The sequence below is a fragment of the Giraffa tippelskirchi genome, chromosome 6 (assembly GCF_054371585.1).
Source record: "Giraffa tippelskirchi isolate mGirTip1 chromosome 6, T2T-mGirTip1v1.2.pri, whole genome shotgun sequence".
In the NCBI taxonomy this organism is placed as follows: Eukaryota; Metazoa; Chordata; class Mammalia; order Artiodactyla; family Giraffidae; genus Giraffa; species Giraffa tippelskirchi.
In genome coordinates, this window is record NC_137280.1 from 151,899,089 (window position 1) to 152,178,574 (window position 279,486).

The following is a 279,486-nucleotide window of genomic DNA, read 5'->3' on the forward strand; positions in this document are numbered from 1 at the left end:
TACTTGACGTATATTTTATATGTGAAACTCCTTTATGGAATTAAAAAGGGATAAATTTAAAAAGAAGCAATGATTTGAATTCATTCAGGAATCATCTGGTGGAGAAAGGACCGTGACTGTCTCTTATGGTTGTTCAGATGACATCAATTAAAAATAATTTGTAGTTTAGAGTCCTTAAAGGGTGAAAGTAGACTTAACTCTGAGCGGATTATTTAGAAAAATAATCTGCTAAAATTGGCCCTTTAGTAAGTATATGTTAAGTTCACAGGTTATTTTAACCTAGAGTTGAGCTTTACGGAGCTGGAGTCTTAGGTTTGGATTGTCCGTTTCCCGCATCCATTTGTTTTGCGGAGTCACAGGAAGGGATTGGGCAAAATTGCATGAAGGCACAGGTCTCCTTTCCCCCATTAAAAAAAGTTTTTATTAGTGTATAGTAGATACTTGGAAAAGACCCTGATGCTGGGAAAGATTGAAGACAGGAGGAGAAGAGGATCTCACAGAGGATGAGATGGTTGGATGGCATCACCAACTCCATGGACGTGAGTTTGAGCAAGCTCATGGGGCTGGTGATGGACAAGGGAAGCCTGGCCGGCTGCTTCCGTGGGGTCAGGAAGAGTCAGACACCACTGAGGGACTGACCTGAACTGAACTAAACTGATAGTAGGTATTTAATAGGTATGCTTTTCACAGTTTCAATGACATTAACATCATTAACATCCAGAGACAAACTATTACCAGTTCTCCAGAAGAAAATCTCTTGTTTCTCTCTTCTAGGGGGCAGGGTAGTGGTTTCAACCAGCATAGAATACTTTGGCTTATATTTACACTTTATAGCAATGGAATCATAAAGAATATACTGTTTCTGGCTTCTCTCTTAAGACTATGTTGAGGAGGTGCATACTATCTATAGATTTAGCTTGTTCATACTTTTATTTATTTATTCATTTTTGACAAGCAGTGCAAGTGAAGAGTCTTAACCACTGGGATTGCCAGGGAAGTCCCTAGCTTGCTCCTTCCTTTTGCTGTATCGTATTCCACTGTGTGAATGTCCCTCAGTTCACTCATCTTATTACTGATACACATTGGGGTAATTATTACAGATAATGCCGCTAGGAATGTTACAGCAGATGTCTTTGGTGAACATATATACACATTTCTGATTGGGTATGTACCTAGGAGTGGAATTGTGAGTCATAAATAGGCATATGTTCAGCTTCTGTAAATATTGCCAAATAGCTTTTCGAAGTAAATGATCTAATTTTCACTCCTATCTTATTAGTTTCTTATTGCTGCAGGGGCTCCCAGCCTCTAGGATCTAATGCCTGATGATCTGAGGTGGAGCTGATATAATAGAAATAAAGTGCACAGTAAATGTAATGTGCTTGAATCATCCAAAAACTATTCCCCTCAACCCAGTGCATGGAAAAATTGTTTTCCAGGAAACCAGTCCCTGGTGCCAAAAAGATTGGGGACCACTGCTGTAAGGGCTAATCCACTTCCTTGCCTTTTCCTCTTTCTAGAGGCTGCTTGCATTCCTTGGCTGGTGGTCACTTACTCCCTTCATAGCTCAGTTTCTCCCTCAACTCCACTTCCATTGTCACATAGCTTTGTCTTCCTCTGTTTCCTTCTGTCCTCTTGCTTCACTCTCAGAAGGACTTTTATGATAATACTGGGCCCACTCAGATAATTCAGAATAATCTCCCACTTCAAGATCCTTAGTTTAATCACATCTTGCAAAGTTCCTTTTGTAACATATTCATAGATTTCAGGGATTAGGATGTGCACTTCTCTGGGGAAGGCACTTTTCAGCCTACTCTACCTGTCATCAGGGTATTGAAACATTTGAACAGATGGAGAGAGGCTGGACTGGGGGAAAGAAGGACAGTGAAGCCTTGGGATACACTTCACACCTCCCTTCACCTTGGGAGGATTGGTGCTGTTGACTTGGGTACTGTGCCAGGGCTGGTAGGCAGGAGAGGGAGGCTGATGCTAGAACATCACAATCCTGGACCACCAACATGTCTGAGGCAAGAGGCTTTCATACAGAGAATGAGAGTGCAGGTCAGTAGGCTCAATAGTCTGGGCCTGGGTACGTCACTGAGTGTAAGGTTGGGGAAGGCTGACTCTCCTCTGTGTGATCTGGGAACAAGAAGATAACAGTGGAGAACTGATCATATTTTGCACTGTGGTCAAGAGCTTGTCAGTGGTCACGATCTTGTCAGCCTATGCTGTATCCCTGTCCATCCTCCACGCCATGCAGACTGACCTGTTTTGGGGCTGATGGTGGAACTGTGGGGACTGACTTCCCATAGTAGGTGAGGTGAGGATGAGATGCAGTGAAGAAGAGTCTGTTCATCTAGGCAAGCATGCCCTGCCTTCATTGTAACTTGAATATTAAAAGGTGAAGACTTTAACAGTCAAGGCTTGAGGATGAGAACATATAGTTTCTACCTACTCCTGGTCTCATTTTAGTTCAGCAAGTGCAACTTAAAGGAAATAGGACAGATGTTATAATCTCCACTTTACTGTCTGAGAGGCCCTCTAATTTACTCAAGGAGCCTCAGGAATGGAACCAAGAACAGAATGAGTCTTGCAGTTCTTCCTGTTGTCCTTGGCACTCTGCCACTTCCCTGCTGTGTGAGATTCACTGAGATCCTGAGGTGATGAGAGCCGAGAGGCAGAACTGACCCAAGGTGTGCAAACCAAATTAAACACATCGTATTTTGTAGGTGATAAAGTGGGATGATCTGGAATATGAAACGTGTTGCCTTCGTGGTTTTATACCCTTAATAATGTTTTGGTGGGGTTTTAGGAACAAGTAAAAGTAAATGCCTGTGTTTGATAAGCATCTTGATCCAGAGCCCTTCCAACTATTTTCTGCCTCCTAGAAATAAGCTGAACACTTTGGTCTACTGATGGAACCCCTCCAGTTCTCCTCAAAATAGTGGTTTATAATTCACTTACTATCTATTTAATTCAGATCTCAAGACAGAGAGGAGATGTGTGCTTATTTTGCCATTTTGAGTTAAAAATCCCATGGTTATCATCATCATACTCATCGTCATTATTCATAACTATTTCCTTTCTTGAACAGCTGTTTTTCCCCTGGACTTCTTGTCTTCCTTTCCACCACGCCCCTCTCCCCTTAAACTTTTCTGTCTTGGCTGCTTACCTAAGTTGTTCCAAGTGCTCAAGGATAGTGTCCAGTCTTTGATACCTCCTTTTACTTCACTCTTTTCAAATTTTAATTGACTGCTTTCTGCTTGCTGTCCCCGTAGGATTCTGTGATTCTCCTGGATGGTCCTATATCTTTCTTTTTCTTAACTTACTTCCTCTATTTGTTGGTACATATCTCCGGTAACTTCCTAGAAAGTATATATGGAAGGTAAATTTTTGAGTCCTTGCATATCTGACGGAGAAGGCAATGGCACCCCACTCCAGTACTCTTGCCTGGAAAATCCCATGGACGGAGGAGCCTGGTAGGTTACAGTCCATGGGGTCGCTAAGAGTCGGACACGACTGAGCGACTTCACTTTCACTTTTCCCTTTCATGCACTGGAGAAGGAAATGGCAACCCACTCCAGTATTCTTGCCTGGAGAATCCCAGGGATGGCGGAGCCTGGTGGGCTGCCGTCTATGGGGTCGCACAGAGTCGCACACGACTGAAGCAACTTAGCAGCAGTGCATATCTGAAAATGTCTTTATTCTGCCCAAACACTTGTTTGATAATTTTTCTGGGTATAAAAATTCCAAGTTGAAAATGATTGTTCTTCAAAAGTCTGGCATTCTCTGTCTTCTAGTTTCCAGAGTTATTGAGAGAAAATTTGAAGCCATTCTGACTTGGGATCTTTCACTGGGGATGTTTCCTTCCCTCTCTCTTTACAAACATGCAGCATTTACCCTTTTTTTTTCTACAGTGGTTTAAATTTCACTATTGTTTGCCTTAATCTGTGTCTATTAATATTTTTATGTAATACTTTAGGCACTTAGTAAGCCCTTTACCTGGGCTTCCTAGGTGGTGCTAGTGGTAAAAAACCCACCTGCCAATGCAGGTAGATGTAAGGGAAGTGGGTTCCATCCTTGAGTTGGGAAGATTCCCTTGGAGGAGGGCATGGCAACCCACTCCAGTGTTCTTTCCTGGAGAATCCCACGGATAGAGGAGCCTGGCAGTCTGCAGTCCATAGGGTCCCACAGAGTTGGACACGACTGAAGCGACTTAGCACACGGGCACGCACGAGCCCTTTACATCTGGAAACCCATGTTGTTCAGTTCTGGGAAATTTTCTTAGAAAGCCGTTATTAAACTGTGCAGTAAACATTATATGGGCAATTAGGGTGGTATGAACACTTACTTGATTTTCTTTTTTTTTTTCTTCTTAGTTGATTTTCAACTGTGAAGGCAAAGCACAGAAGACTTCATATAACGGCAGGGAATTCTCTGGCAGTCTAGTGATTAGGACTCTGTACTTTCGCTGTCATGGGTACCAGTTCAACCCCTGGTGGAGGAATGAAGATCCCACAAGCCATGTGGCGTGACAAAAAAAACAAAGGAAAAAAATAATTATAATTTCAGAAGAGAATAACTTTTGTCAACTTTAATGATACAAAAATTAAAATACAGATGACAGAGCACGGAGTTAGGAGAAAGAAGAAAGTGGGGTGGGGGGGCCTCCCTTTACAAAGCAGGGTGTGGCTGGTGAAAATACTGTCTATGTTTGATTGAACAAGAAATGATAGAGGTACCCACTGGAGACACTTGAAACAGTGATACCCTAATAGGTATCTTAGGTATCTATAGGTATATTAGTGATATACCTATACCCCCTATATCCCCTAATAGGATATTCCCCTATTAGGGGAAGCAGTGGTAGAATGAGGCTTTAGCACCAAGGGGCCAAACCAGGATTGGTGGGAGAGGGGTAACCTGTATTGGGGATGGATGAGGGAGCTAGCATTTAAACAGATAACCTTCCTTGACTATGTTTTCTGCCCATCAGTTCACGTGTTTTTTTTTTTAAAAAAAAATTTTAAAGGAAAAAAATGTTGGAGATAAAATTCACATAACATAAAATTAACCATCTTACAGCCAACAATTCATAGTTTCTGAAAGCCTGAAGTGGTGTGTCTCACAGGAGGCGACACTGTGTGATTGGCTGTGGAGATGGAGGAGTCGGGGAGGGGGGCTCCAGAAGCCCACCTCCATCCCCAGGTTCCTGGGCCCAGGGGACCGCTGGGCCCACCAGGAGGGTGGTGGGGGCGTTCTGATGCCAGTTTAGGCAGCATAGAGCTCTCTTCCTCCATCCTTGATGGCCTGTGGCCCCTGACCTTCTCACCAATACAGGAAAAATATTTAGTTTCAGCTCTTGAGAAGCAAATACATTTTTCAAGGCTGTTTTCACTTAAGATTCAAACACAGTGAATATAATCTTTGGGGGAGGGTTCTCTTTGGGACAGGAAAGGCTGTAGGAAGACATTAAACTAAGCTTCTTGTCAGACTGAGCAAAACAGACCGTGTTTTGCTTCCTCTGTTTATCATTTTCTCCCCCCTGGTTCCTTTCCACCCCTGTCTTCGAGTTGCCCTCTTTGCCCACACTGTCCTAGCACACAGGGAGGCCCCTGGCTGAGCATTCCCTAACATTTTCTAAACCTTAACAGCTTAAAGTGGAGAAAGGCTGCTGTTTCCAAGCTGCCAGCAGTGTTCTGATTCATTTTTGGAGAAAATTGCTTTCCTGTTCTGGGGGGAAAAAATGCTTCTGATGTGCTAAAAACATAAGAAGTTCGGGCTAACAGCTCTATTTAAGAGTTCATGCTTGAAATCCATGAGCCTTAGACCTGGATGTGTTTAGTCTCCCAAAGCCCTGGCTGTCCACAGACAGGTGCCACACACCGTGCCCTACCTGATGGGAGGAAAGAAAAGAGGTCACAAAAGGAGAGCCTCACCATGGTCTTTGAAGGTTACCAGTGAAATAGCACGACTCAGATGGGACTTGAACCCACTGTCTGTTAATTGAAATCACACACCTGGTCTCAGGACTTACTGAAGCTCAGGTTCTATATGTTTCAGCACAGAAAGAAGTTGGTGCGAGGCAAAATGATAGTTAAGAAGTAGATTTATTGAGAGAGAAACACTCCACAGAGTGTGGGTCCTCTTGGAAGATGAGAGGCCTGGACATATGGGGTGGTTAGTTTTTATGGGCTTGGTAATTTCATTGGCTAATGAGTGGGAGGAGAAGTCCAACTATTTTGGAGAAGGGATGGGGCTTTCCAGGATTGGGGCCACTGCCCACTTTTTGACCTCTTTCCCCGAACTGTCATGGCCCCTATGGGTGTGTCATTTAGCGCATGCTAGTGTGTTACAATGAGTGTATAATGAGGCTCAAGGTTCACTGGAATCCGGATCTTTTAATCAGTTATGTTGCATCCCCAAGGGCTGGGTTATTCTTTTTAAAGGTTGTGCCCTGCCCCCTTCCCTTCTGTTTTACCAGGTACCAGTTAAATGTGCTTTCTGTCCAATCCTTGGTCCTTAAGCCAGGCTGTCTCTTCCCTGGGGGTAGGAGCTGGGCCTCTGTATCTGCTCCATAAGGAGCAGATGAATGTTTAATATGGCACTGTGGATTGCAGATTGAGCCCTTCGGGGTTGAGCGGTCCTTCTGCATATTGGCTTCTATGACATTATAAAAAGGCTGGAATTTTCCAAATTTTAGAAGATGTCTGTGATTCTTTTCTTGGACTTTGTAAATGACTTAGCAAATACAACTGCAGGGGCAGCAGTGCAAAGGGGTCACCCAGTTTCAGGACTACTTCCCCAGAACCTAAGTGGATAGGGGCAAAACCCTATTATGTAAGTTAGAAGTTCAGGACCATGAGGAGAGGCTGTGCATTATGATGGGAAAGGTTGACCGCATTGGAGGTAGAGTTGGTATTGGAGCCTGACGTAGAGAGAATGAGCGTTGGACTCTGGGAAGAGGATCCAGGGCAGGCATGATAAAGGAGAGGCTAACTGGGGAACCCTTAAAAAAGGGATAATTGACCTAGGGACTTTGGGACAATCAAACCATGATCTAGATTTAAATACCAGTAAAGATAGCTTTGGGCCCAATTCTTATCTCATACAAATCAACCTATATATATATATTTTTTTCACATAAAAAAGAAGTCTAAGACTGTTTCCTTCTTTCTTCTTATTTCAGCTTCAGTTTTCATCTCATGACCACAAAATGGCTGCATAACTTCCAAGCATCATGTCCAAATTCTAGACCAGAAGAAAGGTAAGGGTCAAAGAACCAAAGATGTATGCCACTCTCCCTTTTGTTTATTTATTTTCTCAATACAACAATAGTTTTCCTTGGTGCCTGCCCCAACGATTTCCCCTTACATTTACTAGCTTGAATTGGATCATACCTCTACTATAAGGGAAGCAAAAAAAAAAAATCTTTTTTTTTTTTTTTTTTTGACCAAGTTCAGCAAACTAGCATAGGTTTCTAGCTGTGGCCTAGACAATTACTTAACCTCTTTGTGTTCTAGTTTTCTCATCTGTAAACTGGGCACTGGACCATAACCGTGCCTATTTCAGAGGGTTATTATGAAGATTCAATGATTTAATTTTTTTATAAAGCACACAGAACATAGCACCATTAAAGTGTCTTTTTAAAATGATTTTATGTATTTAGTTATTTTTGGCTACACTGGGTCTCCATTGCTGTGTGCAGGCTTTCTCTAGGTTCAGTGAGTGGGGGCTACTCTCTAGTTGCAGTGCCTGGGCTTCTCACTGTAGTGGTTTCTCTTCTTGTGGAGCATGGGCTCTAGGGTTCATGGGCTTCAGCATTTGTGGCTGAAGGGCTTTAGAGCAGAGGCTCGGTAGTTGTGGTGCATGGGCTTAGTTAACCCATGGCATGGGGAATTTTCTTGGACCAAGGATCAAACTGGTGCCCCTAAAGTGTTTTTTAAATATATTAAAAGGGAAAAGTATTCACTGGATGGACAGTTAGTAGGGCCCACCATTAAGCATGGCTCTCCTGCATGGTGATTCTCTTTTGTAATAACAAAAGAGAGTCTATTGAACATTATAACCTAATATTAGCTGTACTTTGGAGGATTAAGGGAATGGTTGCTGTCCTCACTGGGCATAGGTGCTTGGCAACAGCTTGGAAAAGCATTGTAAGGTGATTTGTACAGAGTGGGGTAGGGGCTAGACTCCTTAAAGTAATAAGACATAATTGCATGAGTTGTGGCAGAGCTGAAGCTAGGCTATAGCTCCATTTCCTGGCTTCCCTTGCAGCTAATATGGCCATGTGACTAAGCTTTTGCCAGTAGAGAATGAGCAGAAGTGAAGTGTGCTTGAAGGAAAACCCCTGGCCTCTTGCCTTGGTGCCTTCTCCCATCTGATGGCAGGAAGGGCAATGACTAGAGCTACTTCGTGAAGACAGCAGAGCTGATAGGAAGCCTGGATCCCTGAATGAATTCATGGTACAGAGCCACCCACTGACCCTGGAATGTTATATGAGAGAGCAAGAAATTCCTGTTTTGTTTGAACTATTGCATTTTGGATATTGCATATTCATTCCAGCATTTTACCTCAACTAATAAATTGTTTCCATAATTTAAAATAGTATCCATGAAAATGTATTTGCTAGTAATATGCATAAAATATTTCTAGAAGGATATTTAGGCTACCTGTAGAGGGGGGACTGAGAGGCTGGGAGAGAATTATGTTTTGTTTAGTTTCATTCTGACTCCATGTGGTTGTTCAGTCGCTTCTGTGGACCGCAGCATCTCAGGCTTCCCTGTCCTCCACTATCTCCAGGAGTTTGCTCAGACTCCTATCCATTGAGTCACTGATGCCATCCAACCATCTCATCATCTGTCACCCCCTTCTCCTGCCCTCAATCTTTCCCAGCATCAGGGTCTTTTCCAGTGAGTCAGCTCTTCACATCAGGTGGCCAAAGTATTGGAGCTTCAGCTTCAGCATCAGTCCTTCCAGTGGATTGACTGGTTTGTTGATCTCCTTGCTGTCCAAGGGACTCTCAAGAGTCTTCTCCAGCACCACAGTTTGAAAGCATCAGTTCTTTGGCGCTCAGGTTATGAGCTCCTTATTGCAAAACTCAGGTTTAAATTGAAGAAAGTAGGGAAAACCACTACCATTCAGGTATGACCTAAATCAAATCTGATTCCTTATCTATTTACAGTTGTTGAAATTTGACCCATATAAATGTAATACTTATTGAAAAAATTAAAATAAAAATAAATTCATTAATTAGAAATGTTGATGTTGCACCACTGTACTTTGTGCCAATTCATCACTGATTGGCGCTCAACCAGCGCATGTGACTCCCTTATTCACTAATCCTATGCCCAGGGAAAGGAGAAAGGTGATGAATAAAACTGGCAGAAAGGAGCAGCTAGGTGAATTCCTTTTTAAAAAAAATGTTATTTATTTATTTGGCTGTGCCAGGTCTTAGTTGTGGCATCCAGGATCTTTAGTTGTGGCATGTGGGATCTAGTTTCCTGACCGGGATCAAACCTTGGTCCCCTGCTTTGGGAGCATGGAGTCTTAGGCACTGGGCCACCAGGGAAGTCCCCTGGGTGAATTCTTGAACAGCAGGCAGAGCTGTGGCATTTTTCCTGAGTCTCTGGCCAAGACAGTGCATCTGGGTGCCAGCAATTGGACTCTTCATCTCTTATCAGATTGTGTGTCAGCTTGAAGGAGATGGTCACTGCCCGCAGATTAATGTCACTTTCATTTCCCGAGCATCTTACGTCCTGAGATGGTATCTTTTAATAGAGGGCATGCCAGGAGACTTGCTCTGAATTTTTGGCTGCATGAGGAAGGTGACTTTTTGTATAATTGAAGCAGAATTCAGTTTCCATCTTTGTAACTTGAGTTGATTTTTCCTGCTTTCTGTATTTTATGTTGGTATGAAAAGATGATTTATTATTTTCCTATTCATGGTTTCCAACAAGACTCCCATTTCAAAGCCAAAAGGAAAAAGACAGTCTAATATTGAGTAATTTTCTTCTTGGGGACAAAATGAGGGTTTCTTCATTAGTATGGAGCAAGGGAGGGGCTTGTATAATAGCTCAGAGTTTTCCCAAAATCTAATGAATATTTGAAATTATCATTTTATCCTCATTTTATATTGTATTTTATTGTACAATGACTCCTTTTATAAACTCTGGCTCCTGGGAAAACACTAACCCTCTTTCCTGGTGGACACTGATGGCATTTTTGCCTCCTAGGCATCCTTGAACTCCATGTGTTTTTCCCAGGAGGGTTTGTCAGGTGAAATATTTGGTCAATTAGTAACAGAAAAGGGAATCAAATAGCTTCAGAGATCACTTTTTCATTATTTGAAAGTTAGAACTTCAGAAAACGAATAACCTGATTACTACCAGTTTAATCGTCCCCATTGGTTCTCAGTTTCCCACTAGACTAACCTTTATGCTGGACCCTGAGGGTTCTTCACACAACCTGACACAGCTCCTCCCAGGCTGACTGCCCAAGATCCCCTGAGGGATTCATCTGAAGCCACAGCCAGACAGAGCTGCTGGTTCCTGGGTGCCTGGCCCATGACTCACCTCTCAGATGCCACCTGGTCATGAAATACTTTCCTCCAACAGCTGCTTCCCCAGGGGACCAACACCCCCAGTCTTATGTCACAGTTAGTGGGTCCATGTTGCATGCCCTTGGATGCAGAAAGCAGGTCTTAACCATCTCTGCCTCTCTTGAGCCCCTGGCCTAGAGCTGGGCACATGGTAGGTGCTTATCAGTGTGAATTGCACTGAACGGGTAGAGTGCAGCTAAAGAAATGAACAGAAGTGTACTCTCTGAGGTTGGCAAACCAGACAAGCCAAGTTTGGCAAGCCAAGTCCTAACCTAGGGCAAGCCTTAACCCTAACCCTAACCCTAAGTGTACTCTCTGAGGTTGGCAAACCAGACAAGCTGAGTTGGCAAGCCAAGTCCTCTGCTTTCTCATTTTTTGATAGTTGGAGACAATCAAAAGATGATTATTTCATGACATATGAGATGACATGAAAGTCACATTTTGGTGTTCATAAACAAAGTCCTATTGGAACCCAGGAATCACACCCAAGTTTATACTTGGGTTGTGGCTGCTTTCCTCCTCCCAGGGCAGAGCTGGGTAGTTGCAGCAGTGATCATATGGCCAGTAAAGCCAAAAATATTTACTGTCACTTTATAGATAAAGTTTGTCAGCCCCTGCTGTATAAGCTGAGGTCTTTCAAATGGAGATACACATTTTTGCTCTTTTCCAAATTGGCTGTTGTGCTGGGGACATAAATGGTTCCTATTTCCCTGTTGTTGTTTTTTTTTAATACTATTTGCTATTTTTGAAATCTTCTGAGCAATAGTCCTATGTATGATAAACGAGGAGTATTCAATTCCTGCTAACCTCAAGAACTTTCAAGAAAGGTATATTTGGTACATCAAATAAGTACCTGTGATATGCAGGTAGGAGGTGGCTCTGTGGAGATAAGATGATGAGCAAGATAAACACAGCCCCTACCTTTGTGTTGCTAATTTTTATGTGGGAAAAAACTGAAACAAATCCATAACACATTTTGGGGGTTGTTTGTTTGTTTGTTTTGGCCATGCTGCCTGCAGGATCTTAGTTCCTTGACCAGGGATTGAACCAGGCCCTTGACAGTGACAGCAGAGTCCCAACCACTGGACTGCCAGGGGATTCCCTTATAACACATTGTTTTAGTAGAGAGTTCGCAGGTGCTCAGGAAACAGAGCAGAATACTATCATAGGTGGCATCAGGGATGGTTTCTCAGAGGGGGCGACATTTCCATCGATACCTGAAGGACAAGTAGATAGCATATCAGTGAAGAACAGAGGGACGTTTTCATGGAGAGAAACGTACTTCTTGTCTATTTCAGCCTTGGTCGTTGGAGGGTGTCTGTTACATGCATCCATACCTGTTTCATAATGACTACATTCTTTGTACAAGAACAAAGGAGGGACTGGTGTAGGGAGGTACTTTGTGTTCCAAGATAAAGGACTCTGGATTGCTGGCTGCTTATTTCTCTTTAAGGAGGTTTTCTTTGCTTGGCCCCTGAATATCTTAAAAACATAACAAAACCCAAAGGCCTCGTACAGGCTGATCCCCTGCAGTTCCTCAGACAAGTTCTCTGAGCTTACCACATATTCTCAGTCCTTGAGCTTGTGGACAAATCTCTCCTCTATTATGCTGGCCTTGGGAGGGGTGCTGCTTAATGATAGCAGCCCAGTGCGAGCCTTCCTGCCTTCTTGTTCTCCGGGTGGAAGAACTGTTTCGGAGTCTGAGTGGATTTGTTCTGGAAAGAGACTAGCTCTAGTGTCTCTTCTAATACGTGTCATCTATTATAGATCCCAGGTACCTCAGACATTCCAACTGATCTATTAAACCAGGACAGTGCAACATCTTAGGGAAACTAACATCAGCTCTGTGAAGAACTTTGGGCAAGAACTAAATACCAGACAGTATTATTTTTGCTTGAAAACTCAATGGACAGCCTCTATTCAGAATGAAGATGTGTTCTTTTTTCCTTCTGGTGACTCATTCTTCATTCCAAATACTCATTTTGTCATGTAGAGGACCCATGTAAATATGAATAGCCAGCCCAATAAATTAGTCAGCATACTGATGAATATGTTTTCATTTACAACACCAACTACTGATTCACGTAAATCAGTGAAGAGATGAAGTAATGCTGGTATAATTGATCAGATGTAAACCTCTCCAAAACATGATTAACCTCTTACATATGCCTTCAAGATGTGTAACGTTTATAATCATAAGTGAGAAAGCTATGTGTCATTTGTGTTGTTTAGCATCCGAACACCTTTTCTGTTTAGGCAGATCCAAGATGAGTGGAGGCCAGGATCTGGCTTCCTACTCTGGAACCTGAAGCAAAGCAGGTAATCCCCCTTTGGACACCTTAGACCTGTGTGTGGACATTTGGCCAGGGCTCAGCCAATCAGAGGCTCTTTGGTGAGACGTTGGGTCTTCAGGGAGTAATAATAAGGCTAGAGACAGCCATAGATCGTTCTTAGTGGCTGGATGGACTTGAGTCTTGGGTGTGTTAGGTATTTAGAATAGGAAGCAGGAGTCCAAAATGGTGGTGGCTAAAAGACAAGGAAGGGAAAAGCCCGAGAAAATAGAACAAAGGAAGGTCCGAGAACCAGAGTGAGCACCTCAGGTAAAACAAACAGCACTCCTGGCTAGCCCAGTTTGCATAGGGCAGGCCCAGGGGGAGGAAAAGACATATAAAAAGAGGAGCCAAAGGGCCGAGGGTCTCTCTCTCTCTCCCGCGTGAGCTCGTTCTGTCTCTCTCTCCTCTTCACGCCTTTTGAGTTGGCATGCCCTCACGCCTCGAGGATGTATTTTCCTTTCATTTTCTAAATAAAACTCATCTGTCCAAGAACTGTAACAAGGACTGTCCGAGAGCTGTGACGCGCCAAGGGCTTTAATGTCCGTTGCTTCAGATCTTTGTTGTGACGAGACAGAACCGAGGAGATGACACTCCCCTGACAGGTGGATGATGACAAGTGTTCAGGGAAGAGATGCCAGGGCCAGCACCCTATACTTACTGACCCTCTGGTGGAATCTTGATTGTGCAACACAGCCCCGAGTTCCTATTTCCAAGGCTGATTCCTCACTTTTCCTGAAGTTCTTTGAGGTATCAGGTATCTTTCAGATAAATTTCTTTTCTGTATAAATTAGCCTGTGTTGGTTTTATTATTTGCAGTAACACTGGCTGTATATACTCTATGTGAGAGTATGATACAAGATTTTATTCTGTACCTGGTCCAATTCTGGACCAGGAAGGATTAATTTAAAAAAATTACAGTTGCTTTTAGGGTCCAACTGACAGGAAAGCATGTATTTTACAAAGGATGTTGTGTTCTAACATGTTTTTTCAGTGCATTTAATTGCTACTCACCCTTTTAACAGACAAAGAACTGATCAGGGACAGGCCACAGTCTTCACAGCCTGAAAGAAAGGCAGTGGTATTTTAGAATTCAAAAGCATCTTTGAAACCATCTCATCCAAACCCCTCATTTTGCAAATAAGAAAATTGAGGTTCAAGCCGGCTAAAAGATTCACCCCAGATTGCATGGCCAGTTAGTGGAAGCTCAGGGGTTATAATCTGACACCATTCCTGGAGGAAAGATGGGCAGGGTGGGGAAAGGAGTGGCAAAGACAGGTATCCAGTTTGCAGAACTGAGATAAAAAAATGTGTGTTTGTGAAAGGTCGGTATAAGCTCTGATGACGCAGGGATTCTTGGCCTCCAGAGGAGAGGAATTCAATCTCGGGGCCAGTGATGAGGCCTGATGGCTCAAAGCTCTTGTGTAATAACGTTTTATTAAAGTATAAAAGGGATAGAGAAAGCTTCTTACATAGACATCAGAAGGGGGCAGAGAGAGTGCCCCCTTGCTAGTTTTAGCAACAAGTTATATACCTATTAGCAAGCTGCTAATTAGAGCTTTCTCTAATTTTGAGAAATATCTCAAAACAGAGAGTGGCACCAGGCCCCTCACCCACAACATGCATTTTGAGATAGCATTGGCACAAAGTGAGTCATGCTGGGCCATAAAACAATTGACATGAATCTTGAAAGGCAGGTTTCCAAGCAAGTAGATAGTTTCATTAACATAGCTTAAGAGAACATTTCCATAAGAAAAGCGCATTGGTTAGCTCAAGGTTTGAGAAAAGTTAAGTTCCGGTGGAACCAGGTGTTGTTGTGGCAACACGGAATTTTAAAAGAAACCTCCTTTTAATTTTGTATGCGGAAGAAAACAAAAAAAAGCCTGACACTTGCAATCTATTTCCTTCCCTTGGGAATCCCTAGCCTTCCTGACTCTTACCCTCTCATTTGGTTAGAAGGCCAGAGCAGTCACAGAATCAGGTTACAAAATCAGAGAAAAGTTGAGTAAGTGTTGAGTTGCTGCTGGAATGCAGGGATGGATGGAGTGCAGGGAACAGGACAGACTCAGAGACAGGGCCGTACCTGAATTTCCCCTCTTGTCCCAAGGATTGTGGACAAGGGGCCTAAGCATTTAAGCACTTTTTCTTTTCCAACCCTGTAGGAACTTGTCACCTTTCTAAGACTCTTGTGATTCCAGCTGCAACTTCTAGAACTTTGGTCCCTCTTCTTTTGGTCATGATATTGAGATGCGTAGTAGAACTTCACTGTAATTGGACTTGTCACAAGTTGGTGACACTATCTGGCTATTAGGGAGAATTATTCCTTCAGTTTGAGGTGTTTGCTTTACATGTTGGGCAGATATTAGTTGTATGCTCCCCGCTGCCAAAAAAATTAATAAATCATTTCAAAGGACAGAATTTATCTTATTTAGCCTTGAAAATTAGTAATTAAAACTGCTTTCTCAGGCGTTACTACCATGCAGCATGCTTTAATGTTACATTACTGACAGATGGGATATATTGAAATCTTATGTGCTTCAGGATAACTCATCTCTTCTGCATGCTATTGCCATTTAGAGTTGCTTTTTGTTTATCATTTGATTTATGCCCAATATAAGTCTTCTTACTATTTTTTTTAAGTTATATTGCTGGATAAGCAAAAGTTGTGCAATGGGAAAGCAAACAAAACCTGTCTCCAAACCAAGATGGGGACTATGTAGGGGATGGAGGTGTCCTGGCATAGAGAAGATTGGAAAACACAAGCAAAACTAGGATGAACTTTTGCGTGGGAAAAGTCCAGCGATATGTTACTCCAGGAAAAAAAGAGAGTTCAAAGAAGAACCATTTCTACAAGGCTAAGCCTGTAGCTCCTACCTAACAAATACATAGAAGGAAGAAAACTAAGAAATGACCACCTGATTAAGATACAGTATTATTGGGATGGCCAAAAAGTTTGTTTGGGTTTTTCCGTAATGTCGTATAGAAAAACCTGAATGAACTTCTTGGCCAACCCAATAAAAAAAATTTCTTTTTTTAACTTTGAAAATATTCTGTGAGGGTTTTTATATAGCAGTGTGATGAAAATAACTGCTATATTAAGTATTAAACTAATGTTTAGGTGGTGATAACTAATCATTGAGTAATGTAATAATCTTATAGGTTGTGGATTTAAGTCAAGGATGTGCTATTTCCTAAGGAATGGGGAGGTTAAAAACTAGATAAATTAAAAATTAGTGTCACTTTCAGTTTTGCTTCTAACTCAAAGGAAATCATTTGAAGCATGAAATGTAAAAATAGATTATGAGGTTTCATACTAATATAATATAGTCCATGTCTCTAAGTTCTATGGAAAAATACCTACCTGTCAAGATTTCTTGGAAAAGAAAACCACTTTTTTTGTGTATGATTTTCTGGTGACTGAATTTGAAGTGTTCCTTGAGCCCAGTAAAATTGATTATGGTTGTGATTAGGTAAGAGAGTAAGAGATCCTGTGCAATTGTAATTTGAAAAGAATTGGAAGATGTTTTCATAATCCCAATAGGTTCTGGTTTACTACCCTGACCAGCATTCAGTAAGGAGTTAGTTAATCAATATGGATAGTCACCCTTGCCACTGGTCAAGTCATTTCTTGGAAATGGACTGGATGCATTCTTTCTTCTGGTCCTTTGCTTGCTCATTTTGTCCTTGCAGTCCCCTCTTTTCCTCTCGACTTTTCTAAATTTCATATCTCTTTGGGAACCCTCCTCACCTCCTCCATGGAACCTTGGCCAACCATCCCAACCACCACGGTGTAGCCTTTTTTAGATTTCTGTGATACTTACATAGTAGCAGTCATTTGGTCTTTAGTTGTGTGTAGATTATTCTTTATATGCTTTGCTTTCTTAGCAAAATTCTAAGCTTTTTAAGGTCCAGGGTCATGTCTCCAATCTCTGAATCACTGACAGTACCACCTCAACACAGGCAATGAGCACTGGATGACTGACCCACAGATCCACTCAACATAATGGTTCTTTTTTTTTTTATAAGAGCGATTAAATTTTCTTTTTATTTTTAAATGCATTTTTAATTGGAGGAAAATTGTTTTACAATGTTGTGTTGGTTTCTGCCATGCAACAACACAAATAAGCCATAATTATAAATATATATATATATATATTTATCTCCCCATCCCACCTCTGGGCTTCCCAGGTGGTGCTAGTGGTAAAGAATCCACCTGCCAATGCAGGAGATGCTAGAGATGTGGCTTTGATCCCTGAGTCAGGAAGCTCCCCTAGGGCAGTAACTGAAACCCCACTCCAGTATTCTTGCCTGGAAAATCCCATGGGCGGAGGAGTCTGGCGGGCTACAGTCCATGGGGCTGCAGAGTCGGACATGACTGAGCAGACACACACATCCCACTACTGGGCATATACCCTGAGAAAACCACAATTTAAAAAGACACATGTACCCCAATGTTGGTTGCAGCACTATTTGCAATACGCAGGACATGGAAGCAATCTAGATATCCACCAATAGATGAATGGATAAAGAATATATGGTACATATATACAATAGAATTTTACTCAGCCATCAAAAAAGAATGAATTTCAGTCAGTTGTAGTGAGGTGGATGAACCCAGAGCCTATTATACAGTGAAGTAAGTCAGAAAGAGAAAAACAAATATTGTATATTAATCCGTATATATGGAATCTAGAAAAATAGTACTGATGGCGTATTTGCAGGGAAGGAATGGAGACGCAGGTAGAGATGGTTCCTTTTAAACTCTGCAGAGAGACGAGACTAGCATGCAGAGAAGAGGGCTGCCTTCAGATTTCCAGCCTAAAAGTCATGTTGGAATTCATGAGATATCCCCATAGCCTCATAATAAATACCCCCTTAGCTTAAGCGCTCATGAAAAAGCTTCCTTTGTTTGCTACGGAGACACATGGAACTTACAAAATGAAATTAGGTCCTGGAATGTAGTTGTAAAAGGCAATGTACAAGTTCTCAGATGATCTTTGACGACATCACTCTTGGGAGCAGGAAGCTTTGAGGGTCACTGGAAGAGATTCAATGACTTGGAAACTTTTACTGAGAGTCTTTGGAGTGTGGGGCACGATTCTAGGTATGAGTATAGCAGATGCTTTCAGTGCCCCATATCACATCCCCTTGGACCACCTCTAGTTTCAGCCAGGTCTCTATTACCTAATAGTGACTTTGAGATATGTGCCCTTTAAATATTTTTCCTCTTTTCTTGCTTTATTCTCTCATTTCTGCTTCCGAGAATCGCATCCCAAATAAATGACCTGTTCCCAGACCTTGTTGAGGGGAAACTTAAACTAAAACAGAAAAATATATAGGATATGGCATTTACCTATCAGGGTCTCATAAGTTGAGATGGAGTATTTGGACACACATTCTTGGAAAATCATAAAGTGAAAATAGACAGGTTTCGATTAAATCACACACATGTAGTACAGGTTCTAACTCTTTATGGTTAATATAGACTTTATTAATTTTAGCAATAATTCTTATAGGTCTGATAAATCTAACTAGGGAGATTTGGTTCTTCCAGAATTATTATTTCTTTTGTTATTTTATTAATCTCACATACTGCTGAAGCACTGTTCTTAGCTAAGTATGAAGAGGTGGGATTGGGTACATTTTGTGCTGTATCCTTAGTGATCTGTAATTATATCCCGCCATTCAAATGCTATTCTGTTCAACTTTACAGAGCTTAAACATCCCTTAACATTTTACTTCTCCTAGTACTAAATGGAACACTTAGGTCTTCACAAAATTATCTTGGAATATGTCTCGAGAATAATCAAAATGAATTAAAGTTATCATTTTGTACTTGGGACCAGTTGTTTTAAAGGAAAAAGAAAAGGAATTTAATTTTTTGTTGCCAAACTAACAATATTAAGAAAAATCTGATAAAAAAATAATCATCAATAGAAACATACTACCAAAACTTGTTATTTTGATTTTATAGATTTTTGTGCTCGGCCATACTACAGATATATCTTTCACACAATTGTAGCAGTCCTAAAAATTTATATTCAGTCTTTATTGAGATAATTTTAGAGTATTAAGAAGTCATATTGAGAGATGTATTAGTCACATGTAGTTTTCTGTGATTATATACAGTCAAGCAGGCCCTCACTATCAAGGCTATTTTCCTAGTAAGCTTTATGAATCAGCTATTCTGTCTTCTAGTCTCATTTAGATCGGGGAATCTTGGTTTCCATATTTATGAGAGTGGTCTCTATAGAATTCCTCAAAATATCTTTTAAAATGATTTTTTAAAAAGCTTTTAAAATGCTTAAATCTTGTTAGCTTTGTTGAAGAGAAATATGTGTTATGAAAGCAGGGCATTGTTTGGCTTTGCACTTCAGAGTCTGGGCAAGACCCTTCAGTTCTGCTACACTTTGCTTTTTACTTTCTTCCAAGCCCTGTGATTATAAGAACTTAGCATCAGAGACAATGAAAATGTGCCTTCCTGTGGGTCTTTAAAATTTATTTTTGCTGTGCTCTCAGTGGTAGTACCTTTTACTATAAACACTCCTGTCCTTCAATTCTAAGAATTTTTCTTTTATTATTTCTTTGACGACTTGTTTCTGTCTTCTCTATTTATCAGTCTTCTGTTCTTATTACGTTAATATTGGATTAATCATACATATATAATTTCTCTTCTAGCATTCATCCCTTTGTCCTTTTTTACTTTTGGTAGGATTTATTCATGTTTGTCTTTCAACTTCATAAGAGATTTTTTTCAGTAATAGTATCATATTTCAAATTTTTATTAATTTGTTTTTAACAACTGAGAAGAATGTACTTTGTATCCACAGCTGTCAGTAGAATCTAGGCAGCTTATTGGTATAATGAAAGGTGGTTTATCTAGCAGTCTGTTGAAGGGAGATGGTGATAAGGATGTCTGAGCATAGCCTTGGTACATTGATCATTGATTTGTGCCTGTGTTGTGTGATAAAACTATCATCATATATTTTAATTTCCAAGGACTCTTTTTCTGAATATTCTTTTTATATAGCATCATCCTCTTGTTTTTCAGATATATTATCATATTTAATCTCTAAGGCTATTAAGTGATCCTTTTAAAATTTTCTTCTCTTCATTATTTCCGAGTTCATAATTTCCACATCACATTCTCACATTTTGAATCTAATGGAAGAGAGTCTTCAAAAGTGTAAGGAATATTCCCACAGTTTAGTCGCATTACCCCTGATTGGCTCAACTGGGTTATTTTCTTTTTCTTGAACCAGTCACTATGAAGGGTGACTACAGTTTTCCAGTTGATTGGGGGTGGGTCAGTGTTTGGCTCAATCAGAACTGAGAGTAAGATAAGAGTGAGCCTTCAAAGAAAACTATGGGGCTGTTACAGGAAAAGAGCAAAGGAATATTGGATGGTCACAAAAATAGCAAATACGCTTAACATAGCACCTGGCATAGGATTTCCTCTGTTACAACTTGGCCTGGAGCTCAAAAGGTAGTGTCAGATTTCTTGCAGTGACCAGCTATTCACAATTTCAAGGCAACCCAGTCTGTTCCCAGACAATATTGCTTTTTAAAATATTGAGGTTTAGTTGATGTACAGTATTATATAGGTTTCAGATGCACAACATAGTGATTCATATTTTTTAAATGTTATATTCCACTTATAGTTACTATAAAATATTGTCTAGATTCCCTGTGCTGTACAATATATCTTTGTAGCTTATTCATTTTATATGTAATAGTTAGTACCTCTTTATTCCCTACCCCTAATCTAGCCCCTCTCTTCTCCCCTCTCCCTACTGGTATCCACTGGTTTGTTCTCTATATCTGTGAGTCTGTTTCTTTCTTGTTATATTCACTAGCTTGTTTTATTTTTTTTTTAGATTCCACATAAAAGTGATATCATATAGTAATTATCTTTCTCTGATTTTTTTCACTTGGCATAATACCCTCCAAGTCCATTCACATTGTTGAAAAATTCATTCTTTTTCATGGTTGAATAGTATTCCATTGTATATATATGTATATGGGCTTCCCTGGTGGCTCAGATGGTAAAGAATCTGCCTGCAGTGCAGGAGACCCGGCTTCGATCCCTGGATTGGGACGATCCCCTGGAGAAGGGAGTGGCTACCCACTTCAGTATTCTGGCCTGGAGAATTCCATGGACAGACGAGCCTGGCAGGCTATAGAGCATGGGGTTGCAAAGAGTTGAACATGACTGAGCGAGTAACACGTTCACTTTCATGTATGCATATATCCATTTCTCTGTAGAGGGACACTTATGTTGCTTCCGTATGTTGGCAATAGTCAGTAATGGTGCCAAGAACATTGGAGGGCGTGTATGTTTTTGAATTAGTGTTTTCATTTTCTTTTGGTATGTACCCAGGGCCATATGGTAGTTCTATTTTTAGTGTTTTGAGAAACCTCCATACTTTTTTCCACAGTGACTGCCCCAATTGACATTCCTACCAGCAGTGCATGAGGGTTCATTGTTTTCACATAGTTGCCAACATTTGTTATTTCTGTTCTTCTTCATGATAGCCATTCTGACAGGTAAGAGGTGATATCTCATTGTGGCTTTAAGTTGCATTTCTGTAATAATTAATGATGTTGAGCATCTTTTTATGTGCCTGTTGGCCATCTGTATGTCTTTTTTGGAAAAATATCTATTCAGGTCTTCTGCTCCTTTTTTAATCAGGTTGTTTGCTTCTTTGATATTGAGTTGTATGGGCTATTTGTATATTTTGGAGAGTAACTGCTTATTGATCACATCGTTTGCAAATATCTTCTCTCATTTAGTAGGTTGTCTTTTCATTTTGTCAATGGTTTTCTTTGTAGTGCAAAAGCTTTTAAGTTAAATTAGGCCCCATTTGTTTAGTTTTGCTTTTATTTCCTCTGCTTTAGGAGACATCAAAAATATTGCTATGACTTATGTCAAAGAATGTTCCACAGATAACACTGCTTTTTAAGAAAAAATGTTATACTGCACGAAATCTAGCTTCCTTTAGCTGTAATCCATGACTCTAGCTCTGCCCTTTGGTGTACCCTTCAATTATGTGAAGACAGCTCTCAGGTTCCAGGTCTTTCTTTTCAGAATCAACATCACCTGTTGCTATAGCAATTCCTAATCTGACAGCCTTTTGAATCCTTTCTCCATTTTCAAGGCTTTCTTTTTTCCATTAGGTTTGTGCATTTTGAAACAGCTGAGTGGCCTAGATTATAGGAGTATCATCAGTTAGTACATTCGATTCAAGTTCGTTTCCGCATGTAATTTAAGAATATGTAGAGTTTATTTATTCATTCAACATATTCTGTGCTTCTACTGCAATAATTCCAAAACTTTTGTTGCACAAAGGAAACTTAAAAATCCTGATACTGATGCTACACCCCAGACCAAAATTGGGCTTTCTGGGGTTGCGGAGTGGAAGCTCTGGGATCAGCGTTTTTTTTTTATAAGACCCTCAGGTGTTTCTAATGTGTGGCCCAAGCCATAAACCACTGCTTTACTATGTGATGGACCTCCTTAAACATGCTCTCAGGGGTTATACGTTTCTTTTTTTAATAGCTATTTTTAAAAACTATTTATTTATTTGGCTGCACTAGGTCTTAGCTGCAGCATGCAGCATCTTTTAGTTGTGGCATGTGGGATCCAGTTCCCTGACCAGGGATCAAACCCAGGCCCCCTGCATTGGGAGCATGTCGTCTTAGCTATTGGATCACAAGGTAAGTTCTGGTTTTAGATTTCTCTAAGGTATGCTTTTAAGAAAATGCATTTGAGGCATATCTTCATTGTTTGCCTCTGGCTAACCTTGTTCACTTTCTGCGAAGGATTATTCATCAAGTCACATCAGAGGAAGCAACCTGGGTTAAAGCAGTGACCATGTGTAATTATTGAAGTTTCTGGGAAAAGTGGTTATATTACTCCTAGGTAAAACCATGATTTTTATGTAATTTTCTCAGTTTGGTGAATAACTCCTGAAGAACAGTGTCTGAGTTTATTTAACTGACCTCATGCAGTATCCAAAGTAGCATTATGTTCTGGTGGGAACTTAAGAAGAGCTTTTGAAATTATTTTCAACCAAAAAAATGTAGTCTTGTCTTTTATGAGTATGGATTAGAGGCCATCTGTGGAGCTGCTGTTTTACAGAAAAGCCTTCATTTAGAATGATATTTATTTTGTAATGTGGCAGTAGAAAAAAATTCTGAAACATTTGGAGAACAAAGGTTAAGGTCAAACTTTCTCAGTGTCATTTTTATAGAGCATGAATCTGCACAGAAAGGGGTAGATTTATTACTTATGTTTAAATACAGTGTCTATTTGTTTAAAATTTCATATTATATAGAATCTAAAATATGACACAAATGAACTTATCTATGAAAAAGAGATAGACTCACAGACATATAGAACAGACTTGTGGTTGCCAAGGGAGTGGGGAGTGGGGGAGAAATTGATTCAGGGTTTGCATTTAGATGGATTAACAGAGTAACAGATGGAAACTATTATGTGTAAAATGTTTAAACAACGAGGTCCTACTGTAGCATAGGGAACTATATTCAATATCCTGTGATAAACCATAACGGAAAAGAATATTAAAAAGGATGAATATATGTGTATGACTAAATCACTTAGCTATACAGTAGAAATTAACACAATATTAATACATCAATAAGATAAAAAAGTTTAAAATCTCATATTAAATAAAGTAGATTCACTGAGGAAAAAAAGGAAAGAACTTAGGGAAAATAATCTAGTGAATCTTCATAGGAGCCTTCTTTGAACTGTTTCCTGATACATCCTGACTTCAGAACATTTTCCCCAATTTTTATTTTTAATATTTTCGAACATGTAGAAAAATTGAAAGAATATTGTGGTAATATCTGCATATCCTACCGTATCCTGAAAGCCTAGAACCAAGAGAGCTCATGGCATAGTTCTTGTTCAAAGGTCAGCAGTTTTGAGACCCATGAAGAATGGATGTTTCAGTTTGAGTCTGAAGGCAGGAAAAAAAGGTGATGTCGCAATTCAAAGGCAGTCAGGCTGAAAGAATTCTCTTATTTGGGGAAAGGTCAGCTTTTTTGTTCTATTCTGGCCTTCAACTGATTGGATGAGGCCCACTCAAATTAGAGAGAGCAATCTGCTTTACTCTGTTAACCTATTTAAATGTTAATGTGCAACATTGTAAATCAACTGTACTTCAAATAAAAATGAATTGAAAACAAATAAATAAATGTTAATCTCAACCAAAAACACTCTCACAGAAACATCCAGAATAAGTTCGACCAAATAACTGGGGACCCTGTGGCCAAGTTGACAAAATTAACTGTCATGCCTTGTATTAATTTTCTATTACTGCACAAAAATGTCTTCACAAATTTAGCACTTTATAACAACATATATCTGTTATCTCACAGTTTTTGCGAGTCAGGATCTTGGCATGGCTTAGCTGAGTCCTGTTCTTACGTCTCACAAGGCTGCACAATGTGGTAACCAGGGCTATAGTCTCATCTGAGGCTCCACTGGGGAAGGACCTGCTTCTAAGCTCACTCAGGTTGTTGACAGAATTCAATTCTTTGCAGGGTTCAGTTACTTTCTGCTGTTGGCTGGAAACCATCCTCAGATCCTGGAGGCTACCACAATTATTTGCCACATGGGGCTTCCAAAATGGCCACTTGCTTCCTCAAAGCTAGCAAGGGAGAGAGAGACTCCACTAAGATGGAAGCTGCAGTCTTATGTAACTTAATCACATTGTTATTATGACAACATAAACATGGGCATCCTGCACTTTTGCAATATTTTACTGTCTAGAAGCAAGTCACAGGTCCTGCTCATAGTCAAGGACAGGGAGTCTCACAAGAGGATGAACTCCAGGAGATGGGGGTCATGGGAGCCACTCCAATTGTGCAGCACAACTCTCTGTTTAGATTGAAGACTTGTTAATATTTTGCACATCTTTCTCTCTGTCTCTCTCTCCATGCATATATAGATACAAATTCATACACATGCATACATTTTTGTTGAACTATTTAAAAATACTTGTCATGATTAACAGTACTCTGTAAATACTCAAACATTTATCTCCTCAGAGTAGTACATTTTCAAATTACTAGCAAGGCTCAGGGGGTAGAGAATCCATCTACAATGCAGGAGACACAGGAGACGTGGGCTTGATCTTTGGGTCGGGAAGATCCCCTGGAGGAGGAGATGGCAACCCACTCTAGAATTCTTGCCTGAAAAATCCCATGGACAGAGGAACCTGGTGTGCTACAGTCCATGGGGTCACAAAGAGTTAGACATGACTGAGCATGCCATGACCACATCATTATCAAACTGTTTTCAAGAAAGTTAACAATAATTCCATTTAATCATTTAATATTCAGATCATGTTCAAATTTGCCATGGCTTCCCTGGTGGCTCAGATGGTAAAAGCGTCTGCCTACAATGCGGGAGACCCGGGTTCGATCCCTTGGAGGGGAAGATCCCTGGAGAAGGAAATGGCAACCCACTCCAGTACTCTTGCCTGGAAAATCCCATGAACGGAGGAGCCTGCTAGGCTACAGTCCATAGGGTCGCAAAGAGTTGGACACGACTGAGCGACTTCACTTCACTTCACTTCACTTCAAATTTGCCAATTGTAAAACACATCTTTTGTAAATATTTTGAAACCAAGATTTAATAAGTTTTCATGTATTACATTTGGTTACGTTATTATGTCAATTGTGCTCAAACTACCGCACAATTGCACTCATCTCACATGCTAGTAAAGTAATGCTCAAAATTCTCCAAGCCAGGCTTCAGCAATACGAGAACCGTGAACTTCCAGATGTTCAAGCTGGTTTTAGAAAAGGCAGGGGAACCAGAGATCAAATCGCCAGTATCCGCTGGATCATTGAAAAAGCAAGAGAGTTCCAGAAAAACATCTATTTCTGCTTTATTGACTATGCCAAAGCCTTTGACTGTGTGGATCACAATAAACTGTGGAAAATTCTGAAATAGATGGGAATACCAGACCATCTAACCTGTCTCTTGAGAAACCTGTATGCAGGTCAGGAAGCAACAGTTAGAACTGGACATGGAACAACAGACTGGTTCCAAATAGGAAAAGGAGTACGTCAAGGCTGTATATTGTCACCCTGCTTATTTAACTTATATGCAGAGTACATCATGAGAAACGCTGGGCTGGAAGAAACACAAGCTGGAATCAAGATTGCTGGGAGAAATATCAATAACCTCAGATATGCGGATGATACCACCCTTATGGCAGAAAGTGAAGAAGAACTAAAGAGCCTCTTGATGAAGGTGAAGGAGGAGAGTGAAAAAGTTGGCTTAAAGCTCAACGTTCAGAAAACAAAGATCATGGCATCTGGTCCCATCACTCCATGGGAAATAGATGGGGAAACAGTGGAAACAGTGTCAGACTTTACTTTTTTGGGCTCTAGAATCACTGCTGATGGTGACTGCAGCCATGAAATTAAAAGACGCTTACTCCTTGGAAGGAAGGTTATGGCCAACCTAGATAGCATGTTTAAAAGCAGAGACATTACTTTGCCAGCAAAAGTCCGTCTAGTCAAGGCTATGGTTTTTCCAGTGGTCATGTATGGATGTGAGAGTTGGACGGTGAAGAAAGCTGAGCGCCAAAGAATTGATGCTTTTGAACTGTGGTGTTGGAGAAGACTCTTGAGAGTCCCTTGGACTGCAAGGAGATCCAATCAATCCATCCGAAAAGAGATCAATCCTGGGTGTTCATTGGATGGTCTGATGTTGAAGCTGAAACTCCAATACTTTGGCCACCTCATGCGAAGGGTTGACTCATTGGAAAAGACCCTAATGCTGCGTAGAATTGGGGGCAGGAGGAGAAGGGGACGACAGAGGATGAGATGGTTGGATGGCATCACCGACTCGATGAACATGTGTTTGGGTAGACTCCGGGAGTTGGTGATGGACAGAGAGGCCTGGCGTGTTGCAGTTCATGGGGTCGCAGAGAGTTGGACACCACTGAGCGACTAAACTGAAACTGATGTCATTATAGACTTTGTTAGCCTAGCTCAGTTATGCCACTAAATTAAAAAGTTTTGAATTATATTGTACATATAGTAGAGCTTCCCAGGTGGCGCTAGTGGTAAAGAACCCGTCTGCCAGTGCAGGAGACAGAAGAGATGCCAGTTCGATCCCTGGGTCAGGAAAATCCCTTGGAGGAGGGCATGGCAACTCACTTTGTATTGTTGCCTGGAGAATCCCAGAAACAGAGGAGGCTGACGGGCTATAGTCCATGGGGTCACAAAGAGTCAGACACGACTGAAGCAACTTAGCGTGCATGCGTATAGAAAGATACAAAAATCTTTGGATGTTGTAGCCTGCTTTATAAGTAAGAAAAAGAAATAAATAGATATAAAGTTTGGAAAGGAAGAAAGAAAACTGTCTTTACTTACAGGTGGTATGATTGTATACAAAGAAAAACAAAATAATCTATAAACTATTAGAATAAACAAAATCAGCAAGATCTCTTGATATAAGGTCACTGCAAAAATAATTTCTGTATATAGCAGTAAAAAATGAAAATAAATGCATAAAGTCAATTATAATACTATCAAAAAGCACAAAATTTCCACAAGTAAGCCTAAAAAAAGATGCAAAAGACTTGTTCTCTATACTGTGTGCGTGTGTATGTTAGTTACCCAGTCGTGTCCTACTTTTTGCGACCCCATGGGGTGTAGCCTACCAGATTCCTCCAATCATGTGATTTTCCAGGGAAGAATACTGGAGTAGGTTGCCATTTCCTTCTCCAGGGGATCTGCCTGACCCAGGGATCAAACTCAGGTCTCCTGCATTGCAGGCAGACTCTTTACCATCTGAGCTACCAGTGTAGGTACAGAAACCATGGTTTGCTTTCAGGGACTAGTATTTGGATAATAATGCTAAAGCTTTCCAAACAAATTAGAAGTATAAAATAGTTGATGAGAGAAATTAAAGAAGACCTAAATAAATGGAAATATAGTAAGTTTACATAGTTAATCTTTAATAATAATTCCAACTAAAATGGAAATTGACAAGGTGATTCTTAATTTGTGTGGAACTGCAAAGCACCTAGAGTAAAGCAAGGCAGTGCTGAATAAGAAAAAAATTTGGAGAATGTGTAATGTAAGATTTCCAGACTTTCTATAAAAGTAGAATGATCAAGATGCTAGAATAGTAGCCCAAGGAAAGACAAATAAATCAATGCAATAAAACAGAGAGTCCAGAAATAATATATGCAAACACATACTGTCCCTTGATAAATGATAAAAACACTACTACAGTCATGTGGGGGAAGGTATCAATCTTACCTTTTTAATAACAGTGGCCTTGGAGCAATGGGGTATTTATATAGAAAATAAAATAAAATTTGACCTTCAGACCACATACAAAAAGTAATTTAAGATGGATCACAGACCTAGATATGTCAAGTGAAACAATAAGATTTCAGAAAGAAAACAAAGGAAAAAGTCTTCTTGACCTTAGGGAAACAAATGTATCTAAAATAGTAAACAAAAGCAATAACCTTAAAAGAAACAAAAAAAAAACCCTGATATTTTTAGCATCATTAAGATAAAGACCATCTGTTCATCAGAAGACACAACTACCAAAGCATAAAGAAAAGAAAGCCACAGATTGAGAAGATAGCTTCAGTGCTTATATTTGACAGCTTTCTCAGAGTTCCAGAATATACAGAACTACTACAAATCACTAAGCTAACAAAACCCAAGCTTTGAAAAAATGGGCAAAAAAGCATTAACAAGCACCTTACAAAAAAAGATATCCAAATGACTAATAAACATATGAAAAGGTGTTAGACATCATTAGTCATAAGAGAAATGCAAATTAAACCCCAGCGAGATACCATTATTCACTCATCAAAATAGCTAAAATTAAAAAGATGACAAATCCAAGAGTTGAAGAGGTTATGGAAGTATTAGAATATCTCAAATGTCTCATAGATTGCTAGTAAGCAGAAGGTTGGCACAACCACTTTGGAAAATTGTCTGCCAGTGTCTACTAATGCTAAACATAGGCTCACTTGATGACTAGGCAAGTCCAGTCTTAGATTTATAACCAAAGAGAAATGAGTGCCTGTGTCCACCAAAGATAGGTAGAGGAACTGTTCATAATTCACTGCTTTAGAAATAATCCAAATATTCACCAAGGAGAAGAGATAAACATAATGTACGATATATTTAGACAATGGATTATTGCCCAATTTAAAAAAATATATAGACACATGCAACAGTTGGGATGAACCTCACAGGTGTTATGCTGCAAAAAAGGTCTGACACAGAAGCTGGATGAAATCCAGTGTATAAAGAACTAATCCAGTGTGAAGGGAGTCAGAATAGTGGTTGTGTGTGTGTGTGTGATTTTTAGATGGGGAATGGGCATCATGGAACTTTCTGGGGCGTTAAAAATATTCTATATCTTGATCTGGGTGGTGGTTACAGGGTGCATATAATTGTAAAAAAAATCCGCTCTACAGTATGTATTAAGATTATTACAGTTTATGCCTTTCATTGAATATAGTGAAAGTGAAAATCACTCAGTCATGTCCAACTCTTTGCAACTCCATGGACCATGGAATTCTCCAGGCCAGAAAAGTGGAGTGGGTAGCCTTTCCCTTCTCTAGGGGATCTTCCCAACCCAGGGATCAAACTCAGGTCTCCTGCATTGCAGGCAGATTGTTTACCAGCTGAGCCACAAGGGAAGCCCAAGAATACTGGAGTGGGTAGCCTATCCCGTCTCCAGCGGATCTTCCCAACCTGGGAATCGAGCTGGGGTCTCCTGCCTTGCAGGCAGATTCTTTACCAACTGAGCTATCAGGGAAGCCCTCACTGAATATATTACACCACAATTTAAAAAAAAATTTAAAAGAAAGGAAATAAGAACAGATTTTAAGTTTATGACTGAATTTTCACAAGTTGAGCAGCCCTGATCTCTTCTCCTTTCTATCCCCGAAGAGTAACCAGAATGCTGACTTCTTACACTATAAATTAGTTTTGTGTGTTTTTGAACTTTATATAAATTGAACTCTGGTACATTGATTCTTCTGTTTCTGTTTCTTTTACTGAACACTGTATTTGTGAAATTTATTCTGTTGTGTGTAGCTGAAGTTCATTCATTCTTGCTGTATTAGCATTCTAGTGTAGGATTATACCAAAATTTATCCATGCCACTGTTGATAGACATTAGGGTCATTTCTAATTTATAGCACTGATGTTTTTCAGAGTCTAGTCCGGTTTTGTTTTAAAATGTTCAACACTCTGCTTTTATGATGGGGCTATTTGACTTATTCCTTTATCTTCTATATTTCTAATAAATTAGAATTTGGGTCTGGTGCTTGATTCAATTCAGATTAAATTTTTTGGCAAAAGACTATATAGGTAGTGATGTGTACTTTGTCAAGTTTTGCTCCACAGGGGTCGTACCAGAGTATGCTGGCAAGCTTTTCGGGTGCAATTTTAATGGGCATTTTTCTTATTTTTAGTGATGTGAGCAGCTTTTCATATATGTAGGAGCCATTTATATTTTTTCCTGTGCCCTTTTTGTTCTTATCTTTTGACATTTTCCTATCGGCCCTTTGCTTCTTTTCTTCTCTATCTTCAGGACTTTTCGTATATTATAGAGACTGAAACTTGCACAAAAAGTGCTTGATTTCCTAAAGCTCAATCAATCCCTGTGTTTTCTCTTAGTAAGGTCTATGAATTGTTCTGGGTTTATTCAAGGAGAAATGATGACTTTCCCTGGGTCCTTTTCCACTTAAAACTGGAAAGTATGAGATACCCACTTTCATCCCCAGTTATATATGACCTTGACAGATACTGTATACACTTTACTGCAAATATGTGCCGGCTTATTCTTTATGTGGGCTTTCCTGGTGGCTCAGCTGGTAAAGAATCTGCCTGCAGTGTGGGAGACCTGGGTTCGATTCCTGGGTTGGGAAGATCCCCTGGAGAAGGGAAAGGCTACTGACTCCAGTATTCTGGCCTGGAGATTCCATGGGGTATAGTCCATTCCCTGGTATAGTCCATGGGGTTGTAAAGAGTTGGACACGACTGAGCGACTTTCACTGACTGGCTGTTCGTTATGTTTCTGTGACCCCTTGCTAGCTCTCTGCCACACAGCTGTCTGTTGTGCAGCCTACAGTACGTAAGCACGTGGTCCCTCTCCTTAGAAAAGTCTTGCTCTGTTTCTCCGTATTCACTGGGATCTCAGCCTGGCATGTGAACTATCTTCACTTATGCATCGAGTTCCTTTCCCTTCACTTAGCTGTGAGCTGGGTCGCTCTCCTGACTCCTTCCTTCTTGCTGCCTCCACTCCAGGGCCAGCCGCTTACCTCTGCTTTTGAGCCCCTAGGGGAATACTCCTTCGTCATCATTTTTCTCTTGTGCTTATGTCTATCTTCAGTCTTGGCTTCATTGACGTCTTTCCTTTCAGCTAACCTATAAGTACACGTTTCTCCCCATCATGAATCTTTCCCTAGAATATGTCTGCCAGTACAGTTTCTCATGTCCGTGATGGGAATAGCCAAGTATATTACTATCAGAGCAGTAGGAGTTCTAGACTGGGTCATGGCCTTAGGGAGAATAAAAAAGTTTATTACTATGCCTTTTGGAACCCTAATACTACATAAACCACACATACACACACACAAATGCACGCATGCACACAGTTGAAATTTTGAAACTACAGCTTATCCTTATCCTGGTCCAGATCAAATTCCTGTTTAAGGTAAATGCCACTAATCTTTGTCAGGGAATAATGATTTGTTCTGACTCTGTCTAGAACATACTCCTGAGTGGTGGGATGGGAGTGAGCTGCTCGTCTTAGGGATGGTGGGATGGGGTTTTCTTTTGATTACAATGAGTCTCCCTCAGCCCTGCAGACACAGGTCCATCCATGGTCCCCACATGGACCCCCACTCTCACACTACACCTTTTCTTGACCCATCGTCTTAGGTGCTTTCACCTTTTGATGCCTCCACATCTGGATCTCCATTGCAGTCTCCTCTGTTGAGCAACAGGCTGGAAAATCCAGCTGCAGAGCCTCTCAACATCTCTGCGTGTTCAGAGGCACCTCAAACTCCACCTGCCCCAGTAGAGGTAGCACCTCCCTTCTTGCTTCCTTTTTGAATTCCTTCTCTGGGGTTCAACACTCCTCTCCTCCCTAGACCATCAGGCTAAAACGCTGTCCCACCCCATTACGAGAGGTGGTTCCATTGAGGGTTTGATCCTTGCAACTAAGGTTTTGAATGGACATTCACGTTGAAACCCAGGCCTTCTCTCTCTGCCCAGTGCTCCTTCCACAATTTCAGGGCTAGGGCCATTGCCTTTGTGCAGATTTTAGCAGAGGGCCATGCAAAAATGGTGCATATTGAATGTATTTAATGACAATGAAAAGAGCTATGAGTGGGAGGAAACAGCCAGTGAGGTACACCAAATCCCCTCTCAATTTAAGCTAGACTAGTAGGAGGGTCCCGAAACCAGAAAAAGGCCTTTAACAGAGTGCTTATTTGTACAACGCGACCGCCTTCTCTCCTCTTTTTGGACCTAAATCCCTATGTTTCCAGCCACCCCCTTCCACCACTTGCCGCCCACCTTGCCAGGCAGGTGGGTAGACAGGTGGTCACCTGGGCACGTGGGATTCTGCCCTTGAAGTCTCAAGGCTGTAGAGTACAAAGAATGCCGAGATCATGGTTTCTATCCACGTGTGGCCTTTTGACACACATGCTAATGAATATATTCCAGGTGCAAATTGTTCTTTCCCACGAGCTGTTTCTGCAGGGCTCCAGCGAGACAATTGCCGGTTCCACTTAACAGAGTGACTCAAGGATGGAGCTCAGGGCTGCCTTGTGTTGAAGCCTGGCTGTTTTCCTGCCCTCTTCCCTGGCTTTAGAATTTGTGTTGAAAAGTTAAAATACAAAATGCTGAAGCACCCCCACGCACCTGCCTGTGGGGGCAGCAGGCTCCACTCTCCTGGTGGGCGCTCAGGGCTGGTTTTCAAGGGCTGAACAGGCAGCTTGCTGAAGCTGGGCAGTGACAACACAGGCCCAGAGGGGTTTGCTCACCCCTGCATGTCTCTGAAAAGATGTCTCTACTTGACGATTACCTACCTGGGGGTCATCGTTTGAAACCGGCTGAAAAGAGCTTATTTTATAATCAACATTTCCCAGAAATCACTCACAAGCCACAGGCTATGGAAAGAAACAGAGTTTTGACAAACTGCATTCAGTGCACATATTGTCAAAAGTTTGCAGAGCTGAAGGCCAGCCCTTTGAATATTTTCAGATTTGGTTTTCCAAAGGAATGTTTTTTGAAGCTGCAAATATCTGGAGGCACGGATAAAAAGCAAGAGTGAGATGTTTTGTTGGAGCTGGATTTTCAGGGGCAAGGGGCAACTTTCAGGGGCAACTTTTCATAACTATGAAAAGTTATAGTTCACTTTTTATTTTTCATCTAAGCTTGAAACATCACTGAACTATGGCGGAGGCGATAATTAAGACCCAATCATAAATCAAAACTCTCCAATCTGGTTGATATTCCATTTAGACTAACCCCAAACTCTTTAAGAAGCATCCTGATAGACCAGCAAGTGTGACATTAGTGCTTAAGAAACTGTTGCCTCTATTTCAAAAAGCTTTCTGATGTGTAAAGGAAATAACTGCAAGGGGCATACAGTACAGTCACATTTTCGATTGCTCTGATTACTATGATGGTAAGTGTTCTGCATTAACTTAGCCAGGCTGTAGTACTTGGTAATTTAATTAAACATGAATCCAGGTGTTGTTGTAAAGGTATTTTGTAGATACAGTTAATACCCACAATCAGTAGACCTTAAGTAAAGGAAACAAACCCTAACAACATGGGTGTGTCAAACCTAATCAGTTGAAGATCTTAGTAGCAAAAGCAGGTTTCTCTTTTTCCTGCCTGATAATTTAAAAAAATTGAAACATAGTTGTTTACAATGTTTTTCCAGGTGTACAGCAAAGTGATTCAGTTACATACATATATAATGTTGTATACATAATATATGTGTGTGTGTATATATATATATATATATACACACACACACACACACACACACACACACACACGTACATACATATAGAGATGTGGGTTTGATCCCTGGGTCGGGAAGATCCCCTGGAGGAGGAAATGGCAGCCTGCTCACATATTCTTTTTTTTTGTAAATTATTTTTTATTGAAGGATAATTGCTTTGAGAATTTTGCTGTTTTCTGTCAAACCTTAACATGAATCAGTCATAGGTATACATATATCCCCTCCCTTTTGAACCTCCCTCCCATCTCCCTCCCCATCCCACCCCTCTAGGTTGATACAGAGCCCCTGTTTGCGTTTCCTGAGCCATACAGCAAATTCCCGTTGGCTATTTTACATATGGTGCTCCTGTATTCTTGCCTGAAAATTTCATGAACTAAGGAGGCTGGCGGGCTACAGACCATGGGGTTGCAAAGAGTTGGACATGACTGAGCGCCTAAGCACAGTGCAGCATATGTATATATACCTATATATATATATATATATATATATATACACACACACACAAACACACATATAGGTTTTTACAAGTTATTGAATATAATTTCATGTGCTACACAGTAGGTCCTTGATGCTTACCTATTTTGTGTATAGTAGTGTGTATCTGTTAATCCTACTTTATCCCCCCTGCTCCTTTCCCCTTTGGAAACCATGTTTGTTTTCTATGTCTGTGAGTTTGTTTCTGTTTTTTTAAATAAGTTCATTTATATTTTTAAGATTCCGCAGAAGTGATATCATATGATATTTGTCTTTGTCTGACTTCACTTAGTATGATAATCTCTAGGTCCATTCATGTTGCTGCAAATGGCGTTATCTCATTCTTGTTTATGGCTAGTACTGCATTGTATATATGTACCACATCTTTATCCATTCATCTGTCAATGGACACTTAGGTTGCTCCTATGTCTTGACTATTATACAAAGTGCTGCTGTGAACAACAAAAGCAGGTTTTTTAGAGAAGAAATTTTGCCTCAAGACTGCAATGTCAACGGCTGGCTGAATTTCAGCCTGCTGGCCTCCTTTGCAGACTTCAGACTTGTCAGCCTCAACATTTAACTGAGTCAATTCCTTAAATCTCCTTGTATATATACGTATATATATATACATTCGTGTGTGCTAAGTCGTTTCAGTAGTGTCCGACTCTGTGCAACCCTATGGACTACAGCCCGCCAGGCTCCTCTGTCCATGCGGATTCTCCAGGCAAGAATACTGGAGTGGGTTGCCGTGCCCTCCTCCAGGGAATCTTCCCAACCCAGAGATCGAACCCTTGTCTCGTACATCTCCTGAAATGGCGGGCAAGTTCTTTACCACTAGCGCCACCTGGAATTGACATATATATTTCTGATTCTATGGAAATCGAGACCAATTCAATCACATTTGTGCAGAGTACTAGCAGTAGTTTTTAAGATGGAAATTCAGAACCATTCAATCTGGATGAACCTTCTTCCTGCTTCTCTGAGTTTGTACTAAGTGAACTGGCAGCATTCTTAATTTCAGTTCAAATGCGACAAAGTGCTGTCTAGGGAAGAGAGACGAATGTTCGGGTTGTCAGGCTGCCTGGGGATACACACAGGAGAACTCTAGTGGGTAAGAGCCAGCAGGGAGCATTCCCCAAATGAGACCCATAGGGTTCAGACCGGCTTTCCACTCACAACTTGAAACAAAGACCTAGGAGGAGTAAACTTTGAGGACAGAGTGTGAAGAAATCTATGCTGTTAAGAGCCTGTTGGGGAAGGACAGGTTTCCTAATCAGATGGAAAAGTCAAACAAGAATATATCCCACAATAGTAGAACACTTTTTACCAAATATAATGACATAGGCAATGAGAATACAGGTAATATGGAACTAAAATCTAAGCCCAACATGTAATGTTAGACAAAGGCTCTAAATGACAAAATTACTGCCATGTGCAAAGAATGGTATTACTCTTTCCATTCTTTACAAGTGTGATCTAGTCTTTGCCCATGAATGAGTCAGTTTACTAAAATATGGCGTTCTTTCCCAAGAAGACCTGCACTCTGCTTACATTTCTCACGACCAATAAAGAACATTAGCATTAACTCTTTCCAGTCTTCTAGTTTAAAAAAACTCAAAAGGCCTGTACTAGAAGTGATAGGGATAGAGACCAAGTAGATGATTAAACAGTCAATCCCACTAGGGGATTGTAAGTAAAAAAAATATGGGAGACCCTTTTAAGTTAATGATTACTCAAGAAAGCCGGTATTCTTAACCACAAAACCAAGCAGGCTTGCTTGGCAACAAAACCATGCAGCAGAAGCATGAGACATGCCCCCAAACAACAAAACAATGGTGGCTTGAGACCCACATCCTGCCAGTGAGTTCAGTAAGCTAATGATCCCTAGGACATGTTCTCTGCACACATGAAAAACAATAATTTGTGGACCTAGCTTGACCATATAGGGACAAGAAAACCCCCTTGCCCAACCTGGAGGAGGAGCTGATGACGGAAGCATGTCTACCCAAGAAAGACAAAGTTCTTCTCCATCTCCTCACTTTTCCTTTGATTATAAAACTATAGCCCAGGAAGTTCTCTGCGCATGGCACCCCCTCACCCATCCTCTTGTAAGACTCACAAGCATCCTGTTCTTATGTATCTCTTTTCCTCTCGCTGAATTCTTTCTGCACTGAGACATAAAGGACTGTGGTACCAGAGCTCTTTGGAGCCCTCTGAAACAACACCAAATGATTTCCAAAGCAAGATGCATTTCCAAACTATTCAAAGATTCAAAAATAGAAAAATGGGAGGCATAAGTCAAGTTATAATCCTGATCTTTCTCTGTCCCTTTTTGGCTAGCTGCTCACCCAATCTGGTTTTTTTTTTTTTTTAGTCTTCCACAGCTACACTACATTTCCCAGGCTTCTTGCAGTTGGATGTAGTTATATGACAAAGTTTTGGTCAGTGGAATGTGGAAGAAAATCATGTGTAACCAGTTCCTGGACTGCCCTAGTGGTCAGACCTCCCACAAGTGATCCTCCATGCTTTTTTCTTTTTGGCAACAATCCTGGAAATGCCTATTTGAAGACAGACACCACAAAATGGAATGAACCTGGCTCCCTTTATCACCGCCTGGAGAGGTGCCTGCTGACCGGAAACACCTGTGTTGGACTTCATCTGCGCAATAAACTTCTATGGTTAAGTCATTGTGATTAGAGTTTTATCTGCTAAGGCAGTGAATTCTCAATCAACATGGTGAGTGAACAGCATTACTTTCACTTTTAATATACTGGAGGGAAAGGGCACACATTTGCTTTAAGCTATTGATTGGGAATGTCATTTATAGCAATGTGGTTAATATAATGAAATGCCAAATCAGCCCCAAATGTGGATGCCACATAGAATTTATTATAAGATTGAATATATGATAGAAGTGACTTAGCACAGATTTATCAGTTAAAAATAATTTCTCAGAATTTTAACAGCATGGTTCTATTATTTCAGTTTTTCTTTCATTCCCTTTTTCCTTCCTTACAGGTATTTCAAATTCAGTAGGTCCATAGCCAAAATCAAATGCCACCAGAAAATCCTATTACCTCCAACTTTTAAATTTATCCTGAATCAAATTTTTTACTGCACCCAGTTCTCTAGTCTGAATTACCATCATTCCTCTCCTGAACCTGTAATTAATTGGTCTTCATGCTTCTATGTATTTTAAAATTGTAAAATATTTTAAACTACCTGTGCCTTTATACTTTTTACTATATAAAGAAGTATGAAATTGTACATAAACATGGAATTGTTTTAAGTGTTTACATTTGCTGGTCCTGAGCATGTCATACTTTGGCCACCTGATGTGAAGAACTGACTCATTGGAAAAGATTCTGATGCTGGGAAAGATTGAAGACAGGAGAAGGGGACAACAGAGGATGAGATGGTTGGATGGCATCACTGATGCAATGGAGATGAGTTTGAGTAAAGTCCAGGAGTTGGTGATGGACAGGGAAGCCTGGCATGCTGCAGTCCATGGGGTCACAGAGTCGGACTGAACTGAACTGAGCATGGCAGCAGCCTCTTACTGCAAACACCTGGGACTCTGTCTAGTAGTTGGTGTGTTCAGTCATACACAGGTCAGGGAGTTGACAACCCTGGGAGTAGCCTCATCAATAAGTTTGGGATAAATACTCCAGCTTTCCTCCATTTCCCAGATATTTCAGCAGTATTGAGTTTGTAACCCAATGGGAACCTGCTCACTGACCTTGAACTGGCCTTCTTACCTTCCTGGTTTTACTTTTCCACATACCAACTCGTGCTTTCTGATATCATCTATCAGATAAATTGGTATTAGTGAGAATGCCACATCTGATGTGTGCGGATGGTACTTGGCTGTAGTTTTAATTTGCATTTCTCCAATTAGGCAGGGACATCTTTATATATATTTTTGGTCATTTGAGTTTCCTCTTCTCTAATTGGCTTTCTTCTTTTTCATGTCAGTATCTAAGATCTGTAAATTTTGGATACTAATAGTTTTCTGGTTATGTTCCTTGCAGAGAGCACTACTGTTTTCTTGTGGTTTGTTAAGTCTTCCTCAGTACTGGTTCCTATTTTTCTGTGTGATCTGTCTTTTCCCTCTAGGAAGATTTTAGGACATTTCTTTTTATTTCTGATGGTCTGTATCCTAATTTTACTGCTAACCATAAAGGGCTCTATTTATTAAGTCATTTTTTTAATAAAAATAAGCACACAATACTTCAAAAAATCTAATCACAACAGACATACCTAATGCAGAAAATAACACCCCGAACTGGTACCGTCAATAGTTTGCTGCATGCTTTTTTCCCACACATTAACGTTTATTAAACATTTTGAGTTGATATATAAGTTGCTTCTTAGCAGTTTTTGGCATTTTTGTCATCCTTTTTTTACTGCTGCAGATGTTACATTTTACAGACATATTAAATAGTTCTTATTAATCAACATTTGGGTTCTTTCCAAGTTTAAAACAAAATTTTGCAACAAATATTCTTGGGCCCATCTCTTTGTTCATGAATAATTTTTAGAAGTGGAAATTCTGGGTCCAAACCCAGAATATTTTGAATTTTAATTGATATTGCTAACTTACACACTAAAAAGTTTGTACCAATTTATAAGGCAGAAAATGCTATTTTTTTATGTTAAGAATCTAAATCTTTGCTAACAAGATGGGTTAAACATGTTTTAGTTTTCATTTTTTAATTCTGTGATGTTTAGTTTCTAACTTACTAATTTTGGTTTCTAGCAATATTCATTCTCAATTTATTACCTTTTAAAATTTTAGCCATTATGCTTGATTTTAGATTATCCTTTTTTGTAAAGAGCAGCCAATTCTTGTTCTGTCATTGTAACATCCTGTGAAATCTCACAGAAGGTCAAAAACAAAGTTTTTAAAGGTCTCAGACGTTCTCTTGACCATCAACAGGTAGTCTTGTACCTGTTCATCACTATCCTTGTGGAGTGGTCGGAGTGAACAGAATTTTTTTCAGTAGTGTGATCTATATGGAATAATTCTTAGTCCCTCTTTTGATCTAATTTAATAACTGAATGCTAGTTTTTCTGTTTATTGTCCATTTCTGACCTCTGGACCTACCCTCTAGCTCTACAGGCTCTGGTTTCAACTGTTACCACCAGGGGACTCGCCTACTTTGGGCTGTCTTGATAGATATATTCTACCCTAGGTGGTGCTGGTAACCTATTCCTGGCCCTTAATGGGAATTCAGACAGTTATAGCAAGAAATGTTTTACAAATGGTATCTGATATAGTCTAGTTAAGATTAATGGGGAATATACAATTATGTAAAAAACAGATAACTCATGAGAACCTACTATATAGCACAGGGAACTCTACCCAATGCTCTGTGGTGATCTAAGGTAAGGAAATCCAAAAAACAGGGGATATATGTATATGTATAGCTTATTCACTTTGCTCTACAGCAGAAACTAACACAACATTGTAAACCAAGTATACTCCAATAATAATTAATAAAAAAAGATTAATAGGGAATAAAAGTACATTGCTTGGAAATAATAGATCTAAAGTGAACAGAAGTCTCTACAACAAAAAATATATAGTTTTCTTTGGGGGGGAGAAATGCTTGAAATAGATTGGAAAACATTTTCACATTAATTGTTCTTTTCATATACTTCAAATCTGTACTTAATGCCTTTTTCCTCCTGGACATCCAAAGGAACACCTGGATATCTGTAAAAGAAAAAGATGTATAATTAAATATTATGCAAATACATTACACATGCAAATAGTAAGAAAAACTTCAAACTATATAGAAAGTTAGAAAATGAAACATATAATTCTTCTTCTTTTCCTTCTTACTCCTAATTCTTCTCCCCCAAACTAACCACTGTTAGCAGTTTCTCTTTATCTTTCCACTCTATTATCCAGCTAATACGAAATTTCTTAAGGACGTTTTGTAAGTCTTAAACTTGGTATCAAATTTCCTGTGTGAGCAAAGGGAAAATAAAGTTCAACCTTTAGCTGTCAGAGTGGAACTGAAGTTATATGTGATATATGGTAATTCTTGATTTCTGTTTAATTAGTAGACACGACACTGCTCTAATTCCCCAATGTGTGGCTTATTGCAAATCCTTTACTAGAATCACTGTTTATTTTTTCTATGCCCTAATACTCACTTAGGTTGGTGTTCCCACCAGCTTCTAAGTAAAAACCCAGGCCCTCCTTTGGGTATATACTTAGAAGTGGGATTGCTAGATCATATGGTAGTTCTATTTTTAGTATTTTGAGGAGCCATCATACTGTTTTTCATAGTGGCTGCACCATTTTACATTGCTATCAATAGTGTGCAAGAGTCCTAATTTCTCCACATCCTTGCCAACACTATCTCTCATTTTTCTGATAAGTGAATCACTTAGTAAGTGAAGTCCGGTAAGGCTCTTGAAGAGATAATTGCACTTCCATGTTCACTACAGCCAAGATATGGAATCTATAGCGGCAAATGAATATATAAAGAAAATAAGTACACATAAAATAGATTATCATTCAGCTTTCAAAAGAGAAGGACATCCTGCCATCTGTAACAACATGGATGAACTTGGAGGACATTATGCCAAGTGTAATAAGTCAGTCACGGAAGGACAGTATTGCATGATTCTTAATGAGAAATCTATAATGGTCAAATTCATAGAAGCAAGAGTACAAGGGTGGTTCACAGGGGTTGGGGAAGGAGGTAACAGGGAGTAGCTGTTCAAAGGGTATATACAATTTCAGCAGGATAAGTAAGTCCTGGAGATGTTCTGTGTGACACTGTGCCTATAGTTTACAATACTGTAGTGTACTGATGAGGGTAAATAAGGAGAGTGAAAAAGCCAGCTAAAAACTCAATATTGAAAAAACTAAGATCATGGCATCCGGTCCTATTACTTCATGGAAAATAGAAGGGGAAGAGGTGGAAGCTGTGATAGAGTTCCTCTTCTTGGGCTCTAAAATCACTGTGGATGGTGACTGCCACCATGAAATTAAAGATGATTGCTTCTTGGCAGGAAAGCTATGACAAACCTAGACAGTGTGTTAAAAAGCAAAGACATCACTTTGCCAACAAAGGTCTGTATAGTCAAGGCTATGGTCTCTCCAGTAGACATGAATGGTTGTGAGAACTGGATCATAAAGAAGGCAGAGTGCTGAAGAATTGAGGCTTTCAAACTGTGGTGCCGGAGAAGACTCTTTATAGTCCTTTGGACAGCAAGGAGATCAAACCAGTCACAACATGGATGACCTTACAAACAGAATACTAAGTGAAAGACTTCATATTATATGATTCTATTAATATGAAATATCCAGAATAGGCATATCTATAGAGATAGAAAATAGATTAGTGTTCCCTAGAGCCAGGATGGGAAGGGAATAAAGAGCAGCTGCTAATGTGCACAGGGATTTTTTTGGGGGGTGGTGAAAATGTTCTGAACTTGACATTGTGGTGATAGTCACAAAACTCTGAATAGACTAAAAACCACTGAATTTTATATTTCGAATGGATGAATGTTGAGATGTGTGAATCATTTCTCAGTAAAGACGTTCATGTTTTTTTTTCTAAGAGTTAAAAAGCCAGCCCTGAATTTAAGTTATAAAGGATTCTAAAGTGTCACAGCTTTGCAAGATGTCTGAGAGCATCAGAGTTTAGAAAGGTATTTTAAAGGTATTTAATATGAAGCTGGTTCACATAGAAATTTATTCTTTTTGTTAGTAGCAAGAAGAAAGGTAAAAAAGAGGGACAGCAGAGATCAATATCCACAGAAGGTGAGAATCAGCAATCTAAGCAGTACAAGAGAAAATAAGGTGGGTCAAAGAAACACAGACAATTTTTAAAAACTGTATATACGGTGGTGGTTTAGTCATTAGTTGTGTCCAACTCTTTGTGACTCCATGAAGTGTAGCCTGCTAGGCTCCTCTACCACAGGATTTCCCAGGCAAGAATACTGGAGTGGGTAGCCATTTCCTTCTCCAGGGAATCTTCCCAACCCAGGGATCAAACCTGATCTGTGCTGCAGGCGGATTCTTTACTGACTGAGCCACCAGGGAAGCCCCACCTGTATATACAACTGAAATCAATAATGTGATTTTTCTAAGCAGTCACCTTTGGAGACCACATAAGCAAAAGGCTGCACTTTGGTTGTTTAGGAAATTTTTAGAGTTCTTAGAGTTTCTAGATTTTTTTTAGAGCTAGATAAGAGCCCAAGAAAATCAGTTACACACTTCATTTGATTCAAGACCATTACCTATATTACTCTAAAAGAAAATTCAAGTGGCTCAGTCATGTCCAACTCTGCAACCCCATGGACTGTAGCCTGCCAGGCTCCTCTGTCCATGGAATGCTCCAGGCAAGAATACTGGAGTGGGTAGCCTATCCCGTCTCCAGCGGATTTTCCCGACCCAGGAATTGCACTGGTGTCTCCTGCATTGCACCAGTTGAGTTACCAGGGAAGCCCCAACTCTAGAAAGTAATATACTTTACTCTAAAGCTTTATAGTAAATATATATAATATACGTTACCCTGCAAAAGTATCACTTAATTGAGACTGGCCCTCATCATCCATTTATACAGACTTTGCTCTGAATGTTGCTTTTAGGAGGAATTTCCAAAATCAAACTTGGACTCAAAGAAAGACTGTTTCCAACCGAGAATGTCTGAAAGAATGTGTTAAGAGCTAGTCTAAAAAGTGTTGGTATAATTAATCCTTTATTCTCCATAGCTAACAGCTGAAAAGTGCTTTTAAACTAAAATGTTTTCACAATCAGTTTCATGCTAAAAGCACAAGTACAGAGTAAATCAAATGTAACCTCTTCTTCCACCTCCTCCACTGCTAACTAAGTTCTTTTATCTTTCACCTGGACTACTGTAATGGGCCTCCCTCCTTCACTGTCCCTCCAGCCCACTTCCTGTAACAGAATAGTTAAAGTGAAAGTTGCTCAATGTCTGACTCTTTGTGACCCCATGGACTATACGGTCCATGGAATTCTCCAGGCCAGAATACTAGAGTGAATACCATTCCCTTCTCCAGGGGATCTTCCCAACCCAGGGATCGAACCCAGGTCTCCCACATTGCAGGCGGATTCTTTACCAGTTGAGCCACAAGAGAAGCCCAAGAATATTGGAGTGGGTAGCCTATCCCTTCTCCAGAGGAACAGTGTCCAGTATCACTCTGCATTCAGAACCCTCTAACCTCGCCCTTGGTCTGATACCTTTCAGTCCCCATCTCACTCACAATGCCCATAGTGGCTTTCAGGTTCAGGGAACATGCCAGGCTTGTTTCTGACCTCAGGTCTCTTGCACTAGCTACTTCTGGTTTCTGGAATGCTCTTCTCAGGTCTTTGTGTGGCTGGCTTCTTGCTGTTTAGCTCTCAGTGTAGGCATCACCGTTCAGAAAGGACTTCTCAGACTACACAGCATCTACCACATTGCAGTATTTCAATTCATCACACAGCCACTCTTTGGATGCTTATCTGTTATTCACCCCCCTCCTCCTCTGTTATGAAAAATGTGATCTGGAGCATAGTGATAGTAACATCACCTGTCTAGGTAAGCACTGTATCCCCAGTGGTGTGATCCTGAGTAAGCAGAGATCTCACAGAACGAACTAAGGCTGACTCTCTAGATTTCAGCAAAATCATTAAAACCTGAACCTTCCCAAGTGTGTTAAAGCAGATACCCCAAATTCCTATAGCATATGTCTATAAAACACATTACTACCTTGAATTCCTATAGCATATGTCTATAAAACACATTACTACCTTGAATTCTATCTGAAGACACATTCTCTTTTTTATTCTTAAGCAGGAAAGCCAAAGGTGCTTCAGACTAATTGATAACATTTTACTTACTCTGGAAGAAGTTTATATTTTTCAAAATCAATTTCTGGGAAAAACGTATCACTTTCAAATTCTTGCATGATCCTTGTCACAAATAGTCTATGATGGCCTGGCTTGTTCATGGCTTCCTTTGAAATAGAACAAAAGGCATTAATTTCCTTATTTATCTGTATCAAAAGCTATAGAAATGCTAATATTTTTGTTTTAATTACCTCCAAAGTATGCTATAATTATCCTATTCTTCACTTTGGGCCCCTGCAAAAGTATGACTTAGTATGAATGGCCCTAATCATTTATCAATAATTACAAGGGTGAATTCAAATATACTCTGGGCTCTAGTTTGCTTGCATAAACTCTTTTTGCATCTAAGCATTCAGTTTGTCTTTTATCTTTGGTTGTTGTTTAAGAATTAAAACCCCCAAATTATCTACTTTCCCTCCATGGAAAAAACTTACATATATATATGTATATATGGATAAGATAGTAATTTCATAAAACTTTGACTAATGAAAATCCCAAGGGCATACTTAGTACCTTTACATAAAATTTAAAATGCTTCAATTTCTCAGCAGATAGTCACAATGCTAGTAGGTAACACATTCTGTCTGTTGTTGCCAATGATTACATTTGGTCTTATAGAGATGGTGCCACTGCCTATAACACTGCTGCTAGTTTCTACAGAAAAACCTGCCCTGGAACAAATATCTTAAAATTTGAATATAAAGTCAGGAGTCACTCCCAACTGCAGCTCTAAGAAAGCAATAACTCTTGATTGTGAAATAGCTTACAGAGGGGAAAAAAAAACAACCCACAAAACCATATACTTCTAAATTCAAGTGTTTGTAATCCTTAAGATTCCACATAAAGGTCATAGAACAAATTTTACTTTTTATTTTCAATACTGTGGCTTCCATTAAATCAGTTTTTCTCTTGCCCCAACCAAATCAATTCTTACTGTACCAAAAATTAGAAAAATTGAAGGGACTAATCACAGTAGCATTTGAGGATCTATATCAAAGTTAATGATATTTGTACAAGCATATGTATGACTGAGTCCCTTCACTGTTGACCTGAAACTACCACAACGTTGTTAATCGGCTATACCCAATACAAAATAAAAAGCTTAAAGTTTGGAAAAAAAATAATAGTTAATGATATTTGGTCCACTGTTTCTGTACAGAGTCAGATGGTAAACATTTTAGGCTTTGTGGGCCATACAGTTTCTTACCTTTGTAGCAAAAGCAGTCATAAACCTCAATAAACCAATAGGCATGGCTATGTTTTAATGAAACTCTGTTTACAAAAACAGGCTGGTAGATTTGAATGTTCTACAAGTCATTGTGATGTGAAATAATCCCTAGTGAATTATCAGCTAGAGATTCTACTTTATTTATATGTGTTTAGATATATCAAATTATATAAATGTATTTAAGTACTTATATCGTCTAGAATACATTTTCAAGTGACTGCAGTATTGAATCTTCAAAATATGATAGGCACTGAGCAAAAGGAAGGATTTGTTTTCTTAGAAAATTCATACTTGGCCAAAAAGACCAAAGAAAAATGTCCATTTTTCCCCTATTACAAATGGACGAAATAAAGGTTGTAGAAACAGGAACACAAAAAACAAGAATTTTTATAATCCCACCTGGGATCTTGGTATACCTCTTCTTTCTAAAATAATTTCAGTGTTCGTATATTACCACAAGCCACCAAAAGATAGGGGCTGACTTTTTTTTCTCCGTGTAAATGTTCATCTTTCATCAATGTTATCAAATTCTATTTATTAACCTCAGCATTTTCTAAAGCTGGAGCTCTTCTGGTATCAAGCAAAAGGAATTATTTTCTATTTTACATACTGTCTTCCTTTATGATATGAAATCATGTAACACTTTCTCCCTATCCTCATTTTAAATGAAAGCTGTTGAGGTAGTCTTCTGTTTTTAATTAGCTCATATCCATCTAGTCACTGTATATCAATGGAGAGCCACAGCCTTTTCTCGGTAAGGAACATATTTATCATGAAAAACAGATGATAACTCAGTGTATCCAGGGCACATATGGAAAAGTAAACAATACAGTGCAAATACAGTTCTCAAGAAGAATGTTTTTAAAATTGGAAACATCAACTATTTTGAATTGAAAATAAATTGGTATAGACCTAAAAAATTATTTTAGAAGTTTCATTTAGTTTGTGTGATGGTGTCAAAAAATGAGTAATTCAAGCTAACAATATGTCTAACTTATAGAAATAACGCGATTTGCTCATAGTTTCATTTTTCAAAGTTTAGATGGCAGGGAAGCTGAAAGAGGGTAGACTGTTTCTTTATATTCACAGATAATTTTACTTACCTTATAAACAGAACTGCCTCCGACTATCCAAACCATGTCTACTTTATTTGTTAATTCTGGATCTTCAATAAGTTCTAAGGCATCATCCAGACTTTTGGCAAGAAAATGAGCTCCCTGTGGAGGTTCCCTGAGATTAACAAAGAATTACATATAATATCTATAAACACCATTCATATTAGTAAAATAATCTTACTAAGAAGCAGTAATTATAAAAAAAAAATCATCATAAAACCTTTCAATAAAAAGCATTTAGCATCAGTATGGCCCGTGGCCAATAATTCAACCCTTATTTGTTTATGTACAGTCCACAATGAATCAAAACCAAAACCACCTGTGATAAGATCAGAATGGTAGTTGTTTCTGGAGGGATGGGGTAAAGATTCACCAGTAAGGGACTTGAAGCAGCTTTCTGGGAGTGACAGTAACGTTCTGTATCTTTGATATGGGGTTATACAGGTGCATGTTGTTGTTGCTGAGTTGCTAAGTCATGTCCGACTCTTTGCAACCTCGTGGACTGCAGCACACCATGCTTCCCTGTCTTCTATCATCTCCTGGAGTTTACTCAAACTCATGTCCATTGAGTCGGTAATACTATCTAACCATCTTATCCTCTGCCGCCCTCTTCTTTTGCCTTCAGTCTTTCCCAGCATCAGAGGCATAGGTGCATACATTTGTTAAAATGTAGGAAATGTACCCATGAGACAAAAATGTATATTTTGTTGTACCTAGTATTTATTTCAAAAGAAAAACAGTAAAGTAATATTAAACTCTAGTTTTCCAAGTTTATTTATGTTGTAGCATGTATCAGTAATTCATTCCTTTTATTGTGGAATAATATTCCATAGCATGGATATAGCACATTTTGTTGATCCATTCATCAGTTGATGGACATTTGGGATGTCCCCATTTTGTGGCTACTATGAATGATGCTGCTTTGAATATCTGTGTACAGGTTCTTATGTAATTATGTTTTCATTTCTCTTGGGTATATACCAAGGGGTGGGACTGCTGGGGCATATGATGATTCTATGTTTAATCTTTTGAGAAAATGCCTGTTTTTCAAATGTGGCTGCGTAATATTTCTTTTAAAGCCACAACTGGATTTTCTAGAAAGATTTGGAAAGGCATTTTTTCCTATACCTCATTAAGGAAACACTTACTCAAAATGACTAATATCTGGCAGCAAATTTTGGGGCTACCTTGAGGATTCAGTTTCTTTTTACACTGGGGGTGGTGGTGGTAAGAAACTGAATCTATCTAAAAGCTTACATGAATTAGAGATTTACCTGTGTGAATCTCCCCACTTTTATTTAGGACCTAGCAGTGCCTGGCACACAGCAGGTGCTCAGGATATATGTGGAACTGACCACAAGTAGGGAAGCAGAAGGAAGGACAAAAAATAACTCTAAAATTTTTCCCTAACTGGTATCCTTATTTCCTTGGTGAGCTTGGTAATAAAGATTTTAAATTTTCTCTTTGCCTTATTAAAAAAAAAAAGTGAAAATACATCAAAAAATGTTATATATAAATACATAAGAAAAAACCAAATCCAATTACATACACCACAGGGGGGTCATAAGGAAGAAATTGGAGATATGCTTCCCCAACTGAAAATCTCCCCCACTGAGATTTCTTTATGTTTGTTTTAGCTCAAGCTGGCCATAAATAAACTTAAGTAGTATTCAAGAATATGTTATTAAAGAGTCTCTGGGAATGGCAATACAATCAGTGAATCTGGATTCTACCAAGTCAAGATATAATCAGAATATCCTAGCAACCAAGAGAGAGACCAGCATGAAGGTTGGGGCAGATGGCAAGACGTACATCAACATATTCCCCTACCCAAAGGCAATCAGTGCAAATATTCTGGTATACTTTCTTTCCTGTTTTTAACCTATGCCATTCTAGGAGGGATTTGGGAGAAAATCTACATAAGCCTGAATCCCCTTAGGCTATAGTTGTGCAGTGTGTTTTTCCTTCCCATGGTCTTTGATATGTTTACTTGGCTCAGTTATTTAGACAGCAATCTAGGTGTTGTCATGAAGGGATTTTGTAGGTGTGATTAAAGCTGATAATTAGATGACTTTAATCTGGGTGGACCTAATTCAAGGGGTTGAAAGGTCTTAAGAACAGATCTGAGGCTGCCCTGAAGAAATTTCACCAGTGGGCAGCAGCTTCAGCCCCTTCTAGAGTTCCTGCCTGTCCTTCCTGATGGTCTGCCCTAGAGGTATTTGGATTTGCCTAGCCAGCCCCCACAATGGTATAATTCCTTGCAATAAAATTCTTTTACCTGTCTATCTGTTACTGGTCTGATGCTCTGGTTGAACCCTAATAATACACATGGGAAAGGAATATTATGACCCCTGTTCTTAAGCAAGCAGTACCCTAGGATACTGCATTCTTTTTCTGCTTAGATTATTAGTTTAAGAGAGAATAATTACCATGCCAATTCCAAACTTCCTCTTATGGTATAATTCAGGTGCTCCCCCTCCCCCCAAATCCCTTGGGGTTCAGGAAGTTATCTTAGTGAGCTAGGACCAATGTAAACAGTAACAAAAAGAAACAAAATAGAAAGCCCATGTCCAGTAAATGCCATTGAAGCCCTGGTGCAGGACAAAGCACTGAAGCTGACTTGATGAACAGCCTTAATGCTGTTACCTGAACTGTTGTGGCCCTTCAAATGGGCCGGAACTTGGGGGTACAGAGTCCACTGATAAGAAAGTAAAAGAAGGAAGAAGAGAGGCTGAGCAGCCTGAAGGGGACAGAGAGAGAGAGAGAGAGAGAGAGATGAGGAAAGACAAGGGGACCAGTGCTCTGGTGGAACAAAGGCGTTTATTCAACATATTGTGGGCATATATATACTCTCTTACAAGATAGCCCTTTTTAACAGAGACAGGGATCAAAAATCTAACAAGTCATCCAGAAAGCCAGAGGCTAGAATCATTCTCCAGAGAGGGGGGGATGTAAAGGTTACTTTACATAACAGAAGGGAAGAGAGTTGTAAATGGCTGCTGTTGGAATTTCCATACGAATGAGATACATGAATTTCTATTATCCCCGAAAGCTGGCTTGCCGGCCCTCTGGCACCTGTCTTCAGGTGCTGTTAAGGAACAAAGAATTCATGCAGGACTGAAAACAGCACACAGGAAGCCTCCTGTTAAATGTATCCTGACACTGAACCACTTCTGCCTCCTCACCCTGCCAAGTCCCCAAGGCATTTCCAGGCATCCAGATCTATGTTACCTAATGTTAGATTGGTGAACAGAAAAATTCCTTGCACAGGTCAACTAAAGACACTCCTGCGAGTCCCTGGGAAATGCTTCCATTTCAAAACTTTGAAAAATTTAACCTTTAGACATTGGGTAAAGAGCCTAAGTACAAAATATTATTTGGGTGTTGTGGTAAACTAGAAATAACAGAGCACTAGATGACCACTTTTTAGCTTATTCTAAAACTTACATCTTAGTGTATTTAGGGATAGGTACAGAGAAAGGATAACCACTTAATTTTGGCAAGTTCCAAAACATGTGTTTTGATTTTATGTGAAACTAGATATTCCCATCTGAATGCAGAGTTCCAAAGAATAGCAAGGAGAGATAAGAAAGCCTTCCTCAGCGATCAATGCAAAGAAATAGAGGAAAACAACAGAATGGGAAAGACTAGAGATCTCTTCAAGAAAATTAGAGATACCAAGGGAATATTTCATGCAAAGATGGGTTCGATAAATGACAGAAATGGTATGGATCTAACAGAAGCAAAAGATATTAAGAAGAGGTGGCAAGAATACACACCAGAACTGTACAAAAAAGATCTTTACGACCCAGATAATCATGATGGTGTGATCACTCATCTAGAGCCAGACATCCTGGAATGTGAAGTCAAGTGGGCCTTAGAAAGCATCACTACGAACAAAGCTAGTGGAGGTGATGGAATTCCAGTTGAGCTATTTCAAATCCTGAAAGATGATGCTGTGAAAGTGCTGCACTCAATATGCCAGCAAATCTGGAAAACTCAGCAGTGGCCACAGGACTGGAAAAGGTCAGTTTTCATTCCAATCCCAAAGAAAGGCAATGCCAAAGAATGCTCAAACTACTGCACAATTGCACTCATCTCACACGCTAGTAAAGTAATACTCAAAATTCTCCAAGCCAGGCTTCAACAATACGGGAACCGTGAACTTCCAGATGTTCAAGCTGGTTTTAGAAAAGGCAGAGGAACCAGAGATCAAATTGCCAACATCTGTTGGATCATCGAAAAAGCAAGAGTTCCAAAAAAACATCTATTTCTGCTTTATTGACTATGCCAAAGCCTTTGACTGTGTGGATCACAATAAACTGTGGAAAATTCTGAAAGAGATGGGAATACCAGACCATCTGACCTGTCTCTTGAGAAACCTGTATGCAGGTCAGGAAGCAACAGTTAGAACTGGACATGGAACAACAGACTGGTTCCAAATAGGAAAAGGAGTACGTCAAGGCTATATATTGTCACCCTGCTCATTTAACTTATATGCAGAGTACATCATGAGAAACGCTGGGCTGGAAGAAACACAAGCTGGAATCAAGATTGCCAGGAGAAAAATCAATAACCTCAGATATGCAGATGACAACACCCTTATGGCAGAAAGCGAAGAACTAAAGAGCCTCCTGATGAAAGTGAAAGAGGAGAGTGAAAAAGTTGGCTTAAAGCTCAACATTCAGAAAACTAAGATCATGGCATCTGGTCCCATCACTTCATGGGAAATAGATGGGGAAACAGTGGAAACAGTGTCAGACTTTACTTTTTTGGGCTCCAAAATCACTGCTGATGGTGACTGCAGCCATGAAATTAAAAGACGCTTACTCCTTGAAAGGAAGGTTATGACCAACCTAGATAGCATATTTAAAAGCAGAGACATTACTTTGTTAACAAAGGTCCGTCTAGTCAAAGCTATAGTTTTTCCAGTAGTCATGTATGGATGTGAGAGTTGGATGGTGACAAAAGTTGAGCGCCGAAGAATTGATGCTTTTGAACTGTGGTGTTGGAGAAGACTCTTGAGAGTCCCTTGGACTGCAAGGAGATCCAACCAGTCCATCCTAAAGGAGATCAGTCCTGGGTGTTCATTGGGAGGACTGATGTTGAAGCTGAAACTCCAATACTTTGGCCACCTCATGCAAAGAGTTGACTCATTGGAAAAGACCCTGATGCTGGGAAGGATTGGGGGCAGGAGGAGAAGGGGACGACAGAGGATGAGATGGTTGGATGGCATCACTGACTCGATGGACATGGGTTTGGGTAGACTCCGGGAGTTGGTGATGGACGGGAGGCCTGGCGTGCTGCGATTCATGGGGTCGCAAAGAGTCAGACACGACTGAGCGACTGAACAGAGAGTTTCTTAAATTACATTATATAACTGATATCACCTTTATGATATTAAGTAGTTTCATCCATAGTAACATTCATACTATTTCAATATACTAAACCTCTACCATAAGAAATGGAACACTATTTTCTTGCAGTGAATATATGTTATAGTACTTACTTGAGTTCTCTACTGAGAACTATATTAATTCTGTCCTTTAAAGGTCGATTCTTCTCTGGAATGGAGAACCAGGTCTTTCTACCCATAATCACCAAATTCTGTTTACCTTTAAAATCACATGGAAAGAATAAACATATTTTGAGAGCATACATATATATTTTTATATACTTATACATATATACTGGAGAAGGCAATGGCACCCCACTCCAGTACTCTTGCCTGGAAAATCCCATCGATGGAGGAGCCTGGTAGGCTGCAGTCCATGGGGTCGCGAAGAGTCGGACACGACTGAGCGACTTCACTTTAACTTTGCACTTTCATGCACTGGAGAAGGAAATGGCAACCCACTCCAGTATTCTTGCCTGGAGAATCCCAGGGATGGCGGAGCCTGGTGGGCTGCCGTCTTTGGGGTCGCACAGAGTTGGACACGACTAAAGCGACTTGGCAGCAGCAGCAGCAGCATACATATACACATAGATATGATGGCCATAGTGACACCTAGTGGATCTGCTTTAAAAATTAAATTTAAAACAGCTTTACCAAAATTTATCATTTGTCATCCATTATCTAACTATTATTCCCTTGGCTTTAGCCAATTCATAACCAATATATAGCTTTAATCAACTGTAATCATGAACGACTTCACTTCACTTCTGGTGGCTCAGCTGGTAAAGAATCCGCCTGCAACGTGGGAGACCTGGGTTGGGAAGATCCCCTGGAGAAGGGAATGGTACCCACTCCGGTATTCTGGCCTGGAGATTTCCATGGACTGTATAGTCCATGGGGTCGCAAAGAATCGCTCATGACTGAGCGACTTTCACATATATACATTATTTGTAATTGCATACTTTATATATTTAAATTACAGTAAGTTTTCTTAAAGATGGCTGCTTAATATTCCAAGCAATGAGCGTAAAACATCAATTGTGCCTCTATGCTTCTCTTTCAAGTATACTGCTTCTATAAAAACTTTACATATATAGCTTCCATTTTTGTTTAATTACTTAGGAGGGAAAAACCTTGGGAGCTGGATATCTGGATCAAAGGAACATATACATTTCTATGGTTCTTGATATGTTCTGAGACTATCAAAGGAGTGCATGCATCTGTTTTCTTAAAGAATCATCATTAGTTTGATTTTTTCAAAACAAAAACATGAAATTTACAAACTGCAAACTGAAAAAATTTTATTTTCCTCCAAGAATAAACAACCCCCGCAGTAATTCAGAGAACCATTATATAGTATGCTCTATATTTTCAAGGACAGAACTTTATGTGTTCAATAAAGAGATTATCAACTATTAAAGATAATGGAGTTAACAGGTGAGGAATTCTGATGAGGAAAATGGTACAGACCTGAGCTAACAACTAAGGTAGAAATGATGAATGAAGGACATAGGGAGACAGCCAAGACATCCTTGGTACCCTTTCATTCATTCATCCAAGAAATGCTATATTTACTGAAAACAAGCAAACAGGCATAGGATGCTCTTCTTATTAGCAGGCCGTACTTAGGATTCTTGAGAGCGTTCACGTCAATCCTTTGCTTAAGATTCAAGGGCCAACTCCAAGGACCTTTTATCCCTGCCGTTACAGTTATGCTGCATCTGCTCCAATTTATGGTTCCCCTGTTTACTCTGCCATTGCTCCTCCAATGAACAAACATACACTCCTCTTAGGTTTTAAATAGTCCTCTTCCTCATGCCCATATTCTTTTCCCTGGTTATCTCCTTCTTGCCAGTGGCTCAATGCATCTCGTTCCCTGGGCCTGAATTTGTCTCGGATATCCTACAAGCACTTCAAAATCGTCATCATTAGAGCTGCTCACTATTTCCCATGTCACTCAGACTATCAAATTGGAAATCTGAGAGTTCATCCTTACTGCACCACCTTCAACTTTCGGATCTCCAAATCGAGTATCTTGTAGCCATTTTTTGCCCTTTGTTCTCTCCATCGCCATTCAGACATTATCATCTTACAGCAGCAACGATTTCAAAAGCCTCTTCCGTTCTCCTTTGCGGGCGCTGACCTCCACAGAAGCCTTTACCTAGCTTCCAATTTTGCCCAATACCTGAATTGTACGGCGCCCACATAAAATTTCAAATAAACTTTTTTTTTTTTTAAGGAATGTTTAATGAGTCTTGGGAACTGTATACACATTGATGTTAAGACAAAAGGTCCCAGACTAACATGAGAAACTTTTCACTTAAGTAAAATCTGCACTGGTAAGCTTCCTCAGGCAAGACTTTTCGCAAACTTGGAAGCACTTAAAAATGCCACATTACCTTCTACTGAAGAGACTGTGGTCATTCTTTGGAAATACTTGAATTCATTCCTACAAGTTAAGAGAAACAAGCACTCAGAATGTGATCCCATGGGCTTAAGCTCTAAAGCTCCCTGACAAACAGGGCGCAGATTGCGGGGCGGGGGGCACTTCCAGGGCTGGGATTTTGCTCCCGGGGGAGGAGCCCGAGATCAAGGTCTAGCCGGGCAGCTGGAGGACGTAAATCAATAACTTGCCGCCAGGCTCCGGACGCAGAAGGAAGCCCAAACCTAGCTTTTGCCAGCTCAGGTCACGAGACCGACACCTTCTTCTCCCAGCGTCGGCCCGACCCGGCCCAGGTGTCCCGATCAAGGGCCGTTGGCGCCAGTTTCGGTCCAACACTCACTCTCGACCCACCCAACCCCCGGGGCTCAGCAGATACCTGAGCGGTGGCCAGGGCAGGTTCCCGTTCTTGCCAATGCCCATGTTCTGGGACACAGCGACGATGCAGTTTAGCGGACGAACCATGACAGCGGCAGGAAACACTTTCGAGCTAGCCCTGGGCCCGGACCACCGCACAGAAGGCCACCTTGGCGCGCAATTTTGGCCGCCCCGCCCCTCCAGCCCTATTTGCGCAGGCGAGACCGCGCCCCCGCCCCGCCCCCCGCCCCGGCGCACCGCCGGGTCACGACGTGCTCGCGCCCGCAGACGCCCCGGGAACTGCGGCCGCGGGCCCGCGCTCCCCGCTCGGCCCGCCTCTCCGTCTGTTGACTCCAGGCCTTGCGATGTCGCGCCGCAAGCCGGCCTCTGGCGGCGCCGCTCCCGCCGGCCCAGCGTCTGCAAGGCAGGCTGTTTTGAGCAGATTCTTCCAGTCTACGGGAAGCCTGAAATCCACCGCATCCCCAGCGGGTGCAGCCGAGAAGGCGGACCCTGATTCTGACTCCGCGGCGCCCCTAGCGTCCACGCTCCCGCCGCAGTTGCAGCCACACGTGGTGGGTTCGGTCCAGGACGGGGCGGGGCCATCGGGGAGAGGGGGCGGGGCCAGACGGGCAGAGGCAGCGCCTGTGGGTGGGGCGGGATGAAGCGGGGACTGTGCGCGAGAATCGGCGAGGTGACTGGGCCAGACGGGAAAGGGGCGGGGCTCAGGAAAGAGAGTGTAGGAAGAGGTAGGCCCGCTTCCATGCTAGGTGCCCTTCGAACAGGGCTTCCCTTGTGGCTCAGCTGGTAAAGAATCTACCTGCAGTGCTGCCTGGGTTCGACCCCTGGATTGGGAAGATCCCCTGGAGAAGGGAAAGACTACCCACGCCAGTATTTTGGCCTGGAGAATTCCATGGAGAAGTCCATGGGGTCGCAACGAGTCGAACACGACTGAGCGACTTTCACTTCACACTCACACTTGAGGTAATAGTTGAGGTTAGGGTCACACCAACTCTTAATGGCAGCCTTGAGACAGAAACTCAGGTCTCCTGACTCCCGTTCTGATGAGTAGGGTCAAAGGATACCTCTTTTAATCTCCATTCTACTCGCTCCCCCCCTTTTTTTTTTTCTGAATTGAGGGTTGAAGAAGAGCTTTGTTCATTTGTATGTGTTTAGTTAGGTGACTGGATGAAAACTGTCGTTAAATCTCCAGTTTTTAAGGTTGCAACAGCCTTGCTCAATGTTTCGGGCGATTACCAGTGAAAGTCGTGACTTATGTGCGGTTCCTTGGTGACTGTACCTACGCCTTGTGGTTCAGATTATAAAGTCTGATACACGATATGAGTGGATTAAGTTTCTTGAGATGATACAGATGTGCTAGTCGTTGGGTCCTTCCTGTTGCTTGCTATCCTTTGAGTAAAATAGTTTTGTTTTGTTTTTGACCAGTAACACTGCCACAGAGGAAAGCCTAAGGATGAGCCCTCACTGGGGCTCCCTGGTACAGCATTTCTCAAACTGAAAATGTGGAAGGGAGTTGTAGATTGGCTTTTAAGTAACCCTCCAGGTTTTAAAGCAGGTGACAGCTTGGCTGCTTCAAAATTTTGTTCCCTTCATTTATATTTCTTCTATAGAGGATTGTTCCTCTCCTGTCTTTATTTTTTGACCATAGTCTACATTTCCATGAATTCACCAAGATCTTATTTTACGCCTACCGTTTAGAGGTTATTTGGTGAAGGACCTAAGTTTTTGACAGTTTTTCTGCCAGTGTACAGTCCATAATCTTGTGGCATCTTCAGTGATAAAACATAAGCCAAGTTTGAACATGAAACAGTTAAATTACAGTTAACATTTCAAAAATGATACCGTTCTTTAATTATCTAAATATTAGTTTGTTTCTTGAAGGTATTCTATTTAACATAGGTAAGTAGTGTGATTCATAATCTGAGATAGGGCAAGGCTGATTAAGTGAAGAAAAGTAGCAGCCTTGGTTCTAATTCTAGGACTGCTTGAGATTCTGAGGCTCATGACTTGACCTCCAGCTTATCTTTGATGATGGTAAAAACAGTTCACCCATAGCTCTAAGTGGACAATTCTATGAAGGGTGGATGGCAAGAACCTACTGTCATTCAGAAGTAAAGTTTAAATTATTTTGCGTACATCAAGTTTTGAGATTAGAGATGACATATCCTTTTCTAACATAGGTTGCAGAAATTGACAGAAGTAAAAAAAGAGCACTGGAGAGTGATGGGCCTGTTAAAAAGAAAGCAAGGAAAGTCCAAGAAAAGGAAGAAGGAAGTGATTCTGTAATATCTGGGAACTCTGGTGAGTTCTGGGGCAGTTTTTCTTCATTCTCACAAGTCATGGCTCTGATATTCTTCTGTTCTCCTGAGGGTAGAGGAGGCTATAGGAGAATTGGGCCATTTTTTACCTTTGTGGAGAAAGGCTTGCATAGTGCTTGAGTAGACTGGCACCTTCTTAAGTGGCGATATGTGGGTAGAAGATTGGGGAAGTAGGGCTAAAAGCTGGAGTTCTGCAATTTGGCTGTAGTTCTTTCAATTTTCTCTTTTATTCCCTTTAGCAAATTTTGGTCTTGATTATAAAAGTAAAACATTCTTGTTATAAAATTTTCAAACAATTTTAGAAATGTAGAAGGTAGACAGTAAAAGACCTCACAGTCTTTCAGTAAGGCCTACTGCTGATTTTTGGAGATGCTGTATATTCTTCCAGGTTTTTCTACTTATGCACATCTGTATGTATAAACATATACCACAAATTAGTTAACTAATAATATTTCATAAATTATAATATACTATATATACTAATTTGTGACTTTTTTCCCCCCACTTAGAACATTTTGAGCAATATTAGGACGTGGAGATCTATCCTGTCCTTTTTAATCATGGAGCTGTTTCTTCTGTATGTGAAAAGATTTTGGGTAAAACCACCATTCCTGAGCTCCTGGACTTCTAGCGGAGGTATTGGATACAGATAGTTGAGCAAATTTTTCTTTACTTAATTGGCCTCAGACAGTTTATGATAGGAGAGGACAGAGAATGCTTCTTTCTTCATTATTCTCATGAAACTAGGTAAAGAAAATGAAGTGAAGTGAAGTGAAAGTCATTCAGTTGTGTCCGACTCTTTGCAACCCCTTGGGCTGTAGCCTGCCAGGCCCCTCTGTCCATGGAATTCTCCAGGCAAGAATACTGGAGTGGGTAACCGCCTTCCCTTCTCCAGGGAATCTTCCCAACCCAGAGATCGAACCCAGGTCTCCCGCATTGCCGGCAGATTCTAAACCATCTGAGCCACCAGGAAAGCCCAAAGAAAATGAGTCAAAAGCAAAAAAGAAAAGTTTGAATTTGGTGGATCAAGAAGTAAAATTTGAATTTATGTGTGAAATAACTGTAGAAATGGAGATGCATGATTAAAGTGAAGGATAGGTCTGATGATACCCTTTTCCTCCTCCTACCTGAATGGGCCATGACTGGAGGCATGACTTGACAGAATTTGCATTTTCCAGGGCTGTCTACTTTTCTTTGCTTCTTTACTCTGCATGGACCTGACCTATTTAGTTTTTCAGTAAAGTCTTCAAGCTGTTAATGAACAGCATCTGTTTACCTGCTGTTGTTCTGGAGGCTTTTTGTAGTTCTTTTATTTTTCCCAACAACCCTTGTTATTCTCCTTTTATAGAAGAAGAGGTGGTGATATGTGAGGTATGAGGGTTACCACACTTCAGTGACTTACCCTGGCACCCAGGAGGGATGAGGTAGAAATGGGGCATCAGACTTGGAATGTTACGATATAAAACCTTTGTTACTTGGTAAACATTGCTTTCAGGGAGAATAAAGAGCATTCACCAGTCAAAAGCTGGGTGATTACTCCACCTCATTTTTTTTTTTTTTATATCTGAATTATTAAGATATAATTTCACGTTATACAGTTTACCCATTTAGCATGTACAATTCAATGACTTTTAGTATATTCACGGAATTGTGCAGCCCTCATTAAAGTCAATTTTAGAACATTTTCATCACCCCCAAAGGAAACTCAGTACCTGTTAACAGTCACTTCCCATTTTCCCCCAACAGCACCCTTTCAGACCTAAGTAAGCACAAATCTATTTTCTGTCTATAGATTTGCCTATTCTGAACATTTAATATAAATAGAATCATACAGTATGTGACCTTTTTGTCTGTTGTACCCCTTTCAAAAGTTTTTTGATTTAATTTCTTGTTGTTCATCTTCTTGTGATTTAATTTTATGTTATTTCATAACAGAGAATTTGATTAAATTTTAACCAAAACATTTTTTTTTATATGGTTAAATTTACATCTTAGCCATTTTAAAGTGTACAGTTCAGTGGTATATACATGTCTGGCTACCTTTGATAAATAAAATCTCCCCAAATTCAGACTTGCTTTTTGTTATTAATATTATTTTAATTACGAATAAACATAGTGTAGAACTCTGTCTCAAAAGCATTTTGAGAAATACAGATATCTATTATCTTAATACTATATAAGTTTGGACTTTACAAAATCAATTAAGGATACAATAAAATATAGCTAGAGTATATAAAAATAATATACAATAAAAAAAAAACCTGGAAAATGTATCAGATATTATGCCTTTAAACTGTACCCAGAAAATTCAAATTGAAATTTGCCTTAAATTCATATAATTGGCAGGTTATCCTTGAACCATTTTATAAAAGACATCAACCAGTATTTATGATTATTACACACTAATATCCTAAAGTTGAAGCTACTTAATCAAAAAAATTTTTAAGTAAAATGTTTTAAATCAAAGTAGAGTTGATTTACAGTGTTGTGCTAGATTTTGGTGTACAGCAAATTGATTCAGTTATATATATATGTATATACCTATATATATTTCAGATTTCTTTCCCTTATAGGTTATTGTATAATATTGAGTATAGTTGCCTTGCTATACAGTAGGTCCTTGTTATTTATCTATTTTAAATATATATGTATATATATATATTAGTTTATATCTGCTAATCCCAAACTCCTAATTTATCCACCCCACCTCTCCTCTGATAACCATAAGTTTGTATCTATGTCTGTGAGTCTGTTTCTTTTTTTGTAAATAAATTCACTTGTATCATATTTTAGATTCCACATATAAGTGATATCATATGATATTTGTCTTTCTCTGACTTTCTTCATCAGTATGATAATCTAACTCCACCCATGTTGCTGCTAATGGCATTATTTCTTTTTTTCTTTTTTTTATGGCTGAAGATAAAGCTACTTAGCTTTAATGAAAAAAATCAAATTTGTCCATGGAATTAAATGTACCATTCCCCAAATTCCCATTTTTGTATTCTATAATGACTATACTTATTATAGAAGGTAAAAAATGTTGTCCATTGAACTTTTCATTTTTATTTTATACTATTAAAAAAACAATCACCTTTAGAAGTTTAAAACAACATGCCTCAGTTTGGAATAAATATTTAAAACAAAGACACTGAGATTAAAAAATAAGTTTTTTAAATTAAGAGAAAGTTCTACTGCTTACCTGGGTTTCTACTGTTAGACAAGATTTGAAACTGCCTCTTAAATTTGTTTATTTTTCTTTTTAAGACCTTATCCTACTTGACTTGTATCTTATTTTTTATCTGCCTAAATTTAAATATCTTATTTCCAGCTTAAACCCTCTAAAACATTGACTGTAGGTTGTCTTTCCAGACAGTTTTTGACACTCTGATATCTATGAACATGGATTTGTTGTTGTTTTTAATTCTTTATAGGTGTTTAAAATATGTAGAGAATTATAAGCATGATAAATTTCACAAACTGAAGTCACCTCTATAACTATCTCTTATATCAAGAAGCTATATTACTAGGACTCCCAGAAATATCTCTGTGCTCCTTCTCACTGCAACCCCTTCCCGCAACCCAGGATAAGTGTTATCCTGACTTCAGTGTAGATTGGTTTTGCCTGAACATTGTGTTTAATTTAACCAACTTAAAATATGTTTGTAATATTACAGAGATTTTTCTTTTTTTCCTTTTTTTAAGATGATGAATTATTTTATCTGTAAAACAGGTTATTGTACAGGTTTTTAAAAATATGTTTATAATGGCATATTTATATTTTAACATCTACTCTGTGCTTCCTTCTAGATTAAAATTCTTCATTTAAAATATGATGATTCTTCTTCCTCCTTGATCATTCATAACCTAAGTCTAGAGGAGTAGTCATGAGGAAAGTAACTATTATGTATTTCCATTTTATGGCACACAAAATTTAAAGCTCAAACAGTGAAAGTGTTAATTTCAGTGAAAGATTTTTAGCAAGGAATTTTTGGTCTATTTAATGTCTTGGGACAGCAACCAGTGGCCTTATTTCTAGGGTATATTCTGTTAAGGGCTCAGAGGCTAGTGATAATGCTGCCAAGTCTTAATCTCACATTGTGCCAATTTGATGGCTCATTTCATGGCATCTTCAGAAAACGAGATAGTATAAGTGAAGTTTTAAATATAGGAGCAGAATATAGAGGTTGCTAAGGTTTGTTTGGGTACTGTTAACTTAAAACAGTAAAAACAATCCAATTGTTTTAGCAGCAAAATGGCTTTATCTGGGAGCAGCAGAGAATACAGGACATGCAGCTATAGCAAATAGCATGCAAATTTGGCAAGGCAAAGGAGAGAAAACTATAAAGGAGAAGGGGAAGTTGATAAGGGTTTGTTATGAACAGAAAGTTGATTAGAGGAAATTGGGAGTTCAGAATAGAGTGGGTTTTCTTTGGCTAAGTTGTGACAGTCTCTCATTGGTTGAACTGTTGTCAGGCTAGGAGAAAATCTTCCTCCTTCTGGTAGTAGTAAAGTAGTGTCACTTCTGTAGGAGATGCAAGGTAAGTCTCTTCCTGTTGGGGTCTGTATTGACACTGGGTGTGCAGGAGAGCTTCCCCTGCTGGCCTCCCAATTCCATTTTCCTTTTAATTTTCATAGTACACTGCACTCACCTGCAATGCAGGAGACCTGGGTTTGATCCCTGGGTTGGGAAGATCCCCTGGAGAAGGGAATGGCTACCCATTCCAGTGTTCTGGCCTGGAGAATCCCATGGACTAGACAGTCGCAAAGAGTCGGACACGACTGAGTGACTTTCACACACACTGTACTCGGGGGCTTCCTTGGTGGCTCAGATGGTATAGAATCCACTTGTCAGTGCAGGAGACATACAAGATGTGGGTCTGATCGCTGGGTCCAGAAGAGTCTCTGGGGAAGGGAATGGCAACCCACTCCCATATTCTTGCCTGGGGAATTCCATGGACAGGGGGATCCAGCAGGCCACAGTCCATGGGGTTACAAGGAGTCAGACACACACACACTGTACTCAGGTTTTGACCAGTCGGGTTTTTCACAGTGGTTACAGTCTTCCTCAAGGCCTAATGGAGGAACTGGGGCCTATATCTGTGTCTCCTCTGAGGCATAAGGGTTTTATAGCTCTTGGGGGCTTTTTATTTGAGAAGGCTTCCATTTAGTTTTTTCCCTTGAGGGCCTTATAAGGTGTAAAGATATCTCTTAGATATCTGTGAGAAAGGCAATGAAAGATTTTGACTTTCCTCTGTAAGCTTCATTCTTCCCACAGATAAACATGTTCATATTTCCTCCTGGTTTTCTTTTAGATGGCTCAAGATATGATGGCCCTAGGAGCATTAGGAAAAAATTATAACTTTGTGCCATTTCTTATGTACCAGTTCTTGATATAAATGAATAAGGGTGGGATGTCTTCTTTCCTGTCTCTTGAGCTGAGGTGCACCCATAAAAGACATTCTAGCCTAAGGATGAAAGATGGCTACACAGAAAAAAGAAAGAACAAATTTTAAGAGATGTGGAAGGGTAGCAGAGAGGTTCTACAGAAAAACCGGATCATCCTTCAATCCAGGATCATATCTGAATCACTATAAGCCTTTCTGAATTAAGCATAACTCAGGGATGGAGGAGCTTCATGAGGGAATCTTGGCATGGTGAGAATAGTGTAGGGGGCTGGGGAATGAGGTAAGGAAGAGGAAATGGGAAAGTCAGCCATCAAGGAGTCTAACCACATGCATGCTAAGGCCTTGCTGTAGATCCAGCCAAACAGAGTTTGTGGAAATAAGGCCATAAACATGGAATTTTTGAAATACGAACTTTACTTAAAACATAAATAATGTCAAGAAAAGAACAGAATATTCAGTAGTCAGAAGAGTCCCTGGCTACTTAACCTCAGTTTTTAACACTTCGGTTTCAGGTACTACTTTTTTACATAAGTACAACTCTAAGACTTATACCCCACCCCCACCCTGGGACAGTTTTTTTATATAGATAGGAGAAAAGTTCTTATATAATATAAAAACTTATGGTATACTTTTGAAGAGTGATTCAAGTATACATCCTGGAAAGGGGAGAGTAATAGTAAATAAGATGAATACATACATTTGAAAAAGATTTCAGATACATATTTTTCTAGCTATAAGGTTAACAGGAGACAGGATAAAGTATATACCTAAAAAGAGTTTTGGATATGAATATGAGACAATTTAAACTTTTAGAAGTAAGTGAAGCACAACTCTTGTCCTCAGAGTGTTTTGCTTTAATGGGAAAGGTAAGATTATAAATGCAGTCCCATTTCTTTATATTATAAAGTAAATGCTGAATTTTATTGCTCTTAGGGGCAAAAAATGTATTCTGGCATGTATTATTATAAATACCCAATATGTGAATAGTATCCCTTATTTTATGGATTGCTTGCTTCTTGATAACAACTGATTGGCAGAATGTGATACGGGCTGTAGAAAGATGTGGTTTTGTTATTGGAACATAGAGGAAAGAAAATACGACTTTTAACTAGGAGAATTAGCAGAGTTTCTTGGAAAAAAGTAGTTTTGAGATGGGTCTTGATGAAGAGAGTACAATTTGTGGAAATTGGGGTCCAGGGCATTTCAGGGAGAAAGAAGTGCATGAGCAAAGCTATGGAGGCAGGAAGGTAAGTGTCCTGGGGGTAGGTTTTCGGGTTTCCTGACAAATTCCTGGTTTTAGTATCTTTAGGACTTTCCTGCGGAGCTCTTCAGTTTCCCTAGTCAAGAGTCTTCTGTGCTTCTGCCTGGAGGGAGAGCTCTGGCTCCCGGTGTTCTGAGAGCTGGTGAGAAGAGGCTGGCTTCTGGGCATACAGTAAACCTATATTCCATTATTCTTATGACACAGGCACAGTACTGCGTCTCACCTGTGCCCATTTTGCTTTTTCCAGAGAAATTGCCAGTCTTCTTCTGAGGGAGGTGGAGGACAGCTATCCTTGAGCTTGGAGGGGGATAGGGGTCTAAGAATTTAATTTTTGAACCAGTCCTGTTTATTTGATTTTACTTTCTTTACTTGTTAAACTGTTTTATATGGGAGTATGGCCAATTAACAATGTTGTGATAGTTTTAGGTGAACTGCGAATTGACTCAGCTATACATGTACATGTATCCATTCTCCCCCAAACTCCCCTCCCGTTCACAGACCTCTTTGTTTTAGAACCTCCCATTTTTCCACTTCCAGAGCTACTCTTGCTGTGATTCTCGACCCATTTCATTTTTGTTGTAAATAAATAGGATTGGTTCTTGGTTTTATATATTACTGACTTAGGATTTAGCTTTCAGGTGTACTAAATTGGTTATTGCTCATCCATTTTTCCTTCTAGCTTCAGATACTTTGTTTGCAGTTGTCACCTCTTCTTCTCTCTGCCCTATTGTAGTTTTTAATAAGGTTTCAGGACCAAGTGAAATTAGATGTGTGTTTCATTATGCCATCTTCACCCTGAACCCAAGATTTCTTCATTTCTTTATCACATTATAGTTAGATTCTTGCCTTAAGAGAGAAGCTCCTTCTGTAAAAATCCTATGCTGATTATGAATGACATAATGACACAAAATGCTATTGTTATATTTTCATCTGATTTACTAAGAGCCCAAGAAACATCTGAGGACCAGGACTGTTTTAAAGTCTCTGGAAAAACTGAAAGAATTCTGCTGCGATTCTGCCCTTCCTCAAAATAGAGTCCAGACAGAACCTCTTCAGAAGAAGTTTGCAGTTTTGCCAAAATGTACTGATTTTGAGGATATTGATCTTCTACGTGCAAAGAATGCAGTTTCTTCTGAAGATTCCAAATCCCAAACTAGCCAAAAGGTATGTGACTCTTATATGGATGGATATCCAGTTACTTAAAATGGTAGGTTCTCAAGTGCCATTAGGTTCTGTGGGTTCACCCAGGGAAGGGGTTCCCAAACCTGGCTGATCATCCAAATCAGCTGAGGGAGCTTCTGCTTCTTAGATTTTTTTTTTTTAATTCCTGGAGATTCTGATTTACTATTAAGGTGGGATAGATTGATTTTATTAAAACAACACAAAATAAAACCTCCCAGCTGATTCTGATATACAGCCTAGGTTAGGAGTCACTAATTTGGGGGGAATTCTTTATTAATAATTAATAGAAGCACAGTTTCTTATAGTCCTCCTTATAGTTTCCATGATTAGTCTAGAAAATCATGGTAAATAATTTATAGAGATGTTTTGAGGTTTTTAGTTGAAAGCTTGGCTTATACAATAAATAGAAAACTTAACTAAATACATATGGGTTCCTTACTTCTACTGTTTTGTGACTATTAGTGTTTTTCACCATTGCAAAATCAGGGAATTTAACTCTTGATCCATCATTGAAATCTATACTTCAGAATTAGTGGTGAAGCTCAGCCTTAAATGAGATCACCTTACTGTAATAATTTTGTGTGGTGACAATTGGTTATTGGACTTGTGATCATTTCATGATGTATTTGATTGTCAGATCACCATGTTGCACACCTGAAACTAACATGATATTGTGTGTCAACTATATGTCAGTTAAAAAGAATCACCTGGAGAACAGAACTTTCAAAAAAAAAAATCAATAATCAGAACCCTTTCTCAGAATCATGTTTATTTGGTATTCATGAAGAACTGGACTTGGTTATCATTTAGAAGCTCTCATTTTAATGTGTAGCCATGGTTGAGAGCTACTGAATTAAAGAAATAGTTCTTTACTTTTTTTTTTTGAGTCATTTAAATCTAATACAACTTTGGATTCTTTACTCAGAAGAATACTCAGACCAACACAATTTTTGTATCTGATTTTCAGAAGTTCACACTCCTTTCTGCAAAGTCCAGATTCATGAACTGGCCAAAAAAAAAAGAAATAGTATATGAAATTGTTTTATTTTAGGCTTTCAAAATTTGCTTAAGATATTAAGTAGTAGTTTAGTTTGGCTCAATTTTTTAAAGTCATTTACTTTGAAAGAATTCCAAACGTGCAAGAAAATTTGCCTAAATGTACAATACACTCCTGTAAACCTTTCACCTGGATTCACCAATTATTAGCTTTGTGCCAAATTTACATTCTCTCTTTCACTCTCGAATTTTTATGGTTAATACTTTTTAAACTATAAAAATCTTTCGGTTGCCAGGACAAGACATTCAGCCATTTTGGACCATCACAAAGGAGTTATGAAAACCTACAGAAAACTTCTGAGTCTAAATCATCTAACAAACGGACTAAAAGCCTCTACACACCCTTAGAATTACAATACTTAGAAATGAAGCAGCAGCAGAAAGATGCAATTTTGTGTGTGGAATGTGGATATAAGTATAGATTCTTTGGGGAAGATGCAGAGGTAAGTTATTTTCTTAGGCATTATTTCATGATTTTCTTGTCCAGGCTTAAATATTTTCCAGTGTTTTCGTTTCACTTTCTGACCTTACGAAAAAGCTAAAGTAATCAGTTGCATTTTAAAAACGCTTTCATTTAAGTAAAGTGAAAGTTGCTCAGTCATGTCCGACTTTTTGCAACCCCATGGACTATAGAGTCAATGGAATTCTCCAGGCCAGAATACTGGAGTGGGTAGCCGTGCCCTTCTCCAGGGGATCTTCACAACCCAGGGATCGGACCCAGCTCTCCTGCATTGCAGGCAGATTCTTTACCAGCTGAGCCTCCAGGGAAGCCCAAGAATACTGGAGTGGGTAGCCTATCCCTTCTCCAGCGGATCTTCCCAACCCAGGAATGGAAAAGGGGTCTCCTGAATTGCAGGTGGATTCTTTACCCCTGAGCCACCAGGGAAGCCCCAAATGAAAGCCTTAAATAAGCTTTCATTTGAAGTAAACACTCAATATAAACAGAAGCAAACTTGGTCGATGCTAAATTTGTGGAGAAGGTAGTGAGTGGTTCCGACTGGAATGTTCATGCTTACTCTCCATGGTGCTTACCTAGTGTCTTTCCTCCATCAAAAGTTGATTGTGGATGAACCAAATAGTTAGTGAATGAATCATAATCGTGTGAGTCTTCTTAATGAAGACTCACACCAAAAAAAAATTGAGATGTATGAAATTCTTCTCTTTACCTTTACTTTATGAATTTTCTTAGCCAGGAACATAGTTAAATATCAAAGAATGAGCACATTAACTCTGCTAGCCTACCAACAGGTGTGTGAAGTCTTACAGGTCTCTGTATATCAGTCATTTTGCTATCTTAGTCTAAGTTGGGTTGCTCTTCGTTGAGATGCAAAAGCTTCTTATTGCAGTGGAGCATGGGCTCTTGGCAAGCAGACTTCAGTAGTTGCAGCACACGGACTCAGTAGTTGTGGCCTCTGGGCCCTAGAGCACAGGCTCAATAGTTGTGGTGCATGGGCATAGCTGCCCAATGGCATGTGGAATTTTCCCAGACCAGGGATCAAACCCAGGTCCCCTGCATTGGCAGGAGGACTCTCAGCCACTGGACCACCAGGGAAGTCTGCCCTGATGCTTCTTAGAAAAAAGTAGGGAATCAGGTGATGCTACACGTTTCCACATTCCTATCATTCGTGTGTCATTGATTAGCTAACCAGACCATGGGGTTTTCTTTTCACTTTCTCAAAGATGCCCTCTGTCCAGGGAGGTTTATCATTTATATATACTGTGTGATAACTCCTAATTTTAAATTATTTGCATGTGCTAAGTAGCAGATTCTTATTCCATTACACTCTCATGCTCTCTGTTTTGCACAGGGAAAAGTTCAGCACTTTAAGGTTTTGACCGAGGAACCTGGTAGGCTACAGCCGGTGGGGTCACAAAGAGTCGGACACGATTGAGCGACCTCGCTAATCCCCGATAATCGCTAATAAGGACATAAAAGAAAACGTGTCATATTTTTCTAAGTTGTTCATAGATATAGATGTTGGCCTTTAGTTTAGGCCATGGACACTGTTAAAGAAAAAGATGAAACCATAAGCTTCTGCACAAGGAATGTCTTTTAAACATTTTATTGACCTACCACATAGATAGCTGCTGCTGCTGCTAAGTCGCTTCAGTCGTGTGCACAAATCCTAAATATATACCTTGATGGATTTTTAACAAAGTGAACAAACACCACACAAGAAATCTTGAAATAGAAACTTACTGATATTTTCTTTTAAAATTTTTTTAGATTGCATCCCGGGAGCTCAATATCTATTGCCATTTAGATCACAACTTTATGACAGCAAGCATACCTACTCACCGACTGTTTGTTCACGTACGCCGCCTTGTGGCCAAAGGATATAAGGTCAGCTTTGACTTCAATTTCTGGGCAAAGGGGGTTGGAGTCTCTTCTGGAGACGGAGGCATTTCTAAGGTGGGAGGCTGAAATTGGTTTTGGAATTGAGCATTTTGGAGAAATTAAAGTTTGTCATAATTATTAGCACTTTATCTTCATGAGTTTTTAAAAAAGGGTAAAAAAATTTTTCAACTGTGTGTTGGAGTGTTTCTTAGTGATTTATCCACACTTGTAAGGTCCTTGTGTTAACTTATTACTTACACTTAAGTCCTACATCTGGACGTTGTGGACTAGTTTTTTATTTTAAATGTTTCAGAATTAAACTTCTAAACTCTAGAAATAATTCGTCTTAACAGATTTTCCATTGTATTTAACATGCAGTGTTTATTACTTTTGTTGAAGGTGGGCGTTGTGAAGCAAACTGAAACAGCTGCTTTAAAGGCCATTGGGGACAACAAAAGTTCACTCTTTTCCCGGAAACTGACTGCTCTTTATACAAAATCTACACTTATTGGAGAAGATATCCTTTTTGAGTAGGAATTTTTTTTCTTAAATGTTACAAGGCCTTTGTTTTAAGGAACATTTTTAAAAACTGTTCTTTGATTGGGTACTTTTTTAAAAAATATACTTTGTATTTTGTATTGGGATATAGCTGATTAACAGTGTTGTAGTTTCAGGTGAACAACCAAGGGACTTAGCCATATATATACGTGTGTTCATTCTCCCCCAAACTCCCCTCCCATCCAAGCTGCCACATAACACTGAGCTGAGTTCTAGTGATACTATACACTAGGTCCTCGTTGGTTATCCATTTTAGATATAGCAGTCTGTACAGGTCCATTCCAAACTATGATTGGGTTCCTTGTTGATGAGATGAGGCAGTATGGTTACTTGGACCTTTGATGAGTATGATAACTGAAGAGAGAAGGGTTGGTTTTGGCTAGGAAGAGGCATTTTTCAAATGCCACAGTTAAAGAAGAGGTCATCATATTTTAAAAAAAGAGAGCCTGGTAAATGATGACACAAGTCAGCAACTGATGTGAAATTACATCTTGCCCAGGCCTGTGTCGTCAGTGGTTAGTTGCTTGGGCTTACAAACTCCTGTACATCTTCCTAAGTGAGACCTACAAAATAACTTACTAACTTCACAATGTGAAAACTACAAAGTTAAAACACAGTTAACTGCTTATAAAAGATAATAGTAGGTCATCTTCATTAATTGTTAGTGTCATAAGAATTTTACTACTTTTGAAAATGGATTGTAAGCTTTCTCACTTTGTAAGAATCTTCAGTATATACAATGACTGCCCCCCAGTTTTTGGTCATTTATCATTTCAATGAGTTACTTGAAGCCAAGTGATTTTAACAGCAGGGTCATAAAATTTTGTCAACTTAAAAAACCGAATAATTATATATAAAATATGATAAGGAAGCGCTTTGTTTACTGTGTGATGGGGTCAGGTCTCTCAGAATAAAACAATGTAGGGATAAAGTCTTAAATGACACTGTGTGGCAGTAGTATTTCTGTTATTTTTATTACAGATCTGCTTATTTAGAGTCCTAAATAGCTCCTACCCACATTCTGAAAGCTGTTTTGTTCTGTTAATACCATGAATAGGAAACAGTTACCACTCAGAATGGACCCCAAACTATTAACAGCTCTGTATTGTTCTAAGCTTATCAGGCTGTAAGAACTTGATGATTCTGTTATTTCTTTTGCCCAAACTTGAGTCTCTTTTTTAAAGCCTGCTTCTAAAACAGCACCCCTTCTTGCTTCTCTTTTACTCTCTTATCAGCTGATGCCCAAAGTGGATGTTCCCAGACTGACTATGTCCAAAAACAGCTTTCATCCATGAGAATGTGTTTAATGGACTTACTACACACACACACACACACAAGTATGTTTCTGTTTTCTTTTTTGGTTTTCTCACGTTTTTAAAAAAGTTCTCTTGCTATGTCTGAGAGCTGTTAGGCACTTTAGCAGGGGGAAGTAATTTACACTATTTTAGTGTATTCATGCTGTGATTTGTGGAATTAAACTTTATGGGATTGTTAAGGATTCAAGGATTATGATTGGGCTTCCATAGGATCTGAGGTATATTCTAGGTCTTTTGGAAGTGAGAGGATAATAGTTGTCTGTTCTCATGAATCTTATATCTTAGGGAAGATATGGCATTGTAACTATAATCAGTAAATCAGAAGAACTAATGCTGCGTGGAAGATTTTGTATAGAGCAAAAATGTCCAGGAAAATGAACTATTATTTTAAGGAGGAAAAGCTCATGGGAATGTAGCATTTGTTTTTCCTTAATAATTATTACATGTGAATCCTCTAGTCAAGCTGGATGATGCTGTAAATGTTGATGAGGTAATGACTGATACTTCTACCAGCTATCTTCTGTGTATCTGTGAAAACAAAGAAAACGTTAAAGACAAAAAAAAGGGGAGCATTTCCATTGGAATTGTGGTAAGTACTTTGTAGGTAAAGAACAAATGATATGTTCACGGTATCTTTAAATATGAGTAATCATGTATGGTTTATAATGAGGCTATCTGATGGGTTGTGTCTTCAAGTAATTGTATTAGAAAAACATTTCCCTCCTAATTTTATATGTTAAAATATAAATTTTCTTACATGACTGTTTGGCACTCTGTGCTTTGGAGGGATCTAGGTCGTTTTCTGTCCATGTGCTCTAGTAGTTTAGTGTTGAAGATAGACACAGTGACAGGCATGCACACAAACAGTGTTCAGATAGCAGAATAAAACATTTAAGTCAACACATGCGTGGATAATAAAGGGTTTTACAAATTTCCTCTAGATTTGAAGTTAAAGGCAAACAATTATGAGTTTGTCATATCTAGTTTTAGAGGAAAGGGTAGTTAAGGGAAAATGATAACTGGCCAATTCAAAACTCCATTTTTAATAAACATGAGCAATATTTATAACCAGTCTTCCAGGTGAGTATAGTTTGTGAATCGTAGTTTTATTGATCTTGCCTTCTGGCAGTTTGTGAGCAGATTTGCCCATTTAGAGACCTATTTGGACTCTGCTTAAAATCTTAGACTTAAGGGCCTCTTAGAACTACTGTTAGACTCCATTGTTCTGTTAAGCAGAAGCAGGACTCCTTGCCTAAGTAATAACCCATTCTCTTTATTTTTTTGAACTTTTGCAGCCAGCTGCAATATCAGTAAAAATTCTTACAGCCCAGATGTCTCCAAAATACCTTTTGATACTTCATTCTGGCTGCATAACTTGGTACTAACTTGATGTTTGCTTAACAGTAAGCCATTCTTTCTGGGAGTTAGCATTACTATTGGGGACTCTAAATGATTTTTTTTTTTTTGTCCTTGAGAAGCACTTTTTATCTAGCTGCAGGCAATTGAACCTATCTACAATAGTAAAGTTATTTGCTTTTAAGTTTTAACAGATGTAATGTGCTATTTTATACTTACCTGGAACTCAGTCTAAGGAGCAGAGCTGATTTTATATACAATTCCTATTTCGTGCTTCTAGAAATACTCTTTGGTGTCTTGCCAAAGTGAACATAGTGTATGAACTGGCATATGAAAGAAATGAGAATTGATAGTTTCCATCTCAGTCATTTTCTTGGGACTTACTCTTTTTTTTTTAACCTTGTGTTCTGCATCGGCGTATAGCCGTGTTGTGATCATTTCAGGTGAACAGTAGAGAGCCTCAGCCATACATATACACGTGTCCATTCTTGCTCAAACTCCCCTCCCATCCAGGCTGCCAGAAAACACTGAGCTGAGTTCCATGTACCATGTCAGGCTCTTCACTGGAAGAGGCCCTCAAATTCAGTGCGGCTGAAATGGATCTCATCTTCCGGTACCCTGCTCTTGCTGGGTTTTTCCCTGTTGTGATGAGTGTCACATGTTCCCCAGTCCCTACCTAGGAGTCATCCTTTGGATACTGGTAGTTAGTCTGAAATCAAAGGCTTGACTGTTGTAGCGCCAGTGCCATCAGACTCTCTACCTGCAGACTGACTGTGGGCTTATCAGTGTCGCGTATCACACGGAGTAGAAAACATTGCAGGTTTTATGATATAGACCATTTCTCTGATTAAGAAAGCAAAGAGGAATTTGGCCAACACATTTATTACTTGAACTTCTGTAAATAGCTTTTGTACAAGTTTGGTTGTAGATTGGGAGATAAACTTATGTATGTATGCTAATATACTTACAGTTCAGTTATCTGGCCACTAGAGAAGGCCTCTGGGCTAGAATTAAGGAACTTCCTTGAGCCAGGAATGAGTGATTTAAAAAAAAAGTCAAGAAAAATGCATAAATCAAAAATTACCAGTGTAATGTGAGACAGCCCCCCAGGTTAGAAAATATAACACCATTCACAGAAGGTCCCTTGCCTCCAGAGGTAACCATAATCCAGACTTTAAGATAATAATTCCCTTGCTTTTTGATCCAATTTTACCACCTTAGACAGTATATTAATATAAATATGTTGTATTTACTCCTTTTGGGTCTTCTTTGTTTACCATTTTGTACATGAGATTTATTTGCATGTATTACCTTAGTAGTTCTTTTGTTGCGTCGTCAGTTTATATTTCATTTTACAATTTATTCATTCTTCCGTTAAGGGACAAGTGGATTCTTCCCAGTTTTTGCTTGTAGAAAATATGCACTAGGGACATTTTTGTATTAATACATGGCTTCTGATATGCATGTGCCTGAGTTTCTTAACTTGGGAGAAATTGCTGAGTTACAGACAGGATGCTTTCAACTTTCCTGGAAAATGCCAGACTGTTTTTCGAAGAGGCTGTGTCAGTTGACTTTCCACCAGCCATGTTTGAGTGTGGGGACTGGTTATTTTTCCTCCTGTTTGCTCACGCAATCTGTAACTGGCCCCAGGCCTTTCTTAATTATCAGTAATGAATAGGAGTGTGACTTGTGGTGTCAGACTATGTGAATCTTGCCTCCACCACTATATCACCTCTCGACCTATGAGTAAATGACTTCATTTTTTTCTTCTTTTCCAAACTATGATCTTTTCCAGGTTTTCTTTGCTATTATTGGCTTGGGGTGATGGAAGTGGCTTTCAGTTCTCATAGTTATTTCCCTGGATAGACTGTGCCCATGGGGTTTAGTCAGAGTTTGTTATATTTGATTTTGTTTTTGGCAAAAAAATACACTTTTTATTTATACTATATAACAAAATAGTAACTTATTCCTCCTCTTGTGGCCAGGGTACTAGGAGCATATCACTTATTACTGTCAGCAATAACAACTACTGTATGTAAAGCGCTTTACAGCTTACAAAGTGTTCATTTGTTTTCTGATTTGACCGTTACAGTAACTTTGTGAGGAAAGTAACCTGGTTGATTCCTACTTACAGAGGAGGACCCTGAGACCCAGGAGGGTTTGGTGACTTGTCATAGTCACTTCATCCTGTGTTTTATATCCAGGATTTGGCTGAACTCAGGATGTCCATAGTCCCATCTAGCATAGTTTAAATATTGGTGAATCTGACTTCTTATGTAAGAGTCTTGGAAAGCACACAGGTTTTCAAACGCTTTAGAAATTCAAGTACATACTCATGAGTGTTGTCTTTACTATTTCCATGTTTATGAATACTGTGCCGTAGTTACAATGGGGAAAGATGTATTTTCTGTGCCTGTGTGTTTTTGTCTTTAGGGAGTACAGCCCGCCACAGGTGAGGTTGTGTTCGACAGTTTCCAGGACTCTGCTTCCCGTTCAGAGCTCGAAACTCGGATACTGTGCCTGCAGCCAGTGGAGCTGCTGCTCCCATCAGACTTGTCGGAGCAGACAGAGATGCTCATCCTCAGGGTCACAGCTGTGAGGTGAGTTGGCACATCGCTGGAGAATAGTGTGGATTCTGAAACCTAGAGCTGATTCCCAAGTGAATGCTTATCAAAGTCATTAAAAATCGTTTTTATTTGTAAAAATATTTCATCACAGTAGTGGAAATTTCAAAAAACAGAAACAGAATTACCCATAATGTCACCTTAATGGAGGCCTTTAGAAATTGCTCTTTTAAAAGGGGTTTATGATATTTAATGATATTATTTGATACGGAAAGTGTTATGGTATTGTTTAATGAGATTATTTGGTAGCTGATCTTCAGTTTCTGGAGATAATAATTTCTTAGGAAATTTATGTAATTTTGGAAATGCCTTATTTTTGCTGTAAGTTTCAGTTTGTGGCTGAGTCCAGTAGTCAAATTTACTAGATCTGTGGTCACTCCTTTTATTGATGAGGCCGTGTGCTAGGCACCGTGGCCTATGGAGAAAGATGTGCTTGTGATGTGTGTCTGCAGCATCTATAATCCAATGGGAGAGGAAGATAGGTACAGACCTAACTGGATTCACAAAGCGTAGTGTATACGTGACAGACATGCAGGTGCCTAGGTGGGAGGATTCTGTGCTGTTCCCCAAGGAGTTTGGTGGGAAGAGACTGGAAAGTTGGGCTGGGGCTCCAGTGAAGAGGGCGTTATGTACTGAGGAATCTGGACTTCAGGCATGAGAACCCACGAAGATTTATGCTTAATAGGTTGACAAATCAGTTAGAAAATCAAACTGAATGATTCAGTGAAGTTCTGTATGTTTCTTTGTTCTTTGAGTTGAATGTTCCTTTTTTCCTTTGACTTAAAATTCTTTCAGAGTAGCTCTCATAATGTGTTTTTCTGATTAGAACACTAATCCATATTCATTCAGGAAAAGTTAAGAGTTATAAAAAAATGTCCCATAAACATAATAGTAAGCTATAACTCAGAGATAACTACTGTTAAATATTTTGGTGTATTATTTCTGTGTATATATATCCTCTTTTTTTTGTTTATAAATTTTGATTCATGTTGCAAAGTCAGTTTTGTATCTTTTTTTTAACTTAAAATTTCCTATGTATTTTTTTTCCTTGGTAGCATGGGAAATGATCATTGAAATAATTTCTACCAATTGGATAGATGAAAATTTTGCATGAATTCCCCTTATTTTGTTCTGACAGTGTTCAAACTTGAACAATCAAAAGTCAGACAAGTAGACTGATAAGGGATGCTGCATTTGGAAAGCTAAAAAAATTAATAAAATCTCAGAAGACTTTAAAGAGTCTTCTAAAACTGTGTTTCCCATATTTTATGTTTTTGATTTTAATTTCCCTTCATAACTGAGTGTATATTTGATTAATTTAGATGTAAGACTAAAGTTGATCAGTTGAATCAACAGTTTCATTTTTCTGATTTTCATTTATTTTTGTAAAACAATAAAGGCAGAATTCAATAAAACATTAACAAGGACATTGCCAAAACTGAATTTTTTTGCTGGTAGGCAGCATTGCCTGAAGATATTCATAAATGTTTACCCATCAGATGAGATTCAAAAGCCATTTGGCATACCAAAGACAGTTTGGGTGTCAGATGTGGGTTTTACCGAATTTGCTAACTGCCTTTGTCTTGTTTTAATTTGTATTTCTCTGGTTAGCATTGGGAGCATGTAATTTTTCCTGTGTTTACTAACCACATGTAATTTTTATTTTGCTCACATAATGGACTAAATATAGTCAACAATTAATCCACATTTCTGTTCAGTCTAAAGCTGATCTGTATCTATGGACAGAATGGAGTAATAGATATTCAAATGTCAAACAGTGAAACAGTGTGGTTCTTGTGACATAGGGTTTGGGTTGAAAAAACTGACTTTCCCTCAGTGACTCTGGGTGAATCACCCGATTGTGCTGTCCTTCAGCTTCCTTTTCTTTAAAATAGAGAGAGTAAGAGCTTTTACCTCGTAGGATTGTTGTGAAGGGTAAATATCAAAAGTTAATATAAAGTGCTTGAAACAGTGCCAGCATAGAAGGCTCTGTGTAGATGGAAGCTGTTCTTTTTATTGTTCCTGTTGGCCATTGCCTTTTTAAACATTGCCTCTCTTCTACCCTCTACTGGAGCTCCTATTGGAAGTGTGTTGGAACTTCACACTCTGCTGTCTGTGCATGGTCCTCTATGGTGTCATCTCCCATTTGCAGCTGTTTTCATATGGGTCTTGCTCCTTGGGGATTTTCTTTTTTTTTTGACTCTTCAAAAAGCATTTTTGGCTATATTGTAATCACTATTTCTTTGTATTTTTAGTATACTGCCTAGACCAAGTTCTCCATACTTACTGGAACATTCCATTATTTTTATATGTAGAAATATCTCTCCTTATTCTGACAGTGCTTACATAATTGTTTATGTTTTGTTTTAATCAATTTATTATTAAAAATATTTTTTCACATTTGACTTCTAACTCGTTTTTCCTTTATTTTCCTTTACTGTGTAGGTGTGGTCCTACCTTAATTTCTTTCTGAATGCTAGTGGGTCCACTTTAGCATCCATAAAATTTAGCCTTTATCAACCTGAGATACAATTCCTAGCCTTGTTTTTAGAAAAAGTTGGCAGTGGGGATAAGGAATGCTTTTAATTGGGATATGAAGAACATAGCTCGCCAAAACTCTGTTCCATGTTTACTGTCAGTAAATAATATAGCATTGAACTGTCAAGGAGAAAAGTTTTTTTTTTTTTTTTGGTATCATCTTTGTTTTAAGTAGTGATGAGTAGTTTATTGTGTCTCAGATTCAGAATTCATTCTTTTTCTTTCACTTTAAACCAGAAAGTAAAGCCAGCAGTTTTTGTCAGTTAATGGTTGATATTTTACTAATATGGAAGAAATAATAAAGTTCGTGAGAAAAGCCAGAATGGCTTGAAATGACAGAATATCCATTTTAAGTATGTATTAGGGGGTTTTTGCTTTGTATTTTTAAACTTTGACCACAAGAGGGTGCCAAAAGCATTTCATTTATTATGTATTACGCTGTCAAGACTACGAAAAGCTTCACTTTTTATGTGTCTAGGTAAGGACTTAATTACTTTGTATTGTATGATAATTTAGGATGAATACTAGTCAAATGTAGTACAGAAATAAAGTTATTATTTCGAAATAATGTTAAACTGTTGATTTTTCTTCAGTGAATTATCTTTTATAGATAATTTATATAAATTTTATAGATCATTTATGTAAAATGTGTTTTTAAGATTTCAGTTTGTTCTTAGGAAATTAGTCTTACTATCTTGTTATCTTTTCCAATTGTTGTGAGAATGTACACATTCTTACATTTTCCCTATAGAGAGAAGCAAAGGTAAAACAATGATTTTTTAAGCGCGGTGTTAACTGCAGTTAAGATCACTTTTGCTTAGAGATATGCTTATAAAAGAAGAAAACTATTGAAAGCAATAAACAAATATTAATATTTACTAGTTCTCAAAGAAACTGATTTTTAAGGCAAGTCAGATGAACAGAGCAGATGATGGTCAATTTTGAGTACAGAGAGGGAGAGCTTCCTGGGTCCTGGCACAGCCAAGGAAGGCCTGTGGAGGAGGTTGGCTGGGTTGGGGACCTTTGCAGGATTGCAGGGCTCCGAATTGGTAGTGGGAAGAATGGTATGTTGTGTATGTGTGGAAATGACATGAACTCTGAGGCACAGAGACTGGAACTATTAGAAGAGATGTGAAGACAGAGGGGAGACTCTTCTGATTGGAGGAGAACTTCATGTTGAGAGTTGGTGGAAGAGAGAGTCAAGGACCATAAAATCCAGCCAAGGGATGTGAATTCTAGTGGAAGGCAGTTGGGTCTCTGGGCAAAGGAATGACGTGACAGAAAAGAGGCCTCCACGGGAGAGTTGAATTAAAAAAAACAACAACAGTTCCCATAAAAGAAGAAAGTGGGCAGAGAAAAGGATGAGACCAAGGAGTTTGGAGAATGTCAGTAGTTGTGAGTAGAGGGAAGAAGAATAGAAAGTTGCAGAAAGGGAGGGGATAAAGAGCCAGTCAGAGAACTGGGACAAGGTAGGGATACATAGTTGTAGTCCATCTGTTGCAAACGATGGGGTTTGTGTTGTGTGTTAATTTTTTACAATGTTGACGCTGTTAAAATTTTCTGGAACTGCATGGCATTTAGAAAGATATATTTGGCAAAAAACTAACCCTAACCCGTTGATCCCATTTATCAATCTGGTGAGAAAGGCAGTCTAGGTTCCCTCCTTGGCCTTTGCTGGTATGGATGGGGTCAGATCATATTTTTTTCTGTGGTGTTTGACTGGAGTAGGTGGTTATTGTCTAAGAGTTTTCTATCTTGCTTGGCTATGCCTTTCCTGCATGTTTGTCTGGGGAGAGCAGGCTTGTTAGAGCCTTTTTGTCTGCTCCTGTTGGAAATTGTCAGCTTTTTCACCTCCAAAGCTGGGATGTATGTGGCAAACGTAAACCCAGGGGACTCCCTTCCATGTCACTCCTCAGGTCTCAGGTTCCCTGCTGGTCTGCTCTCTGTCCGTCTTCCAGATTTGGCTTCTATTTGTTTTATGTGTAATGTGCAGGGAATTGTACTTAGGAGAAGAGAGGAAAAAGAGTGTGTCTGCACCTTCTTCCCAGAGCAGAAGTGCTTCTAGTCAGGATCTTATTCTGGAGATTCTTCTGAGTATGAATGAATGTTGCTTCCTGGATATTATTTTAATTTAATAAAATAAAATTTTAAAAGCCCTGAGATTATGTTAATAATGCCATTGTTCAAATGTTTACTGCAGTTTTGTACATGGGTGAATCTGATTAAGGGAAAAAGAAAACTCCCTTTTCAAATTTTCTCTAATTTAAAATAGTTTTTATTACTGTTTGGTATCACCTAAAGTTTACACATGTTAGAATATTTTTAAAAGCGCAGCCAATGGGGAAAGTCCCACCTTCCATTCCTGGGTGAATTAGCAATATGTGTCTGGAGATCTGCTGCTTGATGAAGGGTAATTGGCCACTGGGTCAAAGGTCAAAAACAAAATAACAGGTTGGTTGACATCCATTCTGTAACCTCAGAATAGTCAACCATAAGACTTCCAATTACCAAGACTCTGTTCTTGCCTGGAGAATCCTGTGGGCAAGTGAGCCTTGTGGGCTACAGTCCATGGGGTCACAAAGAGTTGGACAGGACTAAGAGGCAACAGCAACAATAATTTGATTTAATATACATAATACTGAGGTTGATGGCATTTCTACAAGCTTTTTTGGGAGCCCCCCACACGACAGCAGCTCAGAAAACTCTTGATGAGTTCTTTGGACTCTTTTCCTCAGCACCATCATGAGCTCTTTCTCTTACTTTGTACCTTCAGCTCTGATGAGCTCTTCTTGGCCAGGCTGAGCTGGGCTCTCCATCTCTTGGGAGGGGACATGGGCCCTGAACACGCTGTACGAGATTGTGTTCTGGATTGCCTCTAGCCCTAACTGGAAGGCTGGTGGAGAGAAGAATGCGTGATCAGTGGATCTGCCTGTTGAACCGTGGCCACACCACAGAGTTAGTCCTTACCTGGTGGGGCCGTTGAGATCAGGGGAGTGTTGAGTATCACATGACATCTTTAAGATGGCTTGTGTTCCACTGGGGACACTTGTACTGGACACATCAAGGAGGCGCTGTTTGAATTGTGGTCACATGTCATTGGTGGACTATGGAAACAATTTTGTGGGTTACAGTTACCGCTTAGAAAAAAAAAGAAGTACAATAGTGTAGAGTCAAAGATAGATGGGTGTGTTGTATGTGATAAGCTAAGAATTGTTTTATGAGACTTTTTCTATTTGCTTATATCCTAATCAATCCTTTAACCCAAGAAAAAGTTGCATCAAAGACAGATTGACTTCTGGTCATTCCAGTTAACAATAAATTAAATTATACAGACAAAACACATTAGCTAAATAATGCTTCCTTTTCCATTCAGCTTCACAAACGTTTATTGTACAGTTACCATGGATCTTCTTGAGATTAGAAGATCCATGACCTTTGCCCATTGTGTGTGTGTGTTAGTAGCTCAGTCGTGGCCGACACTTTGCGACCCGTGGACTGTAGCTCTCCAGGCTCCTCTGTCCATGGAATTCTCCAGGCAAGAATACTGGTGTGGGTTGCCATTCCCTTCTCCAGGGGATCGTCCCAATCCAGAGATCGAACCTGGGTCTCCCACGTTGTTTACCGTTCTAAGCCACCAGGGAAACCCTTGCCCATTAAAGGCTACTAGTCTGTTTGAAAAGCCAGCGTATATACAAATCACTGCAGTACAAAGCAGATTACACAGTGTGTGTGATAGGAAAGCAAACTAAATACTAAGAGAGTACGTGAGAGGGAGAGGATAATTCTCTGTGAACCAGCACTGCTTGGTAGAAGTACAATGTGAGTCACAAATGTAATTAAAAATTTTCCAGCAGCCACATTAAAAAGTGAAAGAAACAGATGCAATTAATTTTTAATAATTCACTCTTTAAATTCAGTATATCCAAAATGTCATGTCAACATATAGCTCTGCTATATTCTGCTTTCTGTATTAAATCTTTACATTACTTTTTACAAAATTTGCGAAATCCAGTGTGTATTATACGCTTCCAGCACATCTCAGTTCCGACCAGCCACAGTGCCACTGCTCAGTGGCTGCATATGAGTAGTAAGTGCTATATTAGACAAATGCAGTGTTTTGCAGTGTAGGGGGAGCTTCATGCAAGGGAGTGCCTAGAAGGATAAACAACACTTAACTAGACAGGTGTTGGGGAAATATATTCCACAGTGAGAGAAAAGTTTAAACAAAGATGAAATACGAGTTTGTGAAAAATAGTGGGTGAAGCTCTTACTGTAATACCAAGTATATTTGGTGACCATTGCTCATATTAACTAATGTAATCTTCACAACAGCCCTTTGTGGTAATTACGACTATTATATAGTAATGACTATATAATTTATAAATTACAAATTTTTATATGAGGAAACAGGCGCAGGTGGTCTAGTAGCGACCAAGTAGCATGGCATGCTTACATGTATCTATCTCCAAAGATACCGTGTCCCAAGCCCAGGATCTGGATCTGTGAGTATGTGAAGTTAAATGACAAAGGGAAGTTAAAGTTGCTACTCAACTGACTTTAAGGTAGGGAGAGTACCCTAGATTCGGCAGGTGGGCCCAGTGAATCATCAGAGTCCTTTAAATGTGGAAGAGGAGGCAGAAGAGTCAGAGTGATGTGATGTGAGTGTTTGACCCACTCAGATTGGCGTAGAAGACAGAGGAAGAGGCCAGGAGCCAAGAAACGTAGACTGCCTCTAGAAACTGGAAAGGGCAAGGAACCAGATTCTCTCCTAGAGCCTTCAGAAGGGAGCTCAGCCCTGTTGATACCTTGATTTCAGCCCACTGAGGTCAGTGTTGGAATTCTGACCTACAGAACTGAGATATTAAATGTATGTTGTTTTAAGCCGCTAAGTTTTTAGTAATTTGTCATGTATTAATAGAAGAGTAATATACTACCATTATGTGTGGGTACTGGGTAGTCATGCAAACTATTTTACTTAATGTGGCTTCTGGTGGTGGTGGTTTAGTTGCTAAGTCTGTCCGACTCTTGCGACCCCATGGACTGTAGCCCGCCAGGCTCCTCTGTCCATGGGATTCTCCAGCAAGAATACTGGAGTGGGTTGCCATTTCCTTCTCCAGGGAATCTTCCTGACCCAGGAATCGAACCCAGGTCTCCTGCACTGCAGCCAGATTCTTTACCAACTGAGCTATGAGGGAAGCCCCTAACGTGGCTTGTCGCTTTAAAGAATTTTTTTGTTAATTGGTAGCTGGTTACAGAATTAAGTCAAACCATTGCCTCTCTTCCTTGAATGCCCAGTTTCTTTTGCTTCCTTTTTCAAACTAGCTGACAATTGTTTAATACTGTTGGTGTCGACATAACTTTTACAAGTAGAAATGTAAAAACTAGTTGGCTTCTGACTGAAACAGTAGTTTGGAAGCACTTGATAAAATGATTACTGTCCTTTTTAAGGCTGAGCAATTCCTACTTGCTAAGACAGGCAGTCATTGATGTATGAGTTACCTTGTAGGTAAGGATACTTGGCAGTCTTTTATGTAACTTTTAACTATCAACCCCCAGAGACCACAGAATTTACCTGTGGGTGATTAAATTGAGTAAGACGATTGATTGCTCACCCATACAGAATAAAATCCTATTTCTTCTACCTACTGGAAAACCGTGGGAACAGCCTGGTCTACAGGTTGATTGTCATATTCTGCCTCCCTTCCGCCTACTTATTGCTACAGAGAGACACAGAACTTAGCCTCTGTCATTTTCAACGCGTTCTGTCATTTTCCTGTGGCTGCTGAGGAAAGGGCTTCCTTAGGTTACTTCCAGGGCCCTGTGTACGGTAAAATACATGCTTCTGGAAGGAGAGAAGCTTCCCTCAGGCTTCTTGTTTGCTTGTTTCCTTCACCCTGTCTTCCCCTCTGTACTGACAAAGGGGACATGTGTTTTTTTCAGTCCCACCGTTGTCCCATACAGTGCCTTTGTCAAAGTGGCAGTGTATTTCACAATGCTCTGCAGATACATAGATGAAAAGGATTTTTAAAAAAAAAACAATTCCAGAGTTAATTACTGGCTAAATGTTGGAAATAGTCGTGGGATTCATTCATCCCCTGGGGCCGTGATGATGTGAAGTGTTTGTGGGTGTCTTCCCTCTAAGTTTAAAAGTAGAAAACTTTGGCTTTTCCTGCTTGGTGCTGCCTTTGCCCCAGGAACTTAGTGAGTGCCAGCCTCATCTTCCAGAATTCTCTTTGTGGCTTAGGGACTATGTGTGATTCTCCAGCATCCCTTCTTGGAGGCTCTGGGCTGTCCTGATTGCTCCTGAGAGAGGACAGGTGCTTTTTGCCTGCTCGGCAATCCTTATCTTGTGCCTAAACCTTATTTTTTACACATAAATAAGGAGATAATGATGTTTTATAGAGAGAGTTAGTTTTCACTTGCATACTCTTCTACTTGATTTGACATTTTTAAGCAACAAGTTATGCAAAAAGGTTAAATTGATTGATTTTACAACTTTGAGTTGCAATGGGCTTCCCTGATAGCTCAGTTGGTAAAGAATCTGCCTGCAGTGCAGGAGACCCTGGTTCAATTCCTGGGTCAGGGAGATCCGCTGGAGAAGGGATAGAGTCCACTCCAGTATTCTTGGGCTTCCCTGTGGCTCAGCTGGTAAAGAATCTGCCTGCAATGTGGGAGACCTGGGTTTGATCCCTGGGTTGTGAAGATCCCCTGGAGAAGGGAAAGGCTACCCACTCCGGTATTCTGGCCTGGAGAATTCCATGGACTGTATAGTTCATGGAGTTGCCAAGACCCCATTTGAGTTGCAAATCCATTGCTTATGTAAGGTAACATGAGGCCAGGAATATGGCTCACTTTCTCCTGTCTGGTCCCTTGTCCCGCTCTCTGGTTGCTCTATCCTGATGGTCATGTTCTAAACATGTCATATATAGTGAGAGATGGCATAGGACCGTGGTCTGACTGTAGAGTCTGGAGCCAAACAGCTTGTGTGTGAATATTAGCATCTTATCTTCCTTTGTTTTTTTAAAGCTGTGGATCTTGTTAACCTCTCTTTGGCTCTGTTTCCTTATTCAAAACCAGGTATATAGTAACAGAACTTTTTCATAAAGTAGTAGTGGTGATGAAGTTAGTTAATACAAGTAATGGTTTAAAACAGTATGTAGAACATAGTAAGTGTGCAGTAAGTGTTAGCTCTTTTTTTCATTCATTGTTTTCTTTCTTTCTTTCTTTTTTTTTTTTTTTTACCATTCTTAAGTTATTCTTATGTGGTATGCTGTGTTTTCTCCTCATCTGTCTTCTAAAATAGCCTGTATTTTCAGTCTTACTGCTTTTATGAAGCTGTCCTACAGTTTTCAGTTGGGGTACTAACCTTGGCTATACATTGAAGTCACCTGCAGATATTAAGGGCTTCCTTGCTAGCTCAGATGGTAAAGAACCTGCCTGCAATGCAGGAGACCTGGTTCGTTCATTCCCTGGTTCAGAAAGATCACTTGGGAAAAGGGATTGTAGATATTAGATCCTGATGCCTGTGTTGTTGATCTGCGCTAGATCTACCATATAGAGGCTTGTGAGACTGGCTTATTAAATTTTATTCCCATGGAATTTTCTTTCTGGTTGTTAAAGCTTGGTAGCTTAAAACCAGCCCTGGTGAGAATATTTGCACTCTTTAAAGTGGTTGCCACAGCATGCCTCTCAATGTACTAGGTATCTCAGTGATTTGTTTATAAGCATCTCTGAATAGACATTGAGGCTTTCAGTAGGGATATGTTAGTTTGCTGGGACTGATGTAACAAAGTACTACAAACTGGGTGGCTTAAAAAACAGGAATTTGTTTTACTTCTGGAGGCTAGAAATCTAACATCAGGGTTCCAGCAGGGTTGGTTTCTTTTAAGGGTAATCCAAGTCTATGCCCTGACCAGTAATGCTGAAGAAGCTGAAGTTGAATGGTTCTATGAAGACCTACAAGACCTTCTAGAACTAACACGCGAAAAAGATGTCCTTTTCATTATAGGGGACTGGAATGCAAAAGTAGGAAGTCAAGAAACACCTGGAATAACAGGCAAATTTGGCCTTGGAGTACAGAATGAAGCAGGGCAAAGGCCAACAGAGTTCTGCCAAGAGAATGCACTGGTCATAGCAAACACCCTCTTCCAACAACACAAGAGAAGACTCTACACATGGACATCACCAGATGGTCAACACCAAAATCAAATTGATTATATTCTTTGCAGCCAAAGATGGAGAAGCTCTATACAGTCAGCAAAAACAAGCCTGGGAACTGACTGTGGCTCAGATGATGAACTTCTTATTGCCAAATTCAGACTTAAATTGAAGAAAGTAGGGAAAACCACTAGACCATTCAGGTATGACCTAAATCAAATCCCTTATGACTATACAGTGCAAGTGAGAAATAGATTTAAGGGACTAGATCTGATAGACAAGAGTGCCTGATGAACTATGGACAGAGGTTCGTGACATTGTACAGGAGACAGGGATCAAGACCATCCCCAAGAAAAAGAAATGCAAAAAAGCAAAATGGCTGTCTGAGGAGGCCTTACAAATAGCTGTGAAAAGAAGAGAGGCGAAAGGCAAAGTAGAATAGGAAAGAGATACCCATCTGAATGCAGAGTTCCAAAGAGTACCAAGGAGAGATAAGAAAGCCTTCCTCAGTGATCAGTGCAAAGAAATAGAGGAAAACAATAGAATGGGAAAGACTAGATATCTCTTCAAGAAAATTAGAGATACCAAGGGAATATTTCATACAAAGATGGGTTCAGTAAAGGACAGAAATGGTATGGACCTAACAGAAGCAGAAGATATTAAGAAGAGGTAGCAAGAATACACAGAAGAACTGTACAAAAAAGATCTTCACGACCCAGATAATCACGAAGGGGTGATCACTCACACTCACCTAGAGCTGGACATCCTGGAATGTGAAGTCAAGTGGGCCTTAGGAAGCATCACTACGAACAAAGCTACTGGAGGAGATGGAATTCCAGTTGAGCTATTTCAAATCCTAAAAGATGATGCTGTGAAAGTGCTGCACTCAATATGTCAGCAAATTTGGAAAACTCAGCAGTGGCCACAAAACTGGAAAAGGTCAGTTTTCATTCCAATCCCAAAGAAAGGCAGTGCCAAAGAATGCTCAAACTACCTCACAATTGCACTCATCTCACACGCTAGTAAAGTAACGCTCAAAATTCTCCAAGCCAGACTTCAGCAATACGTGAACCGTGAACTTCCAGATGTTCAAGCTGGTTTTAGAAAAGGCAGAGGAACCAGAGATCAAATTGCCGACATCCGCTGGATCATCGAAAAAGCAAGAGAGCTCCAAAAGAACATCTATTTCTGCTTTATTGACTATGCCAAAGCTTTTGACTGTGTGGATCACAATAAACTGTGGAAAATTCTTCAAGAGATGGGAATACCAGACCACCTGACCTGCCTCTTGAGAAACCTGTATGCAGGTCAGGAAGCAACAGTTAGAACTGGACATGAAACAACAGACTGGTTTCAAATAGGAAAAGGAGTATGTCAAGGCTGTATATTGTCACCCTGCTTATTTAACTTATATGCAGAGTACATCATGAGAAACACTGGACTGGAATCTAGATTGCCGGGAGAAATATCAATAACCTCAGATATGCAGATGACACCACCCTTACGGCAGAAAGTGAAGAAGAACTAAAGAGCCTCTTGAGGAAAGTGAAAGAGGAGAGTGAAAAAGTTGGCTTAAAACTCAACTTTCAGAAAACTAAGATCATGGCATCTGGTCCCATCACTTCATAGCAAATAGATGGGGAAACAGTGGAAACGGTGTCAGACTTTATTTTTCTGGGCTCCAAAATCACTGCTGATGGTGATTGCAGCCATGAAATTAAAAGATGCTTCCTCTTGGAAGGAAAGTTATGACCAACCAAGACAGCACATTAAAGAGCAGAGACATTACTTCTTCAACAAAGGTCTGTCTAGTCAAGGCTATGGTTTTTCCAGTGGTCATGTATGGATGTGCGAGTTGGACTATAAAGAAAGCTGAGTGCCGAAGAATTGATGCTTTCGAACTGCAGTGTTGAAGAAGACTCTTGAGAGTCCCTTGGACTGCAAGGATCCAACAGGTCCATCCTAAGGGAAATCAGTCCTGAATGTTCATTGGAAGGACTGATGTTGAACCTGAAGCTCCAGTACTTCGGCCACCTGATGCGAAGAGCTGACTCATTGGAAAAGACCCTGATACTGGGAAAGATCGAGGGCAGGAGGAGAAGGGGATGACAGAGGATGAGATGGTGGATGGCATCACCGACACAATGGACATGGGTTTGGGTGGACCCCAGGAGTTGGTGATGGACAGGGAGGCCTGGCGTGCTGCGGTTTATGGGGTCGCAAAGAGTTGGACATGACTGAGCGACTGAACTGAACTGAACTGAAGGGCTTTAAGTGAAGGCTTTCCCAGGCCTCTCCCCTAGGTTTTAGATGGCCATCTTATTCCTACATCTCTTTATATTGCCTTTCTTTTGTGTGTGTCTCTGTGTCCGAGGACTTCCCTGGTATCTCAGCAGTTAAGGATCCACCTGTCAATGCAGGAGATGTGGGTTTGACTCTTGGGTCGTGAAGACCCCCTGGAGAAGGAAATGGCAACCTGCTCCAGTATTCTTACCTGGGAAATCCTGCGGACACAGGAGCCTGGCGGGCTACAGTCCTTTGGGTCGCAGAGTCAGACAAGCGTGTGTGTGTGCTAAGTCGCTTCAGTTGTGTTTGACTCTTTGCGAGTTGTAACCCACCAGGCTCCTCTGTCGTGGGATTCTCCAGGCAAGAATACTGGAGTGGTTTGCCATGATCTCCTCCAGAGGATCTTTGTTCCCCGAACCAGGGAACTCACATCACTTGCATCTCCTGCATTGGCAGGCGGGTTCTTTACCACTCACCTTGGGCTTCCCTTGTGGCTCAGCTGGTAAAGAATCCACCTGCAGTGTGGGAGACCTGGGTTCGATCTCTGGGTTGGGAACATCCCCTGGAGAAGGGAATGGCTACCCACTCCAGTGTTCTGGCCTGGAGAATTCAATGGACTGTATAATCCATGGGGTTGCAAAGAGTCAGACACGACTGAACGACTTCCACTTACGTACTTCACTTACTCTACCACTGGTGCCACCTGGGAAGCCCTGCAGAGTCAGACACGATTTACCAGCTGAGCCTGAACACGAGCTGTGTCTAGATTTCCTGCTTTTATAAGGACACCGGTCATACTGAACTGGGGCCCACCTAATGACATCACTTCAACTTGATGACCTCTGTAAGCACTCTGTCTCCAAAGAAGCTGACATTCTGAGATACTGGGGTTAGGACTTCCACATCGGGCTTCTAGGAGGACACAGTTCAACCCATAACACACAGCAGGGACCTCCTTTTCTCTTATTTTCCCATTTATTCCTGTAGTGAAGATTTGTTGCATTGAAAAGGAAACATCAGTTAGTTATTCATTGTACTATGAATTGCAGATTGTCAGTTTGTTGATTTTTTTTATTTAGGTTTTTTTCTTAATTTATTTTTAATTGAAGGATAATTGCTTTACAATATTGTGTTGGTTTCTGCCGTACATCACTGTGAATTAGCCATAAGTATACATGTGTTCCCTCCCTCTTGAACCTCCCTCCAGATTATTTTTTTGAAGCATCTTTTTCTGGGGGTAATATCAGAGTTTGGTATTTGAGGAGGAAAATGTTAGTTTAGGAAGATTGCTTGTTTTAGGTTTTCTCAGGCAGGCTTGAGCTTGTTAATGACCTCAAAAGGCACATGATCCGAGTGAAATTGTCTTGATTTTGTGTCTGTCACTGAGAGAATATTTTTAATCATGCATGAAAAAAAATTTGAGATGACTTTCCACTAATCTGAGAATGTTTTAATGCTGATCATTCTCTCCAGAATTCTGTAAGATGATTGAGTTCTCAGAAAGTAGGGTTTTGTTTGCTTTTCTTAATGGCATATAATATCAGATAATGATTTTGTGATTTTTGTGACTGCAAAAAAATGTCTTTCAGTCACAGGAAGTATAAATTAATTTGTAAAAATTTGCTTGGTATTAGGGTGATTGTATGTATGTAAAATAGTGGTTGACATTTAAACTGTGATCATCTCAAAGCATGTAAATACGAAATGTACTTTTTAAAGTTAAATATTTTTCTTCAAAAAGAAGTTCTTTGCACGATTGTTTTTTGCTGAATAAATGCTAGAATTAGGATCTTATTCCAAAAATGTATTTGAAATACACATTTGCATAGGAATTTGTTGGTGTAAATGTTCAGTACAGTTGCTCAGTCATGTCCCACTCTTTGTGACCCGATGGACTGCAGCATGCCAGGCTTCCCTGTCCGTCGCCAATTCCCACAGCTTGCTCAAACTCATGTCCATCGTGTCGGTGATGCCATCCAACCATCTCATCCTCTGTCGTCCCCTTCTCCTCCTGTCTTCAGTCCTCCCAGCATCAGGGTCTTTTCCAGTGAGTCAGTTCTTTGCATCAGGTGGCCAAAGTATTGGAGTTTCAGCTTCAGCATCAGTCCTTCCAATGAATATTCAGGACTGATTTTGCTTAGGGTTGACTGGTTGGATCTCCTTGCAGTCCCAGGGACTCTCAAGAGTCTTCTCCAACACTACAGTTCAAAAGCATCGATTCTTCGGTGCTCATCTTTCTTTATAGTCCAACTCTCACATCCGTACATGACTACTGGAAAAACCATAGCTTTGACTAGATGGACCTTTGTTGACAAAGTAATGTCTCTGCTTTTTAATATACTGTCTAGGTTGGTCATAGTTCTTCTTCCAAGGAGCAAGCGTCTTTTACTTTCATGGCTGTAGTCACCATCTGCAGTGATTTTGGAGCCCAAGAAAATAAAGTCTCTCACTGTTTTTATTGTTTCCCCATCTATTTGCCATAAAGTGATGGGACTGGATGCCATGATCTTAGTTTTCTGAATGTTGAGTTTTAAGCCAACTTTTTGACTCTCCTCTTTCACTTTCATCAAGAGGCTCTTTAGTTCTTCACTTTCTGCCATAAGGGTGGTGTCATCTGCATAGCTGAGGTTATTGATATTTCTCCTGACAATTTTGATTCCAGCTTGTGTTTCATCCTGGCATTTCACATGATGTACTCTGCATAGAAGTTAAATAAGCAGGGTGAAAATATTCAGCCTTGACGTACTCCTTTTCCTATTTGGAACCAGTCTGTTGTTCCATGTCCAGTTCTAACTGTTGCTTCCTGACCTGCATACATGTTTCTCAAGAGGCAGGTCAGGTGGTCTGGTATTCCCATCAAATCAACTTTGAAAAAATGTGTACATCAATGTAACCACCGCCCCAATTAAGATATAGAACATTTCCCTCTTCCCAGTAAGTTCCCTGTGCCTCTTTGCAGTCATTCTTCTCCCTGCCTCCAGCTCCTACTCCAAACAAATACTGATCTGGTTAGACTGTTACAGAGTTTCACATACATGGGATCATTACAGTATGCATTGTTTTATGTACAGCCCCTTACAGCATAATACCTATATGTGTGTTCAGTAGTTTGTTCCTTTTTATTGTTCAGTAGTATTTCTACAGAATTTGTTTATCCATTCACTTGCTGAACATTTGAGTGTTTGCCTATTTGCAGTAAAGCTGCTAAGCACATTTGTATTCTAGTCTTCTTATGGACATATGTTTTTATTTTGGGTAAATACCTAGGAGTGGAATCGATGGGCTGTGTTGGTAAGTATATATTTAACTGTATAAGAAACAGCTAAACTTTTAATTTTAATTTTATTTATTTGTGGCTGCACTGGGTCTTTGTTGGTGTGCATGAGTTTTCTCCAGTTGCAGAGAGCAGGGGCCACTCGCTGGCTGTGGTGCACAGGCTTCTCATTGCCATGGCTTCTCTTATGGACTGTGGGCTCTAGAGCATGGGCTTAGTTGCCTTGCAGTATCTTCCCGGACTAGGGATCAAATCTGTGTCGCCTGTGTTGGCAGGTGGATTCCTAACCACTAGACCACCAGGAAGCCCAGCCAAACTCTTAGTTACCTAATTATATGCTCTCATCAGCAGGATATGAGAATTATAGTTGCTCTGTATCTTTGCCAGTCCTTGGTGTTGACATTGTTTTAAATTTTAGCCATTATAGTGAGTGTGAAGTAGTGTCTCATTTTTTATTTTAACTTACTTTTTCTTTTTTGTTCACCAGTGATGTTTTCATATACTTCTTTTGCTTGTTAAGGAGAAAAATGGATTTCCCTCCTACAGTATTGGTGGGAATGTAAATTGGTGCAGCCACTATGGAAAACAGTATGGAGATTCCTTAAAAAGCTAAGAATAGAATCGCTATAAGATCTAGCAGTCCCATTCCTGGGCATATATCTAGAGAAAATTCTAATTTGAAAAGATACATGCTTTTGTTCTTAGCATCACTATTTACAGTAGCCAAGACCTGGAAACAACCCTAAATGTCTATCAACAGATGAATGAATAAAGAAGATTTGGTACATATAAAGAATGGAATATTACTCAGCCATAAAAAGGAATGAAATAACGTTGTTTATAGCAACTTGGATGGACCTAGATTATCAGAGATTATCACACTAAGTAAAGTCAGTCAGACAGAGAAAGACAGATACCATATGATACCACTCGTATTGTTGTTCAGTTGCTAAGTTGTGTCCAGTTCTGCAACTCCATGGACTGCAGCATGCCAGACACCCTTGTTCTTCACTATCTCCTGCTGTATGTGTATGCTCGGTCACTCAGTCATGTCTGACTGTTTGTGACCCCCATGGACTGTAGCCCACCAGGCTCCTATGTCCATGGGATTTCCAAGGTAAGAATACTGGAGTGGGTTGACATTTCTTTCTCCAAGGGATCTTCCTGATTCAGGGATCGAACCCACATCTCTTGCATCTCCTGCATTGGCAGGTGGATTCTTTACCACAAGCGCCACCTGGGAAGCCCTCACTATCTCCTGGAGTCTGCTCAAATTCATGTCCATTGAGTTGTTGATGCTGTCTAACCATCTCATCCTCTGCTCATTATATGAGGAACCTAAAATGTCGTACAAATAAACTTATTTACAAAACAGAGAAAGACTCACAGACGTAGAAAACAAATTTGCATTTACCAAAGGGTGGGAGTAGAAGGGGATAAATTAGGAGTTTGGGATTAATGGGTACAAACTGCTATATATAAAATAGATAAACAACAAGATTCTACTGTATAGCACAGGGAACTATATTCACTTCACTTCACTCCAGCCGCTCAGTCGTGTCCGACTCTTTGCGACCCCATGAATTGCAGCACGCCAGGCTTCTCTGTCCATCAGCAACTCCCGGAGTCTATCCAAACCCATGTCCATCGAGTTGGTGATGCCATCCAACCATCTCATCCTCTGTCGTCCCCTTCTACTCCTGCCCCCAATCCTACCCGGCATTAGGGTCTTTTCCAATGAGTCAACTCTTCGCATGAGGTGGCCGAAGTATTGGAGTTTCAGCTTCAACATCAGTCCTTCCAATGAACACCCAGGACTGATCTCCTTTAGGAGGGATTGATTGTATCCTGTAATATACCATGATGGAGAAGAATATGGGAAAAGATATGCATATATGTGTGTGGGTTTGTGTGCTCAGTTATGTCTGACACTTTGCAACCCCATGGACTTTAGCCCACCAGGCTCCTCTGTCCATGAGATTTCCCAGGCAGGAATACTGGAGTAGGTTGCCATTTCTGACTCTAGGGGATCTTCCCAACCCAGCCTGGACCCATGTCTCTTGTGTCTCCTACTTTGGCAGGTGGTTTCCTTACCACTGTGCCACCTGGGAAGCCTGAAATCATTTAAACATACACATATATTCCACTCTTTGTCAGATTCTTTTCCCATAGAGGTCATTACGGAGTGTTAAGTAGAGTGCTCTGTGCTATACGGTAGGTCCTTATTGGTTATCTATTTTATATATAGTAGTGTGTATATGGAGAAGGCAATGGCACCCCACTCCAGTACTCTTGCCTGGAAAATCCCATGGACGGAGGAGCCTGGTAGGCTGCAGTCCCTGGGGTCGCTAAGAGTTGGACACGACTGAGCGACTTCACTTGCACTTTTCCCTTTCATGCACTGGAGAAGGAAATGGCAACCCACTCCAGTATTCTTGCCTGGAGAATCCCAGGGATGGTGGAGCCTGATGGGCTGCCGTCTATGGGATCGCACAGAGTCGGACACGACTGAAGCGACTTAGCAGCAGCAGCAGCAGCAGCAGCAGTGTGTATATGGAGAAGGCAATGGCACCCCACTCCAGTACTCTTGCCTGGAAAATCCCATGGACGGAGGAGCCTGGTAGGCTGCAGTCCCTGGGGTCGCTAAGAGTCAGACACGACTGAAGTGACTTAGCAGCAGCAGCAGCAGTGTATATATATCTAGGTTATCAGTTTTAGAGTTTAGTAGCTTTTGTTAATTTTTCTAATGCTTAACTTTAAAATTAATCTGTATCTTTTGTTTTCTCATTTTTAAAAATTAAAAAAAATTTAATTTTTTGGAATACAGTTGCTTTACAATGTTGTTAGTTTCTTCTGTACAACGAAGTGAATCAGCTACATGTATATACATATTACATATATCCTCCTTCTTGGTTCTCCTTCCCACTCCCACTTCTCATCCCACCCATCTAGGTGACCACAGAGCTCCAAGCTAAGCTCCCTGTGCTGTATAATAGATTCCCACTGGCTATTTTACGCATGATGGTGTCTACATGTCAATCCCGGTCTCCCAATTCACCCCATCCTCTGCCTGTCCTGTGTCTATTCTCTATGTCTGCATCTCTATTCCTGCCTTGCAAATAGGTTCATCTGTACCATTTTTCTAGCCTCCACATATATGTGTTAATATACAATATTTATTTTTCTCTTTCTGGCTTACTTTACTCTGAAGACTGGTATTTAAGTGACCCTTTGAGTGACTTCTTTTGTTTCTCCCTGTTTAATGAAAATAGTTTGTGTCTATTTTAGGGAGGGGCAGTAGTTTCTGAAATCCCACCTTAGCTTTCCCTCAGCTTCATCCCTGGAGTGAAAAAGGTACCATTAGAGACACATCTTGGAAACTACTGAGAATATTTTTCATTGCTGATTGTTCTTTCCTTTGTGCCTGTCCTGCCCAATTCCATCTGTTTGTAAAGCTCTTTCTTTTCCCCTTGAGCACATGACTACTGCTATCTTTCATTCTTAGGTAGCAGTGAGAATATTAATAATAATAGCAATAGCTAACAGTAGGTATTAGGTACCTATTCTAAGGGCTTTATATTTATTGACTGAGTTAATCTTCACAAACCCCTATGAGGGAGCTACTGTTCTTTTAATAAAGATTTCCAGGAAACTGAGACCTAAGGCTGTTAAGTCTAGGTTATCCCACTAGTAAGTGGCAGAACTGGGATTTGACTCAGACCTCCTGGTTCTGAAGCACAGGCTCGGAACCACTCCGTTATACGGCTCCTCAGGAAAAACACACAGAGAAGCAGCCTTTCCCTTCCTTCACCTCTGCTGCTTCTGGATTTCAAAAGGAGTAATGTTTTATAGCACAGTTGACATTATTTTGGTTAATATTCCATGAAACTTGCATTCCTTTGTAATGCATATTATGGTTTGTATTTCTATCTCTGGCAGTAAAGTTCTTGACAAAAAGCATGTGGGCTTCAAACAAAGTAACTTGATTTCTGAAGGTATTACTTTACAAACCACAGTCCCACGGGTCCAGTAGAAAGCACAGGTCATCCTGGCATGTGGTTATTCTTCTGGGAAAGCTTCTTAGAGGAGGTGAGTCTTGGCTGGCTTGTTAAGTAAGAATGTGTGCACAGGGCTGCGACTGTGGTATGTGGAGATGGGTGGTAAAAAGATTCATGATTGGGATAGACTGAAGGATTAAGAAGGGATGGAGGTTTTAAAATACTGTTCCATGGGAGTTCATCCTTGGGGAAGATTTCCAGGGTCAGGGAAGAAGGGCTGGTTATGACTGCCGACAGAAATGACACCTTCTCTAGGCCCCTGGACTTTCTGCCCCCTTTTCCTCTCCCTTCATCTTCCCCTTCCCACTGGCTCTCCAACTTTGAGCACTCTCATTCTCTTTATTTTCCTGACCTCATTGCAGATAGAAGTGCTTTCCTTCAGGTTAGCAATTTCCAGACAGATTAGAAATTTTTTGATGTTTTTTTTTCCCCCCTTAAATTAAGTAACTACTACTGTAAAAGAAAAAGTAAAACCAAAAGATTTTCTTGGAAAAACATGAGTTTAGCTAGTGTAGACATCTTCCCTTAAGATAAGGTCTCCTATCTTAGTCTTTTGAACAGCAAGCACAGCTGCCGGCCTTGGTTACTCCCTGGACCTTAGGCCTTCTCTTTGTCTGAGGCCCCATGGGTTTACACCGTGAGCGAGGAAATTCTCAGTCCTTCCTCTTGCTCGCCAGCAGGCCTGTCCTCTGGGGCTAGGTCCTAGTGTTTCTTCACCTCAGCTCTTTCTAATTCGTCAGGGGCTTGGCACTAAATCTGCTTTTACTTTCTAGCCCCCAGTGGTAACTTGGCAGGGGTCCTTCTACCTCTGCATGGTGGAGAAGGGGGGTCGTCTTGGTCTCTAGAATCTCTGACTTATCCTCTGTCTCCTTCTCGGTTGGAGCTGAAGCAGCCTCACCAGCCGAAATCAGACTGGGTTTTTCTCACTTCCATTCACTCTTGCCCATCTGGTCAACAGGAGAGGTTGCCATCTTTAAGATGCTATCTGTGTGATTGTGTCTACCTCCTTCTCTGGACAGTGAAAGACTCCTTTTTGACTTTTCTAAAACCCTATACTTTCTACTGAGTTCTTACTGAATTTTTAAAAATAGGAAATGAGCATCTTGGTTCACATCAGTGAAAAGCTTGAAGGTAGGCTGGAATTAGGCATGTCTGGGTTTACAGGCTTTTCTCCTTTGTCTCCCACTATGGTGTTGGCCGATGGCTCATGTTCTACAAGCAGGCAGGGTGGCGGCAGGCACTCCGTTTTCTGGACTCCTAGCCCTCCAGGTTCAAGTCCAGGGAAATGCACAGACGTCTTCTGGGAGCTCCTATGTAAACCCGGTTTCCTTTTTTCCCCTCTCTTCTTAATAAACAACTTAATTTTTAATGAGTAGTATATTCTAATGGTTCAGAAATTTAAAATTCTTACAAGAATTTGGGGTGAAAAGCTTTTCTTCCATCCTGTCCTTTTTATCGTTAAGTAGCTCCTTTTATCTTGTTATAATGCTTTTTGTCCTGAATTTTATCTGGTCTGATAACAAAATCTTGTCCCATGCTTTTTAAAAAAATTTGTATTAGCCTAATATATCCATCTGGGCAATTTTTTCCATCTATTCATTTCTACCCTTTCTGAATTATTTTAAATTTTGTTCCTATTGGTAGTGTAGAAAGTTTTTCTATCTTGTAATCCAATCTGAGATTAGTTTTCTTTAAATAGGTGAGTTTAACTCACGTTTGTCATTATGGCAGATATATGTGATATTAGCTTGTCTGTATTTAATTTTCTTTTTTTATATCTTTCAAAAAAATCTTTCACTGTGTGGTATGTTTTCCTTGCTGTTCTTCTGGGGTTATTCTCATGTTTTTGTTCTAGTGGTTGTCTTTATAATTTGACCTTATGCCCTCTGTCTTCTAAGAAAGTGGTGATAGTTCCCTATTATGAGCAGTGATAAAAATTAATGAATTTCATCCTAATATGGAGACATCGTAACTATGTTACATGGTCTCTTTTATTTAATCTCAACCTCTATTGCATTCTGTTTTCAGAGGACAGAATTTAATCACTCAGCAAGCTTGGAACTCAGTCTGTATTGTTATTATCAGTAAATATACTGTCAGAAGAGGCCTTGAGTTTTCCTAGAGTAGATTATCAGCCTTTAACAAGGCTTTTTTTTAATCTATAAAAATGATAGTTTCTAAAGTCAGCATAGATCATAACATTGGTAAGCTGACATTTGGTCACAGTTACATTATCAAAACCTTTGTAGGTAGTCTGTTACTCAACACCAGAAAATTACGAGTTTTACGTCCAAGTTGACTTTCAGTTCAGTTCAGTCGCTCACTCGTGTCCGACTCTCTGCGACCCCATGAATTGCAGCACGCCAGGCCTCCCTGTCCATCACCAACTCCCGGAGTCTACCCAAACCCATGTTCATCGAGTCGGTGATGCCATCCAACCATCTCATCCTCTGTCGTCCCCTTCTCCTCCCGCCCCCAATCCTACCCAGCATCAGGGTCTTTTCCAATGAGGCAACCCTTCGCATGAGGTGGCCAAAGTATTGGAGCTTCAGCTTCAACATCAGACCCTCCAATGAACACCCAGGATTGATCTCTTTTAGGATGGATTGATTGGATCTCCTTGCAGTCCAAGGGACTCTCAAGAGTCTTCTCCAACACCACAGTTCAAAAGCATCAATTCTTTGGCGCTCAGCTTTCTTCACCGTCCAACTCTCACGTCCATACATGACCACTGGAAAAAACATAGCCTTGACTAGACGGACTTTTGTTGGCAAAGTAATGTCTCTGCTTTTAAACATGCTATCTAGGTTGGCCATAACCTTCCTTCTAAGGAGTAAGTGTCTTTTAATTTCATGGCTGCAGTCACCATCAGCAGTGATTCTGGAGCCCAAAAAAGTAAAGTCTGACACTGTTTCCACTGTTTCCCCATCTATTTCCCATGGAGTGATGGGACCAGATGCCATGATCTTAGTTTTCTGAACGTTGAGCTTTAAGCCAACTTTTTCACTCTCCTCTTTCACCTTCATCAAGAGGCTCTTTAGTTCTTCTTCACTTTCTGCCATAAGGGTGGTATCATCCGCATATCTGAGGTTACTGATATTTCTCCCGGCAATCTTGATTCCAGCTTGTGTTTCTTCCAGCCGAGCATTTCTCATGATGTACTCTGCATATAAGTTAAATAAGCAGGGTGACAACATACAGCCTTGACGTACTCCTTTTCCTATTTGGAACCAGTCTGTTGTTCCATGTCCAGTTCTAACTGTTGCTTCCTGACCTGCATACAGGTTTCTCAAGAGACAGGTCAGATGGTCTGGTATTCCCATCTCTTTCAGAATTTTCCACAGTTTATTGTGATCCACACAGTCAAAGGCTTTGGCATAGTCAATAAAGCAGAAATAGATGTTTTTCTGGAACTCTCTTGCTTTTTCGATGATCCAGCGGATATTGGCAATTTGATCTCTGGTTCCTCTGCCTTTTCTAAAACCAGCTTGAACATCTGGAAGTTCACGGTTCACGTATTGCTGAAGCCTGGCTTGGAGAATTTCGAGCATTACTTTACTAGCATGTGAGATGAGTGCAATTGTGCGGTAGTTTGAGCATTCTTTGGCATTGCCTTTCTTTGGGATTGGAACGAAAACTGACCTCTTCCAGTCCTGTGGCCACTACTGAGTTTTCCAAATTTGCTGACATATCAAGTGCAGCACTTTCACAGCATCGCCTTTGAGGATTTGAAATAGCTCAACTGGAATTCCATCACCTCCACTAGCTTTGTTCGTAGTGATGCTTTCTAAGGCCCACTTGACTTCACATTCCAGGATGTCTGGCTCTAGGTGAGTGGTCACACCATCGTGATTATCTGGGTCGTGAAGATCTTTTTTGTACAGTTCTTCTGTGTATTCTTGCCACCTCTTCTTAATATCTTCTGCTTCTGTTAGGTCCATACCATTTCTGTCCTTTATCGAGCCTATCTTTGCATGAAATGTTCCTTTGGTATCTCTAATTTTCTTGAAGAGGTCTCTAGTCTTTCCCAACCTGTTGTTTTCCTCTATTTGTTTGCACTGATCGCTGAGGAAGGCTTTCTTATCTCTCCTTGCTATTCTTTGGAACTCTGCATTCAGATGAGAATATCTTTCCTTTTCTCCTTTGCTTTTCGCTTCTCTTCTCTTCCCAGCTATCTGTAAGGCTTCCTCAGACAGCCATTTTGCTTTTTTGCATTTCTTTTCCATGGGGATTTTCTTGATCTCTGTCTCCTGTACAGTGTCACGAACCTCTGTCCATAGTTCATCAGGCACTCTGTCTATCAGGTCTAGTCCCTTAAATCTATTTGTCACTTCCACTGTATACTCATAAGGGATTTGATCTAGGTCATACCTGAATGGTCTAGTGGTTTTCCCTACTTTCTTCAATTTAAGTCTGAATTTGGCAATAAGCAGTTCATGATCTGAGCCACAGTCAGCTCCTGGTCTTGTTTTTGCTGACTGTATAGAGCTTCTCCATCTTTGGCTGCAAAGAATATAATCAATCTGATTTTGGTGTTGACCATCTGGTTATGTCCACGTGTAGAGTCTTGTGTTGTTGGAATAGGGTGTTTGCTATTACCAGTGTGTTCTCGTGGCAAAACTCTATTAGCCTTTGCCCTGCTTCATTCTGTACTCCAAGGCCAAACTTGCCTGTTACGCCAGGTGTTTCTTGACTTCCTACTTTTGCATTCCAGTCCCCTATAATGAAAAGGACATCTTTTTTGGGTGTTAGTTCTAGAAGGTCTTATAGGTCTTCATAGAACCGTTCAACTTCAGCTTCTTCGGTGTTACTGGTCGGGGCATAGACTTGGATTACCGTGATATTGAGTGGTTTGCCTTGGAAACAAACAGAGATCATTCTGTCGTTTTTGAGATTGCATCCAAGTACTGCATTTTGGACTCTTTCGTTGACCATGATGGCTACTCCATTTCTTCTAAGGGATTCTTGCCCACAGTAGTAGATATAATGGTCATCTGAGTTAAATTCACCCATTCCAGTCCATCTTAGTTCGCTGATTCCTAGAATGTCAACGTTCACTCTTGCCATCTCCTGTTTGACCACTTCCAGTTTGCCTTGATTCATGGATCTAACATTCCAGGTTCCTATGCAATATTGCTCTTTACCGCATCGGACTTTGCGTCTATCACCAGTCACATCCACAGTTGGGTATCGTTTTTGCTTTGGCTCCATCCCATCATTCTTTCTGGAGTTATTTCTCCACTGATCTCCATTAGCATATTGGGCACCTACTGACCTGGGGAGTTCATCTTTCAGTGTCCTATCCTTTTGCCTTTTCATACTGTTCATGGGGTTCTCAAGGCAAGAATACTGAAGTGGTTTGCCTTCATACTGAAGTTGACTTTAAAAGTTCCTAAAGCTCCCCTTCTTTTTTAGCATGGACTCCTCACTTGTTGAGAGTCTTATCACCACTTAACTTTTCAAGTACAGTATATTTGGCAACTGACAGGCATGTAATACACAAAAAGGAATTTTTAAAATTAGAAATCTTAAGACAGTCCAGCTTTGCCTACCCGATGTAATGGCTGAGATTCCTCACATGTTGACATTAGTCCTCCCATCTGGCACAGAGGGGTGGTTGCCTCCCCAAGTCCCTGGAGGAAAACAGCTTCTGCAGCCTCTTTTCCATTCAGAAGGCTTCAACCCCTGGTCACAAACAGCCTCTTAAGAGGGTGGGAAGGTGTTTTTTTGTTTCTGTATTTTAAAAATAATTTTTGAAGTCCTATGTCAATTACCTGACCGTAGTTGACTTCCTTACTTTTTTTTTTGGTGAACAGATACTGATTGCCCACCTCTAATAGAGCAGCTAAAACATGGACTGCCTTTGAAGAAGATTTACATTTCCACTTTGTACTCTAGTCCTGTGATAGTCACCAGTATTTTTCATATAGATGAGAGTGTTTGTGGTCTGCACTTTGCCTGTGGATCACCCCCAAAATGCTGCTGAAAATACTCTCTCTCCCCCAGCTTCCTGCTGAATTCAGATTGAACACATTTGGGGTGTGGCACCTGTGCTTTCAATGTTTGTTCCTGGTGTTTCCCACCCAGATATTTCCGCAGGCTGCAGTTTGAAGAAACCAAGATCGACAGTTCTCTGTTGAATATAGAAATTTTTACTAATATCCAGTTTGACAAAATTCTCTGGCTGGACATTACTCTTTATGTATACAGTGTTTCAGGAAGGCTTTTGTTTCGAAGATATAGTAATTTGATTTTACCATAAAAAAAATATCTAGGGAACCACAGATTAGAGATTTCACATATAACTCCAACCAGTTTGTGGAGGAAAAAAAAATGTAGGAGGGTATTTAACATACAGATTGCAGAATGTTGAATTTAACACTCTTGTAATGCTTCCATGGAAAGCCTCAAGGATAACTGACAAGTCATTTTTTATCAGATTTAATGGGTTTCTAAATCCTTATCTGCTTCTCAAACAAAATGTTAATTAGAACAGTAATTGAGTTACCAGCTGCCTCGTGTGTTCACTCTAGGAACTTGTACAGAAACATTGTGGGACCCATGTAAGGTCACTCACTGCTTTTTGAGTGGCTAAATAACTTTGCAGCAGGCTTCTAAAAATTCAGGTATTAAGGGTGTCTATAGGAAGACAAAAATTGACAAGAGATTTGCAATAGTTATTCTGATACTCTCTCTATTGGATTAAGGTAGAAAAATCCTCTTCAGCACCACAGATGGGGAAAAATCCTCCCTCTAAGATTTCTTCTTGAAGCAGCTGATGCCTGTCTAGTTTTATAGTAGAACAGAAAAAGCCTTTGAAGCTAGGTATGCTAGCACAGACATTCTGGGGGGAAAAAAACTAAGAAACCAAGTTTATAACTTTATTTAAGCAATACAGAGCATCATTACAAGTATAATATATTCCAGGAATGCAGGGTTCATTCAGCATTAGAAAATATGAGGTGAAGTGAGAGGAAACCATATGATCATTTTAACACCTGTAAAAAGAATATTAGGTAAGATTCAATAATCGTTTATGACTAATTTTTTTCTTTTTGCAAAAACTGGGAAACTTACCAAACATTTGGCTAACAAGACATTTACTCCAACAGCAAATATCATACTTAAGAGTTGAAACTTTGGAAGCATCCCATTAGCTTCAATAAGAAACTAAAGATGCCTGTTGGCATTACCTTTGTTCAACATAGCCCTGAAGGTCTTAGCTCCTAGTATAATGAGATAGGAAAAGAAATGAAAAATAGAAATTTTCCTCTTGCAGGTGATGTTAATATATACATAGACAATATAAGAAAAAAGTGTTTAGCATAGTTGCTACATATAAGAATTTGGGTTCATGTACACCAATGATAAGCTTTTAGTAAATATAATAGAAGAAAAGATTCCCTTCATAGTATTATTAATCTAAGAGTGAGTGCAACCAAATATACATATAATATGGAGAAAATAATGGAACAGTATTGTTAGATATAAAAGACATGAATAAGTGGAGATCTTATGCCATCTTTAACAGTGGGATCTCTTAATTTGTTAAGATATCATTTCTCTCTAAATTAGTTCGTTGCAATCCAGTCAAAAGCCCAATAAGATTTTTGTGAAACTTGACAAAATGAACCTAAAATTTTAAAGAAAATCAAAAGCCCAGGAGTAACGAAGACAATCTTGAAAAACAAGGTGGGGGCCTTGCCACAGATATTGATATGAAGCCATGGAAATTACAGTACTATGGTCCTGATACAAAGATAAACAGAAAGATCAGTAGAATAGGATAGAAGCTAGAAACAGTGTCACGCATATATAGAAATGTGGAGGCAGCATTATAAATCAGTAGTAAAAGATGGAACGTTTTATAAATGGTGCTTGATCATTAATTGATAATCATATGGAAAATAAAAGTGTATTTTCAACTTCACACTATCCCCCCAAATAAATTCGGATTAATTAAATTTGAATGACAAATCTTAAAAGTCTATTCAAATATAAGAAATAATTGAAAATATAAAAAGAAGCATGTCCAGTTTCATGTACAAACCTTGGAAATATAGTATTGAGTGCAAAAGCAAGTTGTAGAAGTGTATGTATAATCAAGTATTGCTTATGTAAAATTTAAAACATGAAACAATACAATGTATTGTGTAAAGATGCTAAAATATGTTGTAAAATATGAAAACATACATGGTGGAGATATACACCAAGTTGATGGTAGCATTTACTTCTAAAGATGGTAGATGAATATGACTGAAGGAGGGATGTATGTAGGATACATCTGTATTTATAATTTTTTTTAGATAAAAACATTCTAAAGTAACGTGGCAAAATATTAATATCAAGTGAATGTCCAATAGTAAAGAAATGGTTGTATAAATTATGGCTTTTACATACTATCAGATATTTTTTTAGCCATTAGAAAGAATGAGTTGTATCTAGGTCACTTTATATGGAGGGAATTCCAAGAGTTATTACTTAGTAGAGAAAACAAGATACAGGAAGGTTTGTATAAAGTCGCTCCATTTTTATGAAACGATGTATGTGTGAGTATATATGTATATGACATAATTGTGTATGACCATATGAACATGAAAAAAATGAGAAAGGATTCCTCCTAGGCTGTTACCATGGCTTGGGAGTGAGGTGATTAGGAAAGGAGAGGAGGGAGGGGAAAGGGGAGTCAAGCAAAATAGGAAATGGATGAGACAGTGTACTACCAGCATGGATGATGATCTGATGATTTTGTTTATGTACTTAGATGAGCATATATACATACATATATGCATATTTTTAAAGAAGTGTAGAGCCACTTAAGTAAAGAGTGGGAATTGACCTAAGGGGAATTTACTATATTTGACTGAGGAGGCTGTGGTAGGAGAAATGGACTTAGCACAGAGCCAACCTGACAAACATGCCTTTTCAAGGAAAGAAAGACTCAGTGATGTGTTCGCCTGTTAGTGGGTTTAAACAAATGATGCAATTAAATTGATTGCTTTTCCGTTTTTCTCTCTTCCGTGTTTATTAAAGTTACTGACCATAATTTTAATAAGTTCTTGATAATAGTATGTTTAGAGTGCTCACTATGTGGAGGTGATACAAAATACCAGGAGTTAAAGTGATAGTATTTTATGAAATGTGGACTTTTGACAGGGAAACCTTAGATCTTTTTTTTTTTCATCTTGGGGAAAAATAATGAATGAGTATTTATTTTGGTCAGGTCAGGGCCTGGATACAGATAGTTCAAGATTATGTATAATTATTTTTTAAATTTTCGTTTTTTTTCTTTCAGTTTGCGGGATGACAGAATTCGAGTAGAAAGGATGAAGAACGTGTATTTTGAATACAGCCATGCTTTCCAAGAGGTTACAGAATTTTATGCAAAAGATATAGTTGACATTAAAGGTAAATATTTTATACATGTTAGCCATATGTCTTCAAATGTAACTGAGTTGAGATTTGGATAAAGGTGCACATTTGACTTAAAGGCTAGTGAAAGCTAGGTAATTATTGATAAACAACTGGAAGAAGCAGAGGAAAGAGTTCACTGTTCTTACACTCATCAGAGGCATAACTGCAATTGGTTTTTGTAGTTATGACCATTTTAGTAATGTGATGTTAGTTACTGAGTCATCTTCCTTCTTGCTTCCCTTAAAAGGTGGCCATGATTTTCCTTGCAGTTTTATAAAATGTGTGGATAAATCTCCTAAAGAAGGCTAGCACTTCTAAAAATTAATGCCCAGAATTAAAATACCAGATCATTAGTGACAGGGTCTTAATAGGTTGAATCCATTATTTGTCTAATTCACATTTCCTCAGCCAAGTATCTGTTTGATTTGGTCTGCACCCCTCATTCTTGCCAGTCCAGCTTATGTTAAGATCCGTTTTTATCCTGTTGCAAAGCTTTCACCCTTGGACCAACCTCCCCCAGCTCCCTCTTAGGCATCAGTGTCTTATGGGCATTTTTCCCCCCATCCTTTTTAATCTCATGGTGTCTTGGCCAATGCCAAGGGATCATCAAATTATGCTCAACTAAAGACAAGACTAAGTCACGAAACTATCATAAGCCACTCTTGGCATCCAATTCACTTAGAATCACATAGGACAGAAAATCCAGTTGGCTGGCACAGCACCGTTTCTTTTAGCGGGAGGAGTCCTTTCTGTCTTCACAGCAGTCCACAGAGCCAGTGGACTTCCCGGCATCCTCTAGTAACAACTCAGCTGCAAGGAAAGCAGGTGAATGCAGGATCTGCCCTACAAGAAACCTTAGCTCTTATGGAATTTCTCCAAAGGACATACCAAGTTCAAAGAGTCAGGGTACTGAAGGAAGGCCAAAATTCTAGAATCAGATAATTCCTCTCCTAGTCTGGATGCAATTTCCTGATTTCAGGTCATTTCCACCATATGCAATGCTACCTCATAACACATTGGCATTTCATCTTTATCAGGTTTCCTGGGGAACAGAGCTGGGCAGTCAAAAGATGAAATTCTCAGTAGAAAAGAGTGAATTCTTCACTTACACCTTGTTTTTACAAAAAGCTATGTTGAAAGTAATATATTTTATATTACAAATTTGTAGAGAGTATCTTATAATTTTTTCTAAAGGTAGTAAATACCTACTGCAAAAAAAAAGATCAAAACATAGTTGTGTATAAAGAAAAAGGTAGAAGTCCCTCCTGTCAAATTCTTAAGAATTTTTTGATGTACAGGTCTACACATGAACATGCATAATTCTTTATTTTTGTTAAATATGACTTGGATTTATTATTTCAACTAATTTTTATTGAATGCCTATTAAAAGCATTGTTTACACTGCAAGGAATTAGACAAAAATTCATGCCCTTCTGGAGTTTTTTAGTCTAATGGGAGGAGGTGTACAATAAAATAATGTTTGAAGGTGATGAGTTCTTTAGAGAAAGGCAGGGAAGGTCTTCCCTGGTAGCTCAGTGGTAAAGAACCCACCTGCCAGTGCAGGTCCTACGGGTTTGATCCCTGGTCTGGAAAGAGCCCACGTGCCGCAGAGCAACTAAGCCCCTGCACCACAACTACTGAGCCTGTGCTCTAGAATCTGGGAGCCGCAACTACTAAGCCCATGTGCCTCAACTACTGCAGCCTACGCACCCTAGAGCTTGTACTCAGCAACAGGGGAAGCCATCACAGAGGAGAAGCCTGTACATCACAGCTAGAGTAGCCCCTGCTTGTGACAACTAGAGAAAAAGCCCACGCAGCAGCAAAGACCCAGCACAGCCAAAAATAAATATAAATAAACAGATTTTAAAAAGAAGAAAGACGGGGAAGAGGTGAATTTTTAAATATAGTGGTGAAGGAAGATCACTCTGAGAAATGTCAATTGAATGAAGATTGAACAAAGATTAGAGGGGTTAAGGGGGAAAACCACATGGATGTGTGAAGAGTTTTTCAGGCAGAAACGACAGTAAGTACAGCATATCTTAAGTGCCTGCTGTGTTTAAAGAATGTCAGGGAGCCTCGGTGCTGGTCCAGAGTAACTAAGGAAGAGACTCTTAGGAGGTGAGCTCAGAGTAAAAGGAGATGGAAAACAGGTTTTGTAGGGGCTTTTAGATCCTTATGAACTTGAGCCACATCTCCCAGTGAGTTGAGAGATGCTGGAGGTTTTGAAAGCAAAGTAATCTAATGATATGATGTACGTTTTAAAAAGGATTCCTCTGCCTGTTCTGTTAAGAATACCCTATAGGGTACAGGGTTAAAGGTGGGAGACCAGAGGGAAAGCTAATGGGAAAGTCCTTCCCAGTAGTAGGTGCATACCAATCTAGAGGTACTGAAATTTATTTATCTATTAATAGTACCTTATTGATGTTCAATTAGGTTTTCTGTAATTTTTTACTATTATAAAAGATTTTTCAACTCACTACCTTGTATACACATCTTTAGCAAGCATTTTGGAGTACTTCTGGGTCAAAGCAGATGAGCGTTTTACACTTTGAAAATACTTGCTCCCTTGCTTTTGAAAGAAGGTTCATCCACCATCAGAAAATTGCCCTTTTTTCATACTCTAGGTATTTATAATCTTCTGTGTTTTTCCAAAGGGTAATTTTAGGAGGTAAGTGTCTAAATGATTATTTCAATAATTATAAACAAAATTTTATTTCACTTAATCTTTGTTTTCAGTAATGATGAGTAATAATTTTAATGAAGATATATATTCTGTTTTTTAGATTCTCAAAGTTTTTCTGACATCATTAACTTGGAGAAGCCTGTGATTTGCTCTTTGGCTGCCATAATAAGATACCTCAAAGAATTTAACTTAGAAAAGGTGCTTTCCAAACCCAAGTAAGTGGTTTCTGAAAAATTTTTTAAAGGGTGAGATTATATTAAAAAACATTTCTTAAATTGAATTTGGTAAGTGCTGTACTCATTACCTGCTCTCAATGGAATACTGTATCTGGGGCAAGAGTGACCTGTGTGGTATTGTTGTTGAGGAATATTAAAAATGTTAGTTGACATAAAAAATTTATAGAAGGCGTAATAATTGGGTCAGTTTGTATTCATGATTGCTATTGAATGTATTATAGTGTTGAGTACACTTTTAATATAAAGCACAGTTAATTGACAAGTAGTATTAAGAAGGAGTATTTAAGAGTGTTCATAAAACTTCATCACCTTTCTTATTCTTGATTTCAGTTCTTATTTCACAGACCATAAAGTTGAAGAGAAAGAGGACAGACACTAACATGGACAGCTTTTTAAAAGAATGATTAACTTTGTAGAGTTGAAAGATTTAAAAGCTGGCAATTGACCTTCTAAGAAAGTGCTAGCTTAAAAACTAGTGGGGAAAAAAAGGGTAACAGAATAATTTTCTTGCCTTTCCATATTCTACCTTTACTGGCCTCTTACCTTTGGCTCTGTGAAGAATTATCCTGTATCATATTGACCCTGGGTAAGTAAACTGCTTCCTCTTCCACTCAGAGATGGAGTGGACAGATAGGAGCTGTCTCAGTAAAATATCATTAGGTACCAAGATTGGGAAGTCCTTGTCTTTGTCTATTTTAACCCCACCCCTAAAGCAATGCACTTCTGAGACTTCTACCCAGTGTCCCAAGTATTTGAGGTATTTCTATTCTCATTAGTCAGAGAACAAACTATACTAAGCCATATGTGAACCCTGGTCCTTGTTCATCCTACTCTTTCTTGTGATCTCATGTGACGTCCTCCGCAATTTAAGGATCAGGGCTTGGCCAAAGGCTTGAGCGCACCCTTCTGCATCTCTCTGTGTGCATCTCTGTCGTCTCTGACATTCTGTATCACAGTTTATACTTTCCTTGGTCTCTCCAAGAAGTCAGTCCTAGTGTTTATCTCTTTTTGTTTTTCTTCTCTAAGGTACCACAGTTCTATGCTGCCTGATGTTCAACTGCCTGAAAACAATTTAAAATACACACACAAACACACGATTATATACATATGTGTATGTGTATATATATATATGTGTGTGTGTGTGTACATATGTAACATAATGTGTCCAGTTTTCTAATTGTGGCTAAAGAGCAATGTTCATGCATTTAATCTTTTTATGAGTGAAAGCAGAGTGAGGTTCCATGATTAAATACCACACAAAAACAACAGAAGAGGGAGATGTATAAAGTAGCAGCAGCTTTCCTAAACAGTGTCTGTGTCCTGAAACTTATGGAAAACAAAATTTCACTTAAAAATTAGCAATGGGAAAAGAACCAAATTGAAAATCCCATATAAAATTATAATAGAAAAGAATGGGGAACAGGATAATGTCCTTATACAAAATAAATGCATACCAGAAAGACATGCTCACAGATGAAATAAAAACTATAACCTACTACTTCAAAATGAGCTAAACGACCTTAAGGAAATGATGCTAAATGTGAAAGAACAAAGGAGAATAGATGAGAAATAGGAAGGCTTTGAAATGAGATGATAAGATTTAAGAATGAACTATATATACAGAAAAGATCAATTTAGGAATAAAGAGTAAACTAGAAGGAACACAAAAGAATATAAATACATAAATACAACACCGATACTTTTAAGAGAAACAGAATTAGAACAGAGAGATGCAAAAACAGGTTAACATGGCAAGCCAGATGAGACATCTATCCTTAGAAAACCCTACTTCAAGCTTGACTCTTGACTGGCATCTGGGACTTGCATTTGGGGCCGGTCTCCAGCATTCTCTGGTAAGAATGACACCCTGTGCCTAAACCATTTCTGCAGACAGTATGGTTTATGTTGGACAACTACTTGCTTTCTGAGAGCTGTAATTTTGGCACCTGCTCAGGAGCAGGTGCCTTCATAAAAACAGCCCCCATTGAAAAATCCTGGGTGCTGAGTCTCTAATGAGCTTCTCTGGTAAATATTTCACACATATTGTCACAACTCACTCTGGGGTAGTTAAGTGCATCCTGTGTATTTCTGCCAGGGGAGGACTCTTGGAAGCTTGCCCTTGGTTTCCTCCAGGCTTTGCCTTGTGTACCTTTTCCCTTTTCTGATTTTGCTTTGTATCCTTTCACTGCAATAAATCATAGCTATATGACTGTATGCTGAGTACTGCATATTCTCCTAGTGAATCCTTGGGGATCTGTTAGTCATCTTTCTCATTATTTTCTTCTCTAATATGCTTACTGGCAGCATTTAGGAATGCAAAGATATTCATTTTAATTGCAAATAGAAGTGAATCGACAATAAAACTGAATTTTTGTAATATAATACAATTTCTAATTTATAAATTAACCATCAAAAGGTTAGACAAATAGTGACTGTATGAACTCTGAAAACTATATAGAGAATTATTTTATACTATGGATTTCATATGTAAGATGGTACATATGGTAGGTTTTTTTTTTTCTGTTTTCATTTTCAAATAATATTAACAGTATTTAAATAGAATCTTTGTGAGGGATTGATCTTTCACATAAGGTCTGCACCTTTGCTGCCTTTGTCTGAATCAGCAAGATTGGTTTTCATTTTTTTAAAAGTTGAAATAGGAATGATGTGGAATCTTAAACTTCTTTGGCAATTTTTAGCAGGAATGTTTTTCTCCCATTATAAAACTTGAGGGGGAAAAACAACCTATGTATTATTGTTGTCTGAAATATTAATGAAGTATTTTCCCTTGTTACTTGGAAGGTTTCTGTTGAGGTTCACACAACGTGAATGCTAGCCAGGCCTAGTTTATAAGGTTTATTTCAAAGCACATCAAATTTGGTTTCTTCCAAAAGGATAAATAATTTAGAGCTGCTTAATCAGTCAGTGATCATTCCTGTCAAATTCCTAGGGAATGCTGGCAGATACAACCCTGAGTTCAAAAATACATATATAATTCCTATTGAAAATAGGCACCGACAGAGGAAATTTCTTTTGTATTTGTAAGGAAGAGTCCCAACTCCAGAGTACTTTATCATCCAAACATGGGAAACCTGAAAGCAGAGTTAGTTCTTTTATTGTTTGGTAATTATTGTGCCATAGGAATCGATCTAACTTAATATTCCTAGTGGTTGATCTCTTTTATTAAGATCAGTGCAGATGTCAGTGCTGCTGGATTGTGGGTTCTTGCAGCCAGCTAAGCATCCTTCAGTGTCTGAGAATGATTAACACTTTATTGATGGGCGCATTTTTGTCGAAACTCCTGCCCGTGGCATCAATACATCTCTGGTCAATAATATGTTAAGGTGCTCAAGTGTTCATTAATCACCCCTAGGATGTAGTTTAAACCTGTCGGGAGTGGGGGAAATAAATGACTTTGTTTAAACCTATGAGACCTGGTTGGATACCAACTCAGAGGCCAGGCTAGCAGTACTTCCAACTACTTTTCACCATGAAGGAGTATGAACATCTGTCAGTTGTATAGCAAATCACTGTCCAGTTGTTTCTTCCTAAAAATAATGTTTTATATTTTATTACTGTCTCTGGATGTTTCACATATATTTCTGGGCTTTATGACTCAAAGGAAAGCAAAGAAACCCAAACTGGCCTCCCCATCAAAAGATGACAGACCTTTGCTGATCATCTACTTTCTGCTAGGCTCTGCATGTGCTGAAAAATGTGTAAGGCATAAATAATCCATGCCTGCACAGAGCTTAGATCTATTAATAAGGATAGCTGAAGAACATAAATTTCTGTAATGTGCGGCAGATTTACAGTTACAAGAAGGAGAGACTGGCCTGCACATACCTGCTATCGATGTTGGAGTTGCTTCCCTCTGAAAATCTTTAACAAGTCATCTTTTGGAAGCTAGGTAAACCTGTCACAGGTATATTACACTGCCAAAGGACAATGTTCAGTCACTAGGTAGTGTTCCTGATATGCGGCAAGTTATTTCTTTTTCAGGGCTCTGGGCCTTAGTTGTGGGAGTCATCTAGAAGTGGAGGCATCTTTCAAAGAGCGCTGGCTCCTTGGCCATGATTCTAGGCTCGAGATTCCTAGATGAAGCCTTTCTTCCATCACTGGCTTGGGAAACTGGATTTTATTTATATCTTATTAGGGCCATGATGAGTGGGATTGGTTTTATGATGCAAACATTCATGCTTTCCCTCCAAATAGCTTAGTGACCTGCTGTTATTTTCCTTGCTTTGAAAAATGAGCCATCAAGTCTAATAAGTGCTGTGGATAGAAATGTCAAAGGACTGACTTATAAAGGAAATTAATTATTGAATTAGTAATGCATTGATTAATGTATTTTTTAACATGAAAGACTAACAAGGATGCAGTTTGAATTGTGCATGCATTTAGTGATCACATTGAACTCAATACTCAAGCTTATTTGAAATTTACTGAACTTTTAATCTAGTTTGGGGTACTTGGGGCATAAGGAAAATGTGAATTCTTTGAACTTAAAGAAATAATTTCTACTTTTTCAGTTTAGACTCTACTAAAACATTAGCCGCATGAATGTGTGGTCTCGATTATAGAATAAATAACATTTGCACATATCAGAATATTGATTAAAAGTTTTTAAAGTGTTTATCAAGATGATCCTATGCCAAAGAACAGGGAGGACATTTTAAAGCACCTTGACATATTTTTCTAGCAAATTGCATAGCTTTTCCTGAAGAGACCCCCACTTGCTTTCCTTACACTAAAAGACTATGCTTGGTTCTATTACTGGAAATTAAAAAACTAAAAAACTGTTAATACCATTACTTCCCTCCCTTGTTTTAGTTTTTGATGTGAGAACGGCTGTCCTTTCACATCAGTTTACCTAAAAGTACCAGCATTGATGGAAGACAATCTTTTAATGAGTATTCTTTTGGCTTTTTTTGGTTTGATTTCCTATCAGAGGGCTAAAACTTCTGTTGTAATGTTACTGGAATATTTCTAACGGCTGAATTTGTTTTTCTGTTTCTTTATGCACTTGCCTCATGGCTTTTATTTCATTCCTTTACAGGAATTTTAAACAGTTGTCAGGTGAAATGGAATTTATGACAATTAATGGAACAACATTAAGGAACCTGGAAATCCTTCAGAATCAGGTCAGGCAAACATAAGGGCTATTTGATTCAAAATGGTTTTGAAAAGAAATTTGGGATGAAGCGACAGTCTGTTCTTAGTAGTGCAGGTGAAACAGTATTGTCTTCAGCTGGCTGGTTTGCCTCACATCTCTTGGTAATTGTACTGCTCACTTTTTGGAGAATCAAATACGTGAAATACTTATTTGGGGATTACATTGGGAGCTATAGAGCATGCTTTTTAATGATTGAAGCAATATGGCCATCCTGATCATTTCTATATTAAATATTTCTTTGGAAAGGTATCATCTTTAGAAATTAATAAACAGTGGATTTTTTTTTGATCTGCTTGGTTATGTTTTTCTATATATGTTTGTTTTCTGTATCACTTTTTGTTAAAATGTCCATAGTCTTACTTCATTGTCCAGCGTATAAAACAAGTTTCTCTGATACTCCGTTTAACTGTAAGATACATAATATTTCACTTCACAAACACTCATCATTGCTTACTTGCCCTTTATTGATGAATGTGAAGGATAATGAAGACATTAAAGTTATTGCTTTCATTAATTAAATTATCACTTGAAAGTGTGAGCTACTATATTGTAAAAATAATGTTATTATAACATAAAGTCACAAAAATATGAAGTAGCTCCGAGTCATTTGAGTAAGTAGTGCAAAAGCTGAACCATCTGCTGTGAATCACTGCTATTGCTGTGAATTAAAGTAAATGCTAAATTCACTCTCCTGACTCTTGGATTTGTATATTACTGTCTAATTTCTCTCACTCAGGTTTCTCCCTCTGCCAGGTGTCCTTATGTACTGAAGTCAGCCTTCCTTTTATGCATGAGCATTTTTATCATATCATTCTGTTATTTGGAAGTTGAGCATCTTTCCTGCAAGTCTTTCTCTTCAACTCTATATACATCCCCAAGACAGGGAACAAGTAATACGAGTAGAGCCCACAGTCAGAGCCGCCAGACGCAGCCCCAGCATTCCAAGATTTCCTTACTACTTCCACATCCTTCCTGGTCAGGTCCTATCACAGTGGCGTCAGTTCCAAAATCAAAGTCCTAAGGCAAAAATCATCCGTCATCAAAATACCCTTTAAAGATCCCTTTCTTTATTAAGACTCAGGTCCTTGTAGAAGTGGAAGCTGGAAGTTAACATCTGCTTGTCTTTGCACTTCAGCTTTCTCCTCCTTTACCATGGATCTGTGGAAAAGGGTCATGAGGAGAGGTCTAACTATCAGAGAGAGCAAAGGTGTAACAGGCCTCTGGTCTCCCCCACCTCTCCCTCTCTTGTCTGAGTGCTTCTCCAATGATGCCAGGTCATTGGAGAATGATCCCCCTCCTGCGTGCTCTTCCTGGGGCCCTTCACTGTGGTCCAGCAGTTGGGCTTTTGTCTCAGGATGGGATAGTGCGGTCACCCATGTGGATTTCCCTCATAGGTCAGCTCTGTGTGCCCAGCTCGTCCTCAGGGAACCTTCCATGACCACTGTTGTTCCCGTGAGTGCTCTGCTTTAAACTCCTGGGGTCTGGAGAGGCTGCAGCACACCTTTTATAGTTGACTTCTGCCAGATGATATCGTGTCCTCATTAGGAGTCTTTCCTCCCACATTGGATATAAGTGCCCTGAGGGAGGGACCATGTCTTAATATACCTTTGCCAGTCATTCTACTGAGCACATGGGAGGTGTTCTATAAGTACCTGTTTGTTGATATGAAGGAAAAGGAAAAAGTTAAAAAAAAATTCAGATGAAAATTGTAACTCGATGTTCCAAATAAAACAAACCTGTTAATAGACATTTTGTATTACAGTGAAACCTTGGTTAAAATTAAGTACAATCTCTAGTTAATTGTAAATTTTTTCAATGGTTTAACTTTAAAGTAGCAAAGCATAGATAAAGTTTTGCTAAGGATTTAATAAAATAGGCTAAAATCAAACCCTCCAGGGTACAGTCCTAGAGTGCAGTGCACGTTCACTTCTTTCCTTAAGAGAGAGAGTGTTGTCATGAGATTATCTGTCTTTAGAATGGCAACTCTTAGGTAGTGGGAGATACTGAATTGCCAGAGGAACATGAAATTATTTTCACTGTGCTTTCCTAAGGCAGGAAAGTATGCAGTTACATTTTTAAGGTGTTTAGGACAGATGTTTTAAAAGAGACTTCTCAGTAACTTATTGTTAGTTAAAAACTACACATAAACTGTATCTTTCTCGTGCAAAATGTCAATACTTTGTGTGTATTTATATGGATGTGTGTATGTGTGCATGCTTGCTAAGTTGCTTCAGTTGTGTCTGACTCTTTGCGACCCTGTGGATCTTAGCCTACCAGGCTCCTCTGTCCATGGGATTCTCTAGGCAAGAATATGGGAGTGGGTTGCCATACCCTCCTCCAGAGGATCTTCCTGACCCAGGGATTGAACCTGTGTCTTTTACATCTCCTACATTGGCAGGCAGGTTCTTTACCACTAGCGCCACCTGGGAAACAGAATGTGTGTGTGTGTGTGTGTGTGTGTGTGTGTGTGTGTGTGTGTGTGTGTGTGTGTGTGTGTGTGTGTGTGTGTGTGTGTGTATACACACACACACACACATTCATTCATCTAATGTATGAACATCTGTTTTGAGCATAAAAGCTAAGCATGTGTAACATTATAATTGGGGTATATGGAATAATTAGGGCACATGAGCAATTGGCAATTTTGGTCCAAATACAATCATTGAGTTAATAAAACATGCTTTCTGGTCTTTTTTAGACTGATATGAAAACCAAAGGAAGTTTATTTTGGGTTTTAGACCATACTAAAACTTCATTTGGGAGACGCAAGTTAAAGAAGTGGGTGACCCAGCCGCTCCTTAAATTAAGGTAAAAGGAATTCTTTTTTGTGTTTCATCTGAAATTATATAAAATTATGAAATTAAAGGTACATTAGCTTCCTTAAAACCAAGGTCACCATGGTTTATAAGAACACCATTTTCAATTGGGGAAGATATCACTTTGTTGCTGGGGATAGATTGTCTAATACCATGAGGATTTTTTCCTTGTTCCCAAGAATGAGTCTTTGCAGTTGAAAGACATGGGATCTGCCTGGGGAGAGTGAGGTAATCAGTTGATTTGGGTCATCAGTAGCATAGGGTATAGGGAGAGAGGGGCTGGGAAGATGGGGCACTGCCTTTTGTCGAGGGCTTTGCAGGCTGGGCTGAGGGGCTAGTAGCCAGAGGAAGTTAATCCAGTGGTTCTGTGCATGGGAGTGATGGATCAGAGCTGGGTGTAGGGGGATGGAGAAAGTAGTGATGGGTAGGGGACAAGTTAGCAAGTTCACGGAGAGGTTCTGAGGACCTGAGCTAGAGAAGGAGCAGTAGGAATCTGAAAGAGGGCTTAGGTGTGAGATGTTTAAGAGAGTAGAATGAGTAAACTAGGAGAGCTTTCAGGAAAGGTAGGTAAGTCTAGTGCCTAAACACAGTGGTCTCCAAGCTTGTCTGCACATTGAAGTCACTAGGGAAGCTTCGAAATACTTACACCTGTATCTTGCCCCCAGATATTGTGACTTAATTGGTCTCCAGTGTGACCTGGGAGTTGGAATTTTTAACAGCTCCCTAGATGATTCTGACATGCAGATAGATTTGGGAGCTGTGACCTGTGCCTCTCACTTAGTAGGAGTCCCAGTAATGTTGACTGAATGACTGAATGCTGTTATCTACTGTGCTTTTGCTCTGACCCAGTATTTAATATTCAAATCATCTTCTGAGGTAGGTCCTTGAGATGAGTAAAGAGATTCAGAGAGTTTCAATAACTTGCTCAATGTTTCACAGCTGGGTAGAGCCTAAAGGTAAGATCAGCATTAACTCCATCCTGAACAGCTCCCCATATGGACTGAGCCGAGAGTGGGTGGTGCTGGTGCTATGAGTGGGCTCTGTCAACTGAGTCAGTCTCACTAAGGCCACAGCCCATCAGCCCCTGGCCTACCGCGTTCTCACCTTTGCAGTAGTACAATACCTTCTCACAGGGCTGCTGTAAGGAATAGAATAAGACAGTAATCTGAACTGCCATTTTTGAGCTCTTTATCTTATAGCAAGCACTGTGCTAGGGGCTTTATATGCATTGTCTTTTAAACTGCACAACAACCTCACTCACGGCTGCATTTTATGCTAGCTTAGTAAATAGCCATCTTTGGCAAAGGATAGCAGATGCTGTCACTGTTGGTCATAGGCTTTAAAATACTGTTTTGTTGATGGTAATTACTAAGTCACTTCAGGTTTTAGTGGGTTATTACGATTTCTTTTCTTGACCGTAAAGACCTTCAGGTAGTGGAAACTGACTAGGTAAAGATGAAATTCTGAAAATGGAAGTCTCCGCTCTGGACCCACGTTCATACGAGATAAAGAGGCTTCATGAAACCAGAGCAGACTGCGGATAGCAGTGTAAGAAGCATCGCCTTCTGGCTGATGGAAAGGCATCTGTCTAAGCAGCCACACCGTTCTTACTATTTTTTTTTTTTGATTTATTGAAATATTCAGCAGAAACAGACTTACTAGCAGACTTTTTCATGTAAATGAAAATTTTTATTTCTGTTGTTAAACTTGTTTTGTATAAAGAGGATTAATTTGAGATGAATTCAGTAGACCATGTTGTATGTTCCTTGGGGGTTGATCATATTCTTTCTGGGATCCTCCCTTCCCAGAAAGACTGAGAGAAAGCACTCCATGCATTAAGCTCCAGTGCTTTCAAGTACGAACATTAGACCATCCTAAAGCGTATATAGCTGAAAACAGGCACACAAAGCTTCTTTTGCCCTTTTTATTTTAGGTCATAGTTTTAAAACTTTAAGCTGTCTAATCAATTAAAACTGACTTCAGAAGAAGTCCAGTTAAATCTTAATTGCACTTGCAACCTATTCCAAATACCTAGAGAAAATCTTCAGCTGATTAGTCAGTTGTTCAGCTGTATAGTCGTTGTTGTTGTTTTAATGCTAACATTAGGTGCCATGCTGATCATGTCAATTGTTTATCCAGGCTAATATTCTGTCTCTGACATTAGCAACCAAAGGTCAGTTTAAGACTTAGTTTTCTTATATCGTGAGATCATAGAAAAATTATTGGTGATAAGGGAATTTAGCACGATGTAAGGTGGATTTCCCTAAGTTTTTCAGGAGCCCTTTATTTGTCAGTCATCCATGAATTCTCTTAAATCCCTTTATATTTTTATAAATGTATATATTTTATATTTTTAGTCATTTTAATTCCCAGGGCAATCACAGATCGTAAATTCGGGACCAGGTGTTTCAAGTTTCAGAGGATTTTCCACTCCCACTACTTTTTATTCTGCAAAATGACCTTTTTGTGCAGGATTTTCTAGTGACTTTCTAGAAAGTATAAATGGCTTTGACCCTATACTTGTTGACTGATTCAAAGTATTCACTTGGGTTATTGAGATCAGATTTTACTCTATTGAAACCACATTGGCCCATATAAATAAGTTATGCTTCTTCTGTGTTAATGACTTATGCTTCTTATCAGTTCTCTAATTTAGGCAGGAACCTTCTTCAGTGTAGGTCTCTTGTTTCTTATAAATGAATGTCATGTTGGTAAGCCATTATTCCTAAGACCTTTTAAAATTAAATATATTGAATTCACTTTTTCAAGGTCCTGTCTTTGAATTTCTTCTGTTTCTTTTACTTGATGAGTTGTGTCAATCTTATATATATATACCACATGTACCTTAGTGGTTTTCTCCACAGATCCCAAAATGCAAATTCTGCTTGTAAATACAGTAATGATTGGGCAGGTAGGAGCAGGGGAAAGAAAACTTTGAGAAGTGTGGCATGAGTCTCTAAAATGATATTTTAGGCAAAAGATTAGTTTCCAAGGCAGATCTGGTCATCATAGAAGTAGTATTAAAGATTCAGTAAAAACTTACTCTGTATTTTGAAAGATTAACAAAAGTAAGTTCAGAGCTTTCTCCATGAGTACTTCTTTTTCTGTTATTGTTCAGTCACTAAGTTGTGTCTAACTCTTTTGCAACCCTATGGACTGTAACCCACCAGGCTCCTCTGTCCATGGGATTTTTCAGGCAAGAGTTCTAGAGTGGGTTGCCATTTTCTTCTCTAGGGGATCTTCTTGACCCAGGGTTCACACCTGCATCTCCTGCTTGGCAGGTGGATTCTTTACCACTGAGCCACCAGGGAAGCCCACATCTTTTTTTTTCCCCTGCACCTTAAATGTTGTTGTTACCTGTGGTTATCTTCTGGGGCATCTTCTCACTTTCAACAGTACCTAGGATCTTATCTGTGGCAGTGGCATCTCCTGTAACTTCATGTGCTGATGGCTTTGTCACCATCATCTCCCCCAGTTCCAGACTCACACATCCATTAGCACATCTCTGCCTCAGGAAACATTCCACGTGAGTTGCAAAAGAGATTGGAAATAAGATATTTCCTTCAGTGAGAGAGTGATTTCTTGGAAATGCAGCTCTCGTGTGTGTGTGTGTGTGTGTGTGTGTGTGTGTGTGTGAGTGCATGCACATACAGTTATGCATACACACTTACAGAATAGCAGATTATTGACCACAAAGGGAACCTGAGAAATCAGTTTCTCCACTCTTACTGGAGGAATTATTTTGACCAATGATGAAAATAGTCTCTCTGTAAGAAGTAGTATTATATCATCTTGCCTTTTTGTAAAATCACTTTTTATGAAAGACTCTCAGATGAAAGCCTTTTTGTAAAGACTTTTTGTTTATCAGGAAAGCCAAGTATCTCCACCCCTCTGGTCTTGCCCTTCTCTGTTTCTGTCTGCACTACCCAAAGATGATTAAAAAAAAATGTGTATCTGATTATGTTTTGCTCTCCACTATTTACAGTTCTCACAACACACTGAGGTGTAATTTATTTCTGGACCTTTGTACAGTCTGTTCCCTTTTTCTAAAATGGAAACTACTCATTTTTGTTTCCCTCTTAATTTCCTGGCTGCTTCTTCAAAGTTTCCTTTACTCTCTGTTCATCTCTGTAATTTTTTTTTTTAATTTGTTTTTTAAAGATTTTCTCTTTTTTTTGATATGGACCATTTCCAAAGTCTTTATTAAATTTGTTACAATATTGTTTCTCTTTTATGTTTTGGCCCCTTTTGACTCTGAGGCATGTGGAATTCCAGCTCCCTGACCAGGGATCGAACCCTTACCCCCTGCATTGGAAGGCAAAGTCTTAACCACTGGGCTGCCGGAGAAGTCCCTTTCTCTGTGTCTTTAAATGTTTGAGTTCCCGAGGCCTGAATCTTAGGAGCTCAGTTTTCTTCCTTCCCTTATCCTTCCTTCCCCTCCTCTCTCCAATGAACTTACCTAAACCAATGATCCTGAATATCAAAATGTCAGTGATTCTCAAATTTATGTCTTTTGTCCTTACCCTCCTCTATTCTTCAGGCTTATATATTCAACATATATATATCCTAACCATGTAGGTGTATCACAAGCATTTCAAACTTAACATATTTAACCCTATTCCTCCTTCTGGTTTCCCTGTTCCAGGAACCAGTCCCTCCACCTCATGAGGTGCTTGGGCCAGAAACCTGGGAGTTACTCTGGACATTTCCTTTTGACAACCACATCCAACCTAAGTCCTTTTGCTTTTACCTCTAAAATATATCCATAGTCTGTACATGTCTTGCCATCTTGACCACTATCACCTTTGTCTAAACTCGCAGTAGCTCCCACTTGGGACTGTTGCAATATCCTCCTAACTGATCTCTCTCTCTCTCTCTTTTTTAACTATTTATTTTGTATTGGGCTATAGCCGATTAACAGTGCTGTCATAGTTGCAGGTAGACAGCAAAGGCACTCATCCATATATATGTATCCATTCTCCCCCAAGCTCCCCTCCCATCCAGGCTGCCACATAACATTGAGCAGAGTTCCCTGTGCTATACAATATGTCCTTGTTGGTCATCCGTTTTAAATATAGCACTAACTGATCTCCTTTTTGAAAATGAAAACTGAATTATGTCACTCCCCTACCTTAATCTTCATTGGCTTTCCGTTGTGCTTCAGGTAAAATTAAAATAATTAAACATGGCTCTTCAGTCTGACTCTGCATTCGTGCTTTCATTGTTTCCTGATCACTCTGGCCTTCCTCTGATTCTGAGCATCCCAGAACTTTTTCTCATCTCATGGTGTCTGCATTTACTTGTCTTTCTGTCTAGAATGTTCTTTACGCTCTCTTCAATTTTTACACAGCTAACTCCTTTATTCTTTAGGTTATACCTTAAAGTGCTACTTCTTCAGAGAGTTTTTTCTTCGACCTCCTAATCCAACTTATATTCTTCATATCATTCTTGAATACTATATAGAAATTATTATGATTGATATTTATCAGTGTTGTTTAATATCTGTCTCACAAAACTCTGTGTTTCATTAATAACAAGTATTCAATAAGTATCTTTCCCTTGCTCATTTCTCTGCATTTGTACTTTTCAAACAAAATATATGATTATTGTAAAATATACATAATGTACAATTTATCATCTTAATCATTTTTATGTGTACATGTCATTAAATATATTACATTCATGAAGTACATTTGAAAATGTAGTAAATACATGAATATTGTTGTTCAACCACAACACAGTTCATCTTCAGAACTCTTTTCATCTTGCAAAACTGAAATTCAGTACAGTTCAGTTCAATCGCTCAGTCGTATCCAACTCTTTGCGACCCCATGAATCGCAGCACACCAGGCCTCCCTGTCCACCACCAACTCCTGGAGTCTACCCAAACCCATGTCCATCGAGTCAGTGATGCCATCCAACCATCTCATCCTCTGTTGTCCCCTTCTCCTCCTGCCCCCAATCCTTCACAGCATTAGGGACTTTTCCAATGAGTCAACTCTTCGCATGAGGTGGCCAAAGTATTGGAGTTTCAGCTTCAACATCAGACCTTCCACTGAACACCCAGGACTGATCTCCTTTAGGATGGACTGGTTGGATCTCCTTGCAGTCCAAGGGACTCTCAAGAGTCTTCTCCAACACCACAGTTCAAAAGCATCAATTCTTTGGCGCTCAGCTTTCTTCACCGTCCAACTCTCACATCCATACATGACCACTGGAAAAACCATAGCCTTGACTAGACGGACCTTTGTTGGCAAAGTAATGTCTCTGCTTTTAGATATGCTATCTAGGTTGGTCATAACCTTCCTTCTAAGGAGTAAGCGTCTTTTAATATCATGGCTGATGGCAGTCACCATCAGCAGTGATTTTGGAGCCCAAAAAAATAAAGTCTGACACTGTTTCCACTGTTTCCCCATCTATTTCCCGTAAAGTGATGGGACCAGATGCCATGATCTTAGTTTTCTGAACGTTGAGCTTTAAGCCAACTTTTTCATTCTCCTCTTTCACTTTCATCAAGAGGCTCTTAAGTTCTTCTTTGCTTTCTGCCATAAGGGTGGTGTCCTCTGCATATCTGAGGTTATTGATATTTCTCCTGGCAATCTTGATTCCAGCTTGTGTTTCTTCCAGCCCAGCGTTTCTCATGATGTACTCTGCATGTAAGTTAAATAAGCAGGGTGACAATATACAGCCTTGACGTACTCCTTTTCCTATTTGGAACCAGTCTGTTGTTCCATGTCCAGTTCTAACTGTTGCTTCCTGACCTGCATACAGGTTTCTCAAGAGACAGGTCAGATGGTCTGGTATTCCCATCTCTTTCAGAATTTTCCACAGTTTATTGTGATCCACACAGTCAAAGGCTTTGGCATAGTCAATAAAGCAGATAGATGTTTTTCTGGAACTCTCTTGCTTTTTCAATGATCCAGCAGATGTTGGCAATTTGATCTCTGGTTCCTCTGCCTTTTCTAAAACCAGCTTGAACATCTGGAAGTTCACGGTTCACGTATTGCTGAAGCCTGGCTTGGAGAATTTTGAGCATTACTTTACTAGTGTGTGAGATGAGTGCAATTGTGCGGTAGTTTGAGCATTCTTTGGCATTGCCTTTCTTTGGGATTGGAATGAAAACTGACCTTTTCCAGTCCTGTGGCCACTGATGAGTTTTCCAGATTTGCTGGCATATCGATTGCAACAGTTTCACAGCATCACCTTTGAGGATTTGAAATAGCTCAACTGGAATTCCATCACCTCCACTAGCTTTGTTCCTAGTGTTGCTGTCTAAGGCCCACTTGACTTCACATTCCAGGATGTCTGGCTCTAGGTGAGTGCTCACACCATCGTGATTATCTGGGTCGTGAAGATCTTTTTTGTACAGTTCTTCTGTGTATTCTTGCCACCTCTTCTTAATATCTTCTGCTTCTGTTAGGTCCATACCATTTCTGTCCTTTATCGAGCCTATCTTTGCATGAAGTGTTCTTTTGGTATCTCTAATTTTCTTGAAGAGGTCTCTAGTCTTTCCCAATCTGTTGTTTTCCTGTATTTGTTTGCACTGATCACTGAGGAAGGCTTTATCTCTCCTTGCTATCCTTTGGAACTCTGCATTCACATGGGAATATCTTTCCTTTTCTCCTTTGCTTTTCACTTCCCTTCTTTTCCCAGCTGTTTGTAAGGCCTCCTCAGACAGCCATTTTGCTTTTTTACATTTATTTTCCGTGGGGATGGTCTTGATCCTTGTCTCCTGTACAATGTCACGAACCTCTGTCCATAGTTCATCAGGCACTCTGTCTATCAGATGTAATCCCTTGAATCTATTTGTCACTTCCTCTGTATAATCATAAGGGATTTGATCTAGGTCATACCTGAATGGTCTAGTGGTTTTCCCTACTTTCTTCAATTTAAGTCTGAATTTGGCAATAAGGAGTTCACGATCTGAGCCACAGTCTGCTCCCAATCTTGTTTTTGCTGACTGTATAGAGCTTCTCTATCTTTGGCTGCAAAGAATATAATCAATCTGATTTCGGTGTTGACCATCTGGTGATGTCCATGTGTAGTCTTCTCTTGTGTTGTTGGAAGAGGGTGTTTGCTATGAAGAGTTACTCCACATTCAAGGTCAGGAGGGACCGTCGTGAGTAGATACCCCTTGTCCAAGGTAAGGAGCAACGGCTGCACTTCGCTGGAGCAGCCGTGAAGGGATACCCCACGTCCAAGGTAAGAGAAACCCAAGTAAGACGGTAAGTGTTGCGAGAGGGCATCAGAGGGCAGACATACTGAAACTATAATCACAGAAAACTAGCTAATCTGATCACACGGACCACAGCCTTGTCTCTCTCAATGAAACTAATCCATGCCGTGTGGGGCCACCCAAGATGGATGGGTCATGGTGGAGAGATCTGGCACAATGTGGTCCACTGGAGAAGGGCATGGCAAACCACTTCAGTATTCTTGCCTTGAGAACCCCATGAACAGTATGAAAAGGCAAAAAGATAGGACACTGAAAGATGAACTCCCCAGGTCGGTAGGTACCCAATATGCTACTGGAGATCAGTGGAGAAATAACTCCAGAAAGAACAATGGGATGGAGCCAAAGTAAAAACAGTACCCAGCTGTGGATGTGACTGGTGATAGACGCAAAGTCCGATGCTGTAAAGAGCAATATTGCATAGGAACCTGGAATGTTAGGTCCATGAATCAAGGCAAATTGGAAGTGGTCAAATAGGAGATGGCAAGAGTGAACGTTGATGTTCTAGGAATCACGAACTAAGATGGACTGGAATGGGTGAATTTAACTCAGATGACCATTATATCTACTACTGTGGGCAAGAATCCCTTAGAAGAAATGGAGTAGCCATCATGGTCAACAAAAGAGTCCAAAATGCAGTACTTGGATGCAATCTCAAAAATGACAGAATAATCTCTGTTTGTTTCCAAGGCAAACCATTCAATATCATGGTAATCCAAGTCTATGCCCCAACCAGTATTGCTGAAGAAGCTGAACTTGAACGGTTCTGTGAAGACCTATAAGACCCTTTAGAACTGACACCCAAAAAAGATGTCCCTTCCATTACAGGGGACTGGAATGCAAAAGTAGGAAGTCGGGAAACACCTGGTGTAACAGGCAAATTTGGCCTTGGAGTACAGAATGAAGCGGGGCAAAGGCTAATAGAAACTCAGTACACTTTCCTGAATAACTTCTCATTACCTCCTTTTCCTAACCTCTAACAAACGCCATATTACTTTCTGTCTGTATAAATTTGACTATTCTAGGTACCCCACAAAGGTGAAATAACACAAGATTTGTCTTTTTGTGACCATCTTATTTCATTTAGTGTGATATCTTCAAGGTTCATTCATGTTGTTTATATCAGTATTTTGTCCTTTTTTAAAAAAATCGAGGTATAGTAGTGTAGTTGCTTTATAATATTTTATTAATTTCAGGTGTATAACATAGTAGTTCAATATTTTTATAGATTATACTCAATTTAAAGTTATTACAAAATAATGACTGTAATTCCCTGTGTTGTAATTCCCTTTTTATTTGTTTGTTCTATACATAGTGGTTGATATCTCTTAATCCTATGCCTCTACCTTGCCCAGCCCACTTTCATCTCCCTGCTGGTAACCACTAATTCATTCTCTAAATCTGTGAGTCTGTTTTTGTTTTGTTACATATGTTTATTTGTTTTACTTTTTTAGAGTCTGTATATAAGTGATAGCAGAGAGTATTTATCTTTCTCTGTCTGACTTATTTCACAAAGCATAATACTTTCTAGGTCCATCTGCATTCTTGCAAATTGCAGAATTTCATTCTTTTTTATGACTGAATAATATTCCATTGTGTATGCATCCCATATTCTTTATCTGTTCATCTGTTAGTGGACACTTAGGTTACTTCCATATGTTGGTGTTTCTAAATAGTGTTCATGTGATCATTGGGGTGTATGTATCTTTTCAAATTAGTGTTTTTGTTTTCTTTAAATGTATATCCACCAGTAGAATTACTGGGTCATATGGTATTTTATTATTAGTTTTTTGAGAAGCCTCCATACTGTTTTTCATATTGGCTGCAACAATTCACAATCTCACCAATAGTGTACTGTTGTTCAGTCACTCAGTCCTGTCCGACTCTCTGTGATCCCATGGACTGCAGCATACCAGGCTTCCCTGTCCTTCACTGTATCCTGGAGTTCGGTCAAACTCATGTCCATTGAGTTGGTGATGCCATCCAACCATTTCATCCTCTGTTGTCCCCTTCTCCTCCTGCCTTCAATCTTTCCCAGCCCCAAAGTCTTTTCCAGTGAATCATCTCTTTGCATCTGGTGACCATAGTATTGGAGCTTCAGCTTTAGCATCAGTCCTTCCAATGAATATTTAGAGTTGATTTCCTTTAGGTTTGATTGATTTTAGTTCCTTACTCTCCAAGGGACTCTCAAGAGTCTTCTCCAGAACCACAGTTCGAAAGCATCAATTCTTCAGCACTTAGCCTTCTTTATAGTCCAACACTCACATCCTTACATAACTACTGGAAAAACCATAGCTTTGACTATATGGACCTTTGTTGGCAAAGTGATATCTCTGCTTTTTTAATATGCTGTCTAGGTTTGTCATAGCTTTTCTTCCAAGGAGCAAGTGTCTTTTAATTTCATGGCTGCAGTCGCTGTCCTCAGGGATTTTGGAGTCCAAGAAAATAAAGTCTGTCACTTTCCATTTTTTTCCCTATCTATTTGCCATGAAGTGATGAGACCGGATGCCGTGATATTCAGTTTTTGAACGTTGAGTTTCAATCTTTTTCACTGTCCTCTTTCACCTTCATCAAGAGGCTCTTTAGTTCCTCTTTGCTTTCTACCATTAGGGTGGTGTCATCTGCATGTCTGAGGTTATTGATATTTCTCCCAGCAGTCTTGATTCCAGCTTGAGCTTCATCCAGCCTAGCATTTCACATGATGTACTAGGATTCTGTTTTCTCTTCTCCAACATTTATTTGTTGACTTTTTGATGATAGTCATTTTGACTATTGTGAGGTTATAATCTTAATATGATTTGGTTCACATTTCTTTGATAATTAGAGATGTTGAGTATCTTTTCATATGCCTGTTGGCTATCTGTATATCTCCTTTGGAAAAATGTCTATTCAGATCTTCTGCCCATTTTTAAAATGTTTTGTATTGAATTGTATGAGCTATTTATGTATTTTGGATATTAACTCCTTATCGGTCATGTCAGTTGCAAATAACCTCCCAATCAGTAGGTTGTATTTTTGTTTTATTGACAGTTTCCTTGACTGTGCAAAAGCTTTCAAGTTTAATCAGACCCCATTGGTTTAGTTTTGTTTTTTTTTCTTTTGTCATGGGAGACAGATTCAAAAACATATTGCTACGAGTTATGTTGAAGAATGTTCTGGGTATGTTCTCTTCTAGGAATTTTATGATTTCAGGTCTTACATTTAGATCTTTGAATCCATTTTGAGTTTCTTTTGTATGTGTCTCTAGGGTGTGTTCTAATTTTATTGATTCACATCTCACATCTAGTTTTTCCAGCACCACTTAGTGAGGAGACTGTCTTTTCTTGCCTCCTTTGTCATAGATTAATTGACCATAAGTGCATGGGTTTATTTCTGGGCTGTCTACTCTGTTCCATTGATCTACACGTCCATTTTTGTGCTAGTACCATACTGTTTTGATTACTGTAGCTTTGTAGTATTATTATTAAGTGGATATTTATTATTCATTGAAGGAATAATTAAAAGAGTAACTCATGCAAGTTCTAACTCAGATCCTGCCTCTGAGAAGTCCTTCTCCCTCAGTCCCCACTCCATCCTTGTAGAAAGGTATCTTCCCTCAATTTTGTCCTGCTTCTTACTCCTCCACCCCTGACACACACACACAATGCACAGTGGGGCTAGTAGAGCTTTTAATATAATAGGTGATCAAGAAATTATGAACAAATGAATCCATTTTAAAATCTTAGGGTTCTAGGTAGGCTTTGAAAATAAAAGCACATCTAAGTAAGGGAAGTTTATTTTTCTCAGAAAAACTCCTTGATTTAAAAGACCCTTAGAAGCAGTTGTTTGTTTTTCTTTTCATATGATTCCTTGTTTTAGTGCCACAGAATTGGTTCTGAGAAATCATTTCTTCCTTCTAGTGGAATAGTTGCTTGGTCTGATATGAAAAGGTGATATTTAACCATGGAAGAAATGGTGTTGCAACATCTTGCATTCTTGTCAAACCCCTCGTAGGAGCAGAATAGATAGAAGTTACTCAGAGAAAGTCATATGACTTAGTAAGGAATCCAGGCTGGGTGACAAGAATTGGCCGTCATCTACCTCAGGCATAGCTAGCCTTAAGTATTGTGTAAAAAAAAAATCTAGCTTATGACTCTAAACTCATCTGTGTCAGACTTTATTTGCTTACAGGTATTTAGGGTCATTATGATTTTCATGTATGGCATTTTTAAGTCCATTCCAGTAGAATCTGAAGTACATAATGGGTCTGTTAGTTTATTATGGGTGCTGAAACAAAGTACCACAAACTAGGTGGCTTAAACAGCATAAATTTGTCTCACAGTTCTGGAGGCTAGAAATCCAAAATCAAAGCGTCAGTGCATCTATGAAGGAGAATCTATTCAGTGTCTCTCTCCTACTTCTGGTGGTTTGTTGTCAATCTTTGGTGTGTTACTTGGCTTATAGATGTGTCTTTTTTTTTTTTTTTTTAAGGGATAATGTCTTTTGTTTTTTTCCTGTGTGTGTTTTAAATTTTATTTATTTATTTTTGGCTGTGCCGAGTCTTCATTGCTCTGCACAGACTTTCTCTAGCTGTGGCGAGTTGGGGCTACTTTCTAGCTGTGGTGCACAGGCTTCTCATTGCTGTGGCTTCTCTTTTGCAGAGCATGGGCTGTAGGGCACGCAGGCTCCAGTAGTTGCAGTTCTCAGGCTCTAGAGCATGTACTCAGTTGTTCTGGTGCACGGGCTTAGTTGCTCCACAGCATCTGGAATCTTCCCAGACCAGGGATGGAACCCATATCCCCTGCATTAGCAGGCATTTTCTTATCCATTGCACCACCAGGGAAGTCCAGTGTGTCATACTTATCTCTGCCTTTATGTTCGTGTAATATTTTCCCTGTGTGCTTCTCTCTTCATACAGCATTCTTTTAGTAAGAATATAGTCGCATTGGATTAGGAGCTTACACTGTTCCATTATGTCCTCATCTTAACCAATTGTATCTACAATAACCTTACTTCCAAGTCGGGTCACATTCTGAGGCACGGGGGGTTAGGTCTTCAACACATATTTTTGGAGGGGACACAGTTTCATCCATAACAGATAGGCTCAATTATTTCATATTTTTCCTCTTCTTGGCACAGACAGATCAAATGTACTCATCTCTTGAATGGGAACAAGTATTTTGATTATCATTTAAATGTGTCACACATTTTTATTCAACATCTGAAGTGAGATGGTAGAGAACACTGAATTTGTAAATTGCAAACATTCTGTAATTTTATGCCTATAGTACAGGACTCTGAAAAATCTTTCATCTTCCTTACCTTTCAAAAACATTCTGGATTGTATCTGTCCAGGTGTAGTTATTTATGTAAAATGTTTAGATTGATTTTAGAGTTGAAAAGGAAATCTTTATATTTTTTTAAAAAAGAGAGGAAAATATTTTGGTAGAAAGGAGCAGATGTCTAGATCTAAGGAAAAAAGAGTAGCTAGGGTGGGAGGAGGGAAGTGCTGAGGCTTGAGAGGTGAGTTCTGGTCTCTTCCTCTCTGTACCAGTGTCTAGGTGGGGAAAGTAGGAGATGAAACCTCAAAAGGATCAAATGCATAGAAAAAAGATGGCAGCAGTTACTGCTTCTGTTTTACAGATGAGAAAAAGCGACACTCGGGTTCTTTATCCAAGATCATCCAGCAAAGCACGTAGGGGCATGTCTGAAAGCACAGGTTTGGAGTAAATGAGACACTAGAGCTTGAGTTCTGATTTGCTCACTCAGTTATGTCACTTGCGACAAGTTATAAACTTTTGAACACTTATTTTCTTCACCTGTAAAATGGGAATTGCACCACCTACCATATAGTGATGTTATGAGGACCAAATGAGATGGTCTATATAAAGGGTTAGTGTGGCTCTCCGACATAAATCACAGCAGGATCCTCCATGACCCACCTCCCAGAATATTGGAAATAAAAGCAAAAATAAACAAATGGGACCTAATTAAAACTAAAAGCTTTTGCACAACAAAGGAAACTATAAGCAAGGTGAAAAGACAGCCTTCAGAATGGGAGAAAATAATAGCAAACGAAGCAACAAACAATTAATCTCAAAAATATACAAGCAACTTCTGCAGCTGAATTCCAGAAAAATAAACGACCCAATCAAAAAATGGGCCAAAGAACTAAACAGACATTTCTCCAAAGAAGAAATACAGATGGCTAACAAACACATGAAAAGATGCTCAACATCACTCATTATTAGAGAAATGCAAATCAAAACCACAATGAGGTATCATTTCACACCAGTCAGAATGGCTGCTATCCAAAAGTCTACAAGCAATAAATGCTGGAGAGGGTGTGGAGAAAAGGGAACCCTCTTACACTGTTGGTGGGAATGCAAACTAGTACAGCCACTATGGAGAAGAGTGTGGAGATTCCTTAAAAAACTGGGAATAGAACTGCCATATGACCCAGCAATCCCACTACTGGGCATATACACCGAGGAAACCAGAATTGAAAGAGACGCGTGTACCCCAATGTTCATCGCAGCACTGTTTACAGTAGCCAGGACATGGAAGCAACCTAGATGTCCATCAGCAGACGAATGGATAAGGAAGCTGTGGTACATATACACAATGGAATATTACTCAGCCATTAAAAAAATACATTTGAATCGGTTCTACTGAGATGGATGAAACTGGAGCCCATTATACAGAGTGAAGTAAGCCAGAAAGAAAAACACCAATACAGTATACTAATGCATATATATGGAATTTGAAAGATGGTAACGATAACCCTATATGCGAGACAGAATAAGAGACACAGATGCATAGAACAATTTTATGGACTCTGAGGGAGAAGGTGAGGGTGGGACGTTCTGGGAGAATAGCACTGAAACATGTATATTATCATATGTGAAACAGAACACCATTCCATGTTCGATGCATGAGACAAGGGCTCAGGGCCGGGGCAATGGGATGACCCAGAGGGATGGGATGGGGAGGGAGGTGGGTGGGGGGTCCAGGAAGGGGAACACATGTAAACCCATGGCTGATTCATGTCAATGTATGGCAAAAACTATTACAATATTGTAAAGTAATTAGCCCCCAACTAAAATAAATAAATTTATTAAAAAAAAAAAAAAAAGGTTAGTGTGGTTCCTGGTAATAGTTACACAATCAATAAGGTGTCTGTGGACTTTATAATACCCAAAAATTGGAAGCAACTTGGCTGTTAGGAGGGGAGTGCTAAAATAGCTACCTGGTCATACGTTAGAATACAATATAGCAGTTAAAATGAATGACTCAAGTCTACATGTTTCAATACGGATAAATCTCATAAAAATAATGTTTACGACATAGGACATGATAACCCATTTATCTAAATTTTGTAACACACAGTAATACCGTTTGTTGTTTCAGGTTTCAGACATAAGTGGCAGAAATATAAGAAAAAGAAGTAGAAAGGATGTTTAATAACATCAGGAAAATGGTTACTTCTGGGAAGAGAGTAAAGGGAAAGAAAAACAGATGGGGGAGTGTTTTCTGTGTGTTTGCAGTGTTTTATTTTTAGAAAGTAATAATATAGAGAATACATACATATACACATATACGTATATTTGTTTTTTAAATGGTACTGCCACCACCGCTTCACCACCATCCTGATCAGGTGACAGTGAGATGCAAACTCAAGCCCATCTGTCTGGAAAGCCCATGTTAGACTCCAGAGCATTTATTTTTCACCACATCTTATTTTAGAAAGATGGGAAGGCAGTTCTGACTGGGGAGGTGACCTGGCTGGGGGCTTCCAGGGGTGATAGGAAGGAAGCTGTGTGCCCATGCTGTTAGTTGTCCAGCATGTGTCCCCATTAGTTCTCCGGAATCTGGTACTTCATGTGTTGTATCTTTTGCTTCTAACTATAGTCAGAATTTTGAGGAGAATGTGCAAGGGCTACTGATGAGTAGGTGGAGTCCCTGTGTGAGTCTTTCTCAGAATCACGCAACCATTAACGGTCGAGCATTGTCATTGTATGTGGTCAGGCTTGGATTACAACCTTTCTGTTTCATTTAATGCTTTAACTTGACCCAGTCCTGGGTATTTAGGAAGCTCAGCTTTCTGTTCTGATTGATCAAGTGCCCATTAACACTTAGTAGTATACAATAGGTTTTTAAAATTTTGTATGATGTAATCTTAATGACAAGACAGTGTTCCTATTCTCAAGGAGCTTCCAATCTGATTTGACCAAGGTATAATCTTCTAGTGAGGAGGAGCTGAAAGTGAAGGAAACTTTAATACCTAAAATAAAATGCTTGCTCTTCACTGTCTAGTTCAATAATGCAGTTAGAACAAATGAAGAATACTTTTATAATTCAATTAGATTTTTAGAAAGTTGCTTAAGAGAATTAAGCATGCTAAGTTTATTCTTGGAATTTAAATCACATAAATATTTAAGAAAATTGAAGCTTGTTGGTATTAGGAAGTAGGTCCGGGACTAGATTTCTGTGTAATTTTCTAGAGCACTAAGTATATTTTACTGATAGTTAATTCTCTTGAATAATTTTTAAAATTTATTTATTCTTAATGGAGGATAATTGCTTTACAATATTGTATTGGTTTCTGCCACACATCAGTATGAATCAGCCATAGATATACATGTCCCCTCCCTCCTGAACCTTCTCTTGAGTAATTAAATGACTTTTATCTTGGTAAACCCTTATGTTTGGAGTATTAGTGTTTGTATCTCTAATTCGTATGCATACATGTATGCTAAGTTGCTTCAGTCGTGTCTGACTCTTTGCGACCACATAGACTGCAGCCCGTCAGGCTCCTCTGTCCATGGGATTCTCCAGGCAAGAATACTGAAGTGGGTTGTCATTTCCTACTCCAGGGGATCTTCCCCACCCAGGGATCGAACCTGTGTCTCACATGTCTCCTCACTGGCAGGCAGGTTCTTTACCGCTAGCGCCACATAGCCCTAGTCTAAATGACAAAGTAATAGAATATTATATGTTTGCTCCACTTAACATTTCATTTATTTTAGCAAAACTAAGTGCCATTTTTAACTCTGGAACTTCCTGAAATTAACTACACGAGAAGGCCCTGTTTATTCTTTGTGGTTTCCCATGATCCATGAGTCTGCTTACAAACATTCACCTGTGGTGACTCTAATCTTACTCAGTGAGACACAGTACTGCTCACAAATGGGATGGGGGAGTGGTGGGTGAAGCATACCTGGAGGCTGTGATTGATGGGTGTTGACCCCCTGCCTCTTCACTTTTGCTGTGTGGATGTGAGTGAAAGTGGAGAGGGGTTCTGCTGCCACCAAGAAAAAAGTGACCCGAAAAGCCTCTTACCCAAATGTCTGCCCTGTTATTGCATATGGTTTAACCAGCATCTTTTGGGATGCTGCTGTGCAGGAGCCTTGAGCTGGTCTCTGCTTTATTCTGTAGTTGCCAAGTTTCCAAGAATATATAACAGGCCCACCTTACACCCAGGTTCATTATTCTGATTCGTCTTATCCCTGTGGTCTGGCAGTCTCCAAGTTGTGAAATTTATTTATAATTGTCCCATCGTGCCTTATGGTTCCTAGTAAAAGCAAATATAGATCCTCCCTGAAGGTGTACACTCTCATCTAGGCCTCCTAGGAATTTCAAAGAGAAAACTGCCATCAGCTCATAAACCATTATTACAAAAGATGTGGGGAAACAAGTACCCATGAGTGTGCATTAGTGGAAGTTATAAACACTAGACATTGAATCCCAAGACCTTCAGATAATGAGATTAGAAAGATGAATATTGAACCACCAAATTAAAAGAAACACAAAAGGGAATCAAAACACAAGCACAGCACAAAAATACCATCAGAAGAAATCAGGTTGATTTTTAAAAACAGCTCCATGTAGCTTTTATTAATATAAACAGTGGGTAGGATTGAGGCCTGCGCAGGTCCCAGCCTGTCCATGGTTTGGGATTGCTACCTGCCTCATAAAGCAAAGGAGAGGGTTTTTCTTCTGGGAGGACAAAAGTCGTCTCTTCCTCTGAAAAAACCTTTTACATAATTGGCTTTGGCATCTTCCAGGAATGGGGGCAGGGATTGAGGCCTCATGGGTCTGGGTTTTCAGCTAAGATGTTACTGGGGAGTAGGTTCTTGTCAGGTTGCAGAAAGAATTTAGAGAAAAGACAGGGAGGTCAGAAAAGCAAAGTGAGGATTTATTAAGTGGAGAGTGGACAGTCTCAGGTGAGTAGCTGCACTGAGATTGTTTGTCAATGAGGTTATATGAGATATAGAAATGAAGGAGCAGAATATTCGTTGGGGAGGGAGGGGTTTGGAGTTGTACTCCCTGATTTTCATCCCAGCTCCACCTTCCTGAGGCAAGGGAGGATTTTTGTCCTTATTTAGTTTTGATCAGAAGTGTCATGGTGTCAGTGCACGATGGGAACTTCTTATCTGCAAGGCTAATTTTACTGTAATAAGACCATGATGAGCAAAAGATTACATTCAGATGCCAGAGGTTCCCTCCTTTTCACACCTCCAGGACACTTATCACCCCAAAATGTGTGGTTTCTTGTCAATCCAGAGGTTCCTTCTTTTCTTTGTCTGCCCAAGGACTCCCATTGTTGATAAGATGTATGGTCTCCTGCAATTTGGCCTGCACCCCCCACCCCTTCCTCTATTCATCTTTAGCTACCTGCCTGCTCAAACAGAGGAAGAGAGAGAAGGTCCAGAGTGGAGTGTCATTATCTCCAGAACTAATCACTGTTAACTCAGCCTGAGCTTTATAAGTCATGGAAGTGGATTCCTTACTAAAGTAATAGTTTCCAAAAAAAAAGGAAAGAAACAATTGGTGGGTTCAGTTCAGTTCAGTCAGTTCAGTCGCTCAGTCATGTCTGACTCTCTGCGACCCCATGAATTGCAGCACGCCAGGCCTCTCTGTCCATCACCAACTCCCGGAGTCCACCCAAACCCATGTCCATCGAGTCGGTTATGCCATCCAACCATCTCATCCTCTGTCGTCCCCTTCTCCTTCCGCCCCCAATCCTACCCAGCATTAGGGTCTTTTCCAATGAGTCAACTCTTTGCATGAGGTGGCCAAAGTATTGGAGTTTCAGCTTCAACATCAGACCTTCCAATGAACACCCAGGATTGATCTCTTTTAGGATGGATTGATTGGATCTCCTTGCAGTCCAAGGGACTCTCAAGAGTCTTCTCCAACACCACAGTTCAAAAGCATCAATTCTTCGGCGCTCAGCTTTCTTCACCGTCCAACTCTCACATCCATACATGACCACTGGAAAAACCATAGCCTTGACTAGACGGACTTTTGTTGGCAAAGTAATGTCTCTGCTTTTAGATATGCTATCTAGGTTGGCCATAACCTTCCTTCCAAGGAGTAAGCGTCTTTTAATTTCATGGCTGCAGTCACCATCAGCAGTGATTCTGGAGCCCAAAAAAGTAAAGTCTGACACTGTTTCCACTGTTTCCCCATCTATTTCCCATGGAGTGATGGGACCAGATGCCATGATCTTAGTTTTCTGAACGTTGAGCTTTAAGCCAACTTTTTCACTCTCCTCCTTCACCTTCATCAAGAGGCTCTTTAGTTCTTCTTCACTTTCTGCCATAAGGGTGGTGTCATCTGCATATCTGAGGTTATTGATATTTCTCCCGGCAATCTTGATTCCAGCTTGTGTTTCTTCTAGCCCAGCGTTTCTCATGATGTACTCTGCATATAAGTTAAATAAGCAGGGTGACAATATACAGCCTTGACGTACTCCTTTTCCTATTTGGAACCAGTCTGTTGTTCCATGTCCAGTTCTAACTGTTGCTTCCTGACCTGCATACAGGTTTCTCAAGAGACAGGTCAGGTGGTTTGGTATTCCCATCTCTTTCAGAATTTTCCACAATTTATTGTGATCCACACAGTCAAAGGCTTTGGCATAGTCAATAAAGCAGAAATAGATGTTTTTCTGGAACTCTCTTGCTTTTTCGATGATCCAGTGGATATTGGCAATTTGATCTCTGGTTCCTCTGCCTTTTCTAAAACCAGCTTGAACATCTGGAAGTTCACGGTTCACGTATTGCTGAAGCCTGGCTTGGAGAATTTTGAGCATTACTTTACTAGCATGTGAGATGAGTGCAATTGTGCGGTAGTTTGAGCATTCTTTGGTGGGTTAGACTAGAGTAAATGAAATAACTGATATCCAAGATATTAACTAAAGAAATTACCCAGAGTGTAGCACAGAGAGACAGTGTGAGCAAAGATAAAAGAGACTAAAAGACAAATCAAGAATTAGGTGGTCTAACAATCCTCATCAAATTTCCAGTAGAAGAAAATGAGAGAGAATAGGAAAAGAGAGACAGTGTTCAAAGAAATGAAAGATGAGAGTTTCTCACATTTCATGAAAGATGTGAATCTTTAGGTTTAGAAAGCACAATTGAATCCAAAGTGCAAGTGAAAACAAACAAGAAATCCACATTTTCCTAAACTGCAATGAAACTATGTATGATTCTAAATCAGAGATAAAAATCCTATAGAGGTCAAGGAAGCAAAGAATGGTCACCTGTAAAGCAATGGAAATTACATAACTGACTTAAGTTCTAATTTCCCTACCTGTTCTGTTCTTCATCTGCTTTCTTTTGACAATTTCTTTTGAATTTTTTGAGTATTTTTTATCATTCAGCCCCATACCCCACAAAGCTCGGTAGTTTGTAGCCTCTTTCTATTGTCTGTTGCTTCTATTGATTCTTACTCATCTGGCTTCTTATTATACATGAACGCTTGATTATCTTTGTGTACCAGTTATATTATGTGAAAATTTGTTTTTAACAGTAACTTGAGAGAGCAACACTGTTTGCAGTAGCCAGGATATGGAAACAACCCAAATGTCCATCAACAGATGACTGGCATAAGAAGATGTGGTGTGTACACACACACACACACACACACACACACGTGCTTGTGTTTGTGCTTAGTCACTCAGTTGTGTCCAACTCTTTGTGACCCCATGGACTGTAGCCCCTTCCAGGCTTCTCTGTCCATGGGATTCTCCAGGCAAGAATACTGGAGTGGGTTGCCACGCCCTCCTTCAGGGGATCTTCCCAACCCAGGGATCAAACCCAGGTCTCTTGCATTGAAAGTGGATTCTTTACCATCTGGTCCACACACACACACACACACATATATAAGTAATGGAATGTTACTCTGTCATAAAAAAGAATGAAATATTGTATTGCCATTTTCACCAATATGAATGGACCTAGAGAATATTATACGTAGTGACAAATACTGTATGATGTTACATACATGTGTGATCTAAAAACCATGCAAATGAATCTGTATATAAAATAGAAACAGACTCATAGAAAGCAAACTTACAGTTACCAAAGGGAAAGGTTTTATAGCGTAGATAATTATATTTAATATTTTGTAATAATTTATAATGAAACATAATATGAAAAAAAACCTGAATCACTTTACCTCTGAGACTAACACAATATAGTTGATGTCAACTATACTTCAATGAAATAAAATAAATAAATAATATGAGTAGTAAGGTGAAGATACCTTCTCCCGAAGAATATTTTTGTTTGCTTTTGCCAGATTCTTGGTGATATTACCAGTCTGGGACTGTCTTAATTCAAGTTCAGTTTTGACATGTTTCAGTTCATCCAAATGATGCTAACCTAGACTACAAATTTACCCTTACTATGAGGCCAGCTCATTTTTGCAGTAGATTCTTCTGGCATGGACTTGAGTTTGGGTAAACTCCAGGAGTTGGTGATGGACAGGGAGACCTGGCATGCTGCGGTTCATGGGGTCACAAAGAGTCGGACACAACTGAGCGACTGAACTGAACTGAACTTCTGGCATATCTTTTTAGTGCAAAAGTAGTTTTGACTGCTGGATTATTTCTTTGGATTCTTGTTTTCCTTTTGATTATTATATAGTTTTTCCTTACCATTTTGTTAGTCCTTTGATACTTGTGACAACATGTTTTTATGTTTTGTTTGGCTTTTTAAATTGTCCCCAGTGAGAGGGATGGTCTGGAAGTACCCATTCCCATTATTGTCAAAAACAGAAATCACATTCATGCTCTTTTCAATGACTTAGGTTTGTGGCCTGAACCAATAATGGAAGGTAGCTGTCAGGAAATTGTTCTGTCTAATATTCTGAAAGGGGTAAATTGTCTCTTGGTAAAGTGATGCCTCTTTTGAATATGAGTAATAAAAATCCTTAAAAACTTGTTGGGTGATTTACAGTTTGCAACTAAGTAAATATTCAGAATAGCTCTTTAGAATGTAATTTCATAAATAAACCCTTTCTTTCATGGTCTGTAAGGTTTTGAGCATGATATTTGCAGGTGGCATCTTACTACCTCTCATTACCTCTCAGAAAGAAGTTATTCCTTCTTTCTCCTCTCTCCCTCCCTTGTATAATCCATCACAACTCCTGTTTACTTTACCTCTATAATATCTCTTGAAACTACATGCTCTTTGCACTGGTATATCCTCTGCTTGGGTTCAGATCATCAGTGTCACTCCCCTGGATTCCTGAAGCTGCCTTCTAATCAGTCTTCCTGCTACTGTCCTTATGTCCTTGTCAAAATTAGCCATTGACTCCCCTTGCTCTCAGGACTAAGTCAGAGCTCCTATGTGGCCTGCATTATTCACATGACCAAGTTCCTGTTCCACTTTCTAGCTCCTACTGTTACACTTTCACTCTCCATCTTCTGTGTTTTTTTTTTTTTTTAATTTATATTTATTTGACTGTGCTGTGTCTTAGGGCATGTAGGATCTTCAGTCTTTGTCGCAGCGTGTGGGGTCTTTAGTTGCAGCATGTGGGATCTAGTTCCCTGACCAGGGATCAAACCCGGGCCCCATGCGTTTGGAGTGCCGAGTATTAGCCTCTGGACCACCAGGGAAGTCCCTCCTTCTTCTATTTATGCAATTGGTGCTTTATAAACACTCAGTAATTGTTCACTGAGTGAATAAGTGAATAGTGTATGTGAAAGGCAAAGCTAGGTCATTCAAGAATTGATGGTTAGGCCCTAGGAGAAGGCCTATGACTCATGTTTCTTTCTACCAGAAAGCTTTTTAGGTAGTTGATTTAGCCATATTGTATGACCAATGTGTTAATGTCTGAATTTAATTTGCTCATTTTATATTATCTTTAGAGCTAACCTTTCAGTAAAATATCAGAACAAACTACCAAAAAAACCCCAACTTTTCCCCAGTAGTTTATCTCTTTCCCTCCAAATAAACTTATATTAGAATAACACAAATAGCAACCAGTAGGTACAGACTGATCACATGTCCTTACTGTGGCAGTGGCTGTAGGTGATACACTGTGTTTCAGTGACAGCCCCACACAACAGATACTAACGTCATCACTCCATTGATTTTCAAATGTGAAGGACTCTAGTGACACCCACATTTACTTGTTGGATCTTTGGTGATAAAGGAGAATCTTTGTCATCTCCAGGACCTTAGATTCATTATTTTTTTTTTGTCACATGGAATGAAATGAATGATTCAGGTGTTCTCTTTTTCATTTGTTTAGAATGTATCCTGTGGTGTGATCAATTGTAGAGCACCATAAGACATCTTGGAAGAATAATATATTTATCATCATTTAATTGGCAGTGCTATTTCCTGTTTTGTTGATCTCTCTCACTGACTGGTTCCCCGATACCTCAGCAGTAGAGAATCCACCTTGCAATGCAGGAGACACGCGTTTGATCCCTGGATCAGGAAGATTCCCTGCAGGAGGAAATGACAACCCATTCCAGTATTCTTGCCTGAAAAATCCCATGGTCAGAGGAGCCTGTTGGGCTATACAGTCCAAAGGGTTGCAGAGAGTCATACGACTGAGCGGTTGAGCACACTCATTGACTGCACCGAAATAATTGTTTTCTATTCTGGTGGTCTGACCTACTATTTTATTACAGTTATTTAGAAAGTCTTATGCCCGCCAGTTAGAGAACAGTCCTGAGATATACCAAAAAACTTGATTGGAAGTCAGTTTTACTGATTTGCCTTCTGATCTGCTTATTGGAATTAAAAGTGGAAGTATGGCTGCCCCAATGATGAGAAATTCATGGTAAATGGTGCCTCACACCCTCTCCAATTCTCCCTGAAACTGTGTTAGACATTTATAGTTGGTTATGGCATTGTTCCTCAATGTATTTCCTATCAAGTCTCAGCACAGTACTTCAGGTCACTACTACCAGTCAGATTTAGCACTTAAGATGCTAGGACTGGCCTTCCTTGTATAATCCTTTCTTGTTCACTTTGCACAAAATACTGTCTTGTATTTCTGTGCCTAGAGGCTTGTCTAAACATAGTTATATCCTAGCTTATGTTTTGGGTGTTGTTTCTCCCTCCCCTGTGCTGTTCTTTGTGGTAACTACCAAACAAATTTCATAACCAAATAAAGGTGTCTGTGGCTTCCCTGGTGGCTTACTTGCTGAAGAATCTGCCTGCAATGCAGGAGACTCCCTGCAATAGAGGAGACCAGAGTTCAATCCCTGGGTCGGGAAGTTCCCCCAGAGAAGGAAATGGCTACCCACTCCAGTATTCTTGCCTGGAAAATCCCATGGACAGAGGAGCCTGGCGGGCTACAGTCCATAGGGTTGCAAGGAGTAGGACAAGATTGAGTGACTACACCACCACCAAAGGTGTCTGTAATAATAATGGTGGTAACAGCTAACAAGTATTGAGTAGTTATTGTGTGTCAGGCAGTCTGCTAAGTGCTTAATATGTATTATTTCATTGAATTCTTATAACAACTCTATATGAATTAGGGACCATTATTGTTCCCATTTTATAGATGGAGAAACTAGGGCAAGTCTAAATAACTGGTAAATGAAAGAACCTGGATTTGAACTGAGGTTATTCCTGTTCTTAGCTCAAATTCTTTACCTCTGAGTTGTTAACCTCCCTAACAAGTGAAGGCTGGGTTAATGTGAAAATGATTCAGAACAAGGTTTTGTCTGTGCTATCACAATGGTAAAATAAAAGCCACTACCTGTATATTTTCCAAGAAAATATTTTTTTAAAAAGTCTTTTGGAAGACTTCATAAGTATGATTTAAGTTTTTATTAACCTCTTTTGCTTTTATCTTTCCATATCTCAGACAACCTTTATAATTTTTCAGAGAGAAGCTATCTGGCTGTCTTATACATTCACAGATGGCATTATTTTATCTGTCCTCATACCATCTGCAGCATCAACTTAGTCTATTTCAATTGGTGTCTTCTTTCATTTGTGCAGGAGTGAGCTATTAAAATAAAACTTTATATTTATGTAGCATTTGGGGTAAACGTTGTGATAAAATAAATCAATGTTTTACCCTAACAATCTTATGCAAAGACAATTTAATTTTTTCACCTCATCTTGGTTTATTTTATATGTAGTCTTTGAAATTCAGTTGATTTCAGCAGCTACTTATTGAGCATGTATCATGATCAGTTACGTGAATGGAGAAATGATCCGCATTCTCACAGAGCTTAGGACTTCCCAGGTGGCTCAGTGGTGAAGAATCTGTCTGCCAATGCAGGAGACTCAGGAGATGTGGGTTCAATCCCTCGGTTGGGAAGATCCCCTGGAGGGGGAAATGGCAACCCACTCCAGTATTCTTGCCTGGAAAAATCCCATGAGTAGAGGAGCCTGGTGGGCTACAAGTCGATGGGGTCACAAAGAGTAGGATACGACTGAACACAAACACACTCTCACACTTGCTGAGCTTACTGTCTAGCGGTGAAGACAATAGAGAAGTAAATACAGTTGTAAATTTCACTATAGAAAGAAAACAGAGTTGTGTGGAAAAGGATGGCAAAGGATGAAATCTAGTTCTAGGGAGTCTAGAAAGCCCTTTCAGAGGAAGAATGAGAAGGAGTTTGCCAAACAAAGAGGAAGGTGGTAGGCAGTAGGAAAAGAGAAACCAGTCTTCAAGGCAGAGTGAGGAGCAGGTGAGAAAGCTGTGATGTCAGAGAACTTGGAGGGACCAAGATGTTGTAAGAAGTTCAGTCCGACTGAAACTTAGAGTGAAAGGAAAAGAGTAACAGGTGATCTAAGACGAGACTTGTGGGGTAAGCAGGTCATTTAAGGATCCTGGATTTGAATCTAAGATTAATGGCAAGTCATTGATGAGTTTAAGGCAGAGGTAGGGCATGAACAGGTTTGGGTTCTAGGAAGACCGCTCAGGCTGCGCTGTGGAGAATGGATTGGGAAAAGGGGCAGAGGTGGACTTGAGGAGAAAAGTTCGGAGGCTGTTTTGGTAGAACAGTTCTCTTTGTGAGAGGTCATATTTGCTTAGACTAGTGTAGAGGCAGTAGAATGGAAAAAACTGAAGAGATTTAAGAGGCCACAGCATTGAGAATGGAAGAATCAGCCTGTGCATCTATAAAATTCTGGCTTGTTCTATTTTGCCATGTGAAACCAAATGCCTGTTCTATTCAGCAGAGGATGAGCTAGAGAAAAATGGAACAAAAAATGATACCTGAAGTTAACCTCTGCTTTGTGAACAAGTATGACTTCACAGCGTAGTTACAGGGATGCGTGTGTTGTGTTCAGTCACCTCAGTCGTGTCTGACTCTTTTGCGATCCTATGGACTGTTAGGCCGTCAGGTTCCTCTGCCCATGGGAGTCTCCAGGCAAGAATATTGGAGTGGGTTGCCATTTCCTCCTCCAGGGGATCTTCCTGATCCAAGACTCAAACCCACATCTCCTGTGTCTCCTGCATTGCAGGCGGATTCTTCTACCCACTGAGCCACCTGGGAAGACCAGTTATAGGGATAAGAAAGATAAAAACTCTCAATTAATTGTAAAACAATTGAATAGTCATCTAGGCAGGATTCTGATGTCAGGTTGCCCTTTACATCAGTGTGTGTGATATCAAAAGAATTTTGATAGAGTGCATTCAGTAGCTGGTATCCCCATTTTCCCCCAAATGTCAGTTCGTTTTTTCATTTGCTTGCTTGTTGTTCATTGATCGAAAAGAACATTTACTGAAGGCCCATTTTCTACTAGATATGTTTACTTATTTCAGTTTTTTCACATATGGACATTATATCTAGTGTAGGCCTTTGACATGTAAAGGTGCTGGATGGGTTTTATCTCATTTAGGGCACATTAGTCAAGTTTCCATGTTGAATTGACAGTCTCACCATTTCTTTGCAAGTGGCCCATCATTTAAGATGTAGCCATTGATAAAATGCTGCAACCCTGGCCTCCCATGTCTCCTGATGTTTTTTTAAATTTTTTATTGTAGTTGAATTACAATATAGTGTTAATTATTGCTGTACAGCAATGTCTTTCAGTTATACACACACACACACACACACACACACACACACACACTCTCTTTTCATATTCTTTTCTGTTATGTAATTTATCACCTGATATTGAATATAGTTTCCTGAGGTCCTAATGTTTTGTCCTCTGCCCTTTCTATTACTGCTTCCAGTCTCTGCCCGGGCTCAGTGTGCCTAAGTCCCATTTCAGTCAAATATGTGATCAATTCAACTACCATCATTGAGACTTCTCCCAAAGCAGCTGGTTGGCTGAATGAAGTGTTCTTTGACCGAGATGGTCAGTTATTTCAGTAGAAATAGAGTAGAAAATTCAGTTTCTCACTGTAGATCCGTTATATTAGTCAGGTAATAAAAGCAGTAGTAGCAAATTCTCCATCTCATTGGTTTAAATACACACAAAAAAGGTTATTTTTTGCTAACAAAAAGTTCATTTGATAGCGGATGTAGGGTGGAAGGTTTTCTGCTCTACTCACAGACTCACGCTGATCGAGTCATCAGGTGAGGTGGCTCACAGAATAGCCCTGGGCTCAACATCCAGTTGGCAAAGGGGGAGAGAGTGAATGTGAAATACTGCAGGAGGTTTTATGGGCTGTGACTAGAAGTGATGTAATCCTTCCTACCTGTATTTCATTGGCTAGAACTTGGGTACGTGGCTATAACTCACTGCAGGGGAGGCTGAGAAGTGTAGTCTGTATGTTTGTTCTGGAGGAAGGAAAACTTATGGAGCCCATCTTTGCCCCATCTGTTTAATGTCTTTCCTAGTGTGGTACCTGGGCTTTGATTCCAGTGATAAGGAGCAGAGAAGGGCTGCAGGTATGGATGAAATCTCCTTTGTGCTTTTCTAAGTGGCTGCTGTCGCAGTACTGGGCATTAGAGTGGGAAATGCCTACATTCTGAGTTCCTAACTTATCTGATAATTGCCATTTCTCTGTTCCCACAGGGAAATAAATGCTCGACTTGATGCTGTATCTGAAGTTCTCCATTCAGAATCCAGTGTGTTTGGTCAGATAGAAAATCATCTACGTAAATTGCCTGATATAGAGAGAGGACTCTGTAGCATTTATCACAAAAAAGTAAGTGTGATAGAAATCATGTCTTTTAAAATTGTTAATTTTCTTCAGCTTGAGGATAGAGTGAAGTTGCTCAGTTGCATCTGACTTTTTGTGATCCCATGCACTGTAGCCTACCAGGCTCCTCCATCCATGGAATTTTCCAGGCACGAGTACTAGAGTGGGTTGCCATTTCTTTCTCCAGGGGATCTTCCTGACCCAGGGATTGAACCCAGATCTCCCTCATTGCAGGCAGATGCTTTACCCTCTGAGCCACCAGAGGATACCAGATATTAATAGGAAACATCACAGAGCTTCATTTATTTATTTTATTTTGTAAAATCTTACAGGTAACATAAGAGAATCCTTAGAGATTTTAAGTGCACAAACTGAGGTTATTCCAATTTTTGCATTGTTTGCCCACTTCTGTTAACTACAGCAACATATAGAGGCTGTTCTGTTATAATACAGGATATTCTCCTACTTCATCCTCAAAGTGTGGACCATCATCAAAGTAGAAAGTTTACTTAGACTAGCTACTTTAAGAAGATATGCCTTATTTCTTTTGACCTTAAAACAACTTCTTATTTGACTTAACCAAAGGAAAAATCTGCTTGTAAAATATTTGTGGTATGATTAATATGCAGACATGTTTGTATATTGAAGCTAAGTAAAACACATTATTTTGATTTTCGTCACCTAGACTTCCCAGTTTAAATAATAACAGTAACAAGTGAGATTTGTTAGAGAAATAATTTGTCTTCAAAATATGCCTAAAATTCAAAAAATTATCAGTTGGTGATATTTGTAATTGTTAATAAACTTTATATAGTGTCTTACCTACCACAGAAGTCATTCACATACATTAGACTCTTTGTTGTAAAAAAAAAAAAACTTTGTGAGGTTGAGAAGGTTTATTGCTTTCTTACTGGTGGGAAATTGTGTATATTGCTATCTTTATATAATGCTATGACAGCTTGCATTACCTTGGCTAAAATGATGCTAAGAGGAGGGTTAATAACTTGCTCATAAGTGACAGAATTCATATTTAAGCCAGGGTCCTTGATTGGGTTTTAGTGGCTTACATTTTTGGACACTACCATTTTTGATGTAGCAGCAGTTTTGAATACTATTAAATCTTTTCCCCTGGCTGTCCCTATATAAGCAACTTTTATTTTTTGCCCAAATGTAAACCCTTGCCAATTTAATAATTTTTTTAGAACAATTTTTATGTGTCCAAACTTTCAGTTCAGTTCAGTCGCTTAGTCTGACCCTTTGCGACCCCATGGACTGCAGCATGCCAGGCTTCCCTGTCCGTCACCAACTCCCGGAGCTTACTCAAACTCATGTCTATAGAGTTAGTGATGCCATCCAGCCATCTCATCCTCTGTCATCCCCTTCTCCTCCTGCCCTCAATCTTTCCCAGCATCACGGTCTTTTCAAATGAGTCAGCTCTTCCCATCAGGTGGCCAAAGTATTGGTGTTTCAGTTTCAGCATCAGTCCTTCCAGTGAATATTCAGGACTGATTTCCTTTAGGATGGACTGGTTGGATCTCCTTGCAGTCCAAGGGACACTCAAGAGTCTTTTCCAACACCACAGTTCAAAAGCATCAGTTCTTCAGTGCTCAGCTTTCTTTGTAGTCCAGCTCTCACATCCATACATGACCACTGCAAAAACCTTAGCTGTGACCAATTTTTTATTAGTCTTTACCTTTTTAAGGCTTTTTCCTTTACACTGTTTTACTAGAATAATAACTGCTGCTTCTGAAAATACTTGCAGTGCCCAAGAGGACTTACGTAACTGTTCCATATGCTTTGGCTAAATTTGAAAAGAAAGAAAAAGTCAAAATTGGGAAATACTGATCCCTAGGGAAAAAATGTATGCCTTGGTTATGGCGTTGGCATCTATTGTTCCATTGGTTGATGCACTGTGTTCGAGTTTTTTTTTTTTTTCCCAAGACTTAAAAAAACACATTTATTTATTTTTATTTTGGAATGTGCTGGGTGTTCGCTGCAGCATAGGCTTTTCTCTAGTTGCCGCAAGTAGGGGCTAGTGTCTAGCTGCAGTGCTCAGGCTCGTCACTGCAGTGGCCTCTCTTGCTGCAGAGCACGGGCTCTAGGGCATGTGGGCTTCAGCAGTTGTGGTTCCCGGGCTCTAGAGCACAGGCTCAATAATTGTGGGGCTTGGGCTTAACTGCTCCACACCATGTGGGATCTTTTTGGATTAGAGATCGAACCCGTTTCTCTTGCATTGACGGGAGAACTCCTCACCACTGAGCCACCATGGAAGCCCAAGATTTATTTTTTTTTGATGTGTACTTTGTTTAAAGTCTTTATTAAATTTGTTACAATACTATTTTTATTTTATCTTTTGGTTTTGTGGCCATGAGGCATGTGAGATCTTAGCTCCCCAACCAGAGATCCAGCCCATACCCCCCGCCTTGGAAGGTGAAGTCTTAACCACTGGACTGCCAGGGAAGTTGCTGAGTTGCTCTTTTGCTCGCAAGAGTAGAGGCTGTTCTGGTAGTAGGAAGTATTATGGTTGACATTTTTGAGGTTACAGAATGGATGACATACCATCTGTTATTTTGTTTTTGACCTTGACCCAGTGGCTGATAATCCATGCTTGTTACCCTTCATCAAGCAGCAGATCTCTAAACACATTGCCTTCACTACTCAAAAGGATTCACTGACAGATGTTAGAGATTTTTGTTTTTCTCAAAAGGAGATAGGAGCAAAGCTGAAAAATTATCAATGGCTAATCAAAAGAGCTGAATCATAGTATCCATGGCATTAAGATGGCATCATCATTTATTACTGTGGTGATTTCTATTGTGCCTTCCTGCTTCTCTTTAAACTGTACTTTGATGTTTGGATTTCATAAAGTTTGTGTACTTATAAAAATTTAAAACTCTGATAAATGTCAGAATCTAATTTTTTTAACTGAGGTATAATTGATATACAATATTATTTTAGTTTCAGGTATATAACGTAAGGATTCAATATATATGCTTACCACAATAAGTCTCTAGTTAGCATCCTTTACTATATAAAGTTGCAAAGCTTTTTTGTTGTCTCTTGATGAGAGCTCTTAAGATCTACTCTTCAGCAACTTTCAAATATACACAATTCAGTATTAGTAACTGGCTGCCATGCCATTACATCACCAGGGCTTACTTAGTTTACAACCGGAAGTTTGTACCTTTTGACCATCTTCACCCATTTTGCCTACATAACCATGCTCCACAACCCCTAATATGTGCTGTATATCTATTAATTCAGGTTTTTTGTTTGGTTTTTTAGATTCCACATACAAGTGAGCTCATACAGAATAGAATCTAATTTCTTTTAAAAGTAACCTATATGCAGAACAGGAATGACTTTTTAGACTTTCAGCTTATACTGATGAAACTTGTGACTCACTCAGAAGTTGTTCCTTTATTGCTGTTTTAGTGTTTGTACAAGAATATGCCTAAGGATTGATTTGAAAAGTGAAGATTAGAAATGATTTGGTATAGACCAACTTTAGAAAGTCTGAATGCTTTAAACCACATTTTTATAGATTAGTTAGCTGGCTCTTGGAACATACCATCAAACACATGTCTATTCTTTATCATTAGATTACTCTAAATAAGCTTCTGCTGTATGCACCAAATGGTGAGTGATATCCTGGATACAGATTGTGCCAATTTTGTGAAATTCAGAAAATGTTAAGGAACACTGTTTGGATATTGTGGAAGTGGTAGGCCTAGGCCATCTGGCTGTGTGGAAAGTGCTGTGGAATAGGCACAAATAGGTATTTTTATGATGATAATAATAGAGGATACCAAGTGGGCCGACTCTGAAATAAAATAAACATTTCTTTTGATAGTAAGACTTCAAATTTATATCTTAGAAAATAGTGCTAGTGATAGGAGTTCACATTAACTGCTCAATAACTATAATAACTTTTGTAAGAAAATGATACATAGCTGCTAAGGGTGTAGCACTTAGTAAATGTTGAAAGGAGAGGGTTTCCAGACTTTTGTAGGTTTTATAGTTAATTTCTTAGCTAGACTGCTACAAGCCCAACTCCATGTTTTCAGTGTCGAGCTTAGGTTGGAGTTCTTCCAGTCCTGTGATGATCTGCCTCTGCACTTGCGCATGTGTTCTGAAGCTCTTCCACAGAGAAGCTTGCTGCCAGAAATGGGGTTGAACATGACTGACTTCAAGAGCAACTGTTTTACTTTTATTCTCAGCTTTCTTGTGACTCCATTGAGTCATTTTGCTTAAGAAATTTGAGAGCAGCCTGCGCTAGGCACTTAGGACTCGGTTGCAAGCACTTCTGGCTTTCACCTTATTTCTGTTGCTCACTTAAATTTGATATCGTGTCTAAGCATGAACAACCAATTACTTTTTTTTTTTTTTTTGCTTATCAAATTGCAATAATTATGAGATTATTATTCAGCAATTCTATTGAAAATGTTTATTTTTTGCCCTTTACCTTTATTAGAATATACCATTAAGTGACTCGAGGTCAATTCTAGACTATAAATTATTTCTAGGCTCCATATTTATACAAACAGTGCAGTTTCCTGTATGTATCTTTCTCAGTGAGCCACGGCCTTTCTGGAGATGAGGTGCTTTATGATACATTCTGAACTCACTGTTTGTTCATTTGAACCTAGCTTCTTTTTTTTTTGTATAGTTTTCTTCATTTCTTATAAGTAATTATCTTTCTAAATATGTTCTTAGCATTCATCCATTTTATGTATATACAAGTATATATACTATTTATGATATGTACTTACCATTAACTTAAACTTGCATTGTCCTCTCATCTCAAGGTATTCATTTTCATCAAATATTCTGTTCATTTCATGTTCTTGAGCATTCCTACCTCATCCAACCTGGACTTGTTGCCTGCTATACCTGTTGAATAGCTATCTTTTTAGATTTCCTTTATTTCCCTTGAATTGAATCTTCTGTTTTCTGTACTTCATGACTTCCCCTTGGTTTATTCCTTCATTTTGGTGGGGTACATTCTCTGGAAGCATCCTGAGAAAGGGTATTGCTGCTGCTGCTGCTGCTAAGTTGCTTCAGTCGTGTCTGACTCTATGCAACCCCATAGATGGCAGCCCACCAGGCTCCCCCGTCCCTGGGATTCCCCAAGCAAGAATGCTGGAGTGGGTTGCCATTTCTTTCTCCAATGCATGAAAGTGAAAAGTGAAAGTGAAGTCACTCAGTCATGTCCGATTCTTCGCGACCCCATGGACTGCAGCCTACCAGGGTCCGCCATCCCTGGGATTCTCCAGGCAAGAATACTGGAGTGGGTTGCCATTTGTTTCTCCAATGCATGAAAGTGAAAAGTGAAAGTGAAGTCGCTCAGTCGTGTCCGACTCTTTGAGACCCCATGGACTGCAGCCTACCAGGCTCCTCCGTCCATGGGATTTTCCAGGCAAAAATACTGGAGTGGGTTGCCATTGCCTAAGTTTTGAAACACTGATGTCTGGAAATGTCTTTGTTTTGCTCTCACATTTGATTGGTAGTTTAGTTGAGTATAAAATTCTAGGTTGTAAATTATTTTCCTTTAGAATTTTGTGCTTTTTCAACAGCCTCTACTGTTATTTTTAAACAGTCTGAAGTCATACTGGTTATGAAGTTATTTGTGTCATATTTTAGATTCCACATAAAAGTGATATCATAGGGTATTTGTCTTTCTCTTTCTGACTTACTTCACTTAGTATGATAGTCTCTAGATCCATCTATGTTGCTGCAAAGTGGCATTATTTCACTTTTTTTAATGGTAATTAGTATTTCATTGTATATATATGACATACCTCTGAATTATTTTTTTGATAATTTATCTCCTTTTATAGCTCTATTATTTGAGTTCTTGAATCTTCTGGACTGATTATTGATCTTTCTTCTGTGTTACCCATCTCTTTACCCTTTTGCTTTACTTTCTTGGAAATTTTATTACCTTGATTTTCTACCTCTTTTGTTAAATTTTTCATTTCTACTATGATAGTTCAATTTATGCAGTTTTTTGGTTGTTCTCTTGTTCTCTGAATGTTTCTTTTAAAATAATAACATACCATTCTTAATTCGTGATTCTCTGTTTATTTCAATATCCTCTATTTAACTGAGGATATTGTTAACATTTTCTTCTACTTGTATAGGTTCCATTCCTTCTGGTATTTGTTGGTTGATTAATTAGTTGTTTATTTTAGTGTTTACATTTCATGTTAGAATTTTTAATCTGATCATTTTTAAAGAGTAGGAAACTAAAACGCTGGTAGTAAGCTCTGCGTAGTTGGATGTGGCTTGCAGATTATGAGGTGAACTGTTGTGTGAACTCGGTGGTCCATTTATGGGGAGAATTCCTGCTATATGCTGTCTTTATAATTTTTCTCTTGGGCTTGTGAGATTCCTCAGGGACTCTTTCAGCTTTCTGACTGGCTAACAATGTTCTGTGAGCTCAGTGGGGACAGCTGGGAATCTCAGCATTCAGTTTGTAATCATTCTTTTAATCCTTTGCTTTTGGTGGTACTCGCATCCTTCACTGTGCCTGAAGCTGATTCAGATACCTATGTTTTACCTTCTCCAGAGACTAAAGCTACAGTTGACCCTTGAACAACATGAGTTTGAATTGTGCAACTCCTCTTACAGTAGTAGATTTGTTTCAGTAACTGTTTACTATAGTACTACGTGATCCATGATTGGTTGAATCCATGGATCTAGAAACACAGATATGAGGGCTGACTGTAGAGTTCTATTCCGAGTTTTGACTGTGTGGAGGGTCAGCATATCTAACCTCCACATTGTTCAAGGGTCCACTACAGTGTTTGTAGGGTCGGAAAATGGTGGCCCTTTAGTGACATGAAGAGGAATAGGGGATTGAGGGATTTAATTGCTGCATAAGTTACTTTTAGCCAATTGTTTCCTCCACTCAAATCCCCAGCTTCCACTTTCAAAGGTAATTTGTGCCCTCAATTCCTGAGTCTTAGGATTCTGGGTATAACTCAAGTTGAGTCCTAGTTTTCCTTATGGCCAGCTTAAGATTCAAATACCTAGAGTTTTCTAAATCAAATTACCGTTAGTCTGTTTACTTTGTAGCTTCTAAGAGATTATTGCTATTATTTTTTCTCTTAATTATTCTTGAAGTTTCATGTCTTTTAAAACAATCTTGGACTTATAGCTTCAAGACAGAGTGAAATTAGATGCACTTATTTAGCTCCCTTTTTTTAACCAAAGCTCCAAAACTATAAATTATTCACATTCATGTTACAAAATTACAACAGTATACAGGAGTATAAAATAAAGAGTAAAAAGTCTCCCTTTACCACCCTTTGGCATATCCACTATCCAGAGGTAACTAGAGAAAGTTAAATTATACTTGAACTTCTGTAGAATAACATATATAATTTAAAGAGTCACAAGTGAAATTTTACTGTCTAAAATACATATATGGTGTATAGTGTAAAAATATACTATATGCATTTAATATGTTGAAATTATGAGGTTCTGTATTAATCTGTACATTAGTATTTACAGATGTGTTAGTTTTTTAACTTATACTTGTACACTGAATGAATTTTTCCTAATATCTCAATTTCTCGATATTTGTTTTTTATTCATCTTTTTAATATTATTACCAAAACTACTACTATAAATATTCAGATACAAACATTTTTTTTACTACTTGTGAAAAATATTTTAAAATTCTTTAAAATGGAATTGTGTAGTCAAAGAGTGTTACACTTTGTATTATAAATATATGCCAAATTGCTCTTTAAGAAGGTTATGCCTCTACTAATAGTATGTAAAAGTGTCATTTTTCATACTGAGTGTGACTTGGCTCTTATCATACTTTTAAATCTTTGACATTCTGACGAGTGAAAAATGCTATTTTGTCATTTTAATCTGCTTGTCCTAATTATACGTGAGGTTAATTATGTGCTTATTGGACATTTTTTTTCTATGAGTTTATTCAGTTCATTTAGCCACTATTCTTTAAATTATTCATCTTTTCTATGTCAATTTGTAAAATCTCATTATACTTGAAAGAATTTTGACCTTTATGTCTTAAATATTTTGCAGATTTTCCCCAGAATTATTCTTTTTATTTGTGACATTGTTTACTGTATTTTTGTTATGTGATCAGCATATTTTAAAATGAAAAAATACTGAACAAGTATTGGTTTTCCTATCCTTGCCTCAAATTTTCTTTATAGCTTTACCTTATAAAGTACTTAAACTATTGATTTAACATTTAGGACATATCAACAATACTTTATTTCAGTTAACTCATTTATGCAATAAATTAAAAATGTTCTTTTATTCTAACTTTAAAAAGACCACTAACTGAATTTCATTTTCATGTATCTTATGCTATTTAGGTAAAAGGTATTTCTCTTTTCAGTGTTCTACGCAAGAGTTCTTCCTGATTGTCAAAACCCTGTATCACTTGAAGTCAGAATTTCAAGCACTAATACCTGCTGTGAATTCCCATGTTGAGTCAGAGTTGCTCCAGACATTTATTTTAGAAATTCCTGAACTCCTCAGTCCAGTGGAGCATTACTTAAAGATACTCAATGAACAAGCTGCCAAGTAAGTAGCAGACCTTTAGTTCTTCCTTTCTAGTAGTGAAAGTAATGTATTTACCATTTGAAATGTGGATACTTAAGATTCCCTTAGAATTAATAGTAGAAGTTGCATATATAACTAGAAATGTAATTGAATACTAAAGGCTCTGTATTACAGCTGGAAATAACCCTTGGCATTTAGGCAGTTCCATCATACAGAACAAATATGGTATTTCTTCAGGTATCAGATGATGAAGTCCAGGCTGAGCAAGTAGTAGCAGTTTATTAATCCAAAACTAGATGGCAGATGGCATCTTGTGCTTATTTGCTAGGTAACCAGGGATGGTCTGCTTTATATGTAGAAAATGCATAAGTAAAGTTATCCTTTAAGGGGTAGTCATTTTACATTTTATCCCACAAGGAACTTTATGTATAAGAAAAAAGATTTGACAGTATTTTCATTTATGTTTATTTTCTGAACATTCAACAAATGTTGAATTTCATCTCTTGGTTTCATCATGACAATCATGAACTTCTGAAATGAAAGTGATGTTAGGGTAATTTCATCTGTCTTCAAAGAAATTAATAAACCTACCCATAAATATTTAGTGGAAGAGCTGTAATTAGAATTTTGTTCTCCTGACTTCCCACCCTTTGGTCTTTCATTATGTTTTTTTAAAAATATTTATTTATTTGGCCATGCCAGGTCTTAGTTGTGGCATGCAGGCTCTTTTAGTTGAAGCTTGTGGGATCTGGTTCCCTGATCGGGGATCGAGCACTGGACCCCCTGCACTGGGAGCATGGAGTCTTAGCCAGAAGCCCACCAGGGAAGTCCCTTTCATTATGTTTTGAAAAACAATTGATAATTAGTATAAGTAATATGCTTAAATATATGTATTTGCATTTTTTTCAATTCTTTTTAGGATTGGGGATAAAACTGAATTATTCAAAGACCTTTCTGACTTCCCTTTAATAAAAAAGAGGAAGGATGAAATTCAAGATGTTACTAACAAGATCCAAACACATTTGCAAGAAATACGAAAAATACTAAAAAATCCTTCTGTACAATATGTGACTGTATCAGGACAAGAGGTAATATTGAAATACTTTTACGTTAATTTTCCTCAATTGGGAAAGCTATTTTAAAGTGTAAATAAATATCTGATGATAGGGTGAAAGTTTTTTTTTTTTTTTTTTTAGATTTTCTGTTTTATTCTTTGGAAATATATTGTAATACCTTGTTTTGATAAAAACTTTCCTTTAATGGCAGTATTTTGTTTGCTTATTTACTTTAGTTTCTCGGTAAAATCATGGACCTTAATGTTACATGTGTTTTAGTATTATCTATTGAAATTATATTATAGGAAACCTTGACTATGGTAAATAATAACTTTAAATAATTCATTTACTCTAGAAGAGAGAAGTTAGTCTTTGACTCCTAGTTTGCAGATGATAAATGATACAAAGTGAACCATCTACACTAATTGGATCATATAGTAATTAAATGACAAGGCTTCTATTTGAAGGAGTATAGCTGCTAAAAAAAAAAAAAAAAAAAAACAGAAAAACAAAACTATACCAAACACCTATATTTTGTGAATCTTCCATAAGATTATGGTGCTGTGTAGAATGTGTTTTTTAGTATGTGTATGTCTGTTTAAAGTTTGATATTAGTATCTGAATGAGAACTAGGAAGAAGTACATTTTTCAAATTGTGGCTATAACCATTGGTCCTATTCTCAGTCTTGAGGTATTGCTACTTCTACATCTTATGTTTAATAAAATATAAAGATTCCAACTTAGGCAATCTGAAAAATTCTATTTGTTTAAATAGCAAATTAGGAAATTTGTGAATAGTTTCTATGGGATGAACATTTCATTCAGAATTTTAAAAAATAGATATTTTTCTAATGGGGAAAAACTTAATTTTAGATCAGTTTTAAACATATTTGCATTGCTTTATTTAGCCAAAAGTGTGTTAATTTGTATGATTATTTGAAAGAAGACACTCTATAATAAATTATAATCTTTACTTTTTATTAAAATGTTTATTAATTTAATAGACTATTGATTAAGTCAGCCTGTCTTCTATACTAAAATTAAGATGTTGTACACATTTCATAATGCATTCAAAATAGAACTCTATATAACAAAAAAATGATTTAATAATGTGTATAGTTATTCTCACTCCTCCCCTGAACCAGCAAATAACAAATAATTAATTTTGTCTGTTGGTTTCCCTATATAATTCAGTTCAGTTCAGTTCAGTCACTCAGTCATGTCTGACTCTGTGACACCATGAACTACAGCATACCAGGCCTCCCTGTGCATCACCAACTCCTGGAGCTTACCCAAACTCATGTCCATTAGTCGGTGATGCCATCCAATCATCTCATCCTCTGTCGTCCCCTTCTCCTCCTGCTCTCAATCTTTCCCAGTATCAGGGTCTTTTAAAATGAGTCAGCTCTTCGCATCAGGTGGTCAAAGTATTGGAGTTTCAGCTTCAACATCAGTCCTTCCAAAGAACACCTAGGATTGATCACCTTTAGGATGGACTGGTTGGATCTCCTTGCAGTCCAAGGGACTCTCAAGAGTCTTCTCCAACACCACAGTTCAAAAGCATCAATTTTTCGGCACTCAGCTTTCTTTATAGTCCAACTGTCACATCCATACATGACTGCTGGCAAAACCGTAGCCTTGCCTAGATGGACCTTTGCTGACAAAGTAATGTCTCTGCTTTTTAATGTGCTGTCTATGTTGGTCATAACTTTCCTTTCAAGGAGTAAGCGTCTTTTAATTTCATGGCTGCAATCACGATCTGCAGTGATTTTGGAGCCCGAAAAGATAAAGTCAGCCACTGTTTCCTCTCTTTCCCCATCTATTTGCCATGAAGTGATGGGACCAGATACCATGATCTTAGTTTTCTGAAGATTGAGCTTTAAGCCAACTTTTTCACTCTCCTCTTTCACTTTCATCAAGAGGCTCTTTAGTTCTTCTTCACTTTGTGCCATAAGGGTGGTGTCATCTGCATAGCTGAGGTTATTGATATTTCTCCCAGCAATCTTGATTCCAGCTTGTGCTTCATCCAACCCAGCGTTTCTCTTGATGTACTCTGCATATAAGTTAAATAAGCAGGGTGACAATATACAGCCTTGACGTACTCCTTTTCCTAACTGTTGCTTCCTGATCTGCATACAGATTTCTCAAGAGGCAGGTCAGGTGGTCTGGTATTCGCATCTCTTGAAGAATTTTCCACTGTTTATTGTGATCCACACAGTCAAAGGCTTTGGCATAGTCAATAAAGCAGAAATAGATGTTTTTCTGGAACTCTCTTACTTTTCTGATGATCAGCAGATGTTGGCAATTTGATCTCTGGTTCCTTGGCCTTTTCTAAAGCCAACTTGAACATCTAGAAGTTCACGGTTCACATATTGCTGAAGCCTGGCTTGAAGAATTTTGAGCATTACTTTACTAGCATGTGAGATGAGTGCAATTGTGTGGTAGTTTGAGCATTCTTTGGCTTTGCCTTTCTTTGGGATTGGAACGAAAACCAACCTTTTCCAGTCGTGTGGCCACTGCTGAGTTTTCCAGATTTGCTGGCATATCGAGTGCAGCACTTTCACAGCATCATCTTTGAGGATTTGAAATAGCTCAACTGGAATTCCATCACCTCCACTAGCTTTGTTCGTAATGATGCTTCCTAAGGCCCACTTGACTTCACATTCCAGGATGTCTGGCTCTAGGTGAGTGATCACACCATGGTGATTATCTGGGTCATGAAGATCTTTTTTGTACAGTTCTTCTGTGTATTCTTGCCACCTCTTCTTAATATCTTCTGCTTCTGTTAGGTCCATACCAATTCTGTCCTTTATTGAACCCATCTTTGCATGAAATGTTCCCTTGGTATCTCTAATTTTCTTGAAGAGATCTCTAGTCTTTCCCATTCTGTTGTTTTCCTCTATTTCTTTGCATTGATCGCTGAGGAAGGCTTTCTTATCTCTCCTTGCTATTCTTTGGAACTCTGCATTCAGATGGGAATATCTTCCCTTTTCTCCTTTACTTTTTGCTTCTCTTCTTTTCACAGCCGTTTGTAAGGCCTCCTCAGACAGCCATTTTGCTTTTTTGCATTTCTTTTTCTTGGGGATGGTCCTGATCCCTGTATCCTATACAATGTCATGAACCTCCGTCCATAGTTCATCCAGCACTCTATCAGATCTAATCCCTTGAATCTATTTGTCACTTCCACTGTATAATCGTAAGGGATTTGATATGGGTCATACCTGAATGGTCTAGTGGTTATCCCTACTTTCTTTAATTTAAGTCTGAATTTGGCAATAAGAAGTTCATCATCTGAGCCACAGTCAGTTCCCAGTCTTGTTTTTGCTGACTGTATAGAGCTTCTCCATCTTTGGCTGCAAAGAATATAATCAATCTGATTTAGATGTTGACCATCTGGTGATGTCCATGTGTAGAGTCTTCTCTTGTATTGTTGGAAGAGGGTGTTTGCTATGACCAGTGCGTTCTCTTGGCAAAACTCTACTAGCCTTTGCCCTGCATCATTCTGTACTCCAAGGCCAAATTTGCCTGTTGCTCCAGGTGTTTCTTGACTTCCTACTTTTGCATTCCAGTCCTCTATAATGAAAAGGACATCTTTCTTGGGTGTTAGTTCTAAAAGGTCTTGTAGGTCTTCATAGAACCATTCAGCTTCTTCAGCATTACTGATCCGGGCATAGACTTGGATTACCGTGATATTGAATGGTTTGTCTTGGAAACAAACAGAGATCATTCTGTCGTTTTTGAGATTGCATCCAAGTTCTGCATTTTGGACTCTTTTGTTGACTATGATGGCTACTCCATTTCTTCTAAGGGATTCCTGCCCACAGTAACAGATATAATGGTCATCTGAGTTAAATTTCACCTATTCCAGTCCACCTTAGTTTGCTGAATGTCGATGTTTACACTTGCCACCTCCTGTTTGACCACTTCCAATTTGCCTTGATTCATGGACCTAACATACCAGGTTCCTATGCAGTATTCCTCTTTACAGCATCAGACTATATAATTATGATCTTGCAAAGTGACACGTGACCTCAGCGCCATAGTTTTGGTCTATTTGTTGGAAATGAGATGATCAAAGTTGCTTAATATATTAATGAAAATGTGTAGTAGAAAAGTGGTTACCTGGTATTATAGTGGTGAAAGCTGCCGGTTCTACTGCTTACATGCTCTGTGATCATGGAAGAGTCACCTCTGAAGTGAGACTACTACAAAGACCAAATGAGTTAAAAAGCAGGAAAGTACTTTCTAATCATAAAGCCCTTTGCTCATATTATTCATTTAATAATAGTAATATAGTTACCATTTGTTGTGCACTTGTGGAAGTTCAGAATGGTGCTAAGTGCTTTACTTATGGAATCCTTGTAACAACACAAAAGGATTTTTTCCAGTTTTTCAGGAAAGAAAACTGAGACTTGGCATAGTATAGTGAGATAAGTTGCCCAAGTTTGAAGCTAATTTCCAGCCCAGGTCTGCCTGATTCTGATTTTTATACCATGTTGTCATTTCATTCGGCTCACAGTGTTAACACAAGGGATTATCAACATCATAGATTTTATTTGATAAAATCCAGACATTTTAGAGCTTGGACTATTCAGATTAAAATAAAACATAAGGTTTTGAAAGACAGCCCTAGATTCAGTTAGAGTTTTAAAGTTAAAATGGGGAAAACTTATCTAAAATTTGTAAGGGATAGTAGATTAGCATTGACAGTATAGCATTGACATTTAAGAAAAACCACAGCATGGAGATCAAGTAATTGGATTACAAAGGATTATCAAGGAAGGTAAATTATCTAATTATTTTTAACTTTTACTAAGTTAAGGTGATGAGGTTGAGAGAAGAATTTTTTAGTTTTTAACAAAAGGATAGATTCTTGTTTTTTTTTTTTAAACCTCTAAAATCTTGATAGTACTTCATTCTATTGAATGTGTGCTCAGTTGTGTCTGACTCTTTGCAACCCTATGGACTGTAGCCTGTCAGGCTTCTCTATCCATGGGATTTTCCAGGTGAGAAAACTGGAGTGGGTTACCATTTCCTTCTCCATAGTAGTTCATTGTAGAATCACTTTTATAACATTTTTTGGGGGGAATTAGTGATGCTGTTCATTCAAACATCAAATAAAGTCTAAATAGCCAGCATTGTTATAATCAAATTCTGTTTAAATATTTGTACTAAAGCTATCAGCAAAATTTAGAGATATTTAAAGGAGTAAAACAGACTCCATTAAATATGATTACCTCTGAGAAGTGAAGGAACTGGGAGGGAAAACTCTTATATTTTGTGCTTCTTATTTTATATCCTTCTGTTCTAGCTGAAAGCTTATTTCCATGCATATAACTTTTGTAATATATGTTTAAAAACCTGTTATGATAGCCCTGTGTGGTACGTGAGTTTGCTGGTAAAAATAAACTGTCACACCAGTGTTACTTTTTGCTCTATTCATTTTTTTCACTTTGTTCCCAGTGTTTATGCACTCATGAGAATACTAAGCCTTACTGACTCGGGGAAATTATTGTGTCTCACTCTGACAGTATTCCTGAAGAAGGGAATGGCAACTCACCCCAGTATTCTTGGCCTGGAGAATCCCCTGGACAGAGGAGCCTGGCAGGCTAGAGTCCACGGGGTGGCAAAGACGGGGTGGCAAAGAGTCTGACACAACTGAGTGACTGTCACACCTTCATCTGACAGTATTGGTTTAAAAAATAGTGAAAGAAAAAAATCCTGTAAAGAAAATAATGAAAGCAGAAACTTACATAGCTTTACATAGTTCATTGTTTCTGTGATAGTGTCTCTCATGTTTTATGTGTGGAGAGAATTATATCTCAACACTGAATCAAATATGAATAGGCATGGGGGCATACTTAGATTTGGGACAGTTTTGATTAGTAGTTTTCTTAAGGGAAAAGGAAATAAATATTATTGGAACATCTTTAGAAAAAAATTATTAATTCACCGCATGCAGCATATCCAGATATCTGCTTAGCATGATTGAGACATGAAAAGCAATCTGTTATATCTTACACCTAAATAAAAAGTATTTGTGAATTCCTAAGAAACAGTGAGAAAGAGGGGAGAATAGGAGCGGGTGAAGTGTGGCCTTGGAGAGAACAGAGAGCAGTTTCTGGGATGAATGAAGAATTTCAGCAAACTTAACAATGATTCCAGCCCACTGATTCCATGGGCCATAGCTTGAGTAACAATATCTGACGTTTAACCAAGACAGAACTGGATCCCAGCATAAGAATATGAGAGATTGTTAGAGTGAATCTGGACAGATTTTTCACATCAACACCTAAGAAACAAAGTCACAAACCATAGAGCAAGGAAAGTTTCTATGAGAACTCTCTAAAATTTATGAAATACATGTTAATTTCCAATTTTTGTTAGTTTCCTTGAGCAATAAAGTCTCTAAACAAAAGGCTTGTCTGCTCATCCTTAGAATGTTCGTGAAAAGAAATAGAAAATTTCCTATCCCATAACTCGGGTAGAACAGAGAAAAATTGCTAGTTGGTGACAATGCTGAGGAGAAACACAGGACCAGCACCTGAGAAAGTGACCCCAGGAATTTAACAAACAGGAGGCCCACGTGGCTTTTCTGATTCTCAGTCTGTTTTCCATCCAGTATTGACTCTGTTAGTGGCTTGCTTGAGGAGCTGTGGTCCTTAGAGGAGACCCTGGATACTTACAGATTGAACAGTTATGGTCTAAATCAGCGGTCCCAACCTTTGGCACTAGGGACCAGTTTTGTTGAAGACAATTTTTCCATGAACCCAGGGTAGTGGGTGGTGGGTGATGGTTTCAGGGTGATTCAAGTGCATTACATTTATTGTGCACTTTATTTCTGTCACTAATACATTAACTCTACCTCAGATCATCAGGCATTAGATCCTGAAGGTTGAGGACCCCTGGTCTAAACTATTCCCAGGGTGCTCCAAAGGAGTGTGACCAGTGGCAGTTAGTAATGTGTATAGGGCATGGATTTGAATTCACAGCTGCCATGCTGCATGGTTATGGTGGATAACTTAAGTCCACTATTCTAGCTGGCTGCCCAGAGACTTCATTGAGGCAGTTTTAGCTTCTTTTCAAAATTTCCACCATCATCTAGGCAGTAATTTCTGTGGAGCTCTGTGTTATATGTATTATTCCCAAATGTTAGTAGTCTACTGTGGTCCTGAATTTTGCTGTTTGCCTTTGGCTTAACTCCTCCCACAATTATTTTATAAAAACACCAATATGTTTCTCACAGAAGATGTCAAAATATTTAAGCAGAATATTTTTTAACATACTCTTAGAGAGATTTTATCTTTCTCATTAGTGATATTTATTTTGTTATTGTTTCCCCCCTCAGTTACTTTTTTTTTAGCCAAAGGAGAGACTTTTTTTTTTTTTTTTTTTAATATGGAACGCTTCACGAATTTGCGTGTCATCCTTGCGCAGGGGCCATGCTAATCTTCTCTGTATCGTTCCAATTTTAGTATATGTGCTGCCGAAGCGAGCACAAGGAGAGACTTTTTAAAACTCTTTTCTTTAACTGGATATGTCAGATTTGAAATTGTATTAATTTCCTCTATACAAGAGGACATCGATAGTTGCAAAATCATTGCTAAGGATAAAAATTCTTACAATTAACTGTTGATTCCAATTATAATGAATATAAAAGCTAAAGTGTTTCTATTAACAGAAAAGTAAACTCAAAAGCCAGGCTGATACTATTAATAATATGCATGTTATAAATACCTAAATGTTATAAAACATATGTGACAAAGTTCCTGTAGTCATCTCAAAATTAATGGCAACCTCAGAATTTCTGGGTCCCATCCCATACAAAATAGGTGTATCTTAATTTAAATGAAATATTAAATTTCACTGTAATAATACAGAAATGTGAGCAGGAAGAGGAGATGATATATAATTCATGCGAAAAATGGAAGGTGTGATGGAAGTAGTGATTTCATTTACTTCTTGGCTGATTTCAGAAAAGCTTGTAGAGTACAGTTGAATCTGTAATAGTTCATATAGATGAAAACTTAAAGAAAATACTCATGTGAAGAACTCTCTTCCTTAATTGCTGAGGGGTTAATTGCTGTGTGATGATACTTTTAAAGGACTTAGGTTTCTTGGATAAAAGCTATTATAATAAATCCTCTTCTGTTCACAATCAGGGATTGGCCATATCTCAAACTGATCTAAAGTCTAATAATAAAATATTTAAAAATTTTATGTATTTAGAGGTTCAGTCTTATTACTGAGTCATAGAATTCTTAAGATAAATGCTACTAATAAATGAATGAAAAAGGTCAATGAAAAATCACCATTTGTAGTATGAACATAACAGTGTTACTGGTATTAAATCATCAGGTTATATTTTTTATTGCAACCTTTTTGCTCAGTACAAATTGTACTTTTTCCTAAGTGTTGAAACCCTAATTATTTGGTTGTACAATAATGAATTCTCCCAATAACAGTGCTAGATTTATTTTGAATGTTTAGAATAATATTTGCCTGACTATCACAGCACAATTTTGTGGAAGATTTAAAAATATAATAGCTAATCATTTAAATATCTAACCTTTCTTTGTATTTATTTTAGTTTATGATTGAAGTAAAGAATTCTGCTGTATCTTGTATACCAACTGATTGGATTAAGGTTGGAAGGTAAGTTTAAAAACACATGTTTTTTATTATTCATGTGGATTATAATAATAAATTACCTTAATGCTTCTGGACTGTTAAAACCACATCCTGGACATTAAAAGCAATTCTTGCCCTTCAGTTTCCTTGTGGAACTTTTAATTAGAGAAATAATTATCTTAAACTCTTTTAATCATTGATTTTTAAACATTTTGTCCAAAAGGTATCTTATTTGTATATATTTGTTTTCTTGTTTTGTGAATTACTATTTTATCCTTATACCTCAGAGTACACTTTAAACACATGGAAAGAGAAAGTTGCAGAACCTTCAATTATAAGATTAATTTGGTTGCTTGAACTTCTTGATGAATGCTATACCTGACATTTCTTTTAAGAAGCTGACATTTCATTTTCTGCCTCACTGGGCTCTGCCTTTCTTTATTCTTAATGTTTTCCATGGCACATGGTCATACTAGTTCTTTACATGTTCTTTTTTAAAATTGTGTCTTGAATTCATGAAAATAATTAATCAGAAACAAAATTAGAGAACCACAATGAGACCCTGCCTTTTCTTCTTGGTTAGGCATTAATCCTCAAGAGGTGACTCATTAAAGAAGTGGTTTTAGAGAAATTTATTTCCTCTTGTGAGTGGTACTGTTTCTGAAATATTTATTACTACTGTTAGTATGTTTGCATCAACTTGAGATGAAAATGTTACATTTGCCTAAGATAGTAGAATAGGGACTAGTAGCTGGTGATGCTATGAAGGAATGCTACGTTAAGAGTGGAAGGAAATTTTGACATGATTTTGACATGATGTGTGAATGATTATTGATTTATTATTTTAATAAAAAACCCTGTTATCCATGGCCACTATCAAAGGATCCTGAAAGCATAATCATGGGTTTCTTTAGCTCTAATACTGTCCTTTTTTTTTTTTTTACCAGAAGCTGTAATTGAGCTTCAGATATTGTTGATTTTAGCGAATGTTTTCTTCTTCTGCAGGCATTCTTTCCTTTATCTATTTTTGTCCTGTAGTACAGCTAATGAATGGTAATACACTTTATGAAGAGAAATTACTAGAAATCATGTTAATTTGTCTAGAACAACCACTGAAATGTCTCACTAAATGGGTTTTGTCAGAAGAGAAAGTTATGATTAATAAGTTTGCATAGAAATCTAGATAACATACTTTAAAAGCAATAAGCAAGGCATAAATCAATACCAGCATCTTTTGAACATTTCAGTGATGTAAATTGAATGAATAAATGTGGTTGGGAAGGTATTTTTTTTCTGTTAGCCACCAGAACCTTGACAGGAGTAAGTTAAAATATCATTAGTCAGATTTTGAATGCAAAAGGCTCATTTTCAGTAACTTGCCAATTAAAGATAATTGTGACCATGTATTAACAGGAGTGAGTGTGCAAACAGAGATCAGAGTACACTCTGTCATCACCTACCTATCACGCCACCTTGACCTTTTCTTCTTAAAGTTTCCGTCATAGTAATAACATCAATAAGCAGTAATCACTACCACAGTGGAATGGCTCCTAACATTGAGTTCAGTTCAGTTCATATGCTCAGTTGTGTCTGACTCTTTGCGACCCCATGAACTGCAGCTCGCCAGGCTTCCCTGTCCATCACCAACTGCCAGAAGTAGCTCAAACTCATGTCCATTGAGTTGGTGATGCCATCCAACCATCACATCCTCTGTCATCCACTTTTCCTCCCACCTTCAATCTTTCCTAGCATCAGGGTCTTTTCTAATGAGTCAGTTCTTTGCATCAGGTGTCCAAAGTGTTGGAGCTTCAGCATCAGTCCGTCCAATGAACGTTCAGGATTGATTTCCTTTAGGAAATCATTGAGTACTATTAACATAATTACTCTGCTGAGCACTATCTGATCCTCTCAACAGTACTTATGGGTTTCCCTGGTGACTTAGATGGTAAAGAATCTGCTTGCAGTGGAGGAGATACTGGTTCAATCCCTGGGTCGGGAGGATCCTCTGGAGAAGGGAATGGCTACCCACTCTAGTATTCTTACCTGAAGAATTTCATGGACAGAGGAGCCTGGTGGGCTACAGTCCATGGGAAGATTGGACGTGACTGCGCGAGTAACACTTTCACTTTTCATGAGGTAGATAACTATTGTTATCCCCATTTGATAGGTGAGGAGAGTTTTTAGTTTAGACAAAATCAGTTTTATTGGCCCAGAGTCACATAGATAGCAAGTAAGTGACAGAGTTGGAATCTTACAGTGGATTCTCTGACTGGGGACCCATAGTTCTGTAGCGTCTTGATGAGGAAGCAGAGATTGTATGCAAGCTCAGAAGAGGAGTACATGATATTTCTTCCCATCCAGGGTCACTGTGAATCTGCAGTTGGATCATGAACCTTTCTTTGATTGCCTCCTGCATTGCTGTTCATTGTAATGCTTTTTTTTAAATTGAAATACTTTAATCAAAAAAGTATAAACAAAAACGTATAAAATATAAAAAATGATATGACCTTCACCAATATATCCAAATCTCTGATTTGTTAGGACTTAACTTTGTTATATTTGCTTCTGATCTTTTTTTTTTTAAACCAAACATTTTCATTTTGTATAATTTATAGACGAAACCTCTTATGAAACAGAAATTTTAAACTTTGATATTTGTCATATGGATATAACTTGAATTTTGAAAGCTTCCTAAACAAAGTCCTCTGAACTTCAAATACTTTATTTACAATAAAGATCTTTGAAATCAATAAAGTTCAGGATCATAATTAAAGAATGTTCTCTCTTTACAGCTATTTACTTTCAAGGTTCATCAGAGAATAATAACTACTTTAATTTTCTGAAGTGATGGCATTACTGACTTCTTAGTAACCTTGATTTTCTATTTATGTTTTTTCTCCTCTTCTAGCACAAAAGCTGTGAGCCGCTTTCACTCTCCTTTTATTGTAGAAAATTACAGACATCTGAATCAGCTCCGGGAGCAGCTAGTCCTTGACTGCAGTGCTGAATGGCTTGCTTTTCTAGAGTGAGTTTACAATGAAAAATATAATCTGACTTTTTGCTATGAGAAATAGACCGGAAAATCTTTACACCAAAAAGAAAAGTAGAGATTACTGCTTGTGACCTGCCGTAAAATAGTTGAGTACTATTTTTAATCTATTGAAATGTAAGCTCATCTTAGTCTTTGGTAAGAGACCAAATATACATTTTGTTACTGTACTAACATTTTGTTGCTAAGGATGTTTAGTAATATCACTTTGAAATTATACCTTGCATTTTGTTTACTTTTCTTATATAAAGGCTTAACATTTTCAGAGTTGGACAAGTATGGGTTAGTTATTTTATTGCATTGGCCAAAAAGTTTATTGTTACAGGAAACAAAGTCTGTATGATGTTACAGGAGAACTCGAATGATCTTTTTGGCCAACCCACTATCGGCATTTAATTTTTTTCTTATATTTTTGCATCCTTTACCTATTTGCCCCTACTTTGTATCTTGAAAAAATTCAAATCTGTGGGAAGTTGAAATGATGATCTCTGTACTCTTTACCTAGGTTTATTTAAAGTGTTAAGATTTTACTACATTTGTGTTACATCTCCCTCAAACTTTTTTTTTCTGAAACATTTTAAAGTAAGTTTTAGACATAATACTTTGCCCCTAAATACTTAAGCATACATCTTCTAAAAATAAGGACATTTGCTATATAATTTTGCTACCACTATTATACCTAAGAAACTTTAGTTGTTGTTCAGTTGCCCAGTCGTGTCTGATTCTTTGCAACCCATGGACTGCAGCTACTAAGTTAAATATTAAATTGTCTCAATTCCTCTTCTCCCCATATTTTTATTATTTTTATTTTTTTATTGAAGTTGATTGATTTACAGTTGATTTACAGAGTTATGCCAAACTCTGCTGTATATAGTACAGTAACCCAGTTACATACATATAGACATTCCTTTTTTATATTCTTTTCCATTGTGGTTTATCATAGGATATTGAATACATTTCCCTGTGCTATACAGTAGGACCTTATTGCTTACTCATCTGTATATAATAGTTTGTATCTGGTAATCCTCAGCTCCCAGTCCTTCCCTCCCTCAGCCCCCTCCTCCTTGGCAACCACAAGTCTTTTCTCCATGACTGTGATTTCCCCTCCTCCCATATTTAAAAAAAAACTTTCACATGTTGCATTTGTTTATTAAGTTTCATTAGTGTATTTTAATCTAGAATAGCCCTCTACCTTTATATTATGAAATTTAGAGGGGAGGCATCCATGCTGTTGTCTAAAAGAATGTCTCATTTTGGATTTATTAACAGTCACATGTTCATCTTTATAGTTTTAAGTTGGTGGTGTTCTGATAAATGGTGAATAGCCAGCTCTCTGGAGAGTGCTAGTGTGTATTTGATTTCTGTGATGTTACTACACCCACCAGGACCGATTGCAAGCTCCTGCTGGCCTGGATTGGAAAGAGATGTGTACACAGTTGACTTTCATGAATCCATAGGAGCCAGCTCCAGACCACCAGTCACCTAAGCACTTTGTTTATTAGCTCATTTTGCTTCACAAGAGCCCTAAGAGTGAAATATTATTATCATCCCCAATTTACAAATGAATAAGGGGAGCGACAGAAATAAAGAATAAGTTGCCCACAATAAGACTGTAACCCAGATTCAACCCAGGGTGTCTGGTGGTAGGGCGTGTGCCTTATACTGTCAGGCTGTTGAGCCCGCCTGTGATGAATCAATCCATGGGCATCACTGGGAAATCTCTCAGTCTTGCTCTTTAAAAATTTAAACAGTATATTCAGTGTAGTCTTCAGAGAACTTCTTTCCATTTAAAGTAACAACTCTGACAAGTGCAAAAAGAGGAACAAAAAAGATAATATGTGACAGTTTTTAAAAGGTAGTAGGTTGGTACCATCTCTTGTTGCCCAGAGGAGTTTTGAATTACAGGATCAGAAAGAGATTTCAGTACACTTACCCTGAATCTTTTGAGATTATCTTGACTCTGAGTCTTGAATCTGGGGATAGAAATTTGGTCTACTCACTTCCTTTTCCAACTTACTTTCAATTACCCTTGCTAAGGGTTTTCAGGGCTCTTGAGTTTTTGTTTTCCTGATTTTCCCCTTAGTGATAACACTGAGAACATGAAAATTGGACTAATATTTTCCCTTTCAAGCTTCAGGGACTGTATTCTAGGGTCCTGGGATTCGATGAGGTTGTTCGTCTTCACTGTCTGCATAGTGTATGTGATTTTATAGGTCTGGGTTATGTTCTTTCATGGTTCTAGAGTAGAGAAAGTTCAGATCTCCCAGGGTAAAGATTTTGGCACTATCCTGATTCTTTATTCCTTTTTTCCCCTTTATCTGTTATCAAATTCCTGTTTGTCTTTTTTCTCTTTGAAACATCTCTTTGATTTGCCCCTTCCTCTCCTGTCCTCTTCTCACACCCTGCCATTCTCACTGTGCCAGCCCTCTGCCTGGGCCCTTCTACCCCATTAACCCAGGAGAATCCTGCTGTCATCATACGGTGGCTTGGCTGGAGTTGGGAGCTGCTGAGAGTAAGCTAACATTAAATAAAACATCACAGAATATGATATGATATGTTGCTAAGTAAAAAAAGGATGAAAAGTATTAAAAATGTGATGTCAGTTCTGTATGTGTAAATTCACATACATGCACAGTATACACATTCACAGTATACACATTTTTGTATTTTAAAATATTAAATATGTATGCTGTTATTAATATGCTTATTGGCCATATATATATAAATAACTTCAAATATTAACAGTAATTCTGGAGGGTGAGATTACTGGAAGTTTAATGTACTTTGCAGATCCATGATATCAAAAGTTTCTGTAATATACATGTATTACTTTCAAACAGAAAAATATAAATTTTTTTATCTAAAGAAAGAATATTGGCTAAAATTTAGCTACAACATTTGCAGCTAGAGCCCCCACTTGACAACAGCATTGATTGTTAGACATACTATTTATTGAGGTGCCAGATGATGTGAATATAATGTCATTTCACAAATGATTAACCTCATTGAACCTGACACCAGAGGATTGAATACCAGCTATAGAAGTGTTTTTGTCTCTTACTGAGATTCTAACAGTTGTCCATTAGTCACATTAATTTTTATTGAAATATTGCAAGAAATCAAGGCTGTAAGAAAGTCTGTGAATGGAACCCTCTCTCAAAAAACAGTGTCTCTTCTTTCATGTTCTAAAAGATGGGCTCTCGATATTGAATAATCACAATTGAAAAATCTTTAATAATAAGATTATTGAATATTATTGAATCAATAAGATATAGAATTTTATTCAGTTGAATAAAATTACCTCTCATACAGTAGTTCAAGTATTTTAGAAATACATTTGCAAACAGAAAATAAAATATTCTCCTTTTTAATTAACTTCAAATATTATTGAGTAACATCGAATGATAAACTGTCATAATACCTTTAGAACCCAAATGTCTTTAATCTCCTTCCCATGGACCCAGCAATACCTTTTGAGATTAAATCACAGTGATTAGTTGAAGTTGTTTGGTGACTTAGTGGTAAAGTTGTATGTTGTTATGACATAAACCCAAGTCTATCGGATTGTTACCTGAATTGTCCATTTTTCAGCCTGTCATTTTTCTAAGATGATCTCTTTGAAATTTGGTCAAGAATAACAAATAGACAAAGACCAAGAAGTCAAGCAAGGCTTTGTAAGAGTTGTGATGGTGATGTTTAAGGTTTATGATAGCTTAAAATTTTTTTCACATACCTTTTTTTCACATACCTATTTATACAGTTCACATGAGAAGGAACATTGTTGTCCACAGCTAAATAATTTACCTTCTCTCTCCTGCCTTTTTTGTTGTTGCTAAGCTGAAATGGTACTGACCAAGAGTTAAGTTACTCATTTCAATCCCGGAAGTTAGATCATCAGGGACAGTTATCCTCAACCTAAGGCTGTTGGGTAGTGACAAATTAGTGGCCTGGACAGGACCTGAGAAGAAAGGAGTGGGGATAAGAAAAAACTGGCTGTTTTTTAGTTTTTTTTACTGTAATGCCACAGATACATGGAACACTCAGATCGAGAGAGGCAAGAGCAGAAATACCAAATATGGCTGCTTTCTGGCAAAAGAGAGAGTGCCAGGATAGGAAGAACAGATGGATCAGTAATTAGAATAGGGACAGAATCAGCCACAGTCCAAGGGGTAGATGAGTGGTCAAATCGAAAATTGAAGCTAGACTAGGAATGACAAGGCACCCTCAGGAGCGTTATGTCCATACAGCACATGGCATCTTCAAAACTAAGAGTCATTTTTAAGGTAGCAACTGAGTGCTCCTGTTGGATGTTAGGGTCCAGTCTCCTTTGTGTTTGGTATTTTGCACAGACTCTTAACACTGTTAGTGGTAACCAAGTGGTTCCTTCTGAGTAACTTTAATTTGGAGGAAATAGGTAAATTATATTCGTTATGCTCTCCTTGTTCATGAGGTTCTCACTTTGCTGACAAAGGTCCATATAGTCAAAGCTATGGTTTTTCCAGTAGTTATGTACAGATGTGAGAGTTGGACCATAAAGAGGGCTGAGCACTAAAGAATTGACAGTTTTGAACTGTGGTGCTGGAAAAGACTCTTGAGTCCTTTGGACAGCAAGGAGATCAAACCAGTCAATCCTAAAGGAAATCAACCCTGAGTATTCATTGGAAGGACTGATGCTGAAGCTGAAGCTCCAGTACTTTGGCCACCTGATGAGAAGAGCTGCCTCATTTGAAAAGGCCTTGATGCTGGGAAAGATTGAGGGCAGGAGAAGGGGTGACAGAGGGTGAGATGGTTGGACAGGAGTTTGAGCAAACTCAGGGAGATAGTGAAAGGACAGGGAAGCCTGGCATGCTGCAGTCTGTGGCATCGCAGAGTTGGACACAACTTAGCAACTGAACAACAACAAGTGCTGTATCTACTCAGACAAAGAAGTTTAAAATATACTGTAAATATACTCTGCAATTCACAAATAGTTAGAATTAAGACTGAATATTTAAAATGTTCTAGTATCTGGAAAAGCCATTTACATAGAATATCTTATTTTAGTATTAATAAAAAGTCAGAAATTATGGATTCTAAAAAACCAGTGCAGTGGTAATAATATTGGAATAACTGATCACATAGTAGCTTAATCTGGATATCCTTTTCTGGTAGGAAGTACTCTGAAAACCTTTGGATTTAAGAAGCAAACAGACTAAATCTCTTAGTTTCTGAAACCCACAGTATTAAATAGAGAAATATTTTTTAAGAGATGCATTCAGTATAATACTCATCTCTTTTGGAGAGGCTCATCTTTAGAAGGTTATAAGGAACTCCTGTGATAAGAGATAATGGAAGTATCTAAGCAAAAAAAGGAAAGGAAAACCCCTACATACAGCATATGTTTTTTCTAGAATAAGTCTTTCAATGCAAGTCTTTTAAACTTTTAGATCACCAGCTACCTAATTAGCCAAAGATTTAAAGTGACAGACCGTTTTAAAAACAAGTCTAATATTTAATTTCTATATGAATTATTAATAAGAAAACTGAAGATCACTAAAAAAAGTACCTTTCTTCTTGCTTGCCTTGAAAAAATTTATTGCAATGTCAACTCTATCATTAGATGTTAGATAAGTAAATCAGGTGGACCTGATGAGCTCTACCATTGAGACACTTCCAATAAATTTTAGAAGACATTGAAACTGTTTTCCTAGTTTGAACAATGCTATGAAGGATATATGCAAAGGGAAGCTGATCCATTTGGATAGTTCGTGAGGTCATTTAAGAAAAATGAAAATAATCTCTACATTAGTGTTAATTAGGTCTGAGTTCAGGGTCATGGTCAGATGAAATGTGCAATATGGTATTAATAGTAGACATCTTTGTAAAGAAACTATTCTAAAATATATATATATATATATTTTTTTTTTCCCCAAATAAAGTCTCAGTAATCAAGTTATTAAAAAGAAACAGTTCAATGTAATTTCTACCTTTCTTAACTGCTAGCTATGTGCCTGGTTATTTGTTTTTGCTCATCATAGCTACCAAACTGATTACTTATTGTACAGTTTTTATAGATCTAAGAAATCAATTTGCTTACCTTTTTGTTGTTGTTGTTGCTTCTGAAGGAATTTCAGTGAACATTATCACAGCTTGTGTAAAGCAGTCCATCACCTAGCAACGGTTGACTGTATTTTCTCCCTGGCCAAGGTCGCTAAGCAAAGAGATTACTGCAGGTAATGTATTTTTTTTTTTTTTTTTTTTTGCTTCAGCCATTTTCAGTGCTTTAGAACAGATCAAATTTTTCAGTTAGTTTTAGTGTTCCTTGGTGGCTCAGCTGGTAAAGAATCTGCCTGCAATGTGGGATACTTGGGTTTGATCTCTGAGTTGGGTAGATCCCCTGGAGAAGGGAATGGTACCCACTCTAGTATTCTGGCCTGAAGAATTCCATGGACTGTATAGTCCGTGGGGTCGCAGAAAGTCAGACCTGACTGAGCAACTTTCACTTTCATTATAAAGTATTAAAATTACTCAAATATGTTGAACTCTTGGTAAAGCTGAATGTCATACACATATAGCTTGATTTAAAATTAAGAAATTCCTTTCTTTACCATTGAGTACAATGAAAGCAGATGATGACTGTAACTAGAGGGAAATGTTACATATTTCAATTTTTAGATTTATGTGGGTGACATTTTTTATAGAGGAGCAATCCTTTCATTTGTTAGCGTTCACTTGAACACTTATGATATGTTTAACTTTGTAATTATAAAAGTCTCATTTAAACATCATCTAAATCAGATATGGGGGAGACTTAAGGTATGATTCATTTTCAGGCAAATTCCACTCAGTTGCTCTCAAATTGCTCTTCGTTAAGTCTAAATCTTAAGCTAAAGCTTTGGCTCAGTGCTCTGCCTTCCAGGCACAGGGGTCCTGCTTTCCAGACCCAAGCGGGTAGCAATCCTGTTCCCATAGCTTTGCTGGGCAGAGGTTGGGCCCCTGGGGCTCCAGGCTGCCCGGTCCCCACAGTGGTTCGTTCCGTGGCCAAGCTCTGCTTCTGCTTGGTGTTCTGTGCCTGGGTGCATTCCAGCAACTCCCCTAGGCTGCAATTCTGCATGGGGGGCTCTCTGTGAAGCCCTTTCGGGGGCTCTCTGGGGTCTCTTACATAAGAGTACTAGCCTATTCCTGAGGGTTCTGCCCTTATGACCTAATCACCTCCCAGGGGCATAGGTTTGATCACTAGCCTGGTTATTTTAACCACTAACCTTAAACTAAGTTTCATAACCTCTGTGCTCCTCAGTTTCTTCATATTCTTCACAAAATAATACCTACCCCTTAGAAATGTTGTACAAATTAAATGAGATAAAGACTTTATGAAATTTTTAAGGAGAACCAGGCAGATGATAAATACTTAATAAACAGCAATAGTTACTCATCGATGTTTATTCAAAAATCAGAAAGAATTAAGTATTGTAAAATTTTTTTGCCTTTAATAAAGACATCTGAGCTTAAGGATTGTTAGTATCTTTCATACCTATCATTATTTATTTTTTAAAAATCACTTTCTGTTTTCTATCAGTTCACAATCTTTATGTCTCTTTGAATGTGGTAAGCATAGTTATTTCAAAGTCTGTGTCTGATGGTTCATATGTCTGTAGTCCTTGTGGGTCTCTTTCTATTGTCTGTTGTTTCTGTTCATTTTCATTCGTGCATCTCTTTGAGTGCCTGCTTATTTTGATTATCTTCTAGGCATTATATTTGAAAAATCATTTGTAGAAATAATTTGGTGTATATTTCTCTGAAAGGGTCACATTTCAAGACACTAATGATGTTCTGGCATCACTTAGTCCACATCAGAGCTTGAGAAGGTTCAGAAATTCAAAGGGTTAAAGATTCAAAAGTTCAAAAATTCAAAGCCTGCAGTTCTCACTTCAGATCCAGTCTTCTGCCTGGTGTGTGGTCTTTTGGTGTCTCAATCCAGATTAAAGCTGTTCATAGTGCTCAGCATCCCCTCAGAAAGCAGCAAAAATCAGCAAACACCCTCCCTGCCCTCTGTCCTCTGTCCTACCCCAGCTCCTGGCCTGGTAATTCCTTGTTGTCTTGTTAGTTGTCAGGTGGCTTCAAGTAGTATACTTCAAGTAAAATACAGGTTTTCTATACTTTATTCAGCCTTTTATTTGTCCTCAGTAGGATTGTTCTAAACCACATCTGTCAGTAAGACAGTTTCAGGAAATGTCACATGCTAAAATACTTTCCAATTTGGATACTATGTATTTTTATAGTAAGAAAAATTCACCTGAAAAATTTTAAATGAAAATCGTGCCATCATCTTTAAGTGATATAATCAGTCTCTCTCTTTTTCATTTTTTTGGCAGCCATAAAATTGAGTGTAAATAGCCATGAAATAGGAAGCTTTTTTCTAAAATGCATTTTAAACTCGTATCTAAATAATCTGAAGTTTATGCTCTTTTCCCTTAGATTTCCAGCTTGTTTAAAGATTTTTAGGCATTTGAGTTATTGCAGTTAGTTCAAACTGATCATTGGCTTCATAATTACAGTCTTCTTTCTAAATGTTATTAGGACATTTTATTCACTATATTCTAAATCGTTATGCAGAAGTTCTTATTCTAGGTCTTTCTATCCAATTTGTATTCTGGACATTGTACATTTTTACTAATATAGACTGTTGTTCTGTTTTCCTGGCTCATTTAAAGGAGAATGATGCAGTTTTAAAACTATAAAATAAAATAGGTAAATTTGTTTAAGTTTAGTGTTTCATTCTTTTCAGGCAGCATCCAGATTTTCTCAGTTCTTTCTCTTCAGTGCCACTAAATGCCATCAACATTTCATATCTTTCTGCTATCACTGTCCTGTCCTAATAAATCTTCTCAGGTCTCTGAATCATCATTCGCTTTATACTGTACCAGGAAGTGTTTTGTCATTATGTAGTTTTGAAGGCAACAGAGTAAGTCAGTGTAGATTTTCGTGCAGAACAAATCTTATTTTAAAGTGAAAACCTTCCTGGGAAGTCATATCAGTGTCATGAATATGATATATTGATTTCACTTGGCAGAGCACTTAGAATCTTAAAACTAATATAACTTACAGTTGGTTTCATCTTTTTTTCTTTACAGTATATTCGTAACCTATCTAGATAAAAATGCTGTCTTAAAATTATACTCTAAAATGTAAAAACTGTCATTTTCTTGTAACTTTAAATGTCCCTTTTCAAAAGATGATTGCAAATTGTTTACTTAGAAGATACTTTAGTAACTTTCTTTGAGAGATGTGAGTGTATACTTTTGGGGTTTTGTTAGATATATTTAAGAAGAATTCAAGTATTCAGAAAAGTATTATTTCTTGGTGTTATGAGTACGTTTATAAATGGGCTTATATGTGAAAGGTCTGAGTCTAAACACTAGAGATCACTGATAGGATATTAAGATGAAAAAGAAAAGGGTTCAAGAAATTGATGAAAAGACTTCAACCTTACGAATCAGTGAGTGCAAATTTAAACAATGAGATCACACTGTTAAAATTAGAAAGTTTGATAATACCAAGTTTATTAATAGATAAGGGTATGAATTTGGCCTTGGAGTACAAAATGAAGCAGGGCAAAGGCTAACAGAATTTTGCCAAGAAAACACACTGGACATAGCAGACACCCTCTTCCAGCAACACAAGAGAAGACTCTACACCTGGACATCACCAGATGGTCAATAGTGAAATCAGGTTGATTACATTCTTTGCAGCCAAAGATGGAGAAGCTCTCATACAGTCAGCAAAACCAAGACCGGGAGCAGACTGTGGCTCAGATCATGAACTCCTTATTGCAAAGTTCAGACTTAAATTGAAGAAAGCAAGGAAAACCACTAGATCACTCAGGTATGACCTAAATCAGATCCCTTATGATTATACAGTGGAAGTGACAAATAGATTCAAGGGATTAGATCTGATAGAATGCCTGAAGAACTATGGATGGAGGTTCATGATGTTGTACAGGAGACAGTGATTAAGACCTTCCCCAAGAAAAGAAATGCAAAAAGGCAAAATGGTTGTCTGAGGAGGCCTTACAAATACCTGAGAAAAGAAGAGAAGCTAAGGGCAAAGGAGAAAAGGAAAGATACACCCATTTGAATGCAGAGTTCCAAAGAATAGTAAGGAGAAATAAGAAAGCCTTCTTCAGTGATCAGTGTAAAGAAATAGAGGAAAACAATAGAATGGGAAAGACTAGAGATCTCTTCAAGAAAATTAGAGATACCAAGGGAACATTTCATGCAAAGATGGGCACAGTAAACACAGAAATGCTATGGACCTAAAAGAAGCAGAAAATATTAAGAAGAGGTGGCAAGGATACACAGAACTATACAAAAAAGATCTTCACGACCCAGATAATCATGATGGTGTGATCACTCAGCTAGAGCCAGACATCTGGAATGCAAAGTCAAGTGGGCCGTAGGAAGCATCACTATGAACAAAGGTAGTAGAGATGATGGAATTCCAGTTGAGCTATTCCAAATCCTAAGAGATGATGCTGTGAAAGTGTTGCACTCAATATGCCAGCAAATTTGGAAAACTCAGCAGTGGCCACAGGACTGGAAAAGGTCAGTTTTCATTACAATCCCAAAGAAAGACGATGCCAAAGAATGCTCAAACTACCACACAATTGCACTCATCTTACACACTAGTAATGCTCAAAATTCTCCAAGCCAGGCTTCAGCAATATGTGAACCGTGAACTTCCAGATGTTCAAGCTGGATTTAGAGAAGGCAGAGGAGGCAGAGTTCCAATTGCCAACATCCGTTGGATCATCGAAAAAACAAGAGAGTTGCAGAAAAACATCCACTTCTGCTTTATTGACTAGACCAAAGCCTTTGACTGTGTGGATCACAACAAACTGTGGAAAATTCTTCAAGAGATGGGAATACCAGACCACTTGACCTACCTCTTGAGAAATCTGTATGCAGGTCAAGAAGCAACAGTTAGAACCCGACATGGAACAACAGATTGGTTTCAAATCGGGAAAGGAATACATCAAAGCTGTATGTTGTCACCCTACGTATTTAACTCACATGCAGAGTACATTATCCAAAGTGCGGGGCTGGACGAAGCACAAGCTGGAATCAAGATTACTGGGAAAAATATCAATAACCTCAGATACACAGATGACACCACCCTTATGGCAGAAAGCGAAGAAGAACTAAAGAGCCTCTTGATGAAAGTGAAAGAGGAGAGTGAAAAAGTTGGCTTAAAACTCAACATTCAGAAAACTAAGATCCTGGCATCTGGTCCCATCACTTCATGGCAAATAAATGGGGAAACAATGGAAACAGTGACAGACTTTATTTTGGGGGGCTCCAAAATCACTGCAGATGGTGACTGCAGCCATGAAATTAAAAGACACTTGCTCCTTGGAAGAAAAGTTATGACCAACCTAGAGAGCGTATTAACAAGCAGAGGCATTACTTTGCCAATAAAAGTCTGTCTAGTCAAAGGTATGGTTTTTCCAGTAGTCATGTATGTGCGAATTGGATGTGAGAATTGGACTATAAAGAAAGTTGAGCACTGAAGAACTGATGCTTTTGAACTGTGGTGTTGGGGAAGACTCTTGAGAGTGCCTTGGACTGCAGGGAGATCCAACCAGTCCATCCTAAAGGAAATCAGTCCTGAATATTCATCGTAAGGACTGATGTTGAAGCTGAAACTACAATACTTTGGCCACCTGATGGGAAGAACTGACTCATTGGAAAAGACCCTGATTCTGGGAAAGACTGAAGGCAGGAGGAGAAGGGGATGACAGAGGATGAGATGGTTGAACGGCATCACCGAGTTGATGGGCCTGAGTTTTAATTAAAAGCTATTTTAATTTTAACATGCATTTGAAAATTTACATGTCCTATGATTTGGAAATTCCACTTCAAGCATTTCCTCTGGCTTAGAGAAACACTTGAAAATATGTACATGTATGTGTATATATGGTTGTTCATTGGAGCATTGTTTATAACATTGAAAGTCTAGACAGTCTGAATGTTCAGTAGTGGAGATAGCTAACTGCTATTCAGCAGCTTCGAAAGAATGCCTCCAAGGAATAATCCTTCATCTTCAGTATTCCATACCATCAGGGTTCACTGGACCTATTTTCAGCTTTTGAGGTTATTAAAGGTCTTACAAAGAACAAAGAGAAAATTTACTTTCTTTTTTTTTAAAGGAGAATAAAATTTACTCAGTTTTATATTCACCAGATGGGCCCACTGGACCCCTTTATAAGTCTAAAATGCATTTTGAAATCTTTAATAATTTTTATCTTGCTTTTGTCTGGAATGCCTTACTGTCTCATCATCCTAGGAATCATTTCATCACTGTCTATCAGTATTTCTCAGCATGCTGTAAAAATCTAAAAGAAGAAGGAAGCTGGAAATATAGAAATGAGATAGAAGTCACTGTCATATCATTCTTCGTTTTTCTCATTGTATTTGTGAAACAGTTACATCATCTTTCAAGAAGGTATAAAACTAGACTGGCGATGCCACTGTTGTAGTTTGTTTCTGACTTTGAGTGAATACAGTTGAGAATTCATAATTTTTCTCTATTCACTCTTAATAGCAAAAAGAAAAAAACTGACAGAGGACATTTCATTTCATTATTAGATTATTCAAAAGATGAATGTTAAGAGAAGAATAGCAGTGCTCTAGATGCTAATGATAGTAGTGAATTTCTTATATAAAACAAAATCTCAGATTATGAATGTACAGATAATATATCTTACGTGTGTGTGCATAATATATTTGTGAGGGCAAAGTGAAATGGAATATTCTTATCCAGTTTGTTATTCCAAAAGATTCACCCTTCATGCAGTGCTTAGTGACAAGAATTGGAACCATTGTGATCTGCTAAAAACACATATGGGAGTATTCTTTTATGATATTTATGCCCTAAAATTTACTTGATACTGTTTGCTTGGGGAAAGGTGCTGAAGCAGGAGAGTGAAAGAAAATACATGATATAAAATAAAGGTATTCATTTGATTGATTTTTCTAATTGTCTTTATAAATGTAGGTATGAAAATGTTTTGTAATTATGAAGCAAAGAAGATAGCTATCTTCTCTTTAACAAAATTATGAGCTTTAAAAGATTTCAAAAAGTTCTTCAAACATTGCATTTTCATCTCAAGTGGGAGAAGAACCAGAAATAAGAATAAGCTAGAACCTATTAGAAATGTATTGAACTTTAGAATTAGTATTTATAAGTAAATATCGTCCATGTGCCTGCATGACAGCTGATGAACAGTTACTTAGATTCATAGTGTGTTGCCAATTCTAGGTATATATGCCTATTGTTTAGTCACTAAGTTTTGTCCAACTCTTCTGCGACCCCATGGATTGTAGCCTGCCAGGCTCCTCTGTCTGTGGGATTTCCCATGCAAGAATACTGGAATGGAGTTTCCATTTGCTTCTCCAGGGGATCTTCCCGACCCAGGGTTTGAACCTGGGTCTCCTGCATTGGCAGGTGGATTCTTTACCACTGAGCCGCCAGGGAAGCCCTATATGTGCTTGAAAAACCTGGAAAATATGGAATAAAAATTTGAAATTTGCTATGTTTGGATTCTTACTAGTTGACATGACTTTTTCCCCTCACTATTATTTTTTTCTCAATTCTACATAGTACTTATAAAATGACTTAGAAAGATTTAAAGAAATAAAATGACAGAGTCCATTGGACCCACATGGTAAATGGTGAAGTCTATCTTTTATAGGTATCAAGGAATATTAAGGGGGAAAAAAAGTAGTTGTGGAATGATAAATTATAGTATGATTCTTGGTTTTTGTTGTTGTTTGTTTATTTTTTAAGAAGAAATCAGAAAGTGATACAATGAGTTTATGGAAACTTAAATGCATAGAAGAACGTTGGGAAAGGTAGACACCAAACTGCACTCAGTGGTGACCTCTGGGGAGGAAACTGAGAGAAGGCTGGTGCTCACAAGAGCTTGGATAAATCAGTGAAGCTATCGGTAAAAACAGAAATGTAAAACCTTAAAAAACAAGCAAGGCAAATAAACATTTTTTATATCAGAAAAAGTAAAAGATACTAAAGACCGTAGAAAGATGTTTTAATTAAGCAGAATGTGAAAATTTTAGGTCATTCTGTCCCCAAGTCCAACATACAATTTATATTAATGTAATAATCTAGAAATAACTTTGCCTGATTTTTAAAGTTTTGTTTATTGCTAAAAATGATTTAAGTAGCAATAATCTGAACTGTAATTTTTTTTTAATGAATATATCTTAGAGAGTAGTAGAAAAAGAAAAAAAGAAAAACGATCTTATAAGGGAGATCTCAGTTACAGAGCCATCATAAGACTCTTCTAAAGTTTTTGCTTCAGAGCACTGTAATTATAATAATTGTCTTTCCAGTTCTGATTCTACAGTTGAGTTTAAACTTTTATACTCAGCCTTGTCCTGAACATATGTTCTTAAAGTCCATGTTTAAGGTTTGGTTTTGTGTCTGACAGACTGTCCACAAAAATCTTCATGCTTTTTGAGATTTTTTAAAAGTCTCTTTCCTTGCCTTGTCAATTGAAACATGCTTCTTCTTGCAGACCAACTCTACAAGAAGAAAGGAAAATCTTAATAAAAAATGGCCGTCACCCTGTGATTGATGTGCTGCTGGGAGAGCAGGACCAGTTTGTTCCCAATAGTACAGATTTGTCAGTAAGTACCACATCTCATGACAAAAAAAGGTTGAAGATGATAACATTGATCTCAAACTTTTAAATACCATATGATGTTTTAAAAATTTACCCAAGTTTTGCCTTTGGCTTTAAGTCAACTAATCCATGGCTATAGTTTTGTATTCAACACCATGTATGGAGTCAGTGCTATTTCCAATGAAAGGTTATCCATAGAGGAAACAATTTAGCAACTAAAAGATTAGCCTTAATTAGTTATTCTTGGTAACCCAGCAAAAATATTTTATATTTTTAAATGCCCACAGGTGCTAATGGAGAGGAATCACACCATGGTTTTGCAAATTCTTGTTGGTGTATAGTATAGGCTTTGTCTTATGGTCTGTTTTCAGATGTTTTGTGAAAGGATCACAGATGCTTCAGGTGATTTCAGTGATAAGAATTTTTGTCATAAAAAAAAAAGAATTTTTGTCATATGGGCTAGGGTTCTCTTATAGAACATTAATGATTTACAATATTTATTCATCTAACACGTACTTACTGAGTACCTATTTAGCACCAGGTAGTGAAACAGAGTATTAGGACAGACGGTGGAAAGCAAGACAGAAGTATTCCCTGCCTGTAGAGAGCGTGTGGTCTAGCAGAGAAGATAGATTATTATAATGTGGCTCAGTCAGGCCAGGATTCAGGAGACTGGGTGTCATAGAGCATGTAGCAGATTGACATAACTCAGTGTTAGGGAGAGTGTTTGGGAAGGTTTCCCAGGGATGAGATACTGCCTGAAGAGAGAGTGAGTCAGTGCAGACCAGGGAAATGGAGACGAGTATTCCAGGGCAGGAGCCAGGGTGGTACAGTCTGGGGGTGAAGCAGCGCCAGTGGATTCAGAGAACTGAAAGATGTTGTGTAAGGTTGGGGCATAGAATATAAAGAAAAATGTGTCAGAAATAAGGAAGAGGCCAATTTGTTTAAAGCTGTATTAAGGAGTTTAAAGGGTTTTTTTGTTGTTTTTTTTTTCCCCTAAAGGACTGAGAGTGCTAGCAAAAGAGTGTTTAAACCTGCAGAAAAAAGTGAACCTGTGCATGTATGTTTGTTATATTGTCCATGATAAACAGAGCCATGCACTAATTCAAGTGATAAGGGTAATTTTACTCAGTAATATTGTTGCGTAGGAAAAAGAGTCTAGCTTGAACTGAGTACAGTTTGTGCAGAGATGTTTTTGTTTGTTCAGTCACTAACTCATGTCCGACTTTTTGCCACCCCATGGACTGTAGCACACCAGGCTCCTCTGTCCTCCACTATGTCCCAGAGTTTGCTCAATTTCACGTCTGTTGAGTCGATGTTGCCATTTAACCATGTCATCCTCTGCCGCCCTTTCAGAGATGACTAGGTGTCTTAAAGTAAGAATGGCAGCTGTTGCTGATCCCTTCCCATGGGGACTGAGAAGGACAGTGAGAGTTATCTCCATGGATGTTTGCATTTCAAAGAGAGGCTCCACACTGCAGTTCTAAGTGGTGGAAGACTTACCTCTTAAAGGGGTTAGAGAAAGGATTTATAACCACAAGATTTCTGAAGTAACTGCTCGAAAAGTAGGTTTGATGTCTATCTTTCACTAGGTTTGGCCGGAACAAATACAAATTCTTTCCTGGCAGTGTTGTGCTTTTGTAAGCAGGGACTTTAATGATCACTGGGATCATCCCAAGATTGTGGCCTTGAGCTGTTAAATAGAAACTATATGCTGGCTTTTGCTCTGGTCTCTTAGTGGGGAGGGAATGAAATCATTTGTGCCTAGAGGGTTGCAGCTGTTATAGGCTGAGACTGGGACCGAGTGGGCTCAGAGGAGCCTGACTAGCATTTGATCAAGGAGAGAGTCTCTGTCAACACAGTGAAATTTATCTGGTGATGAGATGAAAGAATTAACATGGAAGGAGTCACTAAGTGAGGGAGGTTGTATCAGAGAATGAGGTTCCTGACTTCCAGATTCCAGAAGCAGTGTGCTGCGTGATGGAAAGATCCCAGGGATGGCCATGGAAAGTGAGCAGAAGTGGAGGAGGTCTTTGCCCAGGGATGGCCATGGATGGTGAGTAGCAGAAGTGGAGGAGGTCTTCGGACATGAGGAGATCGAGGAACAGCTTTTGAGAAAGGGGCATCCATAGGCGTGTTGAAATTGTCCAAACAACTTGATTTGTAGTGGAATGTGAAGGTGGTCCAGGTGTCAGAGATTTCAAGAGATGGAGACTTTATGAGCTGTAGGTAGATGTAGATGCCTGTGGTGAAGACAAGTAGAGATGGTAAGGCCCTAAAGAAGCAAATATGGGAGAACCTTTGAACCCTGAGATACAAATGATAGGATGTGGCAAAAAACTCATCCTTGAAATGAGAGAACCGCAGGGGAGTAACAGCCAGCTTTCAGCTCAAGTCAATGTGAGAAGGAAATGTTAAGCAAGGAGGTTAGAAACATAGAAGTCTTGGGGAATTTTTCAGAGGACAGTGAGAAAATTGAAATGTAGGGTATCAGTTGGAAATTAGGTCAGACAAAGGAAACCCAGGAGAGCAAGGCAGTTGGGAATATCACAGAATATTCCATCTTGGGCTGTGAACAAGGGTGACAGAGATGTGAGCCTGGTAAATTGGATTGACCACAAGGGTGGGGCAAGTAAAAGGAAATACTTTGAATTATATCTAGTTTAATAATACATTTTTGATATTGCTGACAGAAAAAAAATGCACATGAGAGCTGTGCATTAAGTTTTATGTGGGGCAAAATGAGGACCATAGCCCAGGAGATAGCATTTCAGATAGCTCAGAGGAACTGCTCCAGAGATGGGGGGAAGGACATTGTTATGTATGATTTTAGTGAAGTGGGGTGTGTGCAGCCAAGCACACATTTTGGCAGATGCTTACTGCTGGTCACAAGGAGCAGATGTCACCATTAATGATTTTAGTGCTTTTCTAGAAATGGGGAGATGTAAGAATTGGGCTCAAAATCTTCTCTGGCAAATAAGCTAACTATCTAAAGGCCTGGTCTGCCAGTTTTTCCCAAAGCCCAGAGTACCTGATTCCTGATCTCCACCCTGAACTCCTTTCAGGGTGTGTTGGAGAACAGCGGCTACAGCGGTTTATGACTTAGTCCTTATAGAGGCAGATGGAAGGTGGCAATTTTTAGCTGGCAGTATCATACAAAAACTTGGAGTAGTATATAACCAGATCTCTGATGTCTATAAACATGTTTATTCTCCTTAGAGAATTTGTAAGTTGCTTGATTTATCAAATCAAGTTAACAGGCACTAATGTATTTATTGTCTTTTATAGGAAGTGTGAACATAAGAATTCCTTTTTTAGTGTCCATTTTACTAATAAGGTGTAGCTTTTCTTGAGAAAATAATACAGCTGTTCCATTTAGTACCTTGGTTTACTTATAAATCACTTGAAACATCATTTCCTATTATTATTCCCATCCCCCTAAACACCAGTCAACTTGATCTCAAGTATGTTATTCTTGACACTGAATTTTTATTTTTGTTTCCTTTTCATTCCCCTCCTTTCTTTTAAGTAATGTATTACACTATTTAAAACACAAAATTTTAGAAACTAAATTAGCCTAATGACAGGGAGGTTTTAAAGAAACGTTGACCTCTTGTTTACAAAATAAATGGAGTGATTTATTCCAGCAAGCACTTCAGAATATTCCAGAATATTCATTTCTTTTACATATGCTTTTTCTAACTTGAGTAGGAGTTGATATAGAACTGTTGCTATGGCAAAGTACAGTCTTTTTTGCAGGGTATAAATTTCTATATAGGGATAGTGTTGAAGAAGAACTTACTATGTAAAACTCAATTTTAAATATTTTATAGGTGTTAATTATAAAATATACTCTGAAAATAATTTCCTGAAAGTCAAGTGGCATTATTGCTTTTGACAGTCATGTAATTTTAAGAAATGATTTTTTGTACATGAGTACAAAAAAACTACATGAGTGTAGTTTTCTGGATCTGTATTATATGAACTCATTATAACTTTTCTAAACAAGCCAAGTTACTGCCCACTTTTCCTCAACCAATTTTAAGAGTACTCATTTTTTTAGATACCCAACACTCAACAAAGGTTTGCCGTATAGCACAGGGAACTATAGTCAATATCTTGTAATAACCTATAAGGGAAAATAATCTGAAAAATAATGTATGTGTATAACTGAAGAATACTCATTTATTCACATTTCACAATCTTGCATTGATTTATAAATTTTTGCTAGCATTGTTTTATAAATATTTTATTTTTGCAGATTTTAACACGATTACTTTGTATCAGTATTGTGCTTGAATTTAGGCTTACAAAGAAGAGGTATAATATCTCTAATCTGGTGAGAAATTAATCCAATTAAATTAGCACCAATAGAGTACTTATAAAGGCTATGAGGGACCTAATGGACTATCCAGTAGAAAAATTGCAACAGACTTGAATAGGCATATCAAAGTAGAGGATATCCAAATGGTCAGTAGACAAACTAACATTTTTTTAAACTGCTATATTGAGTTTCTTGGAGGAGTAATAGCAAAGAATCAAATAGAAAGGAACTGTGGGGGTACTTGTGGGATATTTGGTGGAGATCCCAGTGTGAAGATGGATATAAAAGCCAGGAGAGAGGGCTGAGATGGAGTTAGGGATTTAACAGTGATCATGATGCATGTTCAGGGAGTTTAGATTCTGGGTCTGTCTCTCAGGGAGATTGTATAAACATGTAAAGAAGGCTGAGGAAAAAGCCTTCTCAAGCATTGACATGAAAGGAGTCATTTCACTGAAAGTGGGTTTAAATGAAGAGAACTTTTCAAGTATCTTTTAAATATATCCCTACCTAATGTTTAGCATTTAGTTATTGTTTCATCTGAACATCCAAAAAATAAAAATACAAAAAAATTTTTTAAAGGTGCTATTGTATATTTCTTTTTGGCCTTTAAGACCTCGCTCTGCCTCATCTTCTAGGAAACCTTGTTTGACTTCTGCAAGCATAATTGAAAGGAATACACTTTTAAACACTCTTTTTTTGGTTCCTTTTCCTGACTCCTTACATAATCTGAGTATTTGTAGACTTAGCAGCTACTGGATCTGCCCACCTCCAGTTTATTCTCCACTCTGCAGCCACAGGGCTTTTCCTAACCTGTCATATCACTCCCTCATTTGAATTAATGCTGAAAATTCCAGCTGTACAGCTCCCAAGCTACTGCTCCTCTAGGACTTGGCAGATGGTCTTCCCTCAGCCTAGAATGTCATCTTCCCCCGCACTGTCCACACCCACCTCCCACACACCCACGTCGCACCCCGTCCACCCTCCAGCTCCTGCTTGTTCTTTAAGTGTGATCTTGGTGTCACATCCTGACTAAGGCTTCCCTCCCAAAGCTGGGATGGGTCCCCCCTGTCATATGCCCACAACTCTCTGTATTTCTCCCTAGTTGAGTCTTTATCCCACTAAATTGTAATTGCCTTTTTTTGGGTTTGCTGTTGCCAGTGGCTTATAAGCTTAAAGAGAACAGGGACTTTGCTTCTCCTCTTTAGTTGTAATCATACTGTCAGTCGCAGTTCTCTGGCACCTAGGAGGCATCCAATCAGATTTGTTAAATAAAAAAGGATTAGGTTTGAAGTCTTGAGCAGTCTCCAAGTCTTACTTTAAATTCGTGCTTTTTTTCCTTCACAAAAGGTTATTTTTCAGGATATCATATTAGGAGTTCACAATTCATACAGTAATTATACTGAAGAACTAGAAGGGATATTAGGGATCATTTGGTCTGACCACCTCTTCATCAGTTCAGTTCAGTTGCTCAGTCGTGTCCGACTCTCCGCGACCCCATGAATTGCAGCACGCCAGGCCTCTCTGTCCATCACCAACTCCCGGAGTCTACCCAAACCCATGTTCATCGAGTCGGTGATGCCATCCAACCATCTCATCCTCTGTCGTCCCCTTCTCCTCCCGCCCCCAATCCTACCCAGCATTAGGGTCTTTTCCAATGAGTCAACCCTTCGCATGAGGTGGCCAAAGTATTGGAGCTTCAGCTTCAACATCAGACCTTCAACATCAGACCACCTCTTCATACTTGGGAGTAAACCAAGGCCCAGAAAGGGGAATCGACTTGCTGGGGGTTTCTAAAGTCAAATAGTCATGACCTGTTTCCCAAAACATGTATTCTAAGGCAAGCCAGTGCTTTCCAACCCTTTTCACTTCACAGCACACCAAGAAAATGATTACAGTGCTGGTACACCGGAGGAAAAGGTTGCTCAGAGCAAAATGAGGTTGGCCCAAGGGCTCTGACTGCCCCAGTCCCACCTGCCACTTTGAGGGTCAATGTTTTAGAACACGTGTAACCTTTGAGGCAGTCCAAGATGCATTATGCCAAGACATACTGCTAGCGACCAGGGTTCTTGGGCTCCTTAATCGATAGAAATTGTTAAGAGGCCAGGCATGGCTTTATTGGATCCCCTGCAGCAGCAGTGGAGAGTGATAAAAAGCAACAGTTACTCTTGCTTGCTCAAGGGAGCTGAGCTGGTTCCTTATATGGGGTGAGTGTAGGGGTGTGTCCAGAGTCAGGCCAGAGGGGGAGCTTAGGTGGTTTGCCCACCCCTTTGTTGGTGTTTTATGCAGGAGGCATGCGCAGTACCCTTGTTTTGCTCCTGGCCTTCAGAAGTGGCAGTTGGATTTTTGGTCTCTTTGTACGTTATTATCCATAATTTGCCCCAGCTGTTATGCACGCAGTTATTTATGGTCCCTTATAGTTTCTTTGTGTTTAACAAAATATAACACTCAAAGAGATATTTGTCCAGATGCAAGCACTACAGCAAAGTATCCCAGATCCCAGACCCCAGCCTGTCTCAGTACTGCTTGGGAAACTCCACCATAACCTACTGTAATCTCAGGAGTTTTTTGCATTTTAAGCCAAATGACTTTATAATGGATGGATTTTTTAAAACTATTTTGTATTGGGGTGTAGCTGATTAACAAACAGTGTTGTGATAGTTTTAGGTGGACACAGCAAAGGGATTTAGCCATACATATACATGTATCCTGGAGAAGGCAATGGCACCCCACTCCAGTACTCTTGCCTGGAAAATCCCATGGACGGAGGAGCCTGGTGGGCTGCCGTCTATGGGGTCGCACAGAGTTGGACACGACTGAAGCGACTTAGCAGCAGCAGCAGCATACATGTATCCATTCTCTTTCAAACCCCCCTCCCATCCAGGCTGCCACATAACATTGAGCAGAGTTCCATGTGCTATAGAGTAGATCCTTGTTGTTCATGTAATGGGTGGATTTTTGATAGAAATCAGAGGTGGGGGTTTTAGTTTGTGTTTTTTTTTTTTTTAAATATAAATAATATAAACTTATTGGGAAGGGGAAAGGGGAAGATATAGTTGGTGCCTTCTAAATTTCTAAGTAGTAGAGTCAGTCAAATGCAAAGCAGGAAGATTCCCAGTAAGTGCTGGAACCCTGTGTATCTGTGTAACCCAAGGGAAACCCACAGCCCAGAGAAGGACAGTCTTATCTGTCCTCCACCATCTCCCGGAGCTTGCTCAAACTCATGTCCATTGAGTAGGTAATACCATCCAGCCATCTCATCCTCTGTCATCCCCTTCTCCTCCCGCCATCAATCTTTACCAGCATCAGGGTCTTTTCCAATGAGTCAGTTCTTCGCATCAGGTAGCCAAAGTATTGGAGTTTCAGCTTCAGCATCAGTCCTTCCAATGAATATTCAGGGTTGATTTCCTTTAGGATTGACTGCAGTCCAAGGGACTCGCAAGCATCTTCTCCAACACCACTGTACTATATTAGGTACATAAATATTAATGAGTGTTATAGCTTCTTCTTGTATTGATTCCTTTGTCATTGTATAATGCCCTTGGTTTGTCTTTTGTTATTATAGACCTGTTTCAGAGACTATTTAGTCTGATATCAATATTGCTACCTCCACTGTCTTGTTTTCATTTGCGTGAAATATCTCTTTCTCACCCTCACGTTCAATATGTGTGTCTCTTTATCTCTGAAGCAAGTCTTCTGTAGGTAGCAAATAGATGAGTCCTTACTTTAAAAATCTCATTAGCCACTGTGTGTTTTGACTGGAGCATTTAGTTCATTGACATTTAAAGCGATTATTGGTAGGTATATACTTACTAGGGCTTCCCAGGTGGCTCAGTGGGTAAAGAATTCACCTGCAATGCAGCAGACACAGAAGACTCAAATTTGATCCCTGGAGGAGGGCATGACAGCTCACTCTGATATTCTTGCCTGGAGGATCCCATGGACAGAGGAGCCTGGCGGCTACAGTCCATAGAGTCACAAAGAGTCAGACACTATGGACGCAAGCACATGTACTTATTGTCATTGCCTTTTTTTTTTTTTTAATTAGTTTATTTATCTATTTTTTAACTTTACAATATTGTATTCATTGCCGTTTTGTTAATTGCTTTCTGATTGTTTTTGTAGTGTGTATGCTCTTTTATTATTTTACCTACCTTTGGTTTGATGATTCTTACTTGGTGTTATGCTTGTGTTCCTTTCTCTCTAATTTTTGTTTATTTATTGTAGGATTTTGATTTGTGGTTACCTTGGGGTTTATTTATGTTGCTGGGTTTCTTTGGGCTTTCCTGTTAGTCCCACTGGCTTTCTAAGCAGCTCAGGGGACTTGTCTTCCTGGTGTTGTACTCCAGGGTTGGAGCACCCAGTATGTGGCTTGACCCGATCACTCCCCAGGAAGGATCCCTTTTCTCTCCTGTGTCCTTTCCCAGGGGCCTAGATCCTGACCTGATGACTTTTCTTCTTTTCCTACCTGATTCTTTGTGATCTTTCTATTTCTTTTTATTTTTTATTGAAGTGTAGTTGATTTTCAATGTTTCACTTGTACAGCAAAGTGATACAGTTTTTTTATACCTATCTCTGTATATACATATATATGTATATATGTGTGTTTGACTGTCTACAGTTATTAATCCCCACCACCTCTTCCCCTTTGGTAACCATAAATTTGTTTTCTGTGTCTGTGAGTCTATTCTGTTTTGTAATAAGTTCATTTGTATCATTTTTGAAGATTCTCTATATGGATCTTTCTTGCAGCTTTGGTTGTACGAAGTCTTTTCTGCTGGTATCTAGTTTATTTTCAGTGAGAATCACTATAAATGTGTTTGTCACATAGCATAATCATCAGATATATTGCTGATGATTGAAGGAAACATTAGTGGCATTTGAAGGTTGTTTTCGGTCACTTCTGTCTTCTGTCTCCTTTCTTCCTGATTCTGAAACAGTGAGTGAAAGAAGGACATTTTGTATAACTGCTTTTTTAAAAAAATAATCAATGTGTTCTCTTACTCTTTTTTTAATTAATTTTTTTATTGGAGTATAGTTGATTTACAGTGTTGTATTAGTTTATGCTCTTCAGCAAAGTGAGTCAGTTATACATACCTATGTATCCACGCTTTTTTAGATTCTATTCCCATATAAGTCATTTCAGAGTATTGAATAGAGTTCCCCATGCTATGCATTAGGTTCTTAATAGGTTATCTATTCTATATATAAGTGTTTGTACATGTCAATCCTGATCTTCCCATTTATCCCACCCTTCCCTGCTGGTACCGACAAGTTTGTTTTCTACATCTGTGACTCAACTTCCGTTTTGTAAATAGGTTCCTTTGTACTATTTCTTTAGGTTCCACATAAAAATGATATCATATGATATTTGTCTTTGTCTGACTTACATCACTCCGTGTGACAATCTCTAGATTCATTCACATTGCTGCAAGTGGCATTATTTTGTTCTTTTTTATGGTGGAGTAATATTTCATCGTATATATATACCACATCTTTGTTATCCGTTCCTCCACTGCTGGACCTCTATCTAGTTGCCTCCACATCTTGGCTATCGTACATAGTTCTGCAGTGAACATTGATGTGCATGTATCTTTTGGAATTATGGTTTTCTCTAGATATTTGGCCATGATTGGGATTGCTGGATCACATGGAAGTTCTGTTTTTAGTTTTTTAAGGCACCTCCATACTGTTCTCCATAGTGACTGTATCATTTCTCATCCTCAGCAACAGTGTAGGAGGATTCCCTTTCTCCACAACCTCTCCAGCATTTGTTTTCTGTAGACCTTTTTACGGTGGCCATTCTGACTGGTGTGAGGTGGTACCTCATAGTTTCAATTCGTATTTCTCTAATAATTGACAGTTTTGACCATCTTTTCATGTGCCTGTTGGCTATCTGTATATCTTCTTTGGAGAAATGTCTATTAGGTCTTCTGCCCATTTTTTGATTGTGTTGTTTGTTTTTTTGTTATTGAATTGTATTAACTGCTTGTATATTTTGGAAATTAACCCTTATCGGTCACTTTGTTTGCAAATATTTTCGCCCATTCTGTGGGTTTTCTTTTTGTTTTGTTGATGGTTTCCTTTGCTGTGCAAAAGCCTTTAAGTTTCATTAGGTCCCATTTGTTTATTTTTGCTTTTATTTTCGTTACTCAAGGAGGTGGATCAGAAAAGATCTTGCTGCGATTTATGTCAGGAAGTGTTCTGCCTATGTTCTCCTCTAAGAGTTTTATAGTATCCAGTCTTACATTTAGGTCTTTCATCCATTTTGAGTTCATTTTTGTGTGTGGTATTAGAGAATGTTCTAATTTAATTCTTTTACATGTAACTATCCGGTTTTCCTGGCACCACTTATTGAAGAGACTATCTTCATTGTATACTTTTGCCTCCTTTGTTATATGTTTAATAACATAAAACTCTTCACAGTTTGAGTGTCAAGGATAATCGCTTTTTAAACTGTTCTGTGATACAGAATGTTCCTGTTTCTTTTCCTGTCTCTCACTCATCTTCATCGCACTACTCAGCCTTCAAAGCCCCGAAAATGGTACTGCCTCCTTAAAGCCTTCCCCATCTGGCCAGAAATAATTTCTTTCTATTCTAGCACTTTCTCTGTTCCTTTAAAAAAAAAATTCTCATCATATACCACTTTTTGGTACATGGGTGTAGTGGGAAAGTGCCTAACCATGATGGGAGAGGTAAATTCAAATCCAACTCGGCTGTTAATGTACTGTCATCTCAGATAGGCCACCATCCTCACTGGGTCTTGATTTCATCATCCATAAAGTGCAAGGGTTGGGCTGAGTAACCACTAGCTCTCAGTGGGATGTAAATGGGAAAGCATGTAGATGTCAGAAAGATTTGGACTTTTATCTTGGTATCTTGGCATGCAGCCTATACTCTCCAGCCTCATTCTCCCCGTTTCTGTTTGAAATGTACCTGGAGTTAAAAGTATAAGAATTTGGCCGAGAGCTTTCCTGGACAGAGCTTTCACTAAGGAGTCTCTTACTGTAACATGCTATTTTAAAAGAATTATTTATTACAATTATTATTATTGGTTGTGCTGTGGCTTCGTTGCTGTGCGTGGGCTTTCTCTAGTTGCGGCAAGTGGGGGCTTCTCTTTGCTACAGTGTGTGTCCTTCTCATTGTGGTGTCTTCTCTTGTTGCAGAGTAGCTGGGCTCTCGGGCTTGGGCTCAGTAGTTGTGGGGCTCAGTAGTTGTGGCACACAGTCTTAGTTGCTCCACAGCAGTGAGATCTTCCTGGACCAGGGATTGAACCCATTTCCCCTGCGTTGGCAGGTGGATTCTTTTATCACTGGACCACCAGGGAAGTCCTCTTACTATAATGTGCCATTGATTGATGTTTTCAGGGAATAAAACACTTTGAAACTGTCAAACTTTTCATCAGTCTGCAACTATTATATAAATAGTTCTACCATGATTCTTTTTAAAGGATGGATGTCAATATCTGTACCTGTCAAGGAAGAAGACAGTTTTTGCAGAAAATTAGCTGATATTCAAGTCTTGGAAATTAGCATTAGACAACTTTTTTTTTTTCCTTCTTTGCATCTCATGACTTCATGGATACTGATTGATCATCACTGTGGTTTATCCAGTGAGGAATCCAAGGATGCTAGCCCAGAGCTAGGGGAGCACTCCTCCTGTTCAGCAGTGACTGTGATTTCTTGTCACTGAGTGGAAGTTCCCTTTGAGACATCTGTCAGGATGTTAGCTACTGTAGTAGCTCTGTGTTACTGAGCAAGGTACTTAGCTTCTCCAAGCCTTTCTTCCCATGTTACAGGTGAGGAAAGAAGGCTTGGAGACACCAAGTACAAAGAATTGATTTCTGTGTATCAGCTGGCTCTGAAATCAAAAAATTAAAAGCTTTGCTGTCTTATATTGAAGGAGAGATGAAGTATTCAAGGACATGTACATGATGATGTGGTTCTAAACAACAGCAGTTTCTGTGTAGTTAAGTGTAGAAGAAAAATGTCATTCCTCTTGAAAATAATAGGAATTACCAGATTTGCTTATCCATTTTTCACTAACTTACATGCAATTTAAATCCAAAAGAAAGTAACATTTCTATTTGTGTAAGTGCCATCAGTTCAGTTCAGTTCAGTCAGTCAGTCATGTCTGACTCTTTGCAACCCCATGCATACACATGCTTATTTTACCTATCAAACTCTTCCAGTTAAGTTTCACATTTGACTTTTACATTAAGCCTAAGGCAAAATAACTTGAAATTCATTTCCTTTCGTTCATTTTTTCTGTTTCAGATACTCTAGAGTGTGTTGCAACTTTTTTCTTCATGTGGCTTAGTTTTAAGAAACAGTGGTTTACAAAAATTGTGACAGTGTTTATAATTTTGAAGGAATTTGGCATTGTTTTTTTTGTGTTTAGTTAAATTTCACAAAATTTGTGTAAGGCCAGGATTTCTATTACTCATTCTTACAGATGAGAAGATGAGATTGTACCTTGTTAATGAAAGTCTTTTCATACTGACAAACCTAGACAGCATATTAAAAAGCAGAGACATTACTTGACAAAGGTCCATATAGTCAAAGCTATGGTTTTTCCAGTAGTCATGTATGGATGTGAGAGTTGGACAATAAGGAAAGCTGAGCACTGAAGAATTGATACTTTTGAACTGTGGTGATGGAGAAGACTCTTGAGAGTCCCTTGGACTGGAAGGAGTCAAGCCAGTCCATCCTAAAGGAAATCAGTCCTGAATATTCATTGGAAGGACTGTTGCTGAAGCTGAAGCTGAGGGTCCAATACTTTGGCCACCTGATGCAAGGAGCTGACTCATTAGAAAAGACCCTGCTGCTGGGAAAGATTGAGGGCAGGAGGAGAAGGGGACGACAGAGGATAAGATGATTGAATGGCATTACTGACTCGATGGACGTGAGTTTGAGCAAGCCCTGGGAGTTGGTGATGGACAGGGAAGCCTGGCGTGCTGCAGTCCATGGGGTTGAAAAGAGTTGGACATGACTGAGCAACTGAACTGAACTGAATGAAAGCCAGAAACTGATACTGTCTTCTGATTACAAATGCTATTTTCTATTTTATTTTTCTTTATCACTTCAGATCTTATTTACTAAAGTATTTGGTTATTAAATTAAGATTTTTTAAGATACTCTGTCAAATTATTGATTTTCTTTGGAAGGAAAAGCAGAATTGAAGACTATATCTACTCTTATTTCTTAAGATGTTGGAAAGAGTAAGGTGTCTGTAAGATAAAAGGTGTTGATTTTCCTTTTTCTCATAGCTTCCCTAAATTACTGATTTAGACAAAAATTTGACTCCCACATTTCCATCAGCCACCCTTTTGTGCTCATTGAGTTGGGTAGTTCTGCCTCAGGTAGCTCCATAAACCACGCCTTCATGGGGGGCCTTAACATGGCAGGAGTAACCCTTCTGTGGGCTATCTGCTTTGTGTTCTATTCTTTCACTTTCCATTAGGTGCTTTTCTGTAGTACTTGTTTTTTGTGTAATACACTGCTGCTGCTGCTAAGTCGCTTCAGTCGTGTCCGACTCTGTGCGACCCCATAGACGGCAGCCCACCAGGCTCCGCCGTCCCTGGGATTCTCCAGGCAAGAATACTGGAGTGGGTTGCCATTTCCTTCTCCAGTAATACACTAAGAAGTCCAAATAACAAAATGTCATTTGAAACTGAAGTGAATTTTTCTTAAGTTATACTAGTGTCTTTGTAAAGAGTTACTTGATTGTTCATGATTATCCATGAATAAATAATTAAATCTTAAGGTAATTCACTTAAATAACTTTTAACTACCTGATATTTCAAACAAAGGAAAAGGTAGGGAAACCAATATAATAGATACTCATTTACCCTTCACTCAAATATCATAAAGACTGACATTTTGTGAAAATTTAGGTGTTTTTTGAAGTGAGTAAAAGATTACACATATAGCTAAGGTCATATGTAATTAACTGCCATCTCTTTTCCTCCCTCTTCACCTGCTATCCTCACTATTATCCTGATGTTATTAATTATCCTTATGGATGGTTTTTATTCTTTTATTTGATATAGATGTATCTTAATATGATATAATTATTTTTGTATATACTTAAACAGTACATAAATATACCCCAGTGAAAGTTTCTTATTGTATTGTACATTGTAAATAATTGTTTTAATAATTATACAAAGTAGATCAATTCATTTTCCTAATGATAGACAATTAGACTTTTTCTATTTTTTTTTGTCTATTATGAATACAAACAGTATTACAGTGAACAGCTTTATAAATGTCTTTTTGAGTGCTTGTGTATTTTCCTAGATTTCTAAAAGGGGAATCGCTGTTTCAGGTAGATCAGTGTATGGGCTCTTTAGCTTCAGTAAACATTTCCACATTGCTGTCCGTATTCTTGCCAACACACTATGTAAGCAAACTTTTAAACTTTTTGATAGTATGATGAATGTAAAAAGTTATTTCTTAAAAATTATTCCTTCAGAAATTTTCACCATTGATATTTCTTTTTTTTTTTCTCATGTGACTATGAGGAATAGCTTGTAGGTCCCTTGAAAAATGCTGCTGATTTCATTTTCCTTTCTCTGATAAATACTTTTTGGCTTTTGTGTTTCTTTTTTCTGTATATAATATATTTATGTCCTTTGCCTATTTTTCCATTGTTTTGATGGTACTAATAAGTAGGAGCACTACATCTTTGTTATATGCCTTTTCATTTTGTGTTTGGTGACTTCCTTTAATAACAGAGGTTTTAAAATTTTAATCAAATATATTAGTCTTTTCAGTGGAAACAGTGTCAGACTTTATTTCTTTGGGCTCCAAAATCGCTGCTGATGGTGATTGCGGCCATGAAATTAAAAGATGCTTACTCCTTGGAAGGAAGGTTATGGCCAACCTAGACAGCATATTTAAAAGCAGAGACATTACTTTGCCAACAAAGGTCCGTCTAGTCAAGGCTATGGTTTTTCCAGTGGTCATGTATGGATGTGAGAGTTGGACGGTGAAGAAAGCTGAGCGCCGCAGAATTGATGCTTTTGAACTGTGGTGTTGGAGAAGACTCTTGAGAGTCCCTTGGACTGCAAGGAGATCCAACCAGTCCATCCTAAAGGAGATGAGTCCTGGGTGTTCATTGGAAGGACTGATGTTGAAGCTGAAACTCCGATACTTTGACCACCTCATGCGAAGAGTTGACTCATTGGAAAAGACCCTGATGCTGGGAAGGATTGGGGGCAGGAGGAGAAGGGGACAACAGAGATGAGATGGTTGGATGGCATCACTGACTCGACGGACATGGGTTTGGGTAAATTCTGGGAGTTGATGATGGACAGGGAGGCCTGGCGTGCTGCAGTTCATGGTGTCGCAAAGAGTCGGACACGACTGAGCGACTGAACTGAACTGAAACTTTCCTGTATGATTTATATTTTTATGTTGCTTATCCTATCTTGTAAATAAATTATTCACTACCTTCATGTCATTAAGTTGTTCTTCCGTGTTTTCTTCTAAAAGATTGTTTGCTTTTCATATTTTTTTTCTTTCATCCATCTAAATTGATTTAGAGGCTGTGTAAGATTCAAGCCTCACTCTTATTATATGGATACCCAGTTATCCCACTATTATTTATTGAACATGGCATCTTTTTTGCTTATTTGTAATCCTAACTTTCACATATACCACATGCCAGTATAGTTTTGTGTCCAGGCTTGCTGTTACTTCTCTGTTTACCTGTTCCTGACGCAGTACTGCATTTTTAATTACTATAGCTTTACAAAGTCTCATCTCACAGCTGATTCTTCAAAGTTGAATTGACTTAACTCCATCAAGGAAGTTTCAGAATTAACTTCTACAGTTGTATTGCTTGGTAGGTTACTTTGTGAGAATGTATTGATTTCCTTTTGAAGATAACCTTTATGGAAACATAACATACAGAATTAGGTACAAATCTTAAGTGTACCGCTTAATGAATTTTCACAAAGTGTACCCATATAAGTATCCAAAACCAGGTCAAGAAATAGAAGAATAGTATGGAAGGAACCCATCTAAAATCCACACTTGTGGAGTAAGGGAGGGCCTCCCAATAACTCCTTTCCCTCTAAAGGGTAACCACTCTCCTAATTTCTTTTACCAAAGGATGATAATTTGGTTATTTTTGTTCTCGTTTTTTAGCTTTATATAATAAAAACATACAATATATATTCTTTGTGTGGCTTCTTTGATTCAACATTGGTTTTATGTGATTCATCCTTTTTTTTTTTTTTGCATAGTGCTTATTTATATTGTCATAGAGAATTTCATTGTATAAATGTATAACTTTTCTGTTCTACTGATAAACATTTGAGTTACTTCCAATTTAGTACTGTTATGAAAGTATTGCTGTGAACATTCTTTTACATGTTTTGTTTTTTTTTAAATGTACATCATGTACCTTTCTGTTGGACATGTACCTAGGAGCAGAATTGTTCAGATATGTCTACTTTCAGCTTTAGTGGACTCTACCAAGCAGTTTTCCAAAATAGTATACAATTTACTCCCCTAATAACAGTATGTAGAAATTCTAGTTGTCCTGCATCTTTGCCAAAGCTTAATACTGACAGTTTTTGGTTTTAACTGTAGCCATTTAGTAAACTAATGTTGTCTCCCTGATTTGGTTTGTGTTTTCTTAATGATTTAAAGTAGACTGTCATCTTACTCGGAGAAGGCAATGGCACCCCACTCCAGTACCCTTGCCTGGCAAATCCCATGGACAGAGGGGCCTGGTAGGCTGCAGTCCATGGGGTCGCGAAGAGTCAGACACGACTGAGCGACTTCACTTTCACTTTTCACTTTCATGCATTGGAGAAGGCAATGGCAACCCACTCCAGTGTTCTTGCCTGGAGAATCCCAGGGACGGGGGAGCCTGGTGGGCTGCCGTCTATGGGGTCGCATAGAGTCGGACACAACTGAAGTGACTTAGTAGTAGTAGTAGTAGTAGTCATTTTACTGCTCATTTGTGGTTTTTTTCTGTTGTCATTTAAAAATTTTTTTCTCTACCATTTTTCTTGAAGTTTGTCTTTCTTTTGATTTGTGGGAGTTCATTATGTACACTGCATTCAAGTCTTTGGGAAATATATAGTACATATATCATATATTCTGTAATTTTTTTATTCTCTTACTGACATCTTTTGAACAATGTTGTTGTTGTTGTTGTTCAGTTGCTAAGTCATGTCCATCTCTTTGTGACCCCATGGACTGCAGCATGCCAGGCTCCCCTGTCCTCCACTATCTCCCGGAGTTTGCTCAAGTTCGAGTTCATTGAGTCGGTGATGGTGTCTAACCCATCTTATCCTCTGCTGTCCTCTTCTCCTTTTACCTTCAGTCTTTCCCAGCATCAGAGTCTTTTCTAATGAGTTTGCTCTTTGCATCAGGTGGCCAGAGTGTTAGAGCTTCAGCTTTAGCATCAGTCCTTCCAGTGAATATTCAGGACTAATTTCCTTTAGAATTGATGGGTTTGATCTCCTCGCAGTCCAAGGGACTCTCAAGTGTCTTCTCCAACACCACAGTTCAAAAGCATCAAGCCTTCAAAAGCTTTTATAAATTTGTTTTAAAAGAAACCTTGTTTTTACTGTTTACCTTTTTCAATTTCTTTCAATAATATTTTTTAGTTTTCTGTGTAGAAGTCTTGTTCATTATATTAGGTTTATTCCTAGATATTTGATTTCTTTTGATACTGTGGTAAATTAGATCATTTAAAAAATTTCCAATTACTTGTTGATAAAATGTAGAAATAATGTTGGCATTTGAATACTGAACTTGTACCTCAAGCACTTGCTCAGTTCATTTGTAGATTCTAATAATTTTCATAGATCAGTTTAGATTTTCTGGTAACATAGTAATGACATATAGGAATAATGACAGTCTCGTTATTCTCTTTCTAATTCTTATACCTTTTATTTCCTTTTCCTGCATTTTTAAAAATGAATGAATATTTGAGTTCTTTATTTTGTTAATGTGAATTACGTTAACTGCTTTTTGAATATTAAACCAACCTTATTTTCCTCAGAAATTCTAAATGGTTTATATATCTTTGGATTGTCTTATTAATATTTTATTGAGGAGTCTTGTATATGTATTTGTGGATGTAAGTTTTCTTTCTTGTAATGCTCTTGTCAGGTTTTGGTGTCAAGATCATGGTGGCTTTCAGAAATGATTTGGAAAGAGTTCCCTCTTGTTCTATTCTCTAGAATAGTTTTTGTAAGATTGGTACTGTTTTTTTCTGTTCTGTTCTTCAGTCATTCAGTCATGTCCAACTCTTTCTGACCCCATGGACTGCAGCACGCCAGGTTTCCCTGTCCTTAGTGGGAAAATCATCTCAGTTTGGTTTTTTCTTGTTGAAGGACTTTTAATTACAGATTTAAAATCTTTAATATATACTGTATTATCTTCTATTTATTATATTATTTTTATCAATTTTTAAAAGGAACCCTGCTCAGTTAATCAGAATTTTCAAAGCATTTCATATGCCAAATGTTTGTTTATAATAGGCTTATTATTTTTTAACATCTGTAGAAAAATTAAAAAATTTTTGATCATAAGTTTTATCATTCAGTGCTTTCCTGGTGGCTCAGACGGTAAAGAATATGCTTGCAATGTGAGAGACTGTGAGTTCAATCCCTGGGTTGGGTAGAGCCCCTGGAGAAAGGGTTGACAACCCACTACAGTATTCTTGCCTGGAGAATTCCACGGAAAGAGGAGCCTGGGGGGGCTACAGTCCGTGGGGTTGCAAAGAGTCAGACACAACTGAGAAACTAACACTTTCACTTTTTCAACTTAGAGATGGAATAGGTTTACTTTTTATCCTCTCAATTGTAAGGCTTTCAGTTCAGTTCAGTCGCTCAGTCGTGTCTGACTCTTTGCAACCCCATGAATCGCAGCATGCCAGGCCTCCCTATCCATCACCAACTCCTGGAGTTTACCCAAACTCATGTCCATCGAGTCAGTGATGCCATCCAGCCGTCTAATCTTCTGTCGTCCCCTTCTCCTCCTGCCCCCAGTTCTTCCCAGCATCAGGGTATTTTCCAATGAGTCAACTCTTCGTATGAGGTGGCCAAAGTATTGGAGTTTCAGCTTCAACATCAGTCCTTCCAATGAACGCCCAGGACTCATCTCCTTTAGGATGGACTGGTTGGATCTTCTTGCAGTCCAGGGGACTCTCAAGGGTCTTCTCCAACACCACAGTTCAAAAGCATCAATTCTTCAGTGCTCAGCTTTCTTCACAGTCCAACTCTCACATCCATACATAAACACTGGAAAAACCATAGCCTTGACTAGATGGACCTTTGTTGGCAAAGTAATGTCTCTGCTTTTTAATGTGCTATCTAGGTTGGTCATAACTTTCCTTCCAAGGAGTAAGCATCTTTTAATTTCATGGCTGCAGTCACCATCTGCAGTGATTTTGGAGCCCCCCAAAATAAAGTCTGACACTGTTTCCACTGTTTCCCAATCCATTTCCCATGAAGTGGTGGGACCGGATGCCATGATCTTAGTTTTCTGAATGCTGAGCTTTAAGCCAATTTTTTCACTCTCCTCTTTCACTTTCATCAAGAGGCTCTTTAGTTCCTCTTCACTTTCTGCCATAAGGGTGGTGTCATCTGCATATCTGAGGTTATTGATATTTCTCCTGGCAGTCTTGATTCCAGCTTGTGCTTCATCCAGCCCAGCGTTTCTCATGATGTACTCTGCCTATAAGTTAAATAATCATGGTGACAATATACAGCCTTGACATACTCCTTTTCCTATTTGGAACCAGTCTGTAAGGCTTTATAATGCTTTAATCTGATACCCGCATTATTTGCATGAGGCATCTCGACTCCTCTTGGCTCTTCTCTATTTTTTTTCTTTCCTTTCATTGCTAATTATTCTTTTTACCCCTGTCATACCTTTTGGTTCCTCATAACTTCTCATTTACGGTCCCCAGTGCCTTGTAGCTTCGTTCTGCCTTTCTTATCAACCTCTCCTCTGGTTTTCAATTGATTGATCCTCTCCATGGTTCTTGGGGCTTCTACAGTAGCTCAGTGGTAAAGAATCTGCCTGCAGTGCAGGAGCCACAGGAGACACGGGTTCCATCTGTGTGTCAGGAAGATCCCCGGAGAAGGGCATGGCAACCCACTCCAGTATTCTTGCCTGGAAAATCCTATGAACAGAGGAGCCTTGTGGGCTATATTATAGTCCATGGGGGCTCAAAGAGTCAGACACGACTGAAGTGACTGAGCATGCAGGCATGCACTCCATGGTTCTCAGTTTCAACTCCCAAGAGGTGATTTGATGAGCCTAGTTTCAGAAGATGTTTATGTCATCTCTTAGGCTTTGGTCAGTTATGGATTGGCTACTCTTGACCAGGCAGGTATTCCCCAGGGCATTGTGTTCACATAGTAAAGCACGTGGATGCCCAAGGCTGACTCCTCTGTAGAGGACTGCAGTTGGATGGTTTCTCTTAGGATATGCTTGGCAAGTACTAGAATTGTTTAATACAGGTAAGTTCTAGAATTAAATCACAGCAAATATTGCAGCTTTTCTGCCTTTTTCACTTTGGTGAAATGCCAGTGAGTAATTAAATGCTGATAAAATTGATACCTAGAATTTGGTATTATCAGTCTCTTTACTATCTATATTAAAATCTATAACTGAAAATATCATGTGCTACCAATTCAGATTAGGCCTTCTGCAGTTAGATATATAATACCTGTAATTTTTAAGATGGACATATGGAAATTGATAGATTTTAAATGTAAGTAATATAAAAGACACTCATAAGCAGATTAATGATTATTTAAAGAGAAAACCATAGGAGTTATCTCATCTGGGTTGATTCTTGTTATTTCCTTTTTTATACTCTGAAACAACCTTGTGCACTGCTGAGAATTCACTGTTCTGTAATATCACAGTTCAAATTGAAGACAGTGAGCTTCTTTCCCTTTGTGATGCTTAATGGGTGACATTTAAATACCACAGCATAATCTTTGCCTAATACATCCCATTTATGGAATAAATTATAGATATTATATAGGAGCCCCTCTGGTACAATAAGTGAAATTGCTTTTTAATTTTCTAGGGGGACTTGGAGAGAGTAATGATAATTACTGGACCAAACATGGGTGGAAAAAGCTCGTACATAAAACAGGTTGCATTGATTACTGTCATGGCTCAGATTGGCTCCTATGTACCTGCAGAGGAAGCAACAATTGGAATTGTGGATGGCATTTTCACAAGGTAAAAACATGAATTCTATTTGAATATATTTCTGTCAATAAATCGAGACCACATTGTCACATAAATTTTCTTACGTACATATTTAGTTGAACAGATTTGCTGTATAGGATTTTGCTATTTAGAATTTAGGAGTTTAAAGAAATCACTTCATCATGAAACTAATATCAGAAGAGACCTAGGAGATCAATTTGTCCAATAGTTTCCAAGTTATTTTTAGTTACTGAGCTCTTTCTTTAAAGGAAATCATGTGTAGAAGATCAAAATTTAATTAGATAAAAGCGTATCTTCTCTGCCTTAATCAGAGGTAGAGAGCTTGGAGCCTTGGCAGAGCCTTGGTTTCCAGGCTCTGTAGAGAAGTCTGCTATCCATGTTTTATAGGTGGTCTACCCTCCTTGTTTTATAGATGGAGAACTGAGAGCAGACTGGAAAAGGCACTGGCCCAAGATAATTTAATTCATATTCGTTTTTGCTCCAAGGAGGCTAAGACTTACCCTCAACATGAGGCTAAGACTTACCCTCAACATATAAACCTAAATTGCATGCCATATTTGGAATATAGGTGAAATATCCTGGTCCCATGGGTTAAGATTCATAGTTTAATCTACTTATTTTATGAGGTGTTAAAAGTATTATTTATACTTCCTACACTTAATTTTTAGAGAAAAGTAAATACAGTGTATAGCACATAGTTAAAGTATTTCTATAGAGTATCTGATTTATTTTCCTGCTTATTTAATATTTGACCCTTGAACATATCAGAATATATCACAAGCTAATGTTCATGTATTTGAATAGACATTAGAATACTTTAAAGCTTGGTTTTATATCTAAGAATGAGCAAAAGCAAAGCAACTTAAATTCTGCTTTATGCCATATCACCAAACAGATGCTATTTTGATCTCCTTATATTTGTAAATTAACTAGGCTTCCCTGACAGCTGAGTTGGTAAAGAATCCACCTGCAATGCAGGAGACCTCGGCTCAATTCCTGGGTCGGGAAGATTCCCTGGAGAAGGGATAGGCTACCCACTCTAGTATTCTGGCCTAGAGAATTCCATGGACTGTATAGTCCATGGGGTCACAAAGAGTCAGACACAACTGTCTTTCACGTTCAAGAAATTTTAAAAATCTTTCTTTAGTTTTTAAAATTATAATTAATTTTCTGTTTCCTAAGACAAATATACTAGATATTTTATTTTGGTTACATTATTAGGGAGAGTGACAGAGAAATTTTATTAGGAGAAAAAAGATATAAAGCAGGGAAAATAAAAAGAAAGAGAAAAAATATCTTGGCCCATGTAAGGTAATTTGTCTGGAAGAAAATCTAGTTAGCAGAATATCAGGAGTATTTTTATACACAAGTAATAGAAAAGAAAATAGGTTTTACTTTTCTTATTGAACAAAAAGGCCTGAAGTCGGTGGCCGCTTCTGGTGTTTTAGTGGCTCTGCAGTTTTGTTGTCTTCTCCTGATAGCTACAAGATAGTTACTGTGAATCTAGACATCACGCTGATATTCACATGAGGAAAAAGGGAAAAGGAATACAAAGACTTCTGTTTTTCAGGAAGTCCATACCTTTTCAGAAGCTTCCCAGAAAGCTTTCACTTATATTTCACTAACCAAAACTGTGTCTCATGGCGATAATTATAAGGGAAACAAGTTATGAATTTGATTTTGTATAGTTTTATAATGGAGTTAGGTAAGGGACAGGGTGTTCAGGAATAGATTCAGAGGTAACCAGAAAATAGTTTCTGCCACAAGGAATGAATTCAGTGATAACAACAGCTAACCTTTATGATAATAACATGTTTATAAAATTACTATAATAACATTCTTATCAATGAATAAACACTGTTCTGTGTACATAAAATATTTATATAAAGTACATTCAGTGAGAGCAAACATAAGCCTCCTGGAAAAGGACAATGCATATTAATTTCCACAAACTTGGATGTTTATCCATTCGTTTTCATTTGTTCATTCATCCAACATATACTAACGGCATCTAACATGACAAGCACTCGGAATACAAAGCAACCATAGTTTCTGTTCCCATGAAGTTTACCTGATGGAGAAGATGAGCATAAACCAAAAAATCATAAAAGAAATGTAAAATTGCAGATATGACAAGTCTACAAAAGTTGTGTGCAAGAGGCTATGACTGCCTGTGGTACTGGGATCTGATCTGGTCAGGAAGGTCAGCGGAAGGCTGCCTTTAGCAAGTGATATGTATGTGAAGGAGGAGTTAAATTGAAGAAACAGCATTTCAGACCAAGGAAGCAGCATGTGCAAAGTCCTTTCACATTAAAAACAAAACAAAACACATAGACAACAGACTGAGTGGTGGCTCACTAGGGGAGCATGATTTTCAATGAAGATATGAAGATGACGACAATAGGCAAGTTACACAGAGTGTAGGCCACGTTAAGAATTTGTGTAACAGCCATGGGAAACCACGGAAAGGCTTGGCATGATCACCTCTACACTGGCTGCAATGCAGAAGATATTTGGAGAAAGGACACAGTTGATCACACCAATGTTATCAGTAGACAGTGGCCTTGGTGAGAGGTATCAGTAGTTTGAACTGGGTTTGTAGTGTTAAAGTGGAAAGGAGTCATAATTGAAAGGCAGTTAGAAGGTAAATCAACAGGACTTGATGAGACAGGTATGAGGCTGAGATAAATAAAAGGGGTTTTCAGAGATGAGAGTAGTTTGTGCATCTGGTTAGAGAATGGTGGCATTTACTGGAAGAGGATGATTTTTTTTTTTTTTTTTTCATGGATCCTGACTTTAGTTTTGTTTTTAATTTTATTGGAGTATAGTTGATTTACAATGTTGTTAGTTTCAGGTGTACAGCAAAGTGCTTCAGTCATAGATACACACATATTCATTCTTTTTCAGATTCTTGAGCCATATAGGTTATTATTGAACATTGAGTAGAGTTCCTTGTACTATATAGTAGGTCCTTGTTGGTTATTTATTATATATATAGTAGTGTGTGTATGTTAATCCCAAGCTCCTAATTTATCCCTCTCCCCGTGTTTCCTGTTTGGTAACCATAAGTTTGTTTTTGAAATCTGTGAGTCTGTTTCTATTTTGTAAATATGTTCATACGTATCATTTTTTAAAAATCAGATTCTACATATGAGTGATATCTTGATATTTGTCTTCCTCTGCCTGGCTTACTTCACTTAGTATAATAATCTCTAGGTCTATCCATGGTGCTGCAAATGGCCTTGTTTCATTCTTTTTGATGACTGAGTATTGACTGTATGTTTGTATGCAGTAGGTAGAAACACTCTTAGACCGTAAGAAAGCTGTCACGTAGTCAGTTGAATATAAAATTTGAGTTCAGAGGGAAAGATGAAAGGTAACAATATAGATTTGTTGTGAGACATCTTTGTGTAAGTGGGAAGTGAAATCCTGGGTGTGAATGAGATCCTGATGGCAGAGAGTATAGTGAAGAAGACAGTGTTCCAAGATTGAGCCTTAGAACTGCCAACATATCATGGCTAAGTAAGAAGAATAAGCTTGAAAAACCAACAGAGGAGGAGTAGCCAGAGAGGTAGGAGAAAAACCAGGACATCACAGTATCATGGAAGCATGGGGAAAAGTGCTTCAAGGAAGAAGTGGTCCACAGTAGCTGAATGAGATGAAGCCTCAAAAGTCCACCTTGATTTTAGCAAAATGAATGTGACTAGTGACCTTTGCAGGAACTGTTATGTTTGGGTGGTGGGAGGTTATAACTTTAACCCTCCAATTATAGAGGGTTCAACAGTAAGTGAGAGGTTAGGAAATAGAGTTAGTAGAAGACACTGGAGCAGATCGGCTGGGAAGAGGAGGTGAGAAATCCAGTAAGGGACTTGTTTTATTTTTGAGTGGTAGACTTGAACATGTTTAAGAGGGATGTCCAGTGGCGTATGTTTATGTCCATGAATTTATGATTCTAAAAAAAGATGCATTGGTCACCTTGGAGCATATTAGAATGAATTCATGATATTTAAAACAAGAAGTCATTAGTCACTTTGGAGAATGAGAATTTAAAGATAAAGGGGAGAATCAAGCAGCTACCATGTCTTTCCAAAAAAGATGATGAGAAGAATTTTCCCTTTATAGCAGTATTCCAGCTAGCAAAGAAGGAATAGTGGGATTAGAATATCACCCTCCCTCTCTTTTTTTTTTCAGTCTCTGATGTCATTATACATCTAGGCAATAATTAGAAATGGTTGCTAATGTCATGGAAAGAGAGACAACCAAACATTAGGTAAAAGTTTGTAACACAAGCTATGACATCAGGGCAAACAAATCAAATCTAAATCTATTTGGATCTCTAGATGTGTCTGAAACATAGAGAGATACTGGTCTTTTATACTGCATGACTGAGCACAGCTTTAAAACACTAGTTAATTAGCAAACTTTTAACTGTGAATCAGTTAAAGAAGTAAAGAAATAAATAGATTATAAAGATTTAAACACGTAAATATGAAACATTCTCTTATGCTTTACCCTTTAAGTAGCTGTTGTTTCATGGACCTCAAGGTCATGTTTGTATTGGTAGAAACAGTCTGCCATGGGCCCTGAGTATCTCTGCATGTTCCTGCTAAGTATACCAAGAAAACCCAATTTCTCCCTACCTAGGCTTTTGTCAGGGTTGGACTTGCAGTAAGCAATATTGAGAGAAGAGGTGACATCTCCCCTCAATGAGGAAGCTGGCTCCTGTTTGTTGTACAAGTAGTCAGTCCTCAAGCTCGGTGTTTCTGCTTGATTAACGACCCACTGCATGCACCGTATCAGCATCCATGGGGAGCCCTTTGCATTCTCCCTACAGGACTTAACAGCTGATACAAACCAACATGGGTAATAAGTCCTTTGTCTCTGACTCAGGATTTTTGTGTCTTTTGACAGCACCCATGAAACGGTGCTGGGTTAACTTGACAGAAGTGGAATAAAACCCAAGACTTTGCCCAGTTCTGGATGGGTCACTCAGTTCAGTTGCTCAGTCTTGTCCGACTCTTTGCAACCCCATGAATCACAGCATGCCAGGCCTCCCTGTCCATCACCAACTCCCGGAGTCTACCTAAACCCATGTCCATCGAGTCAGCGATGCCATCCAGCCATCTCATCCTCTGTCGTCCCCTTCTCGTCCTGCCCCCAATCCTTCCCAGCATCAGGGTCTTTTCCAATGAGTCAGCTCTTCGCATGAGGTGGCCAAAGTATTGGAGTTTCAGCTTCAACATCAGTCCTTCCAGTGAACACCCAGGACTCATCTCCTTTAGGATGGACTGGTTGGATCTCCTCGCAGTCCAAGGGACTCTCAAGAGTCTTCTCCAACACCACAGTTCAAAAGCATCATTCTTTGGCGCTCAGCTTTCTTCACCGTCCAGCTCTCACATCCATACATGACTACTGGAAAAACCATAGCCTTAACTAGATGGGCCTTTGTTGGATGGGTCACTAGGATTCTCTTATCTCTTGATAATATCAACCTAGACAATGTATTAAAAAGCAGCAACATTACTTTGCCAACAAAGGTCCCTCTAGTCAAGGCTATGGTTTTTCCAGTAGTCACGTATGGATGTGAGAGTTGGACTATAAAGAAAGCTGAGCGCCGAAGAATTGATGCTTTTGAACTGTGGTGTTGAAGAAGACTCTTGAGAGTTTCTTGGACTGCGAGGAGATCCAATCAATCCATCGTAAAGGAGATCAGTCCTGAATGTTCATTGGAAGGACTGATGCTGAAGCTGAAGCTCCAATACTTTGGCCATCTGATGCGAAGAGCTGACTCATTTGAAAAGACCCTGATGCTGGGAAGGATTGGGGGCAGGAGGAGAAGGGGACGACAGAGGATGAGATGGTTGGATGGCATCACCGACTCAGTGGACGTGAGTTTGGGTAAACTCGCAGAGCTGGTGATGGACAGGGAGGCCTGGTGTGCTGCAGTCCATGGAGTCACAAAGAGTCAGACACAACTGAGCGACTGAACTGAACTGGACTGAAGATGTAAGTAGATAGGTTAGTATCTGGAAAAGATGGAAGCTTTAGAGCCAGAAAATGCAGGTTTCCATATAAATTAACCAATTTCCTGACCATGTGCTAATTATTTCACCTAGGGCCTTGAAAGAAGTATGGTGTCCTTTTATTTAAAGGAAAAAAAAAAAAGATGTGTTATAATTGAGTACAAATCCCACTTTTCCACTTAACAACTATGTGACCTTTACTAAATTACTTGACTTTTCAGTGTTTCAGTTTTATCACCTATAAAAATGGAGATTATACTGCTTAAATCATAGATTATTGTGAGAAATAAAAGTTAAGTACATAAAGTACCTGACGTATAATAGGTGCTCAGTCAATTTGAGTTTTGTTCCTTCCTCTAGAGTTTGTATCATTAGTATTTTGGATTTAAAAGTCTGTCTTCGTATGTATGTTAGTGTAGCACTCCTTTTCTAAACTTAGCTTCAGGTCTGACACCTATAAAACAAAAGTTTGATAATATCAGCTTTACAGACTTTGAGAAATTTTTTAAAGGATGTGAAACCACTATGAATTTCTGGTCTTAGTTGTTATCCTTGAAAGATGTTAACCAAATATAACCCCCTGGCACTTACTGTTTTGGAACTCGCAGGATGTAAAACAGGTAAGAATCCTTGGCCCAGAGGCTCCAGCCCCGCAGAATGGAGCGGTGGCAGAGCCATTCCTCTTGTTATTCAGGAAGTAGCTGACACGGTGGGTGTTCACATGAGATGTGAGCTTCTTCTTCCGCCCTGATGGCATGAAGGCATGCCTGGATCTCAGCAACCAGGGATGGCTTTAAGTAACTAGAGTAGTGACCAGTCACTGCATAAGAGAACACCTGAGCTTTAAACCTTGCCAACGCTAAATTTGTTGTTTCGGTATACAGTAGCAAATTTGCTTCAGTCATGTCTGATTCTTTGTGATGCTATGGACTGTAGCCCACCCAGGCTCTCTGTTCATGGGATTTTCTAGGCAAGAATAGTGAAGTGGATTGCCATGCCCTCCTCCTGGGAATCTTCCTGACCCAGAGATCAAACCCATGTCTCCTGTGTTTCCTGCACTGGCAGGCAGGTTCTTTACCACTAGCACCAGCTGGGAAGCCCAGTATAGTAGTATTCATTCTGAGTTAACTCCTTTAAACACATTAGTTTATTCAGCTACTTGAAGATACATTTTATAGTTACCTGGTCTTGGTGGACCCATCCAGAGGTAGTATTATATAAAAGAATATTTTTGTTAAAATACATGAAAAAGAGCTGGTTACAGAGCGTGGCATTTGGTATGATTCCACTTTTGTAGAGAAATTATATATGTAAATATATGCAGTGCAAACCATCTAGATAGAAGGCTCTATTCCAAAATCATTGTGAAGGATATGGCATTATGGTGACTTTTTTTCTTTGGTTTATGAATATATTTTAAATTCTGAAATAAACATGTAATTAAGTAAATACCTCCCCACCCCCAGTCAAGGGTAGTATCAGTCAAAATGAGATGTTTCCTAGGAGGCTAGTGAAATGTGTATTTGGTTGTTGTCTGGGAATACTTTTTCCCTAGGGTAAACTTCTCTTCCTAACTCAATTGCATGGAATTTGGGGTTCCAAGCTTTAAAGCTTCCCAGCAACATATAGGATCTTATGTTTCCAAAGTTTTAACCAAACCTCTAGTGCTAGTTCTTCCTACTAGGAATTGATGGCTTTCTGTCAGATCAGTATACCTGGTGTTTTTGATTTTCATAACAGAAACATTGCTATTTGCATATTTAACATCTCTGAGTTTTTAACCCTTTGTGTACATTGGGTTCTTTTTAATGGAGCTTTTAAAATATGTTGGTACTGGATGGACCGTAACCTCAGGGGTTCTAATTTGGGGTGGGGTCTGAAAGTTGAGTTTTTTATGTGTCCAGATGGTTTTGAAGGTGGCCAAGATTGAGTCACATTTCCCCAAGCCCTTGCTGGAGAGTTCTGTTGTTTAATTATAAAGTAATAGAAACTTCTTGCAAATACTGTTTGCGATGTAATAGGGTATAAAGTGAAATGTTTACCTTCTCCTCAGGCCAGCATCTATTTATGGTTCTTTATACAACTTTCTGCAAATTTACAAGTATACATAAATCTTCTCTTTTTAAAATGTTAGTGTTAGTTGTTCAGTTGTGTCTGATTATTTTCAACCCCATGGACTATAACCCGCCAGGCGTCTCTGTTCATGGGATTCTCCAGGCAAGAATACTGGAGTGGGTAGCCATCACCTTCTCCAGGGGATCTTCCCAACCCAGGAATCGAACCCAGGTCTCCTGCATTGTAGGTGGATTCTTTATCATCTGAGCTACCAGGAAAACCCAATTATATTAATACTAAGCATTATTGTTATGTAGCTTGCTTTTATTTCCTAATTTGTGGAGGAACTGAGTTGCCTATCAGTTCATATGGATTAGAGTCATGCTGTTATTGGCTGCGGTATATCTGCCATACAGAGGTTCCCTGAACTCTTCAGCCTCTGAAAGCTCCATCTGGGATGCACTGCTCTAGTAGAAAGGACCCTGTTCCCTATCCATTCCTTGTCCTCACCTTCTGTTCTTGTTACTGTTGGAAAGGAGTCTGTGTGGACCACATTCAGTTGTATCCCTAGGATTTTAAATTTTTACTAGGGTATGGTTTAATATTATACCCTCACATTTTTCATTTATTTATTATGAAATTATTCAGACATATTACAATCCCCTGTGTAACTTCCACCCTCCTAAAGAAATAAAGCTTTGCCAATACAGCTGAACCCATAGTCCTCCCTGGCCCATTCCTCTTCACTCCATCCAGAGTAACCGTCCTTTTTGACTCTGGTTTTTACCCCATGAATTTCTCTGTATTTTTACAATATAGGTATGTTTTGAAACAATACACAGAATTATTTGGCATTTTTTAAACTTCTATAAGTGGCTTTTCCCCCCTCAGTGTTTTATTTATGAACTTTATTGTTATGGATTCATATCTAGTTCACTCATTTTTCTCTAATTATGGTAGTCCATTGTATGCATGTACCATAGTTTATCCATTTTCCTTTATTAATATCTAATATCCAAATTGGTTGCAAATATCAAAAGTGCTGATACTTGTCTTACACACATGTAGTACACAAGTGAGTTTGCTGATTCTGGACTTTATCTAGGAGTGGGTTGGTAGAGTATAAGGAAAGTGCATCTGTCTTGGTTTTCAAGAAGGCTGGACCAGTTTAGAATCCTACCAGCAGTGCATAAAATTTTTCCTGATGCTTTAAAATGAATTAGAATAAGAATACCCATTTGATGATGTTTCTCTATATTCTCTAAAATTGCTCTTAAAGACATTTTCATTCCTGTTACTTAATATGTTTTACATAAAGTACCATCTGATAAATCACTTTTTATTAATGCTAAGGAATTTTTTTCCTTCATGTGCATACGCTGCCTGTTTACAAAGAGATTTGAAGCAATTTATTGACCTTCCCTAACCGCCAGCCCTCTTGTTTTCAGCCAATGGCTGCTTCCTCTTTAGTTACTTTTTGTGTTGATTGCCAAGAAGGCAAGAGCTAAATTCAAGGCAGAAGTGTAGAAACAAATTCGGGGTTTGTTTTTCCCCTTCTCTTCTTACATGGGACTGTTTCTCCCATGAGTACTTCTGTAGCATGATTCTAAGAACAGCTGTATCAGAATCAGAGTTTCTTGTTAAAAATGCTACTTTTCTAATAAGACCTGTCACAGACCTATTATATTGGAATCTTTGGCCTGAGACCCTAAATTTAGTATTTTAAAAGCTCATGCTATATTTGCTGTTCAAACTTGAGAATCTGCTGTATGGCTTGTAATATTACTTTCCTATTCATTGTAACTCTTCATATTATTATTCCAAATCACTTCAAATTTTTTTTGTGCTCAATGGAAAATATAATAAAATCTAACATAAATGCATAACATGTGGCTCCAGGCTGTATCTTTCAATTGGTTATTTTTTCATTATTAATTGGATATTTACAACACTAGGTCTAAATTCATGTTTTCCATAAATATTTATTGAGTACCTACTATGTGCTGTGCTGTAAGAAGAATAAATAAATGCATGAAAAGCTATAAGCAAGAGGCTTTGGGATGAATGTTGTAACCTCATATGATCCTTTCTCTGAATAAGAAGCATTTTTTAAAAATAGAATTTTGGCAAACCTACACATTTGGCCATAATTGGTATATTTATATCAGTGTATTGTGATATATGTACTCATCAGTGAAATATTTCTAGACATTTACTTCCAAGGATCATTAACATCTTTGAGTGCATCACTGAATTAAGATCAATTTTTTGTTGTCCTGATAAACGCAAACTTAAACCTTATTCAGTGCTTTAGGCTCAGTAATTAAGTTTTAGAAAAGCGATGAATTATTGTCTAGTTTCAAAATAAAACAATTGGCTTCTCTCAACATAATTTATGTCTATTTATGTCAGTTAAATGTTGGTAGAAAGGGGTATTTACATTAAGTGGCCCCTGCTTAGTAATTTTCATGACACGCTCCCCATGTAAACTATTTCTAATGGCCCCCAGCTTCAGCAATGCTGTGTAACCAGAATGGTTCCAGTGTGTTTGTTTTGAGAGAGAATTTGAAGGTAATAGGTCTTCAGATACTTAAATTATCTTAAATGTTTGCTTTGGCTGTGTGAATGATAACTGGTCTGTTTGCCCAATTTAGTTTAATTCAGGACATATTGATTGAGTACATACTGTGGAGTATTTATTAAAAAATATATATCCTTGTTGAATAGAAAGAAAACATCTTGAGTCAGTATGTGTTTGTCTAGTTGGTAGTAAATACTAGTACTAAAAACCACATTATATTTTACTAGATGAGTGGGCTGTTGAGAATTTTATTGGCATCAGAAATGTTGCCTTATGAGTGTCTCTCTGGTTTATTTAGCTCCTATAGCTTTGTCTGCCAAATGAGATATCTCACTTCATCTTTTTGATGGGAAGTGGTTGTATGAATTTAATGCTTCAGAGTCACCTGAGGGTTTTATTTGGTTTAGTTTTAAGTGCAGATTCCAGGCATGTCCCTGAAATGTAAATTCCCTGGAGATTCAAGTGTTATCAGTGTGATGAAGGAGAATCTTGGACTCTGTAATTAAGAACCCCTGCTTAGGTCTTCTCCTTCTTTAATTGTGTACTTTTTTTTTTTTTTTTCTTTTACTGAACTATGAGCTATTTGTATATTCTGGAAATTAACCCCTTGTCAATCACATCATGTGCAAATATTTTCTTGTATTCTGTAGGTTGTCTTTTCATTTTGCTTACAGTTTCCTTTGTTGTGCAAAAGCTTTTAAGTTTTTAGGTTCCATTTGTTTATTTTTGCTTTTATTTTTGTTACGCTAAGAGATGGATCTAAAAAGATATTGCTGCAGTTTATGTCAAAGAGCGTTCTGCCTTTGTTTCCCTCTAGGAGTTTTATAGTAGTTGGTTCTGCATTTAGGTTTTTTTTTGTTTTTTTTTATAAATTTATTTACTTTAGTTGGGGGCTAATTACTTTACAATATTGTAATAGTTTTTGCCATACATTGACATGAATCAGCCATTGGTTTACATGTGTTCCCCTTCCTGGACCCCCCACCCACCTCCCTCCCCATCCCATCCCTCTGGGTCATCCCATTGCCCCGGCCCTGAGCCCTTGTCTCATGCATGGAACATGGAATGGTGTTCTGTTTCACATATGATAATATACATGTTTCAATGCTATTCTCCCAGAACGTCCCACCCTCACCTTCTCCCTCAGAGTCCATAAAATTGTTCTATGCATCCGTGTCTCTTATTCTGTCTCGCATATAGATAACCCTATATGCATTTAGGTCTTTAACCATTTTGAGTTTATTTTTGTATATGGTATTAGAAAATGTTCCAATTTCAATCTTTTCAATTCTTTTAAATGTAATGGTCCAATTTCCCCAGCACAACTTATTGAAGAGACTGTCTTTTCTCCACTGTGTATTCTTGCTTCCTTTGTTGTAGATTAATTGACCATAGTAGGTGCATGGGTTTATTTCTGAGCTTCCTACTGTGTTCCATTGATTATGTGTCTGTTTTCGGTGCCAATACCATAGTATTTTGATTACTGTAGCTTTGTACTATAATTTAAAGCCAGGTAGCCAGATTCTTCCAGCTCTGTTTTTCTGTCTCAAGATTGCTTTGGCTATTTGGGATCTTTTGTATTTCTATAAAAATTTAAAAAATTTTTGTTCCAGTTCTGTGAAAAATGCAATTGCTAATTTGATAAGGATTACATTGAATCTATAGACATTTCTCCAAAGAAAACATAGAGATAGCCAACAGGCACATGAGAAAATTCTCGGTCTTGCTAATTATTAGAGAAATGCAGATCAAAACTACAATGAGGTATCACCTCACTCCAGTCAGAAGGGCCATCATCAAAAAGTCTACAAATAATAAATGCAAAGATGGTGTTGAAAATAAAGGAACCCTCCTACACTGTTGGTGGGAATGTAAATTGGCACTGCCAGTATGGAGAACAATATGGAGGTTCTTTAAAAAACTAAAAAATAGAGTTGCCATATGATCCAGCAATCCCCCTCCTGGGCGTATATCTGGACAAAGGTATAATTCGGAAAGATACATGTACCGCAGTGTTCATAGCAGCACTATTTACATAGCCAAGACATGCTGCTGCTAAGTCGCATCAGTCGTGTCCAACTCTGGGCGACCCCATAGATGGCAGCCCACCAGGCTCCCCCATCCCTGGGATTCTCCAGGCAAGAACACTGGAGTGGGTTGCCATTTCCTTCTCCAAGCCAAGACATGGAAGCAACCTAAATGTCCATTGACAGATGACTGGATAAAGATGTATGTGTACAATGGAATATTACTCATCCATAGAAAAGAATGAAATAGTGTCATTTGCAGCAACAGGGATGGACCTAGAGATTATCATGCTCAGTGAAGCAAGCCAGACAGAGAAAGAAGAATATCATATGATATTGTTTATATGTGGAGTCTAAAAAAAAAACATACAATTGAACTTGTTTACAAAACAGAAACAGACCTGTAGACATAAAAAGCAAATTTATGGTTACCAAAAGGGAAAGGAAGAGGGGATAAATTTGGAGATTGGGATTAACATTTACATACCACTATATATAAAATAGGTAACCAACAAGGACCTACTGTATAGTACAGAGAATTCTAAAAAATATTTTGTGATAACCTGTAAGTGAAAAGAATCTGAAAAAGAATACACACAAACACATATATATCTGAATCATTGTGCTGTACACCTAAAACTAACACAACATTGTAAATCAACTATTTATTTTTTAGTCGCTCAGTTGTGTCTGACTCTTTTGTGACCCCATGGACTGTAGTTCGCCAGACTCCTCTGTCCGTGGGATTTTCCAGGCAAGAATACTGGGAAATACTGCCATTTCCCCCTCCAGGGGATCTTCCCAGCTCAGGGATTGAACCCCCATCTCCGTGTCTCCTGCCTTGCAGGTGGATTCTTTACCACTGAGCCACTGGGGAAGCCCTCTATACTTACATTTTTTTAAAATAAAATATTCTTTAAAAAAGAACCTCTACAAGTGACTCAGAAACATATCCAGGTTTAGGAGCTATTATTCAGTCTCAATGCTAGACATTTTACAGAAGGGAAAACAGATTGTGATTTGCTCTAGCTCATACAGTTATAACAATGCCTCCTTTGATTGTGTCGGATTCTCCTCTTATTTACTGCTGCTGCTGCTGCTAAGTCGCTTCAGTCATGTCCGACTCTGTGTGACCCCATAGACGGCAGCCCACCAGGCTCCGCCATCCCTGGAATTCTCCAGGCAAGAATACTGGAGTGGGTTGCCATTTCCTTCTCCAGTGCATGAAAGGGAAAAGGGAAAGTGAAGTCGTTCAGTTGTGTCTGACTCTGAGCGACCCCATGGACTGTAGCCTACCAGGCTCCTCCGTCCATGGGATTTTCCAGGCAAGAGCACTGGAGTGGGGTGCCATTGCCTTCTCCGCTCTTATTTACTAATACCTATTAATTAATATGGTTAGTTTTTGCCCTCATGACTAATTAATCTTATCCTTCCTTTGATGGCTTTAATTATTTGTGTTTTTTCATAGAAAATAGTTAAGAAATAGTTAATTATTTTCCTTTGAATTTCTTGGGACCATCCCCCTGTGTAGACTAGTAGATGTTTTGGGCAATGATTTGCCCGCTCAGCACACTGTGAGTTTCTTTTGATAGGAAAACACCTGTGTCCTTGTTACGTGGCCTGCATGTGCTTTGTAGGTGGTTCTAGTGATTGTGGTTTCATGTGAGCCCATAAAAGTCTGGCATTCCTGGATTGCTGCCTTGATTCTCAGCGTGTTTCCATCAACCCAGAAAGACTGCTGTAGTGGTTTTTTGCTTGGTTATATTTGCAGTTCACTGTCATAGTTGTTATAAACTGACTTTAAATACCATAGTGTGATCTGATTGCAGCTGTTAGTAGAAACAGGTAAACTAGAGAAATAAACCTTTTTCTTTTCTTTTATAATAATCTCATTGCTGCTAATAAGGTACCATTGATATTGGTAGAAGAAAGCTTGTTATTCTTCTTGGTAATTACAATCATTTTGCCTTGTCTTAATGTAATGATACAGTAGAGTGTAAAGTGTTTTAAATGTATCAGTAGAGTACAAAGTATTTTCATGTATTGTGATTTTTTTAAATAACATGTGTTTTTCTGATGACAGTGTAAAGCTTGTTCATTGCAAATTTAAAACTATAGAAAAGCTCAAAAAGGAAAAAAATTTAGATCACCTATAATTCCAGACCTGAAAACCATTATTCTTTAGGTATATGACCTTCCAGGCTTTTAAAAGTGCACATGTGTAGTGGTAAATTATTTGTGATTTCATTCCATTGCTGGGTTAGTGTTTATGTTTACTTAAATGTGATACAAATCTACTACTTCACATTTCTTTATACCTTTTAAATACCATGCTGTGTATACACAATTTTCAATATTTGGTAATCATTTTCAGCATTTTCTCTTCTTAGACTTGAACTTTTTTTCCCTTAGACCATCCTTCTTAAAAATTAGAGTATTTTGCTATTCAGGAGATGATTTTCCTTTTGTAAAATTTAGATTATATGCAAAAAAAAAAAAAAAAAACAAGCTAAGACACCAATACTGTACAGAATTCTGCAAAGTTTTTAGCAAAGTGAAGTGAGTAGAACATCTTCAGTTTCAAAAAAGAAGGCAAAATGAGCTAATATAAAAGCCCTTCTATACAAAACAGAGTACAAATAGAGTGTGATTTCACTTACCTGAGAAACTAGAAGAGGTAAATCTGTAGAGACAAGAGCTGAGGGAAGGGGAGATTGGGAGTTAGTTTTTAATGGGTTATTTTGAGATCATGAAAAAGTTCTGCTGATGGGTAGTAGTGATGATTGTACAGCATTGTGAATGTGCTTAATACCACTGAATTATACAACTAAAAATGTTAAAATGGTAAATTTTAGTTTTATATATGTGTGTGTGTGTGTATATACATATATATATATATGCATGCTGTTGTTGTTATTTAGTCGCTAAGTCATGTCCAACTCTTTTGTGACCCCATGGACTGTAGCCCATCAGGTGCCTCTGTCCATGGGATTTCTTGGGCAAGGAGTGGATTGTCATTTCCTTCTCCAGGGAATCTTCCCAACCCAGGGATTGAACCTGAGTCTGCTTCATTGGCAGGCGAATTCTTTACCTTTGAGCTACCTGGGAAGCCATATATATGTGTAAAATAATATATACTTATATTATATATATAAGTATATATTATTTTAAAAGCACTTAAAATATGTCAAAAATCCTGATGCATACAAATAATCTTTGCCTCTATTTAGCAATTTTGATATTTAAGCTCCAGTTACTTTCTTTAAATATAAAGAATCTTTTTTTCCCCCTGTTAATTACAGTATTTCTCTCATGCTAACATTTTCCTTTCATAAGGCCCAGAGTTTTTGTTTGGAATGAACAGAGGCCCACCCATTTGCTATAATTTAGAAACATCTAGAATGTTATTTCAAAATATCAAGACTTCATAAAAACAAACCCTTGTTCAGATTTTCATGAAAGTGTTCTTGACTTTAGAAACTGATTCAAAAAAGTAGTAATTTCTTTTCTCCATTAATGCTTTATTAAGCTTTGTTGACCTATATAAGGGTTATAGACAAGGAGGGGGTAGGGGATTAGAAAGATTAGTCAGCCTCCACTCCTAAAAATATCAGAGTGATTTTTTTTTTCTTAATCACATATCTGTAACGTGTCTACTCAGAGCAAACTAACTCTGAGATGAAACGTAAAGAGTGCATTTTCCATTTTTCACTGCATGTGAATACAATTACAGGCAGAATGATAGCAATGACATATGTTCTGAAATTTCTTAAATCTCTAATATATTTTAACATTTGAAAAAATTCAAAATCATTGTCCCGTAAGATGTCTTGTAAATGCTTGTTGGAGTGATAGAAAATTAGAGACTTTTTGTTAAGGATGCTAAACTCTGCCTTGTTTTAAAAACTTATTTTAGGCAGTTTACCGGGATATATACAACAGAGCAGGATAATAAGAAAGTAAGAGGTTATTCAAAGATGAAGGAGAAATTAGCATAGAAACATAAGATAAAGTCACGGTTGCTGTTTGCTATTATTTTAAGATGTTATTCAATTGTTTCCTAGTAACCAAGACAGGAAAATGTGTTTAGTGATAAAATTCTTTGTCCATCAGAATCTTATAAAGTTATTATATTGCTGAAGTTTATGGGAAAAATTAATTTCTTAAGAGAGGAATCTCTTAAATTTCTTAGGAGAAGTTAACAAAAAAATATTTTTATCAATAAACAGTTGCCACAGTGACAAACACATACTTCCCCAATGACCCCAGTGACTGTTTAATTGCCAGCATTTCTTCATTGTCTGCTGAGCAGCATTGCTACTTTATCATCAGGTGCTATGGAAAAATGGAATTGTGAAAGAAAATGTGTTGGCTGCTAATAATGCAGTGGCCTTCAGACTGTTCTACAAGGTGTTAAGATTGCCACAGAGCCCCCTCTAGGTGGGAAAGTGAGCCTCATTGTGCTGGGTTCTTGGCCACATCAGTGTTCCTTTTATCTCATCTGCAGAGTGAGTTTCTTTATAAAATTTCATGTGAACAAAGGATTTAACAGATAAAAAGATATTTGAAAACCACTGGGCTTATAGTAGAGTCGAGACCATTGTTTAATAAAAATACATCCAAGATCCGCCCAAACCTGGCCCAACGTCCCTAAGGACAGAAACCCTGTAATACTGTGAGACGTGCTTGGTACCATGGGGTTTTGTTTCACACATGTTGATGCCATGTAGGCTTCCCAGGTGGCGCTAGTGGTAAGGAAACCACTTGCCAATGCAGGATGCAAGAGTCGCAGGTTCCATCCTTGGGTCAGGAAGATCCTTTGGAATAGGAAGTGGCAAGCTGCTCCAGTATTTTTGCCTGGAAAATTCCATGGACAGGGGAGCCTGGAAGGCTACAATTCATGGAGTTGCACAGAGTCGGACATGACTGAGCACGCACACGCAGATCAGCATATAAAGCCACCCACCTATCTGTCTAGAGATTATATTTAATCTAGACTGCTTGGTATGTTTATGGTTTCTGTTTTTACATTCGACTCTTAAATTTGTATAGATTTATTTTGGGATATGATTTGAGTAAGGACACATCTTTGTTGATTTTTTTTTTCCCCTGAAGCAACCAATTAGCTACCATCTTTTTTTTTTGATTGATCATTCACTCTTCCCTCCTGATTTGAAATCTCACCTTGTAATATCTTTCCCAAGAGCATTCTACAGTACCTGCAGTTCCAGTGAAACTGTTCTGTTACCGTAGTATTTCTAAGAAGCGCTTTATATGTAAACCGTTGCATTGAAATATTATCCCATGCTTGCTTGTTATTCTAATTCTTCAATCAAAGACCACCCCCTCCCAGACATTTGCCCTTATCAGAGCTATTTCATTGTCAGCCAAAGATATGTTTGTTTCATCAGTTCAGTCAGGAATAAAATAAAATATCATTAAGTGAGGATCAAACATTAATATTCTGAAGAATTCAGTGTGGTTGCAGAGATAGGAAAGTTTAATCTTCTTGCTTTATGGTAGGGAATATATTGGTAAAGTGAACTTTGAAATTGAGATAAATAACAGAATTTGAACTTTGATAAAGTAACCAGAATGCTCCTAAGTTAGCAACATTTCAGAAGTTATGTTTTGTGTTTACCAATTTGAAAATGGATAAAATCAGCAGCACTTTGAGTAAACCCATATCACCTCCATCAGAGATGTAACTAATTACAGTTTCTAAATGCCACTAGAGCAGTTCTCCTAAGGCTCCACCAGTCTTGGGTTGGGGGGAATTACACTCCGTCTCCTGCTCACTGCAGGGCTCCAGTCACAGATTGATGAAGACTCGGTTTCACCATGAGTTCCTCCAGAAATAAGAGATACATTATCCTGCTGTGGGTCACATGTAAACTGTTGTAGAAAAGCTGAATTGATGAAGGTATTTTGCTGAGAAAAAATTATTAATAGTTACAGCATTTACAAAGCTGGCTAGTGGGTCAGAGTCAATTCTAGGTTTTGCCGCTGACTGAGTTGCCTGGAGTGCGTATACCTAATTTCACCCCCACCCCCCAGTTTCTTTTGTACATTTTCCGAAATGTGTTCTGTAGACCATTATTGTCAGAAGGTGCTCCAGAGGAAGTTTCAGGGGTCCATGGTTAAATGAGTTTGAAATGCTATGTATTAGATATGTTGTAAGAAATGCATAATGTATAGTAGAATATTAAAGGCTCTAAGAAGTCTTACAGGAAAGAACTCTTAAATCTTTTGAACCTGTTTCTTGACATCTCTTCAGTTCATTTCAGTTCAGTCGCTCAGTCATGTCAAACTCTTTGCAACCCCATGAACCGCAGCACGCCATGCCTCCCTGTCCATCACCATCTCCCGGAGTTTACCCAAACTCATGTCCATTGAGTCGGTGATGCCATCCAACCATCTCATCCTCTGTCATCCCCTTCTCCTCCTGCCCTCAATCTTTCCCAGCATCAGGGTCCTTTCAGATGAGTCAGCTCTTTGCATCAGGTAGCCAAAGAATTGGAGTTTCAGCTTCAACATCAATCCTTCCAATGAACACTCAGGACTGATCTCCTTTAGGATGGACTGGTTGGATCTCCTTGCAGTCCAAGGGACTCTCAAGAGTCTTCTCCAACACCACAGTTCAAAAGCATCAATTCTTTAGTGCTCAGCTTTCTTTATAGTTCAACTCTCATTCCATACATGACCACTGGAAAAATCATAGCCTTGACTAGACGGACCTTTGTTGACAAAGTGATGTCTCTACTTTTTAATACGCTGTCTAGGTTGGTCATAACTTTCCTTCCAAGGAGCAAGCGTCTTTTAATTTCATGGCTGAAATCATCATCTGCAGTGATTTTGGAGCCCAAAAAAATAAACTCAGCCACTGTTTCCACTGTTTCCCCATCTATTTTCCATGAAGTGACAGGATTGGATGCCATGATCTTAGTTTTCTGAATGTTGAGCTTTAAGCTTAAGCACTTCTATTCCATGAAGTCCACTTTAGAAACTTGTGTTAGGTGTCTGAGGCTATTAAGCTTCTATAATTTTTAGTTTGAATAAAAAATAGTTTTATTTCAGTGTGGTCCTTTAATTTGTAATATCAATGTGGACTCTTAAGGAAACACTGGAAAAAGTCTTTGATTGTACAGTATACTATTACTCATGCATTTTAAACACAGCAACACAGACAAGTATTGTTTTGCCCTGTAAATACCAAAACTTCGGTTTGAAACAACTAGTCAGAAAATGGCCTAGTCAGAGGTTCCCCTGCTTTTCAAGAGCTCTGTCCAATACCTTGGATTCTCTCCAGAATGTTTCTATAAAGTGCCGTTTGATGTTAGACACAGTTTATATCCAACATTTTTTTGTTTGTTTAATGTAATTTTAGCTGTTATTGGCTCAAAGTACATAGACTCATGGAAATCTTTTATAATGATTGTTCAGAAAATGGCTGGCATCCTAATAATGAAGGAAAATAAGTATATTGTCATTTGTTTTTAGGATGGGGGCTGCAGATAACATATATAAAGGACAGAGTACATTTATGGAAGAACTGACTGACACAGCAGAAATTATAAGAAAAGCAACACCGCAGTCTTTGGTTATCTTGGATGAATTGGGAAGGGGGACGAGCACCCATGATGGAATCGCCATTGCTTATGCTACACTTGAACATTTCATTAGAGATGTAAGTATCTTGCATACCTTTTTTGTACCCTGGCCTCAGTTTCTAAATATTCAACACTATGTTTGTTATAGTTGATCCTATTCCTGCAATTGATCATTCAGATACTGTACATGGAACTCAGGTAGATTGGCCCTAAATAATGTTTGAGTTCTTTGATGTGTCTTCCTTTCTTTAGCTGAAATGGAGTAAAACTGGTCAGTAGGAGAAAGGCCTCCTTGGCAATATAACCAAATAAAAGATAGTGCCATTTTTCCTTGTGAAATACTTTTTTTCAGCAATATCCTAAAAGATCTCCATATGAGGCCTTTGAGCTGATCTTCTTGAGTCTCTATTTTGGTAACTCCACTCCTTCAGTGTGTGTGTCCTTTTTTTTTTTTCAGAGTTCATTCCTAAGAATCTCAATGTACAATTTTACTTGTGTCAAACTTTCTATCCCTGTTACTTTCATCAAACTCTCCCCATTACATAGTTAATGATGATATATTTTAAGATAAATATTTTCTTTAAAAAAAGAAATTCTGTATTTGCAAAAAGGTATAGCTCAGGAACTTTTCTTTAATCGTTATAGAAACTATCATGGGTTCAATAAAGTCCTATATCTGCCTCCAAAATGCATTTTTCAAACATTCAGTTAAGAATACTACTTAGCTGTAAAAAAAGAATGAAATTTTGCCATTTCAGCATTGTGGATGGGCATTATGCTAAGTGAAATAGATCAGACAGAGAAGGACAAATACCGTAGGATATCACTTTTTATGTAGAATCAAAAAATACAGCACACTAGTGAATATAACAAAAGAGAAGCAGACTCACAGATCTATAGAACAAACTATTGGTTACCAGTGGGAAGAGGGAAGGGGGAGAGCCATTATAAGGGTAGGAGAAAAAAGGAATGTTATGGGGTTATATGAAATCATGTGTGTGAAACTTTTGAAAATTGTAATGTGCTATAGAATTTAAAGAATTTTTCATTTAATAAAAAATTATTTAAGATAGTCCTTTTTTTTGAGCCTTCAGGAGCAAATTATGACAGAGCTGAATTTGTCAGCTTTGAATTTAATTGTATCTACGCAGTAGCAGTGTATCAGTTACTATGACCACATAACACATTACCCCTAAACTTAGTGGCTTAAAACAACAATAATCATTCATGATCTCTCAGAGTGTCTGGAGGTGAGGAAATTGGGAGCAGCTTGGCTGGGTGGTTTTGGCTCAGGGCCTCTGCTGAGGTTGCAGTTAACTTGTCAGCGAGGGCTGGAGGATCCTCTTACAGTGTGGCTCAGTCACATGGCTGGCAAGCTGGTGAGGCGATTGGCCAGGGCCCTCAATTTGTTACCCTGTGGGCCTCTCCATGGGCTGCTTGAGCATCCTTACAGAGAGGCGTCTGGCTTCCCCCCGAAGGAGGCATTCCAAGAGGCCAAGGCAGAAGCACCAGAGCATTTGATTTTGCCATCATGCTGTTGAGTACACAGGGCCAGCGCTGATTCAGTGTGGGAAGAGGGTCCTCCAGAGCATGAACAACGAGAAGTGAAGATCACTGGGGCCACGTTGGAGTCTGTCTGCCAAAAGCAGTTTGTCAAAATTCCAGAAAGTTATTTAAGAACCTTCAGGAACAAATTATGACAGAATTGAATTTGTCACTTCTGTTTTCATTGCTTCTATAGCAGTTTTTGGATATTATAAATATTGGTGAAGAAAGTGTTAGTTTTAGGTAAAATTTATCTCAGAGAAAAGTCATTGAAGAGGATTCTTCAGTAACAAGAGTCCCTAAGCTTTTTATGGATGAAAGTCTTTATTTTTCATGATGTCTATTGATTTCTAGAATGGGGAAGAGAGGAGGAATCAGGGAGGCTCTGTGTTGCTGCTGTAAGCTGAGTGTGGCCTTGATGAGGGCAGTGGTGTAACTCAAACCTTTAGATCTTCCAGCTAGAAATGCCTGTCAGCCAAGTGAATGGGCTCCAGGGAGCCAGCTGGTCCTAAGATGCTTCAGGACAGATTTTAAGAGCAACTTGTCAAAGAAACCCTGCCTTAATAAGTTTATTTGTACTTGTTTTTAGACAGAAGACATATGTTGTGACTTTTAATAAGGCGAATGGCAGATGAATCAAAACTGGAGTTCCTCAATTCGATTACCCTTTTCTGCTAATTTTTAGACCAAGATTTGATGTTAACTTCCCCTAAGACAAGTATTTCTAGAACACATAGAACGTGTGCTTTAAAACAATGCTAGTTAAGTAATCCACAAGTCCATACTGATAGTAACAACACAAAAGTAAATTTTAAAATGATGAGGGTAGGGTGGGAAGAAGGGAAAGCTCTACATTACAAAATGCCAGCTAATAAATAGAGAATGCTGTTTTTTAGATTTACATTTATCAACTATGACAATAATGACCAATTCCAGCAGTGATGATCAATAGATGGTAAGATTGTTGGAGAAAATGATATTCACAGTTTCAAAGTGTCACCCCACAAGTTATTTATTAATTAAGAAGAGGAAATGTGTCAGTACAGTGAAGAACGGGCACACACTTAAACCAAATAATCATATTTAGCACCCCAATAATAGATTGACACCATATGCCTCTTGATGTGATATATTGGAAATATTATATCACCTACATGTACATGTAATATTCCTGGCATTAAATTTTGATCTGAATTTAATCAGGAGAAAACAATCAGGTGAACCCAAATTGCGAGAGGTTATTCAAAACAACTATCTTGGATACTTCAAAAATTTTAAAGACATAAAAGTCAAAAAAAGAGAAGTCTGGAGAAGTCTTCTAGATTAATAGGGACTAAATAGACATGACCAGGTGTACTATATAAGTCTTGGGGTTTTTTTTTAATATAAAGAGGTTTCTAGGGACTTCCCTGGTGATCCAGTGGCTGAGACTTCCAATACAGGGGGCCTGGGTTCAATCCATGGTTCGGGAACTAGATCCCACACGCCACAACTAAGACCCAGCACAGCCAAATAAATAAATATATTAAAAAAAAAAGAGAAATTTTTAAAGAACATTATTGGGACAGTAAGAGAAATTCACAGACTACATAATTAGTAAATAGTGATAGTGAAAGTGTTAGTCGCTTTAGTTGTGTCTGATTGTTTGTAACCCCATGGACTGTAGACCACCAGGCTCCTCTGTCCATGGAATTCTTCAGGCAAGAATACTGGAGTGGGTTGCCATACCCTTCTCCAGGGGATCTTTCTGACACAGGGATTGAACCTGGGTTTCTTACATTACAGGCGGATTCTTTATCGTTTGAGCCACCGGGGAAGCCCAAATAGTGATATATCAATGTTAAATTTCTTGAGCATAATAACTTAACTCTGGTTATGGAGGAGAATGTTTTTGTTCTCAGAAGATAGAATCTTAAGTATTTAAGGATAAAGTTTCATGATGTCTGTAGTTCTTAAATGATTCAGGAAAAAAACTGTGTGTTCACGTGTGTGTGTCTAGAGGAGGGAGGAAGGAAGAAAGGGGAAATACAGCAAAATATTAACAAATGACTGTCTAGATAAAGAATATATGAATGTTCATTGTATTTTTCTTGCAGCTTTTATGAAGGTTTGAAATTTTTCAAAATAAAGTTGGAGAAAATTTTAAATTTAAAAATAAAATAACTTTCATTATGTCTCACTGCTTTAGGTGAAATCCTTAACCCTGTTTGTTACCCATTATCCACCCGTTTGTGAACTAGAAAAAAGTTACTCACAACAGGTGGGGAATTATCACATGGGATTTTTGGTCAACGAGGATGAAAGCAAACAGGATGCAGGTATGAATTGTTCTTGCTGTAAGTACAACTATCATTCTGTTGGTTTTTGTGAGGAATAACTCAAAGTTCATAGGAGCATGAACTTACTGCTTATTAATAATAAAAACTGTGAATGTCAATTGTAATTGACATTTGTCCAGCATCATTTTCTCTAAGCTTAGGGTCAAACAGAGTTTGCATTTCTCCTCGCCATCTCTGAGTCCCTCTCTAGCCCTCTTTATCTCATTGTTCTTCAAGAAGAAGATGGGGTGAGGGGGGCATTTAGATTTTACTCCTAGGTCCATCTCAGGAAAGATGCCTTAACAGTCAAGTATATTAGTCATCTTCGAAAAATACTCAATATATTTCCCAAAATATGATTTAACATGAATTACTTACTAAGAGCAATATTCTATACTTGCTGTTCAGTCGCTCAGTTGTGTCTGACTCTTTATGACTCCATGGACTGCAGCACACAAGGCTTCCCTGTCCTTCACCATCTCCTGGAATTTCCTCAAACTCGTGTCCATTGAGACGATGATGCCATCCAACCATCTCACCCTCTTTTGCCCCCTTCTGCTCTTGTCCTCAGTCTTTCTCAGCATCAGGGTCTTTTCCAATGAGTGGGCTCCTTGCATCATGTGGCCAAAGTATTGGAGCTTCAGCTTCAGCATCGGTCCTTCCAATGAATATTCAGGGTTGGTTTCCTTTAGGATTGACTAGTTTGATCTCCTTGCTGTCCAAGAGACTCTCAAGAGTCTTTTGCAGCACCATAGTGTGAAAGCATCAATTCTTCGGCACTCAGTCTTCCTTATAGTCCAACTCGCACATCCGTGCATAACTACTGGAAAAACCATAGCTATGACTGTATGGACCTTTGTCGGCAAAGTGATATCTCTAATATTCTATACTGGACATATGTTTTATCTTAATTTGACAAGGAAAGTGAATCTCAGATAAATTGGGTCCCCCGTGTCAGGCATCTGGGTGGGAGCTGAGTTGAACCTAGAATCCATGCCCTCTGCCTGCAGGTTCTTTTCATCTCTGTTAAAACTGCTATGTGAGAGTTACAGTATTTTTTTCTTAGCCTTCCACTTACTATTCATGTCACAGAAATGAAACATTTCATGAAAAAGAATGTCATTAGCCAATAAAAAAATTCAAGTGCTGTTAGTAATGTAGTAGATTTTAGCATTTTTCCCCATGCTCAGTAGTAATTTTTTTAAGCCACCAGCCTATGGGCCAGTGATGGTTTACACAGTTGGTGTGCTACAATGGAAAATCCATTATCCAAGATACTTCATAGTCCAGATTTTATTTTGGAAAAGTGGTAAGTAAGGATGGACCTGAAAAAGAAATCAGGCAACTGGCCCAAATAAAACAAAGCAGTGGACCTGAGATAAATATAAGGTTAGGCAATCCTTGTCTTTCGCCACCATGCGATCTTGAAAAACACACCATAAATTCTCTCATGGAAACAATTTCACATCTATTCATCTGCATCCAAAGTGACAGAAGGAGCTTATAAGCTAAAACTCCATGGGATAAACAAAACAGATTTCACCAACAGGGGAGGGTCAGTGGTACACGTTTGATGTGAACTAACTGCTAACCCAGACCCTTACGTCTTAAGTGTTTTGACTTTTTATTTTATTGATTTAAATTTTTATTCATGAACAAAATTTTAGAAAAACTAACTGATGCTAAAGACTTGTGCTAACAGCAGTGGTCCCCTCTTCCATTCTTTTCCTCCACAGCCCCTCTTTCCTCCAGTCCCAAGGCAACTGTTTTCGGCTCTTTCATCCATTTCTTCCCTGGTTCTAAATACTGTGCTTATTTTCCTATCTCTTGGTTCACCAACCTGACAATATTACTAACTGCGTGTGTTAAATGAGGGTCTTCAGTCCTCCCTGCCCCTTTCCTCCTAGTGTAATAGTTTCACATTTTTCCTATTTTATTCGCATTCATTGTTTTCACTGTTATTGCCATTAGGTATTGCTTACTCATGAGGCACATATGGAGACAAGTATGTTTTCTTTTTTTTACAGCTTTTTCCTCCAAGGTCATAATTAATTGTCTATTCTTTCATTTCATTGTTTTGAGTCTCTTGTTGAATCTATCCTCCAATAACTGTAAAACGCCTCTCTAGACAGTTTTCACATGATTGCACCTGTTAATTCTAGTTTTCCTTACTGGGGTCCTTCCTCCTGGAGCCCTGTGTCCTCCTGCTCATCTGAACTGGTTTCTCCCTAGACCTCAGCTGTTGTCCCGAGACCTGCCTTGCTGTTATTCTGGGATGTCTCTTAACCTGTCTTCTGTTCATTTGCTTGCAAGTAACAGAATGCTTGGACTCACTCTGGCTCAGACAATGAGGATAAATATACTCTTGTATTATGGGAACCTCAGGAAGGGTGGCCTTCAGCTTCTCTTCTTTGCAGTTCTCCAGGCTTTGTCTTCCTGCTCTGCTAACTTCATCATCACACTAGTAGCAAGATGGCTGCAGTTCTTTTGGGCATCACGTCCAGAATTGATAATGTCTGAAGGAAGAAAAAGGACCAGCATTTCCTGTGACTCTTTCTTAAGAGCAGGGGAACTTTTCTTAGATGCCCACTAGTATCTCATCAGTGTCCTGTCTTATTTTCAGAATTGATTCACATGCTCATTCTTTTTATTTTTAATTAATTTTTACTGGAATATGGTGGCTCAGTGATAAAGAATCCGCCTGCAATGCAGGAAATGCAGGAGATGCAGGTTCCATCCCTGGGTCTAGAAGATCTCCTGCAGGAGGAAATGGCAACCTACTCCAGTATTCTTGCCTGGAGAAATCCCATGGACAGAGGAGCCTGGTGGGCTCAGTCCATGGAATCACGAAAGAGTTGGACACAAGGACTTAGTGACTAAACAACAACAACAGTAGTTGCTTTTACAATGTTGTGTTAGTTTCTGCTGTAGAGCAAAGTGAATCAGTACACATGCTCATTCTTATACCACTTTCTAGAAGTGAGAATGGCAAAGGTAACTTTGGATAGCCTAGACTGAGACAAATTGGAATCAACATTTGGAAGTAGACATAAGGACACTATCCCCTGAGTTAAATGGTCAGGGAGTTAGTTCAGTTCAGTTCAGTCGCTCAGTCGTGTCCGACCCTTTGTGACCCCGTGAACTGAAGCACGTCAGGTCTCCCTGTCCATCATCAACTCCCGGAGTTTACTCAAACTCATGTCTATCGATTCGGTGATGCCATCCAACCATCTCATCCTCTGTCGTCCCCTTCTCCTCCCACCTTCAGTCTTTCCCAGCATCAGGGTCTTTTCCAATGAGTCAGCTCTTCTCATGAGGTGGCCAAAGTATTGGAGTTTCAGCTTCAGTCCTTCCAGTGAATATTCAGGACTGATCTCCTTTAGGATGGACTAGTTGGATCTCCTTGCAGTCCAAGGGACTCTCAAGAGTCTTCTCCAACACTACAGTTCAAAAGCATCAATTCTTCGGTGCTCAGCTTTCTTCACCGTCCAACTCTCACATCCATACATGACTACTAGAAAAACCATAGCTCTGACTAGATGGACCTTTGCTGTTAATGTCTCTGCTTTTTAATATGCTGTCTAGGTTGATCATAACTTTTCTTCCAAGGAGCAAGCGTCTTTTAATTTCATGGCTACAGTCACCATCTGCAGTGATTTTGGAGCCCCAAAAAATAAAGTCTGACACTGTTTCCACTGTTTCCCCATCTATTTGCCATGAAGTGATGGGACCAGATGCCATGATCTTAGTTTTCTGAATGTTGAGTTTTAAGCCAAGTTTTTTACTCTCCTCTTTCACTTTCATCAAGAGGCTCATTAGTTCTTTGTTTTCTGCCGTAAGTTTGGTGTCATCTGCATATCTGAGGTTATTGATATTTCTCCCAACAATATTGATTCCAGCTTTTGCTTCATCCAGTCCAGCGTTTCTCAGGGAATTAATCCCTTTATAAATCAGGGTTTTCTTAGAAGTGTAATAGATTTTGGAGAAGCTGCTAATAATATCAATTAAAAGAGATAAAACTTTTAAGACTCTGCATGGATGAAAATGTCTCCATTATACCTTCACACTGGATTTATGATTTAGCTAGGGCTAGAATTTTAGGTTGAGAATCATTTTCTCTCAGAAACTTGAAGCATTGCTCCATTGCCTGCTCACATCCAGTATTACCCCTGACTGTATCTAGGCTTCATCCTTTGCCTCTGACCTAATCCCTCTTCTGTCTAAATTAGAGGCTATTGGTCATCAGTAAATTCCCCAAAAGCCTTTTGGGTGACTTTCAAGACTCTGTGTTTCTCTTTTTCCCTTGGGGTGGTAGATAAATCAATGGACCTGCAGTGACAAACCCGCATTTTAGTGTCTTCCAGTCCATAAGATCTTGGACAAGTCACCTAATCTCATCCGTGTCTAATAAATTTTAGGAATCTCTCCTGAAAGTGACTTCAGAAACTATTTGATCAGCACACATCTGTTTAATAACTGCTTAGAGAAGTTTTGCTTTAAGATAGTTGTGCTAAGTTTCCCTGTAACAAGGAGAAACTTGAATGATTGCTTTCACTGACTCTAAGCAGTGTCAGATAAGCTTTTCAATAATATCCATTTAAGAAATGATCATAGCTTATAAGGAGAGTCCTCACCATGAGCTTTTATTTGAGGCCATAAAGACATGAGTTATTTTTACCATCTGCTTTGTGACCTGGCTCTTTCTGCCTCCACATTGCTATCTTACACACAGACACACACATATGCACTCCTGGTCCTCTCTTTCTCTGTCCCTCCTCCCACTTCTTCCCTCTCCTTCCCATGGAAGAGTGGTGAAAAGTAGTCTTGAGGTAGAACCTAACTATAATACAGCTCCTTCAGGTGATTATGGAAGAGTGGTCACATTATTTACCTTGATGCTGCTCTAAGAACTACCATGCTCTGTGCTAAAGTTGCTTCAGTCGTGTCTGACTGTTTGTGACCCCATGGACTGTAGCCGCCAGGCTCCTCTGTCCATGGGATTCTCCAGGCAAGAACACTGGAGTGGGTTGCCATTTCCTTCTCCAGGGGATCTTCCCATCAGGGGTCAAACTTACATCTTAGGTCTCTTGCATTGGCAGGCAGGTTCCTTACCTCTATCGCCACCAAGAACTACCATAATCATTACTAAAGTAGAGACTACATATGATGACAAATTCAGCAGTTGTTTGTCCTGAGATGTGTAAATGAGTCTTTTGGGGCAACAGATATAATTTAGCTATATTTTGTAGCTGTATTTAAGAAGCATCTCTAGCTAGCTAGCTAGATTATATATACTACATATTATACATATTATATGTATATAAAGCAAAAAAAAGAGAAAAAAGCTGTCAGCAAAGCAATGTTTAAATGAGGGGAGTTTGTGGCATTAGCAGGCTTTCAGTAAAGGATTGATGGATGAATGAATGGATAGATGGATGGATAGTGAATGGACAGATGGACTGACAGTTGAATTAATCTCATTTTTAGAAAGGTCATTGTCAAGTCGGGATTATAGAGGTGAGGCTGGAGGTGAAAACATCAGTTAGGACTAACCCCGTTGAAGTGATAAAGTCTGTATTTGTCTTAAAAATGAAGAGAGTTCACTTTTTTGACAGCCCACTGCTGTTCACGTCACTTTGGGTCTTGTGAGCAATTGAAGGGTAACAAAAAACTCTCCGGGTTAGCAGGCACTGGTTTCTACACGCTTCCTTCCTAGTCTTTTCCCACCCACTTCATCACCCGTTCTTTGTGTTCCTTCAGTTTTCTTTGGAGGTAAAGGATATTCTTAGTGCTTGGCAATGTGAGGTTTAGTCTGTGTATTCTGAGAGTGTCAGCATTCTTTTCACCTCCCACCTCTGTCACCCACCCTTAGAAAGGTATTATTTGTCTGTTGCTGAATTCTTAGAGGAGATTAAAGAAATTTCCATTATCCTTTTTTCTCTGTTGTGTTCAGTCTTTGGGCTTTTTAGCTTTTAGCTGATAAAAGAGTAAAGCTTACACATTTATCAAATGAAATAATGTTATGAGAAAAGCTCCTGATAAACTTATAATAAGTATACTAGGGTCTCAGAAGTCACTGTGAATCTGGTCATCTTGGCCATTTTTGCAGTAGAGTGCAATTATGTTGAATTTTGTAATAAAAGCTGCATAATCCCAAACTGCTTTAGATTTATCGAAGATTAAACTGTATGCAGCTGTTGGGGAGGAAGAATTTGTTCTTGGTTCTTTGGCTGATCTAATAACCAAATTAACATAAGGCAGATTAACTGGAGAAAAGCAAATTTAATTATGTACCTACAGGGGCCAGTGAGGCAGTTGAGACTTCTCTACCGTCCTGAGCTAAGGAATGGGATAGGAGACTGGGGCTTCAAAGAGGAGGAGGGTAATTGACAGGAGAATGGGAAAAACAGATATTTGGTAATTAGGTTGTCTTGCTATATGCATAGGTCGTTCTGATAAAAGTTCTCTCTGGTAATAGTCTGTCTCCGAGCCAGCACCCCTCTGCCCATCTAAATTCTTTTATGCCATTGAAGGTGGAGATAGAAAGATCTTCCTGAGCCTTTTGGACCTGCACTATCTTCAACTCAAGACAGTCTGAATCCCAAAGTGGCACATTTTGTTCTGAATACCTTCGCAGCATTGTCTTTGTATTACTGTACTTCAGTTCAGTCGCTCAGTTGTGTCTGACTCTTTGCGACCCCATGAACCGCAGCACGCCAGGCCTCCCTGTCCATCACCAACTCCTGGAGTTTACCCAAACTCATGTCCATTGAGTCGGTGATGCCATCCAACCATCTCATCCTCTGTCGTCCCGTACTCCTCCCACCTTCATTCTTTCCCAGCATCAGGGTCTTTTCAAATGAGTCAGCTCTTTGCATCAGGTGGCCAAAGTATTAGAGTTTCAGCTTCAGTATCAGTCCTTCCAGTGAACACTATACTTCATGATATCCCAATTCTTTAAAAGTTTTAGCTTCAAGCATATGTATTAGGTGGTAGATTGACTAGGAAACAGATTCTGAAATTTGAGTGTCAGTTTTATTGAGGAATGCTTTCACCATCAACACCCGAGCAGGACTGGTAAGTCCTGGGCTGTGTTACAGTTGTAAGACTTCAGCCAGCCCTGCAGAGAGTCCGGTCAGGGGTTGGTCCTTCAGAGTCACCTCAGCTTAAGGTGAGAGAGCCAGACTTTTATGCCTCTTATTGTCTATTGTTCTATAACAAATTTCCCCCTAAAATATAGCAGCTTAGCACAGCAACTGTTGATTATCTCATAATTCCTGTGGGTCAGGAACCCAAGCTGAACACCTCACAGTCTCTCACAGGCTTCATCAAAATATTGGCCCAGGTAGCAGTCACTTCAAGCCCTGATTGGGACAACCCACTTCCCAGCCCTCTCACATGCTGTTGGCATACCTCAGAATATCCACATCCAGGATCATTCACACAGCTGTTGGTTTGCCTCCAGACCCTCACTGACTTGTTGACCAGAGACATCGGTTTCTTTCCATGTGGATCTCTCCATAGAGCAGCCCACAGTATGGGCACTGGTTCCCTTTAGAGCAAACAGGGAAGAAAGTGAGAGTGCCCATGACAGGTCACAGTCTCCTATAATCTAATCTCAAAAGTGACATACCATAATTTTTGTCGTATTCTATTCATTAGAAGCAAGTCCCTTGGTTCAACTCACAGTCAGAGAGAGAGAATGACACAAGGACATGGACACCAGGAGGCAGGGGATCTTTGGTGGCCATCTTCGAAGCTGCCTACCAACCCCTGTAGCAGCCAGTCCACTGGATGCAGGCTACCCAAGATGGGAGGTGACCTTGGGTGAAACCGCTTTCTTCAGCTGCAGAAGTTCCCAAAGATAGCACACAGCTGAGGGTTGCTCTGATAGTTGGGGCAGTCTGAGTGGGATTTGGATGGTACCAAACAGCATCCATGGGCTTTCCAGGTGGCACTAGTGGTAAAGAACCCACTTGTCAATGCAAGAGACCTGGGGTTTGATCCCTGGAGGAAGGCATGGCAACCCACTCCAATATTCTTGCCTGGAGAATCCCATGGACAGAGGAGCCTGTGGGCTACAGTCCATAGGGCTGCACAGAGTTGGACATGACTGAAGCAATTTAGCATGTACACATATGAACAGTATCAACTTTAATATGTGTAACTCTTTTTTAACTAGGATATTTAATAAGCCAGAATTTCTCAGTCTTGTTATTTAAACTGTACAACATGTATTATTTCCTTATCTGTTTTTGTGGCTTTGTTTCTTGCACTCTTGGAAACATCCTTTATATATGTTACTTTACAGAGTATATTACATATAAGACTGGTGAATACATTCTTTCACTGGAAACACTTTTAAAAAAAACAAACAAACTGTTTTTAATGGAGAAATTGTATTGTACCATGTATCAGAATTACTCTTTTTTGGGTATAGAAGTTCATTTGAAAATTTTCAGCAAGGAGCATACACCTAAATATTTCTTAACTTATAATTGTTAAGAAGCATTTTAACTGAGCTAAAAGATAGGTCCTAAATGCAAAAGCATTTTCAAAACAGTATTTACCCTTTTTCTAGATATGTAATATTGATAAAAGAAGGTAACAAGAGATTAAGAACAATGGGTTTCTTTTTCAGATTACAAATTTTAATTGAATAAAGTTATACAGATTTCTATTTTGTCTTTAATCTTCTAATTTCTTTCAATTTTCAAGCCTAGTTTTCTTTATTTCTTTCTTTTAACTTTTTTTTTTAGGTGAAGATGACCAGGTCCCCGATTCTGTCACATTTCTTTATCAAATAACCAGAGGAATTGCAGCAAGGAGTTATGGACTCAATGTGGCTAAACTAGCAGATGTTCCTGGAGAAATTTTAAAGAAAGCAGCTAGCAAGTCCAAAGAACTGGAAGGATTAGTAAACATGAAAAGGTCAGAATGATTGTGCCACATTTTGATTTATAATGAACTCTTCCAAATTGTCCCAGGGAGAGGATTGTCCTGTAAATGAACATGAGACCTTCCTTCAAGCACTTTTTCAAATATTCTGAAACATTCAATTATGATAAAATGAAAATGGTTCTTCCCAAAGCCCATGTGAATTCATTTAGTCCTCTCTAGTCAGATCTTTATCTGTTAAGTTGCTTAGTTGGTTTTCCAATCATTTTTCTAAAGAATTAACTCCTTATTGTATACTAACACATTGGTTGCTTAAAATATTCCTTTATGAAGAATATTACTAATGGAAACCTGAATATATAAATAATGTTTAGAGTATTTCTTTTATACTCTTTTATGCTCATTCAGATATGCAGCAGTTGCATTCAGAAGAATTCTGTCAGGACGTGAATGAAAATAATAGTACTGGGTTAACCAAAAAGTTCTTTTAGGTTTTTACATAACATCTTACAGAAACAGCTAAATGAACTTTTTGGTAAAATCAGTATCACAGAGCAAGGTGATTAGTCAGTATCTGTGCATGTCACTTACTTTGTGGATTTGTTTGTGACAGATTTTTTTATTCTAAACAGACTTCTCCATCACCTAGAATGCTTTATGTGAATGCACTTTTACCCTGGACATCCAGTGAATATGTAGTCAGTATATAAACTGATCTTCATACAAACCTGAAACATACTTTGGAAGGAAGATATTCCTAGGAAAATATCCTATTAATAAATAATAAGTTGCAGCCTTTTGTTTCCCAAATATAAGATTATATTTTAAAACAGCATAAACTCCTCGCCCACCTCCTACCGAACCCTGCTCTGCCTGAAGAGTCTAATTTACCTGGGGCAGGGCATTATTACTCTGGTCCATGACCACGTGATCTGGAGCGAATAGGCTGTTAGTCAGATAGAACATCCTGGCCGGCCATTATGCTGTAAGAATATTTTTTAGTTCTGGGAATTATTACCAATTTAAATACTGAAATATTAACACCTGATATTTTAAAGAGACAGTTGCCAGCTCGTATACTGACAGCCCTGCCACCAGCTTCTCTTCGTCTTCTTTCTTCCTCTGTGTTTCTGCCTCGCACTCCTAACCTTACCGTGGGAACAGGTGGTGGGCCAGGTTCAGAGTGCCGGGATACCATAGCACTTTGTCATTTCCTCCAGTGGCATTCTCTTCTGGATCCTTTCCAAAATGCCATATTAGAAACAAATGATGCAGTCAGTGACGGGCTATTTCTAGTTACTTGTTACAAAGTAGAGTCACATAAAATTTTTCTAGAGGGAAAAGTAATCATCTATATTTTAAAAGTAAGCTTAGCCATTAGTTCTGCTCAAAGTCCACAGACAACTTTAAATCCTTTCTTGTTGTCTTCTTATTTTTTCTTTTTCCATAAAGAAACTGGAATTAAACTTTACTACAAAAGATGCAAGATGGCAGTAAGATATGAAAATTCTTGTAGGCTATAAAGCAAGAGTAGTAAAATTCACAGGTTATTTATAAGTATTTTAACTCTTCTGAATGACAACTACTATATATTAATGCATATATACGGAATTTAGAAAGATGATACATGCAGGGTCCTACTTGCAGGGCAGCAAAGGAGACACAGATGTAAAGAACAGACTTTTGGACTCAGTGGGAGAAGGCAAGGGTAAGATGATTTGAGAGAACACCACTGAAACACATACATTACCATATGTAAAATACAGGACTAGTGCAAATTCGATGCATGAAGCAGGGTACCCAAAGCCAGTGCTCTGGGACAACCCAGAGGGATAGGGTAGGGGGAGACTCAAGCCGATTAATATTGATATATAGCAAAAACCATCACAATATTGTAAAGTATTTATTCTCCAATTAAATTAATTAAAAAATAAGAGGGGGAAAAGTATTTTGGCTCTTCCAACTAGTATATGATATTTTAAAATCTAGAAAGTTAGCTTAACAAGACAGAGAATTGTAGGAAGAGACTACGTTGGCATGGCATCTGATGATTTATCAGGACACACTGTTTTTGTTGTTTTTCCTTTTCACTAAAAGTGGTTATCACATCGATTTCATTGGTCACAGAAGCCAAACTGAATCTGGTGCATCCTTGTGAGTTTGTTAATAGCTAATATTTATTGAGTGCTTGCTATGGATACCAGCAAGTTGAGGTAGTCAGTCCTTTGCAGCAGCCTAGACACTGTAACCAGGTACTATTCTTATTGCCTTACATACATTAATTCACTTAGCCCTTATGATAACCTTGTGAAATAGGTACTGCTCTCATCCTGTGTTGTAGCTGGGAAGAATGAGGCCAAGTGAGGGTAGGAAACTGACTGGGAAACCAGAGTCACCCAACTAGTTGGTGGTAGAGCCATGATTGGAACTCACACATTCCCTCTTCAGACCCTAAATATTGGGTTGGTCAAAAAGTTCGTTCAGGTTTTTCCATAACATGTTAATATTTAACTGGATTGCGTTTTTGCAGAAAGAAAAGTAGGTTTGTGTTATGTTGCCTTTTTACTTTTCCAATAGCCTGCATTATTTTATTAAGTCAATTTTACTTTTCATCCTGTGAGCACACACAGCCTCCAGCTGAGTTAGAAGAGAGAGGAAGCTGTGCTGTCCCCGCCCTGGAGCTGATCAGCAACCTTGGCCTCTTGATTAAAGCAGCCACCCTGAGAATTTCTTTCACCAAAACGCTGATGCTCCCCGCCATAGCTTTCTAACCATACAGCCTGCCTGCTATTCTGATATCACAGACTTTTCATAGTTTTGATGGGATGGACTGTTCCCTAACAATTCCATTTATAAAATAAATGGTATTTTATTTTCTGTCCAGGAAAAAGCTAAAGTGTTTTGCGAAGCTATGGACGATAAATGATGCAAAAGACTTGCAAAAGTGGATAGAAGAAGAAATTACAGATGTGTCTTTGTGATGAAAATGAAGGCTACATTTTGGAACCAAAAAATAGAGAATTAAAAATACCAACTGTGTGAAAACAACTCTCCAGTAACAGCCCATCTGTGTGATGTGAGCGTAAAGCCTGACTGTGGCATATTCCTATCAGAAACAGGGAGGCCTTTTGTGTAGGTTCCTGCTATCCTGATTTTTAAAAGAATAAACACTTTTGAATATTAAGATTCCTATCATGTCATTAGAAAATCTCATGGATGGTAAGATTCAAATAAAATAAAAAGCTTCTAAGTAAAATCTGAAGTAGACTGTATAGTTCATGAAGTTTTAGAGGCTGATATAAAAAGTAATGCATGATTTTATTTGTTTCAGTTCAGATAATTTGAAACTGGGTGAAATGTCTGGCAGGAATACATCTTTTATTCGAACTGAAATAATTTTACGATACCACCAGTTTATTCACTGTAAGCCTAAGAATTTTTGAAAAGAAATAGAATTGTCAGGCTGTTTAGAAACTAGAGCACAGAAAGAATAAGGTCATGAAATTTGAGAAGTTAAATACTGTCATAGTTTTAAGCAATTTGGAGATTGTTGGATGAAATTATTTGTCATTCATTTAAGTAATAAACACTTGATGAGTACTTGCTATAATGTATGATCTTCTTCCTGATGAATTTGGGGTTTAGTTATGGAACCAAGTTTGCTGTCCTTCCCATGTGCACAGAACTGAGCTTTCTCACTTTAGACCTTTCTACTATCTGATACAGCAAATGCCTTATAACTTTGTCTATTCATAAAAGCACTCCCTCCCTGCAAGGTTAGGATGACACATGATCATCTATGTCCCTGAGCTTTCTATAGCACTTGAAACCTGGCTTCTCATGTCCATATGCTTTTTGTTTCTTGCACAAAGGTTCTCTATCCTATTTCCCACTCAGTTTTCATTCTTACTCAGTGAAATGCCTTCCACACATTTGATGGTCTTATTTCTAATTTCTTCTTTAGGTTATTTCTTAACAGTGGCCATAATAGTGAGCCCTGGACACAGTCAGTTGAGTCTCTCCCAAGTTGATGAATAGTGGTTGGTTGCTACACTTAAAAAAAAAAAAAATTTATTTGTGCCAGGTTTTAGTATTCGGCATGTGGGATCCAGATCAAACCCAGACCCTTACGTTGGGAGCAGGGTCTTAGCCGCTGGAGCACAGCTACACTTTTGAGTCACTTGCACCCGAGCCCTTTATGGAATTAGAATGATGTGGTTTGAGTCCTCCATCCTTGCATTATATGTCTCATTAACATATAATGAAATTCTCAAAAGTATCTCGGAATAGAGTTAGTTGGGATTTACTCTTTAAATTTTAAAAATAACAGCACTTTTTAAACAATGTTTCAATACTCAGTAAGACGTCAATGTTTTATGTTAACAGAGGTAGTGCTGTAAAGGCAGGTCAGCAGAAAAAGGAGATGAATTCAGGAATGTCACGCCCATGGCCGGGGAGCTGCAGGGAGCAGCAGTCACTGCTCATGTCCAGGTGGACATTCAGGCCACCTCTGGCTTGCCCAGGTCAGTGTCAACATTCAAGCAGGTAAGGGTTTCAGGAGTAGTGTGTCCAGGCAGTGACAGTCCCCAGAGTCTGGCCAGTGACTATACAGAATGTTGCAAGGTAGATTCCCTAACATAAAGCAGGATATCAGTTAGCCAGTTTGCAGAAGGTCTGGCCTGCGTCCAAGTTTGGAAGAAGACCAGCCGTGCCGAACAGCCTTTCTAAGTGAGACTCCTTCCCAGCCAGGGTGCTGAGGTGTTGAAGGGAAAGTGGTGTCAGAGTCCTAGTTATGACGGTTGTGCACGTGTCTTGGAGGTTGGCAGTAAAGATCATTGATTGGGTACATACCCCAGGTATCAAGGAGGGCTGCAGTTCCAGCATTAGATGTAATGTATTTGAGATCCTGAGTTGATTTCCTTTAGTTATATACCTGGAAGTGGGACTGCAGGATCATACGGTAGTTCTAGTTTTTATTTCTTAAGCACCCTCCATACTGTTGTCCATAATGGCTATACCAGCTTACAGTCTCACCAACAGGGTGCACAGGTTCCCTTTTCTCTGAGCTTTCATCAACACTTGTTACTACTTGTTATCATCCTAACAGGTGTGAGCTGATACCTCATTGTGGTTTATTTTCATTTCTCTAATGATTATGGTCAGTTTTAGAACACTTTTATCACCCCCAAAAAATCCATTCTCATTAGCAGTTACTCTCCATTCCTCCCCCAAATCCCTACTCCTAGACAGTCACTAATCTACTTTCTGTCTCTATTAGTTTGCTATTTTGGACATTTCATATGAATGGAATTGTATACTATGTGGTCCTTGGTATCTGGCTTCTTTCCTTTGGCTTATGTTTTCAAGGTTCATGTTGTAGCATGTAGCAACACTTCATTCATCTTTATTACTGAAATCTATTCAGTTATATGTATATATCACATTTTGTTATCAGTTCATCAGCTGATACACATTTAGACTGTTTCCATTTTTTGGCTATCATGAAGAATTTTGCTGTGAGCATTCATATGTATATTTTTATGTGGCAAGGTACAGGATTTTTTTTTTTAAAGTTCTCCTCAGTCTAAAGTGCAGTCTGGTTTGTGAACCACTAGTCTCATAGATTATGAGTGACTAAACAGTATTTTTCATTGGATTGAAAAATCATTTGATCTCTCTCTCCTATGCTTAATGTATCATTTAGACAAAGCACGGCATACTATAGAACCCCAGTAAATATTTGTTGAAATAGAAAAGAACAACCAAACCTTTTCATATTAGAAACCCAGTGAAATGACTCTTCATAATCAAGATACTATTTCACTAAGGATTCCATATCTGTACAGAAGTGTCTTAAATCTTAAAAAAGTAAAAATTTCTTCTGACAGTTTGTCCAAGTGGAGCTTGTTGTCTTGGTGATGGTGGTAATGCAGCTGGTGAAACAGTGCTCACTGCATGAATTCCAGAGGAAAAACAAGATTGACTCTAATGCAGTCTACAAGTTAATGTTGACCTATCCCAAGTTCCAAGATCAATATTAACTACTGCTGTGCCACATAATTATAAAAGTGCCATTAGATGTTTCACACCAAGAACATGGGTAGGGAGAAAAAAGAAATTGGATTAATATCATCTGTGGTTTCTAAGTTTGTAATTACCATCAGTTCCTCTTTGGAACATTGAAGTTAGGATAGATGATTATTGTTATTGTATTAATGTCCACAGAGGTATTGCCATTAGGGGGATATTCATTCTGGTTTGCCTGGGGTGAATCTGGGGCATCCTGGTCTATACCTGTTTTCCTGGTATACTTATTAAAAGCCTCTTTCACTCAAAAGTGTCCTATTCTACCCAAACCTGTTTATCTTTGGGAGACTCCTCACTTTCTGAGATGACAAGATTTCCAGTCTCATCTTGTACATTTTCTGTGCAGACCTGGAATAGAATATTTCTCAAAGGAGTCCCGACCCTGTTGAGTGATAAGTGACATCTAGCGGCCACAGTTTGGGCGTTAGAGGTGTCAGTGCTTTTGGGTTGGTTTCTTAGCCTGTTCAGTGGAAAGAGGTAGGAATTTTGTAAGAAAAATTATGCCATGAACTCAAACTGAACCATCTGGGAGGTGCCTGGTGGCCCCGTGGTCAGGCTCCACCCTTTCAGTGCCGACGGTCCGGATTCAATCCCTAGTCAGGGAACTAAGATCCCACAAGCTACAGGGCATAGCCCTTCCCCGCAAAAAGCGTCCTGTTCTGAATAACAAATTTCATGGTTACCCTAGTTTTAGGTGCCAATTCATGGAAACACTCACTGACTTGATAGATTTTGAATGTCATCTTTAAAAATTGATTTTTCAAATCCATTGTATAAACTGATTTTTATCCGAAAGGTCTGCCAATTTATTTTACGTGTTCATAATAATGCTTTGCATGCACATATGCTAAATCGCTTTAGTCAGCCCTGTCTGACTCTTTGCAACCCTATGGACTGTAGCCTGCTAGGTGCCTCTGTCCATGGGACCTTATTGTTTATCCATCCTATATATAATAGTTTGCATCTGCTAATTCCAGACTCTAATCCTTTCCTCCCCTATCCCTCCCTCCTCTTTGGCAACCTCAAATCTGTCCTCTGTGAGTCTGTTTCTGTTCATTTGTGTTGTATTTTAGATTCCGCATACTAGTATATGATATTTGTCTCTTTCTGACGTATTTCTTTTAGTATAATAATCTCTAGGTCCGTTCACATTGCAAATGGCATTGTTTCATTCTTCTTTACATGCTAAGTCACTTCAGTCGTGTCCGACTCTGTGTGACCCTGTAGACTATAGCCTGCCAGGCTCTTCTGTCCATGGGATTCTCTAGGCAAGAAGACTGGAGTGGGTTGCCATTTCCTCCTTCAAGTGACCTTCCTACCCAGAGATTGAACCTGTGTCTCTTTGTGTCTCCTGCATTGGTAGGCAGGTCCTTTACCATTCTTCTTTATAACTAATAGTCCATTATGTGTATATACATATGTGTTGTATGTGCTGTGCTTAGTCACTCAGTCATGTCTGACTCTTTGTGACCTCATGGATTATAACCCACCAGGTGCCTCTGTCCATGGAATTCCCCAGGCAAGAATACTGGAGTGGGTTGCCATGCCCTTCTTCAGGGGATCTTCCCAATCGAGGGATCAAACCTAGGTCTCCCGCATTGCAGGTGGATTCTTCACCGTCTGAACCACTAGGGAAGTATATACATATATACACATATATATACACACAATTTTATTTGTATATATATTTTTTATCCATGTATCTGCTGATGGATATTTAGGCTGTTTCCATGTCTTGGCTATTGTAAGTAGTACTGCTATGAACACAAGAGCACAGGTATCTTTTCAGATTACATTTTTGTCTGGTTGTATGCCCAGGAGTGGGATTGCTGGATCATATGGTAAGTCTTTTTTCAGTTTTTTGGGTGACCCTCTCTACTGGGTTCCAGTGGTCACTGCACCAGTTTACATTCCCACCAACAATGGCAGAGCATTCTCTTTTCTCCACACCCTCTCCAGCCTTTTGTTTGTAGACTTTTAAGTGATGGCTATTCTGACCAGTGTGAGGTGGCACCTCATTGTAGCTTCAGAGTCACCTGAGGAGATTTTAAATACAGATTGCTACGCCTTATTCAGCTCTGCTGAATCTGAGTCTCTGAGGTTAGTACACAGGAATATCAGTTTTAATTTTTGTCCTCATCTCTTCTTTCCCATTTTCTCTCCCTTTCCCCTTTCTCACCTCTCCCTACATGATTAGTGGTCTTGTCTCTAAAGAAATTTGCTAAAAATCATATTCCTTAGATCATAATCCTTCTCCAAGATTCAGTCTGATTCAGTAGGTCTGGCATGGAACCCTAGGAAACTTTTTTTTTTTTTAAAGACTGTAATTTTTAGAGCAGTTTTAGTTTCACAGCAAAGTTGAGGAGAGAAAGTACAGAGAATTCTTACATACCCTCTGCCCATAAAGCACAGCCTCCTCCACTAGAGTAGTACATTTGTACACATTGATTATCACTCAAAGCCCATGGTAATATGTACTAGGGTTCATTCTCAGTTGTTATACATTCTATGGATTTGAACAAATGTTTAATGGCATGCATCCACCATTATTCTATCATATGAGATAATTCCACTGCCCTAAAAATCCTCCATACTCGGTTTATTTATCCCTTTTTCTTCTCTTAACAGTTGGAAACCACTTACAGTTTTGCCTTTTTCATTGCCTTTGTCATTTAGTTGGGATCACACAGTATGTAGCCTTTTCAGATTGGCTCCTTTCACTTATTGATAGGTATTTGTTTCCTCCATGTCTTTTCATGGCTTCATAGTACATATTTGTATCACTGAATAATATTTCATTGTCTGTATTTACCGCAGTTTATCCATTCACCTTACGAAGGGCATTGTAATTGCTTCCAAGTTTTGGTAATTATGAATAAAGCTACTATAGATATCTGTGTGCAGGTTTTTGTGCAGACACAGTTTGGGATAAATACCAAGGAGTATTTGGTATTTATTTGGTATTTAAATACCAAAGAGCGAGAGTATGTTTAGTTGTGTAAAAAGTTGCCAAACTCTCTTCCAAAGTGACTGAGCCGTTTTGCCTTCTCACCAGCACTGAATGATAGTACCTATTACTCCACATGCCTGTCAGCACTTGGTGTTTTCGGTTTGTTGGCTTTGGGCCATTCTAATAAGTGTCTAGGGTTTATTGTAGTTTTAATGTGTAATTCCTGATAGCATACATTTCATTTGCTTATTTGCCATATGTATATCTTTGATGAGGTGTTTGTATAGGCCTTCTGCCTTTTTTTTAATTGGAGGTTCATTTTCTTATTGTTGTGTCTTAGGAATTCTTTGAACAGTTTTAATAACAATCCTTTATCAGGTATGTCTTTGGAGATATTTTCTCCCAGTTTGTGACTTATTTTCTCATTTTCTTGACACTGTCTTTTGCAAAAAGAAGTTTTTGGTTTTTTTTTTTTTAATTTTGATGAAATCCAGCTTATCAACTTATTTCTTTCATAGATCGTGCCCTTGGTGTTATATCTAAAAAATCACTGCCATACTCAAGGTCATCTAGGTATTCTCCTTTGTTAGCCTTAAAGAGATTTATAGTTTCTCATTTTACATGTAGGTCCATGATCCATTCTGAGGTAATTTTTGTGAATAGTGTAAGGTCTGCATCCGGATTCATTTCTTAAAATAGACTATTTTTAGAGGAGTTTTTAGTTCATAGCAAAATTAAGTGGAAGGTACCACGAGGAAAGTTTATTTTTAAAATGAGTGTCATAAGTGATCCTGATGCAGATAGTTAAAGAATTTAGTTATGAGAAGCATGGTCATAATGGTCTCAAATTCTTACTCATAAGAAGTCAGTTCTGCAAGTAATGGTGGGCTTTTGATTTTTCCAAAATCATTGCATTTTTTTGTTACAGAGTGTTAGGCAAAAGAAACACATGAAGTTGCATCTTTGTGTTACGAGATTTAAAGGAGTGTCTATAAAGAGTATGCAGTGGTGCCTCAAACTGTTCATAAGCTCTCTGCTATAATGGTATTTTTATATTCTAAGTAATATTCCAGCCTATGTAGAGCATAATCAGGAAAGGAGATAATGAAAATCTTCCCAAGCATCAACTCACTTCATGACCTTGAGCACTACAGTTTTCTAGTGAACAGTAGCTTTGATATTATTAGTACACAAGCTAAGTTCTAAAATGTCCTTTCACTGTAGGCACAGAAACAAAATCACCTTAGTCTGAAAGAGTTGTTAACGGACCCAAAAGTTAACTCACACATTGTAAGCAACAGGCAAACAGGTCCCTGTGTAAATTAACATGGGTCAGCAGTGGTTTAACAAACCTGCAGTATTAGGAGCTCTCAGAACAATCACTCCTGTGTTAGATAGAAACTTTGGATTGAGGTTTGAGTAAAAAACTATCAAGTTAGTGTTCTCTCTCTGTGAGAAAATGTAATTCCTTATTTATAGGAAGGAGCAAGCTGAAAATGTTAACTTTTCTGCAAAAAAAAGTACCAGAGACTTCAAGGCATCTTGTTTAAATATAAAAATATTTATTAGTGGCAGGTGAGTATAGGTAGCCAATTGCAAGACATCTTATTATATATATGTTCAGTTTAGCTACTGGCCTCCAAACGAAAAATAAAATGTTACCTAAATGTCTAACCACAGTTAAGATATTTTTTTCAACTAAAACTGTTCCTTCAGAATAGCAATTTATCATAAATTCATTGATCTGTGTTTAAATGAATAATTGCAAACTTAGTTAATAGTGATAGATTCTAAGTTGCAAGAACAGAGAGACACCGGAGGATACATTGAAAGTTAAGGAAGACGGAAACAGCAGCCTCACTTGGACTTGTGGAAGAGGAGAAATTTGAATTATTTTCAGAATACAGCATATACAGTTCTATTTCTGTTGTTTAGTCATTTCATCACAAACAGGGTTTCTTTTCTGTACATCAAGGCTATATATGGTCACCCTGCTTATTTAACTTATATGCAGAGTACATTATGCAAAATGCCAGGCTGGATGAAGCACAAGCTGGAATCAAGATTGCCAGGAGAAATATCAATGACTTCAGATATGCAGATGACACCACTCTTATGGCAAAAAGCAAAGAAGAATTAAAGAGCCCCTTGATGAAAGTGAAAGAGGAGAGTGAAAAAGTTGGCTTAAAACTCAACATTCAGAAAACTAAGATCATGGCATCTGGTCTCATCACTTCATGGCAAATACATGGGGAAACAATGGAAACAGTGACAGACTATTTTTTTGGGCTCCAAAATCACTGCAGATGGTGATTGCAGCCATGAAATTAAAAGACGCTTGCTCCTTTGAAGAAAAGTTATGACCAACCTAGACAGCATACTAAAAAGCAGAGACATTACTTTGCCAACAAAGGTCCATCTAGTCAAAGCTGTGGTTTTTCCAGTAGTCATGTATGGATGTGAGAGTTGAACTATAAAGAAAGCTGAGCACTGAAGAATTGACGCTTTTGAACTGTGGTGTTGGAGAAGACTCTTGAGAGTCCCTTGGATTGCAAGGAGATCCAACCAGTCCATCCTAAAGGAAATCAGTTCTGAATATTCATTGGAAGGACTGATGCTGAAGCTGAAACTCCAATACCTTGGCCACCTGATGCAAAGAACTGACTCACTGGAAAAGACCCTGATGCTGGGAAAGATGAAGGTGGGAGGAAAAGGGGACGACAAAGGATGAAATGGTGGGATGGCATCACTAACGTGATGGACATGAGTTTGAGTAGGCTCCAGGAGTTGGTGACGGACAGGGAAGCCTGGCGTGATGCAGTCCATGGGGTCACAAAGAGTCGGACATGACTGAGCAATTGAACTGAACTGATGTGGCAGCTGTTCCACCATTGTAGTGAATCAGCTTTTCTTGGTCTTTGTTTTTGCTTGCTTCTACCATTACTGACTTCTCTCTGTTTTCTGGCCTCTGCATTTTCGTCACTTATACTTTTCTGCCCTCTCTCCAGGGGTCTCCATTTCTGTCCCTCTACCAATTTGTTACTTCCTTTTGATTTCAGTTGTCCTAAGAAGGCAGACTTGATTGGTTCAGTTTATCATAGTTGTTCCTGTGGGTAGCTTGTGTCTTGGGCCATCTCCTAAACAGCTGATTCGCTTGGGAAGTAGCAACCCCAAGATCAAGCATCCACTCTGTTTAGTCTGTTCTGTCCAGAGGGCATCTTCACTTTATCCAGCTTCACTTGACTATGAGCTTGGCAGCAGCTCTGAGCACCAGTTCAAGTGATTAATCTGACTTCGTGAGAGTGCTGGAGGTTTGTGCAGTGTGTGAATACACTGGAAATCAGCCTTCTAGAAACAGAGAACTTCCCCAGTTCAACCTGATTGGAGGAGTATTCCAACACACCTACCTATCTGAATTAATGAAGTATCTGAGTTAAAGAACATTTTGCATGATCTATTTATAGATTCAGTAATATCTTAAAATTGAAAGGGAGACCATAACTAAAGGAAAGATAAAAACATCTGCTTGGAAATACCACATAATATCACTTATAAGTGGAATCTGAAATATGACACTGATGAACATATTTACAAAACAGAAACAGACTCACAGACAGAGGAGACAAACTTATGGTTACCAAAAGGGAAAGAGCGTGGGGGAGGAATAAATTAGGAGTTTGGGATTAGCAGGTATAAGCTACTATATATAAAATAGAAAAAAAAGGACCTACTGTATAGCACAAGCCAACTCATTGGAAAAGACTCTGATGCTGGGAAAGATTGAGGGCAAGAGACGACAGAGAGGGAGGTGATTGGGTGACATCAGCGACACAATGGACATGAGTTTGCGCAAACTCCGGGAGATAGTGAAGGACAGGGAAGCCTGGTGTGCTGTAGTCCATGGGGTCACAAAGAGTCAGACACAACTGAGCGACTGAGCATGCACACCCGTGAGAATATATATATAAACAATGAAATGTAAGTGTGCTCATGAAGAGTTATGATACTTAAATGATGAATCCAGAGTTAATATTGTTATATAGAATGAACAGGAAAAGCTTTTTACAGTTCTTGGGAATGGAATAAAACTAGATACTATTGGGAATAACTGTACTAATGATAATGGCAGGTCCTTATACTCTTAAGGTATTTAGGATTAGATATGTGTTGAAAGGGTTATAAAAAGAAATCCTGATGAAACACAGAGTGTTTTCTTCTTAGTAAATAAAACCCCTCTCAAATACCGTAACTCGAGCAGGCAGCCTAAGGTACTACTTCTGGGTAAAAATATAAGGAAAATATTGTAGTGAGTCTAGTACTTTTTGGTTCTTAACTGAGTTCTTAATTTCTATGCCCCGCCATTTAGTGTTTTCAAACAAATCATATAAAATGTCTCTGAAACTCAGTTTTCTCCTTTGTAAAATTTTAATTGGAATAGTAACAAGTGACTTGCTTAGCTTATTCATAGGCTTGTTCTAAGAGTCAATTAGAAATGCATAAGAAAGAGCTCCATAAGCTGTAACTTAGCTGATCAATATCAAATATTACAAATGGCATGCTTGTTGTTTGAGTATGACTGATAAAAATGACTAGACACCAAGTTAGAAATCAAGTAATACTGGTATTGAATGTTTTATGAATATACTTGGGGAGACTTAATCTAATTTTGGATAGTCCTGTAAATAGTTTTAAAACTTCTCTTATGAAGAATCAGGAGATTCTAACAAAAATTGTTGCTACGAGAAATCCTCAAGCATTTTTTTCCTGAGGCAAAGTTCCAAATTCTTTCATTGCTTTGAATAGGGTTGTGATGGTCCTGGAACCTACTGAAAACAAATGAAGAATAGATACGAAATTTCCTTCATTGAGAAAATTTCTAACTCCCCATTTACTCTCCCCTCTCTTTGTTTTCCTCTAGAGAGAGACTGATATATCCATTTTCTAACTTCTTATAATAATATTTAATATTGTTTGAGTGATTATCCTAAGCACTGAGCTGAGGGCTTTGGATCTGTGTGCATTCTCAGTTGCTTTGTGTATTTCCTGTTTAATCTTTCTAACAACTCTCTGAGATAATATCTCCATTATTTCAGATAAAGGAATACAGGCTTGGAGGGGAACTGAATAACTTGCCCATAATCATACATGACTGAGTTCTGAGCACTGAATTCAAGAGTCAGTATTCAAACCAAGGCAGTTTGACCCCAAAGTCCTCATATTTAATAATGATATTTGTATGTTAACATTTTAAAGCTATGAATTTTCCTCTAAACACACTTTTGAGTACCATCCCATAAATTTTTATATTTTCATTGTAGTTAATTTCTAAGCATGATATAATTTCAGTTTTTATTTCTTCTCTGGTCCATAAGGTTGAGACATTTTTAAAATCATCAAGTAGTTGGGATTGTTTTGGCCAAGTTCTTAGTTGCTGGCAGTTCCTTTCCTTTGCAATTCACAAAGCTAATTACTAGACACCAGATGTTCTACTGGGGCTTCTCTGGTTTTTCAAACAGTAAAGAGTCTGCCTGCAATGCAGGAGACTAGGGTTCGATCCCTGGGTTGGAAAGATCCTCTGGAGAAGGGAATTGCAACCCACTCCAGTATTCTTTGCCTGGAAAATCCCATGGACAGAGGAGCTTGGCAGGCTACAGTCCATGGAGTTGCAAAGAGTTGGACTCAACTTAGCGACTAACATACACACACAGATACTCTACTGTAACCACTGCAGGGAAACCAAATTCCGAGACAAAACCTCTGAGGAAGCATGTGATCTTCAATTTACAAAGTCAGTTCTGCTAAGTCTTACACAACTATGTCTTATTGGCAAAAGGTAATCCCACACAGAACCTTAGCTTCAAGAGAATGGGAGAAATCTCTTTGGCCTTTGACCTTCCAGCTCTTTTCTACAGAAAGAAATACTACAGATGAGTTGAAGTCATACTGATTGAGGCAACCTTCAGCATCTGCTTTTGTTACTCACTTTGAGGGTTTTCCGGGGCTTCCCTGGTAGCTCAGCTGATAAAGAATCCGCCTGCAATGCAAGAGACCCCAGTTCAATTCCTGGATTAGGAAGAGCCGCTGGAGAAGGGATAGGCTACCCACTTAAGTATTCTTGGGGTTTCCTGGTGGCTCAGATGGTAAAGAATCTGCCTGCAATGCAGGAGACCTGGGTTCAATCCCTGGGATGGGAAGATCCCCTGGAGAAGGGAAAGGCTACCCACTCCAGTATTCTGGCCTGGAGAATTCCAGAGGGTCGCAAAGAGTCAGACACAACTGATTGACTTTCACTTGAGGGTTTTTCTCATTGTGGTCAGAAAATATAAGTTTAAACAGAGGGGATCCATTTACATGAGGATGTTTTTAATAAATATGTTGGAAAAATTTTTGGAGATTTGTGACAGTTTGAAAAAACTTACAGAAGTCAAATAGCCCAGAGATATTGAAAGAGTAAGAAAAAAGATAGAGATATCATCCATGTAAAAAATATATGTAGACACTAGTCTATTTTATCATTTATTACCATAAAATATAGACAAATCTATTATGAAAAGTTAAAATTTATCAAAATTTATGCATACAAACACAGGCTGTACCTGGCACCATTTGCAGATGAAAGATAAACATAAAACTGCAGTATTAAGTCATAATTATATACAATTAGCTTTAGTACATACTATACTACTATAATAATTTTGTAGCCACCTCCTGTTGCTATTGCAGTGAGCTCCACTTAAAATGCTGTGTGATGCTAATCATCTCTGCATGAGCAGTTTGTTTCTCCAGTAAATTGTGTATCACAGTAAAAAGTGATCTCTTATGATTCTTACATGTTTTTCACCTTTTTTAGTGCAGTACCATAAACCTTGAAAAACACCATGGGCCTCATACAAAGTGCTGCTAGTGATGCTGGAAATATTCACAGGAAGCAGAGAAAAGTCATGGAAAAGCTGAGTTGCTTTATATGTGCTATAGATCAAGGTCTGCAGCTGTGGTTGCCCACCATTTCAAGGTACATGAATTTAGGGTAAAGCCTATTGTAAAAAAAAAAAAGGAAATTCATGAAGCTATTGCTGTAGCTATGCCAGCAGACACAAAATCCTTGCACTTTTTGCAAAGTACCTTTTAAGCTTGTATTGAAAATGCAGCTTTTATGTGGGTTCAGGATTGCTATTAAAAAGGCATACCTAAAGACTCTAATATGATTTGAGAAAAAGTGGAGAAAATATATGCCAACTTAAAGCAAAAGGAATGTAAAGGATCTAAAGCTAGAGACTTTAATATCAGAAAAAGATAGTTTGATAGTTACAGAGGTGTCACTTAAAAATAATATCAAGTAACAGGAGAAGCAGCTTCTGTTGACCAAGAGGCGGCAGACGAGTTCCCAGATGCCATTATGAAAATCATTAAGGGAAAGAATATCTGCCTGAACAGGTTTTTAATGCAGATGAAACTGCCTTATTCTGGGGGGAGAAAAAATGCCACCAAGAACACTTATTAGTAAGGAATAGAAGCATGCACCAAGATTTAAGCAGGAAGAGATAGGCTAACTACTGTTTTGTGAAAATACAGTCAGTTTTATGACCAAGACAGCCCTTAGCTATAAAGCTGCTAATCCCTGGACCTTGATGGGGAAAGATAAGCACCAGCCATCTGTCTTTTGGTTGTACAAGAAGGCCTAGACAATGAGAACTTTTGGGGGGATTGATTCCAACAATGTTCTGTCTCTGAAGTCAGAAAGTACCTTACCAGAAAGAAACTGCCTTTTAAAGTTCTTTTGATACTGGAAAATGTCCCTGGCCACCCAGAACCCCATGAATTCAACACTGAAGGCATCAAAGTGACCCACTTGCTCCCAAACACATCTCTAACTCAGCCTCTAGATCAAGGAGTTCTAGGGACCTTTAAGGCTCATTGCGCATGGTACTCTATGGAAAGAATTGTTAATGCTATGGTAAAGTACCCAGATACAGAGAACTTCATGAAAGTCTGAAATGATTACACTGTTGAAATGATTACATCATTGAAGATGTCATCATAGTTATAGAAAAAGCCATGAAAACCATCAAGCCCAAAACTATAAATTCCTGTTGGAGTAAATCGTATCCAGATGTTGGCATGATTTCAAAGAACTTACAAGGAAACCATGAAAGAGATTAGGGATATGGAAAAAAAAAAAAAGTGGGGTGGGGTGGGGTGGGGTGGGTGAAGGGTTTCAAGATACAGATCTCGGAAAACTTCAAAAACCGCTGGATACCACACTAGAGGAATTGACAGAAGAAGACTTGATGGAGGCAAGTGCTTCTGAACCAGTGCCAGATGAGGAAGAAGATGTAGAAGACGCAGTGCCAGAAAATAAATTGACATAGACAATCTGGAAGAAGGGTTTCAATCATTTAAGACTGCTTTTGACTTCTTTACAACACAGACCCTTGTATGGATATGGACACTGGAACAAAAGCAAATGGTGGAGAAAGCATTGATATCATATAGAAACCGTTTTTAGAAGTATGAAAAAGCAAAAAAGTCAGAAGAAATTATTATGTATTTTGATGTTACACTGAATGTGCTTGCCTCCCTTTCCACCTCCTCCACCTCTGCCATCCCTGAGACAGCAAGACAAAGCTGTCCTCTTCCTCCTTGTCCTCAGCCTACGCAGTGTGACGATGACAAGGATGAAGACCTTTATGATGATCCACCTCCACTTAATGAAGAGTAACGAATCGCTGTGCCGTATTGTTACCATACGAAAATGTATCTGTTGTATATGTGTGTGTATCTTTGTGTGAAAATCTAATAACTTATACAAGAACTGTATGAGATGTTTTTATGTCATCATGGTTCTCATCGCTGCCTAGGTATTCATGGTGTGGAACATAGTGTGCAAGACTTGTGTTGAAGTGGATAGCATATCCTTCCATAGGCATAAGGTGAGTGATAGTTAATGTAAAATCAATAATGTGTTGATTTTCTCACTGTTTTATAACTTTGCTTTCAAAGACTCACGGTACTAGACAGTATGCCTCTCTTTTTCTTGCAGTTGAATAAACTGCATATCAGACTATCATCCCAAGTGTTTTTTAAAATCAAAGTACAGTTGATTTATAATATTATATTAGTTTCAGGTGTATAACAGTGGTTCAGTACTTTTATGGATTATACTCCATTTAAAGTTATTACAAAATAATGAATTTATTTTACTTTTCTGTACAAAATACCCTTTGTTGCTTATTTATTTTTTTATATAGTAGTTTGTATCATTTAACTCCTATCTTGATCCTACCCCCTTTCCTTTCCCCACTGGTAACCAATAGTTTGTTCTCTATATCTGTTATCTGTGAGTCTGTTTCATTATATTCATTCATTTTATTTTTAAATTGCACATGTAAGTGGTAACAGAATATCTGTCTTTCTATGACTTATTTTACTAAGCATAATACCCTCTAGGTTCATCCACATTGTTGCAAATGGCAGAATTTCATCCTTTTTTGTGACTGAGTAGTATTCAGTTTTATATATATGCCACGTCTTCTTTATCTATTCATCTTTTGGTGGACACTTAGGTTGCTTCCAAATCTTGGCTATTGTGAATAATGCTGCATGAAAGTTGGGGTGCATGTAGCCCTTTTTTATAATTAGTGTTTTCATTTTCTTCAGATATATTCCCAGGAGAATTACTGGGTCATATGGTAGTTCTGTTTTTAGTTTCTTGAAGAAACGCCATACTGTTTTACGCAGTTGTTGTTCAGTTGCTAAGTCACGTTTGACTTTTTTGCAACCCCGTGGACTGCAGCACTCTGGGCTTCCCTGTTCTTCACTATCCCCCAGAGTTTTTTCAAACTCACATCCATTGAGTCAGTGATACCATCCAATTGTCACATCCTCTGTTGCCCCCTTTTCCTCCCGCTTCAAGCTTTCCCAGCATCAGGGTCTTTTCCAATGAGTCAGCTATTCACATCAGGTGGCCAAAGTATTGGAGCTTCAGCATCAGTCCTTTCAATAAAGACGGTGGATTTCCTCTAGGATTTACTAGTTTCATCTCTGCACCAATTTCCATTCCCACCAACAGTATAATAGGGTTCCCTTTTCTCTACTTCCTTTCCAACGCTTGTTATTTGTAGACTTTGATGATACTCATTCTGACAGGTGTGAGGTGATATCTCGTTGCAGGTTTGATTTGTATGTCTCTGATGATTAACAGTGTTGAGCATATTTTCATGTCCCTGTTGGCTATCTGTATATCATCTTTGAAAAAATGTCAACTCAGATCATCTGCCCATTTTGAAATTTTTTGTTAAAATATTGACTTGTATAAGCTGTTTATGGGCTTCCCTGATAGCTCAGTTGGTAAAGAATCAGCCTGCAATGCAAGAGACCCTGGTTCCATCCCTGGGTCAGGAAGATCCGCTGGAGAAGGGTTAGGCTACCCACTCCAGCATTCTTGGGCTTCCCTTGTGGCTTAGCTGGTGAAGAATCCGCCGGCAGTGCGGGAGACCTGGGTTCAGTCCCTCAGTTGGGAAGATCCCCTGGAGAAGGGAAAGGCTACTCACTCCAGTATTCTGGCCTGGAGACCTGGGTTTGATCCATGGGTTGGGAAGATCCCCTGCTCAAGGGAATGGCTATCCACACCAGTATTCTGGCCTGGAGAATTCCATGGACTGTATAGTCCATGGGGTCACAAAGAGTCGGACACGACGGAGTGACTTTCACTCATATGAGCGGTTTATATATTTTGGATATTAACCCCTTATTGATCGTATCATTTGCAAATATTTTCTTCCAGTCAATAGATTGTCTCTTTATTTTGTTGATGATGTTCTTTTCTGTACAAAAGATTTAAGTTTAATTAGGTCCTATTTGTTTATTTTTGTTTTTGTTTCTTTTGCCTTAGGAGACAGATCTAAAATAAATTGCTATGATTTATGTCAAAAAGTGTTCTGCCTATGTTCTCTTCTAGAACTGGTGTGGTTTCAGGTCTTACATTTAGATCTTTGAACAAGTGTGTGTGTGTGTGTGTGTGTGTGTTCGTGTGGCAGTGTTTCCAATACTGTATTATGAATGTGACTAATACTGTATGCCATAAAGTTTTTGAAATGATTCATTCATTAGTGTATAGACTAGGCTACTGTGAAGCAATTCTGTCAGTTACACTAGGCTACAGTAAAGCAATCATGTTGCTGCTTCCTCCTTATCAATGCATGAACTCTCAAAACTCATCAGTAAGTAAACAACTCAGTACATGAATGGGCAATAGATTTGAACCGACCTGTTACCAGAAAAGACAAATGAATGGGAAATAAGCACATTAAGTGGTGTGTAACATCATCAGTTATTAGAGACATGTAAATTAAAGTTCCATCTACTCAAAGCTATGGTTTTTCCAGTAGTCATGTATGGATGTGAGAGTTGGACCATAAAGAAAGCTGAGCACTGAAGAATTGATGCTTTTAAACTGTGGTGTTGGAGAAGACTCTTGAGAGTCCCTTGGACTGCAAGGAGATCCAACTAGTCCATCCTAAAGGAAATCAGTCCTGAATATTCATTGGAAAGACTGATGCAGAAGCTGAAGCTCTAATACTTTGGCCACCTGATGCAAAGAACTGACTCATTGGAAAAGACCCTGATGCTGGGAAAGATCAAAGGCAGGAGGAGAAGGGGACAACAGAGGATAAGATGGTTGGATGGCATGACCGACGCGATGGACATGAGTTTGGGCGAGCTCCGAGAGTTGGTGATGGACAGGGAAGCCTGGCGTGTGACAGTCCGTGGGGTTGTAAAGAATTGGACATGAGTGAGCGACTGAACTGAAATTAAAGTCACAATAAGATACCACTGTACTCCTGTTAGAATGTCTTAAAACAGACACATACACATAACACATAAAACCAAATGCTGGTGAGAATGTGGAGCAATTGAAATTCTTATACTTTGCTGGTGAGGATGAAAAATAGTACAGCCACCTTAGAAAGCAATGTGGCAGTTTCTATTAAAGTTAAAAATATAGTTGCCAGGGTTTCCCTGGTGGCTCAGATAGTAAAGAATCCTCCTGCAATGAGGAGACCCAGGTTCAGTCCCTGTGTCGAGAAGATCCTCTGGAGAAGAGACTGGCTACCCACTCCAGTAGTCTTGTCTGGAGAATCCCATGGACAGAGGAGCCTGGCAGGTTACAGTCCATGGGATTGCAAAGAGTCAGACATGACTGAGTGACTAACACTTCCAACTTCATACACTTGCCATGTGATTTAACATTCCTACTCCTAGCTATTTACTCTAGAAAAACAAAAACTTATATTCACACAAAAACTTATACATGGATATTTATAACAGCATTATTATGCTGGGCCCAGAATGGCCCATTACTGGGAACAATCCAAAAGTCTTCAGCTGGTGACTGGATAAACAAACTATGACAGCTCCATACAATGGAGTAGTTTACAGCAAGGAAAAGGAACATACTATTGACACAAATGACAGTGTGGGTAAATCTCTCATGTATTATGTTGAATGAAAGAAGACAGTCCGGAAAGGTTACATATTCATGATTTTACTTATGTGACATTCTGGAAAAGGCAAAATAGAGGGAAGGAGAATAGATTAATGATTGCTTGAGAATAGTGTTGGGGGAGAGTAGAGCTGATGAGAAATTTAGAGGAGTTCTGGAGCCTGATTGTGTTTGTGATTACACAAATCTGTGCATTGAACTGTACATCAAAGGTAAGTCTGTGTGTAAATTAAAAAGAAAGCAAAACAATATTTAAAGACAATGCAGATCATTTTAAAATACATTATCATCTAATCAGTTTAAAAACTAATAGACATAAAAATGAAGGAAATTCTGACACATCCTACAATGTGAATGAACCTTAAGGACACTATGCTGAACGAAATAAGCCAGGTACAAGAAGACAGATAAATTGTATGACTCCACTTACATAAGCCACCTAGAGTCGTCAAATTCATAGAGACAGAAACTAGAATGGGTGGCTTGCAGGATGGAATAATGGGGCTTTACTGTTAAATGGGTACAGAGCTTCTGTTTGGGGTGATTAAAGGTTCTCGTGAAGGATGGTTGTGATTGCACAAAACTATGAGTGTACTTCGTGCTACTAAACTGTACACTTAAAATGGTTGAAACGGTAAATTCTGTGTATATTTTACATGCACACAAAAATGTTAATGGATCACATATTGCTTTTACATAGGTCTTGACTGAGAAATACTAGGGAAGATGCCTTAGATATGCCCTATTCAGGTTAATTTTGTGTGCTTTAAAAAACAAAGAAATTAATCTGTTAACTGTTTCCAAAAAGTCACATATGATTTCTGTGTAATATGTCGCCGTAGAACTTTGTTAATCTTTGTTAATCTCGCCGTAGAACTTTGTTAACCACAAAATAAGTTAAAATAAGCTCTCAGTACAAAAACTTGCTTTAAACCCTTCTGCAAAGCCCTAGGCAGCAAGAAAAGCCATGTTTTCTCCCATAACTAATTGCAGAGAAATCACAGATAGTTACATAATTGCCCTGATTCTCATCCTGAGGATACAGGAGCCAAATGTGAAGGCAACCAACGCTCTGTAGGAGAGAGCTGTTTTGCAAGGACTTTATCAGGCTGTGTCCTGGGAGGGTTAGAACAGAACTTGAGAAGGTGTGGGATTGACCCCCACTCCAAACAGATTCTCAACAATTAAATATGTTTTTCCAACCAAGTCATATCCGAACTGTGAAAGATTAGGCTATTGTGGTTGTGCCCGAACTGTTCCTTGAGCCAACCTAATCCTAGATTAAAAGAGAGAGAGAACATGAGGTGTCAGGGGGACAGTTAAAAATCCCTTCTGCACTCAGAAGGACTCAAAGCTAAGGGAAAAGGGGGAGATGGAACTCAGGAAATGGAACTTTTTATGGATGTTTTAAATTATTTTTTATATGGTTGTATTATTCTACTGACAAAAATTAATGTAAGTAAACAACAAGTGCTGTTCCACATTTACTTGGTTCTTCAGGTGGCTTATCTTAGGATCAATAGCAAGGTCAGGCTTTAATGGCAACAGAAAAATTCAAGTTAGACTGTCATTTTACAAAAGCTTAATGCTGAGTCACAGATGTTCATGATCACATTGAAGTGAATAATGGGTAAATGACACATTGACCCTTTTGGTAGACTGCATTATCATTCAGAATATTTGTTGCCCTTCCCTGAGATCACCTTTCCGCAGGAAAATAATACTCCCTGGCTGTTAAACTCAGGCATGGCCAAATGACTTCCTTTAGGTAATAAATTATGAGCAGAAGTGATGTGTGTCACTTCAGAGCAGAAATATTAAGAATGAGCATCTTGTTCGCCATGTTTTTTATTCCTCTGCTATAAGACCAGCAGCATTCCAGATAAGAGCTGCTCTGTGAGCCTTGGTCTATGAGTGGAGCTGACCTGTGATAGACATGTAACATAAGTGGAAAATCAACCTGTTTATTTGGAGTTGTTTATTCCTGCAGCATTACTTAGCCTATACTGACCTTTGCATGTTTCCATCCACACTACAGCAGCCGCATAGTTGTTTAGGTAGTTTGTATATAACATTTTGCTTCGGCTTTTTATTTACCTATCTATCCTTTCCTAAAGACCAAATTTAAACGATTTCTTTTTCCTTCTTTGGTAACAGAAGCCCAGCTTTTGTTCTAGCTGCAATGTGCCCAACTAATAGTTTGATTTTGTTTATCATTGTTTAGTTGCTAAATTGTGTCTGACTCTTTTGCGATACCATGGGCTGTAGACTGCCAGGTTCCTCTGTCCATGGGATTTCCCAGGCAAGAATACTAGAGCGTGTTATTATTTCTTTCTCTGGGGGATCTTCCTAACCCAGTGATCAAACCTATGTCTTCTGTATTGGCAGGCGAATTCTTTACCACTGAACCACGAGGGAATCCCTATAGTTTGATTTGTGTAAGCCAATCACAGCAGCTCTGTTCCTCCTTGAGAGTATTAATAATTGGTCTACGGATAAGTATCTTATCAGGGCTTCCCAGACAGAGGAGCCTGGTGGGCTACAATCCATAGGGTCACAAAGAATCATACACAATGGAGCATGCAAGCATCTGATCTAGCTCTGAAAGTGACAGTGAAAGTGAAAGTCTCTGAGTTGTGTCTGACTCTTTGTGACCCCATGGACTATACAATCCATGGAATTCTCCAGGCCAGAATACTAGAGTGGGTAGCTTTTCCCTTCTCCAGGGTATCTTCCCAACCCAGGGATCAAACACAGGTCTCCCGCATTGCAGGCAGACTCTTTACCAGCTGAGCCACAGATCTAGCTCTGAGATTTAAGGGGAATCTGCTAGAGGACTCAGGAAATACTGTTCCTTTCTGAGAAGAGCAGCATGCAAAGAGGAAGTTGTTTCTGTCCACTTTTAGCTTTGAAAGCTGTAGTGTAAGAATGTGATGCCTGGAACTGTGACCACGAAAGCAGTGAAATCAAGAATAGAAGGAGCTAGAGTCTTTGATGACACAACTGAACCATCAAATCAACCTTAGGATTGCTGACCTAGACTTAGTAAACCATTAACATCCTTACAGTTTAAGCTATAAGTCTGATTTTTCTCTTCCTTGCCATCAAAGGAACACCAGCCATCTGCTATCTTGAGCAACAGCAACTTCCACAGCTTAGATCAAGCTGGCCTGCCTTTTGATGCTCAGTGTGAGTTTGGTCTTTTTTATAGGTTCTTGGAACAGTCTCCATTTTGGCACTCTGTGATCATCCAGTATTTCCAGATATTTCTTGTTTTTTATAGTAGCTTTCTATTTCACAAATCATGTTTTATTACTTTTGTTTAGTCGCTAAGTCGTGCCCAACCGTTTTGTGACCCCACCAACTGTAGGCTGCCAGGCTCCTCAGTCCGTGGGATCTCCCAGGCAAGAATACTGGCGTGGGTTGCCATTTCCTTGCTTTATGACTTGTGTTTGTAGATCCTTGAAAAGATCTCAAAAATGTGATCATTCTCTAATTTTTCTAGGTATCTGTTTCTTTGTTGTCGTAGCCAAGTTTGCCTTCTGGACATCATGTAGGAGTGTTACTTTCATTTCACATTTCTGGAAACACATAAGCAACATCTCAATTGTTGCTGTGCTACTTTCCTTTCATCTCTGTTTTATACATATTTCATTTTTGCCAAAAATGTTGTTTTAATATTTGGTGTCCATTTTTATTGCTTATGCTACCATGTCCTTCTTTTCTCCTTGTAAATAAGAGAAAATATACAAAATTTATCTTGTGCAATTATTTAAATCAATCCTGGTAGCTAGAATTTTGAAAAATTCCCCTAAGAGCAGCTAAGTTACTATTAAACTAATAGTTTTTTTCTCCTGAGTGGTCCAAGTTCATAATTGTCACAATAGCTATTTCTTTTAATTTATATTTTCCTGTTTTAATTTGCTTAGTATAAATTAGCTAGCAATTGATTTGTATTTGCAATTTTTCTCCACTTTTTATGTCCTCCATTTTATGAACAGACTGCCCTTAGGTCAAGTTTTGTTGCTACTTGGCACCTGTGAATTCTTAGCATTCTTTCTTAGATTTATGCCTTGAATCAGGAAAGCTTTATTAAAAAATCTGTTTCTGCACATTGGCCCATAAAATTTTCTTTGGATAGACTAACGCACCCAGTTCTCAAGGAGTTTAATGGCTCTTTCACCTTGTTGATTTATTGTGGGGTTTTTGTTTTGTTTTGTTTTTTGTTTTTGGAGCATTTCCATTCTTCCATCAGCTCACAGAAACCTTGAAACATCTGTACTTGGGAGAACAGTGGTCACATGGAAATGAAAAGCACATTTAGCTGCTTCGTTGCTGCATATCGTATGGCAAATAAAAGTCATAGGCCCCTGACATTCCAGACAGCCAGTAGTGTACAAACAGCTTGTGTTCTGATGGTCTATATATCAGCTGGTTATTTGAAATGCATTTCCCCATGGAAACAAGGTTAAGAGGTTTCTAGGTTAGTTCATAAAAGCCTGTTTCACCCAGAATGTAAGTAAAATTCTACAGATTGCTGTAAGAGCAGAATGTTTTAAGTCTTAAAGGGCCAGAAAAGCAATACAATTGAATAAGAAAGAGATTTTAAAAACATATGTTGAAGCTGATTGTCAAGGAAAAACAAATTTAACTACATGGGGATACAATTGTCAGGGGTGTTGGGGGGCACAGGGAATATGAAATTGGCAGGGAGCCAATTTCCTCACAGCAGCGAGTGAAGGGGCCAGTTTGCAAGATGGATGCTGGGAATTAGAGGAAGTGAAGCCAAGGGGAAGGGTAGGTGATTTGGCAGCAATTTTGCTCAGATAAATTCCGTGGTTTCAAAGAGTAAATCATAAGGGATAACTTGAGAAATGTCCAGAAGTTTTGATTCAAAATTAAAAGCTATTTTAGGGACTTCCCTGGTGGTCTAGCAGTTAAGACTCTGTGCTTCCAAAGCAAGGGGCACCAGATGTATCCATGATAGAGGAACTAAGATCCCACATGCCACGTAGCATGCAAAAAATTTTTTAATTTTTAATTAAAAACTACTTTATATTTGTTAAAGGTTAGATCCTTGGGTCAGGAAGATCTCCTGGAGAAGGAAATGGCAACCCACTTCAGTATCCTTGCCTAGGAAATCCCATCAACAGAGGAGACTAGCAGGCTGCAGTCCATGGGGTTGCAAAGAGTCAGACACAACTTAGTGATTAAATAGCAACAGCAACATTTGTTGTAATGTGATAATGTGTGACTACAAATTGTCTAGTGCATTTAGAGGGACAGAGTCGGAGAGAGCTAGCTTAGTAACTGGGTCCCCAGGAGCAAAGTATAAAGTAGCTCCCCATGCAGGGATTTTAGGAACTAGTTCACAAACTGACAGTTTGTTCACCCCTTTATCAGCTTACTGAATTGGATTTATATATTTAAACCTAACGTCAGCAATACCTGTCATTTATATAAAAATGATATTTTAAATTCCTAAAATAGGAAGGGCAAAATTTTCTGAATAAAAGACAGGCCTTTAAATCTTAATAAGTGCAGTTGCACTATAAACTTACTACACTGTTCTTACTTTTCTCATTTCACAGAGAAACAGTGAAACTTTATAAACCCAATGTTTTGAGAAACATGGTCTAGATGACTTCCTAAATGTCTTTTCTGCAAGATGACATATGGCACATTTTGATATTTTTTGAAATAAAAGCCGGCTAAAAATATGAGTGTGTCTGTGTGTGTGCTCAGTCACTCAGTCACATCTAACTCTCTGTGACCTCATGGATGATAACCCGCCAGGCTCCTCTATCCATGGGATTATTCCAGAATACTGGAGTGGGTTGCCATTTCCTTCTCCAGAGGATCTTCCCGACCCAGGGGTTGAAACTATGTACCATTGTTTTATTTTGTTGCCCAAGCAGTGCCCCACCAGTCGCCCTAAAGGAAATATTCCAGCGGTCCATGCCTGAGTGGGCAGTGGGCTCTTTAGGATAAACTTAGGATGATGCCACTGCTGGAACCAGAGATGGCCCCAGAGAGGTTTAGCTGCTTTCTATGCCCTCAGTACAGAGTTAATCAGAGAAGTGCCTTTGATAAAGGACTTTAAGAAATAACCTTTTTTCTTTTTCTTGACCATTTGACAATTTAGACTTGAAAATGCTCAAGGGATAATGTTACTGTGGTCATACAGAAACGTTAGAAATAAAGTTCCAGAGGAGATCTCAGTGACTGGAAACCCAGAATTTCCCAACATCTCAGCATCTGTTCATCTGATCCAATCCTAATCAGCAAAACTCTCTTTCCAAATGCCTGAAGTCCACCCCATGTGACCTTGTATAAGTTTAGCTTCACATCTTGATTTCAAAGCAATTTCAGTAATAACTTTTATTCTTAAAAAATAATGATATTCCTTGCCATTAAGACAACTGAATATATTTCAAAAGTTCCCATGATCTTTAATGGAGCAGGAGATAAAACCAAGAGATCATGAGCTAAAATTTAGCTCCTTAACTTCAAAAATGTCACCTGGTGGTCTGGTGGTTAAGAATCTGCCATCCAAGACAGGGACACAGGTTCAGTCCCTGGTGGGGGATCTGAGATCCCACAGGCTGCGGGACAACTAAGCCTGAGTGCCGCAAATGAGCCTGTGTTCTCTGGAACCCGTGTGCAACCACTAGAGAGAGGCCTGCACGCTGCAATAGAGAGCCCTCAACGGAGATCCTCTGTGCCACAACTAGGACCTGATGCAGCCAAGTAAATGAACATTTAAAAACAAAAAACCCCCAAATGTCACCATCAAAGTCATCAGAGTTGGGGCAATTTCTCGTTTTTCTTCAGATACTGTTTATTTTTTCTTAAGTATGTTTTATTGACATAGAGTTGATTTACAATGTTGTGTTAATTTCTACTGTACAGCAAAGTAGTTCAGTTATATATACATTCTTCTTCATATTCTTTTCCATTATGGTTTATCATCGGATATTTAATATATTTCCCTATGCTATACAATAGGACCACCTGGTGTTTATCCATTCTATTTATATATATATATATAATAGTTTGTATCAGATATTATTTAGAAATAAGGTTCTAAGTATTCCCAGAATATTTTGTCTCCCATAAAGGCAATTTATGATCCAGCTTCCTTGTTCTCTTCCACAGTTACTGTGCTTGCCAGTTTGTATTTGGGATTAAAATAGCCCAAACATGGATGTACTCTTTGAGTGAAAACTTACTGCACTTACCAACAGGAGCTAATTTTGTCATAAATAATAATTGCAGCAGTAGATATCAGCAGCTGCAATATCATGAGTCATATAAATAAATGCATTGACAGTTAACTTCACACAACTCATGCAAACAAAGACAAATAAAAGTAAATGAAAATGCATATACAACACATTGTAAGAACTCTCAGGCTTGTGTCTTCTGAAGTTTTCTCTTTCCCCCAGCCCATGATATATGGATTTTGGAGGTTTCCTTTCTAATCTGTCTGGTTTACATTGACTTCTTAATAGAAACATCACAGAATTTATAGACTTAGTTAAGACCTAGAGACTGCTGTTACATGGAACAGCACAATTTTAGAAAATGAATGTACATTTCAGGGCTAATTTTCACAGTTGATCCTAGCACTAAAGGAGAACAGAGCTATAATTTGAACGAAATATGACTATTGAATCCTACAAGAGGAAATGAAATGTATTTCTGTGCCCACTGCCAGGCAATGTTCCTTGGCTCCAAAGTCTAGCCAGGGGCAATGCCAGATGGTCCTTCCCGGGAAATCAAGCTTGCCTCCAGCCTAGGAAATCCAGATGACTTGATCCCACAGGAAATGCTTTATTGTCCATGACCATAAACTTGGTGAGAAATAAAAGAATGAGAGTGGCAGTGACTGAAGATTGATCAAAGGAAGGAAGCTGTTAAATAATTGAGACTTCTGCTTTTCTTGGCATTTTGGCTAACACCAGGGATTGTGGTATTAAAACAATAGAGTAGAATCATTAAGTGGGTAGAATAATAATAGCTAACTAATGAGTACATACTGTGTCCCTAGAACTGTGTTAAAAAGGTACATGTATTAACACAACAACCCTATGAGGTCAGTTCGTTATCATTATTGTCCCTACTCACAGACTTGGAAATCAATGGACAAATTTCCACTGGATTCTGTACTGCTAGCTTATAGAGTTCCCCAAAGTCTTACTTTTGATGAATGGCAGAGCCAGGATTTGAACACTGATCTGTTTGATGGTTAATATTATGCCTAGCATTCCAGTGCTGATATAAACAATACTGCCTCAAACGTGCTATGTTTTGAGCATTAGGAGGCTCCATTGTGCTTTGCCTGTCTCAGATAACATTGTCAGGGAGCTTCTCTATCTTGCTTTTTACTTCCCAGATCCTTACTGATGTGTCTCATCCTGGCTTGTCTTCTTCAGTTCAAATTACATATGCTCTGGTCTCTGCTAAAAATAGGATTTTCCCATCAATCATTTTAAAAAATGGCTTCAGTGGTGACATTTATTCTCTGCTAAAAGAGCCTTCTCATTTTCATGCTGCTGTGGATGACCACAGCTAAGCCTGGAAAAAAGGAAAGCCTGAAGTAAACCAAACCCAATAAATTATATTATTACTTGGACAATTGAATTCCTACATAAATTCTGAAAGGTGGAAGGTGGGATCAGATTTATAACATTGTTCAATATACAGCCTGGAGCCCACAGGAGAGATGTGAATACAGGCTCCTTCAAGTGACCTTTCTTCTCCCTTGAACCTTTCCCTAGCAAAACTCCTCCTCTCCCATGGCCAAAGTCAGGTGCGTCATCTTCTTTATGGTCTAAGACCTGTGGTTTCGGGTGAACTTTTAAAAGTGCTCTAGAGTTAAAAATGAGAACAAAAAGACTAACTGTAACTAATATACGTGGCGCATTTGTATGCAAGGCTAAGCGTTGTAAGTGATCATTAACTACTCTTTAAAGGAAGGCCTAAGGTCCTGAGCAGTTGCACAACTCCCCTGAGATATTCACTCAGCCAGAAAGTGGCAGAGTTGGGATTTGAACTTTGAACCTTAAACCTGAGGGCTTCTTCTCTCCTCCTGGAATCCGTGTTTCTAAAAGTTACTGAACACCGCCAGGGTGAGACCACCTTGCAGGGAAAATAGATCTATTATCAGTCATGACTGCTCTTCAAGAAGTCCACAATCTGACCAGCAAGATAAAATATAAATGGGAATTATATATTATATATATTACTAAATATATAATATATATTATATATTATATAATAAATAATTTTAAATATGAATAAATAAATATATTATAAATAATTATATATAATATATAACTATATTATAATAATTATATTATAAACAATAAATATAATATAAATAGATATATTTATAAATATATATAAATGTTTATATAATAAATAATAAATTATATAATAAATATATATTATATATTACCAAAATAAGTAATATTTCAAGAGCTGTCTCCTGAAATACATATTGGTTGTCCAGGACATCTTACCAATTCTAATTGCCATGCGAGTTCAGAGGAGGCTGGGGGAGGGGAGGGTTCGAGTGCGGGCCTCAGAGCAGAGGTAGGGCTTAGTTGGCCTGCAGAAAGGATCAGTTTTCCTAGATGGTGCAGTTTTCCAGGTGCGAGCAGGGCCAATCCTCGGGGTTAGGGCAGGTGAGTACAGTCTGCTGGACACAGATTGGACTAGAAAGACTTGCAGGGCAGTTTAAGGAACTTAGATATTAATATCATTCTCCAGTCTACAGGGAACCACTGAAGGTTTTGAACAGGAAATGTATGCAGACAAAAGAATTCATTTGCTCAATTCTTTAGCAGAGAGGATGGCAATAGGACAACTGCTGATATGGTGTACGGAGCTGCCCAATATATTTTGAAGTAAATGTTTTTGTTGAAGTATAACTAAAAGTGCGGTGATAATAAAATGCAAGTCAAAATGTTGTGGTGGGGATTAAATGAGTTAATTTATGAAAAAGACCAAGCACATAGTAAGTGCTGTGTAAGTAAGTGTGTTTACTGCTGTCACTATTATTACTTATGACACTACCAGACCCCTGGGCTTTTTCAGGCCAAAACTTACTTGGTAGGAAAATGCCAGCTAGGACTAGAGACTCACCTGAGTTATTTGCACTGGAGGAATCTCCAGTATGTTTAGTTCAAAAAAATGGAGGGAGGTAACCACAGTGGTCAAAGCAACTGGGCAGATATGCCCTTGACCGAGGTTTCCAAGTCTCACTTCCAGAATGCTAAAGGCTCACCCTACTCCTCATCACTCCCTTCTCTTTATTTCTGCCCTCCTCAAACTCTAGTACCTGTTTTCTCTACATGAAATCGTGTGTGTGTGTGTGTGTGTGCGCGCGCTCACACACGTGTGTGTGTCTGCCCACCAGACTCTGGGTCTTACGTTACCGTCTAGAGTCCCTACTTTTCTATTGAAGCCTCATTGTTATTTGGTAATTTTTAAATCTAGAGAGGAGTCCTCCTTTGTGAGAGCAGAGGTTTGTTCGGTAGATTTTTGCCTCTTAGGCAGGGATGCCCTCATTTTGTGGGGTAGTTAGGATTGCAGGATGAAAAAATCCCCAGCAGGGATCCACACTGTCAGGGCAAGTCCTACCATGTGACAGATCTTAGCAAGTGTCTGGGCCTGGGATGGTGGGCAGAAGTGTGCCCTCCATTCTCTTGAGTTCTTCCCTTGGAAGTAGTCTGACTGCTCAGACTCAGATGGGGTAGCAATTGAGCAGTGAGTGTTAAATGGCAGTTTGATGCTCCAGAAGCTCCTTGGCTCTCCTCCACATCTAAGTAAAGAGAAAGTTTTAGTATTTACCCTAGAGGTTCAAGTGAGAGTCCTCACATTCACTCTGATTGTACTAGCTCAGATCAATCACTCCGAGTGGGAGAGAGAGAATATTCTGGTGGCTTGAGCAGATTAGAGCACACTCCTGGTTATACTCCTACTTGTAGGGTATCGTTAGGGAAGAGAATTGGAGAGGAATTTGGGGTAGCTATAACTAACACTGGTCACAGCTAGGTTCAGTGCAGGTTAGCCTGGACTGGGACCTCCACTGAGGCTCAGAAATGAGTAAGACAGGGTCCCTGGCCTCAGGGAGCTTTGTCCAATAACAGAGATAGACATACAGATAATTCCCAAACTGTGGTGAATGCTTATAGAGAGATAATATGACTGTTGCACATGGAAAGAAGACTAAATCCAGCTGGAAGTTCAGTGAGGCCTCCACAGAGGACAAATAACCAAGCCATTTCTTTCAGGATAAGCAGACACTTGTTAAATGAAGAGAGAAGGCTGCTGTTAGAGAAGTGTTAGTTGCTCAGTCATGTCCGACTCTTGGCGACCTCATTGACTGTAGCCCACCAGGGGCCTCTGTCCATGGAATTCTCCAGGCAAGAATACTGGAGTGGGTTGCCATTCCCATCTCCAGAGGATCTTCCCAACCCAGAGATAGAATCTGGGTCTCTTACATTGCAGATGGATTCTTTACTGCCTAAACCAAAGCTCTTACAGAAACAAACAGATAAAGAGCTAGAGGCATGACACAGTCACTTATTCGACAAGCACCACTGAACCTGGTAAAAGCTGAGATCTACCAGAAGTCTGGAGTTTTTGGAGATTAATATTTGAAGTGCCTGGAAATTAAAATTTGAATTTTGAAGTTCTTGAAGGGTAATATTTGAAATAGTAGGCAATGGACAAAACTGGAATTGAGACCAGGTCACAGAGAGCCCTCTGTGCCAGAGATGAAACTTTGGCTTTATGTAGTGAGAGACGGAATTTGAGTCAGGGAATCGGATGTGGACTAATCTCACCAGTTAGTTTCAGCAAGTCTCTCCTTTCCTCAGTCTTACCATAACTCACCAACCTGGAAAGTACTCACAAATTATGAACTATGTTTTGGCATCTCTTTCTTTTTGTTAATCATCTAGCTCAATCACCTAGTTTTTCTGATGGCCACAGGGAAAACTCATTTTGGCCTTTTGTCTTGCCTTGCATTATAAACAAGGCAAGACAAAAGTTGTGTATTTGAATGTCCTCTTGTATAAAATGGGAAACTATTAGAGGCCCTTTTTTTGCACTTTTTTTCCACCTTTATTGAGATATAATTGACATACAACATTTATGAGTTTAAGGTATACAACATAATGATTTGATATATATATATTGTGAGCTGATCAACACAAGTTTAGTGAACATCTGTAAGTTCACAAAGTTACAATTTTTTTTCTTGTGATGAGATTAATCTCTAGTCATTTAGCAACTTTCAAGTATATAATACAGTATTATTAACTGTAGTCACCATGTGGTACATTATATCCCCAGAACTTATTTATCTAGTAACTGAAAGTTTGTACCTTTCGACCACCTTCACCCATTTCTACCACCTCCTACCTGTCAATAGCACTTTTTAAAAAAATTTATTTTTAATTGGAGGATAATTGCTTTAGTGTTGTAAAGCAGTATACATAATGTTTCTGCTATATAATGCAAATTAGCTATAAGTTTTCATATATCCCCTCCCTCTTGAGCCTTCCTCCCACCCCACCCCCCAATCCCACCCCTCTAGGTCATTACAGAGTACACAGCTGAGCTCCCTATGCTATATAGCAGCTTCCTACTAGATATCTGTTTTACACATGGTTGTGTATATATGTCAGTGCTTCAGTCTTACTCATATTTGTTTCTACCATCATCACCATAACAAGTAAGAAGTTGATAAATGTGTGTTGAATTGATCTCTTGATGATCTGGGTCACAGAGGTCATTAAGCTGGTTTACAGAATAAATTCATTTCCAGTTTGAGAAAATAGGGTTGGGAGTTTTGGAGAGTTGACTGCAAGGTTGTATGTTTTGAAGTCTAGGGCTGGAGTGCTAAGAGCGCACCCCTGGCATGCTCATGAAGCAGAGAGTTAGGTATTTATCTGGTGTTTGCCAGTATTGGGCCTGCTTGCTCTCACAGTCACTTCTTGCCCTCCCCCCACCCCACCCCACTTTGTATGTGTTTGCCAGGCTCAGGGTGAGTGCAGCCAACAAGAGGCATTGGTGAATTTCAAGGCAGGAGAGAGTCATCCAGTTCTTTCCCTCTCTCCCCCATCTCTGCCTGGCTGTGTCTACAGCAATAGCTGAGCCTCTTCCATGGCTTCACCTCCTGCCCGACATGCCCACATGATACCAGCTTCTGCCCGGTTATGCCAGGGACCCAGGAATTCATCTTCTCCCTTTGTCTCTGCAGCCCAGAAGCTGTACTGACTTCCTGCCTTTCTTCATCTCTGAGTTTTCACCCTGAACCCTGTTTGATTCCTTTGGTCTTCCATCCCTGAATTAAGTTCTCTCGATGTAAAATATTCAAATTTTCCTTACTGAATCCTGAATGATACAAGATCTCCCCATATCCCTTCTACCAATTCTTTTAACTATTAGGTTGACCTGTAAGATATTACAGAAAAACCCGAACAAACTTTTTGGCCAACCCAATAAATATTTTGCCCAGAATTCAATGTCATACTCCACTTCTTCTCTTCCCCTCCCTTCCTCCAGTTTTTCCTCTTTATGATCCAGGGCTTTTGTGCTGCTGTTTCTCCAGTTAGGAAATAATATGACTTGATAAATCCATTCACACAAAGATGTGTACCCCTACTGAGAGTATATGCATTTTTAATAAATGCACAGGGGCATAGTAATAATAAACTCAGAGTGATGACTCACAGATGGTGGAATTTCTCTTTCTTAGTGCCCTTCAGAGGCCTCTGCTGTCTGTGCAGACTCCACTTCTGGGTTTTATGTGAGTATCACCCTGCCTCCCACAGCATTCCTTGCCTAGATGTCTATCTTTGGCCCCAAGGAATGTGGATGGAGCACCAAAATCCATCTCTGGCATTGGAAAATCAATTCAGAGCACATAGATTGCAAGCAATCAATAAGTAAATGTCTTTTTCAAATACAAAGTACATGTGTGTGCATGCTTAGTCACTCAGTCATGTCAGACTCATTGCAACCCTTTGGATTGTAGACCACCAGGCTCCTCTGTCCATGGGATTTTTCAGGCAAGAATACTGGAGTAGGTTGTCATTTTCCTCCTCCAGAGGATCTTCCTGACACAGGGATTGAACCCACATCTCCCATGTCTCCTGCATTGTAGGCAGATCTTTACCTGCTGAGCCTTCAGAGAAGCTTTGTGTGTGTGTGTATATATATATACATATACATATATAGTTACAATTTTTACTAAAGCCTGCATAAGTAATGATAATCCACAGTATAAGATTATCTTCCCATACTCCTTAAGAACTAAGACTAGCAGTTACAGAATCTCATTTTATTTGCCTTAGGCAAACATATCCTACTCTCCATGTGTTTTTGACTCTGACACATTTACTGAACATGATAATTTTACCATTTAAAATAAATGATACAAATTTAACTGCATAAAGATTTGATAATAAACTCCAGCATAGTAAATCTTAGGTCATCTGGTAACTAGCCACTTTCATCCTTAAGTTGCTCAGATGGACTTGAACCTTGAATGGCCTTAAAAACCAGCTCTTGGGAACAAAGAAGTCATGCACTGGCTTCAGGATTAGGGAGATCAACCATTCCATTTGCTGGGGTCTGGGGGGTTTCCCAGGATGTAGGACTTTCAATGCTAAAACCAGAGTCCTGGGAATCTGCGACAAGGTGGTCACCCTGTGAAGGCCAGATTTCAGGGGAGAAGCAAGGCTCTGAAACTCACAGCCAATGTGCTGTGGTTGACCAGCTGCCATGTAGAAGGAAAGCAGCTCTCTGATTGGCTGTTCATGACTGGGTGAGGTTAGTCTTAAGTGCACTGTGCTGTGGATACAAGCGAAATAACCCAACAGAAGACAGATTGAGAAAAACAGAAAAAGAAGAGCAGTGAGAGGGTGTGAGAAGAGCAGTATTCACCAGGCAGCCTGCGGTGGATCCTGGCAGAGGAAGAGAGAAAACGAAGAGAAAGAAGATAGGTGGTTTTACTGTGCAGACCCAGATGAGATAAATGGTTTTGTACCGGCATATAGGCCTCAAAGAGGCTTCCCTGGTGGCTCAGTGGTAAAAAATCTGCCTGCCAAGCAGGAGACATGAGCTCCCTGCATCAGGAAGATCTCCTGGAGAAGGAAATGGCAACCCACTCCAGTATTCTTGCCTGGAGAATTCCATGGACAGAGGAGCCTGGTGGGCTACAGTTCATGAGGTTGCAAAGAATCGAACATAACTGAGTGACTGAACATGTGCATGCATGTGTGCACGCATGCACACACACACACACACACATACACATAAAATTGTTAGGAGGCCATGGGCTGCTTCCTTATGAGGATTCACCAGAAGATCTGTATATAGTCTCCTGCTCCAGTCTCACTGAGCTGCCAGCTGCATTGATCTTTATCTAGTATCTCCTTGAAGCTCAAATCACCTCCATGCAACTCCGGGCCAGAGCTACCCTCAGGCCAGTGGGAATGGAGATTGGCAAGGGAAGCACCACTCACCTTTACCAACCTCCTCTCAAGCGTGGAATCGGTCCTTTCTTTTAATTTCCATCAGAACAACAGAGAACAGAAGGTTCTGACAACACAGAGAATGCAGATGTTAACATGGAGATGAACTGAGGAGTTCCCTGCTAGAGAAAAAGTTTCTCTCTGCCTTTGACACAAACCTTCCTCTCCAGTTTTCACTTGTCATAGAATCAGCCTCCTCTCAGGGATGATTCTATGGAAGGAAGAATTACTCTCATTAGGAGAAAACACATGCCCTATCTTGGCTGACTTTAAGGCCCTAATGGGACTTAAGAGTCCAACACGAGCCATTTGTGGTCTCCGGTGTTAAATACCACACCTTGAGTAGGGAGCACCTCCATGGTCCAGACCACAGTAGGGCTCTGCCAAGCTTGGTGCAGCCCTTCTTCATCTCTCCTAGGTGTGGGCTGAAGCTCTCAGCTGTCATTTACATTGTGGATATCCCAGCAACAGCTACTCTTCATCACCTATGAGCAACCACCAAATAACTTCTCAAGAACAAAGACAGAATTTCTACTTCTTGCCTTAAACAACCACAGTATAGGACAAAATATATGAAACAATGGTTTGCAGACACAGGGAAAGAGGCAGGAAGGCACTTGGGAGTCCTTGAGTGAAGGAGGCAAACGAGGTGAGCCCTACAAGTGCCTGCACCACCCATCCTGGAGAGAGCTGCCAGGCTGCAGAACTTCAAGGGAGAACCCTAAGAAGATCTGGTGGCCTCACTGAGGTGAAGAGACAAGATGAGTGCAGGGAAGCCAGTGGCTAGAATACACAGAACAGGTTGCTGGAGAGGAGACAGCTACATAAAGAGAGAGCTGCGAATCTACAGAAAGTTCCCCTTCCGCCTTCAGCTGAGCCCAGATCAGTTCATGCATGTGAGAAAACGACTAAAGTCAGAACAAGAAAGAAAGAAGCAAGAGGAAAAATCTCCAGAGTTTACACCACTTCCTAGAAGAATGGAAATATCTCCTAACACAAGGAGCATGAAGTAGAGTCCTCGGCTGAGTGAGCCAAACTAACTTAAATGAGAGGCTGTTCTGAACCTCCCTGAAAAGAAAGCTTAAAAGTAGGCCTTCTAAAGATCGAAATATTTTCAAGTTACTTAACTGAGTTTCAGAACAAAGTAGAAAATATTTAAAGCAGTATATTACAACAAACAAACACACAATGAGAGCAACAGAACTGAAAATGCAAAATTCACAGTGTCTGTGCACGCATGCGTGTGTGCGTGCTCCGTCACTTCAGTCGTATCCGACTGTTTGCGACCCCACGGACTGTAGCCCGCGAGGCTCCTTTGTCCACGGGATTATCCTGGTAAGAATACTTCCTCAGGCATCTAACCAAATATGGCAAAGACTCAGGAAAATGTGGCTCTTTGGAAAGAGAAAATGCAATTAATGAGTAGGCCCAGAAATGACACAAATGACAGAAACAATAACATGGAAGGATAAGGACATTTAAACAGCTATTATAAATATACTCCCACATGTTTGATAAGGTAAAAGAAAGCATGAGTATGATGAAGAGGAAAATGGAAGATAAAAAGACCCAATCAAACTTTTAAAGATGAAATAATGTTTGAGATGAAAAATACACTGTATGGGTTAACAGTAGATGATACACCATAATAAAGTAGAGTTTATCCTAGGAATGCAAGGTTTATTTAACACTATTATTTAAAGCTATTGCTTCACCATATTGAATGATTTAAAAAGTAAAACCATATGAACATAAGAAAAAGCATCTGCCAAAATTCAATATCCAATCATGATTTTTTTTAAAAAACTCTCTGCAAACCAGGAATAGCTGGGAACTTCTTCAACCTGATTAATGGCATCTATGAAAAACTTACAGATAACATCACACCTGGTGAATCCTTTCCTTCTAAGATAAGGAACAAGCAAGGATGTACATTCTCACCTCTTCTATTTAACATATTTATTAGAGGTCTTAGCCATAGTAAAAGGCAAGAAATAGACATAAAAGACATACTGATATGAAAGGAAGAAATAAAAGTATTTTTATTAACAGATGACGTCATTGTCTATGTAGAAAATCTTAAACGAATCTATGAAAAGGTTATAAGAACTTAGAAGTGAATATAGGTTTCAGGGTATGAGATCAATATGTTGAAATAAATTTTATATCTATATTACTGTCAATGAGAAATCAGAAAATAAATGAAAACATACTATTTACTGTTTGTTGTGGACTGTTTGTGTCCATGCCCGCCCCCCTAAGTTCACATACTGAAATCTAATCTCCACTGTGATGATATTGGGAGGTGGGAGGCTTTGGGGAGGTAATTAGACCGTGAGAGTGGAGCCCTCATGAATTGAATTGGTGCCTTTATAAGACAACGAAGAGACCAAAACGCTCTCTTTCTCTACACTATGAGGAGAAGTCCACTGTCTGCAATCAGGAAGAGAACTCTTTGCTGGACCCAACCAGGTTAGCACCATGATCTTGGGCTTTTAGCCTCTAGAACTGAGGGAACTTTCTGTTGCTGACAAGCTACCCAGTTTATAGTATTTTTTTTTTTAGAACAGCCTTAAGCTAAGACATTATTGCATCAAAAAATGAGAAATATTTAGAATAAATTAGACAAGAGTTGTGCAAGACCTGTACACTGAAAACTATAAAACACTGCTGAGAGAAATTAAAGACCTAAAATGGGGAGATACACCATGCTCATGGATTGGAGGGCCTCAACATTGTTAAAATGTCAATTCTCTCCAAATTGACTTATAGATTCAATCCCATCCCAATCTAAAGCCCAGCAATTTTTTTTTTTTGTAGAAATCTGTGAGCTGAATCTAAAATTTGTGTGGAATTGCAAGACTTAAAATAACCAAAACAATTTTGAAGAAGGAGAACAAGTTTCAAATCTTAAAACTATTGATTTTTAAGACTTTTTAAAAAGTTAATCAAGACAGTGTAAAGTTCATATAAAGTTATATATCAATGTAAATCTGATATATATACATATATATGTGTGTATATATATACATATATATAAAGATACACATCAAAGGAACAGAACAGCATCCAGAAATAGATCCACACACGTGTAGTCAATTGATTTTTGACACGTGCCAAGGCAATTCCATAGGGAAAGAATAATCTTTTCAACAAATGGTGCTGAAACATTTGGACAGCCATATGCAAAAATATGAACTTCAATTCATACCTCACACCTTGGATCATAGGCTGAAATAAATATAAGCCCTAACACCAGAAAACTTCTGAAAGAAAATACAGGAGAAAATCTTAGTGTTCTTATGTTATGGGGTTGCAAAGGGTCAGACACGACTGAACGACTTTCACTTTCACTAGGTTAATCCAAAGTACAACTCAAATGTCCACCAGCAGGCAAATGCAGGAACAAATGTGGTGTACTCACAGTACAGAATACTACTCAGAAATGAAAGGAATAAACTATTGGAAAGCTCATCAAAATAAATGAATCTCAATACCACTATGAGCAGCGGACACCAGATGAAAAGGCTACAGACTGTATGAGTCCATTTTCTTAAATTCTAAAAATTGCAAACCAACAATGGTAAAGTAGACCAGTGTTTGCATGGGGGTGGGGGGGAAGGAGAGGTGGGAAGGAAAGGATTTCAAAGGGGAATGAGGAGACTATTGGGAGCGATATGTGTTAGTTGCTCAGTTGTGTCCCACTCTTTGCGATCCCATGAACTGTAGCCTGCCAGACTCCTCTCTCCATGGAATTCTCCAGGCAAGAATACTGGAGTGGGTTGCCATTTCCTACTCCAGGGGATCTTCCCAACCCAGGGATCGAACCTGGGTCTCCTGTATTGTAGGCAGTTTTTTTTTTTCTTTTTACCATCTGAGCCACCAGGGAAATGTTTGTTATTTTGATTTAGCTATGGGTTCATGGGTATACAAGTATGTCAACACTTATCAAACAGTATTCTTTAAATATGTGCCGTTATTGTAAGTCATTTATACCTCAAGAAGCCTGTTTTTAAAAAAGCAAAAAGAACAGTTTATAGCTAATTTAACGCACTTTAAGTCCACAGAGAAATGTATCAATCAGGGCACTTAGCACTAGTTATAACAAGAAGCCCAATATCTCTATGACTTGATAAAATAAAAGTTTATGTTTTGCTTATGTCACAGTGTCACATGGGTTGGGCTGCTCTGGGCAGTTCGAAGCCACGCAGTGACTCAGGGACCATGGCTTCTTCCATCTTGTGGCCCTGGTGACTTGAAGATGTATCTTCACTCTTAGCAAGGAGAAGAAAGAGCAGAGATGATCCTGACCAGACCTAGCAGGAGGTGCCCATCAGTCTGCCCATGTCCCTTAGGCCAAAACCCAGTTATATGGTAAGAAGGGCTGGGAGATAGAGTCCCCTCCACTCCAGGAGAGAAGAATTGTGCGTTCATCTCTGTATCCAGCCAGTCTCTGCCAGAAGGAAAAGAAACATCTCCTCCAAGAGTAGCTATGCACACAACATGTATCACAAAAGAATGCTGACCTTTGGAGCCCCCCGCATTCAGATCTGGAGAAGGCAATGGCACCCCACTCCAGTACTCTTGCCTGGAAACTCCCATGGACGGAGGAGCCTGGTAGGCTGCAGTCCATGGGGTCGCTAAGAGTCAGACACAACTGAGCGACTTCACTTTCACTTTTCGCTTTCATGCATTGGAGAAGGAAATGGCAACCCACTCCAGTGTTCTTGCCTGGAGAATCCCAGGGACGGGGGAGCCTGGTGTGCTGCCATCTATGGGGTCGCACAGAGTCGGACACGACTGAAGCGAGTTAGCAGCAGCAGCATTCAGATCCCATCATGATTTTCTCGAAATGATGAGACGTCATCTGTTTTATATTTCTCAACTGAAGAGCCTTTTCAAGGGCTTTTTATGAAGGAACAGTTGCTACACCAAAGGGAATCCAAGGTTCCAGCTCCTGAGAGGCAGAAAATTATTTACGGTTTATGGATCACTTCCATGGCTTCACCCACTCCTTTTCTACTAATTATCCCCAGGGTTTCAAAACATTCAGAGTTCAGTCTAGTCAAAGGCACGCATCCTGTGTCCTACACCATCAGCACCTTCACCTACAGCACGAGGAGAAACTGAATCCAGACCAATGACGCAGAGCTACCGGGAACATTTGCTCCGAGTCTTTGGTGGGGTAGAGTGGGATAAAGAGACTCCTCTCTGAAGCAGCCAGACAGCCCCACTGTGTGACCCTTTGGACAAGCAGTGACTGTGGTAAGGCTGGATCCAATCATTATTATCAGCTCGGTGACCATGACAGGGTCTCGTCAGATGTCTATTCCTGGAGCAAATTCTCCCATGGCAGTGAATCTTCTCCAGATTGAGCAGTACTTCTCACCCAGGTGTCTGTGGCCCTGGGGATGACCTGACCTGTCAGAATGTGCCTGGCAATTACCTATAAGGGCCAACAGCTGGCTGTGTTCAGAGTGAGAAGATCTGAGTGTTGAGCTTCCAAGTACGCACTGGTAAAATGACTGACACAGTTTTTACTAATATTTTTATTTGCATCCTGGATTTTGAGGGTAATATACTTAATGTGTGTGAACCACTCCATTCAGTCTTTTTAGCCTCACCACTCAACTGAAACCATGGCTGTCACTGTCACCAATGATCTTCTCATTGTCCAAACCCAATGGTCCGCATCTAACTTAACAGCAAAGAAGTATTTGATACAGCTGATCACTCCCTCTTTCTCCAAACACTGCTATTTAGCCTCTGGGGTACCATGCTCCTCAGGTCCTACCTGCCTACTGTTCTTATAACCCCTGAATAATATTTGGCCATAGAGCCCCCTCCTGGAAAGTCTTCTCATGCATGAACTAGGCATTTGGAAAAGCTATGGATTAAGTTCTCTACATGGAGAATGAGTTTCCCTGCCTCCACCTCCCCAACCTTAATAGCTTTGGACAACTCAGAGAAAATTTCTCTTTCCTTCTTATCTTCCCTTTTTATTCCCTTACTCCCTCTTTTCCTCCCTCCCTTCTTTCCTCCTCCCCTTTCTCCCTCCTTTACTTTTTGGTCAAATTATCTGGGAATCGTCTCCCTCTACAAGTTGTAAATACGGTTTCCAGATATGATAGTTCATTGCCATTTTTTTTCTCTTAACTTACCTAGGAAAAGTGAAAGAGGACACTTTCATCATTATCAGTGAGAAATACACCATTTTCGAAGGATCAACTTAAACTGTCCCCTTTAGGAATGAGTTCATGAAATGCAAGAAGGAAAAGCAATGAATTCATAGAAGCACTTGTTTCCACCCACTTGGAACATAGTCCATGTTTGCCAGCCTGTATGATCGATCAGCTGGGGGATAAGCATCCTCATTTACATAACCTCTTGGCCCTTTGTGTTTCAAGATGGCACCATTCCAGGGGTGCAGTTTCCCTCTAGATGAAGGAAGCTGAAAGCCCACGAATGTCCATCAGATACTCATTGGATACAGCTTCTCTAGAATGTCTAGGAATTTCTGGTTGTTTCTCCATCTCTTAGAGTCTTGCAGAATGATCTAATATTTGCTAATGTGTATGCCGTCCTTAATAATTCAGTGGCCCAATATTAAATTAATTTAGGAAATATATGAATCACTTGTATACCTAGTGCATATAAGCTCTCCTACTGGGTGCTTCAGGCTTGCCAGGTAGCTCGGTGCTAAAGAATCTGCCTGTCAGTGCAGGAGACGTGAGTTGGATCTCTGGGTTGGGAAGATCCCCTGGAGACGGAAATGGAAACCACTCCAGTATTCTTGCCTGGAGAATCCCATGGACAGAGGAGCCTGGCGGGCTACAGTCCATGGGGTCACAAAGAGTCGGACGTGACTTAGCAACTGGGCATGCTCTGGGTGCTGCAGCCCTGCCTTGGAGGAACAGACAGGTGAGAAGTGCCTAAATGTTAAATCCTATTCCTCACAGACTGAGCACAGCAGGGGCAGAGGCAAGGGCTTTTTTCTATATCCTCTACCTCACCTAAATGTAGTGTTGAGGACAGAAACAGGTGATCAGTTTTCCCAGTGTATTTTCATAATTAAAACCCATAATGGTCACCAGTCAAATTCTGGGGAAAAAAGAGCTCCTTTCTCTCACTGTCAGAGGGCATATGACAGTCACACTTTCCATGGTAGAAAGTGATGACAGACCAGAGGCTGAGAAGAATACTTCATGTGGTTCAAATCAAAAGGAACTTTGAGCAGATAAGATAAATAAGCACTGAAATTAGCCTAAATACCAAAGACACTGCTTATTGGGGAAAAAAAAGTTTCACATCTAAAAAAACCACAAGTGGTTAGAAGTTCTAAATACTCATTGCAAAATGGTTTTTGTACTGAATTCACACCCTTAATGGTTTCCACTCAAAAATGGAGCTCATTAACTCTACCCCTGTCAACTCGCTCATGGGGTTTGGATCACAGAGAAAGAAATGAAAAGCCTCCTGAGGTAATCACCATCTCCTCTGCCTCTCGAATCTGACTCAAAACCTTGTCCACATTTACTTAGTGTCTCTCTACTGGTATCTCCTCTGAAGAACAGTGCAATGTCCCACCTGGGTTAAACCCAAATTAGCCAAGCACTGGCCTTTAGATATTTAAAAATATGTAGAGAGAAATGACCACAGTTCTCATACTGAAATTTCAAATGGCAACTTCCCTATTATATAGTTTTTAATAGTGATTTTTTTGAGCTAAAATGGAAAGAACACTCAGCTGCTCAGTGAGGCAGAGTTAAAATATTCTGCAAAAACAGCACCAATTAATGAACACACAACTACTGGTACCAGACACAGGTGTGCTATGGCGGATTCATGGCCCAGAAAAGGATTTTGCCATTATTATCTTATCGTTAACAATAAACACTTTATAACAAACCATTTTTATGATAAGTGACTAAGGAGACTAAAAAATGTATATAGCCGAATCAAACACAGGTACTTCCTGGAGTGTTCACTAGCTTTCTCTCACAGCTTTCTCTGCTGGGCCCATTACTTCTATTCCACTCATATTGTTTAGTAGGGGTCTTGGTTTTCTGGTTGAACCTGTGAGATTTGTTAATCAAATGAATCCCAGTCCCAGCAAGGGTTATCTAATGAACCTATGACAGCATGGTCTCTCCGGATGAATTCTGCCACGAGCCCCAAGTCTCCCTGTTGGGGTGTTTTTTCCTGGTTGAAAACTCTGTGCTTAAAATTTAGTCTTTCATCTCAATCCTCAGAAATAATGATCATTGACAGGGAA

The 279,486-nt window shown here is 38.9% G+C and overlaps 2 protein-coding genes and 1 non-coding gene across 5 annotated transcripts; 1 reads left to right on the forward strand and 2 right to left on the reverse strand.

Moving 5' to 3' along the window:
• Positions 1-37,347: 37,347 nt before the first annotated feature.
• DHFR (dihydrofolate reductase) lies at positions 37,348-55,071 on the reverse strand. Its single transcript, XM_081503825.1, has 6 exons — positions 54,915-55,071; positions 54,495-54,544; positions 52,210-52,315; positions 46,689-46,815; positions 44,349-44,464; positions 37,348-40,199 (listed from the first exon to the last, which is right to left on the reverse strand). The coding sequence occupies exons 1-6, from the start codon at positions 54,998-55,000 to the stop codon at positions 40,121-40,123; spliced, it is 564 nt and encodes a 187-aa protein (XP_081359951.1). The 5' UTR covers positions 55,001-55,071; the 3' UTR covers positions 37,348-40,120.
• Positions 55,072-55,176: 105 nt separating this feature from the next.
• On the forward strand, positions 55,177-237,720 carry MSH3 (mutS homolog 3). Of its 3 annotated transcripts, none has more exons than XM_081503822.1 (24): positions 55,177-55,464; positions 57,091-57,211; positions 64,841-65,061; positions 66,372-66,578; positions 68,363-68,479; positions 68,873-68,990; positions 70,791-70,936; positions 74,137-74,303; positions 103,936-104,048; positions 106,838-106,952; positions 112,033-112,117; positions 114,848-114,957; positions 143,418-143,550; positions 151,931-152,118; positions 153,017-153,185; positions 161,743-161,807; positions 164,692-164,808; positions 170,937-171,044; positions 179,405-179,516; positions 200,910-201,067; positions 221,245-221,431; positions 225,088-225,217; positions 233,977-234,148; positions 237,000-237,720. In XM_081503822.1, the coding sequence occupies exons 1-24, from the start codon at positions 55,258-55,260 to the stop codon at positions 237,094-237,096; spliced, it is 3,363 nt and encodes a 1,120-aa protein (XP_081359948.1). In that variant the 5' UTR covers positions 55,177-55,257; the 3' UTR covers positions 237,097-237,720. The 3 variants fall into 3 exon arrangements, with proteins under 3 accessions (XP_081359948.1, XP_081359949.1, XP_081359950.1); XM_081503823.1 differs by having other exon boundaries at positions 55,177-55,461; XM_081503824.1 differs by lacking the exons at positions 225,088-225,217; positions 233,977-234,148; positions 237,000-237,720 and having other exon boundaries at positions 55,177-55,461; positions 200,910-201,100; positions 221,224-221,326.
• LOC145511744 (U6 spliceosomal RNA) lies at positions 160,545-160,651 on the reverse strand. Its single transcript, XR_014058125.1, has one exon. It is a non-coding gene; the product is annotated as a U6 spliceosomal RNA (small nuclear RNA).
• Positions 237,721-279,486: the final 41,766 nt, after the last annotated feature.

Coding starts and splice junctions, on each gene's coding strand:
- DHFR (XM_081503825.1), bottom strand. CDS start 55,000: ATGGTTCGTCCGCTAAACTGCATCGTCGCTGTGTCCCAGAACATGGGC. Junction 54,545..54,914: donor CTGCCCTGGCCACCGCTCAG/GTATCTGCTGAG, acceptor CTTAACTTGTAG/GAATGAATTCAAGTATTTCC. Junction 52,316..54,494: donor CACAGTCTCTTCAGTAGAAG/GTAATGTGGCAT, acceptor GTGATTTTAAAG/GTAAACAGAATTTGGTGATT.
- MSH3 (XM_081503822.1), top strand. CDS start 55,258: ATGTCGCGCCGCAAGCCGGCCTCTGGCGGCGCCGCTCCCGCCGGCCCA. Junction 106,953..112,032: donor AAGGTGCTTTCCAAACCCAA/GTAAGTGGTTTC, acceptor ATTCCTTTACAG/GAATTTTAAACAGTTGTCAG. Junction 234,149..236,999: donor GGATTAGTAAACATGAAAAG/GTCAGAATGATT, acceptor TTTTCTGTCCAG/GAAAAAGCTAAAGTGTTTTG.